At 39.7% G+C, this 288,358-nt stretch overlaps 2 protein-coding genes across 6 annotated transcripts; both read left to right on the forward strand.

The window, feature by feature from the left end:
• Window positions 1-35,654: 35,654 nt before the first annotated feature.
• On the forward strand, window positions 35,655-157,325 carry ERICH3 (glutamate rich 3). 5 transcript variants are annotated; one of them, XM_019957259.2, is made up of 15 exons: window positions 35,655-36,069; window positions 68,545-68,638; window positions 71,225-71,350; window positions 75,868-75,939; window positions 77,572-77,700; window positions 83,265-83,423; window positions 89,864-90,082; window positions 103,605-103,785; window positions 110,344-110,530; window positions 119,315-119,616; window positions 125,826-126,062; window positions 136,057-136,500; window positions 147,977-148,099; window positions 152,101-154,472; window positions 155,076-157,325. In XM_019957259.2, exons 1-14 carry the CDS (start codon window positions 36,047-36,049, stop codon window positions 154,452-154,454), a joined length of 4,650 nt encoding a protein of 1,549 aa, XP_019812818.2. In that variant the 5' UTR covers window positions 35,655-36,046; the 3' UTR covers window positions 154,455-154,472; window positions 155,076-157,325. The 5 variants fall into 5 exon arrangements, with proteins under 5 accessions (XP_019812818.2, XP_070642405.1, XP_070642406.1 ...); XM_070786304.1 differs by lacking the exon at window positions 77,572-77,700; XM_070786305.1 differs by lacking the exon at window positions 68,545-68,638.
• A 111,666-nt stretch (window positions 157,326-268,991) lies between these two features.
• LRRC53 (leucine rich repeat containing 53) lies at window positions 268,992-283,858 on the forward strand. The gene is given in 6 exon segments (XM_070781101.1): window positions 268,992-269,096; window positions 271,444-271,501; window positions 271,503-272,257; window positions 277,486-278,001; window positions 281,018-283,104; window positions 283,106-283,858. Coding segments are annotated over 6 exon segments (3,750 nt in total). The 5' UTR covers window positions 268,992-269,008; the 3' UTR covers window positions 283,352-283,858.
• Window positions 283,859-288,358: the final 4,500 nt, after the last annotated feature.

A 288,358-nucleotide genomic window follows, 5' to 3' on the forward strand; every position in this document is an offset into this window, starting at 1 on the left:
TGGGTAAATTTTATCCCTCTTCAAAAATGTAAAGAAAAGCGATGAGAAAACAAGTAAGAGCCAACAAAAAACAAATAGAAACCCAACCTATGTTTTTGGCTGCGCCAAGTCTTCTTGCCTTGCGTGGGCTTTCTCTAGTGGCAGTGCACAGGCTTCTCCTTGTGGTGGCTTCTCTTATTGTGGAGCACAGGTTCTAGATGCACAGGCTTTAGCAGTTGCAGTGCGTGGGCTCCGCAACTTGTGGTGTATGGGCTTAGTTGCTCCATGGCATGGGGAATCTTTCCAAACTAGGATCAAACCCATGCCTTCTGCGTTGGCAGGTAGATCCTTATCCACTGTACCACTAGGGAAGTCCTAAATGCATCCTTTGAATTACAAGTGTGCTCCCTCCAAAGAACCCAGGGGGGGAAAATAGTAATTAAGGAAATCTTTACTGAGCCAACCAAAAGAGCTAAGTTTATTCACTGATAGTATATATTTTCTCCATGCAAAATCAATGGAAAGTATGAGTAATAAGCATATCATTTAAATTTTTAAAACTTTATGTAATCAGATACTTGAAGAGAATGTGCAGAAGAATCACTATTTACAGTTCTGTTATTTAAAACCTGGACAATGCAAGAGAACAAACAGAAAAACTATTAATGAGTTCAGAAAGTAGTTAATTGCATAAGAAATATACAAAATTAATATCTATAAATTAATAAAAGTCAGTTGATCAGTTAGAAAATATAATGGGAAAAGACTTTATTCACAATGGCAGTACAACCATTACTAATTCAAAGACAGTGAAATATAACTAACCAAATCTAAAAGAAGCATATAGGATCTTAAAAAACAACTATAAAACTTTCCTGGGAAACATAGAAGAACACTCAAAGATTTCTAGGTCAGATTTATGTAAAGATTTTCCTTCCCCTCATACTCTACAAAGTAATTCATACTAAAATCTCAATAGGACTTTTTAGGAACTGAAATCAGATTGATTATATTCTTTGCAGCCAAAGATGTAGAAGCTCTATACAGTCAGCAAAAACAAGACCAGGAGCTGACTGTGGCTCAGATCATGAACTCCTTATTGCCAAATTCAGACTTAAATTGAAGAAAGTAGGGAAAAACCACTAGACCATACAGGTATGACCTAAATCAAATCCCTTATGATTATACAGTAGAAGTGAGAAATAGATTTAAGGGCCTAAATCTGATAGATAGAGTGCCTGATGAACTATGGAATGAGGTTCGTGACATTGTACAGGAGACAGGGATCAAGAACATCCCCGTGGAAAAGAAATGCAAAAAAGCAAAATGGCTGTCTGGGGAGGCCTTACAAATAGCTGTGAAAAGAAGAGAAGCGAAAAGCAAAGGAGCAAAGGAAAGATATAAGCATCTGAATGCAGAGTTCCAAAAAATAGCAAGAAGAGATAAGAAAGCCTTCAGCGATCAATGCAAAGAAATAGAGGAAAACAACAGAATGGGAAAGACTAGAGATCTCTTCAAGAAAATTAGAGATACCAAGGGAACATTTCGTGCAAAGATGGGCTCGATGAAGGACAGAAATGGTATGGACCTAACAGAAGCAGAAGATATTAAGAAGAGATGGCAAGAATACACAGAAGAACTGTACAAAAAAGATCTTCACGACCCAGATAATCACGATGATGTGATCACTGACCTAGAGCCAGACATTCTGGAATGTGAAGTCAAGTGGGCCTTAGAAAGCATCACTACGAACAAAGCTAAAGGAGGTGATGGAATTCCAGTTGAGCTCTTTCAAATCCTGAAAGATGATGCTGTGAAAGTGCTGCACTCAATATGTCAGCAAATTTGGAAAACTCAGCAGTGGCCACAGGACTGGAAAAGGTCAGTTTTCATTCCAATCCCAAAGAAAGGCAATGCCAAAAAATGCTCAAACTACTGCACAATTGCACTTATCTCACATGCTAGTAAAGTAATGCTCAAAATTCTCCAAGCCAGGCTTCAGCAATATGTGAACCGTGAACTTCCTGATGTTCAAGCTGGTTTTAGAAAAGGCAGAGGAACGAGAGATCAAATTGCCAACATCCGCTGGATCATAGAAAAAGCAAGAGAGTTCCAGAAAAGCATGTATTTCTGCTTTATTGACTATGCCAAAGCCTTTGACTGTGTGGATCACAATAAACTGTGGAAAATTCTGAAAGAGTTGGGAATACCAGACCACCTGATCTGCCTCTTGAGAGGCAGACCTGTATGCAGGTCAGGAAGCAACAGTTAGAACTTGACATGGATCAACAGACTGGTTCCAAATAGGAAAAGGAGTACGTCAAGGCTGTATATTGTCACCCTGCTTATTTAACTTATATGCAGAGTACATCATGAGAAACGCTGGACTGGAAGAAACACAAGCTGGAATCAAGATTGCCGGGAGAAATATCAATAACCTCAGATATGCAGATGACACCACCCTTACGGCAGAAAGTGAAGAGGAACTCAAAAGCCTCTTGATGAAAGTGAAAGAGGAGAGTGAAAAAGTTGGCTTAAAGCTCAACATTCAGAAAACAAAGATCATGGCATCTGCTCCCATCACTTCATGGGAAATAGATGGGGAAACAGTGGAAACAGTGTCAGACTTTATTGTTTTGGGCTCCAAAATCACTGCAGATGGTGACTGCAGCCATGAAATTAAAAGATGCTTACTCCTTGGAAGGAAAGTTATGACCAACCTAGATAGCATATTGAAAAGCAGAGACATTACTTTGCCAACAAAGGTTCGTCTAGTCAAGGCTATGGTTTTTCCTGTGGTCATGTGTGGATGTGAGAGTTGGACTGTGAAGAAGGCTGAGCGCCGAAGAATTGATGCTTTTGAACTGTGGTGTTGGAGAAGACTCTTGAGAGTCCCTTGGACTGCAAGGAGATCCAACCAGTCCATTCTGAAGGAGATCAGCCCTGGGATTTCTTTGGAAGGAATGATGCTAAAGCTGAAACTCCAGTACTTTGGCCACCTCATGTGAAGAGTTGACTCATTGGAAAAGACTCTGATGCTGGGAGGGATTGGGGGCAGGAGGAGAAGGGGACGACAGAGGATGAGATGGCTGGATGGCATCACTGACTCGATGGGCATGAGTCTGAGTGAGCTCCGGGAGTTGGTGATGGACAGGGAGGCCTGGCCTGCTCCATGATTCATGGCGTGCTGTGATTCATGGGGTCGCAGAGAGTCGGGCACGACTGAGCGACTGAACTGAACTGAGGAACCTGAAAAAATGTTTATGAAGTTCTTTGTGTGTGCGTTTGTGTGTGTGTGTGTGTCTATGGGAAGAAAAAAAAAAGCGGGCAACTAAGCAGAAATCTTCAGAAGGAAAGAGAAAAAGTCTCACAAGACATGAAATTAGAGTTACTAAAGTAGAGACATATTAATCCAAGAATAGCAATAGAGCAGTGGAACAGTCTAGAAATGTTTCTCACTTTCGCAGGTGATAAAAATAGCTTTTCAGAGGGGAAAAGTTACTTAGAGAACTGGGTACCCATTTGGAGAAAAACGACTACAATCTGACTTCACATATAGTATCAAAAGACTTTTAGATGGTTAGAACGTTTAAAATGTGATAAATGAAATTATATAAAACAGAAATGTGATAGACTATTTTTACAATCTTTAGAGGTGAAAATTTCTTCCTACTATTATTCAAAAGCTTAGATTATAAAACAAAGAGCAAATTAGGAGAAGTGAAAAAAGAACTTCAATAACAGATATGGATTAGTAGTGTTCAAGACATAGTATTAAGAATATTAAGTTTAAAGGATAGAGAAGATGCATATTATAATTCCACTTCTATATTGTTATCTGTGTTTACTTAAAGCATTGCAAGTGATGGGTGCGTGCTCAGTCATGTCTGACTCTCTGCAACCCTATGGACCATAGACTGCCAGGCTCCTCTGTTCATAGGATTTTCCAGGCAAGAATACTGGAATGGGTTGCCATTTCTTCCTGCAGGGGATGTTTCTGACCCAGGGATCGAACCCACATCTGACTGCAGGCAGATTCTTTACTGCTGAATCATCAGGAAGACCATTGCAAGAGATATCTGGTAGTTATTTTTTAAAATGTTTTATCTTAGTGATGGGGTTATAAATATTTTTCCCCAACATGTTTATTTTTCTGACATTTTCAAGTATTTTTTAACAAAATGTTATTTCTGACAAATCAGTAGCTAAATTCTATTTAAGAGAAGTATTTTCTAAAATAAAGATTTAAGGAGTTTAATATCAAAATAAACAACTTATTACATCTCAGAGTCATATATTTATTTTGACTCTTCTATAACTGTATGGCTGCACATTCAGAATTAGTTCCTACCTGTGTTGATAATTTATGATTTATCCTTATGACATGCTCCATAGAAAATTATAGTGTATTTGTATTAAATTTGTCCTAAGTGGATCATAATGATTTATTTATTTTATTCTTGTTTTTTGAAATAATATATTGTCCTCTGAAAATATTCCATTTTCTTTTTAAAAAGATTCTTTTGGTGATAAGAACTACCTGATCTTGAGGAAACTTTGTGTTTACATTCCCAGTAATGAACTCTCAGACTTCACTTATGGTTAATATAAAACCCAAGATGAACTTGGGTTCATCAATTTGTTTTGGATGTTTATTTTGATTGCAGCATCACATTTGAAATCCAACTGAAAGCCTCACTTCTAATCAAAGCAGTTTTAGTAGGTGTGACAAATGTGTTTTAACAAAATTGTACCCTTGCATTATTCGGTGAGCTATTATTTTCTTAGGAATTAACACTGTAATTCTATTTCACAGTTTATCCATGTAATTTGAGTTTTTACATGTCTTGCAGTTTCTTTCATCCTGGAGTAGGTTCTGAGTTTATTAGCTGGTTTCACATATTCTTGTTTATAGATCTATTACTAACTTCTAAGTGCATCTCAGATTCTGTTCCTTTTATGTCTATCAAACTACATTTCCACATAAATGAAAACTTTAAAGATGCTGGAATTCTTTGCCTTTTTATCATCAGCCTGCTGGTTAACCAAATGAAGAATACTGTTTTCCAGAGTGTTATTCCACCCAATGGTAGGCAATTTATCTGAAATTTTTTTCTAATTGAAGAAAACACTAACCCTATTCACACTTACAAATTTATGTGCAGCCTGCTTCCCTGGTGGCTCAGAGGTTAAAGCGTCTGCCTGCAATGCGGGAGACCTGGGTTCGATCCCTAGGCCGGGAAGATCCCCTGGAGAAGGAAATGGCAACCCACTCCAGTATTCTTGCCTGGAGAATGGACGGAGGAGCCTGGTGGGCTACAGTCCATGGGGTCGCAAAAAGTTGGACATGACTGAGCGACTTAACTTCTTTTTTTGTTTTGTCTTTATCTCCTGCTTCACTGGAAGTGATAACATCCCTTATTAAGAATAATTTCTGTCTTTTCTCTGAATCCCATTGCTCTGGCCTCTTCATGAACTTCGGTCTATCAGTTAGCCCCTCAATTTGTACCTTCATTATCTCTTTTAAAATACAAACACCTCAATTTCTTTCCCATCTGGTCTTCCAGAACATCATTTTCCTGGTACCCTTGGACCCTTCTCAGTTTTCTTACAAACACTGCTTCTTCCATTCACCTCTTAACTGTGAATGTGCTTCACTGTGTTTGACTCTTTCCTGTATATGTTGCCCTTGACTGGCACTCCTTTTTCTCTATGCATTCCCTTATCCTGAACCCAGGCATTGGTATCACCTTTGAGCTAATGACTCTCCAACTTTTATCTCCAACCTTCTCTAAGGCCCATATGGACTTCCCCACTGGAAAGCACTTGGATGTTTCGTGAACCTCTCCAAATCAGTATGTCAAGAACTGAATTCTTCCCAGTCACAAACCTGTTCCTCTTCTTGTATTTCCTATCTCAGTGCATGAATATAATTTTGAACCTGCTGACCCAAGTCCAGCAATCATTCTCTCTTCTTCCCTTTCCTATGTCCCCAGTCCTGCATCCAGTTGGTCACCAAGTTGAATGGATTCTATTCTCTTTGTACCTATAGAATCTGACTCACTGCCCATGCCTTGGTTGGAACCCTTGGTACTTCCTGCTTGGAATTCTATCCTGGTGTTCTCACTGGCTGCTCGACTGTTACTCTTGTCCTACTTTAAATCCATTGGCTACACACTGCCAGAATGTTCTCTGTTTAATGTCTGATTAAAATAGCTTAATGCATTTTAGGAAGAACCATGAGCTCCACAGCTTTGCACAAAGGGCCCTGCCTTTGCAGCTTCAGCCTTCACTACATGGGGTCTTAATCAACACATTGTTCCTTTAGACAATACACCATACTCATCTCTCTGCTCTGACACCCTTCTCAGAGTTTAAACTGAGTTGTTTGTCATGTAATCATAAAAAAATATTTTACGTGACTAAGACTAACGAATGTAGAGGAAAAAAAAGGCATTTGTCCTTTCCTCCTCTTTGAGAATTCCAGACCTCTATCTCCTCCTTGAGAGCCCCAGATTATATAACAACAATGTGTCCTGCTTGAGGACAGTTTCTCCTTCCAGAAAACCTTCTGGCTAATCCTGTTATCTTAAAATGTAAATTACGGGAGTGGGTCTAGTAAGATCTTTACAACCTTGAGACATTCTTTTGATTTATTGTAATAACTAACTAAAATACATATATCACTCCCTTGCTAACACCAGCGAGAGGGGCGCTCTCCATCCCCCTTCTGATGTCTGTGTCAGAAGCTTTCTCTGTCCCTTTTTTCACTTCAGTAAAACTCTGCTACACAAAAGCTCTTGAGTGATCAAGCCTGGTCCCTAATGCGGAAGCTAAATCTTCTTTGGAGGTCACGAATTCTACACCATTCACCATAAGCTATCAATCTCTTGCCCTAAACAGTGTGAGACGGCCAAACTCGCAACACCCAACACAGGTTGGATGAAATTGGAAAGTGATACTAGTCACATGTACTCACAGTCCAGGGAAGAGGGACTGAATGCCATCTGGGGTCACAAGGGGGATGTATTCAGAGGCAGAATGAACCAGAAGGAGTGTGAGAGGCAGGCTTTGTAGTAACAAGGGGGTAGAGGATGCTGTGGTTCCTGTTGGGGTGTGATTTGTTTGTTTGAAGAGTTTCACAGGCTGGCTTCCAGGGAAAACTCATTAAACTGAGGACAGGATAGTTGTAGCCAGTCTGACTTACAGAGGAACTAGCTGGGTGGGGAGGCTTTCCTGCCAGGTGAAGGCATATCTGGCAAGAGTAGAGGAATGCAATGGCTAAGCTTTTGGGACCCTGTGAGACTGAAAGAGGTCAAGGCAGCACATGAAATTTCAAGCCTTGCAATATGATAACCTCCTGGACAAAGTCTTCCCTGACCACCTCTATCTAGTCAGAGTCGGGCACCTTTTCTGTACTCCTAGAGTAAATGTGAACAGTTGCCACCCTGCCTAGACTGTTAAATTCTGTTTTGGAAGAAGATAGGTCTAAACACACACTCACACACACACACACACACACAGCCCCCACAAACATAGAAGCAAATAAGCACATCCGCTATTGCAATCTACTACTTACTTGCCTGCTTCCATAACTACAGTAGTGTAAATGTCTTGAGTGTAGGGACTCTGTCTTTCATTTCCTGAATTCTCTGTACCTCACACACGGAAGGAACTTACCAAGTATTTCTTGAATAAGTGAGTAAATATTCAGTATGGACTAATTTGTGGAATATACCTTCATTTCTGCATGAAAATATACTCAAAATGCATTTTAAAAGTAAACATTCAGAACACTTTGATTTCACCAAAGATAGGGAATTTGCAACCAGGTGGTCCAAGCACTCTACCCAATTTTCCCCCAGGGTAGGGGTATTCAGAGGCTGACTGCGGGACTGGGTTATGCAGTACAGAAGCAACAGCACTCAGGTTCCTGAAAAGTAGACTCTGTCTAGACAGAAATACTTGGGGAAGATTTTTCAGGGAGCTGGGTGCCCTGAGCCCATGACTGGACTCACTGAAATAATAGAATCTGTGTTATTACTATGGCTGTGACCTCATTTACCTCACTTCCAGCCCCCAGGGTGAGGACCAGGACAATTTAATGCTCCTTTCTAAAGTGATTAGAGGGGAGAAATCAACTTCCAGAGCAGAGGTAGTTTAAAATCCTTTTTCTTCTTTTAATGATTCCTGCTCTTCATCTTCACTTAGTCCCTTCATTCATTTGACCCCTCATTTCTCCTCAGTCCATTGGCCTTAACCTCCCATTCCATCAAGCCTAGGGTGGTCATTAGAAACCCTCAACTGCCTTGAGCCACGTTCGTACAAAAGCCACTCAAGGAAACCTAACCCTGGATCAAACCTATAATCAATCTTCAACTTCCAGCCTTATTTTCACTACTTTGCTTCATCTACATTTAAGTTTATCCAATTGCGTGTAGCATATGCTGCTCAGCCTTCCCCTCTGACTTGCCCTTCAAACTCAGACTCTTCCTGCCCTTGCTCCTGTCCATGTCATTTATTTCCCATTTATAACCTTTTCTCCAGACAAAATTGGAAACTCATCATTTAATTTTATGATGATTTGCATGTATTCCTGTGTGCATGTATTTAGAAGATGAACAAGACATTTTTCCTTCTGGAAGGTAGGTAGAATGTGGGAGCAGCTATTCATCAGATGTCACTCAAACCATTTGTGGGCGTGAATTTCTATAAATTTAAAAAACACAATTGGAAAGAAGATGGAATCACTGAAGTTTAGTATGATTAGCAGTTTTGGATCAGGAGGACTGAATGTTTTCATCTTTCCCTTTAACTTTCTTGCACTAGAACTTAAGCTTCTTGAGGTGAGGAATAAGACCTAGCAGAGTGCTAGCCAAGAGCAGGCACTCAAATGTTTGAAGAATGAAGGAGGATAAAGGTGGGTTAGGTTTTCCTACCTGTAAAATTTCTGTCTCAACTAATACACACACACACACACACACAATGTATATCATATTTAATTTGAAGTTTAAATTGTGTCGCAGAAGAAAACACAGAGGTATGTATACAGGTTTGTACATTAACTATAAATTACAAAATTGACATTTGGATCAAGTATGAAAAAGTTGACCTTATGTGCTATCAAAGCTTAGCTCTTGTTATCTTGCTTCAAAGAAAACCTTACTTTGGATGGTCAACAGAAAAAAAAATGAAATTCTTCAAAAAATAAAAGTAAAACCAATCCATCCCTCAAAACATTTATTTCCCTTTATTATTATTTTTTGGATGAAATAAGCATCTAATCCTCTTAACCTCATTTAATTTTTACCTTGAAAATGTTTAGTAGCCTGTTCTTAAACTTATATTCTAAATACAGAAAGTGCATAATGTAGGTCAGTATTAATTTTTAGAATGTCAATTCAACTTAGCAGAAAAAAAAGCAACTGATGTGCTTCAGTAATAACTTCCACTTGTTTTTAACTTGTTTTATTAAAGCTTGCAATTCTATTTAATTGGCATGTAATTTAATTGTCACGTAAGTTATTTAATTATATGCTATAAATGGAAAATGTTGTTTATAGGCAATCATATCTCTTTTGTTAGACTCTGGAATTCTAGATCTTCCTCAATCTCATTTTTATATGTAATTCTTTCATGCTGATTATTTGTATTGCATGATTGATTTATATCATATATTAAATTGATTTTGCCATTGTTTATAGTGGTGTGTGTGTGTTTTGTAATTCAGAAGGCCAAAATTTAGCATACTTTATCAATGAAAACAGAAACCCAGAAAACCTGTGTTTCTTTCTTCAGGCAAAGTAGACTATCACAATATTTCACATATGCCATTCAATCAGCCTGGCTTGCCCTACCCTCCAATCTTTGCCTAATTTCAGCATATTACTTTTGGAGTCAGTGTTCTACTCAGAAAGCTCTTCTGATCTCATAACAGATGGCTTTTTTCCAAGTCCCTTTAAGCAGAATAATAGTATCGCCTCAGACAGAACTAGGGTCTAATCTTTATCTTTCACTAATAGGGCAACCTTGGGCCTCAGGTAGCCTTAGATTTCTTGGTTGTAAATCAGGGACCACAATTACTTACCATATTGGGTTGCTGTGAAATATATTAGATAAATCTTATTGTGCCTTTTCACAATGGTTGGCACATAGAAAGCTTGTGAAAATTTTCTCTCTCTTCTAGTAGGTGCTCAATAAATATATGTTGGATGAGTGAATAAATTACAATTATCTATTCTTCCCAGTTTTATTGATGTATAATTGACTACAATTATCTTTGACTTGTCTGACCCCCACTACCATTTGTCCAGGGACAGGTGATGGTCTTTTGTCTCATGTAAGGTAGAGAATAGTACTTGCCACATAGTAACTGGTTGGTAAATTGTGAAAATCTCTAGCTCTCCCATTTGACTAAAGACTTTCACAACTACTTTAGCACACACCATTCACTTAATGATTATTTGTTAAGCACCTGCTCTCAGACAGGCATTGTTGTCTAGGCAGGTTATAGGTCAGTGGCAGTGTCTGTTTTCATAGCATATGCACTTTAGTGGAAAGAGGCAGTGATAAGCAAGTAGACAGCTAAGTACACGGAATGTTGAGTGATGATAAGAGCTATAGAGAAAAATCAAGCAGAGTGAGGGGCAGGAGAGTGTTGGGAGCCATTGCTATTTTATGTAGTGTGATTAAGGATGCCACCCACGAAGGTGATCTTTGAACAAGAGATCTAGAAGAAGTAATGGAGTCAGGCATGCAGATAAAATACCTGGACGTAGAGTATTCAAGGCAACGCGAATAACAAGTGCAAAGCCCTGAGGAAGGAGCATGTGGTGTATCTCAACAAGATCGGGAAGCTGTGACCAAGGTGGAATGAGGAAGAGGGAGAGTAATAGAAGGTGACATCCGCACAGTAACAAGGAGATTACCATGGAATCAGAGATCAGTGAAAATATTTAGATTTTTAATCTCAGTCAGAAGTGTACCAATTAGTGTTTCGATACAGAAATAAAAGCACTTTGTGAAGCAGGAAGTGGTTTATATAGAGAATAAGTGCTTGAACATCACTAGAAGGGAGAGAGGGATGGGGGTCTAGGCTGGACCTCCTGGAAAGACTCCTAGAACAAGTCTTTAAAGCACCTTCCAAGCGGCATTGCTGTCTCTGCTCCTATAAAGAAGATGGGGAGTTAGCTACAATCCAGGGCTAACAAACCACCAGCAATATGACATCTCGTTCTCACCACCCAAAGAGTGAGTGACTGGCTATGAGAGCACTGATGCAGAAAATCCTGAGGTCTCTAAGGTGCTGCTTATCAGGGCAATGGCCCAACGGCAGGAAGATGATTAACTCGTCTGCCAAATCTGATGAACCTGTCTTCCAAATGTGGCTTGGGTGTCTGTAGTTGGGGGAACTTATCATGAAATTTGTCTTTCTGGCGTTCGCATACAGGAAGGCAGGCTAGAAGGGGCCCCAATAGACTATCTACCACAGGAAGACGTCAAGGAAATACACGATCTGAATTGTTTCAACAAGACCACTCTGGCTGCTATGTGGAGAATATACAAAGAGAGGCCATCAGCATGATCCAGTGAGAGACTATGGTGGTTGGTGTAATTTTGTGTTAGATGAAATATTACAATCTAGGTCCACTCACTCATTGAACTGATGTCATTCATTCACTCAACAGTTTATGCATTTTACCACAAAACAGATTGCATGGCTCAATCCTGGGGAAATGTACTCATATGATCTTATTGAAAACTGACTAAACATTTCCGTAAAACCAAGAATGAAATGTGTATGGCTATATGAATCAAAGCTTAAAGTCATCTTGCCTATGATGGTTATGTACATCCAAAGATTTCAATAGATATAAACTGTTATCTTTCATTTCTTAATACCAAAAGAGAAATCAGTTTATCCCTTAGTTTGAGTTCACTTGTCTACATGTAAAGCATGTCAAAACTATGAGAAAGCTGGTTATGGACAATTATTCCCTCCCAGGCCTGATGGAGGGCCCAAACACCTTGCACACTTAGCAGCATTGCTTATTTATTTGACCCTCATAAAGGCTCATTGTTTTATAGGTCAGGATGTGGTAAACATTCTGATAAACAAATCCAGGTAATGTAGCCAAAGCTGTTTTGTTGTTTTTTTTTTTTATAAGAAAGTTAGAGTTTGTCTTTTTTCAATTCTTGTATCTCAGAACAATGTAAAATTCCAAACCATGGATAAATGCTACCTGATGACATTTAATTTAGCATCTGAAATACATGTTGCAGATATCAAGCAGATGATTCAAAAACAGACCTTATAATAAACATAATATTTATTTCTTGATCAAATAATTTTACAGATAAAAATAATTCAGTTTGCCTATTTAGCTACTATAGGATACATGTTCCCAGGTGATGGTTGTAACAACCTTACTCACTTTATGTTGTTTTTATTCTCCTTTGTGCTACTTTTAATATACTTCATAAATACTTTGTTTTGAAGAGAATACTGTGTGTAATGATTATTCTTCTGGAACCATGTAAAGTATTAAATGAAACAGTTTTCAAAATGCATATCTTCTCTACGTAGTACCCAAAGAAGTGTGTGTAACTATATATAACTATATATATATATATAAATCATAATCATAACTTTAATAGTCACCTGACTTTTTCTTTTTAAAGTTTCTATAAGCTGTATTTAATGAACCCAATTGAAGGAGGAATATTATATTGGGCTTCTCTGGTGGTTCAGTGGTAAAGAATCTTCCTGACAATGCAGAAGATACTAGTTTGACTCTTAGGTCAGGAAGATCCCCTGGAGGAGGACATGGTAACCCACTCCAGTATTCTTGCCTGGAGAATCTCATGGACAGAGAAGCCTGGGGGCTATAGTCCATGGGGTTGCAAACAGTCGTACACGAAATTAGCAGCTGAACAACAACACCAAGTTGTTGTTAGGTAGTATGATACAGATGGTTAAAAGTGTAATGTGTGCTTTAAAGCTGTAAAATTATGTTTTTATATAAATAAGACCTGCATTAAATAATCTCTTCTCACTGTTCAACTGTCACAGGTCAAATAGGTTTACTAAAGAAGATATTTTTATTGTTTATTTCTAGAATATTTCCTCATACTTTATAGTTTTAAAACTATTGTTTAATGGATATATATGATAAATATGTACATACACACATACATGTGTGCATGTATGCATACATATAGGTGTAGGTAGGATGTACATACAGAAATTTTGAAAAATAAATGAACTATCCATTCATGGAAGGTTAGAGATTTATATTTCAAACTTGTATTTTTCTCGGCAGCTCATTCATCCAAACACTCAACAAATATTTGTAGAATAAATAAATGTATCAATAAGTGCATGCTCTACTCTGATACTCAATGGACAAAATGTATTCTTTAGAATTACTTTGACAGCAAGGGAAACCATGGTCTCTTTCACATTATATCTGATGTCTCAATTTATAATCATAGCTGTTCATTGAAAAATTTTAAAACTTTTTTGGAAGATATTATGGTGATCCAAATTTCCCAGAGATCGTGGGTGTGGTTTTTATGGTAGTACTAAGGCACTGTTGATACAAATTGCCAGTTCTGGGCCCTTGTTTCCCAATTGCATTCATTAAATGTTTTCAGGTGAGATCAATACTTTTTGAAAATTTCCAAATTTAGTTTGTAAAACTGCATGCTTGGCTTGTGGAACAATTATGCTCTTACCTGATGAGAAATATTTTAACTCTTTCCTAATGTTAGATACAAAGAAAAAGATCTGCTTTACATTCTTTGTTTAAGGAAAAGAAATGTCCTCTTTTTTTTTCTAGCCATATAAGCAAGCATAAAGTGTCTTTAAAAATCCTTCTTTCTCAGAGTCCACATCCAGACACACTCTAATATTGGCTGATGCTCCTTCCTAAAGCACTTTCTTCTCTGCCCATCCCCATATTTCCTGCCCCAGTTCAGGCTCTCCTGTCTCTTGAGCTCTTAAACAGCTTTGAACCTTACCTGCCTAGCCTTCACCAGTCTTCCTGCTTCCCTCCACACTGCAATGAGGGTAATTTTTCTAATTAGAAAATCTGATTTTATCACTGTCATGTGTACATCTTCCAGTGGTGCCTGAAGCCTAAACCATCAACCCACACTCCTGAGTTGAGCTTTCAAAGCCCCCTGGGGTTGGGGCCTCTCCATTTCTCCAGGCTCATCTCTCTGCCCACTCTCTGTGTTCCAAGTGAACCAAAATAACTTCTGATTTCCAACCTGCAGCTCCTTTCCCTCAGTACACCCTACTCATTACTGTGCTTGAATGGCTGCAAGTTGTTGACCATGTTTTGGTGTTAAAGTACCTTGAACTCTGGAAAAATTAGTGTAGCATTAAGTACTGAGATAGCAAATTCTCAGGTTAGAAGCAAGATTTTAAAATCAGGAGGAAATTTAGTAAGAATTCAAGGCTAAAAGAAAATGTGAATAGAAAAAAAAAACCCAAAATATTATAAAAAACTTCCCCACCTTGCGTTAGATTTTTAAAAAATGCAATCAACCCTCCACTCCCTTATTTCTTTTAGAAAAGTCACCCAAGGTCACACCCAAAGTAGCGTGATTTTCAGATCAGCTCTGGCATTCTACACTGACCCCAGTTAAAAGTTGCCTTAAACTTACTCATCCTTCAGGGCTTCAACATCACCACCTCTGTGGATCCCTCCTGATCCATGAGAGTAAATTGTTTCTGTGACCCCTGTAACATCTTGCGTGTCCCCAACCCAAATACAGTACTGACATACTTGTCATCTCCCTAAAGATAGGTGTGTAGATGGACATTTCTTCCCCAGTACATGGCTAGATTACTGAATGGAAGGGTCATCTCTCTCCTATCAGTAGTTCAAGTGCATGTCACAGAGCCTGAGACCTACCAGGCAGTCGCACAATATAGGTCTGTTGAAATAAAATCTCTCTGGGAGGACCGTTGACTGAAGTCCATTTTGTTACTGATGACAAAGTGCAGTTTGTTCTTCACCAGTAGGTGTCGCACTAGCTCTATCTTTTTAGAGCACGTTTTGGCTTTTCTGTTCCGCTCTCACATATTAATTGGGTTGTTATGGGAAGGAGATGATAATTTAGGCACTGTTTACAGAATAAAACTGATTTAACCTTCAGTTTTTCTGTGAACATTTTTTCCAAACCTAGTGTTCCAACTGAAATTGCCAAAGTAAAAAAGAAGACTTCAAATTTAAAAGATGATTAGAGTGAAATAAAAATTCAAGATGGGACATCAAGTTAAGAACACAGGAAAAATGTGAAGCACAAAATCAACACCTCAGAATGGTAACGGCATGATAATAGCTGTAGCCACACAACTGTTTCTTTCCATCTCACAAGCAAAAAGCAAATTGTGTTTAGTATCTGAGCAAAAGGGCTCGAAGGAAAAACAAAGCCCAGAATAAAATGTGCTTTGTTTGTAGGGTATCATTAGCTTTGAGGAACTCAAGATCCTGCATAAAGAACCTTTAATCATGCACTTATGAATATTATACGTCTAATACTTGCACAACCTAAGAATCAGGGAAACAGAGAAACAAGCAGAAAAGAAAACAAAGGAGATGATAAATGATCCTTCGAAGTGTGAAGACATACAGTGAAAAGAATTTTTAAAATAAGATAGAAAATGGCCAGATACACATTACTAAATACTTGCAGCTTGGAACAGTAGAGGAGAGACTGAGTCTTGGAATCTGAAGATCAGGGTTATGAATTCTAAGACTAGCTGGGTGACCTCAGGCCATATAGATCTGTCCTCTCAGATTGTCTGTATTTTGAAACGTAAAATAAAGCTGATATCCAAACTGTGTTGTAATGGTCAAATAAGAAAATGCATATAAATACGCTTCATGTTCTTTAAAATGCTATAGCAACATAAAGTAGTATTGGAGGAGAAACGTGAAATTAACATTTATTCAGCATTTACCCTGTTGCAGGTAAGTGCTGGGGAGCACTTGACATAAAAATACCTTTGATTTCTTCCAGTAGGCAAGACTCACCTAGTCATTGAACTGCATTCACAATTCCCTACACTCACTCCTGGTCATCTCTGTGTTTCAGTGCAGTTAAGTCCCTACATATGAACAAGTTCCAACAAGGTTGCCTAGGTACCCAAGTAACACAATCAGCTATACATTACTGTAACAAGATTATAATAATTTTCACACAAATAATACATAAAAATAATGCCTTGAGAAGCACAACAGCTGGCATACAGGGGCTGGTATTGAGTGACCATGCAAGAAGAGTTACAGACTGGAGGAGATAGAGGAGGTAGGAGATGGTAGAGCTGAAGGATCATCAGCAAAGGAGACAGAGGGCAAGCCACAGTTTCACTCACCCCCATGTTAATGGTACAGATTCTGTTTCTGATGCTAGACTCAATTCTATTTACCCTCTTGAAAAAATGGTTCAGTGGTGTCTGAGTAGTAGCCCTTTTTTTCTCATCATAGATGACATGGTAGCACTGGATCTTCGTGCAGGGTTCTACGTTCAGGCCCTGTGCCTGAAAAACTTAACAGTGCCTCCTCAAATAAAGAAAATCCCCTTGCCATTTCCTGCATCGTGAATCTCTTCAGTTCATCAGTTACTTCTTCTTTCTCTTTGTCTATCTACATCCTTTCTCTGTGCATATTTGTATCTTTGAAAGTTCGAAAGTTGGTTTTGTTGGAGGGGACTTATTGTACACATCTCTCACATACGGAAATTATAGATATTACTACCAGTCTCTCAACATTGAGGGATTTTTATGCAGGATGAGCTTTGTCAGAATTGGTAGTCTTGTGGCAGTGGGAGTTAGACCTGGTGCTGTAAAGGAAGCCCTGGGTGTATTTGCCAATAAGTTCCTGCTCGAAGCTTCCTTTTGAAGGAAAAAGATATAAAGGAATTTGTCATCAGATCAAGATTGCAGATACCTTTTACACCTGAAGCGGTAGATAGATAAGACTTTTTTCTTCAGTTGGAAGCTCTCTTCTATTATAGGAGAAAACCAGTTTTGGAAGATGACACCTTGAGAGACAACAGGAATAACCTTGCCCCTGAATGTGCTCTCAACAAACATTTACTAAATAAAGATCAGTTTCTATATCTTTCAATGTTGGAGACCCATATTTCTTAGTTTGTTGGTTTCAATACATACATATGATTTTAAGTTGTTTAGTAGTTTGTCTTTTCCATTCCAGAATAAGTGGATTTGGACAGGCAAATTTGCTTTCTTGAAAGTACACACTTTTGTATGCATTGGTATCAAGAATATTATTATTCTAACTTACTTCATATGGGCTTGGTGAAAAAGAAGAAGCAAAAATTACAATAGTAAAAGAGAGAAAGGAAAGTTCAAGATTTAATTCAACTGAAAGCAAAACCCTTTCAGCAGAAAGCAAACCTTCTACAGCAATTTGTGTCCTCAATTCGATTCTAATATTCTCTCCTTTTATTTGTCTTCAGCTTTTACATTTGAGTTATTTTCTGCCAAAAGAAACCAAATAGTGCAGGAAATTAAACTTTTCTTCCTTAAAAAATTATAGAAGTTTGGATCAGTATTTCACAAACACTGTTAGAATATTAGCAGTCTATGCAATGGATTATAACTCCATAGATTTTCTTGTGCACTTCTGCAAAACTTCATTATATCCATGACTGTTGAACTGAAACTATTGCCAGTTCCTAAAAAGGCAGGTCAAATATTATGTCAATTGCTGATAAGTAGCTCTATTCCTTGACAAGGTTACCATTGCTGCCATTTGATGTTTTTTGCAGAGTGGAATTAATGTTATTCCAGGAGGTAACAGTAATGAACTAAATTTTACATGCACAAAGGAGATTGGACAGCAGGGCAGTCTTGCACTTTGGTTTTTATCTGTAATCAGATTCTTTATCACCACAAATCCTGTCTGTCAAGTTCCCCCAAGTAAGCTGGATTTATTAAAATGCGTTGTTACTCCTTGTTCCAATAATGAGCTCCGCTACTGGTGACTGTTCAAAGAACCACAGAAAAGCAGAGGAGAGGACCTGTTACTATATAGCAAGGAGACTACATAGGCAGTGGGAATTGAATATGACTTTTAACTCCACGCCATCGATGGTAATTTTTGGTTGCTTGCCCGATTTGCCTGGGGCAACTAAAAACATCACCTTAGTTTTATTCAGGCTAATTGTCAGCCTGTGCAGTGGTGCCAAATTTGAGAAATGATTGACAATCAGATATACAACCTCAGGTGTATGACCCTGCAGTTCATAGTCATTAGCACTCAGTCATTCAGGGCTGGCCTGCCCTAAAGACATTAGTGGAGGCCAGCCATCTGATGAGACCAGAGAGCTCTGGGGAGGCGCAGCTGCACGTTCTACCCAGATGTTCATGATTTTTGTTGCATGATTGAGCATCCTTGCGCAGGGAAGCTAGATAGCTTAGGGCCTATTGACGACCTTGTCTGACACCCATTTTTGTGCAGGGGCGGTTCAGGCTGGACGCCATCTGGCCTGACTTGGCTGGCCGTTTTATCATGTGGCTGCCTCTCCACGCTGATGGATTTCTCTGAATAGCTGAGTGTGTTGAGCTTCACTAAGAAGTGAAAAACAATGTATAAGCCCTGGAGTTACCATGTTTCTTCTCAGTCTGGAAAATTGAGGACTGCCTCTCTGAGGCTTATTATAATCTCTGTATATGAGCTCCATTACCTTTACAATCCAACCGTATCTCAAATTTTGTTCTTTCTCCATTTATCCTTCTTAAACACATTCCCCTATAGAGTGAAACAGAATTATTCTACACCTGTCACTTTTTTTTGTTGGTGGTGGTGTTTCTCATGCTTTGTTGTTTAACCAAACTTTTATCAAAACTAAAATTCATATGAATAAGCTATAAGACCTTACATTTAAAAACAGGGCTGTAGTCAGATGTGCTATGAACTAAAGCATTATACCTTAGTCAGGGAAAGACACTTAAAATTACACAGTAAATGTGACTTTTCCCCTAGTCTGAGGAAAAAACATCCAAGGAATTAAAACAGTCTTGAAGATCTCTTGGTGGTCATCCCAGTTTCTATCTTTGCTGAACTCCCTAAGATCTCTGCTTCTTCCTAAGAACATCTTTCTCAGAGTCAAACTTGGCCTGGAGAATTTTCATGTACCCTCTGGGGAAAATGTAGTCCTCAAGTACAGAGGCTGGAACTGCCTGAGGGTCCAGCAGTCTCCCCAGATTTGATCTTGAGGGGAGAGAGGAATGCCCAGAAGCTCCAGCAGGGCAGTGCAGGGCAGAATATCGAACCCTGCAGTGCAGCGTCACGTCGGGGAGTCACCCTGAGAGATCTTTCCTTAGATCTGCCCACGGATACAGCCAGTCACACTTTGCTTTATCTTCCGCCTCCCTGCAGAATTCTGCTGGCTCACGTGGAAATGTAACTGCCTGCCCAGACCTCCCGCCCACCCTTCTCTGAAGGACAAGCCTTCCTTTCCAGAGACAGTCAACTCCTCATCTGCTGTCATAAACTGAAAGTCAGTGGGCAGAATTCTAACCACAGATAATTTTTGTTTGGCTTGCATAATGTTCTAAAAATCAGAAAATTTCACCAAAAACATCTGGCATTTTAGCTTCTTTGGAAAAACAAGATGTGGCATTTCTACAAGGCATTTCTAGAAAGTAACAAACAACTGAGCTCCAGAGCCCAGTTTTAGGCAGGCCGTGTGACCACATCTGCTACAGGCCTGTTGCTCCGTAGTGTCTTACTTTCTCTTTCTCTTTGGGGTTTTTGACTCCTGGTGGAAGGAGGAAGAAAATCATCCTAGATTGGACACAGTGGAGTCAGTAGAACTCATTAACATACAAAGAAGTGTTGGGTTTCTTATTTCTATTCCCACTCCCTTTTCGAATTGTGATTCTTGGATCTTTCAGAAAAGAAAACATATAGCTGCTTCACTAAACCGTGTACTCTCTGTGGCTGTTTGCTTAGTTATAAAAGCCCTGACAGAAACTTTTTAAATTGGAATATAATTGTTTTAAAATGTTGTGTTAGTTTCTGCAGTACAGTGAACTGAATCAGCTATAGGTATACATATATCCCCTCCCTCTTAGAACTCCCTTCCAAGTCATCCTACCTCTTTAGGTCATCACAGAGTGCACAGCTGAGCTCCCTGTGCTCTGTAGCAGCTTCCCACTAGCTAGCTATTTTACATATGGCAGTTTATATATGTCATAGAAAAAGCAGGAGAATTTCAGAAAAAATATCTACTTCTGCCTTTGGTATGTTGATAACAAACTGTGGAAAATTCTTAAAGAGATGGGAATACCAGACCACCTTACCTGCCTCCTGAGAAATCTGTATGTAGGTCGAGAAGCAACAGGCAAAACTGGACATGGCACAATGGACTGGTTTAAAATGGGGAAAAGATTATGTCAAGGCTGTATATTGTCACCGTGTTTATTTAACTTATATGCAGAGTGTATCATGTGGAATGCCATGCTGGATGAAGCACAGGCTGAAATCAAGATTGCAGGGAGAAATATCAATAACTCAGCTATGTAGATGACACCACCCTTATGGCAGAAAACGAAGAGGAGCTAAGGAACCTCTTGATGAAAGTGAAAGAGGAGAGTGAAAAAGCTGGCTTAATACTCAACATTCAGAAAACTAAGATCACGGCATCTGGTCCCATGACTTTGTGGCAAATAAATGGGAAAACAATGGAAACAGTGAAAGACTTTATTTTCTTGGGCTCCAAAATCACTGCAGATGGTGACTGCAGCCATGAAATTAAAAGATGCTTGCTCCTTGGAAAAAAACTATGACCAACCTAGACAGCAGATTAAAAAGAAGAAACATTACTTTGCTGATAAAGGTCCATCTAGTCAAAGCTATGGTTTTTCCAGTAGTCATGTATGGATGTGAGAGTTGAACCATAAAAAGTTGAGTGTTGAAAAACTGATGCTTTTGAACTGTGGTACTGGAGAAGACTCTTGAGAGTCCCTTGGACTGCAAGGAGATCCAACCAGTCCATCCTAAAGGAAATCAGTCCTGAATATTCATTAGAAGGACTGATGCTGAAGCTGAAGCTGAAGCTCTCCAATACTTTGGCCACCTGATGAGAAGAACTGACTCATTGGAAAAGACCCTGATGCTGGGAAAGATTGAGGGCAGGGGGAGAAGGGGACGACAGAGGATGAGATGGTTGGATGGCATCACTGATTTGGTGGACATGAGTTTGAGCAAGCTCTGGGAGTTGGTGATGGACAGGGAGGCCTGGTGTCCATGGGGTTACAAAGAGTCGGACATGACTGAGCAACTGAACTGAACTGAACTGATATATGTCAATACTGCTCTCCCAATTCATCCCACTCTCCTCACCCCCTCTAGATACCCAAGAGAAACTTCTAAATTGCCGCATATAAGGGTTGGTGAAGGTGATGGGCTTTCCTTCTTTCAGGGCTGGAGGATCACAGGGGATTGCCATTATCATGCACTCATCAAGTGAAAATTTCCTAGGAGAAGCCTAATGATCCATTTAGGTCAATATAATTCTCTGTGAGGATCTTCTCAAGAACATTTCTGATTCTTCTCTTTCATTATTTGAAGAGATAATGACCTCTTTATCATCAAACACTGCCTACTGCTTTTTTGGACACATCCTCTATAACATGGATATAACATGTGTTCTCACCTATAGAGTCATTGCAATAGGATTTATAATTGTTGTTTGGTTCTGGAAGGTTCTTTCTTTTACTTAACCAAAAATTATCGTATAGATTCTTTCCTTAGTTATCGTCCATGAAACTTCTCAGGCTTTTCTCTCTTTTGCATGAAATCCTTTCAGATATTTACTGACACTGATACTTTACAGGTCATGTTTAATTTAGACATCACCAGTTATTTCAGTGGATTTGTCAATGAGATGCTTTCCAGAGTACTCACCATTTTGATAAATTTATACTTGTTATTGCCTTTTTAATGCAACTATTTTATTTTGGATTATTGAATGTAATACCCAGAAATAAGTGAAACGGTCTTTTTGTATCTTAATTTCAGCAGAGGTCCCCTAGATGGAGAATAAAATAATAGGTGCCAGTAAGGTTGCCAGTTGCCCAACTGCAGGGGGCACCATTCACATCATGGTCTGTGAACAGTACACTTTGGGACTGTACTTGCTGTGCACAACCTTCGTGACCCTACATGGCTGTCCCAGACACTTCTTAGAAGTGCTGATCACACTTAGAGGATGTGCATTAACCCATCACTCACTCACTACCAGGGTTTAAGAAGGAAGACAATTCATTGCCAGAAGGCAGAAGCTGGTGGTAAATATTTCATTGGAAAAAGCTATACACATGTTGATTTCTCCCTGATTCCACAACTATGTACCATGGATGAGAGGGAAATGCTTTTCCCTTACCTTGAATCAAATGAAGAGGGATTTCAGAATAAAACTCAGAGAGCTTGGTTGGGCCTTGCCTCTGAATCTGGAGAATGCAGTGACATAAGCACCTAGAGACAGGACCCTATCATGTGGGCACAGGGTCTAGATGTGACCAGATCAATGCATAATACAGAAGAACTTGTCCATCTGAAATGTAAACCAGTATTACATTGATGTTTTTAATTGCCATGTAACAAAATGACTTTGTATTGAGTTTCCAAGCAAATATCTAGGTATTTCTCATATAAACTGCAATTGGGTCATGTATCATGATATTTTACGTGGAAAAATAATTTTTTTTGAGGTCAAATCAGAATCAACTTGCTACAGAGGCAGCAGCATCAAATGTGGATTTAGATTGCCTTGGTTTGTGTCTTACCTTGTCTATCTGGTTGACCAATCCATGAATCTCCCTGAGCTTCAGTGTTCTCCTCCTCTCCTTCCCCTGGCCTAGAATTGTGAGAGTTTAACAGGCTAGTATGTGAGGGTGGTTAGCACATTTTAAGAGTTTGATAAATACCAGTTCCCTTCTGCCTTTTTGATGACACCCTTCATTGGTGGATTTGTTCATCCCCAGTCACCCATAGTCTAGTCAAGGCTGTGGTTTTTCCAGTGGTCATGTATGGATGTGAGAGTTGGACTGTGAAGAAAGCCGAGTGCTGAAGAATTGATGCTTTTGAACTGTGGTGTTGGAGAAGACTCTTGAGAGTCCCTTGGACTGCAAGGAGATCCAACCAGTCCATTCTAAAGGAGATCAGTCCTGGGTGTTCATTGGAAGGACTAATGCTGAAGCTGAAACTCCAGTACTTTGGCCACCTCATGCAAAGAGTTGACTCATTGGAAAAGACCCTGATGCAGGGACGGACTGGGGGCAGGAGGAGAAGGAGACAACAGAGGATGAGATGGCTGGATGGCATCACTGACTCGATGGACATGAGTTTGAGTGAGCTCCAGGAGTTGGTGATGGACAGGGAGGCCTGGCATGCTGTGATTCATGGGATCGCAAAGAGTCAGACACGACTGAGCAACTGAACTGAACTGAGTCACCCTGCAGGGGACAGTGTAACACAAGGGCTGAGTGCCATTGTTAAGAAAGTGTCACCACTTACAAGCCTGTGACTTGAGCAAATTACTTCAATTCCCTGCTTCTCAGCACCTTTCTCTGTTAATAGGGGGAAATACCAGTGTTTGAATATAAGATGAAGCATGACATTTAAAGTGTTTAGCACAGAACTTGGCACTCAACACATATTCAGTGATTCTTTTTCCTTAATTGTCATTACTGTACTGCTACTGCAACTATAGCTGAGTTGCTTATTTGCTTTGATGATGAGGCTGAAACTGTCCTCCTGAAACCTGAACAAAAGGTCCATTTGAAACACATTTTACTGTGCTTGCTCTGGGGATGCCAGGACCACCTCTAATTAATAAGTCTGAAAGTGAGTAGCAGGTTTCCAGCAGAGGGAGATGGGGGGAGGGATGGCTACAGAATGCCATTTGATCATCTCTGATTCACATCTGATTCACATTTCCTACCAATATCTCTTGTAAATTCCTCTGAGATGCATCCTCTCCCTAATTCTAGGTGTCATGAGCATATCCCCAAAAGTGACAGGTTACTTTTATTCTGTCCCTTTCATTTCAACCCATCAGCTCTTCCTTGTATTGAATTAACTACAGAGGAGTTGCTCCCCTTATGGATTCCTCTGAATTCCCTCCCCTGCTGATCTCTCTACTAACACTGCAGTATTTGCCATCCTCCTATGCTGGCATCTATGTCTCCTGCTGTGCAGCTTCTCAATGCCTCTCTGGACTCTAGCGGGCAACCTGGGTTATTAGGAGCTAATATGCAAAAAGATGGAGAAAAGTAAATTTAGACTTGTTTGAGTCAAAATTTGAGATTTGGGATATGAAAGTGTTTGCTAAGCCGCTTAAGTCACTAACTCTTTGTGACTTACTCTAACTGACTAACTCTTTGTGACTCTATAGTCCAGAACCCGCCAGGTTCCTCTGTTCATGGAATTCTCCAGGCAAGAATAATGACTGGAGTGGGTTGCCATGCCTTTCTCCAGGGGTCTTCCCAACCCAGGGATCAAACCCATTTCTCTTATGTCTCCTGCATTGGCAGGTGGGTTCTTTAACCCTAGCACCATCTGGGAAGCCAAAATAGAGTTTGACCACCTTTTTATAACCAAGAGCTCCTTGTATATTATTTTTTTAATCATCATAAATCTCATGTTCTGAAAAAGACTACATTTTTATTCAAGAATGATAACAAATATTGCTTCCTTTGAGAAATCTAAATGTGCCACAGTGAGATGATCCATAATTTTTGAGAAAATAGAAAATAAAATGGTGACATTTTTAATTTAGCTTAGCCATGTCACCTGCCAAAGCTATATTATTTTCTTCTAGACTTGTGGAAATCTTGAAAATAGCTTGAAAACCCACATTATTACTTTAATAAACCTTTAGCAATTGGCAACCTCAGATTAGGAATTGCTGGTTATGGCTTTAGCTAGAATCATTAAAACCAAGTTTTAATGAGAAAGATGTCATGTATGTAAAAGATGATGATTTAAAGCTTTAAATAACTTATTCTATTTTCATTTGTTTTTTAATAAGATGCTTATCATTTAAAAAATTCCTTTTCAAATTCTTTTCCCATTTAGGTTATCACAGAATATTGAGCAGAGTTCCCTATGCTATACAATTAGTCCTTGTTGGTTATCTATTTTAAACATAACAGTGTGTGCCTGTCAATACCAAACTCCCAATCTATCCCTCCCCCTCACTCTTTCCCCTGGTAACCATTAGTTCATTTTCTAAGTCTGTGAATCTGCTTCTGTTTTTTAAATATCTTCATTTGTATCATTTTTTTAGATTCCACATATAAGTAATATCATATGATAATTTGTCTTTCTCTGTCTGACTTACCCTCGTTTAGTATGATAATCTCTAGATCCATCCATGTTGCAGCAAATGGCATTATTTCACTCTTTTAATGGCTAAGTAATATTCCATTGTATATACATACCACATCTTCTTTATCTGTTCCTCTGTTGATGGACATTTGGTTGTCTCCATGTCTTGGTTATTGTAAACAGTGCTGCAGTGAACACTGGGGTACATGTATCCTTTTGAACCAAGTTTTTCTCCAGATATATGCCTAGGAGTGGCATTGCTGGATCATATGGCAGCTCTGTTTTTAGTTTTTTAAGGAGCCTCCAACTGTCCTTCATAGTGGCTGTACCAATTTACATTCCCACCAACACTGTAGGAGGGTTCCCTCTTCTCCACACCCTCTCCAGCATTTATTATTTGTAGATTCTTTTGAGGATGGCCATTCTGACTGGTATGAGGCGATATCTCATTGTAGTTTCGATTTTTATTTCTCTAAGACAACATTGAACATCTTTCCATGTGCCTCTTGGCCATCTATATGTTTTCTTTGGAGAAATGTCTATTGGGTTCTTCTGCCCATTTTCTGATGGGGCTGTTTGTTTTTATGGTATTGAGCTGCATGAGCTATTTGTAAATTTTGGAGACTAATCCTTCGTTGGTCAAGAGGCTTAATTACTAATATCTCATTTATGTAGAGGTGAGCTATTTTGAGGGGAGGAGGCATGGTGGGAAAAGTAAGAGCTCTGGCTCAGAAAGATCTGGTTCCTATTACTTACAAGCTTACTGATAGACTTTTATAAAGCTAGTATACTTCTTTGCACCTTGGTTTCATCATCTATAGAAAGATCAATAACACCTCCCCTATGAGATTGGTGTGAGGATGAGAGATGATGCATGGAAAGGGAAGACATCAACTGGCAGAATACAAGTTGTTATTAAAGAGTGGCTCTTATTATGGGGATGAACAAGCTACCATTCTTTGAAAGCTCACCATATACCAGGCCCTTGTTTTCTGATAAGAAAATTGAGGGATGGAGCCTGTCAGTAGCTTTCATAGCCACTCTACGGCTGTATTAGGTCAGCAAACTGTGATAGCCAATAACCCCCATATTTCAGTGGCTTCAAAAAGTGAAAGTTTGTTCCTTTTTTGTGTTCATGTCGAGTTTGCAGGAGACTCCGTTTCATGCTCTCTTTACTTGAACAATAGGCTAAGGAATGTCGCTGATTGCTGGGGCCAGTGGGTAAAAGGGGATTTCCCTGTGGCTCAGTGGTAAAGAATCCACCCACTATTGCAGGAGATGGGGGTTTGATCTCTGGGTTGGGAAGATTCCCTGGAGAAGGAAATGGCAACCCAGTCCAGTATTCCTGCCTGGAGAATCCCATGGACAGAGGAGCCTGGCAGTCTACCGTCCACGGGATCACAAAAGAGTCAGACACATCTGAGAGACTCAAAAACAACAACAACAACAGGGGATAAAAGACGGAGAATCCTGCAGAGCCCTCAAATGATTCTACCTCAAAGTGACACACGTCATCTTTCACTTGTATTTCCTCAGCTAGAACAAGAATTATGGCCGTGCCTAATGTCAAGGTGACAGAGATGTGCAAGCCCCATCTGAAACGGACAAGAAGCAGATGGGTGTCACCTCACATGGTGACAGCATTCCAGTTCAAACCCCAGTCTCTGATTTAAATCTGGATGAAACAGGGGAGCTAGAAACTCTTACTTTTCTTAAACCTGTTCTTTATAACATGGCCTCATTGGTATATCTGAAGAAAATTCTCACAATCTAAATGTCACATATACATAACCACTTAAGTCTAAGTGCAAAGACGTGGTACCAAGCAAAGTGAAGGGGATTTATGTATTTCACTTTTTTGTGATTGTGGATAATTGAAACTAACTACCTTCCATTTAAGACTTTGCCTCTTTCTTTGCCACTTAGTACCTTTTAAGTCGCTAAAGCTATAGTTCCCCTGCTTGCCAAAAGCATCTACATACCACAGCACACCTTAATGTTAACAGCTTCTTTTTTTCCCCTTTGGCTTACAGCGGGGAAATAGTCTTGGTTACCGTGTGAGCCTATAGAACATATCGGAGGAATGAGGCCACGAAATTTCCTGCTCCCGTGTCCAGTGATGTGGAACTCTGGCTCCTCAGAGCCCTTCTCCTGTGTCCCCACCTGGGCTGACCATTTAGCTCAGGGACAAACGCTCCCTATGGTGACAACCCTGCACAGATGCAGACAATAAGCCCTGTGGTCGCGGTGCCTCCTCCTCTACGGAATTGTGGAATCTGAAATGGTCTTTATTAAATGAGAGAAAAACTCATTTCAAAAAAAAGAAAAAAAAAACTTAGAGCAAGGGAGAACCCCCACAATTCTGACTTTGGGTCAGCTATGGGGGCTGTGTTACATAATCCATATTTCACAGAATCACCAGATTTTTTCTTTCCAAATACATCTGTAGAGCTCAGGAACTCATGGTTTTGCTGTTTTAATCTGCCCACCTATTGATTTATTTTCACTTGTTCTGCGTTTTCCTTCACCTAGCTGACAGGTGGATAATTTCAGTCTTCAACTTCCATTCCAGAATGGTATTTTCCCTTTTGTATGTTCTTTGCTGCTTGGTCCACAGGTCCATTTCTTTGATCAGGATAGGAAAGTCTCATTAATTCAGAATCTGTGGTCACTCTAACAATGACAATACTATTTTTTTTTTAACCTTCGTGCTCTTAGGAAGGCAATGGCACCCCACTCCAGTACTGTTGCCTGGAAAATCCCATGGATGGAGGAGCCTGGTAGGCTGGAGTCCATGGGGTCGCTAAGAGTCAGACACGACTGAGCGACTTCACTTTCACTTTCCACTTTCATGCATTGGAGAAGGAAATGGCAACCCACTCCAGTGTTCTTGCCCGGAGGAGCCTGCAGTCCATGGGGTTGCACAGAGTTGGATACCACTGAAGCGACTTAGCAGCAGCTCTTAGGAAGAAAGTGTTAACTGAGCAGTTCTTAGGGAAAGCATACTCAAACTCCTCTAGGGGTACTTATTTACATGTAACTAACATGTTAATTAGCAAAAAATATCTTTAGTCAGTATTTGTTTCTCAAGGACCTTATCAAGTATTACCTTAATTTTGGGATTAAGACCTTAATCTAGCTTGAATTATAATATGAATTTGTAGGTAATAAAGCTATGCACGCATGCATGCTCATGTCCAGCTCTTTGTGACCCCATGGACTGTAGCCAACCAGGCTCCTCTGTCCATGGGATTTTCCAAGCAAGAATACTGGAGTGGGTTGCCATTTCCTCCTCCAGGGGATTCTCCCAACCCAGGGATCAAACCCCCATCTCCTGTGTCTCCTGCAGGCAGGCAGGTTCTTTACCATTGTGCCACCTGGGAAGCCCCCCAGTAAAGCTATGCTTTTATTTAAAAATACATACCACAGTTCAGATGGTTTGTTTCACAAGTTTCACTATCATCCACCTCCTATATGAACAATCTTAGTCTTCTCTTTAACACCATGAATCTACTTTTAACCTGAGTTTAAGAAATGCAGTCTTTTTGTTTATGCAATCAATTTCATTGTAGAGTACTATATATACATTCCCCCCTTTCTTCTGGCTAGAGAAAAGAAAATTCAGTCAGCAGTTTTTCTGATGCTGGAATGCTTAAAGTTCAATGCAGTTTGCTCCCATGGAAGAGCCAAGTCCAGTGCCATTTAAATCAAATGAAGCTGTAAAACATTTTAGAGATCGTTTCTTTTAAGGGCTAGAGGATGTGGACCATTCTATTTACTCTCTCAGAAAACAGATGTGCGGTAATAAATGAAATTCCTGCTTGTCGGTTTCTTTTCACCAGCATATTATTGAGACATGATGCATGGGGAAAGCTAGGGGAATAGTTGGTATAATCGAGGACAAGTTTCTTGCAGTCAGTGAACTTACAGCAATTACCTTCCCCATGTGTGGCTGTATTCCTTACCTCTTTAAGGTGGGAGAGAAGAGAGCAAAGCGTTTAAAATTGGGGGTTCTAGGATCACAGAAAATGGAATCTGAATCCCAGTTGTGCCTTTCAGTAGGTGGTATTTAACTTACCTGAATCTTAGTTTCTTTATCTATAAAATAGAAAGAAAAATAACACCCACCTTACAGTTGTGAGAACTCAAGGAGTGAAGCACCTAACATAGCGTCTGGTCCACAGTAAAGTCAATGGATATTCTCTGCTGTTAGGTCAAGAGGAGCCAGACCGGGGTTCTGTGGACTCCAGATATGCTATTTTTCATGGAAAACAGTAGTGTCAGCCATCTGTAGCTGCTTAGGAAACACTGGACCAAATAAGCAAACCTATTGGAAGAAAGTCCAATGGAAGAAAGTCTTCCATTGCATCCAGACATTGTGAGATCTCTGCTCATTTCCTCTCCCCAGATTCAATGCCTATGACTTAGAAAGCAGTTTTTGGCTAATGGTGGATAATCACAGACAAGGTGAGCTTGTTAACATCTAACAAATTCACTTCTACATGGTTAGAGCCATAGCCAGGGAAATAATTATTATGACTCTTATCACCTGCTTCACATCCTCTCTTCCAAATGGAGTGTCTAGGACAACATGGATTATACCCTTTACACCACTTACTTAACAAATATTTATTAAGGGCTTCCTAAATTCATGGCAATTTGATTGGCCTGGTGTGGAGAGCAGAAACTTAGCTTGGGGTTGGAGGAGACATGCATGCAAAACACAGTATATGCCTATGTAGCATGAGCAGTGCAGAAAAAGCCTTAGAAGAGGGGGCGGCCCCAAAGCAGTGGCTTAACATGACTGAGCTCTGTTCAGTTCCCATTTTCTTGATAAAACCATCATCTCCTACCTTTTCTTCTCCTCCTCTTCCTTTTTTCTCTTCCAAATCACAACCTCCATTAATGTTTGGGCTGCAGAAATCAGGATAGGTTCTACAGACTGGCTGAGGCCACTGTCAGCTTGAGAGGCTTAAATGGGGAGGTCCTGGCTTGGGGAAGACACCCTCTTCCCGCCAAAGCCCCATCTTCCTGGCCAACTCCTACACATCTTTTTAGGCTCATCTTAAACACTGCCTCCTCTGTGAGTCCTTCCTTGATCTGCCTAGAGAAATTTTGGGATGGGGTGGGAAATGCATATATCAGAATTATAATGGTAATTAAAACACAAATATCCTTTACTCTCAGATTTCTTATGGTTATGCCTTCCCAACAGCTTCTACGTTTCTCTTCCAACGTAGCCAGTCTTCTCCCTCTCCTGGCATAGAATCCCTGGGAGATGGTGAGGAATAATCAGGGTATTAAGGCTAGTTGCAATAAGAATGTGATTAGTGAGAACTGGTGTTCATCATCACAATGAGTGAGTACCTGACAGGAAATGATGGTGATGGGGTAGGATGAGGCCATTAGTCAAAAGGCACCCCTGTATTGCACCATATCCGTACTTCTATCACTGCGCTTTGCACTTACTTTGTCATTCTTCGTCTGCGTGTCTATGTAGCTGATATACTTCAGCTTCAGGGCAGACAGTCACTCTGTTTGTCTGTGAGGCCTCAGGTACAGTAAATGCTATTGATTTCTCATGGCCACTAAATAAGTTTATTGAATGTCCATTCCAATCTGTCTGTAGATTCTTTCTAGCTCAGAAATAGGGGTAGAAGGGTTTGGAGACACCTCACCTATCCCGGTTGCTCAGAACTCTAAATTAGGACTGTCTGCTTGAGTTTGTCTCTGTATCCATTGTATATGCCTGCCAAGCCCTTCCTATATAATATCCAATACCATGCTTCACCAAATGACTCACTGGAATTAAGCTAATTAGGGAAGATTATTAGGGAAAGCTGGAAAACAATTCAGGTTTGAAATTAAATCCGTGTACATTTGTTCTTTATTTTCCAACTTCTCAATGCTGAAGTTCTGAAGGACCCAAGCTAATGTTGGAGGATACAAGGTATTAGGAAGCTCTCTTATAAACATAACCATCTACACTTGTGCCCTGATGAAATGCTTACACTACTTTCTACTGGAGTTTTATGCTCAGTCATGTGACCCTCAGTTGTGACTCCATGGACTGTGACCTGCCAGACTCCTGTCCATGGCATTTCCCAGGCAAGAATACTGAAGCAGGCTGTTGTCTTTTCCTCCCCCAGAGGACCTTCCCAACCCAGGGGTTGAACCCATGTCTCCTGCATCTCTTGCATTGGCAGGCGGGTTCTTTACCACTGAGCTACCTGGGAAGTCTCACTGAAGTCTTATCAGTTCAGTTCAGTCACTCAGTCATGTCCAACTCTTTGCGACCCTGTGGATTGCAGCACACCAGGCATCCCTGTCCATCACCAACTCCTAGAGCTTGTTCAAACTCATGTCCATCGAGTTGGTGATATCATCCAACCATCTTATCCTCTGTCATTCCCTTCTCCTCTGACCTTCTATCTTTCTCAGCATCAGGATGTTTTCCAATGAGTCAATTCTTCACATCAGGTGGCCAAAGTATTGGAGCTTCAGCTTCAGCATCAGTCCTTCCAATGAATATTCAGGACTGATTCCCTTTAGGATTGACACCCTTTGGGATGTGACTGTGCACAAAACCACACACAGTTTTTTGCATGGTTCTGTGTGTATATTTCATAAAATATGTTGATTTTTAAAAATAAAATATGTATTATTAAGTAGGAAGCTAATCACACTCATACATTTCAAGCATAACATTTGCTCCCAGGATTCAGATTTATGCACTAAAAGCAAGGGACTTGGACAGTCCTTTGCTGTCCAAGGGACTCTCAAGAGTCTTCTCCAACACCACAGTTCAAAAGCATCAATTCTTTGGTGCTCAGGTTTCTTTATGGTCCAACTCTCACATCCATACATGACTACTGGAAAAACCATCGTTTTGCCTATATGGACCTTTGTCAGCAAAGTAATGTCTCTGCTTTTTAATATGCTGTCTAGGTTGGTCATAGCTTTTCTTCCAAGAAGCAAGTGTCTTTTAATTTCATGGCTGTAGTCACCATCTTAAGTGATTCTGGAGCCCAAGAAAATAAAGTGGAGTTATATATAGTGCTGAAAGAAGGTCACGTCAGATCGTCATGCACGTCTGTTACATCTGAGGAGAAAGTCCTGATGAGTTGATCTTTACCTGTGGGAGAAAATAAACCCTTGGGAAAACTTATTGCTCATCTGTTTATGCTTTCCTTCATTTGCTTGTTGAGTATACTTTGTGAGAATCACTGTGGTAGGTACTGAGGATAAAAGATAAAAGATATGGTATCTGTTCTCAAAGTCCAGGAGGGTAAATTACCTCTTGGACTACAGTGACAATCTAAGCCAGGGGTGGACTAACTCTTTCTGTAAAGGACTAGATAGTAAATATTCTAGTCTTTGTGAGCCATAAGGTCATTGTGACAATTACTCAATTCTGCCTTTGTAACACCGAAGCAGCCATAGGTGATTTATAAACAAATGTGTGTCTCTGTTCCAACAAAACTTTACTTATGGATACTGAAATGTGAATTTCATGTAATGTTCATGTATCCTATGACATTATTTTTCTTTTGAGTTTTTCAAACAATTTACAAATGTAGCAACCATTCTACACTTGTGGAATGTAAAAAACCAGGCAGCAGCAAAGATTTGACCCTTGAGCCATGGATTTCCCACCCCTGACCTAGGAGATGGTCGCTGATGGTTTAGATCTGTGATTTCCAGGTTCAGCTAGTATTCAACCAAAGCAGAGATCCAGTCATCATTCTAGGAGTAGTTCTTGTGTTTCTTCTCTCCTGCTTCTATCAACCTCTTGTCCACAAAGCACAATTCCACAGGTCTTTGTACAAAACAGAAATCTCTTTGTATTTATGATACTACCAGGGACATATGGGGACTTGTTTCCCTGTGAGAAAATGAAAATGACTCTAGTGACTATTTGGTCTCTGAAACAGTTTAATTTACTGTTTTTTTTTTTTTTTTCTCTTTTCCTTTTTCCCATCTCCATACTAGAAATTAACATAAAAATTCCTTCTGGCTAAATTCCCAATGCATTCTCACAGTGAGCATTTTCTGAAGTGAAAATTAGTAGCTTCCTTGCAGTTTTCATCAGGGATGTGAAATTGTGCAGCTTGCAGGGGTAGTGAACTCAAACCCCATTTATGAATTATTACATGCTGCTCAGGGTACCTCACTGTCTGCTGCGTGCCAGATAGTCTTTCCTACAAACCCTGAGTATCTAAATAGTGGATTTTAATTTTCTTTCTCATTCCACCAGTGAGAGAATACCATTTTCTATTTACACAAATGAATTAATATGTAACAACTAGTACTTACATAATATTATTTTATTTACACCATCCTTAGGGGTTGGTAGCACTTAGGAAAATGATGAAGTCTCTCTATAGTCCTTCTCTCTCCCTCCCAGTTTTTATCCAGGTGAAATCTTCTTACAGTGAACTTTAAGGACATCATCCAAGGGAAACGACAATCAATAGGAGTAAGCTTATGGGGGAAGGGTGGGTTCAAGTGCCATTTATGGCTGTGCAGTGATTAGGTATATATCTATAAGGCTTCCTCGTTTAAACATAAAATGCCACTTCAAATCACATATTTCTTCTTTGACAACCTTGGCCTCTCTTTAGTTGCTCTAGCCATCTGCTCCCCAAAGCAGCTTGGAGTCCTCTGTCTCAGGACCTAAGCTATTGAGCTAGAATGCTATTTTGTCTCTACAGAGATGACTCTTGGTCTTTCAGGTCAGAAAACTCTGATAGTATAGAAAATTTGACTTCTGCAGCAATGCACAGGAGTTATGGAGAAAGGAATCTGTAATTGTTAAAAACCCAGGTTTTGGAATCAGAGTTGTATTTGAATCCTGGTTTTCCCACTTAGAAGCTATTATACACTTCAGGCAAAAAAAATAACTTCTTGGTGTCTTATGAAATGGAGGAAAAAAACCAACTTTAGAGAATAGAGGTAAGGATTAAGTGAGATAATGAACAGTTAGTAAGTGCTCAATAAAAGACCAAGGAGAGCATTTAGTAAATACTCAGTAAAAATGAGAAGGAAATAGCAGCCCACTCCAGTGTTCTTGCCTGGAGAATCCCAGGGACGGCAGAGCCTGGTGGGCTGCTGTCTATGGGGTCACACAGAGTCGGACACGACTGAAGTGACTTAGCGGCAGTAGGAGCAGCAGCAGTAAAAATGAAACCATTTTGAAGAGATTTTTCTTTTTGCCTTCATTTATACTCCAAACAATTGTTACACTGCTGTTTGCCTCTGAGACTACTGAAAAATAATAGATATACATGTAGACATACACCATGAAATAGAGAAGCTCAGGTTCAAGTAGGAAAGGCAGCCACAGATCAGTAAGTAAGTGTGAAACAGATATGTCCAGGCAGAGTGGGACCCCAGAGGCAGGAGTCATAAACTCACCTGGAGATGTCAAAGAAGACAAGATTTGAGGTAAGAGTTGAAGGATGAATAGAAGTTTGTCAAGTTGTCAGGGTAGAAGCATGTTCCCATGAGAGGGAAAGTGAAAATTTGGTCTTGCTAGAGTTTAGGGTAGCAGAGGTGGAGAAAGTGGTCATAATGAGGTTGACAAAGGATGCTAGGGATAGATGATAAAGGGGCTTGAATGTCATGTGAAGCAGACTGGACTCTGACGTTCTTGGTGGGCCTTTAGGACGCGTGGGAAAGCAGAATGCCATTAATGAGATGATGCTTTTCATGCTGGTAAGTGTGGCTGAGCTAGAACTGAGATCCATGGAGAACTCAGTCACCTTGAATGTGTCCAACCCTGACTTATACAAGGCAAACCTGAGGCTGGAGGTCAAATTACCCAGTATAGAACCTGACAAAGCAAAAACAGGACTAGGAATAGCTCATCTGAATCCTAGGCTTTCAACTTCCTCCACACCAAGGCCCCCTTGAATAAACCCAGGCTTCTCTGTCTAAGCCTTGCATTTTCCCTACTAGATTCAAATACAAGTTCCAGGAGCCAGCATGCTTCAGTGAGGAACAGCATCTTTCCCACTTTCTGAATATCAGAACCCTCAGCCCTGTCTGCCAGAAGTAGTGACCTCAGTTAGGAGCAAGGTTGGGGGTTTTCCAAGGAGGAAATCCAGGAACAGCAATCCCTGGCAGTTGGAGAAACAAAATCAAAAGCCACAGCTTGAACTAACCCTCCCTTCCCAGGGCCTAGCAGAAAGCACACCAGCATAAGCAGGGCGTGTGTGTGTGTGTATGTGTGTGTTTTCATGTCGCAGGTGCCTAGGGAACCTGTCCGCATAGTGGGTGTGTGTGTTCAGATCGCAGGTGCCTAGGGAACGAGAGCCCTAGAGCTACAGAGCAGGGGCCTGGGTATCCTCTCACATCTGGGCCCAGTAAAAGCGCTGGAAGCTGGGATTCACTTCCACCTTCCCTGGGCTCGGCTCCAGCAGCGCTTGGGCTTCTCTAAATCCTCCCCGCTTGCCTTCCTTCCCGCCTTAGCAACCGGAGGACGTGGATACCGCGGGCGGGTGAGGCCCTGGGAGGCTGCGTGCAGCCCGGGCGCCCAGGGGCGGCGGCCCAGCCCCAGTGCCCCGCGCACTGGCGACCGCAGTGCGGAACCACCCGGCAAAGGCGACTGTAGCGGCCCCGGCGTGCACAGGTCCCCCGAACCCACCCTCCGTGCCCGCCGCGGGTCCAAAAGGGATCCTGCAAAAATGAGCCATTCTCACCCTGCTGGGTAAGTGACAACTGGAGCTTTTCCACGCCGCGGCAGGTGGCGGCTGCAGCCAGCGGCCCCTCCGCCCGTTCCTCCTGCTGCTGAGGGAAGGGGCGAGCGGGGAGAGGGGGCTGGGGAGAGGAGGAAAAGAATACGGATTCTGGGTCGCAGCGAGGATGGCAGACATCCCAGGCTTCGTATCTCCCCTCTCCCCTCCCTCACTTCTTTCCATGACGTTTACCCCCTTTGAAATGTTCACTCAGGAAGGATTTAAAAATGGATGTGAAAAATGCATACATTAAGCAAGGACATTAGCTGAGACCAAGAGGATCCTGCCTGATGGAACATACGTGTTTAAATACAAAAGCAAAGGTCAAAACATGCGCATTCGTTTGGAGAATCAAGGCTTAGAGATAAATTCTCACTGTGGCGTCTTGCATTCAAACGAGTTGTGCCACGCACTGAGGGAGGTTTCCTGTGAGGGTACCCCATATTTCAGGATTTTTATCTGCCCCATCTCAAAAGGATCATAGGGGTTTTTAAAAAAAAAAAAAAGTTGTGACCAGGGGAGGTGGTGTGATGCAGAAAGGCAAGAAGGAAGAAGCAAGAAGGGTGCCTTTGTGTTTACACATGATCTCCTGTTGTGTTGGGCAGGGTGACTCCTCGGAAGACATATTTTGGCAATTATTCAGTCTGTTTTAGAAAGTTAACACAGTCATTATTGGCTGTTGAAAAGAAAAAAATAAAACCAACCCCCAATGGATCTTGGTCCTTTTATTGGAAGAGAGAATATCCAGTTTCCTTTTGAATTAAACAATGTAATGCATATTAGATGTTTTTTTTTTATTATGATACATCTAGTAAGCAGATAATATCCTAGTTGATCTTGCAACTAATTTGAAGATGCTTTCCTTTTTAATTGAATTTATTGCACATTTTCAAGAGCAGCAAATTAGCAGAGGACAACATATTTAAGATCATTTGGAGTTTGTGATGTCTGAAATACCACATTAGTCGCTGGGTTCAGGATTTATAGTCAAACTTAAAGATTTTGCTTTTTAATGAATTCTCTGAATGCAAGACATAAATGAAATTGTTTGAAAAAACTAAAGGCCTATAAGGTGCCCTGTTGGAAGTCAGTTTCAGAACTTTTTGGAAAGTGATGAAACTATGCCTAAATAAGCTTCCTATTTTATCTTAAATTGAGTTCAGTTTAGGTACTTGAGGGGATCCTCTGGTCGCTCAGATGGTAAAGAATCTGCCTGCAATGGGGGAGACCGGGGCTTGATCCCTGCGTCTGGAAGATCCCTGGATGAGGGCGTGGCAACCCATTTCAGTATTCTGAAGAATACTGAAGAATCAATGGACAGAGGAACCTGGCAGGCTGCAGTGCATGCGGTCGAAAAGAGTCAGACACGACTGAACGACTAACACTTAGGTACTTGAAGGGTTTGATGCTGAACTGTGCAGTTTTAGTTGCTGTGGGTCAGTGGGATGTAAATGGCACTATTTTTCTGCAGCTGCTTTTTGTAGTGTCCACATTCAGGAAAATGAATGTGTCAGTCATGGTTGTCTTCCTATGTTTTTCAAGTTTTTGGCTAAGTCAGAATCTGATTAGACCATTTAATCATCTATTTTCCAATGTGGAAAAACCTGTAGCTGCTGGCTAAATTGTGCATGATTAAGATTTCAGAAGCTGAAGTGAAATTTTTCTGAAGCTCGATTAGTTCCAAGCACATGAGAAAAATAGGAAAATGTGTGATCTAGTGAAAGAGTGTGCTTCATGGTATTCTGCAAGAAAGATAGAAAGATGCAATAATAATCGTGCACTAAAATTGTAGACACTGTGTCTCATTCATCTTTGTGCCCCCTTTGCTTATTCCTATATAAAGTAGTGCTCAACAGATGCTTGTGGAATGAATGATATCATCTGACAGTGCATCCAGTCTAGAGGTGGATGGATTCACAAAAGAAAACCATATAAGAGCTAAATATTTATTAAGTGCTTACCATGTGCCAGACTCTAGTCTACAGTTTTACAGGACGGACCTCATTAATCTTCCCACTCACTTCACGAGGCAGATTCTAGTAACTCTTCTTTTCACACATAAGAAAACTGAGGACTGAGAAGTTTTCAGAGATTTTACAGGTAGGAGGGGGTCAGGGCTCTAATAAAAAGCCAAGGAGTCCAGCTGCAGAGCCTGTGTGACTAACCTTTACACGATCTGCCTCTCATGGTCAAGAGCTGAGATGTGGGGGAGCCCTAAATACATGAAAATTCTCAATCAGATCAGACCAACCTCTGACAGGTGTTAGTGGTACATAGCTATCAGTATTTTGATATAGAATTAGAAAATAATATTGTGATAGTGTCTATATGTGTATATTTTTTGTTTGTACTTCAAAAATAAATGAAAACAATAAACAGAAAAACTCCAAATGCCTTAAAAGTCACCCAAGAATAAAATTATTCAAATTGCTAAAGTTTTCCCTCAAAATAAGTAGTCATTATTTTTCTTGTCTATGCTACCATTTGGAAAGAATAAAAGTTCCAGTAGCAAATAAAAGGTTTCATTAAAGCTGAGAAAGTTTTCCATCATTACTGAAGCAATTTGTATTTATTACATTTTAAGATTTAAAGTGGTAATAAAATGTAATTGTACAGCAAAACAGAAATTTGAAATTCCTAAAATTCCACCAGTCAATAAGATGCTTTCTCTTGGTGCTTGCTTTGAGTTCCACTGCTTCCTTAATTACAGCAGGAAACACTTGACGTAAAAATTGCAAAGGGCCTGGTACTGACTTTGTTCCAGTAGAGTTTGGAGTAAATAAAAATGGTCTTAAAAACTTCTGCCAAAGATGATAATAGAGACTTTGTTTCTGAGCTGCATTGTAATTTGGGGGAAGTCAACTATAACGTACTGTTTCTGGCAATGCCATCTCTAATGAAATTGTTTTAGAGTGGAAAATTTCAACTGATAGTCCCTCGAGTTTGTTCAATTTCATCCTGAGTTGCTATTTGTTTGTGTGGGTGTTTGTGGGTTGTGCTCTAGTCCTGGAGGTGGAATGGGGATTTTATACCCCTCAGTCATGCATGAGGATAAAATGATATGGCTCTTCTGACTCCTTCAAAGGATCATCACTGAATCCATGTGCAGTGGCTCCCTGTGTGAAAGATAAGCTTGGCTCTGAGTAGAGATAGTCACACTCATCTGTAAATTTGCTTTGAGGAACTGAAGAATGGGAAGCATTATAGTTTATGAGAAAATAAAAATGCAGAAGACGTATGTTTGGAAAGATTATTCCAAGGTTTTGAAACTTTTCTTTTTTGGTTTAGACTTATTAATTTATACCGTTTAATGTGAAGATATGTTTCTATAGTAACAGAAGATGCTGAACTGTGATTTAGAAAGAATGATCATATCCTTAGTACTCTCAAATCACTCAGTTCTATTTCATCAAAGGCAGAGTACAAAGTGCTACGGGTAAAATTATCAATTTTTAGATAGTTTATAGTGTATATGTATATCCAAAAGATTATAAACCAACATGTCATTTACATATGGAATATCCATTGCATTTTGTCTCTGCCTTCTTTTTATCAATCCAGCATGGTATTTCTTGTTCTGTTTTTTAAAAAATGATATATAATTAACATACAACCTTATATTCTTTACAGGTGTACAACATAATGATTTGATATTTGTCTACTTTGCAAAATGGTCACCACAGATACCAAATGATCTCACTTATATGTGGAATCTAAAACAACAACAACAGCAACATGAACTCATAGATACAGAGAATAGATTGGTGGTGGCCAGGGGTCGGGGGTGGGGGAGCAGTTGGAAAATGGGGGAAGGTGGTCAAAGGTACAATCCTCCAGTTATAAATAAACGTGGATGTGATGTACGTCATGGTGACAATAGTTAATAATACTGTATTTTAAATTTGAAAGTGGCTAAGGGAGTAGATCTTAAAAGATATCACACGTGTACATAATTTGTAACTATGTGTAGGGTTGCCTGTTAATGAAACTGATTACAGTATCTTTGCCTCACTAGCAAGTGTAGTACTTTGTAGGAGCATTCTAGTCTCTTTGTTGCTCACAACTCCTACCACCAAAATTATCTGTGGCACAGAATTTCAGACTTGAAGTAATTAAATATTTGATTTCAAATTGGGTAGTTTCTATTTACCCTCACATTAAATATTAACATGACTTCATGGAGTAAATTGTTTCTGGTTAAAGGAGGTGAATTGAACATGCTCAGTTGTCTTGGCTTCCTCTCTGATCATTTTGTTGCAGAGTTTGTTCTCTTATTTTTTATAGAAGAGATGTCATCTCTATCCCTTTGCTTAACAAACCTGTTCACATAACTAGATGGGAATGGAAAGGGATTTGTTATTTGTTTTATGCCTGCATGAGTGCGTGCTAAGTTGTTTCAGTCGTGTCCGACTCTTTGCAACCCTGTGGACTATAGCCCACCAAGCCCCTCGGTCTATGGGGATTCTCCAGCAAGAATACTGGAGTTGGTTGCCGTGCCCTCCCGCAGGGAATCTTCCCGACCCAGGGATCAAACCCCATGTCTCTTATGTCTCCTGCATTGGCAGGCAGGTTCTTTACCACTAGCACCACCTGGGAAGCCCTATTTGCTATACAACATCACTCAGTTCTTTGAAGTTTTCAGAGATATATGACAAACATCACATAGTGATCTATTACCCCTTTTTTTCAATGATCTGTCAAATTACAGCTCAATTAGGTCCTCCTTCAGTTGTCCTGGAAGCAGACATTGGAAACTACTTGCAATCATATTTGTTGCCCAGTCAAAGCCATTTATTATGTCAACACCTACATAATACTTCAAACTGTCCCTTTGTCTCACAAATGTTTTTCTAAGTTCAGTACACCCTAAGAAGACACCATATGGTGAGACGTATGCATCTCTTTTGTGAAAGTGGAAAGTTGATTACAAAACGGAAAGGCAGGAGCTGGCTCAACATGGCTTGGAGTGCATTTTTTAGACAGACCAGTATTAGGAGAGTATATGGAGGAAACTTAAGGGTCTAAAAATTGATTCCGTTCAAACATTCCTTGCCTGGGTTCCCCTAGGAAATCTCTGGGTATCCCATGGGAGTACATATCCCAGTTTACAAACTTCTGGTTTAGCACACAGGGTGCTGTCAAATGAAGGCTGCGGTGTAGCAATCCACACTTCTTTCTCTCATTCCCTATTGAAGATCGGCATCTCTAAGCTGTTAGAAGTAGAGACTTCCCCCAAATTACTTTGGTTATTAATAACTATGAAAAGATTTTTGGGGAGACAAGAAAATAAAACATTTTAAATGTTCAACTGACTCATTGTGCAATTCTAAAATCAACCTGAATAATCCTGATCTGGGATGTTTATGTATTTTCAAGACTTTTGCTTTCCACAGATATCAGTTTCAATGAAAACTTCAGAAACTAGAATTTAGTACTGAAATAATCCTTAAGCTTTAGTTGCTGATTTTGGTACAAAACAAAAGAAGTAGTATGCACATGGAATCTTTGGATCTTTCCCTCTATGACTTACTCAGTTCCCCATACAAATAGTAGAAAATCGTATATTCTTTGGAATGATTCCATAAATGTCTGTCAATTTTAAATAAACTGTCCAATTAGGTGGGCTTAGGAACCAGAGATCAAATTGCCAACATCCACTGGATCATCAAAGAAGCAAGAGAGTTCCAGAAAAACATCTATTTCTGCTTTATTGACTATGCCAAAGCCTTTGACTGTGTGGATCACTATAAACTGTGGAAAATTCTAAAAGAGATGGGAATACCAGACCACCTGACCTGCCTCTTGAGAAACCTATATGTAGGTCAGAAAGCAACAGTTAGAACTGGACATGGAACAACAGACTGGTTCCAAATAGGAAAAGGAGTATGTCAAGGCTGTATATTGTGACCCAGCTTATTTAACTTATATGCAGAGTATATCATGAGAAACTTTGGGCTGGAGGAAGCACAAGCTGGAATCAAGGTTCCTGGGAGAAATATCCATAACCTCAGATATGCAGATGACACCACCTTTATGGCAGAAAGTGAAGAGAAAATAAAAAGCCTCTTGATGAAAGTGAAAGAGGAGAGTGCAAAAGTTGGCTTAAAGCTCAACATTCAGAAAACTAAGATCATGGCATCTGGTCCCATCACTTCATGGCAAATAGATGGGGAAACAGTGTCAGACTTTATCTTTTGGGGTTCTAAAATCACTGCAGATGGTGACTGCAGCCATGAAATTAAAAGACGCTTACTCCTTGGAAGGAAAGTTATGACCAACCTAGATAGCATATTCAAAAGCAGAGATATTACTTTGCCAACAAAGGTCCGTCTAGTCAAGGCTATGGTTTTTCCAGTGGTCATGTATGGATGTGAGAGTTGGACTGTGAAGGAAGCTGAACGCTGAAGAATTGATGCTTTTGAACTGTGGTGTTGGAGAAGACTCTTGAGAGTCCCTTGGACTGCAAGGAGATCCAACCAATCCATCCTAAAGGAGATCAGTCCTGGGTGTTCATTGGAAGGACTGATGCTGAGGCTGAAACTCCAGTACTTTGGCCACCTCATGCAAAGAGTTGACTCATTGGAAAAGACCCTGATGCTGGGAGGGATTGGGGGCAGGAGGAGAAGGGGATGACAGAGGATGAGATGGCTGGATGGCATCACTGACTCAATGGACATGAGTTTGGGTAAACTCCAGGAGTTGGTGATGGACAGGGAGGCCTGGCATGCTGTGATTCATGGGGTTGCAAAGAGTCGGACATGACTGAGCATCTGAACTGAACTGAAAATTTTGAAAAAGAGAAAAAAAATTAAGTTTCTGCATTCATACTGGTTTGCAAGTGTCTTTTGTCACTTTTCTTTAAACTTGAAATCCCAAATGATACATTATGAATATGATTTATATTTTTAAAGAGGATGAGGAAAGAGGAGAATCAGTTGAGGCATTTGGAGGAAAACCTTTTACACTACAAAAAAGGACATACATTTATGCTTTCAGTTACAATAAGATAAATATGAATGTGGACTTCTGAGGTGGTGCTAGTGGTAAAGAACCTGCTTGCCAATGCAGGAAATATAAGAGATGCAGTTTTGATTCCTGGGTGGGGAAGATCTCCTGGAGGAGGGCATGGCAACCCAGTCCAGTATTCTTACAGTTTCCCTTGCTTACTTGCCCCCTGAGCTAGGGGTGAGCTTGTTCCTTATATGGGGTGAGAATAGGGGTTTATCCAGGGGTTGAGTCAGAGGGGTGGCTTAGATACTTTGCCCACCCCTTAGGTACTGTTGTGTGCAGGGGCATGTGCAGTACCCCACTGTCGCTCTGGGCTCTTCAAAGCAGCAGTTGGGTTTTTTGGTCTCTTTGTATCTTTTGTCCAGAATTTGACCCAGCTGCCGCAAACATGTAGTTATTTTTCATCCCATATAGTTTCTTTGTATTTTGTTGCTGGAGGAGAGATGTGTTCAGGGGCAAGCCCTGCAGCACTGCAACAAGGGCTATTGAACAGGACTTGGTTAGTGCCCTCAAAAGTAGGTTATTTGAGTGTTGGACACTGCATTTTGATTTTTTTCTTAGTTCCTTGTTTTGCCCTAGCTCCTATGGTTCACCCATATCAAGAATTACTGAATAGCATTGGAAAGGACTGATGCTGGGAGGATTGGGGGCAGGAGGAGAAGGGGACGACAGAGGATGAGATGGCTGGATGGCATCACTGACTCGATGGACGTGAGTCTGGGTGAACTCCGGGAGTTGGTGATGGACAGGGAGGCCTGGCGTGCTGCGATTCATGGGGTCACAAAGAGTCGGACACGATTGAGTGACTGAACTGAACTGATGGTATACAGAAAACCATTATTATACTTTATGAATTTAAATTTCAATGATAATTTTTACTACATAGTTCATTTGTATCTTGTGCTGGCTAAAAATTCAACCCAAATATGTGTGTGTGTGTGTGTGTGTGTGTGTATGTGTCAGTTGCTCAGCTGTGTCCAACTCTTTGTGATCCCACAGATGATAGCTCACCAGGCTCCTCTGTCCATGGAATTCTCCAGGCAAGAATGCCAGAGTGGGTAGCCTTCTCTTCTCCAGGGGATCTTCCCGACCCAGGGATCAAACCCAAATCTCCTACATTGCAGGCAAATTCTTCACCATCTGGGCCATCAGGGAAGCCCCAACCCAAATGTAATATGCATTATACCTTTGTTTCCAGCCCAGAAGAAGCCATTTGGTTCTTTCACTAGCCAGAGGCACCAAATCACTCTGTTTGTAGGGCTCCCAGTTAGGGAACACATCCTTCATTGACAAGACCATTGCTGTGCCTTGTTGTATCAGAAAATATATTTGAATTAAACTTATCCACCTGGGAGCTTGCCTTTCTGGATTAATGTCTTTCCAGAGAAAAGAGAAAAAGATGTGACAAGTACAGTAGCCACAGCTTGAAAAATCATGCTTTAGAGAGATTCTGGTCGATATTAGGATTAAAGGTTTTTTGAGAATTGTTGTCAAATTGTTTTTATAGTAAGCCACAAGAAATGTACTTAACAAGTGAAGAACATTTCAAGTGTAGGTGTATGGATTTGGATTTTTAAATAATTTCTCATTGTCTGGTGGGACCCCTCTCACTATTCCTCTTGTCTCCTGCCCCTTTTGTAAGGCAAACTCTTTTGTCTATGGGCAGATTACCGTGAGGTGCCATTTCTTCTTGTGCCCCATGCTCTGGGGACTGTCTTTGGAGAGTTTGATTATTCTCTTGTCATCCAACCCAGTTCCCTGCACAGATGTGGTGGGATCCAGGAGGTATCTGTTTCCTCTTTTGATGGATCATCAATGATCTTTTCTGTTTGTCAGCACAGATAATTCAAAGTCAAAGTGCAGTAGCTTGCATTTCTTTGAACCCAGGAAGCATGTTCTTTGTTACCTTTGTCTAAGTCCATGTTACCTACTTAAATCGATCATCTTTCTGGTTATAGCTGTGTCTGGGGCTAAATTTTGTCTTTCCCCTCCCTACAAATTTTTGTGTTGAAGCCTAACACCCAATGCTTCAGCTATAACTCTATTTGTAAATGAAAGTGAAAGTGAAGTCGCTCAGTGGTGCCCGACTCTTTGCGACCCCATGGACAGTAGCCTGTACCAAGCTCCTCTGTCCATGGGATTTTCCAGGCAAGAGTACTGGAGTGGGTTGCCATTTCCTTCTCCAGGGAATCTTCCTGACCCAGGGATCAAACTCAGGTCTCCTGCATTGTACACAGACGCTTTACCCTCTGAGCCACCAGGGAAGTCTTTAAAGAGTTAATTAAGCTGAAATGAGGCCAATGGTGTGGGCCTCAATCGAGTATGACTGTGGTTCCTATAAGAAGAGGAGATTAGAACACAGACATGTACATACAGAGAGAAGACCATGAGAAGGTATTGGGAGAAGATGGCCATCTGTAGGCTCAAGAGAAAGGCTGGGGCTTATCCTTCCCTCGTGGCCCGCAGAAAAAATCAACCCTGTTGACAACTTGATGTTGGACTTCCAGCCTCTAGAACTGTGAGACAGTACATTTCTGTTTAAACCATCCAGTCTGCAGCACTTTGTTATGGAAACCCTAGTACTCTTGCCTGGAAAATCCCATGAACCGAGGAGCCTGGTGGGCTGCAGTCCATGGGGGTCGCTAAGAGTCGGACATGACTGAGCGACTTCACTTTCACTTTCATGCATTGGAGAAGGAAATGGCAACCCACTCCAGTATTCTTGCCTAGAAAATCCCAGAGACGGGGGAGCCTGGTGGACTGCTGTCTGTGGGGTCTCACAGAATCGGACACGACTAAAGCAATTTAGCAGCAGTAGCAGCAGCAGCGGCACAATGATACTACCTGTTTGCAATTCCTGATGCTTTTTTTTTTTCCCAACTTGGTCCTTCTAAAGCTGAAGATGGTTTTTATGACGTGTAGGATCACTGAAAATAAGTGATTTAACAATATGAGGGTCATAGGGAGTGGAGATTGCAAGCCAGAAATTCAAAAAGGGAGATAAAATTGAAAGCAAACAGAAAATATGATTAAAGGACTAAGTGAAGAGAAATAATTAAGGCGATAAGTCAATGATCTCTACTGGTAAGTGTTGAGCTTCTCTTTTGTTAAGTCTGATTAGTAATCAAATTAGTCCCCACCTCTCAGTGTCTGATACTACTTGGGATAGAAAATTGAACATTTGAAGCTGGTGATCCATTTTTCTATGAAGGTTATTATTTTCTTATAATAGTAATAAACATTTATAAATTAATGAAAATTCTTAGGGCAAAATATTGAAACAAGAGAAGACACAGCAGGGAACTAAACAGACAATATAAATTGCACATAGTAGTTACGAAACAGCATTAAAAGCTAAGGATTTTAAATTGAATTGAATCATAATGTTTTATAGTAGCAGTTAATTTGGCATTCTCTATATACCATGGATGATAATATTTCATATTTGTGAATATTATGTGGCTCTCATTTTAAGAAGTTTTCTCTCTTCATAGCTTGCTCCAAGATATTTACAATAATATTGTTTCTGTTGCTTAGATTCAAGTAAAACTAATCTGCTGTAAATTCGAATAATAGACTTAGAAAGGATCTCAAATCTCTTGGTACTAGTGACACAATAGATTTTTTATTTTCCCTCTAATACTTATCTATATTTTGAAATTTTTCAATGTGGAAAAATTCAAAGAGGGAAATGAAAATTGCTTGAAATCCTCCCATCCATAAATAATCATTTTGGTCATTTTCTTCTTCATTTTTCTGCAGAATATTCCTATTTTTAAGTGATACTATCAAAGCTCTCTTTTTTAAAAAAGCTGTTTCTAAGACTCTGCTGTTTTAAAGTACCATAAGGGCACTGCCCTCATAGTGTTCCAGTTGTCTTCCTACTTCTAACTAAACTGCAAACTCTGTGAGGGTAGAGACCACACCTCTCTATGTCTTGTGTTGGTCCAGTATCTGTAGAATTTAGCTCAGGAATTGCTGACATATGTCAACTGTTTTAATGACCATTTATGGTAAATTCCAAGAGTACATTTGCTCATCAATTCAATTAATATTTGCTGAGTGCTTACTATGGTTATCATATTCAGCACACACTTAGTTCCAGAAAGTCATTTGAGTTCTAGAAAAGACCAGAATAGTACGTTTTATTTTTAAAAAAAGATTTAAAAGTCACTGACCTTCCTTAAATTTTGCCATCCTTGGGCAGCAGGGTGATTAGTAGGTATCAGACAGGGATATTTTCATTGGCAAGTAACAGAAAGCCAAATTGGCTTCCCTGGTAGCTCAGATGGTAAAGAACCTGCCTGCAAAGCAGGAGACCCGGGTTGGATCCCTGGGTCAGGAAGATCCCCTGGAGAAGGGAATGGCTACCCACTCCAGTATTCTTGCCTGGAGAATTCCATGGACAGAGGGGCCTGGTGGGCTACAGTCCATGGGGTCACAAAGAGTTGGACACAACTGAGCAACTAACACTTCCACTTAAACTGTAACAACACTTACTGTTTGTTTCATAAGTAGCTGGGAGGTAGGTGATTCTATTTTATCATATCAAGGTCCTTATTTAAAATTTTTTTTGGTCTTTTCCTTATGATACCAAGATGACCATCCTAGATCCATGTACAATAGCTTTATAAAACCATTCCAAACTGAAAGGAAAAATACAGATGAAAAAAATGACTTTTTCAGTTCTGATGAGGTGGATGAACCTAGAGCCTATTATACAGAGTGAAGTAAGTCAGAAAGAGAAAACAAATATCATATACTAATGCGTATATATGAAATCTAGAAAGATGATACTGATGAATCTATTTGCAGGGCAGCAATGGAGATACAGACATAGAGAACAGATTATGGACACAGTAGGGGAAGGAAAGGATGGGACGAATTGAGAGAGTAGCATGGAAACATATATATTACCATATATAAAATAGATAGCCAGTGGGAATTTGCTGTATGATGCAAGGAGCTCAAACTGGTGCTCTGTGAAAACTTAGAGGGGTGGAATGGGGTAGGAGGTGGGATGGAGTTTCAAGAGGGAGGGGCTGACTGTGGCTGACTCTTGTTGATGTGTGACAGAAACTGCACAATATTGTAAAGTAATTATCCTCCAATTAGAAATAAATAAATTTTTAAAAATACAAAGGAAAGTAAAGAAAAAGATGGCTTTCTTTTAATCTGGGAGGAAAACATTTCCAGAAGTTTTCATTAGACTCTCCTTTATATCTTGTTGCCCAAGATTATCATTGATGCCACGTAGGCATCAATGAACAAGCCTACTTACTACAGTGGGAAAGAATAGGTTTGACTTTCCTAACATCTGTGGGCAATAGGCAAGAGAGAATGGTTTGGGAAAGATTTCTAGGAGCCAGTCAACAGTGTCCAGTGCAGAGCCTCCGTAATGAGCTGTCTGGCTCGGGATATGGGTAGTCTGAGTTGAGATTTGCCACATAGCTGCTGTATGACCCTACGTAAATTCTCTGTCATGTCTCTGACTTGTTTTTTTTCATCCTTGTGGAACATATGTCTGCTTTGTAGGTTTTGTGAGGATTGAATGAAATACTTTAAAGCATTTAGCACAGGGCCTAGCACATAGAAAGTGTTAATATGCTAACTGAGTGCCTGAGAGCTTAGATGCAACGTTTGTGAGTAAGCCCAGCTTTCTTTAGGAGAACTAGCATACCCAAGTTCCGAGCCAGATGTAGACTTGGATTAATTGGACGAGGTATGCTGGAGAGATTAAATTTGGGGGAAGAGTTTTGAAAGAGGGGAGAAAAGATACCTGGACACATTTTAAAAAAGTAAAAAGTATTCTCTAAAATCAGTATTATAAGTACAATCATCATTGCCAGGGTAAGAGTAGCCAGTTGTGACTTTGAATAAGTGAAAGAAGACAACATTGTTTGTTTATTTAGTTGACAAACCCTTAGGAGCAGGCAAGGATGCTGTAAAACCAAGCAAAATCTGGTTTACCTGAGATACTTCAAATTTGTTTTTGTCTCTTTCAAGACTCTTTTGCTCAAGTTTTAGAACCTTGGATATGATACCAAGTGTGTGCACTAGGATTTCCTTTTTTAACTGAAAGATCTTTGCCTTCAATTCTAAGTAAGAAATTAATTTCTGATTTATCTCTGTTCATCTCCAAAATCTTTTAAAAAGTGAGTTTGAGTGTTTTTTCTCCTTGAAATTAGACTCTCTGTCTCTAACTGCCAGCAAATGACTTTTTCACCACAGTTCATAGGAATTTACATAAGGTTATCATTGCTAAATTCTTTCTTATAAAAACTCTCTTTCCCCCTCAATCAGACTTGAGACTGAGAGCTTTGACCCTGGTGGGTATCTTTGAGAGTTGGAAGTAGGTTTAAGGAGTGAGTGAGGCTAATCTCAGGCTACAGTCTGTAGAGAGGGGTTTGAGGTTCCAGTTCTTAGTGAGGATATTGACTCAGAAGGGAAGAAGTCTGATTTCAGGGCCAAATAAAAGAGCAAGGAGGTGGTCCAGTTTCATTCTTTTACAAGTGGTTGACCAGATTTCCCAGCACCACTTGTTAAAGAGATTGTCTTTAATCCATTGTATATTCTTGCCTCCTTTGTCGAAGATAAGGTGTCCATATGTGCGTGGATTTATCTCTGGGCTTTCTATTTTATTCCATTGATCAATATTTCTGTCTTTGTGCCAGTACCATACTGTCTTGATAACTGTGGCTTTGTAGTAGAGCCTGAAGTCAGGTAGGTTGATTCCTCCAGTTCTAACACCATACACAAAAATAAACTCAAAATGGATTAAAGATCTAAATGTAAGACCAGAAACTATAAAACTCCTAGAGGAGAACATAGGCAAAACACTCTCCGACATACATCACAGCAGGATCCTCTATGACCCACCTCCCAGAATATTGGAAATAAAAGCAAAAATAAACAAATGGGACCTAATTAACCTTAAAAGCTTCTGCACATCAAAGGAAACTATTAGCAAGGTGAAAAGACAGCCTTCAGAATGGGAGAAAATAATAGCAAATGAAGCAACCGACAAACAACTAATCTCAAAAATATACAAGCAACTCCTACAGCTCAACTCCAGAAAAATAAACGACCCAATCAAAAAATGGGCCAAAGAACTAAATAGACATTTCTCCAAAAAAGACATACAGATGGCTAACAAACACATGAAAAGATGCTCAACATCACTCATTATCAGAGAAATGCAAATCAAAACCACTATGAGGTACCATTTCACACCAGTCAGAATGGCTGCGATCCAAAAGTCTACAAATAATAAATGCTGGAGAGGGTGTGGAGAAAAGGGAACCCTCTTACACTGTTGGTGGGAATGCAAACTAGTACAGCCACTATGGAGAACAGTGTGGAGATTCCTTAAAAAACTGGAAATAGAACTGCCTTATGATCCAGCAATCCCACTGCTGGGCATACACACTGAGGAAACCAGAAGGGAAAGAGACACGTGTACCCCAATGTTCATCGCAGCACTGTTTATAATAGCCAAGACATGGAAGCAACCTAGATGTCCATCAGCGGATGAATGGATAGGAAAGCTGTGGTACATATACACAATGGAGTATTACTCAGCCATTAAAAAGAATACATTTGAATCAGTTCTAATGAGGTGGATGAAACTGGAGCCTATTGTACAGAGTGAAGTAAGCCAGAAGGAAAAACATAAATACAGTATACTAACGCATATATATGGAATTTAGAAAGATGGTAACAATAACCTGGTGTACGAGACAGCTAAAGAGACACTGATGTATAGAACAGTCTTATGGACTCTGTGGGAGAGGGAGAGGGTGGGAAGATTTGGGAGAATGGCAATGAAACATATAAAATATCATGTAGGAAACGAGTTGCCAGTCCAGGTTCGATGCATGATGCTGAATGCTTGGGGCTGGTGCACTGGGACGGTCCAGAGGGATGGTATGGGGAGGGAGGAGGGAGGAGGGTTCGGGATGGGGAGCGCATGTATACCTGTGGAGGATTCATTTTGATATTTGGCAAAACTAATACAATTATGTAAAGTTTAAAAATAAAATAAAATTGGAAGAAAAAAAAAAAAAGAGCAAGGAGGAAGAACTGATCCCAAGGTCCCAGGGATCCCAAGTGACAGGGAGCAGGGCAGCTCAAGAAGGAAGCTGGGGTGTGGGACTGAAGAACATTAAGAAATTGTCCTGGGGAGTGTGGGCAGAAGGCTGGAACGTTTCAAAGGGAAAACAAGCAAAGGTTTGAAGTATCTGCAGGATTAGAAGTGTGTGAAAATTGTCCTTATTTTTTTGTGTTTTTCTAAATGAAAAGCAATGATATTCCAAGAAGAAACTCAATGTTTCATTAAAAAAAGAGTCAGAAAGGTAGAGGTTTGAATCTCAGTTGTGCCTTATGTGAACTCAAGAAAGTCAATTTCCTTTGTGTCTCACTTTCCTCTTTCAAAAAATGGGGTAAATATAAATACCTCGCTTGCAGGAATGTTGGCACATGTTATAGACACAATGAATGGCAGCTGTTGTGTATTTACTTTGATCTTTGTGCAAAGCATATGCTGCATATGTATTTTTCTCTGTTTGTTTTTTCCTCTAGTTCAATTTTTCAAGCTCTGTTGAGATATAATTGACCAATAACACTGTATAATTTTAAGGTGAACAATGATGATGATTTTATATATGTATATATTATGAAATGATTATTATAAGATTATCAAATCCTTAAAATTTCATTCTTGAAGTACATCAACCAAAAATACGTAAATGTACAGCTCAAAATAAGTAGAAATAGACTAAACTAACTAAGAGGGAAGATAAGGAATGTATTTCTAGTCCATAAATCACTTTCTTGTTCAGTTAAACTAATTTATTTTAAATGGTAACCTGTTTTTAAATTCATGGATTTTTACAATGAAAATTAGCACTGACCCACCTATTCATAACCTTGAAAATGAAACTACCCTTTTAAAGAAACCATGATCTGGACAACTGAGAATTTTTATAAAATGGAAACTCTGACCCAGAGCATTTTTACTTCTCTAGAATACTTAGTTTTCTTATCTAATTCAAGAACTAAGGACAAACTCAGAAAACTGCATCATTACATTAACATTGACAGATACTAGAAGGACTGGTGAATTTTATAAGTACTTTTTAAAAAATGATCATTTAAGATTTAGTCAACCTCTTTAACCTTTGACTGGATGTCCTTACTATTTTAAACCTCACTACTGCACATAAGAGTTACATTTTAGAGGAATGAGACAATCTTTAAAGAGGTTGATTATATTAGCCTTTCCCACCCAACATGCTTGGTAACTTTATTGGTTTTGCCCTCATTAGTGGCTGTTTTTTTTGTATTATTTATTTTATTTTTTTAAGAAGCTCTTTGCATTGATATGAAGTTATATTCCAAGGTCAAATATAAACAATGACCAGACTTCTAAGCCAAGACAACCCACTGAAGCCTATTGAAATATAATATGTAACTGACTTAACTGATGATTTAGTAATATTGCAGAACTCAACTCTCTTTGATTGCACTAATTCTATGGTAAATACTTAACAAGTTTCAACTTGAGTATTGGGGATTTGTGTTCTCTCTCTTTGGGACATTTTGTATATAATGTTTTCCTTTCTTAACATGAGTCTGAACAGCATTTCTGCCCTTTTCATCACCTGTTTACATTTATTTTCTCCCTTAACAATTGACTTGTCATTCAAGACCCAGTTTTGATTTCAGTTCTCCTGGGATACTCATCCTATGTGGGCATAGTTCACTTATTTGTGAAATGGGGTTAAAAATCTGGTACATAGGGTGCTTTGAAGATTAAATGAGATCATGTATGCCAAGTATGATAAGCTATTATGATTATAATACATCAGACTGTCCTTCCATTGCAGGCATATCTCATTTTATTGTGTTTCACTTTATCATATTTCAAGGATAGTGCATTTTTTTTGCAAATCGAAGGTTTGTGGCAACCCTTCATGGTGCAGTCTATTGGCACCATTTTTTTCCCCCCAAAAGCATTTGCTTACTACATGTCTCTGCATCACATTTTGGTAATTCTTGCAATGTCTCAAATTTTTCATTCTATATTTGTTACCATGATGAAAGTGAAAGTGGAGAGTGAAAAAGTTGGCTTAAAGCTCAACATTCAGAAAACGAAGATCATGGCATCCGGTCCCACCACTTCATGGGAAATAGATGGGGAAACAGTGGAAACAGTGTCAGACTTTATTTTTCTGGGCTCCAAAATCACTATAGATGGTGACTGCAGCCATGAAATTAAAAGACACTTACTCCTTAGAAGGAAAGTTATGACCAACCTAGATAGCATATTGAAAAGCAGAGACATTACTTTGCCAACAAAGGTTCGTCTAGTCAAGGCTCTGGTTTTTCCTGTGGTCATGTATGGATGTGAGAGTTGGACTGTGAAGAAGGCTGAGCGCCGAAGAATTGATGCTCTTGAACTGTGGTGTTGGAGAAGACTCTTGAGAGTCCCTTGGACTGCAAGGAGATCCAACCAGTCCATTCTGAAGGAGATCAGCCCTGGGATTTCTTTGGAAGGACTGATGCTGAAGCTGAAGCTCCAATACTTTGGCCACCTCATGTGAAGAACTGACTTATTAGAAAAGACCGTGATGCTGGGGAAGATTGAAGGCAGGAGAAGGGAATGGCAGAGGATGAGATGGTTGAATGGCATCACCAACTTGATGGACATGAGTTTGAGCAAGCTCTGGGAGTGGGTGATGGACAGGGAGGCCTGGAGTGCTGCAATCCATGGGGTTGCAAAGAGTCAGACACGACTGAGGGATTGAACTGTACTGTACTGTAACCCTTGCCTCTGATTGCTAGTCTAGTAAGGTTCAAACTCAGGAAAACAGACTAGAGAGGTCAGACTCTTAACTACCTACTGCACTCTGCCTCCTCAAGACACAACAGGAGGAATTTGGTGTTAAAAGGAGGGTTAGGGTAATCTGGTTGTACCGTTTCCCTGTTAAAACTCTTCACTGCTGTCACAAAACCATCCAGTCCTGGAAGCATGGGGCACACCATCTTACAGGCCCTTCCTTTGATTTTTAAACAATTTTCTTTTTACTGAGGTAATATATCCTCCCTGAACTTTCACTCGTCACCTGTCACAGTCCTGCTTTCTTAGCACCTTTTACAGGATGACTGTTCACTTACCTGACACCCTACATGCCTTTCCTTCTCCAGGTTGAGCTCTGTGGGGCAGTTGTACCTCATTGAGCACAGTTCAGTTTAGTGATTACAGCACAACAGCCCCTTGTTTGATTTCAGAATATGCCTTTTAACTAGTTGTGAGCTAATTGTCTATAAAAACTACTCTACATCTCGGTTTATTCATCTAGGAAGAGGGAGGATAATAGTACTTTGCAGAATTGTTTTGAGAGTTAAAGTATACAGTGCATGTTACACAGAGAGTTTGGGCTTCCCAGATGGCTCGGTGGTAAAGAATTTACCTGCCAATACTGGAGACACAGGAGATGTGGGTTAGATCCCTGGGTCTGGAAGATCCCCTGGAGGAAGACATAGCAACTTACTCCAGTATTCTTGCCTGGATCATCCCATGGACAGAGGAACCTGGAGGGTACAGTCCATAGGGTCACAAAGAGTGACCAAGCAACAACAACTAATATAGAGACTTTACTGTGCACTACAAAAAAGGAAATGATCAATAAATACTAGTGATAAAAATTATTGGTTTCTAGAACTTTCCTGTTGGTCACCTTTCCTCCAAACAGCCTAGTCCGCTCCCTTAGTTTGGATATTATTCTTGTATTAATGAATAGAACTGTTTTGTTATTAAAAGATATACAATTCTTAAGTCTCCAGAGAGGAGCTTGGTGGCTCAAGTTAGTTCTTATAGACAATTAGTCAACCTTAGTGTGTCTCAGCCCTGCTGACTCCCCATGACCTGTTTTTCTCTTGCCTTGTCTGTGAACACTGCAAAAACTATCTTACCAGCAGTCAGCATAGTTTGGAGACTACCTTTGTTTTTACTAGTCACTATGTGTAGAGAAGACTCTACACATGGACATCACCAGATAGTCAACACTGAAATAAGATTGATTATATTCTTTGCAGCCAAAGATGGAGAAGCTCTATACAGTCAGCAAAAACAAGACCAGGAGCTGACTGTGGCTCAGATCATGAACTCCTTATTGCCAAATTCAGACTTAAATTGAAGAAAGTGGGGAAAACCACTAGACCATTCAGGTATGACCTAAATCAAATCCCTTATGATTATACAGTGGAAGTGAGAAATAGATTCAAGGGACTAGATCTGATAGATAGAGTGCCTGATGAACTGTGGATGGAGGTTTGTGACATAGTACAGGAGACAGGGATCAAGACCATCCCCATGGAAAAGAAATGCAAAAAAGCAAAATGGCTGTCTGGGGAGGCCTTATAAATAGCTGAGAAAAGAAGAGAAGTGAAAAGCAAAGGAGAAAAGGAAAGATATAAGCATCTGAATGCAGAGTTCCAAAGAATAGCAAGAAGAGATAAGAAAGCCTTCCTCAGCGATCAATGCAAAGAAATAGAGGAAAACAACAGAATGGGAAAGACTAGAGATCTCTTCAAGAAAATTAGAGATACCAAGGGAACATTTCATGCAAAGATGGGCTGGATAAGGACAGAAATGGTATGGACATAACAGAAGCAGAAGATATTAAGAAGAGATGACAAGAATACACAGAAGAACTGTACAAAAAAGATCTTCACGACTAAGATAATCACGATGGTGTGATCACTCACCTACAGCCAGACATCCTGGAATGTGAAGTCAAGTGGGCCTTAGAAAGCATCACTATGAACAAAGCTAGTGGAGGTGATGGAATTCCAGTTGAGCTATTTCAAATCCTGGAAGATGATGCTGTGAAAGTGCTGCACTCAATATGCCAGCAAATTTGGAAAACTCAGGAGTGGCCACAGGACTGGAAAAGGTCAGTTTTCATTCCAGCTCCAAAGAAAGGCAATGCCAAAGAATGCTCAAACTACCGCACAATTGCACTCATCTCACACACTAGTAAAGTAATGCTCAAAATTCTCCAAGCCAGGCTTAAACAGCACATGAACTGTGAACTTCTAGATGTTCAAGCTGGTTTTAGAAAAGGCAGAGGAACCAGAGATCAAATTGCCAACATCCACTGGATCATGAAAAAAGCAAGAGAGTTCCAGAAAAACCTCTATTTCTGCTTTATTGACTATGCCAAAGCCTTTGACTGTGTGGATCACTATAAACTGTGGAAAACTCTGAAAGAGATGGGAACACTGGACCACCTGACCTGCCTCTTGAGAAACCTATATGCAGGTCAGGAAGCAACAGTTAGAACTGGACATGGAAAAACAGACTGGTTCCAAATAGGAAAAGGAGTACGTCAAGGCTATATAATGTCACCCTGCTTATTTAATTTATATGCAGAGTACATCATGAGAAACGCTAGGCTGGAAGAAGCACAAGCTGGAATCAAGATTTCTGGGAGAAATATCAATCACCTCAGATATGCAGATGACACCACCCTTATGGCAGAAAGTGAAGAGGAACTCAAAAGCCTCTTGATGAAAGTGAAAGAGGAGAGTGAAAAAGTTGGCTTAAAGCTCAACATTCAGAAAATTAAGATCATGGCATCTGTTCCCATCACTTCATGGTAAATAGATGGGGAAACAGTGTCCGACTTTATTTTTTGGGGGCTCCAAAATCACTGCAGATGGTGACTACAGCCATGAAATTAAGACACTTACTCCTTGGAAGGTAAGTTATGACCAACCTAGATAGCATATTCAAAAGCAGAGACATTACTTTGCCAACAAAGGTCCGTCTAGTCAAGGCTATGGTTTTTCCAGTGATCATGTATAGATGTGAGAGTTGGACTGTGAAGAAAGCTGAGTGCCGAAGAATTGATGCTTTTGAACTGTGGTGTTGAAGAAGTCTCTAGAGAGTCCCTTGGACTGCAAGGAGATCCATCTAGTCCATTCTAAAGGAGATCAGTCCTGGGTGTTCTTTGGAAGGAATGATGCTAAAGCTGAAACTCCAATACTTTGGCCACCTCGTGTGAAGAGTTGACTCATTGGAAAAGACCCTGATGCTGGGAGGGATTGGGGGCAGGAGGAGAAGGGGATGACAGAGGATGAGATGGCTGGATGGCATCACCGACTCAATGGACATGAGTTTGGGTGAACTCCGGGAGTTGGTGATGGACAGGGAGGCATGGTGTGCTGCGATTCATGGGGTCGCAAAGAGTTGGATACGACTGAGCGACTGAACTGAACTGAACCACACTATTAATATTAAGGCCATAAATAAAATAACCTGATGGATCACATCTGGATGCCTAATTAGAATAAACTAAGAGAAATTGTAAATCAATATTTGGCATAATTGCTGAAATATGGCAGATTTGGATGTAAATAAAAAAGAATGAAGAATGTAACACAAAATTGTTTATATGATATCAGTCCAATCACACTCTACAAAGGGGCAGGCAGCAGAAACTCACTGTTTAATTTTAGCTGGCAGAGTTTTCTTATAAAGGGTTGGAAAATAATTGACCCTATGTCAATTGCTCTTCTGTCCTGGTCTTTCTTCAAGTTTCCTCAAAAGGTTTTTTTTCCTTGCCTCCCTGGGAACTTCTCTTCTAATGTAACTTTGAAGCACACCACAAAGGCACTTATTTGACAAAACCCAAACAACAAGACTAACACTGTCAGCGATGTGTGCTCATCCACACTGAGCATTCTGAATTTAAAAAAGTCCAAATATGTAAAACATGCTCTTCAATCTCTTTTGTTGTAGACTGTTTTCAGTTCTTATCCTGAAGCAGAAGAAATGTTATGATTCTTCCACGTGATTTTTTTAAAGGTTATACATCGATGAATTGGACTAATATATTTGATTTCTATTAACTGATTGACCATTCATTCAACCAGTTTTGGATGGGTATTTACAGTGGACCTGGCTCCATACTACAACAGATGAAAAGTGTACAGGGAAGAATCTTGTTAATCTAAATGGAGTAATTAAACATGGATGAAAGAAATTCTGGTGGAAGGCAAGACAAAGACCGTAGGAAAGGGATAGGAACAATTTTGTGGGAACTCCTGAGACATTCTGCATTTTCTTTGTGAGGACATGGATCTAAGTGTACTAAGGAATCATGCCTAGTTTTAGAACCTCAGTTTCCTGAATATAAAATGAGGGAGTTGACCAGACCTTTGCACATATGAATTTCTGTAATCCACTGATATAATATGCTGTACTAAGTCACTTCGGTCATGTCTGACTCTTTGCAACCCTATGGACTATAGCCTGTCAGGCTCCTCTGTCCATGGGATTTTCTAGGCAAGAAATACTGGAGTGGGATGCCATACTCTCCTCCAGAGGATCTTCCTGACACAGGGTTCAAGCCGGTGTCTCTTATGTCTTCTGCATTGGCAGGTGGGTTCTTTACCACTAGCACCACCTGGGGAGGGCTCCAGGTAAATCTGTTTCCAGACCCATAAGCATAGATCATCTACTTCAGGAAGCAGTCACAGCATTTTACTTCATGGTGACAATAATTATAAAGGGAAGAAGATTGAATTCTCCAGGGCCAGACATCTTTTAAGGGGTAGAGTTATTATTTGACCTCAAGCCTTCTGGCTCCCAATCTTTTTCTTTTTTTAAATCTCATTAAATTTACTTTGGGCAGGAAGTGTTATAGATGCATTTGTTTTAAGTAATTGCAGAAAAATCATTGCACCTCTTAAGAGTTAAGATGTCAGGTCACATATTTCTTAAATTTCCGACTCTTAAATAACAAACTTGCAGTTTTAATGATAGAAAGCTTTTTCTAGTTATTAGTGCTGCTTTCAAATATTTCATTTGGGGAAGTTGTTTCCATCTAGATATTATTAACTTTCTTTGCTAAGACTCTTACTGTGATTCAAAATCTTTGATTTGGCTGGCTGGCTTGAGTGTGATGAGTTTCTTCATGCAGTGGGAGTTCAGTGGATTCTTGCAAATTTTTTTCTGATGGACAGAAAGAGAGACATTTGGATTGGTGCACTGTACTCCATTCTCCATGAACTGTAACATGAAGGCAATCAAGCCATAATATCCTGTAGTTTGTTTAACTTGCTTTCCCAGTATAAGCACTTGGTATGTGAGTTGAGGAAACATTTTATCTGGCTGAAAGCCTGCTTTGGCAGCGGAGATTTGATATAGCTCCCCACCTTGGACCCCATCAAAATCTACAAATTGCAGATTTAGTGACCTCTGAAATCCAAAGCACTTCTTGATTAGGCTTCTCATCCTTAGTAATAAAACTGTGCTCATTCACCTAAGTCTCACTTGATTCTGTTGAGCATACAATGGTGTAATCAGGTTTTCCAGATTGGTAGATGAGTTGAGTCTTTCCATTTGTGGCAATGTAAAGAGACATCTTGCATAAAATTTCCTGATTGAAATGCTGCTGAAAAATGTCAGTGTATTTGTTGGAGTCCTTATGTTTTTTTGTTGTTGTTGTTAGGGATAGGAGAAAGTTGAATAGGAATATGAGGCCATTTGGTCAAATATTAAATACAAAAGATCAATTTCTGAATTAAAAGTATATAAAACATATTTCTATATTTTTGCTCATATAATTAATCACTTTATTTATCCCATGTTATATATCTTGCTACTCTTTTTTAAATTTAGTCAGTGGTGTGCTGATAAACTGGGTTTTCAGAAAGAAAAAAAAGAGACTTGTAGTGTTTGCCAATTTTTGTGGTGTAAATACTCCTGGCAATCTTGATTCCAGCTTGCACATCATCCAGCCCAGCATTTTGCATGATGTACTCTGCATATAAATTAAATAAGCAGGGTGACAATATACAATATTGTTATACTCTTTTCCCAATTTTGAACCAGTTGTTTCATGTCTGGTTCTAACTGTTTCTTCTTGGCACACATACAGGTTTCTCAGGAGACAGGTAAGATGATCTGATATTCCCATCTCTTTAAGAATTTTCCACAGTTTATTGTGATCCACACAGTCAGAGGCTTTAGCATAGTCAATGAAGCAGATGTTTTTCTGGAACTCCCTTGCTTGCTCCATGATCCAACAAATGTTGGCAATTTGGTCTCTGGTTTCTCTGCCTCTTTGAAACCCAGCTTGTACATTTGGAATTTCTTGGTTAATGCACTGCTGAAGCCTAGCTTGAAGGATTTTGTGCATAACCTTGCTAGGTCACCATGCTGTGTGCTAGATTCCCAGAACTTACTTACCTTATAATCAGAAGTGTGTACCTTTAATCAGTCTCTTCCATTTCTCCCACCCCTGAGTCCCTGGCAGTCACCATTCTGTCGTGTTTCTATGTTTGGATTTTTTAGACTCCATATATAAGTGAGATCATACAGGGTTTCTTTTTCACGTTCTGGCTTATTTCACTTGACTATCTTCAAGGTCCGTTTGTGTCATAAATGACAGGATTTCCTCATTTTTTTATGGTTGAATAATATTCAAGTGTGTGTGCATGTATTACATTTTCTTTATCCATTTTTCTATTAATGGATACTTAAGTTGTTTCCATGTCTTGATTATTATGAATAATGCTCCAAATGAACATGGAGGTACAGATATCTTTTTGAGATAGTGATTTTATTTCCTTTATATATGTACCCACGTATGGGATGCTGGATCATATGGGAGTTCTATTTTTTAATTTTTTGAGAAGCCTCCATACTGTTTTCTACAGTGGCCGCACCAATTTAAATGCCCACCAATAGTGCACACGGATTTCCTTTGCTCCACATCCTTGGCAAAACATGTTATCTCTTGTCTTTTTGATAATAACCATTTTAACAGGTGTGAGATAATATTTCAGTGTGTTTTTGATTTGCATTTCCCTGGTGGCTAATGATGCTGAGCACCTCTTCATGTTCCTGTTGACCACTTATAAGTCTTTGGAAAAATATCTATTCAGGTGTTTTTCCCATTTTCTAATCTGATTATCTGTCTTTTTTGCTTTTTATTTTGTTTGCTTTTGCTATTGAGTTGTATGAATTCTTTATATAATTTTGATATTAACCCCTTATCAGATACATATGGTGTGAAAATATTTTCTCCTGAAGGGGCTTTTAAAGGTAATTCTCATGAGGACTCAAAGAAAAGGGAGCAGGAGAGGAAGCATCTGCCTTCCTACACAACACATCACAGTAGAGAACACTGGTAGAAATACAGATGGTAATGGCCATTCTGATGGAGTCTCAGACAGAAATGAGGAATATGTTATCGGAAACTGAAGGAAAGGTGATCCTTGTTGAAAGTAGCAAAGAACTTGACTGAATTGTGTGACTGTTCGAGTGTTTTGTGGAAGGCAGAATCATCAAGGCATGGGGAATTTAAGTCATGTGCTCCCAGCTGTGGACCCAGTAATGGTAAAACCAGATTGGATTGAAGCTGCAGTCTTCACCACTACATCCCTCTCCCTCCCTACATCCCTCTGTCTACAGAAGTAGAGATTGTGGGGACTGGCATGCTGGGAGTAGGTATTGGGGTTTAAGAGATTCCTCTATCAGTGTGGTCCAGGATACCTGACTCTCATCATGTTTTATTTGGACTGACTCACCTTAAGCAATAATCCTGTTTTGGAGCTTTTCCATTTCAGGAAGATGGAAGAGCTGTAACAGATACTGCTCACATCCCAGAGGCCTGGAAGCAGACAAATGGGACTATGTATGTGAAAGCATAATCTGCACAATGGGACAGAGATTCCACACTCCTTCCCCAGCTGAGGGCATGGTGTCTGACATGGGGACACTCAGTAACTATTTGTGAAAGAATTAGCCTATGACATGGGAAGAAATCAAGCATGTGCACGCACACACACACACACACACACACACAAACACACACACCTATGTACATGCATAGCCCCCCATTGGAGCTCCATGAGTACAGTGTCTGTGCCATCTCTGGGTCCCTGGGGCTGTACAGAATGCCCTGAAAACAGTCAGTACTCAGTAAATGGTCTGTGATGCATATTATAGTGACTTTCCTTTTAGTCTGGGTTTCTATGGGATAGACTCTCTAAGGGGCAGATGGAGGGATTGATAAGAACTGACCTTTTTAGTTCAGAGCCCTTATTATATCATCTACATGGTGGGAGGCAGGAGTCAAGGGTTAAAGGGTCAAATGTTGAAAGGCTGCAGCTGGGAAGGCCGCTCTCCCTGTGACTCAGCAGCTGCTCGTTAATACTCAGGCACCACAGGAATGGGGAGATGCAGACTGAAGCGGGGGAAACAGGAACCATCGTAGAGTTGCTTTGTTTTCTGGGGGGCAGTTTTCCCAGTGCGTTGAGTCAGAAAGTGGGTCGTTCCCCACCCAGGGTACTGGGGTTGGGTAAAGAGTCTTGTCCATCATGTAAAGAAGCCAACAAGTTGGTTTGGCCAGTTAGTTATGGGCCTTTGTGTAAACAGCATGGCGTGTGAGTGATGTGGTCACAGTAGCCAGGTGGTCACTGTGACCAACACAGCTGTTGATCTTATGGATAGGAGCAGGAGAGGATCACAGGGCCGATGTTGGTGACCAGGAAGTCCAGCTTTGATGGATGCCGACAGTAACTTACAAGAGAATGGAATATTCAAGATGCAGCACAATCCCAACCCAGGCGAGGTGACCTCATCTGGTCCAGGATTGTGCTGGGTGCAAGGAAACAATGTGTGTGTGTGTGTGTTGGGGAGGAGAAACAGTGGCAGTGAGTGGAGAGAACAAGGCAGAAAGATCAGAAGAGTTCTACTAAATCTAAGTGTGGCTGTAATTGTAAATCTTATAATTGAATACATGCAAAAGGAAGCTGCAAATCATACCAAGACCTGTGAAGAGAAACAGTGGAAAGGATGAGACAGATCATGGCTGTGACTGAGCCATGGGATTGCTACCCTCTCCCTGTGAAGGGGGCTTGATGGTCACAATGAGGGTGACATTTATATGTTGACTGTGGAAATGTTTGCATTATTTGCTGTCTCTGTTCAGTCTGTTGTACAGAATACCATAAACTGGTATTATGACAGCATAAACCACAGAAATTTATTTCTCACAATTCTGAAGGTTGGTAAATTCAAGATCAAGGCACTAGCTGATTTAGTGTCTGATGAAAACTTGCTTCCTGGTTCGTGGATGGCCATTTTGCTGTGTCCTCACGTGGTAGAAGGGACACGGGAGCTCTCTGGGGTCTCTTTTATACAGCGTTAATCTCATTCATAAGAGCTCCACCCTCATGACCTAGCCACCTCCCAAAGGCCCTCCCTCCTAATACCATCACATGGGGGAATAGGGTTTCAACCTGTGATTTTTTTTCTTTTTTTTTTTGGCAGCACCACTGGGCCTGTGGGATCCCAGATCCCTGACCAATGCTCCCTGCATGTGGAATCTCAGAGTCCTAACCACTGGACTGCCAGGGAATTCTTCAACCTATGAATTTTGGGGGGAAACATACTTTCAATCCGTAACAACCATTTTACTAAATCTGTATATAATTTAGCATAGTTTCTTGTTAGCAAACAATTCATTTATCTAAAATTTCAGTTAAAAAAAAATTAAGGCATTGTCTGAAAAAGAAATGACTGAGCCTAGGGGGACCCAGCTGGTTATTATTCATAGTCATGGAAAGAGATGCTTTACACATAGCATCCCTACCAGGGGCCCTCAGTCTTTCCTAAACAGTAGAAGGTGAGAAAACGGATGTGTGCAAAGATTTCAACTTGCCTAGATCTATTGCACCTCTCAGTAAGATTGGAGGGGCCTCACAGACACATACTCATTCAATAGGAGCCTGAGAGAGCAGAATTAGAACGAGATGGTGCCAAAGCTGGCTAAGCTTTCCTATTAAGACCTAAATATTAAAAATGTTTCAAAGTCTAAATGAAAAGAATGGGATATTTTACTGTCAATAAGGAAGTTGAGGTTCACATTATCTTAACATTTTGACCCTACTGCATTTAATCAGGGTTTTAGCACTCACAGTTATTCCAAAACTATTGATTTTTAAAAATGTGAGCCTGAAAAACAGACAAAAGACTATGTATGATATCAGTCTAATGATTTATCTTAAGAATCTGTGAACTGTGGAATCATGATTGTTAGGACTGAGAGACACCTGCTCACCTTTCTGAAATGAGTTGCTGAAAAGGTATTCTGAGATTCAGAAAGGGTAAGGGATACAACGTTGACCTTTTGGAGACAGGAAACCTTTGATGAACTATAGGACACCAAGACAGTTCATTTAAAAGATGATTTCAAAGCATTACCCAGAGCCGGTTTTGTGTGTGCATTACTGAAGCCCTCAGGTTGTCTTTTTACGTAAACCCAGTGAAATAATGGTTTCCGCAGTTGTTCATGCATCTGCAACTCTCGTGTGGCACCTTGGCTTCTGAGCTTTGTAAATGCTTTTCACTCTCTTTTGTGGACGAAATTAAACTTTCCATACTATTCAACAGCATGGAACTTTCCTGAGGTGGGCATTAAGGAGAAGAGATAGGAAAAGGTCACTAATACCATCTCCATGTAATTAAGGCAGTGCAAATAGCTAAATAAAATTGTTGCTAATGACATTTACTTCATTCTGTAATAAGTGTCCCTGCTCTGGTCTCAGAATAAGTTTAAGTTAAGGATCAGCTGTTCAGTAAACATATAGATTATTAATCTTTATGGCAGGTAATAGGGCATGCATTTTTTAGGACAGCTTTATGTTAGGGCTGTGTTTAGGCTTATGTGTTTTCTTTCACTCCCTATGTCTCTCTATGTATATACACACAGTCATATTTATGTGTATGTATATATATGTGTATGCACATTCATGCATATGTGTACATGTATAATGTATAATGTACCTGCTTTTGTAAGATAACAGTTAATGAAAGATAGGTTAAAACTTAGAAAACATAGTTTCAAACTTTGATTTATACCCTTATTTTGACTATCTACCAAGGTGTAGCATATGACCAGGGAACCAATTTGTTCTCTTTTAAGTGAAAAACCCTAAAAATCAACTGTAATTCTATGAATTTCTCTTTTTTTGGGGTTCTGGATGTGGAATTAATGAAATTGTCTAGCTATATATGTGGAAGTTAACATTTCTAAATTGCTGAACTTTAGTTAGAAACTTATACCAATAAGAATGTGTCACAAACAAAATTGTATCTTCATGTGTTGAACACATCATTATTTAGATACATAATAAATAACATCAGTCAGATCAGATCAGATCAGATCAGTCGCTCAGTCATGTCCGACTCTTTGCAACCCCATGAATCGCAGCACGCCAGGCCTCCCTGTCCATCACCAACTCCCGGAGGTCACTCAGACTCACGTCCATCGAGTCAGTGATGCCATCCAGCCATCTCATCCTCTGTCGTCCCTTTCTCCTCCTGCCCCAAATCCCTCCCAGCATCAGAATCTTTTCCAATGAGTCAACTCTTCGCATGAGCTGGCCAAAGTACTGGAGTTTCAGCTTTAGCATCATTCCTTCCAAAGAAATCCCAGGGCTGATCTCCTTCAGAATGGACTGGTTGGATCTCCTTGCAGTCCAAGGGACTCTCAAGAGTCTTCTCCAACACCGAGTTCAAAGCATCAATTCTTCAGCGCTCAGCCTTCTTCACAGTCCAACTCTCACATTCGTACATGACCACAGGAAAAACCATAGCCTTGACTAGACGAAGCTTTGTTGGCAAAGTAATGTCTCTGCTTTTGAACATGCTATCTAGGTTGGTCATAACTTTCCTTCCAAGGAGTAAGCGTCTTTTAATTTCATGGCTGCAGTCACCATCTGTAGTGATTTTGGAGCCCAGAAAAATAAAGTCTGACACTGTTTCCACTGTTTCCCCATCTATGTCCCATGAAGTGGTGGGACCGGATGCCATGATCTTTGTTTTCTGAATGTTGAGCTTTAAGCTAACTTTTTCACTCTCCACTTTCACTTTCATCCAGAGGCTTTTGAGTTCCTCTTCACTTTCTGCCATAAGGGTGGTGTCATCTGCATAATCTGAGGTGATTGATATTTCTCCCGGCAATCTTGATTCCAGCTTGTGTTTCTTCCAGTCCAGCGTTTCTCATGATGTACTCTGCATATAGGTTAAATAAACAGGGTGACAATATACAGCCTTGACGAACTCCTTTTCCTATTTGTAACCAGTCTGTTATTCCATGTCCAGTTCTAACTGTTGCTTCCTGACCTGCATACAAATTTCTCAAGAGGCAGATCAAGTGGTCTGGTATTCCCATCTCTTTCAGAATTTTCCACCGTTTATTGTGATCCACACAGTCAAAGGCTTTGGCATAGTCAATAAAGCAGAAATAGATGCTTTTCTGGAACTCTCTTGCTTTTTCTATGATCCAGCAGATGTTGGCAATTTGATCTCTGGTTCCTCTGCCTTTTCTAAAACCAGCTTGAACATCAGGAAATTCATGGTTCACATATTGCTGAAGCCTGGCTTGGAGAATTTTGAGCATTACTTTACTAGCGTGTGAGATGAGTGCAATTGTGTGGTAGTTTGAGCATTCTTTGGCATTGCCTTTCTTTGGGATTGGAAACTGACCTTTTCCAGTCCTGTGGCCACTGCTGAGTTTTCCAAATTTGCTGGCATATTGAGTGCAGCACTTTCACAGCATCATCTTTCAGGATTTGGAATAGCTCAACTGAAATTCCATCACCTCCACTAGCTTTGTTCATAGTGATGCTTTCTAAGGCCCACTTGACTTCACACTCCAGGATGTCTGGCTCTAGTGAGTGATCACACCGTCGTGATTATCTGGGTCGTGAAGATCTTTTTTGTACAGTTCTTCTGTGTATTCTTGCCATCTCTTCTTAACATCTTCTGCTTCTGTTAGGTCCATACCATTTCTGTCCTTTATCGAGCTCATCTTTGCATGAAATGTTCCTTTGGTATCTCTGATTTTCTTGAAGAGATCCCTAGTCTTTCCCATTCTGTTGTTTTCCTCTGTTTCTTTGCATTGATTGCTGAAGAAGGCTTTCTTATCTCTTCTTGCTAGTCTTTGGAACTCTGCATTCAGATGTTTATATCTTTCCTTTTCTCCTTTGCTTTTCACTTCTCTTCTTTTCACAGCTATTTGTAAGGCCTCCCCAGACAGCCATTTTGCTTTTTTGCATTTCTTTTCTATGGGAATGGTCTTGATCCCTGTCTCCTGTACAATGTCACGAACCTCATTCCATAGTTCATCAGGCACTCTATCTAATCAATAACATCAGTAAGGATACGAAAATATTGTGCCATCCTGGTCTTCAAATCTAGCAGAGGTATTGAATGAGGTTATTGAAAGCATATGGACCTGGGTAATCAGAGGCTCCTCACCCCCCACTCCCCATCCATGGAATGTATGCCCCAGACTTGAGAGAGCAATGTGTTGTTGAGACCACTTGGACCCTGTACATGACTGAACCCAGTTAAGGCCTCTATATAAGGTCTTAAGATTCTGGTGGGCAGGTGTGGAGAGATACTCATCTTGCAACCACCCAAGACAAGTCTCTTAAGGAAGGTCTTAGTTGCCTGGTGGCGTGTGGATCCATGTGGACCAAGGATCAGGCCCACTGGCAGGCAGACTCCCCACCACCGGACCACTGTGGAAGTTCTAAGAAGACTTTCTTGACAAGAGGAGTTGCTGATCTCCTTCTCTGTGTCCCCATTTTTTTTTGTATTTTTCTGTTATTGGATTTTTCACAACCAATTTAATAGTTCACATCTGATTTCCATACTTGTCTGTGGGATAAAATGGCATCAAACTGTCTCCCAGTTCTTATCATCACACCTAGAAAACAATAGGTGCTTGTTGTTGTTCAGTCACTCAGTCGTGTCTGACTTTTTGTGACCCCATGGACTACAGCACACCAGGTTTCCCGGTGCATCACCATCTCCCAGAGCTTGCTCAAACTCATGTCCATTGAGTTGGTGATGCCATCCAACCATCTCATCCTCTGTTGTCCCCTTCTCCTCCTGCCTTCAATCTTTCCCAGCATCAGGGTCTTCTCTAATGAGTTGGCTCTTTGCATCAGGTGGCCAAAGTATTGGAGCTTCAGTTTCAGCATCAGGCCTTCCAATGAATGTTCAGGACTGATTTCCTTTAGGATGGACTGGTTTGATCTCCTTGCTATCCTAGGGACTCAAGAGTCTTCTCCAACTGGAGTGGGCTGCCATGTCCTCCTCCAGGGGATCTTCCCAACCCAAGAATTGAACCCAGGTCTTCCAAATTGCTGGCTGATTCCTTACCACCTGAGCAACGAGGGATGCCCCAATAGGTGATTAACACCTGTTTATTAAACACGTACATGAATGACTGGTTGGCTGGATGAATGAAAGATAATGCACACTTTGGGGATGAGAGTCAAGAATTCCTTGGTTATCAAGTAACACTTCATAAAACCTTAATGGTTTCATTTTTCTGTTCCAGATTACTTGCTGCATATAATAGTCTCACGGATAAACACCTGGCTGGATATTTTAACAATACAAGGATAAGGCGGCATCTCTTAAGATCAGGGCTGGTAAGATTTGGTTTTGTTTCTACCTGCCCCCTTGTTTCATTAAGTCCAATATTTCCCTATCTTTCCTAGTTTCCTCTTTGAGCTTAACAATGACATCTTTTCCCTTCCCTCACTTTAGAATAATTACTTCCTTTCCAAAGCTCTGATTTATCTATTTGAGTCTATCTTTCAAAAGATAAGAAGAGAGGTCGGGAGGGCTGCTAAGGCAACTTATAAATTATTAAGGAAAATCCCTGTAAGTTTCTAACAACATATTTCATTTGTTTATTCACTCATTTATTCAGCACATATTTATTGAATATATTGTATAAACCAGGAACTATTAGGGAGTTAGGATAGAGAAGTCTTTACTGTCTTCAGGAAAAAATATTGTTTTTAATAATCACAGGATATGATGTGGAAGATATGAACAGTTCAAAATTTTCCTCTAAATTTTTAAAAACTCTTTCATTTCATGTGACAGTTTATTGATACATTAGTGTCTTTCATTAGCTCCAAAACTATCATTTCCAGAAAATTTCCACTTCTCTAAATGTCTATAATGTGAAAACCTTTAAAAAATACTATAGTTTTCCATTCAAAGTAAGGAGTGTGGTTATAAAAAGTGTGACTAACGATTTTAGCTATTTACTCTCTTAAAACACAGTGAGTTTCCTTAACTCTCGTTGCCATGGTGTTGAAAGGATATGCATCGCATTTCTAATTGTTGTTTATGTGCTTGGCAGTCTGTCTGGGTAGATCTCAGAGAGTTTGCTTTTTGTCTCCTGGGGCTTTGTTATCAGATAGACCTGGCTGAAACCTGGCTCTGCCATTTAGAAGACAAAATCTTCAGCAAAACACTTAAGTTTCTCAGCTCCAAAGTGTTCAGTTGAAGAAAGATAATGAAGATAATGATACCCAGCACTCAGAGTTGTGACAATCAGAGATGTAGAAAAAATGGTTGTTGTAATTACTGTGGTTGCTATTAACACTGCTTCTTTGGATAACAGTCTGTGAGCTTCCTATGAAATGGGAAGGACTTTGTATTTCTTATCAACATCATTAACAAGCACTTATTGAATACCAATTATAAACATGGCAACTCAAACAGCAAAGACACAGCCCTTTCTCTAGAGCAGTTGTACAAATACAGTCCCTAAATCGGGAGTGTTCAGCATCATCTGGGAACTTGTTAGAGCACCACTCCAGATCTGCTTCCCTGATGGCTCAGATAGTAAAGAATCCACCTGCTAATGCAGGATATGCAGGTTTGATCAGGGAAGACCCCCTGGAGAAGGAAATGGCAACCCACTTCAGTATTCTTGCCTGGGAAATCCCATGGACAGAGGATGCTGGTGGGCCACAGTCCATGGGGTTACAAAGGGTCAGACACAACTTAGCAACAAAACAACAACACTCCAGATCTATTAAGTCAGAAACTGGAGGAGGGCCCATCAGTCTTTAGCTTGTCTTCCAGGTGATTTTCATCTCAAGTTTAAGCACTTCTGCCCTATGGGAGCTTCCAGTCCAACTGGGGAGAAATAACAATGTTAATTGCTGAGGGAGGGGCGGTACAGGAAGTTCTCAACAATTTTTCCTGATTGGATAAACAGGACATGGTATCCCATGGACAACACATTTCAAGGTCTGTAACTGATTTATTCACAATTCCAAGCACACTTTCTATAACTACACCCCTTTCTTCCATTAGAAAATGCATTCATGAAAAAGATGATCAATAACCAATCACTTGTAGCACAATTCTAGTTGATCTCAATACTTCAATGTGTTGCAATAACAGTGCTAAAAACCTAGTTATCAGTTAAGAAATATGTGGTCTTGAATTAGATGTGAAGAGAAGAGCAGTATTTAAATAGAGGAAAAGGAAGAAGATGAACATTCTAGGAAGTATAACATCCTCAGTTTAGGGAAGATATTAAAAATAGAACAAATACGCCCATAGGACATAGGAAGGAATAAAATAAAAATCAGAAACTATCACTCCTGGGACTTGCAGTGATGTCTCTTGAAACCTGCCTGGAATACTTTGTATCTGTAGTACTGTATAATCTGAAAATATCTGAATCACAGCAAATTAAATTACATTCTGGGCTGGAAAGTAGAAGAAGAAAAGCAGTGTGAAAACAAAGTAATGAAACCAATTATTTTAAAAACAAATTGATGAGATCCTCTGTAGCTTACATGTTTTGCCCTTCAAAGTATTTCCTGTGAGATCATCAGCCTTGTGATCACTGCTCCTATTCATTGTTTCAAGGTAGCACTCCACCCCTTCTTCCTCAATGTGTTCAAAAAAAGAAATGAAAAGAACACCTGGGTTCTATCAAGGGAAAATTGTTACGCTAATGAAAACCTTGTTTTAAACATCAAGTGCACCACCTGTATGTGTTTTCCCAATGATGAGTTTATGAGACTGCCTTTTGCTTTTTTTCCCCTTATGAAACATTCATTAAAAGTGAAAGTTTATCAACCATAGTACTATACTCTGTAGGCTTTAAAGATGCTGCCTATTTCTCTTTCTGATTGACTGACTGTCCATCTATTTCTATGCTTTGTGTTTCTATGTATGTTTTATTTATTCATTGACAGATCACAAGAAATGGAAGAATACTTTCTGAAAAGGAATACAAACTAAACATCATGAAGAAGGATCACCAAAAATATATCCGGGAGTGCTTAGCCCAGGCTATTTTCCATAAGGTTCTTGATATGGAGGTACAAGTATTAACTATTTCCTTCACAACTGATACTTTCCAGTAAGAAAATTCATACTTTCTTTACCCAGAATCAGGGGAAATTTTTCCTGTATTTCGTTAAAAACGAATGAAACAAGGTGAAAATGAAACAAGAAATACTGTATACCTCTCTAGGTAGTGAAAGGAGGCAAGACACCAAAGTAAGCATTTCTTCATTTCAGTTAGGGAAAAATATGGACATCGTTGTATAATTTGTGATATTTAATTTAACAAATGTAGATTTTTAGTCCATAATGGTTACTTTAAAACATACCAGTCCTCACCATCTGTACCTCAATTTCCATTTACTAAAAAAAAGTGACATCTGTTTAAATATCAGTAATTCTAACTGCCATGAATTATTTCAGATTTGTTATTCTTTGAAGGCTCCCAAGCTCAGCCGTATGCTAAATTTCAGGGAACAGGCATTGGAACATCTGCCGTCCCTCCCACTTTAGGCTACATTGGTCAGCATAGATTCACAACCCCAAGCATCAGCAACTTTTTTTTTCCACTCTGACATGGCACTTTTAGAAGGATATCTAGCTAACTTTATAAATCATTTTAGCCTTGCTCCATGGAACTTGTAGTTTCAAGCATCAACATCGTTTTAATGTCTGTGAAAAAGCATGTTACTTCTCTGCTTGACCAAGTAGCAGTAAATCAGAAAACTTGGCTCATGAAACCATCTACCTGTGGGTGCACCATACAATTACGAGCAACTGTAGAATCAAGAGTAAACCAATATTAAGTGTGAAGTGAAGTGAAGTGAAGTTGCTCAGTCGTGTCTGACTCTTAGCGGCCCCATGGATGAAGTAGCCTGCCAGGCTGCTTCATCCATGGGATTTCCTAGGCAAGAGTACTGGAGTGGGTGTAGTGTTACTGAAAATATTTATTAGTATGCTGCTACTAAAGTGAGCAAGTGTTATGCTCACTTCAGATGTATATGATTTGTTCTTTTAGGAATTCATTTTGTGATTTATGGGCTTCTCTGGTGGCTCAGGCAGTAAAGAATCTGCCTGCAATGTAGGAGACCAGGGTTCAAACCCTGGGTCAGGAAGATCCCCTGGTGAAAGGAATGGATACCCACTCTAGGCAAGAATAGCCTAGAGAATTACATGGACAGAGGAGCCTGGCAGGCTACAGTCCGTGGGGTTGCAGAGTCAGACATGACTGAGCGACTAAGTCATGACTGAGTCACTTTGTGACTTATATCATGTGCATGAATTATATAGAATCATTGTTTATGGCTCTCAAATTCACTTCCTTGTAAAACTATTAGTTGGAATTCTACAACTAATGTTGAAAAAACAGTACAGTGTAAAATTAACCTATACATAATTTCAAACTTAATCAATAGGGACCAAATTCTATATTAGTCTTGATCCTTGAACTTTGGTTTTCTAGAGTTTCATATAATGCACACATCATAACTATTAAATGTGCAATTATTAAAGTCTTTGTGTATTCTTGAAGTTTGAAATAAATAGTTCAGATAAATGTTAATGTGTAATATATAATTTTATATTATACACAATATATTAATATAATTTAAAATAAAATATTCAGTATTTCTAAATTATCACCTTTGTCTCACATTTAGTTTATGCCAATACTGTTTACTAATGTTGTTTTAATATTCATATATTCATTCATGCAAGAAAAGTTAACTGCAAGCTTACCATGTACCAGTATGGGGTTACATGATGTAGCTGCGAGATAAAATTTTTTTTAAAATGCTGTAGGAAGGGATCACATGCTAAACGAGAGGAACAAAGAGACTGAGCCCTAAAAGCAAGTCATTCCTTGCCTCTGTGAGAGTAGGAAGAAGCTGAACAGAGGTCCTGCCATTTGAACTGAGCCTGGAGGACTGAATGCAACTTGACATGAAAAGATCTAAGCAAAGCATTCCTGACATGAAAAGATCTAAGCAAAGCAGATGTGAAGTTGCAGAGGTGTGAGGGGACATTGTGGGTGGAAAAGAAAGCTCACTGAGGCCAGACTGCACTGTGAGTTGGCTGAAAGAGTGGCAGCAAGTGACACTCTCTAGTAAGTTTGGGGCCCTGTTTCTTGAGGCCTTCAATTCTCAGCTAGGTTAGGTGTGTAGGTGATGAGGCGATGAAACATTTTTCAGCAGGGGAGTGAAATTAATGAGCAGAGCTGCTTTAGAAAGATGATGTTGCTAAAAATGTGGAAGATGGATTAATGAGCTGGAAAAGATTGGAGGTGGGAGGTCAATTAGGAAGCTGTTGCCAGAGGGTGTGGGCTCACAGCAGTAGTGGAAGTACCGGGGAGAAGCAGCTGTCCATGGGGATCTGGAAGAGGGAGAGAGAACAGAGAGCCCGACTCTGCCTGGACCAGGAGAGGGAGGGAGGCACCTGAGCCACTCTGAGGTTTCTAGCATGGTGGTGTGTGCCTTGCAGGAAATTGGGAACAATGACATGGACTAGATAAGAACCTCCAACTGGTGGGAAAACCTGATAGAGTGCTGACCCGGAAGCCAGCAGGGTCTTACAAGCTGCAGAATGGTTCTGTAAGAAGACTACTGGGGAGAAAAGTGGTTTCAGAGATGGTAGAAAAGAATGGGGCTTCCCGGGTGGCTCAGTGAGTGAAGAATCCTCTTGCAATGCAGGAGACACTGGTGTGATCCCTGGGTCTGGAAGATCTGGAGGAGGGCATGGCAACCCACTCCAGTGTTCTTGCCTGGAGAACCCCATGGACAGAGGAGCCTGGCGGGCTACAGGCCACAGGGTTGCAAAGAGTTAGACAGGACTGAAGCGACTGAGCACTCTCACACACACAGAGAGGAGTGAGGATGGGAGAGGGGGACTGCAGTGAGGTGAGAATAAACAGAAGGTGGAAGTGGTTGATAGTAAATCTAATGAAGTTTGGTGATAAGTGGGTGAGATAACAGAAAGAGAAGAAAGGCTTTGAGAAGAGGATTGATGATACTTAGAGAGGGAATGATTGAGTCTGCAGGGTCTTAAAGGCAGCCGGAGGGGATCAAGAGCAGTTAAAAAACATTTTTTAAAAGCGACAGAATATCAAACACTCTCAAAGGTGTCTGAATGATTTCAAATTGAATTATAAGCAGATTATTTTTACATGAAATTTATTTTTAAGTTATATAACTAATATACTACCAAAACTTTGGAAAACATAAGAAAGCATTAAAAAAGGAAAAGAACTGTGCATAATTTCTCCTCTCAGAGATAACTGCTGTTAACAGTCACATTTCCTTTTTGTCTTTTGTCTATTCATATATAGACACTAATAAACCCATATCATGGTGTGAGAGAAACATGGTTTCTCCAAAAAAAAAAAAAGACAAGCCAGGAAGTTAATGTCAGAAAGAAAGTGAAAGTCGCTCAGTCGTGCCAACTCTTTGCAACCCCATGGACTATACGGTCCATGGAATTCTCCAGGCCTGAATACTGGAGTGGGTAGCCTTTCCCTTCTCCAGGGGATTGCACCCAGGTCTCCAGCATTGCAGGTGAATTCTTTACCAGCTGAGTTACCAGGGAAGCCCAGGACTAGGATTCAAATTACATTTCCACCACTGACTAGATGTGTGACCTGGGGTAAGTTCATGGTCCTCTGCCTCAGTTCCTTCATTTGTGAAACTAGCTGCTGCTTCTACTAAGTCGCTTCAGTCGTGTCCGACTCTGTGCGACCCCATAGACAGTAGCCCAACCAGGCTCCCCTGTCCCTGGGATTCTCCAGGCAAGAACACTGGAGTGGATTGCCATTTCCTTCTCCAATGCATGAAAGTGAAGAGTGAAAGTGAAGTCGTTCAGTCGTGTCCGACTCTTAGCAATCCTGTGGACTGTAGCCTACCAGGCTCCTCTGTCCATGGGATTTTCCAGGCAAGAGTACTGGAGTGGGGTGCCATTGAGACTGCTTGGCAATTGGGATTGTTCAAGAAGAGATGATATTCACGAAGCACTCTCCCAGCACTGGGACAGGCACACGATGTGAGCTCGATCAACAAAATTGCATTTCCATGCAGTTCAGCTTTGTACTTTTATCAGCATTACACTCATTTTCCATTTTTAAAGCCAAATCTTTTGGAACCTTATTTTAAAAATTACATTCTGTCCCGTTTATATGGATGTGCCCCAAACTTAAACCATTCTCTTTAAGGTTTATAATGCTTCTGAATTTTTGCTTTGAAGGAAAAGAAACTTTCAGACAGCATCTTTGTGCATAAAACATTTTTTTAAATTATTATTTAGATTTCCCCCTAGGTTTAGAAGTGAAATTTATGGGTTATCAGTAGGAGCACTTTTAACTGCCTAATGTATGTTAGGAATTGGCTTTCCAAAGAGTTGTACCAATTTATATTCCCATGTGCACACTTATGCACATGATTCTTCTCCATCTCAGTGACAAGAGGGGTAATTGAGAATACCGTTAGCTAGTGGGGTTATTTTCCTCTCAAAAATTCTTTACTATAATTGATATGATGCTTTCCTTCACTCTTTCCTCTTTATTTAGCGTTACCATCAGCTTGAAATAAAAAAGAAACTGGAGACCTTAGCTAGGAAGGAGCGAATTCAGAGATTTAAGGTAAGGAGTTCCATAACTATTTTACTTCCTAATATTATTTCATAATTTTGAAGGTCAGTGGTACTATTATTGAAGCTCTTTGGAGTCACTTTATTTTGGGGTAACTCATAACTGACATCAAATGGTTCCACCATACTTGAATCTTGGCCACTGTTATTTTGGAAGATCATAATAAAATAGGAGCTACTGTACAAGAGAAACTGTATAAGGCACAATTAATTCAAAGAAAAACTTGAAAATGTCCTCAAGTTTGAAATTTTGCTTTTGTATTTTCTTGATTGATTTGTGATAGAGGCCAAAAGATTTGTTTGTCATAAGAAGATAAAAATAGACGGTGATGTTCTCGATGTTATCGAAAACGGAGCATTTTAAGAATTATCCAATGGTGCTTTTTCATGTGAATGTGACCTTTGAAAAATATATGGTAGGGAAGATCTATATTAGCAAACAAAACATAAGATTTAGAGGTTTTGTGAAGTCATTTAAAAATTCCTGTTTTCTACTTTTGCATTTGATATTTCTTGTTTGCAGTCAACTTAGGAAATGTATAAATTTAAATTAAGAGATGAGAGATTCAATTAGGCATGTTTGAAAGGTTTCAGTTTAGATTGGCTCAATTGACTCAATTTGTTGAGTCATTCAAGCCCACATGTTGTTCTTCATTTTCAGTGTAGTGCTACATTTTCAGTGTAGTGCTACAAATGTGGGACTTAAGACACATTTCACAAACTGATGAATATTCGTGAAGCTTCTGTGGAATAACTTGCAGTAGGAAACAGTCATTTTCCCTCTTGCCTGATAGACTCAAATCTGTCTATTTTATCTTGGTCAAAACATACTATTGTTATAAAAGTGTTGTTAAATAACAGACAATAGGTCAGTTTCTCCGGATCAGAAAAGTTGGTGTGGAAAGATTTGTAGTTAAGTCAATTTTGCCAATAGTGTTCTCTGTCAAGGAATGATAGAGTCTACAATTTACCTGCTGAAGTGTTGATGGAGAAAATAGTAACTGGAAATGGTTTCTGAAACAGTGTTGTATTCACTCTTGTCTGTATGGCCAGACACACTAACCAGGTACATGGGCATGTTGCAACATTGGCAGAAATTCCTGATAGGCACTTTATTTCCTCCTTGTACGGTTTTGATTCATCACAATTTTCACCTGTAGCTGCACTTGGCAAAAGACTTATATTTTAGGCCCCCCTTATGTCATATATAACCTTTTGCTTATAGCATTATTTAATTTTTTTTAAGACAGAAATGTGATACTCTGTGGTAGTGTCTACTCTGATCAGAGTAGTGAGGAACATTGTGCTTCTTTAGTGATCTGCTTCAAGCAAATTAAACATTATGCTAAAACTAAGGATACATTGCATCTGTGGCTTTTACCATGAGCACAGCTATTCCTTTAGGTAAAGCATACTCAGTTTCTTGCCTTTCACTACCATACCTAACTCTCTAATACAGCGGTGAAAACATCTCCTCGTTATTATGATGGTCCTTGGATGGAGTACTTTTGAAAAGCACGAGAAAGAACTTCTCTACTCATATAACATTTCTTCTCTGGCAGGTATTAATTTAACCTAGATGAGTAGTTATGCATTGATTTGTTAAATCACTTTCTTATTCTAGGGAGAGCACACAAGATGGACTATAGAAAATAACACACCCCTCCTGTCTCCCCGCCCCCCCGTTGGCCCCAAGACTAACCGTGGCCATAGTGTTCTGGTCGATGAAGGGCATTCCAGTCCAGTAAGACCGGTGAGTCACAGTAATCATGCTGACTTGCACCATGCCAATAATTAATTCATGATTTCTTATAACTCTCAGGAAGAATGCTCTTGGGGTACATGGTTGTATCATCCTTATAGTCTTATATCCATTCAAGTCTGTGCCTACTGAATGTCCCACCTTCATCCAATGTCACCACTCTCAAATCCATTTTGTTACTACTAGATTAGTTTTCTTGAAGTGCAGATTATTTGTTACTTACATGCCCAAGTACCTTCACTGGCTCTGTGTCGCCTATAGAGAAATCCAGACTCTTGCAATTGACATTTAAGACCCTAAACCACATGACATCAATTTAGCTATCTTAATATTTTTCCTCATCATTACCCTTTAGCACCCTATGTGCGAGTGTGCCAAGTCAGTTCAGTTGTGTCTGACTCTTTGCAACCATATGGACTGTAGTGCAGCACAATTGAGCTGTTGGTTGTTCCATACATGTTCTATATTTTCTGACTTCTGGATCTTGTTCTTGCTATTCTCTCTACTCTTACCTTATCTGTAAAGGTTTTTTATGCACACAAATTCAATGTACTATAGAACACGAACCAGATACTTACATCTGAGCTTCTTTTATCAGAAGTATATGTCATAATCTAAAAGAAAAATAATTAAATGCACAAAAATTCTATTAAAGAAATCACACACCCCTACATTTCATTCTAGTTCAATTCATTTACAACCTAGGGGTGGTATTTGCTTGAAGGAATAGGTCGCTTGAAACAATATAAATACAGGAAGAGATTTGCAAAATATTTGCTGGCAGTTGATGGTTTCAGCTTTCAACAAATAGCTTTGATGACATCTTTATTCTTGCTTTTTGTGGCCTAATATATTTCCTTGTTAGCATGAACATTTTTTGGATTGCATAGTATTTATAGAGGTATTGCAGTGCTTTCACAGATTATTGAAGTAGATTCATCACATATAGTGTTAAGCTTTGACATTTTTCAAAGGTAAATATGTTTTGACATTTACCGATGAACAGCTCAAGTTATAAAAAGCAACTGTCTTTTCTTTGTTGTTACCGAATTTCCAGGCTTCATTTAAATGTATATGTACATAAATATTCTTTCATTGGGTGGCAGATTCACTAGAATCCCAAAAGCTTATCCTGGGTGAAACAAAAGAAATAATCAAGTTCCGTTTTCTATCTTCCCACCTGTTTTAGGGAGAAAAAAACCCTTGAAAGGCTTTCTTTTCAATTTTCCAGCTGAACAGCCTCAATAAGTAGTTTATGATACATCCAGGAGATCTTAATGTGGCAGGAGTGAGAAAGTAATTTAAAAATTACAGGAAACACTGCACCAGCACTTTAGCAGGCTATCTGGTAAGCCAGGATCCCTCACTTGATCACCCCCTGCGGTGCTTCTGCCCTGGAAGGGATACCTATTGTGATCTTGGAATTGTACTTTGCATTTTACAGAAATTCAAGTCCTTCTTTTTTGTTTTCCTGACTTGCTTACATATCCTCTAAACTTGACTCCTGATCTCTCTAGGTGCTATTGGGATGAAGATAATCCTTCGGGGATACTGCCATCCCTTTTTCTCTTTGAACTTTCTTTTTTTTTTTTTTAAATTTTATTTTATTTTTAAACTTTACATAATTGTATTAGTTTTGACAAATATCAAAATGAATCCACCACAGGTATACATGTGTTCCCCATCCTGAACCCTCCTCCCTCCTCCCTCCCCATACCATCCCTCTGGGTCGTCCCAGTGCACCAGCCCCAAGCATCCAGTATCGTGGATCGAACCTGGACTGGCAACTCGTTTCTTACATGATATTTTACATGTTACAATGTCATTCTCCCAAATCTTCCCACCCTCTCCCTCTCCCACAGAGTCCATAAGACTGTTCTATACATCAGTGTCTCTTTTGCTGTCTCGTACACAGGGTTGAACTTTCTTGAATGAATAAGGAAAGCATACTGTGAATAGTCACTGCACTTGATCACTAATTGCACCTGGACTTTCAAAATAGCATGTAGCTTTTAGCTGCACCGTGCCATTAAAACTGTGGAGAGTCATTCAGGTAATTTTGTACATGCTTGGAAAATTCACCCCAGAGATCTTCTTAGAAGAATTAGAAATGCTCAGCTATGCTGAGTAATCACCAGGTAGTGAATTTCAATTCACATTCTGGTACAGTTTTGAAAATGTTAAGCTACAGTGCCATATTTATTCCCAGAAAATACATTATGAACAGTTTAAAGTGTAGCAAATTTAAGGTGGCTTCTGATGTGAACTATAACAGTTTGTAGCTCACAGCTGTTAGTTGAATGGTACAGATTTGTTTTTTAGAGATACGTGTAATCAGTTAAACATTTGACTGCCACATTCATCTAACTGAATGCAAATGTGGGGAAGTAACATTTAGAGCACAGCAGCAAATAGATCATGTGTTAGTTTATAGTAACCTGCTTTCCAACTCCTACATTCAGTGTTTCTGTGTTCAGTTTGATTTTTAGACAGGAGTGAGTCTTAAGGCATATTTCTTTCACAGAGATCAAAAGAATTCTTTTGGATAATCTGATTCCCTTTTTCAGAAAACATCTAGTTTGATTTCTCTTTGTGGGTTTTAAGACCTTGCACCTTTTGGCTCATAGAGGCTTATATCCTATTTCTTTAAACTAAATGTTGTTCTAGTCAATCCACTTGGTTTCCTGTCTAGGTTTGTGTGCAGAGACCAAAATAATGACTTTAATGTGAGGATTGCTCCCCACCTTAAGTTTCAAGTCTTGTGCTATCTCTACTTTCTCAGTCATAAAAAGCTCAGACTCCTTTTGTGTCACTGATCTGCCATATTTAGTGTGTTGTCTTCATCCACTCAAGCCACGACGGCATATTTTTGTTGTTCAGTTGCTCAGTCATGTCCAACCCTTTGTGACCCCATGGACTGCAGCATGCCAGGCATCCCTGTATATTACCATGTGGGTATTTCAGCCCGAAAGAAGAGGATAGGGGAAAGTGAAGACATTTTTTTTTCTTTCTAAGAACATGATCTGGAAGTTTCATATATCACTTCTGCTCATATCTTATTGGACAAAACTGAGGCATACGTCTATATAGAATTGGAAGAGATGCTGGGAAATATAGTTCTTATTTGTTATAGCCATGTTCCCTAATGGGCTTCCTTGGTAGCTCAACTGGTAAATAATCTGCCTGCAATTCAGGAGACCCTAGTTTGATTCCTAGGTTGGGAAGAACTCCTGGAGAAGGATTAGGCTACCCACTCCAGTATTTTGGGGCTTCTTTGGTGGCTCAGTCAGTAAAGAATTTGCCTGCAATGTGGGAGACCTGGGATTGATCCCTGGGCTGGGAAGATCCCTTGGAGGAGGGCATGGCAATCCACTCTAGTGTTCTTAACCTGGAGAATTCCCATGGATAGCAGTCCATGGGGTGGCAAAGAGTTGGACACGACTGAGTGACTAAGCACAGCACACATGTTCCCTAATAAATGTTACATTACATAAAGAAAGGAAAGCAGATCTTGGGATATATTACTTTTGCTGTCCTTCCCATGTTTGGTTCACAACTGATTCTTCTTACTTGGATGTCCAAATTCACCATCCCTTTTTTTTATTTAACATTATCCTTTATTGCTCATTCATTTGGATAAAATGTAACTACTTCTGTGAAACTTTCACTTTTAATACTTGTCTCATTGGCTTATTCCAAATAACTTTTAGTTTTATGTTCGTTAGTTTGCAGGTATTTTGTTATTATTCTCTCTTTGGTAGTATTTGTGTGGTTCATTTGACACTAATTGTCTTGTGTTGCCATTAGATTACTGTTTCATCTCCTCACAGTGACTACAGTTGGAATTCAGTAAGTGCTGACTTAACAAAAGCAGAGCTTTAGCAAAGTATAACATGCTTGTCAAGATGGTACTAAGATCAAGTTTTGGTGGTGGGAGCAGCCCTATCACCATTTTTTATGTATTTATACAACACTTTTCCAGAGTTGAATATTTGTGGTCACTACTAGAGTCAATGTAATAAATCTTTTTTATGAATCATTTACAAACTATCTTTCTCACACCCTCTTACCCAAATTTGCATGTATTATTCTTAACAGGTTTACCAGTATTTTATTGTAATAGAACAACTAGGCCAAACATTTTGTTTTTTCCATTTTTGAAACATTGCTGATCTTTACGCTAAGGTTACAATGTTCTGTCAGTGCTCCCACAGGCACATCTAATGCTCTGAACTGGTACTTTTGGTGTTCTCTGCAGTACATTCTTGATTAGAAAATGCATCAGTCAGGGTCTCAGCAGGAAACAGATGGCTCACACAAATAGGGTAATTAGGACGAGTTTAATAAAGAAACTATTTAGAAAGATGTGGGCAGGGTTAAGGACAACCAACTGGGGATGTAAAGCGTGCTGGGGTGAACACAGTGGGAACCACATCATGTAGGGCTAAGGGGAAAGGGAGGTATTGGACACCAGAACCAGCAGGCGGTTTCTGGAAGAAGACTTCCTGAAGAGCTGTGGACTTTGGTGGAGGGACCCAGTTGGCCCATCGTGACCTTGGCAGGAGGGTCCAGCAGCATTAGGACCCCAGTCTCCTTCCCTCCTGTCTTTGATTTCCTGCCAGTGTCTTTCACTGGCCAAATCCGACTGGAAACCTGAGGTTAGTTGATATGGTCCATTAAGAAATGACTCCCAGCAGCCAGAGCAGAAAGGAGAAGGCAGAGAAGAGGAGCAAATGGAAACCGTCTAGCTTGGAAAACATCTCTAAACATCTACATTTTGATAGTATTTTCCAAAGTTGCCAGTCACTAGTTCTCATTTTTGTTTTCCTAATAGTTCAAGGAAGAGATAGAATAAATAAATGGTAACGCATTAGAGGTAAGCATTCGCCTTCCCTCGTTTTGAATCATATTGTCTGCTTTTACTTCAGCACTAGTCTTAAGGCTTAAAACCTGGAATGAGTTCATTCTGATTATATGCCCTAGGTCTTTAAAATCGGAACACTATTCAACTTAACATTTAATTGAACAAAGGGCTTCCCAGGTGACTCAAATGGTAAAGAATCTGCCTGCAGTGTGGGACACCTGGGTTTGATCCCTGCGTTGGGAAGATCCCTGGAGAAGGGCATGGCAACACACTCCAGTATTCTTGCCTGGAGAATTCCATTGGCAGAGGAGCCCGGTGGGCTACAGTCCATGGGGTCATAAAGGATTGGACATGACTGAGCGACTAAAACTTTCATTCTATGTACAGCATCAACTAGGCATTGTCAGTGAGTTTACAGTATGAATAAAATACAGGAACCTAACAGAGAACATCTTTATCTAAAATACTCTACAATTGTGGCATTTAGGTATGTAGAAGACTTCCACACCATATGTTTTAACAAATACATTGGGTCATAAGGGTATGTATAATGGAAGGACATAATTAAAGTTTAATCTGTTCAGTAAAAAGGCACCATTAATTACTCTAGGCAATTTGTTGAGTTATTAATTGGTTCTGGAAACATGTCAAGATACTAATTTAAATGGAATTTTTTCCCCTAATTGTCTAGACAGCCCCTCGACCATACACTGCTCCTGGAAATATGCAGCCTCCATTTCGATTACAACCTCTTCCCAGTAATTCTGCAGTACGAACTGTTCCAAAGATAACTTTGGGATCCAGATCAAAAACCTCATTGCTGGAAACTGAAACTTCATTTCCCATTGGGGTAAATGCTTTTTCTTCTCAGTTTTTAAGATGCTAGATTCAATTAATCTGATCAATGAAATTTATATTGTGTACTTATTAAACACTTGCTCTGTACTTCTGTTTAATTATATTTTACTTTAATTGGAAGACCTATAATTTCTGTGTTATTGGGAAAAATAGTAAGGAATAGACTTGTAATAATATAAGATGATCTCTCATGAACTTGAAAGGTTGTATAAAAACAAAGAGGATCTTTTTATGGCTAGATATGACTTCTAACAGAATAGACACAGTGTTGACTGCTTCCAAATTTTAAAATGCATGAAACCTAGAAAATGAAAATTTCCAAGAATAGGTTGGCATTTGCATGCTGACTTACTTTACCATCAGTGTATGAAATTGCTTCAAGTTTGACTCTGGAGAAGGTTGGATATAGAAGGAAAAGAATGTCTGTCTTAAAAAAATCCTGAATTAATCACACTTGGAAGCTTGACTATGCTTCTTTTTCAAGGTTATGTCTCAGGTAATTTTCACTTATTTTAAACAGAGCACAGGAAGGATGCAGGGAAGTCATAAAACATGAGTTACTCTAACAGGGAAGGACAATTGGGACATTTAGTAATTAGAAAAGGTATTGTTTGTATTTCTAAGACCAAGAAGAAACATTTGCCAGCTTAAGAAAGAAACTGTGTTATGAGTACAATTGTAATTATGCTCAAATGGGTGAATTTAGTTCCATTTATTATTAGGAAACATAAGACATATGAAATTAAGATGTTTTTACTTAAAGCTGACAGATGACCTTGTCACTAAGAAATTAATTGAAATAAATTATCTTTCACATTAAAAGTATAAATATAACCCCCAAATGATAAATATTTTAATCCAACTAATATGTTTTTTAGCTGGTGAAGCACTTTTCACAAACCTTACTTTAGTTAATTTAATAGTACATTCTTGGAAAGAAGGATAAATTAAAAAGTGGTGGCATTTTGTCTAGGGAATACTACTTAGAGCTGGGCAGAAGTTACTGGGTCATAAGCCAATTCGGTTGACACTTTCTAGGATCTGATCTCCACTTTAAATGTCCAGAGATTTCCCATTTCAAGCTAGTGTCCAGGAATCGTCAGGTCCTGAGATATTGTCTCAAGCTAACTAAACTAAGACATGACAAGCCCATTTTTATCACTATTGTAAATCAAAATAGGGAGTCAAATCATAATTAGGGGCCATTAATTCACCAGATATCAAACAAATCAAAGCTTGTGGAAACAGTACATTTTCCCCTTGTAGGCAGACCTAGATGGGAAGCCAGATAACAATGAGAAGGTTGCCTAGAGAGTACGGAACCAGAATGAGGGGATATGGTAGAATGGAATGTTAATGGCATCAGGCTGTCTTAGCCTGATGCATCTGTCTCATCTTAGGAATGGGCTTGCCAAAGGTACCAGAAAGCTCAAAGGTCTTTGGCTAAAGCCCTCTGAATCCTCCAGGGATAACTTTGCCTTTAGGACTGGAAATATTCAAAGTCCAATGGGTGGGATTTCCTCTCCCTTAGATAGTACTCAGATGGGCACTCTCCATGTTTGCCAAGGTGATTATATTCTTTTCTAAATTCCTATTATCTATTAACTCTACTTGATCGGACCCACTTTCTGTTAGATATGTGACCATTATCAATCAGTAATATTCAATTTCTTCTGACTAGTAAATGATTTTTCTTTTAGGTGATTTTCCAAATCTGCTCTGAGGCACTGGGTAGATTTATTAATTAAATCTTTACAGGACCTTTTATTTAACCATTTCCAAGTTTGGGAATGTGAGTGAGTAAGGGATTGACATTTAATGGTAGCTTATGATTCATGTTGAGGTTTGACAGTAAACAATAAAATTCTGTAAAGCAGTTATCCTTCAGTTAAAAAATAAATTAATTAAAAAATGGTAGCTCATACGTGCTGACAAGGTTGAGATCAATTCCATGTTAATTTCAACCAGCTAAACTTAACATTTTTCATACAGTGGAATTTAATTGGGCATTTACTATTGACTGGGTCCTGCTCTAGGCATTAGTAATATATCAATTATCAAAGCAGACAATGTTCTCTGACTTTTTGGAGTTTCTACTGTGATGTACACAGTCAAAATATACCACCAAGAAAGACATGTAATTCTTTCAATGGCACTGATGATGAAAATTACTTAATATAAAATCAGACAAGAAATTCCTAAAGAATAATAGTTTGCATGACTGCTGAGTATGTAGTAAGCACCAACTAAATAGTAAAAGATATGTATGGGGGAATTGTTTGAAGGTGTGACATACTTAAGTAAGTTGAATTTTCCAAGTATTAGGAGCGAGGATCTTTGATTTAGGCAAAAGCAATTTGGTCAAAACAGATTGGTTGAGATGCTGTTGAGTAAATTAATGACATGACTGAAAATGATTATACTTGGAATGAGAGTTTCTTATACACTATTGATAAGAACAGAAATTGGTACAACTATTTGTGAAGGCAGTATGGGAATATTTATCAACATTTTAAATGAACATGCTCAAGCATTTTAGCATATTGGAATTTATCCTAGGAACATACATGCATGTGAAGAGAAATAGATTCAGGAACTTTAGAATTATAATATTTCCAATAGTGAACATTTGGAAGACACCTAAGAATTTATTGTTTAAAAATGTTGTAGCATATTAAATAATATTTAAAAATAAGGCAAATTATTTATACTGCCATAGGGAGATGTCCAAGATTCTTTGGGCTAGGAAAAAAAGAAAGGTATGGAGTAGAAGTTTAATTTTTAAAAAATTTACTAAACTTCATTACCAAATAAGGCATGCCAATGATGGATAACTACTTAGAAATTAAAAGTAGAACCTCCCAAGACCAAAAAGTTCTGAATTCATTGATTTTATTGTTTTATTATCTTATTTTCACTTCTTTAATTTATATTTGTTATTACAATGTCAGTGCACACCAGCAGAGAAAAATTGGAAAATGTAAGAAAAAAATGAGAGCGTAAATAATACCTGCAACATCAAGCAATCTAATAATTCTAAGCCCCTTGGTGAATATCTATCTAAATACCTTCTGTTCATAAAAATGTTGATTTCAATCAAAATATGAAGTACCCATGCCTTTATTTAATCTGCTTTTGTTTAATAGCAATGAGAATGTTTGGGGAATGACTTCTCTTTCTTAAAAATAACTTTTTACAATTTAAGCACCTCAAAATAAAAGATAAATTGGCTGAAAATAAATTTAAAACAATACTAAATAAATTGGTATAAGACAGATTTAAATGATTAAAGATAATCTAAAGTTTGAAAACTACCTCAGATATACAAAAATTATCAATATGTGAAAATTCAGAGGCTCAAATACACGTGAAACTAAAATTTTTGATTATACATTAGGTACTTTTTAGTCATTAAGATACTAAATGTTGACTAAATTTATATGCTCCACTCCCACAAATAATCCAAATCCTTAAAGGCAACCCTGTGTTCAGAGTCTTCCAGTCATCCCTGATTTTATCAAAATCCACATATAAATAATTTAAATGAAATGTATGACCATGCTGCATGGAGCTTTTTATGTCAGGACTCCAAAAGAATAGATTAATAATATTCTTTTTAAAGCTTGATGAGAATCTTTTATAATAAAGCAAATTTTATTTAATTATCCTTTTACTGATGGACTTGGTAGTTCAACTAAATTTTTTTTCTCTTTTTGTCAAGGACAAACATTTTATTTTATATTGCAGTGTGTACATGTCAATCCCAAGCTGATCAATTAAATTTTTTAGACATATTTGTGTGTGTACCTGTGTGTGTATATCCTATTACACACTTATATAAATGTACTTGTGCAGTTAACTGGGTAAAATTTGTTCTTACAAGTTAAATTTCTAGGTAAAAATAACTTGAATAGAGACTTTGGGTCAGAGTCAAGGTTTTAGATTCCTTGAAACCATATTATCAAGGAATGTTGTAACACCTGGATGGGTGAAATCAATGTAAAAGAAAAAGTGCAAATATCCCATCATTGAGTGGACTACCCAATCCTGTCTTGAAGTACAACACTTCAAACCTATTGATTCTAAATTGTTTCACTGTACTGGGTCCTCGTAGATTTAATGAATCTCTGAGGTAAAATCCTCAAAGAACTATAAAAATGCCATGATTATATGTTCGGTTTAAAATATATACTTAAATAAGTTTAGAAATCCATGAAAATTTGATTTGCTATGGATACTGCAAAATGCCATTTTTCAACAGGTTGAGGTGTCTTACGTTTGCCTATTAATATCAGTTGCGTTTGCATATAATGTCAATGCCTGTAATTTTGAGTTTGTAATTTTGAATTATGTTAGGTTACCACTTCTACTTCATGCATTCTTATGTTATGAAATGTGATTCAGTTCAGTTCAGTCGTTCAGTCATGTCTGACTCTTTGCGACCCCATGAACCGGAGCACACCAGGCCTCCCTGTCTATTACCAGCTCCTGGAGTTTACCCAAACCCATATCCATTGAGTCAGCGATGCCATCCAACCATACCATCCTCTATCGTCCCCTTCTCCTTCTGCCCTCAATCTTTCCCAACATCAGGGTCTTTTCAAATGAGTCAGCTCTTCACATCAGGTGGCCAAAATATTGGAGTTTCAGTTTCAACATCAGTCCTTCCAAAGAACACCCAGGACTGATCTCCTTTAGGATGGACTGGTTGGGTCTCCTTGCAGTCCAACGGACTCCCAAGAGTCTTCTCCAACACTACAGTTAAAAAGTATCATTCTTCTGCACTCAGCTTTCTTTATAGACCAACTCTCACATCTATACATGACTACAGGGAAAATCATAGCCTTGACTAGATGGACCTTTGTGGGCCAAGTAATGTCTCTGCTTTTTAATATGCTGTCTAGGTTGGTCATAACTTTCCTTCCAGGGAGTAAGTATCTTTTAATTTCATGGCTGCAATCACTATCTGCAGTGATTTTGGAGCCCAGAAAAATAAAGTCAGCCACTGTTTCCTCATCTATTTGTCATGAAGTGATGGGAACAGATGCCATGATATTAGTTTTCTGAATGTTGAGCTTTAAGCCAACTTTTTCACTCTCCTCTTTCACTTTCATCAAGAGGCTTCTTAGTTCCTCTTCACTTTCTGCCATAAGAGTGGTGTCACCTGCATATCTGAGGTGATTGATATTTCTCCTGGAAATCTTGATTCCAGCTTGTGCTTCATCCAGCCCAGCGTTTCTAATGATGTACTCTGCATATAAGTTAAATAAGCAGGGTGACATTATACAGCCTTGACGTACTCCTTTTCCTCTTTGGAACCAGATGTTGTTCCATGTCCAATTCTAACTGTTGCTTCCTGACCTGCATACAGGTTTCTCAAGAGGCAGGTCAGGTGGTCTCTGTTTCCCATCTCTTTCAGAATTTTCCACAGTTTATTGTGATCCACACACTATGCTTTGGCATAGTCAATAAAGCAGAAATAGATGTTTTTCTGGAACTCTCTTGCTTTTTCGATGATCCAGTAGATGTTGGCAATTTGATCTCTGGTTCCTCTGCCTTTTGTAAAACCAACTTGAACATCTGGAAGTTCACAGTTCACGTATTGTTGAAGCCTGGCTTGGAGAATTTTGAGCATTACTTTACTAGCGTGTGAGATGAGTGCAATTTTGCGGTAGTATGAGTATTCTTTGGGATTGCCTTTCTTTGGGATTGGAATGAAAACTGACCTTTTCCAGTCCTGTGGCCACTGCTGAGTTTTCCGAATTTGCTGACATACTGAGTGTAGCACTTTCTCAACATCACCTTTTGGGATTTAGAAAAGCTCAACTGGAATTCCATCACCTCCATTAGCTTTGTTCATAGTGATACTTCCTAAGGCCCACTTGACTTCACATTTCAGGATGTCTGGCTCTAGTGAGTGATCACACCATCGTGATTATCTGGGTTGTGAAGATCTTTTTTGTATAGTTTCTGTGTATACTTGCCACCTCTTCTTAATATCTTCTGCTTCTGTCAGGTCCATACCATTTCTGTCCTTTATTGAGCCCATCTTTGGTATCTCTAATTTTCTTGAAGATATCTCTACAGGGCTATTAAGTGGGGCTCCCCTGGTGGCTCAGAGAGTAAAGAGTCAGCCTGCAGTGCAGAATACCCATGTTTGATTCCTGGGTTAGGAAGATCCTCTGGAGAAAGAAACAGCAACCTATTCCAGTATTCTTGCCTGGAAAATCCTATGGATGGAAGAGCCTGGCAGCGGTTCATTGGGTTGCAAAGAGTCGGACATGAGTGAGCGACTTCACTTTCACTTTGTTTGCCTGTTAATATCAGTTGTGTTTGCCTGCAATGTCAATCATAGTCTTGTCTGTAATTTTGAGTTATGTTGGGTTACCAAATCTGTTTCAATCATTCTTATGTCATGAAATCTAATTATAGGGCAAGAAGGCAATGATGAAGTTCAGGAACTCCATGGACAATTCACAGGGAATGAATCGATACCAATTTCCGAGCATTAACCGTTACATTATGCCTATTCCTCCTCCACTTCCTCCCACCAGTGGAAAAATCACAAGAGAAAATAGACCTGAAACATGGAGAAGGAGAAGATTTCGTCCAACCACTGCTCCAAATGGCTTAGAACCTGTCTTTACTAAGGTGATTATGGAATCAACTTTTCTTTCATTAATTTAGTACCGATTACATTGCACTTTTAGATTTCTAGATGTGCAGTAACAGAATCTAGGGAAATTGATACCAAATGACTTGCATAAAAAATATAATAATTTTGTAAATATAGTAATTGTAAACTTGAATGAATCCTAAACCAGATATTTGAGTAATACAGTTGAATAATTTAGCATAATTGACAAAAAAAATTAAGTAAATCTTATACTCAAATTTAGTTTGTACTATACCCATTTCCAAATCATTTATGTCCTTCAGTTTGCCATTAAGTCATGTCAGGAAGTATTTAACATTTAATTTGTGAATATTCAGTAACATATTGAAAACCGCAATGTGCCGTATAAAATAGTAAAACTCACTTTTAATAATTTTTGGCAAATTACTGTATAATATTTCTAAATATTTTCCTTTCCATGTCCTTAAAATATATTGTTTTGTTGTAATCATTCTTCAAAATACTGATAAAGAATGTAGCTCTAAGGGCATTTACACTTTTACAGATACAGGCTAGTATGAAGGTCAAAAATCTCTTACTTTATAGTGTAAATACACAACCAATAAGCTGTTATATGCAATTTTTGTGGTTACTAGCCACTGGCTGGGTCAACATTTCACTGTTGGAGAATCAGGGAGTGAAGTTCCAACACTGCACATTGATAGCATGCTGGCTCCTCCAAACCAGCCTAGTTCAAGTGCTTTATTTACCCCCATCCACATCTCTCTCCTAGCAGCTATCCTCACCAATAACCTTCTCTAAAAATTGTGACTATCTTCCTCTTGCTTCCCTGGTGGCTCAGATGGTAAAGCGTCTGCCTGCAGTGCGGGAGACCTGGGTTTGATCCCTGGGTTGGGAAGATCCCCTGGAGAAGGAAATGGCAACCCACTCCAGTACTCTTGCCTGGAAAATCCCATGGACTGAAGAGCCTGGTGGGCTACAGTCCATGGGGTTGCAAAGAGTTGGACACGACTGAGAGACTTCACTTTCACTTTCCTCTTGCTTGCTTAGGTTTCCTTCTTTCAATCTACCTTTCACCAATTCTCTATCTTTGTAACGGTCTCTGACAGAGCATTGTATCCTTCATCCTGGAGGTTCCCTCCCCTTCCTCCCCCAGCCCTGTTCCTTGAGCGTATTTTTCCCATTACATGGCACTTTGCACTGTCTGTCATTCTTCTCTCCTATTTGGATGTTTATTCTTTCCTCTAATATCCATCTGTCTCTCTATATACCCACGCCTTATATAGAGTAACTAAATCCTTTACTCATATTCTGTAGCCTGGGACTTCTGTTATCTCCTTTCCTACTACAGAGTTCTCTGCAGTCTAGTTTACTATAGCTTCCTTCTAACAAGCAACCCCAGATGACTCAGATTACAGCAGCAACTTCTTTTTATCATATTGTCAGTTGGTGTTCAGTGGCAATTCTGAGACCCAGACTGGATGAATCATCCCTGCCTGGGGTGTGTTTGCCTCGTGGACAAACAGAGTCATGGAATGCTTTGTAGATTCCATTCAGGAGTGATACTTGTCACTTACACTTGAATTCCATAACCAAAGCCTGACATAGAGTGTAGGTATCATCCTCTTATAAAGAGGTGGCAGTGAATATTTGGAGCCATGATATTAGAATCTACTAATCCACAAATTTACTATGTATTCTTTGAATGCTGGCATTTGTCTCCACCAGGCCAACAAACATGCTGTCTTAAAGGCTGTGGCCTCCATTTGCAAGAACTGTAATTTCTTCATCGTCCTTATTACTACTACTACTACTATGTCGCTTCAGTCGTGTCCGACTCTGTGCGACCCCATGGATTGCAGCCTACCAGGCTTCTCTGTCCATGGGATTCTCCAGGCAAGAACACTGGAGTGGGTTGCTATTTCCTTCTCCAGTGCATGAAAGTGAAAAATGAAAGTCAAGTTGCTCAGTTGTGTCTGACTCTTAGCAACCCCATGGACTGCAGCTTACCAGGCTCCTCCATCCATGGGATTTTCCGGGCAACAGTACTGGAGTGGGGTGCCATTGCCTTCTCCTTCATTGTCCTTATTTGGTGGCAGATTTTATTTTCTAATGTTAAAAATATATTACTAGGATAAACTCTACCCAGTCCTACTTTTCTAAAAAATGTTTAAATATCATATAAACCATAAGAATATGTAAAATCTTTATGTTCAGGTTAAACAACAATTAAAAATCTATGTATATACCATTACTTCTCAACAAGTAGCAGACTTTTGTCATATGATAAGCCCCCTATTTCCTGCCTTGTTACATCCCTGACTCCTTCTCAGAGCAAGCAGTATACTGACAAATGTGTTAATTGAGTCCCTGCTTTTCTTTGGAGTTCTATTATTTATATGCATAAAACTTCATAAAAAAGCTCAAACTTAGCATCGTAATGAAAGGCTAATATTTCCAGGAGAAAATAAGCTGAATAGAGCTGTGGGTCACCATTTAGGTTTGGTTCCTTACAGTTTTAAGAGCTCCTGGCAGGGAAGTAAGAGAGGTCAGGTCATGAGTGTTTCTAAAAAAATCAGTTCAGTTCAGTCGCTCAGTCGTGTCCAAGTCTTTGCAACCCCATGGAGTTCAGCATGCCAGGTTTCCCTGTCCTTCACCAACTCCCAGAGTTTGCTTAAACTCATGTCCAAGGTGCCATCCAACCATCTCATCCTTTGTCATCCCCTTCTTCTCCTGCCTTCAATCTTTCCCAGCATCAGGGTCTTTTCCAATGAGTCAGTTCTTTGCATCAGGTGGCCAAAGTATTAGAGCTTCAGCATCAGTCCTTCCAATGAATATTCAGGACTAATTTCCTTTAGGATTGACTGGTTTGATCTCCTTGCAGTTCAAGGGACTCTCAAGGGTCTTCTCCAACACTGCAGTTCAAAAGCATCAATTCTTTGGCACTCAGCTTTCTTTACAGTCCAACTCTCACATCCATACATGACTACTGGAAAAGCCATAGCATTGACTATTATAGACCTTTGTCAACAAAGTAATGTCTCTGCTTTTTTAATATGCTGTCTAGGTTTGTCATAGCTTTTCTTCCAGGGAGCAAGTGTCTTTTAATTTTCTTAGAAAAATGGGGCTCACCAGAATCAGGGCATCTAGTGAAGTCCTCATGTGAGGTAGATGCTGGATGTCCAGCCAGAATATACTCAGGCAAATGGGCTTCTGTAGCTGTGCACAGAGGAGAGAGCAGCAACTTCTCCACCCTGTGGTCATGACCAGTGAAGCATAGATAAGCATCTGAGCCAGCTTCCCCTGGGCATTCTACTTCAGGTTAGGAACACAGCGGCTGTCAGCAGGCATCCTGGCTCTGACAGACCTTGGTGTGTCTAGCTCTTGAGTTTACAAGGCTTCAGTCTGACTTGGTCTTTTTTTTTTTTTTTTTTAACTTCTATTCTCTCTTTTTGGAAATCTTATTTTGAGAATGTTGGTACCACTAGACCGATGCTCTAATATTCTTAGCTTTTCTCTCATATTTTCTACTTCTTTACCTCTCTGTTCTACTTGCTGGGAGATTTCTTCAATTTTATCTTCCACACATTCTATTGACATTTTTCTTTTTTAAAGTTTTATTGAAGTATAGTTGATTTAGAATATTCTGTTAAATTTCTACTGTACAGCAGAGTGACTCAGTTATATATCCTTTATCATATCCTTTTCCATTATGATTTTTCACAGGATATTGCATCTTGTTCCCTGTGCTATATATTGGACTTCCCAGATTGCTCAGTGGTGAAAAAAAAAAAAAAAAAAACCCACCTGCCAATGCAGGAGACGCAGGAGATGTGGGTTCAATGGGTCAGAAAGATCCTCTGGAGAAGGAAATAGCAGCCCATTCCAGTATTCTTACCTGGGTAATTCCATGGACAGAGGAGCTTGGCAGCCTATAGTCCATAGGGTTGCAAAGAGTTGCACAGGACTGAGCACACATGCATGCTAGACATTAGGGCCTTGTTATCAGTCCTGTGTATGATAGTCTGCATCTGCTAATCCCAGGCTCTCAACCTTTCCTTCCCCAACCCCCTTCCCCTCCGCAACCACAAGCCCATTCTCTATATCTGTGGGTTATTGACATTTTTCTTTTCCTGCCATATTTTAAATCCTAGAACTCCTTTTGTTCACTGAATGCTACTCTTAAAAAGCATCTTGTTCTGTATGATTTTGATCCATTGGTACTTGTGGAGATTTGCTTTGTGGGCTAAGATAGGCTAAGTTTTTATAAAGAATGTGCTTTTCTAATTGTTGGGAGCAGAATTCTTCCAATAGGTAAGAAATGTCCAATTGTGTTACTCATAATTTTACATCCTTATTATTCTTTTTATCCATGTGGTCTCTTAGTTCTTGAGTTCTAGTGAGAATTAATTCTCTGTAGTTGTGGATTTGTCTGTTTCTTTCTGTAGTTAATTGAGTTCTGTCTTGTAAATATTGAGAATACTTGCCCTCAATACTCATACTTATATGCCCTCAGATTTAGGATACTTTAACTTACTGGTGAAAATATTCTTTATTATTAAAAAAAGATCCTCTTTATTATTACTTTTGGCCTCAAAATCTATTTGTCTAATAGTACTTCTCCTTATTTTCTTTAGATTATATATTGTTGTTCAGTTGCTAAGTTGTGTCTGACTCTTTGAGACCCCATGAACTGCAATACACAAGGCTTCCCTGTTCTTCACTATCTCCCGGAGTCTGCTCAAACTCATGTCCATTGTGTCAATGATGCCATCCAACCATCTCATCCTCTGTTGCCCGCTTCTCCTCCTGCACTCAATCTTTCCCAGAATCAGGATCTTTTCCAATGAGTTGGCTCCTTGTATCAGGTGGCCAAAGTATTGGAGCTTCAGCTTTAGCATCAGTCTTACCAATGAATATTCAGGACTTATTTCCTTTAGGATTGACTGGTTTGATCTCCTTGTAGTCCAAAGGACTCTCAAGAGTCTTCTCAAGCACCACAGTTCAAAAGCATCAGTTCTTTGGCCCTCAGCCTTCTTTATGGTCCAACTCTCAGATCTGTACATGACTACTGGAAAAACCATAGCTTTGACTAGGCATATCTTTGTCGGCAAAGTCATATCTCTGCTCTTTAATATGCTGTCTGGATTTGTCGTAGCTTTGCTTCCAAGGAGCAAGCATCTTTTAATTTCATGGCTGCAGTCACTGTCTGCAGTGATTTTGGAGTCCAAGAAAATAAAATCTGTCACTGTTTCAACTTTTTTCCTATCTATGAAAACCACAATCACAGAAAGATTATTTATATATATATGAATATATATATTTATATTCCTTTTACTTCACTCTTCAATGTCTTTAAAGCTTTAGACTTTAAATATATTTATGTAGCATATGTGTGCTTTCTGTTTATTTCAACTGAGAATCTGTCCATTTAATTAGTGAGTTTAATTACTGATTTATTTTATTTTGCAGTATGTTTAGAATTATTTCTACCATCTTAGTTTATATTTTCTACTTACCATGATTTTCCTTTGATAGTAGTATCTTATGTTATTACTGCCGCCTCCGTGAAGCTTCTCTCTCTTGCCTCGTGGCACTCTACTTTCATGGTTCTTTGCTCTCTCCTTTTACCTACTGTCGTGCTCCTCTACATCTCTTTCATCTTCACCCCTAAACCTGGACATCACCATAGGCTTAGACCTTGACACTTGTCTTTCTATTCAAAATTCAAGATGTGATCATCTTCTCACATGGCTTCAGTAGTTTTCTAGATGTCTCTGGGATTTGTCACTAGCTCCTAGGTCCTGGGTTTAAGAATGAAATTGGCACAGTGGGGTAAATCATGTATTTTCATTTAAATATTTGGATTTATTTTATATTTGATCTAGAAAAGACTCATTTAAGGAAAGGTGGCTCTCATGATTAATTTACACATTAAATTCATACTTTCATGACTACCATCCCAAAGAAAATGCTCTTAAAAGAAAGAGGTAAAAGAAAGAGCCAAAGAAATATGGCTTGTTGGTGGCCCATCACCTGTTCCTCTGTGCATATGTAGAACAGGATCCCTGGCTTCTTTGGTCTCTGTCTCTAGGCCATGATCCAGGAAGCCAAATGACATAGTGTAAATTTCACAGCCCAGCACATTGCTTCTGTACCCTGTTGCTTTATAATGTGAATATATAATACCTAGAGAGCTTATAATGCTTCTATGGAATCTCTGCGACTAGTTAGATTTTACTCTGAGTTTTACCTCACTGATCTGCAGATTTTTGTGTTTCCACTCAGGACTGCCTATCACTTTATTCTACACAGCTGCCTACTGAAAACGTGGATGTCCTATATAGTGTTTATAGATGTGAATAGTGTTTATAGATGTGAAAATAAAGGCTTTCAAATAAGAAATTGCATGCATTCTAAGTTGCCTCAGTTGTGTCCTACTCTTTGCAACCCCATGGACTGTAGTCTGCCAACCTCCTCTATCCATGGGATTCTCAAGGCAATAATAGTGGAGTGGGTTGCCATTTCCTACTCCAGGGGATATTCCTACCCCAAAGATCGAACCCATATCTTCTACATTGCAGGCTGGTTCTTTACCACTCGAGCCACCAGGGAAGTCCAAATAAGAACCTACTTAAACAGTATGTTTATCAATTAAAACAATGAAACATAGTTTGCTTTAATTTCTTATATGTTTTATGAAAGAGAGGGCAAAGAGTTTCTCCAGGCTTGAACTAGTCTGGGGCTTTCTCCTATTTGCCTGAGTTCCCCTGTCCACCTTCCAGACTTCAGATAAGCCCTATGCAATTACAGATGCCTGAAAGGTAGATAGGAAGTTAGCAAACAAAATCAGGAAGCAGAGAGTTAAAGGCAGGAATGGGAGAGGAGTGTAAGCACAGTCCATCTCAGTAGCAGTAGATTCTATATAATGGTGTTAAAATTAAACTTTGTAGACTGGCTCCCAGCTTTTTTCTTGCCTGCTTAAAACCTTTCACTAGCTTCTGCTTTCCTAATGAAAGTGAGGTGTAGTCTGCCTGCTTTAAAATGTCACATTATTATTCACCTATGTTGCGACCTATAGATCAGGATTCTTGCCTTTAAGTTTGTCACTTACAGTTCTCAAGAGAAAGGGAAATCCCTGTTTATTTTAGACAGGCATCCATCTAGAATATTGTTTGACCACATATCTGGCACTGTGGCTCAGCAAAGTTGATAGATGAAATTAACCATCACACCAGGCCTTGTAGGGTCACCCAGGGAAGCACCAGGACTGTCAGGAGTGAGGGTGGGAGGAAAAGGTGGGAAAGAGCATCTGTTGTGGTTTCTAAGGATCAGGCAACGGGGGGTAAGAAGGTTTAGGACAGGATGGTATGAATGATTTTGGCAGGCTTCGGTGTTGGGCTGTCCTCAGTTGTCTGGTGCCTGGTAAAGGTAGCAGAATATGGGCCCAGTTTGTTAGAGACTGGGGGAGGGTGGATATAGGCTCTCAGTTGGTTGGTTTATATGTGATAAATGTTCTCCTAGGCAAGTCATTTATTATGTCTATTGGTTTAGTCACAAAGTTGTGTCCAATTCTTGTGACCCCATGGACAATAGCCTGCCATGCTCCTCTTTCCGTGGGATTTCCTAGGCAAGAATACTGGAGTGGGTCGCCATTTCCTTCTCTAGGGGATCTTCCTGACTCAGGTATTGAACCAGAGTCACTTGCATCTCCTGCATTGGGCAGGCAGATTCTTTACCAACTGAGCCACCAGGGAAGCCCATGTCTAGGAACTGGTTAGTCTTGGGTGAGCTATATCCCAGAGTCAGCAAGGACCCAGATGTCAAAACATCAGAATAAAGGGGCATGCTTAGTGTACTAGCATTTAAGGGCTTCTGATTTTGGCCCTTTTCCAGCTTTCTCTCTGCTCGTAGCCAAGCCAAGCTGAACTATTTTCTATACCCTCAACTGGTTGGTCTACTACTTCCCCATCTCAGGTATATACTTTTTAAAAATTAGTTTATGCCAGATATTCTATGAATTGACTGAGAATGCATAACAGATAAGAAGAATGTGTTTCCCTACCTATCTTTCCCTGATCTTCTCAAAGACTTTATGATCTATACTGTATTTCTGTACACAGTAATAGGATTCCATCTCTTCTTCCCTTCAAGAGGACTTTTTTACTTTTCCTATGTTCTTTAATATTTTCTGCTTAGCATAAATATTCATGTACCCTTATTCTTAATTCTACTCCCAGGTTATAAAGCTTGTTGAGAGCAGATGTTTGATTTTATTTACATTTAGTCACATGTTTATTAGCAGTGTGTTCATAAATGGGTATTGCTTTATTATCCATGCAAAGAGTAAGTTTTAGTTATACTTTTTAGCTTAGGTAAATATTGTAGATGATAATTATGCCTTTCAGGTATAGATCCCTTTTCTCCAGTAACAAATAAAGCCTAACAAATATTAGCTTTGTGGGGAAATCACGCATTTCTTTTGTTTGACTTAATTTAAGTAATATTTTTAAAATTTAAAATAGTTTAAAAATTTCTCCTAGCCAGTGCATTACCTTGGTATTTTTACTCTTAGTTTTTCTCATCAGTAGACTAAGATTTGAGAATGAAAAAGGAAAAACATCGCATGATTTTAATATATTGTAATTCAACATATTTCATGGCAGGCTTGATTTATTTTAGGCAACATTTTCTTTTAAACAATGCTTTTGCTTAAAATTAGCACTGTAGTTTGGTAACTACATAACTAAAAAGAACTTAAAAACAGTATAAAAAAAGTCAATTCAACAATCAAAATATCTTTGCAGCTGGCATTGTGGAACAACACCCTAGAAGAAAGGAAGAACCAGAAATGCTTCTAGGAGTCAGGGCAGACCACTACTAAGAGGGTCCGATTTGGGGGCCTTCTTACCAAAATCAAAATCCAGCTGGATAATTTCTGGTCTTAACAGACTTAATGAATTCATTCTGTTGAGGGAGATGAGGAAGTAAAGGATACAGTGTCAGTTTAGTGTCCTCAAAATCTGGAGCTCAGATTCCTCCAGAAGTCCAGAAAGACCAAGGCATTTGGGGTTAGGTCAGGAATTTGCATGAGATATAGGTCATACAGTAATAAGAAAAACAGGCAGGGATAAAGTGCAAGGAAGATGCATAGTAAAAGCAAAGGAAGGAGAAGGAGAGAACAAGTTAAAGCCAGTGAGAAAGAGAAGGGAAAGAGCAGAACTAAATGAGGAGATTGAAGACAGGTTTCCATCACAACCAGCGGCTTCCTGAAACATTAGAGTATGAACATTGCAACACTCTTCTAGCTCAAATCAGAATTTCCTCTCCTAAAGACTTGAATAGGGCTTCCCTGGTGGCTCAGTGGTAAAGAATTTGCCTGTCAGTGCAGGAGACATGGGTTCAATCCCTGGGTCGGGAAGATCCCCTGGAGAAAGAAATGGCAATCCACTCCAATATTCTTGCCTGGGACATCCCCTGGACAGAGGAGCCAAGCGGGCTGCAGTCCGTGGGGTCGCAGAGTTGGGCTTGACTTAGTGACTGCGCAAGACCTGAATCAAGAGTCAACATGAAGACTGTCTGCCGCTCTTTATGGCCAGGCTTTTTATCAATATCCAGGCTTAATCAACAAAGGTGGTGTCTTGTTTAACAGGACACCATGAATCACTTTTAATGCTTTAGTACCTATTGAATTCCTGTAAATGTAGAAAGCTTCTGATTTTGGGTGGGGTCAGCCTGCTTTTGTCTCAGCAAAGGTCAGAATGTGGAATCTCTAATTGTTGTATGGCTGTCTCCAGTCAGATCAATGTTTATTAGGCTTTTACTAGGTGTCAGTGGGCTTCCCTAGTAGTTCAGCTGGTAAAGAATCTGCCTGCAATGCAGGAGACCCCAGCTTGGCTCCCGGGTAGGGAAGATCCCCTGGAGAAGGGATAGGCTACTCACTCCAGCATTCCTGGGCTTCCCTGGTGGCTCAGATGGTAAAGAATCCACCTGCAATGTGGGAGACCTGGGTTGGATACCTAGGTTGGGCAGATGCCCTGGGGGAGGGCATGGCGACCCCTCCAGTATATTTGCCTGGAGAATCCCCATGGATAGAGGAGCCTGGTGGGCTACAGTCCATGGGGTTGCAAAGAGTCGGACATGACTGAGCAACTAAGCACAGCACAGCACAGCTGTCAGCACTGACAAGACATAGGGGGTGGGGCATAAAGATCGGTAAGATACTGTCCTTATCTACTGAGAGAGAGGAATACAAGGAAACAGGTCAATGCCATGTGACTCATACAGTTATATAGGCCTTGAGATTAAAAGCATGTTGGTCATGTGTGGACCATTACAATTAGTTCAGTTGCTGTACCTTTAGATGTAATACAAGAAATTGCAATAGTTGAAAGATAGTAGGAGTTAGAGACTATAAGACTTTTTTTTACTGTCTGAGGAATACTGAACCTTATCCCATGGATATTGGGGATCATTGGAAGACTTTAAGCAGGAGAGTCACATGATCTATTTAGTGACAGTAGATCACTCTGATGGAGAAGGCAATGGCATCCCACTCCAGTACTCTTGCCTGGAAAATCCCATGGGCGGAGGAGCCTGGTAGGCTGCAGTCCATGGGGTCGCGAAGAGTCGGACACAACTGACTGACTTCACTTTCATTTTTCACTCTCATGCATTGGAGAAGGAAATGGCAACCCACTCCAGTGTTTTTGCCTGGAGAATCCCAGGGATGGGGGAGCCTGGTGGGCTGCCGTCTGTGGGGTCGCACAGAGTCGGACATGACTGAAGCAACTTAGCAGCAGTAACAGCAGCAGCAGATCACTCTGATATCCAGGAGGAGGGAGAATTTGAAGGACAATAGGATAAAAGTGTGGGGGTCAATTAGTAAGGTAATCATACATCCAGATTTCCTGGAACAGCTCAAATTTATGCTCTTTTTTTTCTAGCATTCTAACTGCAAGTTAATTACAGTGGTCCAGGTACGATATGATGTTCAGAGTTCATCAGGGCTTGTCTTATAGATAGAGAGGAGGGGCTGCCCAACACATCAACAAAAACAGGAACTTTGACACTTATTCAGTCTTTAAAATCTACCTGTTATGTATACCTGGGCAGTGATAAAGAGATGCCAGTGAAAATTTAATATATCCACTGAATGCTAAGTATTACAAATATATAGTAGCTGACTGGTTCACTACTCAATAGGCTTGCTTTTTGTCAGTTCGGATTATACTTGCTTGAGAAATCTGAAAAGAAATGAGAAGCAAAGTCATAAGCAACTGGTCAAGGAAGTAGGAGAGATAATCCTTAGATGTACAGAAGCTTGAGACTTGCTCCTGTTCTTGAAATGCAACTGAATTTTCATGGAGGCTTCTGATACTTGCTTGAGGACCACAGAAAGGGCCATGAAACCTTGTTAAAGTTTCATCAGTCTGAGTTCATTATAACCTGGGAAGATTGTAAGTTTAGAGGCAGTTTAGTCAACTGCAAGAAACAATCGTTCATTTCTTAGTGGATGTATTTAATCATGAGTTGTCACTTAGGCCTCCTATTAGAACACAGAAGGTGTTACTTGGTGGCAATGATTGGGGAATCTTTTAAAAAGGAAATGAAGCAACCAGACCCAAGAGAAAAGAGATGTTGCTATCAGAAATATACTTTAGCAGAAAAAATATGAATATGAGTAAATGAAAAGGGTGAAGAGCTTTCCTTGATTTTATTTTTAAACATTCTTCCATCCAGGTTTTCCTTTTGCACTGATGAGGCGGGCCCTTCCTCCACTCTAATCCCACTATTACCTCGTATTTATGTAGTGCTTATCTCCTAGAAGCTCTCAGGACTACCTGTGAATCCATGCCACTTCAGAAAGTATTGCTTAACGAAGTGGGATGTTCTTATTTAATCCTCCACATCATTAAATGCTCTAGTGGGAGCTTGGAGCTGGATTTGCCTTAGGCTGGTGATTGTGGGTTGGGCTGCACACGTGCGTGTCACAGCTCCATAGTCACTCAGGCAAGAGGAAACATGGGATGACTTTGCAACTAGGAGCTGGGCCTGCCATCATACCTATGCTTTCAACTGTGATGCAGAGTGGAGTTTCTAGTCTGCAGAGAATTATCCAGTTTGCTGATTTGCTGTCATGGCTCCTGAAGTCCCTGAAATAGTTCCCTGGATTATCTCTCTATTTGGGAGCTCTGTCCACAAGCAAGACAGTGCACTCAAATTTTAAATCTCAGACTGTCATTTGCAGAATTTCATCAAATTTACCTCCTCTGGTTTTTGTTTCAAAGAAATAAAAGTGAATGAAAAAAAAGAAAGAATACTCCAAGGTAAAAGGAAATGGATTTAGAGATAGAAGTATTATAGAAGTTCCTTCAGAATTTTTTTTTTTTTTTTTGAGCTTTGTCATTCTCAATAAAATGCATGTTTCCAAGGCATCTGTAAGTCAATGAAATCAAACTCAGATCATTGCCTTGGATTCACTGAAAGCTGGTCTCTTCACATTTTTCATTTAGCTAAAAATTGACTTTTAGAAAAGTGAAGTAGATTAAAAGTAATGCCTTGTATCTGTATAGTTCTAGCAGCCTACAATATTCTTACTGGGACCTCTTGAAGTCTTTCAAGGAGCCATTCTATTTCACTGCCTCTTCTTCCTCTTCCTTTTCTTACTTCCCTTTCCCTGTCTTCCTCTTAGAGGTTAGGCAAACAGTGTGCTTATTCACTACTACGAAAAAATACTTCAGAATATAAACCAGGAGGTAAGGCTTTGGATATTTAATCTCACATTTGAGTTTATTGTTTATTTTATACATAATTTCAATTGGTCAGTGCCATAGAATATCAGATAGGCTTATGAGGTGATATTTTTTGGTTGGATGTATTGTTTGCTATTTAAGGCTAATATTGATAGTGTTGGTTTTTCATTGAACTGAATGGCTCCTATTAAACTGGATAATCCCAAATATCTGACATATATTATTCCTGATCCTCAGGGTGACTGCAGGAATAATCAAATGTATGTCTCTCCCTCTCACATAGAATAAACACAGGGAAGGATGTCTTGTCAATGCACAAACATAAAAAGATAACACTCAATTATAAAAACAATTGCTAAATCACAGTGAACGTCAATTTGGATTAGAAGAAAATTATGTCACCAATATTATTTAATTAATTTGATTTAAATTTTTATTTGGGAACCAGCTAAAAGAACCGAGTAGTTTTCCTCTTCACATCATTGATGTTTTTGTTGCATGAAAAAAAGACACATACGTGAGCTAAAAGGTGACAAACTTTGTCCAGATGCCCAGAATTTACATTAAAAATACAAAGCCAAAGTGTATGTATGTTATAATTGTTAAGAGTATTTATTTTGTAATGGGGTTGACTTTTTGTGCACTGTATATGTTGACATGTTATAAAGGTTTTTTTTGCTAGGTACCTAAAAATAGCCTTTTGTATTCTTTGTATTACAATGTCTTCACATTCTGATTAGAAGGAGATTAGTTAATAAGTCCCCCTTTTTGTTTATTCTAGGATTCAAGAAGGATTCATAAAACACCACTACATAGTAATGCAGCTATTACAATGATCTATTTGGGGAAAAGTGTGCACCTAGCTTATGATCACTCAGATTTCCGGGATGAAATAAAAGTTTATCAACAGCACTGTGGTGGAGAAAACCTGTGTGTCTACACAGGCAAGCTACTTGAAAAAGGTACACATAAAATGTGAATTTTTTTAATTGCTTGCAGTTGATGCTATAGATAAGCTATTGTTGATATAATATCAAAATGACTTCAATCACTGTATGAAATTATGCATATCCAGGGACTTATAAACCAGCTGCCTAAAAGTAAATCCAGATTTACTGCTCCATGATTGAAACTGAAGCAGCAATTACTCTTGCAGATTGTGGAAGAAAGAATTTGGAGTGATTTAACCCAGTAACAGATTAATCTTGAGATATAGATATATGATCATTAAAATGTTGCATGAATAACTGTCCCCCAAATTACAAGTTAACTATTTGGCTTGCCATAGTGAGTTATATCATACATTATCCTAAGAGAAAAATATTAGATTGGCAATTTGTTCTTTAGAAGTATGCTGAGATAAATCACAAATCCAGTAACATTCAGGATGGACCACACCTAAATAATGCAGTACAAAATTTGGCTAAATGCTTTTATTACATTTTCATTTCCCTTTGATTATAAATCCATGTTTGTTAGCATAAGATAATTTTTATATCCAATATCAGTTCAGTTCAGTTCAGTCACTCGGTCGTGTCCGACTCTTTGCCACCCCATGAATTGCAGCACGCCAGGCCTCCCTGTCCATCAACAACTCTCGGAGGTCCCTCAAATTCATGTCCATCACGTCGGTGATGCCATCCAGCCATCTCATCCTCTATCATCCCCTTCTCCTTCTCCCCCCAATCCCTCCCAGCATCAGAGTCTTTTCCAATGAGTCAACTCTTTGCATGAGGTGGCCAAAGTACTGGAGTTTCAGCTTTAGCGTCATTCCTTCCAAAGAAATCCCAGGGCTGATCTCCTTCAGAATGGACTGGTTGGATCTCCTTGCAGTCCAAGGGACTCTCAAGAGTCTTCTCCAACACCACAGTTTGAAAGCATCAATTCTTTGGCGCTCAGCTTTCTTCACAGTCCAACTCTCACATCCATACATGACCACTGGAAAAACCATAGTCTTGACTAGATGGACCTTTGTTGGCAAAGTAATGTCTCTGCTTTTGAATATGCTCTCTAGGTTGGTCATAACTTTCCTTCCAAGGAGTAAGCGTCTTTTAATTTCATGGCTGCATAGGATTTCACATATTATACCAAAGTGTTTTTTGGTCAATATTTAGTTCTGTAGAACTGCAATTAAAAGGAAGTGTTTTTATAGGACTGTATTTGTTATTTCCTTGCTTAAGAAACTCTTTAGAAAGTGATAGAGTTTTTACTGATTAAAAGAAATATTTATATTTGGGTAATCTAGATATAGACTTAGAGATTGAAAGGAGGAGTTGGAAGTAAGCATGGTGTTTTTATTTTTGACTTTCTGATTTCCCTCATCAATCAAAAACAGTGACTATTAACTTAAAAAAGTTCTAGAACTTAAAAAAAACTATACATATTTAGGGATAAAATATTGAAAACTTTCCAACATAAGAAAGGATAAACATTTGAATGTTGGTTTTAACTTAGAGGAAAATATTATATATTATAATTAATTATATACATATCAAATTATATAATGAACTATATAGTTTTATAATGAAAAAAATTTTTCTTTATAAAAGTGTAAAAAATTTCTTTTAAAAAATAATGCTAGAAATTATTTTTCCCATTTTGTGTACTTGCCAGAAATAGAATTTACTTTGTTTTATTTTGTCATAGCATTTGAGTATTTGTTCCTTTTATTGTGTAGATGAGAAAAAGGAGAGGCCTCAGAGGTACCGACCTCCCCGAGGTCACACTCCCAGCTCTGACCGGGGTTGAGAGCTGATTCCAGCCCTCCCCGTCGCTACGTGCAGGGCCCTTGTTTAGTATTAAATACTATCTGGCCCCAGTTAGCTATTCTCAGTAGCAAAGGGTTTCAAATATTTTTATAATATGAGGGCTATGAAACCCCTAATGATAAATGATCGCACTTATTTTTTGAAAGTGTTATTTTCAACTATTAATTTAGAATTTCTAAAATTAGCTATAGCCTCAAATTGGAATTAACATAATGAAAATTTTCCTGGGTCTTGGATCATGCTTTATTCAACAGAATTCATATCGAATGGCTTTTTGACTGTTGGAAAATGTACATACAATTGAAAAAAGAACAAGACGGCTGAAGGATTTTCTGGGAGATGATATACACTGTGTGATAAGATTGCAAAAGGCTACTGGAGAGTGTTACTCAGCTGACTGTTATTTTGCGTGCATATTGATCCTAGGACTGACTTTATGTTATGTCATTGGACAATCTTAAATAATAGGATGGAATGGGGACTTAAATAATTGAATCCTGTCCACACAATAATTTTATCTCAGCTTGCCCTTGATTGCTAGGAAAGTTCAAACCTGAAAAAGTTGGGTGGCTTCAAGTTGACTTGTAGTTCAGCAATCTTAGCAATTTAACTGGACTGAAAAGAATCTGCCCATCTGCCCTTTTACAAATCAAAGCTGTGTGTGATTCAGTGAAATGTGAATAGGTTTTTAGATTTGTGCTTTAAGAAAAAGGGCCTTTAGCATTATGCTTGGAGCAGTAAACTCATTAAAAATGTGGCATTTGTTAATTTGTCTTGCTTTTGGATGAGCATAACAATACAATTAATTATTTAGGAACATAGCAAGTGCATCTTTCATTATCATAGTGATTCATGATGTCTTGCAGTTTGATTTTAGACATCAGGCCATAGATTGATTGTGTATTATGTACACCTGTGAAGTCACAGAATATTTTTGCTACTTGTAAAGAGTACAGTTCTTCACAGCAGTTTTATTTACCATTCATCCTTTCAAATAAGGCAGAAGTTGGCCTCCTGGGTTCATGTAGATATCAAGAACAAAGTACCTTTTTTCTGGCTCTCTTATAATCCCTTTCTGCCCCATTTTCTTGTATTTCCATAACCTGATCCTGTTGTAACTATTTGTGCATCGCTCACTACATCTTCACAAGCACAGGAGCTGCTTCTCTGGTCCTCCTGCCTCCTCCTCCCATCCCCACCACACACTGTTATCTGATCTTTTCCTGTGCTCTTTTCTTTGTAACAGGACAAAGAATTTTAAAATCAAAACTGTATTTTAAATTCAAATCTTACCCATCTTTTAAGATTCAGATTAAGGTTGTGAAGTTTTCTCAGCTGACTTCTATTGTGTTTTATCCCTCTCTCTTGATTGGTCATGGTTCTTTGTACCTAAAACTGAAGTATCTTATTGTACCTTGACTTATGTTAACTGTTTTTTTTTTTTTTTCTTGCTATTATATATTGATTTTTTTTTTAATTTAAAAATAGGTGTAGCTTGCATTCCATAAAGTTCATCCACTGTTAAGTGGACAATTCACTGATATTTAGGAATTTTATAGGGCTGTGCAGTCATTATCTCTGTTTTCCTTTGTGCGCACGCTTTGACAATGAATCCTCACTCTCATAGGCAGCCCCAGGGTAGCACTGATCTGCTTTTAGTTTCTACAGGTCTGCTTTATCTGGACCTTTTGAAAATGAAATCATACAATAGGTAGGATTTTGTATCTTGCTTCTTTCAGTTAGCATATGGAGTTTTAAAACTTATTATATATAATTTTTAAAAATTTAATTAATTTATTTTTTGTTGTTGTTTAGTTACTAAGTTGTGTCTGACTCTTTGCAACCCCATAGACTGTAGCCCACCAGGCTCCTCTGTCCATGGGATTTCCCAGCAAGAATACTGGAGTGGGTTGCCATTTCCTTCTCCAGGGGATCTTCCTGACCCAGGGATCAAACCTGTGTCTCTTTGATTGGCTGGTGGATTCTTTACCATTGAGACACCTGGGAAGCTGGAGGATAATTGCTTTACAATATTGTGTTGGTTTCTGCCATACATCAACATGAATCAGCCATAGGTATAGTATTTTTGAGAGTCATCCATTGTAGCATTTATCAATAGTTGCTCTCTTCTCATAGCACTGAATATATTCTATTTTGTGGATCTACCACATTTTATTCATTTACCCAATTGGTGGACATTTGTATTGTTTCCCTGGTGGGCTTCCCTGGTGGCTCAGAAAGTAAAGAGTCTGCCTGCAATGCAGGAGACCTGGGTTCGATTCCTGGGTTGGGAAGATCTTCTGGAGAAGGAAATGGCAACACATTCCAGTATTCTTGCCTGGAAAATACCATGGGTTGGCTACAGTCCATGGGGTCAGAAAGAGATATGACTGAGTGAGTTCACTTCACTTGCACTTTTCCCAGTTTGGGACTATTATAAATCATGCTGCAATGATTTACAAAGACAAGATTTCTGTGTAAACATCAGTTACCATTTCTCTTGAGCTACATCCTAGGAGTGGGTTTGTTGGCTTTCACTTCCTGAGAATGGGTCACACCCTCTCCAGTTTCTTTTTAAGTTTTTTTTTTTGCTGTTGTTGAAAACTTGACATTTTAGATCATGTATTACAGCAGCTGTGGATTCTGAATTCCACTTTCCCTCTGAAAAGTTATTCTTGGTTTTGTTGTTGTTTAGTAGCTTATCTAGAACAAATCTGAAGTTCATGCCCTCTTTCATTGGTATATAGCTATTAATGTCTCTGCTCTGATTATTTTTAATTTTGTTTATATTTTTTAGGCTAATCTCTTAGGCTTGTCTCTGTATTTTCATAGTTTAGTGATCATCCAATGATTTGTCAGAGTAAACACTTTGAGCCAATATACCCTCTGTCTTCTGCCAGTGAATCTCTCTGTATGTTTATTAGTTTCCTGGGGCTGACATAGAAAATGCTCCTAAATTTGGTGGCTTAAAACAATAGAAATTTATCATCTTGTGGTTCTGGAGGCCAGAAGTCTAAAATTAAGGTCTTAGCAGGGTCATGCTCCCTCTAAAAGCTTAAGGGGAGAATCTTTCCTTGCCTCTTCCAACATCTGGTGATCCTTAGCAAAATCCTTTGTGTTTTATGGCATGCATCTCCATCACTTCAACCTGTGCTTCTGTCCTCACGTGTCATTCTTCTCTGCGTATCTGTGTGTGTGTATCCTCTTCTCTTCTTATAAGGACATCAGTCATTGGATTTAGGACAAAACAAATTCTGGATAATCTCATCTTGAGCCTTCCCTGATTATATCTACAAAGACCCTATCTCAGAATAAGGTCACATTCTGAAGTTCTGAGTATTCATGAATTTTTGGAGGGCAATATTCAACCCACTATAGTGGGTTCAGGAGTACATTCAAAGTTCAGACAGTTTTCAGGTATGTTTCAACTTTTATTTTCCACCAGGCTCTCATATTTCCTTTGTACACAGGTGCAAGCTCCCAGTAGGACAGGGATGTGTAAATAGGTTGGGCCTACTTCAATCCATGCTGCTTCCAGTTAGCTGGGGATGTGTGGAAAGCTTATTGAATGTGTCTGTGACTGCCTTATTGCCTGTATCTCCCTGTTAAATTTCTGGCTAGTCTGCTGACCTGTTGCTTCCTCTAATTAGAACTACAATCTCATGGTTAGAAGAACCTCTGACCTTCCCTGTTAATTTGCTTCTGAGATTGTAGATTATTACTCATAATGCCACTGACCAAAGTTTTTTAGTTTTTTTTTTTCCAAATCAAGTCATCCTCCACTGACCGTGAAACTGCAGTTTACTTATGGCATGTTCTTCCCTGCTAGAGGACTTCCAGGTAGTTCTAATGGTAAAGAATCTACCTGCCAATGGAGGAGACACAAGAAATGTGGGTTTGATCCCTGGGTTGGGAAAATCCCCTGGAGGAGGAAATGGCATCCCACTCTGGTATTCTTACCTGGAGAATTGGGTTTTGGAATGTCTAGGGTGAGACTTCTTCAAAGAGCACTATAGAGACATGGAATGATTAAAACCTGTTAATTACAAGCAGTGGTTCTTAATTTATTGGTGAGACTTTTGGGTGAGTAGGGGATCAAGAAAGGATCTCAAATCTAGGCAGAACTGAGAATGGACTAAGGATAGAATGATTCTGCCTCATCCATATATGTATCAGGATGTTTTGAGTCACCACTAAAAAATAAATGTATTTAAAAACACTACTGAATTAAAAGATAGTCATATAGAAGCATCACTGAGCTCATAGTCACCTTTCATTACGTGCTTTATTGGTAGATAGCATAGCAACATAGAGGTGTGGAGTCCAGAGAGATGTTTGGATTCAAACACTGACTCTCCTACTGTATGATCTTGGCTAAATTACTGAATCCATCTAAACTTAAATTTCTGCATTATAGAAACTGATGATGGTAGTATCTACACTTCATATGGTTGTCTAGAAATAATACATCCAAAGTAATCAAGCGTAATGTCTGGCCATATTAAGTGTTCATATAATTTTAGGTTTTATTATTTTATTACAAGTCAAAGAGTTTTATAATACCTTGGAGTATTTGTTATACTATATATATGTAAAAGAATGTGTTTTTGTGATTAAAAATTGTCCTCAAGTAAAAAAAAAAAAGGAGATCTAGAAAATAATATTGTATTTATCTACCAGAAAAAGGTGATTTAGAACACGTTAGTTCAAGGTCAGTTGCTTTCACTAATGTATTTCCTTTTTAAATTCCAGAGACCTTTCAGTTTATTTCCAAAAGGCACCAAGGTTTCCCGTTCAGCCTCACCTTTTTCCTGAACGGGATACAGGTAAACAGGTTAAGCTCCTGCTGTGAATATAAGCATCGAAAAGGTTCCAGACTTGGAGGCAAACGAGGCTACTTCGGGTTTGTGTGTGTCGAGAGATCATCGCCTTGTTACAAGTATGGAAACAAATGTCCTTTGGGAGAGGGCAGGTTTTGCTACATGCTCCTTTGTATGCTTTTACTGATGTATTTCTCAGCACAATTTGTTAAGAATCATATTAATGTAGATGAGCCTAAAATATCTAGGGTTAAGGTTGTTTATCACAATCCTGTGTGTTGTATTTAAAATTATAAGATGAAAAGTAGATTTTCAGTTGTATTATATAGTGGGGATAAAAGCTGGTGGTGTTTCAAATTCTATTTCTTTTCTACCCCTCCCTTTCCTCATGATGCTTAAGTTCTGTTTCTAAAGGGAAAGAGGGAGGCTTTTTTCCCACCTCATTCCTTGTAGTAATTGATTTTGGGTTGAGCTCCAGAGCATGTGTCAAGCATCCAGCTTATACAATTGGATATTATAGGTTATGTGTATTAGAGTTATGCCTGCATTATTGTGTAGCCCAATGATCATTTTCATGCCACTAATTTCAATCTCAGGTGTAAAAAAATACATGTAAACAGGTCAGTTCTGACTACTATTTATCAGTTTTCATATTGGACATTCTATTTGATATCAGTACATTTTCTTGTAGGCTTTGTTTAACTTTCTCCTGAAAGTACTCATGGAAAATTAATTGATTCTGTGCCAAGATAGAACATGGGAGTAAGCCAATCAAAGAATCTGACCCATGGAGCGTCTTCTGATTGGGGAAGTGCAAGTAATATACCAATAAATCAATGCCAATATACCAATAGTACACCAACCAATTAATGTATGTTATTCAGTCATCCAGTCATGTCTGACTCTCTGTAACACCATGGACTGCAGCGTGCCAGGACTCTCTGTCCCTCACCATCTCCTGGAGTTTGCCCAAGTCCATGTCCATTGCATTGGTGATGCCATCCAGTCATCTCATCCTCTGATGCCCACTTCTCCTTCTGCCCTCAATCTTTCCCTGAATCAGGACTTTTCCAATGAGTCAGCTGTTTGTATCAGGTGACCAAAATAGTGGAACTTCACCTTCAGCATCCGTCCTTTCAAGGACTGATTTCAAGAATATTCAAGGTTCATTTCCTTTAAGATCAACTGGTTTGATCTCCTTGCTGTCCAAGGAGCTCTCAGGTGTCTTCTCCAGCACCACAGTTCTTCGAAGGCAGCAATTCTTTGGTGCTCTGTCTTCTTTTAATATATATGAGATGGTAATAAACATAAACACAAGATAAGGTAAGGGAGATAAAAGGAATGGCAAGGGGTAAAAGGGTCAGAAGGCAGTATTCTATTATGTAGGATGGATAACAAAGGCCTCTCTGATGTCTTTCAAGCAGAAACCAGAAAAAATGTTCCCCTTTTTAAATAGGTTTTCAGGTAGAGGAAAAGCATAGAGAAAGTGTGTGAGACAGGATTATGCTTGGTGTATGTAAGCTTGTGTGGTCAGAGCACAAATGAGGAATGGGACAGTGATAGAAGATGAGGTCAGAGAGACAGTGGGGTCAAGTCACGCAGAGTCCTATGGTCACTGCAAAGACTTTGACTTTTATTCTGAGGGGGATGGGAAGCCTCTAAGGTAGGTTTTGAGCAATGGCCTGTCATGATCTGACAGTAGCTCTTATGGAAAAAATAAACTAGGGAGGGTGGGGAAATGGTGGAAACTACTTTAATCTAGAGGCAAGACAATGGTGGAAAGAGTTATAAGAAATTAGGTTCTAGATGAATTTTGAAGGTAGGGTTTATAGGATTTGTTGATGGATTGGATGCAGGGCATGAGATAAAGAGCTAAGTCAGAGTGATTGAAAAGTTTTTAGCCTAAACAACTCGAAAGATGCCCAGTTAACACAGGAAAGACTAGAAGATGTAGGTTTGGGAGTGGAAGGAAGGCATTTTGGTTTTAGATACATTGAGTTGGAGTCAAGTAGAAATGTTGAATAAGTAGTTGGATCAGTTAATCTGTTGTCTGGTGAGATGTCCAGGCTGGAGATATAAATTTGAGAATGGTTTACATATGGATGGCATTTAAAGTCATAAGATGGGATAAATCTGCTTAAGAATGGAAGGCAGAAAGAGAATATGTCTGAGTAATGAGCTCTTGTCACTTTCATTCAAAGGGAAGGAAGATAAAGAGGAACCAGGAAAAAAGCCTAGGGAAGGAAGGCCAATGATTAGACAGAGAACCTAGAGAAAGCAATGTCCTGGAAATGAACAAAATGTTTAAAGAATTAGGCATGATCAACTGGGTCCAAGGTGTGGCTAGGTGAAGCAAAGTGAAGACTCTGGATTGAGCATGGTTTGGTAATGTGTTGGTTACTGGTGATCTTGACACAAGTTGCTATAAGGGAGTGGTAGGAATGCACGTTTGATTGGAGTGGGTTTAATACACAATTGGAGAAGAGCTGAGGCCAGAGATTATAGACAGCTCTTATTAAAGAGTTTTGCTCTGAAGGATGGAAATTGGGTGGCAGCCAGGAGGGAGGATGCAGGGGCCCAAGAGGGACTTATTATTTTTTAAGATTGGAGATATTATAATATGGTTAAAAGCTGATAGATAAGATTAATACCTGAGGAAGAAAAGCATTGATCAGGCATGATATAGAGGGAGATATTTAGTGCTTGAGTAGATGAGAAGAGATGGGACCTGGGGCTCAAATGGAGGTATTAGCCTTAGATGAAGTAACAAGAAGAAAGATGGCTATAGGGCAGAAAGAGATGTAAACTGGTGGATGTTTTTGGACCACCTGGAAGTTCTCTGCTGATTGTCTCTATTTTCTGGTCAAACAAGAATTTGTCAGCTGAGGTTAAGGCTAAGGGAGGAAGAATCTGGAAATTATAGGTGAGAGAAGAGGTACAAGTGGCACAGTGAATGGTCTAGGGCAAGTGGTAGGAATGCTGAGGTGTACTTAGGCCATGCCTGCAGTTGCTTTTCTGTTCCAAGTCAAGTACGCATTCTCCATATTTGTGGGCAAGTCATTTAACACATTTCTGTTTAACTCGCAGGAAAGCTAATGAATTCTCATACAATCACGCATGTGTGAACACGTAGCACTCACTGGGAATTGCTGTATAAATCCAAGCTATAAAATGTTTGGTCCTAAACACTTTCTATGGAGGTTTAATAATCAGTACCCAAATCTGATTGATGGCATCTACTCTTCTATTCAATTCTTAGGAGTATCTGTACAATTCTTTATATGATTTCACTTGGTTTCCTCTAGCTTCTTTCTTTGAAATGTTCAAGCTGGAAAAGATTGAAGGCAAAAGGAGAAGGGCATGCAGAGGAAAAAATGGTTAGAAAACATCAGACTCAATGGAGTCTGATGAAAACATGATTCAGTGGAGTCAATGAAAACATGACTCAATGGACATGAATCTGAGCAAACTCTGGGAGATACTGAAGAATAGAGGAGCCTGGCATGCTGCAGTCCATCAGGTCTCAAAGAGTCAGAAACAATTTAGAGACTGAACAACATCAACAAATAAAATGGTTTTGATATTTAAGAGTAAAGTGTATTCAGTCAGTTCAGTCACTCAGTTGTGTCCGACTCTGTGATCCCGTGGACTGCAGCATGTTAGGCTTCCCTGTTCATCACCAACTCCCAGAGCCTAGTCAAATTCATGTCCATCGTGTCAGTGATGCCATTCAACCATCTCATCCTCTCTTGTCCCCTTCTCCTCCCACTTTCAATCTTTCCCAGCATCAGGGTCTTTTCAAATGAGTCAGTTCTTCGTATCAGGTGGCCAAAGTATTGGAGTTTCAGCTTCAGCATCAGTCCTTCCAATGATTATTCAGGGCTGATTCCTTTAGGATGGACTGGTTGGATCTACTAGCTGTCCAAGGGACTCTCAAGAGTCTTCTCCAACACCACAGTTCAAAAGGATCAATTCTTTGGTGCTCAGCTTTCTTTAACTCTCACATCCATACATGACTACTGGAAAAACCACGGCTTTGACTAGATGACCTTTGTTGGTGAAGAAATGTCTCTGCTTTTTAATATGTCTAGATTGGTGATAGCTTTTCTTCCAAAGAGCAAGCGTCTTTTAATTTCATGGCTGCAGTCACCATCTGCAGATTTTGGAGACCAAAAAATAAAGTCTTTCACTGTTTCCATGTTGATGCATCTATTTGCCATGAAGTGATGGGACCAGATTCCATGATCTTAGTTTTCTGAATGTTGAGTTTTAAGCCAACTTTTTTACTCTCCTGTTTCACTTTCATCAAGAGGCCCTTTAATTCTTCTTCGCTTTCTGCCATAGGGGTGTTGTCATCTGCATATCCGAGGCTATTGATATTTCTTCCTGCAATCTGATTCCAGCTTGCACTTCATCCAGCCCAGCATTTCTTATGATGTACTTTGCATATAATTTAAATAAGCAGGGTGACAGTATACAACCTTAATGTACTCCTTTCCCGATTTGGAAAAATATGTTGTTCCATGTCCAGTTCCAACTGTTGCTCCTTGACCTGCATACAGATTTCTCAGGAGGTAGGTCAGGTGGTCTAGTATTCCCATCTCTTGAAGAATTTTTCACAGTTTGTTGTGATCTACACAGCCAAAGGCTTTGGCATAGTCAGTAAAGCAGACATAGATGTTTTTCTGGAACTCTCTTGCTTTTTCCATGATGTTGGCAATTTGATCTCTGGTTCCTCTACCTTTTCTAAACCCAGCTTGAACATCTGGAACATTCACGGTTCACACACTGTTGAAGCCTGTCTTGGAGAATTTTGAGCATTACTTTGCTAGCGTGTGAGATGAGTGCAATTGTGCAGTAGTTTGAGCATTCTTTGGCATTGTCTTTGGGAGTGGAATGAAAACAGACCTTTTCCAGCCCTGTGGCCACTGCTGAGTTTTCCAAATTTGCTGGCATACTGAGTGCAGCACTTTCACAGCATCATCTTTCAGGATTTGGAATAGCTCAACTGAAATTCCATCACCTCCACTAACTTTGTTCATAGTGATGCTTCCTAAGGTCCACTTGACTTCAGACTCCAGGATGTGTGGCTCTAGGTGAGTGATCACACCATCATGGTTATCTGGGTTGAAGATCTTTTTTGCATATTTCTTGTGTGTTCTTGCTACCTCTTCTTTATATCTTCTGCTTCTGTTAGGTCCATAACATTTCTGTCCTTTATTGTGCCCATATTTACATGAATGTTCCCTTGATATCTCTAATTTTCTTGAAGAGATCTCTAGGCTTTCCCATTCTATTGCTTTCCTCTATTCCTTTGCATTGATTCCTGAGGAAGGCTTTCTTATCTCTCCTTGGTATTCTTTGGAACTCTGCATTCAAATGGGTATATCTTTCCTTCTCTCCTTTGCCTTTTGCATCTTCTTTTCTCAGCTATTTGTAAGGCCTTGTCAGACAATCATTTTGCCTTTTTGCATTTCTTTTTCTTGGGGATGGTTTTGATCACTGCCTCTTGTACAATGTCACAAACCTCCATCCATAGTTCATCAGGCACTCTGTCTCTCAGATCTAATCCCTTGAATCTATTTCTCACTTCCACTGTATAATTGTAAGGGATTTGATTTAGGTCATACCTGAATGGTCTAGTGGTTTTCCCTACTTTCTTCAATTGAAGTCTGAATTTGGCAATAAGGAGTTCATGATCTGAGCCACAGTTAGCTCCCAGTCTTGTTTTTGCTGACTGTATAGAGCTTCTCCATCTTTGGCTGCAAAGAATATAATCATTCTGATTTCAGTATTGACCATCTGGTGATGTCCATGTGTATAGTCTTCTCTTGTGTTGTTGGAAGAGGGTGTTTGCTATGACCAGTGCTTTCTTTTGGCAAAACTCTGTTAGCCTTTGACCTGCTTTGTTTTGTACTCCAAGGCTGAATTTGCCTGTTACTCCAGAGAACTCTTGACCCTCAACTAAAATGCACAGTTGTCATAGGACATTGGTTTCCAGCGTTTTGTTAGCTTCATAATAATTTCTCCAAATGAAATCTGTGAATGTCCCAAGTAGAACATGTGGTGTCATTTGATGTGTCCATGCTGCAGCTCAGGTGAAAGTCAATTCAATGCAGATTGGTTTAAATGGGGCAGGGTTGGACCAGTGAGGGCTACAGCCTTGCTTGTTTGGTTCTACTCTACTTGAGATGACTTTGTTTATTCCAGAAGCACCAACACTGCAGAACTCCAGTAAAAGTTAAAACTATCCCTCAGGAGATTGATATCACTTATAATATTCTGTAACTTTTGTTACACCCATAATAATACCTTTCTTTAGTTATTTTGAGAGATGTGCTTTCCTTCTCCCAGTTTGTTAAAAATGAAGTTCATTTTAATTCATTTAAAACATACTGGTTCCTTGAACTTTTATTATGAGAAGAAGGGCAACTAAAACAATAGGGAGTTCTATTTTTAAAAAGTGATTTGGAATTACCTGTTTTGAGGTCCTTAGAAAACAAGAAAAGTTCAGCAGTGTTCATTACCAAAGTATGGAGGTTCCACACTGGTACCCATCCCTCAATCATGGGACCTCTTTGAAGAGGCATGGTAGTTATTTTCAGTTGCTAAAGTGAAACACAGGAAGAAAAATTGCCTAACCAAGTAGAATGCATACTGCTTTGAGCTTCAGTAATCAGAATCAACACCTCAAATTATACTCAGAAGTCAAATAGGTAGTCAGTGACGAGGAGAGCACAGATGTTACCCACTTTGTTTGTCTAATTCCCTTAAGCAGATGGGCCATAAAACGTCTGCACAGGCAGTAGGGAGGCATCAAAGCCTCTACACAGTCACAACATAAACTAAAAGTAACAGCATATCAGAGGCTCCAAATCAATGGATTTGGTGTTGCCATTGATAAGGGAAGAACAGCTTGAACAGAAGGCAATGCTAGTAATCATAGTCTTTGAAGATTCATGACACCTTTATTCCAAGGAAAGCAATGTGCTAAGTATATCATCATTATAGTTGAGAAATACTTTATCATGCTAATATGGGTGAGGTAAGTGTGTTCTCATTATCCCATTTTTCACGGCCCCTGATAGTTACTTTGAGTGCCTATCCATTTAGCCTTATTTTATGGGGAGATAGTGAAAGGATAAGTGATTAACTAAGCCCTCATATTTGCTACTGCTAGCCTAGGGATGGCTGAAATTTAGCACGATCTTCATTTGAAGAGATTGCCATTAGTTTTGATTCACACTGAGACGGTTTTCAGATTTTTACATATTGTTTTGATTCTTCCTGGACTGACAAGTCTTGACTACATTCTAATCCCACTCTAATTGGCTCTGTTCACCATGAGTTGTGTGACATGGAGAGAAATAACTGGGCAAAGTTCTAGAGGAGGAGTAGGGAGACCAGTAACTACCAGGAACCTGTTTGGGGTTACAGATTGTCTCTAGGCCTTGGTAAAAACTTCTCACTTTGTGTTAGTCTCTGGTGAGAGTGTGAGTACTTGCCCTGGTGGTAAGCCCGGCCGTGTGACATTTGTCTGTGTAAGCAGTCATCTGGGAAGACTGTGAGGTGATGGAGTCTAATAGTCGTGAGCTGAAATCCAGTTTCATCACTGACCTGCTGGGTGAAACTGGGCAAGTCATGGAACCCTTAAAGCCTCAGTTTCCTCGTTTGTAAAGTGATGATGATAATTCTTAATTGGTCTGTAGGGGAATGTATCCTATAACCTCATGTATACAAAGTACCTAGCAAAGAGACTGGCACAGAAGGAGCGCTTGATACTTTTATTGTTATCATAGTCACCATATTTATTAATGTGTATTATCATAATTACAATTCTTATTTTGATATTATCTTGAGAAACAGGAAAAAACTATAGAAGAATTTATTGATCTTAACTTTTTTATAACTGATTTTTAAAAATATTTTTTAATGTCTTAATACATTCATATCATCTGCTGGCTCACCAGATTTGAATTTGAATGACCATATGACCTCTAGAGATCACTGCCATTTTCAAAGCACAAAAACTTATTGCAAACAAAAATCAACAAAAGATTGTGGTACAGGTTTCAAAGTTGTTATGTGTTATTTGCTCAGTTGTGTCTCTTTGCAACCCCATGGACTGTAGCCTACCAGGCTCCTCTGTCCATGGAATTCTCTAGGCAAGAATACTGGAGTGGTTTACCATTCCCTTCTCCAGAGCATCTTCCTGACCCAGGGATTGGAACTCAGGTCTCCTGCTTTGCAGGCAGATTCTTTATTGTCTGAGCCATCAGGGAAGCCCACAGGCTTCAAAAGACCATTCTAAAAGTAATGATGACAGTTCTATTACAATAAGCGTTCAGGCTCCTGAAGTATTTGTTTAAAAGGTGCGAAAATATTTGACTGTGTTTCTTAAAAAAAAAAAGTCAGTTATTTAGATTCAACTTTTTATATAAGTCTTTTTTTGATTGTGATGTTGGAATAATACATTATCAAAGACTGAATGACGTCTTCTGATAACTATTATCTCAGCTTCCTTTTACTGATAAACCTGAATGTCCATTTATCACATAATTCTAATTTAAAGACTTGAATTTCTATCTCTCTACCTGACTCTATTATAGAGCCAAAAATATACTTTAAGGCACAAAGCTTAGTTTGAGACTATAATTCATAGTTATTAAGTTGCTTCCTTTTCTCTTTTATTATTGTAGGTAAAACTAAGAATTTTTTTGTGTTTACTTGCAAGATTGTTATATTAATAAGTAAAAAGTAGTTAATTTGTAATTAACTATGTATACTATGATAAATATGTTTCTTGTAACATTTCTTACTGGGGTAAGAGAAGTAGTTTAAAGATCTTTGCGGTTCTGCTGTGCATAAAGATTAATCACTCTTTATGTTAATGTTTTTCCTAGGTGCATTATTGCAATGGGCCTTGACAAAAAAACAACTTCTCCAAAACCCAGGAAAGAAAAGAACGCTGAGAAAAAAGAGGGACAGAAGAAGGGTGAGGGGAAACTGAGAAAGGATAGAGAGTACCTGATACCAAGAAGGAGAGAGATGGAGGGGAGCAAAGCCTCAGCTTCAGCTATTGTTTCAGCTCAAGAACTACACTCAGGGCTCAGTGAAGTGAGAACTGCTGTGGAAGAAATGGAATGTAAAGAAAAACCAGGGCAAGATGTCTGGGAAGATGACCAAGAAAACATATTTAAATACGGTAATGCATGACACGATTTTCTTTTGTTGTTGCTGTTCTTTTGTTGAAGTCTTTAGAATGTAATTATGAAAATTTGCAAAAATATCCATTAAATGTTGTTACTCAGTTTTGATCCTCAGGCAACTCTGTTGCAAGGAGGACTCTCCCTGATCACCTTCCTCCACTGTTTTGTGAGGAGTTCTATGTGAGTTGGGCTCCTCTTATTGAGTTGGGCTCCCTTTGTTGAGTTGGGCTCTGCTGGTAAAGAATCCACCTGCAATGTGGGAGACCTGTGTTCTATCCCTGGGTTGGGAAGATCCCCTGGAGAAGGGAAAGGTTACCCACTCCAGTATTCTGGCCTAAAGAATTCCATGGACTGTACAGTCCATGGGGTCGCAAAGAGTTGGACACGACTCAGCGACTTTTCACTTTCACTCTGTGTAAGTTGTCTTAGAGGAGGGCTGCCTCACTCCAGGAGGTTGGAGGTGCTTTTAGGGGAGTCAGGGAAGAGTTTGTATCTGTGTGGCAGAGGCTCTGTTCACTTCTGCAGGGAGAGACCAGAATTTTACCTATTTTTTTCAGTATCTGATGTATTTGAACTGTGGTGTTGGAGAAAACTCTTGAGAGTCCCTTGGACTGGAGATCCAACCAGTCCATCCTAAAGGAAATCAGTCCTGAATATTCACTAGAAGGACTGATGCTAAAGCTGAAACTCTAATACTTTGGCCACCTGATGAGAAGAACTGACTTATTTGAAAAGACCCTGATGCTGGGAGAGATTGAAGGCAGGAGGAGAAAGGGACGACAGAGGATGAGATGGTTGGATGACATCACAGGCTCAATGGACATGTGTTTGAGTAAATTCTGGGAGCTGGCAATGGACAGGGAGGTCTGGTGTGCTGCAGTCCATGGGGTCACAAAGAGTTGGACATGACTGAGAAACTAAACTGAACTGAACTGATGTATTTGCTCTGATGAAATTGATACTTTGGCATCAGGAAGGCACAGCCTGTATGATTATACAATGAAAGAATATTCCATAACTGAAAACATTTGAAAATATAGGCCTGGGGTCCTGGAGCCTGTCTGCATTTCTTGTTTTTTTATTTTTTTCTTCTCTTGCCTTCCCTCTCCTCCCCTCCCCTTCCCTCCTCTCCTCCTTCCTCTGCATCTTCTTCCTTCTAATCCTCCTCTTCTGCCTCCTTCTCCTCCCTTCTTTCCCCTTTAAACATACACACACACACACACATATGTATGTGTGTATATATATATATATCTCTTTACCTTATATGTATATACACACATCCTCATCTTTTGATGTTGTTGCTGTTGTTCAGTCACTAAGTCGTGTCCAACTCTTTGCAACCTCATTAACTGCAGCATGCTAAGCTTTCCTGCCCTCACTATCTCCCAGAATTTGCTCAAACTTGTGCCCATTGAGTCAGTGATGCCATCCAACCATCTCATTTTCTGTCACTCTTGTCTCCTCTTGTCCTCCATCGTTCCCAGTATCAGGGTCTTTTCCATCAGGTGGCCAAAGTATTGGCGCTTCAACTTCAGCATCAGTCCTTCCAATAAATATTCATGGTTGATTTACTTTAGGCTTGACTGGTTGGATCTCCTTGCTGTCCAAGGGACTCTCAAGAGTCTTCTCCAGTGCCACAGTTCAAAAGCAATTCTAAGACATTTCAGACTTCCTTATGGTCTAACTCTCATATCTGTACATGACTATGAGAAAAACCAAAGCTTTGACTATATGGACCTTTGACTATATGGACTACATTACCTTTGCTACAAAGTAATGTCTCTGCTTTTTAATACACTCTCTAGGTTTGTCATAGCTTTCCTTTGATGTAGTAGATATTATTACTCTCTCCATTTTAAGAAAATAAGGCTCAGACATACAGAGAGAAAGTAGCAGAGCTAGGATTCATACTGTAGGAAAGGAAAAATGGCTTTCCCTCTACCCATCTCAGGTTCATTAGCTGTGTCCATGTAAATAAAACCAATAGGAGATCAAAAAGGGCAAACAGAAGCGTGTTAGCAGGTGCGTTGTGCATATGGACGGGAGCACCCAAAGCTGAGTAACTCAAAGTGGTGGTTAGAACTTGGGCTTATATGGCATCTAATAGAAGAATCATACATTTTTTCAAGAAGCGACAAGGCAAAGGAAAAGAACTTTGAGCTTTCAGGGACAGCAAATTGTGGGAAAGCAAATATTATGTGGAAACTAACATTTAACATTATATAAGGGCTAGTTTCAGTGAAATTTATGTTGATTTCTTTGGTGCCATCTTTGGGCTGTTAAGGATCAGAGTTGCCTCCTATGATTAACTTCTGTCCTTCCTGGGAGAGAGGAAAGGGGAGACACCTTCAAAAATTTATGTCCTGGGATTCCCTGGTGGTCCAGTTGTTAAGAAGCCACTTTCCAATGTAGGGTACATGGTTTGATCCCTGGTCCAGGAAGATCCCACATGCTATCAGGGGCAGCTAAGCCTGTGCATCCCAACTACTGAAGCCATGTACTCTAGAGCCCTTGCTCTACAATAAGAGATGCTACCGCAATGAGAAGTCTGGGCACCACAAGTAGAGAGTAGCCCCCGCTCTCGGCAGCCAGGGAAAGCCCTCTCACAGCCAGGAAGACCCAGCACAGTTAAAAAAATTAATTAATTAAGAGAAAAATTTATGCCTTGCTTTTAGGGAAATAGGATGAGGGCTGAGAGCTCTTCTATTTACAACTTCTCAGTTGCCTTCAGCTCAAAATAATCCTTATGCCCAAGTGGCATAGTGTGTGGTGGCATACTCTGCTACCTTTAATACCCAGTAAGTCAACTCCAGTGAATATTCAGGGTTGATTTCCTTTAGGATTGACTGGCTTGATCTCCTTGCAGTCCAAGGGACTCTCAAGAGTCTTCTCCAGCACCACAGTTCAAAAGCATCAATTCTTTAGAGCTCAGCCTTCTTTATGGTCCAACTCTCACATCAGTACATGACTACTGGAAAAACGATAGCTTTGACTATATGGACCTTTGTTGGCAAGGTGATGTCTCTGCTTTTTTAATACACTGTCTAGGTTTGTCATAGCTTTTCTTCCAAGGAGCAAGTGTCTTTTAATTTCATAGTGCAGTCACTGTCTGCACTGATTTTGGAGTTCAAGAAAATAAAGTCTGTCACTGTTTCCACTTTTCCCCCATCTATTTCAGGACATATAGGTATGTTTATTTGGGCCATGTTCAATTTCTGTACTTTTTTTCTTAAACCAAAATGGTGCTATGAGTAGCATACTTTATGCCTGTAATACAGCTTTTCTCAAGGTCTTTCTAATGGATTTTAAATGCCCATTTCCATTTAAAAGAAAGGAGAAAAAGCTGATAAAGTCTTCAGCTCTCTGTAAAACAGTCACTGATGGTCAGGGCAGCAAGAAGCCTGTGTGGAGGTCAGCCAGGCAGAGTTGCGGCTGGATTGATGTTGACCTTGCACTGACTTGCTTCCTCATTAGTGGGGATGGTAAACAACAACCTAATTACATTCTCAGGGAGAATAAAGATGAAATGGAGAAACAGAAGAAATTATGAAAAGGGATCCAGAAAGCATGCCACTAGTTCATTCATACTGAAAACATGAGTAGATAGATGAAGGAGTTGTTTTGAGCTCTGATGCTAATGCAGAGCTCCTGGTTAATAGAAGACTAGTATTTAACTGTGATGATAGAACAAAGCTGGGGCAGCTTTGAATTTCCTATTTGAGAGAAAGCACTGAAGCTCCTGCCAAAAAGGATGCGGGGATTTTTCCTCTGCTTCAATAATATGACTGCAATTGTGTCCTAATTGTGGACACTGTACTTCTCTCATTTTAATCAGGTGCCACCGTTAGAGTGTATTGCTGTCAATATAGCACATATTGTGTGTGATTTCTCCTGTGCTACTACCAATTCCCTCCACTCCCCAGTCAATCACAATTACTACTGATCTCTAATATTTATTTGGGTTTCCCTGAGGGCTCAGTGGTAAAGAATCCACCTGACAGTGCAGGGGACCAGGGTTTGATCCCTGGGTGGGCAAGATCCCCTGGAGAAGGAGATGACAACTCACTCCAACATTTTTGCCTGGGAAATCCCATGGACAGAGGAGCCTGGCAGGCTCCAGTCCATGGGGTCACAAAAGAATCAGACACCACTTAGCAACTAAAACAACAAAACAATATTTGTTAGGTACCTACTTTCCTTGGCACTATACTGAGCACATTTTAAGCATTGTTGCTTTTAATATTCCCCAGTTTTGTGAGGCAGGTACCACTTATACCATAAATGAAGAAACTGAAACTTAAAGATGTTCAGCAAATTGAGATCACACAGCTGTGTTTGGTACCTGGACACATGACAGTGTGACTCCAAAACCCTCATATTTCACCACTCTGTAATAGTTCATGAAACTGAAGCAATTTATTCATGTACTGTCTGTCTCTGCTTATCCTATGACCAGCAGCAAATACCTGTTTCTGATGTGTTTCTGTGTGTGTGTGTGTTCTGTGGCTAACTTCAGCTACTCCCTAGGAAGACTTCCACAATCTCCAAATGACTTTTCTCTCTTAAATTTGACTCTATTCCACTTGTTTGACATTATTTCACATTATTAATCAAGAGTCCTATATAAAAATCTACAGCAATCAAGCCCAATGGTGTTAGAACTAGACTTACTGAGGGTCATGTATAAAAACTATTCAAACATGAGTACAGTATTTCTCGTGTATCTATGTCTTATTTCCTCTACAAAAATTGGATATCCGTTGATAGGCAGGGGCTGTATTACTGTAATGTCTTTAATCTTGCGATTTTATCCTCTTCCACCTGGGAAGTTCTCAATAAAGAGAACCTTACTGGACCAAGTGAGGAGTTATCCTCTTACTTGGCCTGAAATATTTGAATCAAGGTATTTGTTTTCATTAGTACTTTCTGTTTGTATTATGCAATAGAAACCAAATTTTTCATCTTCTTGCTTATTTTATAATTTTGTCCTACGATAATTTGCATTTCTCTTTTTACATATTAACTCTCTTTCATGAAAATATTCTCATGAGTTCTCTTTGTTTGCTTTTTTGTTACAGTTTTTGATTTCACTTTTCTTCTAACATGACCCTCGTACCTTCTCTGCATTGAAAGAGCTTTCTACTTATGCACAGGGCATGCATTTCTGAATTAAGTTTCTCTCATTGTGGCAAAGTGGACTACTCTCAAGTAATTACCCAAGAGGCCCCCACCACTGGAGAAGAAACCAGACTATCTAATAACTAAAACACAGAAAAAGGGAAACCTTTATTTTCCCTGTAATCTTTATTTTAAAGATAATTGTTTATTTGCTTAATTGGTTCTGCATGAAATCCTTTTGCTGTCTATCCTTGGCATGTTGTCACTTCAAGATTTTTAGTTTTTGGTGGAAGAAAAAGGGGAATAATTAAATATGAAAGGTGAAAAATTATAACCACAAGGGACAGATGGCGTTTATCTGATGTGACAGATTCCTTTTCCTGCTGCAGATGTGTTACACTTCTGTAGGGAATGAAGCAAATTCATGATTGTGACAAGCATATTCTATTTTATAAGAATTTTTATCCTTGGAATGTAATTATTTTATTGATTGTAGGAATGAATAATGCATATGATTTCAGTTCTAGCCCAGGTATAGAATCCTTCATAATGCATTTTTGATGTCCATTTGGTACTCTCAAAGAATTTACTATTCACAGTGTTACTTCTCAGGGCCTTTGGGCTTGATTAATTGAATTTTTCTACTTCACTATTCATTAACTTGATATCCAAATATTTTGAACATTCTTCCTATAAAATATGACCTCACTGGGTCTCCAAATTAACTTTCATTATTATAATCCTGTTCTCTTCATTTTTAATTTATTTCTAATTTATTGTTTTCTATCGAGTCCTTCTCTTGTCCATTTTGGTTATTGTAGATGACGATGTCCATTTGTAAATGAGCTTTTATTAGGTTTCAGGCTCGTCATTTGGAGCTTCGTTTCTTTAGTGCTCTTGTATATGTAACTGATTGCTATCTTTGATCATTTGCTATTAGTTTTCCATGTTCACTAATTGTGTGAAAAAGAAGTGCAGAAAGGCCCAGAGAGCAGAGGATAATGGAGTCAAAGTCCTCATTAAGTGAAATGGGCTCAGTATTAGGGATTCTATTTTCATTCTCATAGTGGAGATTTTCTTTTCTCAGAATATGAAGAAGATTTTGAAGCAGACGAAGAGAAACAAGATGGGAAAGCTAATGAAGAAGGACAGGCTGATGATCAAATGAATGAAATGTCGAAGTCACCCTCGGAGGATGAAAAAGATCATTTAGACCCTGAAAGGGAAAGTGAAACCTCTTTGTGGAAGGCACCAGATGCTGATGACAATGTGAAAGATGAGGGTGATGGATGCTCGGAGAGTGAATTGGAAGATGATAAACAAGGCAAGTTGTTTAGCTTATCATGCGGCATAGGCTGTTTAGCAAGTGTCGCTACTTTCCCTTATATTTAATGAGATAAGCCTCCTTTAAGACTGTTTAGAACGTGGTACCCTTACCAGAAGGTGCTGGTCACCCCATCTTCCGTAGATACCCATTATGGAATCCTTTCTCTTTAATTTGCTGGGATTTTCCAGCAAGGCGTCAGGTAAAACTTGTAGTGACACATCTCCTGTTTACTTAGAAAGTTACCTCATTAAAAATTTTTTTTTCAGTGTTCTCTTATGTGCACACACATATAGACCATCTCTTTTGGCTTTGGAAAATGAAAAGTGGTTCCTATTCAATTAAAGGAAAGTTGAAAATTTCTCCCTTATTTATGCTCATTTTTTTTTAATTTACTTTGAACACAAGATGCTGGTATATCAGTTTACGGAAAGATTGATAAAATTTCCCCTGTACAATATTCAAGCCTAAAATGATTCTGAATTTCATAGGGAAAATACATAGTATTTCAGGTAGATAAAAAAACCCTCATTATATGTGGCATATCTTGAATTTTTAAGATTTTTAAAAACATGGCAAGTTACTAAGATAATATCCAAAGAAGGAATCCATTTCTGGCTTTGTCCCTTGAAAATGTTTGGCCAAGGCTATGTAGGTCTTAGTAAATAAATGATATATCTTCCCTGGTACATTCTGGGCATTTTATCAGTGATAATAATAGCCTCTTATATTTAAGTGTGTGTATGTCTATGCAGTTTGCTTTAAACTAGAGAAATGAGGTCACATTATGATGAGTTTTTGAATTGCTGTCCATTTTCTCCATTTTTCACCTCTCAAATTTTTTCCTGTATAAAAATATCAAAAGTTTGAATTCAAGGGATATATTTGAATTATACAAAATAAGAGTAAATTAAGTAATGAAGTAATCACAAGAACAAATAGTTTGTCACTTTGTCCTCTTCAAGAAAGAATTTAAGAAAACCTATCCTAAAATTTCATGCAGACATACACAGGGCAATAAAATAAAGAACAGAAATTATTTAGAGTAAGAGAGAAGATAATTTTGCTAGGAGCTGCATAGGGGATCATGACTACCCTTGAGTTAAAATAATCCTGAACTTCCTGATAGTCAAAGCAAAGAGTGAAGCGATGTGAAAAGCACAATGTGACAACACATTGTAAAAAACACAATGTGAAAAACTAGAATGACTTTAACTTTCAATACATTTGAAAAGATTTGCTGCCATTTCAATTACAGTTGAAAGAGCTACTGTATATTAATAGTCAGGCACTGAAAATTTTTAGTAAAGTCTTAAATTAAGCCTTTTAAATTTCTCAGTACTTAACATTTTATATTTCTAGGCATGCCTAATATATGTTTCTTTTCTCATCTTGAATGTAAATGTTGAATTTAATTCATATTCCTATATGATATAGAAAAAGTTAAAAGAATTGTATGGAAAAGTGATGTCACCTGAATCCTATTTTAAAGAAACTATACTTGAACCGGGAAAACAGTTTGAAAATGTGTTTGTGTATAAATATAATCTAGTCAAAACAAAGAGGAACTCAATTTTTTATCTCTTCAATGATGGTAGGGAATTGTCATCTATTGATTTTGTCAAGAGTCAGTACATTATTTCAATATATGGTCATCTGAGGATTATTTTTGTGCTGTGTTATCAACTTCCTTCCTGGGATCAAATGAATTTCTTCCAAGATCGAATAATTTTTTAATGTTCAAGCAGACAAAGATATATGCAGTACTTGAATTTTACTTGGAGGGAAAGCTTTAATCATTTAGACCTGTGATTATTGAATAGCTGACAATGATGGTAAGCTTTAACACTGAATACTGCTTGCAGTTAAATAACTGGAATCCCATGTTTAGGAAAGAATCCTATAGGTATTGTTTATAAGACTCGATTTTGTGCCGAGCTCATATTAACTATTTCACATGAATTATCTGATTTACCTCAAACAACTTTTAAAAAAGCAGGTACTTTTTGCCTCCATTTTACAAGTAAAGAAACTTGGAAATAATGAGATTAAGTAACTCACACAGCTGGAAAGTGGTGGAGCCAAGACGCAAAATTCAGAGCCTGGATTTTGGAGAAAAACAATGTAACGTTTCTCCAAATCAGTCAACATCTACTTGTCTAAAATTAATGCAAATGCCTCTAATAAAAGGATTTTGTTTCCTTAAGAACGTATATTTTAAAGAGGCATTTATCTTGAGCTCTTCATCTTATTCTATTTTTTAGCTTCTGTTTTGTGATTTTGTTTTGCTTTTAAACAGAAGAAAATAAAATGGAAAAATTTTAATTTTACCTAAATTTACCTTTCTCTTCCATTGATCCACTCCCCGGCCTGTTGCTCATTTCCAGTTCATTGCCCTCCTCTTCCATGAGACTCTCCTACTTCCACAGCCTTCACTGAGCTCTTTATTTTATGAAACTTTATCATGCCATAATTCATTTTCCACTTACAGTTCCATGTGTGTTAAATTTTGCCTTTAAAATTAATCACCCAAATTAATAACACACAGATTAATTATACTACAAAAGCTAAGACAGTGTTGTTTTTGTTATTTCTCACAGAGGCAATTTCCTAAAGGATATTTTGTGAATATTAAGAATTACTTGATTAACACCAAGAGTCCCAAAATACTTTTGTCAGTGCCATGCTATCTAGTTACATTTACACTATGTGATTATTATTAGAATTTTATTCAAAACATTGTGTAGAGTTAGCTGCATAAGGTAGGTATAGAATACATAATATTTTAAATAGTTATGTAATGAAAACTATCAGAACATGTAGAATCTAGTCCACAATGTTGGGACATTTAAAAGCCCCAAGTTAAACTGGTTAACTATTTTTCTTTCAGTAATGACATTTTTTAACAATCCTTTTTAAGAGCTCCTTTGCATTCCTGAGATTTACATTTAATCTTTGCCATTATTCTGAAGTAAAAATCTCATTGCTTATTACCATTTCTTTCTTCCACCTACAGGCTCTTTTATTTTCCATCCCATTATTTTGATAACCTGACCCTGTGTTATTCAAAAATATTCTTTTTAGCATGCAGAGTATCAGAATTAGAGATTTCATCCGGCAAACAAGAAATGTGTATTAAAAATGATAATGACATAATAGATTCCTTGGTACGCTCTATTGAAAAGCCAGACAGCATTTCATCTTCAAAAGTCTAAGAGGCATATTGTGACCACTGCATCCTAGACACTGGTACATCCTTTTTATTGACATGATTAAGAATCTTGCTGTTAGTGTTTGGATGCGTTTCATTTGAACCTGCCTGCACCTGTTCCCAGAGGGCAAACAATTGCCCAGGCTGTCACTCCCGTGACAAGTCGGCCCCATTTAAACTGCCAGCAAACAATTGTATCGGCCTGCCTTGATAAATACCCTGTGCTGAGCGGCTCACAAGTGATGGAGTGCCAGGGACTGAGCACCCACTAAGAGAAGACCCTACTTTGAGAATGATGTGTGAGACTTCCCTTCATTTAAAAAGAATGACAGCTTCCTTTTCTCTGCGTTTGTGTTGACAACCCTGGGAGCTAATTCACGACTTGAAAATACATTGTCATAGATAAATGTTATAAGGTTGAGGGGGAAAGTGTCATGTTGCTGAGAACAGACTTTTGTGGACAGTTTGGCTGATAGTACCTATGAGTAAGAGGTAAAGACTAAGTAGCTCCTTATGAGAAAGAGAACGGGGGGAAGCGGAGGGAGAGAGAGAGGCGGCATCTGTTCCCATAACACAAAGAAAGGAACAAGAATTAAAGCAATTTTTTTCTAGTAAAAAAGATAATATTTCACTTGCGCTATTTTTCACTCTATTGAAGCAGTCGGCGTTAAATACTTTAAAAATCTCAGTGTCACAAAAATATTCTCTTTACCTGACATACTTCAGATATCTCACTCTTCCTTTCTGGGTCTGACTATGGGCTTGAAGAGATGGATATGAGGGAATGATGCTCCTTCTATGTTGAAATTGCATATGCTCTGAAACCACACTCTATGGACTTCAGTAATCCTTAGACAACAGAGGGTTAGGGGAAGATTGTAGGCAGCTTTTGGTCAGAAATCTGCATTTTTTTGCATGGTTAGTCACATTTTAATTTTTCTTAACTGTAAGAATTGCTCATTTTATCTTCACTTTTGGATCACTGAAGTAGGATGGCTTTCAGATGGATACTTAAATGCAGCATCATCTTTTAGTTCCCATAAATTACTTATCTATGAGGTGCTTCTCTATAGTTTTGAATCTGCCTTGTACATGGCAGTGATATTATTGAGACACTCAATAAAATCTTGTGAAATGCATGGCTGGTGGACTACATTAATGGATAAATTGAAAAAGACTTAAGCAGCACAGTGTGATACATGATTTGATTATATTCTCAGTATTTTAAGTATTCATATTAATGTTTAGAAAACCCAATTAAAGTTAAATATGGAGGAACTTTTAAGCTTGCTTCTTCTCCTCCTGCTACATCTGAATTTATTTTAGATATTTACCCTTACAAAGTAATGTATATATTTATCTTACTGATGCACTGATAATGAGCTCATTTCATTATCAAGAGAGGACATATGTTCTCCCTTACACCAAATACAAACATGTCATTGAAAATGTGAAAGTGTTAGTTGCTCACTTGTGTCCAACTCTTTGCAACCCCATGGACTGTAGCCCACCAAGCTCCTCTGTCCATGGACTTCTTTAGGTGAGAATACTTGTGTGGGTATCCATTCCCTTCTCCAGGGAATCTTCCACACCCAGGGATTGAACTCGGGGGGAAACATCTCATTACAAAAGCAGTATTTTACAAAAGCTGTTCCTTTATAGCTAATGGACAGTGGATATTATTTAACTTCTGTAGTTTTTACCTTCTAAATCAAGAAAAAGAAGATAAGTATTCCTTGGGATTAAATGAATTGCTTGTAAAGTGCTTACCTCATTGCTTGGTGTAGAGTAGGTGCATAATCATGATCAAGTTTTGTCTTATTTTACTCATTAAATGGTGACTGTGACTACTATTCATAATATAATGTACAGGGTGAAATCACAAGAAAGATTTATTAGAATGTTACTTATCATGCCTTAGGAAGCATCACTACGAACAAAGCTAGTGGAGGTGATGGAATTCCAGTTGAGCTATTTCAAATAATAATAATGTGAAAGTGCTACACTCAATATATCAGCAAATTTGGAAAACTCAGCAGTGGCCACAGGACTGGAAAAGGTCAGTTTTCATTCCAATCCCAAAGAAAAGCAATGCCACAGAATGCTCAAAGTGTACCACACAATTGCACTCATCTCACACGCTAGTAAAGTAATGCTCAAAATTCTCCAAGCCAGGCTTCAGCAATACATGAACTGTGAACTTCCAGATGTTCAAGCTGGTTTTAGAGAAGGCAGAGGAACCAGAGATCAAATTGTCAACATCCACTGGATCATCAAAAAAGCAAGAAAAACATCTATTTTTGCTTTATTGACTATGCCAAAACCTTTGACTGTGTGGATCACAATAAACTGGAAAATTCTGAAAGAGGTGGGAAACCTCGACCACCTGACCTGCCTCTTGAGAAACCTGTATGCAGCTCAGGAAGCAACAGTTAGAACTGGACATGGAACAACAGACTGGTTCCAAATGGGAAAAGGAGTACGTCAAGGCTGTATATTGTCACCCTGCTCATTTAACTTATATGCAGAGTACATCATGAGAAATGCGGGGCTGGAAGAAGCACAAGCTGGAGTCAAGATTGCCAGGAGAAATATCAATCACCTCAGATATACAGATGACACCACCCTTTTGGCAGAAAGTGAAGAGGAACTAAAAAGCCTCTTGATGAAAGTAAAAGAGGAGAGTGAAAAAGCCCAACATTCAGAAAACTAAGATCATGGCATCCGGTCCCATCACTTCATGGCAAATAGATGGGGAAACAGTGGCTGACTTTATTTTTTGGGCTCCAAAATCACTGCAGATGGTGATTGCAGCCATGAAATTAAAAGACACTTACTCCTTGGAAGGAAAGTTATGACCAACCTAGACAGCATATTAAAAGGCAGAGACATTACTTTGCCAACAAAGGTTGGTCTAGTCAAGGCTTTTGTTTTTCCAGTGGTCATGTATGGATGTGAGAGTTGGACTATAAAGAAGGCTGAGCACTTAAAAATTGATGCTTTTGAACTGCGGTGTTGGAGAAGACCCTTGAGAGTCCCTTAGACTGTAAGGAGATCCAACCAATCCATCCTAAAGGAGATCAGTCCTGGGTGTTCATTGGAAGGACTGATGTTGAAGCTGAAACTCCAATACTTTGGCCACCTGATGTGAAGAGCTGACTCATTTGAAAACACCCTGATGCTGGAAAAGATTGAGGGCAGGAGGAGAAGGGGATGAGAGAGGATGAGATGACTGGATGGCATCACCGACTCAGTGCACGTGGGTTTGGGTAAACTCTCGGAGTTGGTAATGGACAGGGAGGCCTGGTGTGTTCCGGTTCATGGGCTTGCAAAGAGTCGGACCTGACTGAGCAACTGAACTGACTATCATGTATAATATTAGGGAAGAAGACTGAAAATCATAAAGAAATTATTATTTGATTTGGTGAGATTAATTTTATCATGTAATTTCTGTAATTATTTATTGAGAACAATAGGTAGAATTTACAGCCAAGAAAACAGAGGCTTAGAGAAGTAGCATAACCAAAGTCGTAGGTAATGAGTAGCTTAGTCATGATTGGAGCACCTAGGGTTGTTTTACAGAAAAACATAGTGTTTTCTCTCAATCTTATGTGCGAAATAGTGATGTAAAAGAAGAAATTATTATCACTGTGTAGTTTTGATTGCATGAAGAGAAAAGATAGTGAAGGGATTTGGGGTTGATTGAATGTGGAGAGAGACAAGTTAGGGATCCTTCTTAGGAGGTAGAGCTGTGGCACCAAACATGATGGTTTTGGCAGAGGACTTAGGGAATGCGTGCAAGTCAGGTCGCTACCATGGAGACCAAGGGTAAATTCTTAGCATCAGTACCTAAAGGAGCGTTGAAGAGACTAATGGAATTTTGGTAGGAGGCAGTGCATGCTCAGTTGCTCAGTTGTGTCTGACTCTTTGAGATCCCATGGACTGTGTAGCCCACCAGGCTCCTCTGTCCATGGAATTTTCCAGGTAAGAATCCTGGAGTGGGTTGCCATTTCCTACTCCAGGTAGGAGACAGTGAAGTCTCCTAACATGCCTCCAAGACAAATTTTTTCCCTCCTGATGAAAAAAATTACAATTTACATGTCTGCTCTCAAACTTCCTTTATATAAAAATTTTTACATAAAAACTTTATTTCTAAGAGAATAAATAAAATTAGTGTTGAAAATCCCATTCCGTGGCCCTAAAGCACCTTGAGCTTTTTTGTAGGCAAAGCCTCGCCCCAGCATCTGTATGAAGATGAAAATAAGAAATGAGAGTGAAACAAGATTATGCAAGGAGGTTGGAGAGAAATTTGAAAACTGAAATGAGTTTATAAGGGAGGTCAGATAGCCTCGCCATTCATTCTGCTGATCTTTCTTCTCTTAAGGACTGACTCAAAAATGAACCATAGCTCGTTTCAGCCTTTGAAATAAAATAATTAATAGAAGCTGCTAAAGAAAGAGGAGCCTTCATTTTTTAAATTATATGAACAACACTCAGAGCTAAAGGAAATGGCAACCCACTCCAGTGTTCATGCCTGGAGAATCCCAGGGATGGGGGACCCTGGTGGGCTGCCGTCTGTGGGGTCGCACAGAGTCGGACACGACTGAAATGACTTAGCAGCAGCAGCAGCAGAGCCAAAAATGAGCATCTTCATGTCAACATTCAGACGATAGATATGGATATTTTTGGATGTATAACAAGTATCAATATAACATTGTGTCCTAGCTAATTGTGCAGTTAATGAAAACCACTGATCAAACCACTAGCAAACAGGAGTTGTTTTTCTTTTCTTAAAAAAAACAAATGTAAGACACACTGAAGAGAGGGGAGATCATAGTCCCTGAAGTTTCTCAACTAGTACAAATAAGATAGAGAACGTCTGTCCTTGATCGGTACATTCCCTACCGAGAAACAGCACATCTAGATCTTATACAACAGAGATAAAAAATGAGCCGCTGAAGTATGTGACTCCTTTGAGAAATAGTGGTCATCTGGTGCCTGTCAAGGTAGTTGAGTGATAAGAACAAATGGAATTGTACTTAAGGGGTTCTGTTGCTTAAAGGCTTTTTGGAGTTTGTTTTTTACTGCTGGGTAGCATCTCTGAAATCTTTGTGGAGACTCTGATATGTCTCAATGACTACACTTAAAATGCTAAACCTTGTCATGGAGAGCCGTTGGGGCTGGAGGAAAGAGGATAAGAGTAAAGACAGGTATTTCTTCCCTTAAACTCTGCCTCAGCTGCTATAGCCATCTGGGTAGCTGCCAAGCAGAAAAGAAAGAAACAGACAAAAAGAGTCCAGAGCACACAGAGAAGAGAAAACAAGAAAGCTAAGCAGCTTGTAAGTGTGGGCTCTTTCATTTGGAAAATAAAAAAAAGTATTTTGTAAAAAACAATTATAACGTGGATCTATTTGGTTAAAAAAATCAAAGGCAAGTTTGTATTTTTCTGGCCCATGGCAGTGTATGCCGTGACATTGAGGCAGCACATCTTCCTTATAGAGTCAGTGTGTGTGTGACTGTCTTGGAGATACTTTGAAGTGTTTGCAGGTAGCAAATGCTAAACCATTTTTGGCTGTGGTAAGTTTCTAGACTGGGTATCTGTAGCATCACATCAGCATACTTCATAAATCTCCTAGAATCTCTTTTATTGATTCTGTGTGCCCATTTCCAGCTCTGCATCCTCTGTCTTCTTCAGAGGACAGCCCTGTGCTACCGGATTGGCTTCACCCTGAGGCACAAAGAGCTTGAAAGTGCCAAGGAGTTTATGTCCCCCCAGGGTGGCCTGTAGCCATGTCTAACTGGAGCAGAGTGTGTGAGCCCAGAGTCCTCCAGGGAGGAAAAATTTTAATATAATTTAGACTTCAGAGTTTCCCCTGAGTTTGGGCTGAGGCTGAGATGTTGCTTGAAATAGCTCCCTTGATTGACTTCTTCCCTTCCCTTCCCTGCTTCCCCCACGCTGGAAGAACTTCTCCTGGAGCATATTCTCATTTCATCACTTGCCTGTGCATCCTCATCAGCATCTGCTTCTGGGGAACCCGAAAAAAGACATTTCCTTCTACACACACGCATGCGCGTGCACACACACACATGAGCATTATTTCAAAATATTTATTAAGTATCTAGGTATTATGCAAATACAAAGATAACTGATGCTGGGAAAGATTGAGGGCAGGAGGAGAAGGGGGTGACAGAGGATGAAATGGTTGGATGGCATCACTGACTCAGTGGACATGAATCTGAGCAAACTCCAGGAAATGGTGAAGGATAGGAAAGCATGGAATGCTGCACTCCATGGGGTCACAAAGAGTCAGATACATCTGCGTGACTGAACAACAACAATGATGGATATTTTTACTATACTCAGCTACCAGACTATACTAGTATGGTGGGTGTTGCAATAGATAAAAATATAAACTTTATGTACAGAGAATACTGTGGCTACCCAAGATGATAATGAAATAAATGCTTCTGCTGAACAAGTAAAAGATTATTCCATTTCTTCTATAACAAAACAGATAGTTTTTTTCCAATGATATGGCTCTCAAAAAATAAACACTATTTGTTTTCAAATGTGACTTTCTACTAAAAATTTTTACAGACTCACAGATTACATAGATTTTTCTTTATCATGATAAGTATGTGGAATATATGGGAAAAGGGAATCAAATCTACTAAACTATATTTAAAATGTCAATATGATTAATTATGAACGTAATTCCCACAATAATTATTAAATTTCCCCTTATGAAAATACAGTGATATCATCACTTTTATTTTTCATAGATGGAAAAACTGCTTCATCAACCTCATCCAGAAGTCACCCATATTCTAGTTCTAGTGAAGATGAATCTGCAGTGGGGGACCAGGAGACCAACGCTGAAAACAGTCCAGATGAAAGTGTCAGAAGTCCATCTTCTCAAGAGTTGAGTGAAAATGATAAGCCAGGAAAAACCCACCTTCCAACTGAGGATTCTCCAGAAATTGAAGAACAAGAAATAATAAAAACAGATGTGGAGACCAAGCCTCTGCTGATAGAGGAAAATTTGGAGAATGTTCTTGAACAAGAAGCAGAGAAAGGAACTGGAATGATTGCAGAGAGCTTATTTGAGAAGTCCAGGGAACATGTTTCCAAGGAAGAAAAGGAAAAGAGGAAGAGTAAGCTTTGGGAAGAAAGCACTGCTAAGGTGAAGGACAAAAAGGCAGGTCCCCATAGGGTGGATAAAGGTGGTAAGTACGGCCTTTGAGTTGACCTGCCATTGTCCCTGTGCATGGAACCTGATCTTGATCACTGCATTCTGCCAAAGCTTGGGAAATACTGTTGTGATAATGCCGGAAGGATTCAATTTTTTCCTATTTCTCTCTATGTCACATAACCATACATGTATTTTCAGCTTGCTGTTTTCCTTCTACTGCATTTAAAAAATTACTTGATAATTCTTATATAACTTGTCTCCTATTTTCTGTAATTCCTTCCTATGGCAGTTCTATCTCAAAAATCAAATAAAATACATGTCTGAAGGCAAGGGTATGCGTGGCTTCTTAGAGGTTATTTAATATTAGCAATGCTATTTGTTCTTTTCTAAATATGCAGTCATCTGTATATATAGCTAACACTGATAGATGATTTCTATGTAATAGTGCTAAGTACTTAGACAGAGAAACTTGCCTAATCCTCACAATGCTCCAAATCCCCACGAGTTAGGTTCTCTTGTCATTGTCTCTTTTTTTAACAGATGACAAAATTGTGGTTTGGAGAGGTTAAGTAAGATGTCAAGGATCACACAGATAATAAGAAACATTCCTAGAATGTGAATTTAGGGAGAGTGGCTCCAGTTTCTGAACATTTCCTATTGCATCTGTGCAGTAGGAATTTAAAGTTAAATGAAAATTTAAAGATTTCGTAGAAATCTCCGAACTTCATTTTGAGTTGTCTGAAGCTGAGTAACTTTCTGATCCAGGGGTTTCCTGGGTGTATAAGAAGTTCAATGTGACATTGAAAGTCTTAAGACGTGTCCCAGGATAATCAGGCCCTGATACCACAGGCAGTGGAAGGTCTGATACTTTTTTCAACTCTAGGAGGACAGTTAAAGGACTAAGTTGTGTCCTGTGGATAGTTGGCTCTCACATAGCACCCCATGCCTTATATCTCTCCCATCTCTCCATCTATCTTCTCTACCAACATGGTGGGCATTCTTTTTGACTCCGACGTAAAATTTGTTGTCACATTTTAATATTGCTAAAATCCGTCCATGTTTTAAATCTTATGAATACTTTTAATGTCTATAATATTTTTTTAGAAACTTAAAAGCTGTTATTAAACCACTGGGGCCCATATCCAGGAACTGATGTCAAATAGTTATCTTTCCATTCAACCATCATCATTAACCTTCTGCCATGCACCATGATCAACAAGAAATGTGTAAGAGACGGTTTAATTTCAAAAGACCCTGATTCTGGGACAGAACTGAAGGCAGGAGAGAATAGGAACGACAGAGGATGAGATGGTTGGATGGCATCATTGACTCAATGGACATGTGTTTGAGTAAACTCTGGGACTTGGTGACGGACAAGGAGGCCTGGCGTGCTGCAGTCCATGGGGTTGCAAAGAGCCGGACATGACTGAGTGACTGAACTGAACTGAACTGGAGTGGGTTTCATCCACAAAATGTTAAGAGGAAGGCTTGGCATATACATAACTGGACAAGGTCAGTAGTCATGTATAAAAACCAGAGAAAGTACAAATGAAAGTTTCAAAGGAAGAGAAGGCCCATTTGATAAAGAACACTTAGAAAGTTTTCATGAAGGACATATATGAGGACTTTAAAGGTTAGATAGGATTTTGAAGGTGGGATGGAGGAGGATAAAAGCATGCTGAATATGGGGAAGTAGCAAGGGATATTAGCTTAGAATAAGTTAAAAACTCTGATGAACAGTTTGACAAACTTCAGCCCACAGGCTGAATCTGGTCTACCACTTTTCTTTTTGTATTGCCTGTGAGATAATATTTTTTTTGTTTTTAAATGATTGGAAAAAAATCAAAGGAATATATGATAACTCATGAAAATTATATTAAATTCATATTACAGTTCCAGAAAATAAAGTTTCATTGAAAAGAGTCATGCTTATTTATTTACATATTCTCAGTTGCAGCTTTTGCTCTGCAAGAACAGAGTTAAGTAGCTGCAACAGAGACTTTATGACCCACGAAGCCCTCAGGATTCACTGTCTGGCCCTTCACAGAAAAAGTTTGCCAACCTCTGCCCTAGAATTATAACATTAAGACCCCCTACATTTTCAAAATGATTTTAACATATGTGAGTTAGGACTCCTATTAAAATACATTTGAAGCTCTTTAATAAAATAATTCAAAAGTTTGATCTTGGATTTCATTGTTCAATTCTGGTACATGGAATATAATCTAGAATATTTGTACAATTTAGCAAACTGCTGACCCAAAAGGTAGAATGTTAAAGTTCAGTAGCAACATTGACATTATTATTTCATTTATTTCCACATCAGAAAACTAGATTGTTTACTTGGATTTATGAAAGTAGACAGCTTTCTGTAAAATAATCTGCACATAATATGGGCTCTAATTAGGTGATACATGGACTAATAGAAGCATTCAACTAGAATCATGTCACTTGGAAAAAAGTGGGTTTTCCCTCTGGATTTGTGAAATGAAAAGTGTACAGGTTTATTGTTTTTCTCAACTATTATGGGAAATCTGTGTTCTTGACTTGATCAGATCTATAATTTTAAAACATTTTGTTATCTTTTCATTCAAATGGGTTCAACATTAGATGGCAAGGTTTATGACTTTCTTATGATCTAATGTATGAAGAACTATGGCTGGAGGTTAGTGACATATTACAGGAGGCAGTGATCAAGACCACGCCCAAGAAAAAGAAATGCAAAAAAGGCAAAAAGTTTGTCTGACGAGGTCTTACAAATAGCTGAGAAAAGAAGAGACGCTAAAGGTAAAGGAGAAAAGGAAAGATATACCCATTTGAATGCAGAGTTCCAAAGAATAGCAAGGAGAGATAAGAAAGCCTTCCTCAGGAATCAGTGCAAAGAAATAGAGGAAAACAATAGAATGGGAAAGACTAGAGATCTCTTCAAGAAAATTAAAGATACCAAGGGAACATTTCATGCAAATATGGGCACAATAGAAATTATATGAACCTAACAGAAGCAGAAGATATAAAGAAGAGGTGGCAAGAACAGAAGAACTATTCCAAAAAGATCTTCATGACCCAGATAACCACAATGGTGTGATCACTCACCTAGAGCCAGACATCCTGGAGTCTGAAGTCAAGTGGACCTTAGGAAGCATCACTAAAACAAAGCTAGTGGAGGTGATGGAATTCCAGTTGAGATATTTCAAATCCTAAAAGATAATGCTGTGAAAGTGCTACAAAATTTGCTGGCTACTCAATATGCCAGCAAATTTGGAAAACTCAGCAGTGGCCACAGGACTGGAAAAGGTCAGTTTTCATTCCAATCCCAAACAAAGGCAATGTCAAAGAATGTTCAAACTACCACACAATTGCAATCATCTCACATGCTAGTAAAGTAATGCTCAAAATTCTCCAAGCCAGGCTTCGACAGTATGTGAATTGTGAATGTTCCAGATGTTCAAGCTGGTTTTAGAAAAGGCAGAAGAACCAGAGATCAATTTGCCAATATCCATGGATCATAGAAAAAGCAAGAGAGTTACAGAAAAACATCTGCTTTATTGACTACGCCAAAGCCTTTGACTATGTGGATCACAACAAACTGTGGAAAATTCTTCAAGAGATGGGAATACCAGACCACCTGACCTGCCTCCTGAGAAATCTGTTTGCAGGTCAAGAAGAGACAGTTAGAACTGGACATGGAACAACAGACTGGTTCTAAATCGGGAAAGGAGTATGTCAAGTCTGTATATTGTCACCCTGCTTATTTAACTTCTATGCAGAGTACATCATGTGAAAGCTGGGCTGGATGAAGCACAGGGTGAAATCAAGATTACTGGGAGAAATATCAATAACCTCAGATATGCAGATGACACCACCCATATGGCAGAAAGTGAAGAGCTAAAGAGCCTCTTGATGAAAGTGAAAGAGGAGAGTAAAAAGTTGGCTTAAAACTCAACATTCAGAAAATGAAGATCATGGCATCCGGTCCCATCACTTCATGACAGATGGGGAAACAATGGAAACAGTGAGAGACTTTATTTTGGGGGGCTCCAAAATCAGTGCAGATGGTGACTGCAGCCATAAAATTAAAAGACACTTGCTCCTTGGAAGGTAAGCTATGATAAATCTAGACAGCATATTAAAAAGCAGAGATATTGCTTGCCAAAAAAGATCCATCTAGTCAAAGCTATGGTTTTTCCAGTGGTCATGTATGGATGTGAGAGTTGGACTATAAAGAAAGCTGAGCACCGAAGAATTGATGCTTTTGAACTGTGGTGTTGGAGAAGACTCTTGAGAGTCCCTTGAACTGCAAAGAGATCCAACCAGTCTATCCTAAAGGAAATCAGTCCTGAGTATTTATTGGGAAGATCCTGATGCTGAAGCTGAAACACCAATACTTTGGCCACCTGATGCAAAGAACTGAGTCATTGGAAAAGACCCCCATGCTGGGAAAGATTGAAGGCTGGAGGAGAAGGGTAAGACAGAGGATTAGATGGTTGTATGGCATCACCGAGTCAATGGACATGAGTTTGAGCAAGCTCCAGGAGTTAGTGATGGACAGGGAGCCTGGCATGTTCCAGTCCATGGGGTCGCAAAGAGTCGGATACGACCGAGTGACTGAACTGAACTGTATGTATGTACCAGACCTCTTTTGGTGTTTATTTTTCATTAATAGTTTACAAAATAACGTTTAGGAGATTGTGAAAAATGGTCTTCAAAATATCTGTGGATTTATCACACACAAAAATCACTTTCAACATTTGGTCAGGCTTTTTATTTCTAAAGTTAGAGTTTACAAATCTATGTTGTCATAAATTCTATAAAATGTTGTATTTTGCTTTTTATTCCTAACTTTATACCATAAACATTTTTATGTTATTATGTAATCTTCATGAATATGTTTAATGTCTGTGTATTATTCTATCCTGTGTTTTTTTCATAGTTTTACCATTTCCATAAGTTTTTCCCTATTTTCACTACTGTTAATCATACCCTAATATCTTATTGCCTAAGATAATTTAAAATTAACAATTATTTTCTTAGGCTAGTTTCCAAGAAGTTTAATTTCTGGATCAAAGGTAATAGACATTTTAAAGTTTTTGAAAAAAAAATTTTTCTTATAAAAGATTGGTTGAAAAGTTTTCATAACACAGAATAGATGAGAATAAGATGAAAGCTAGGGTTTTCCTTGCCTGGCCTTTTTTCTATTTCCTGAGCAAAAACTGTGGATAAGTATTTTTTTGTGTGCATGATTTCAGAAAAGTTTCTCTCTATATAAACATATCTAAATGCATCATATTATATATTATATATACAGATGTCATTTTTATATGCAGATAGAAACACATTTGTTTTACAAGTTGTTGTTTTTCACTTAACACTATATCTTGAATATCTTTTCATATCTGCATATATAACTGTACTTTTATTCTTATTTACTGTACATTTTATGCCATTGTATTGCCTTAGTATCTTATAACTTTGCAACTTTTCTTAAATATTGCTTTCTGTGTAAGAATTGGTAGATTTGTTTTATGGCCTATTTTCCACAAAGGAATAAAATTTCTGGGTTAGAGAGACCTAAAGGCAGAGAGATTAAAGGACAGTGGAAAATGAGACATTTATAAGCAAAATAGCACAAGGACCTTGTAAAATACTCAGGATAATGTAAAAGAATTATGGCATCAGAACCCCTAAGGATTAGTAGATTAATGACAGTTGAGTACTGATGTTTTTAAAATAAACTCCAGGAAATGATGCAATAAATTTGTAAATATTTAAAATAATAGGTAATGACAGCTATTCTCAAAGTCTTTATATGAGTAAACATTCCTAAGAAAATTTCAGATAAAATAAACCAGGTCTTGAATGCATCATGTGTTATATTGATACCAAGCAGAGAGGTTATGGTGGTTCCTTCTCCTTAATTAAATCTTCAGTTAGGTGGCTGAGGGAGAAAGGGATGGAACCAAAGTTATGTGCTTGAAATGAAGGTCATTTAGGTGACTCTGCTGCAAAACATAGCTTATATAAATTAAACCAGAAGCTAGTGAAGACTGAAATGTGTATATTTTAATATTTTACTTAGCTCCCTGATTAGAACCTTAGGTTGAAATGAAATGGGGGCTGAGATAATGTGTAAAAGATTCTATCTCATTTTGCATAGCACTGAATTAATCATTTTCCACTAGACTTCAAATAAAAATTGTGATTATGTTAAGAACGTCTCTGTGCCAAAAAGTCACACACAATTAATGATGTTTTGTTGTGTCTAACTTAATATAACTTAATCTGAATTGTTTTCACTTATAGCAATGGATAAATTTGTAAAGTACTGCATTTAATGCCTTCATACCTTTCATGTTGATAACATAAAGTGATAGCTTCCTTCTAAGTATTTTATAATATGTCACACTTAATTAGTCCAGTCCACCAAAAAATCAGGTGAATTTATAGAAAAGATAAGTCATATGCAGTGAAGTGGGTAAAGTAAAAGATTATAGTTGCTAGCTACAATGAGATGGTGTCCTTGGGAGTTAATTCAGTATTATAGAGCATAGTGTTATTTAAATGTGTTTAGTTTTCTCTGTTATTTTTAGTTTAAACTGTCTTAATGCATTTTGACACATTGTATTCTCATGGTGGAATAATTTATGTGCCTTAATTTGTGAAGTTAATATAATTTATACATTATGAATATAAATAAAATATTAATAAAGTTTTATATAATGTAAAATGTATATAGAAGTAGGCATTTTATACTTTCATATTTGAATCAGAAGAAGTCATAGTGCTTGGCCAAGTAATATAAACATAAATAGTAGGATTTAAATAAAATGCAATTTTTATCATCATGGACGTGAGTCTGAGTGAACTCCGGGAGTTGGTGATGGACAGGGAGGCCTGGCGTGCTGTGATTCATGGGGTCGCAAAGAGTCGGACACGACTGAGCGACTGATCTGATCTGATCTGAGGCAGGATAGAATGGTCTTGATGAAAGAACAAGAAAATCATGCATTAAGAGTTGCAGTTCTAAATACAATTTCTTTTTTGTTGTTTTTTGTTTGTTTGTTTTTATATTTTATTTTTATTCTGAGTGAATTGTGAAAGCATATAGCTATTTGTTTTCATAGATTCCTTCTGAAATATTTGTTAGGTATCTGTTTATGCCACACTGTTCTCAGTGTGACCGTAACAAAGTGCTTGCCTATATTGAAGTTTATATTCTGGGAAGAGATATGCCCAACAAGTGAAAAACAAACATGTAATGGAGCATATGGGCTAAGTGCTAGCAGAAAAGAAAATCAAGGTAAGGAGATAGAGTGATGGTTTGAGGAAGGGGTAGTATTTTTTAGGGCTGGCCTCTCTCAGTGAGGGGACATTTGAGCAGAGAGGGAAATGAGGTGCAGGGGTCAGTCACTCTGTCATTTGAAGAAGAAGCACAAGAAGCAGAGAGCCCAGCAAATGCAGAGTCTAAATTGGGAGCATAGTTTTTGAGTGAAGAATTTGGAAGGAGGTCATTGTGACAGGAGCAGAATGGACAAGCTGAGAGTGGGAGACGATGAGGCCAGAGGGAAAAAAACTTTTATGCCATTAGGAGGATTTTATTCTGTGATAGGAAGTCACTGGAAAAATCAGAGCATACAAATGACATGAGTGGAAAGTTTTGAAAAGATTATTCTCACCACTGTGTAGAGGATAGACCTTAGCTTTCTGAATCTGTTATCTTTGAACAGGTGTGGTCTTGAGTTGTAATTAATCCTGGGTTTTTGTAAGCCATGTTTCAATGCCAAAGGTAACATATGAACATCTTCACTGTGTAGGTAGATGATGTTAGTTATGAATTTTGTCACGGGGAGTTGCCGGGAAGATAATTGATTGGTGACACAAAAAATGATCAAAGAACAGTCATAGTTTTCAAAGTGACTGGGAACTTGGAATAAACCTGGATATATATTTACTCTGTTTTTATGGCCTTCTTAGGCTCTTAAAATTCAGATAAACAATTCTTGGCAAAACTTTCTTCTGATACAGAACTGCTGGTTTGTTTAGCTTCAAAAGAAGCAGAGGAAAGGGAATGAATTTAGAAAGCTTGCCTACTAATGTTGAAAACCATATCCTTGCCACCACTTTTCAATGACTAAATTATCAAATTTAGAAGGAATTGGTGGAAACTGAGAAGCTGTCAGCAATAGTACAGGGACATAAGACCCCTTATCATTAGAGGTGAAATTATTAATTGACCTCCTTTTTTGAAGAACATAGAGAAACATATATCAAAAGCATCTAAAAGTTATCATGCTCTTTGACCCAATCATTCCAATTCCAGGAATTTATACTGAGGCAATAGTCAGAAATAATAAATTATGATCTGTATTTGAATTAGCTTTATAATCACAAAAAATGGAAACAATTCAACATTTAACACCAGGCAATTGGTCAACCACATTTTAGTAAAACTTTATTAGAATATTCTGTGCAGTTATTGAAGAATAGTTCTTATTAAATGATACATGGAAACGGTCACAATATTTTGCTAAATGAATAAAATGGGATACAAAATGTTATCTATAGATGTAGTAAAGTGAAAAAAAATACTTAGAAACCTGCCAAAATGTTGACTACTAGTTGTTTCTGAATGGTGAAACTAGGATATTGTTGTATTTAGTTGTATTGTCTCTGTATTTTTTTATCGTTATTATTTCAAGCTTCAAGTAGTGAATATGTACTCTTTTCATACTTGGGGAAAATAACATATATTATTTTTAAAATGTTTGTTTTCATAGTAGAAAGCTAATACTGTAATATAATAATATTTTGGTATTTTAAAAATATCTCAAAATATCTTATAACATTTGAGTGGAAAAGATGTTTTCCTATGAAATTCTCTGTATGAGCCTCTTCCATTTTGCTGCAGATGCTATGGGAACTGACAGTTCTCTTTGCTTTTAATGGTCATCTTTATAGCAAGGTGAAGGAGCAGAGCCTTGAGGGATGAAGGGCTAAATAGATAGAGGAAACAGGGCGATGTGTCACACTGCTGACATGGGAGTCTCAGCATGCATGGTCCTCCCTTACAGTAGGTGGGAAATGGTCAAGGTTAGACGCTGGCTGAGGTCTTGCTTTTTAAGTTTCAGTTTCAGAAGAACATCTGAGAAAAAAGTGACCAAGTGAGGCCTTTTCTGATCTTACACCTAATAAATCCTTGATGCTCAGGCCAGTGTCCCATTTTTGCTAAACCTGAATCAGGCAGCACCTAACTGTACAGGCTCTCATCAACTTCCAAAGCCTAACCCTCCTGGGGGAAGCTAGCTGACGTGGGCAAGTGGTGATTACAGTCCTGAGAGAGAAGGACTACAAGCTTCAGGAAATTCTGAGTGAGTCTGTAATTTATAGATTATGCTAGTACTGTTTGGCTTCTTAGAATAGTCTTTTGGTTCAATAGCTGCTAATTGTTTATTTTAGTTATTATTGTAAATCATATAAAATATTTTATTAAGGTAATATTGACACACGACATTATATTAACTTCAGATACACAACATAACGATTCTGTAACTATAGTAAACCATATTTCTTTATAGCTTGTGGACTACTTGGGGAAAAGCCTAGATGTCCTGTTGGCTCTGATGAAACAGAGCTTCAGTAATTGATACCAAATCAGATTCCCCCCCACCCTCCTGTCCTGCCAACCTGTTGCTTAGTGGATCAAGCAGATTTATACACAAAGACCTAAAACACTGTTTATCTAGACTCTCTAGTTAAACAGTGCCAGCATTAGTGTAGTGGGAAAGATGATATCTAACTTATATATACTATGTTATAAAGTTACTAAAATAAAGATTGACTTGGTTTAAAAAAAACAATGATAACCTAATTGTCATGAGTTGATGTCATCTCTAAACTATATTGTTATAAAAAAAAAAAAAACAACCTTTTTGTATTTGGTGGATTGGATGAGTGAGGAAAACTGATGCTCAAAGACTTCTTACAGAAGTCTTCCATATTTTTTCTCTTAATGTAGTTAAGTCATTCCATTTTTTCCCTGAAAGCCATGTGAATCAGATATCTCACTATTTGTTTCCAAACACAGAGGGATGAGTAAGTAACTAACTGCCTCTTAGCAACTCACCTTATATTGAGCAAGGGATCACATTCTAGTTCTGCTTTTTTTGAAGTACAATCTTTGGATCAACTGCATCAGCCTCTCTGAGAGGACAGAAAGCAAGGAAGTAAGAGAAAAGGGAGGCAAGGAAAGAAAGGGAGAGAAAGATAGAGAGGGAGGATATTTTGGAGAAACTATGTTTTTATATAAAAGGGATAATCTAGGTCTAGTATTCTTTTGTGAGCTTTTGTTAACCAGGAAGTGGTGTAATGATAGCTGTCAGAGATTTGGAGACACAGGTCATCAGATGATAAGCAAGGGATGTAGACAGGGTTGTGCCAGAAACTAAAGACAAACTTAACGGATATTACAGGTTGCCTAGAATTATATGAAAATGGGAGATAATACTTGCAATAAACATACTCATCATTTCATCTATTATTATGTATTAGGTGCTTGTGCTTAGTCACTCAGTCATGTCCGACTCTTTGCAACCCCACAGACTGTAACCCGCCAGGCTCTTCTGTCCATGGGGATTCTCCAGGCAAGAATACTGGAGTGGGTTGCCATGCTCTTCTCCAGGGGATCTTCCCAACCCAGGGATCAAACCCAGGTCTCCCTCATTGTAGGCAGATTCTTTACCAACTAAGCCTCCAAGGAAGCCCCATTAGGTGCTTAGGCACTTGTTAATAAGTTAAATATAAACATGTTCTACAGGTATTATTTCATTTAATGCTCCCAATATAATCACTAAGATATCTCTTTTTGACAGATGAGTATACTGAAGTTGAGGCTGAGCCTTAGGCCAAAGAACTTACTCAAGGTGACACAGTTAGTGTGGAACTTGAACTCTTTAGGTCTTTGCATTCCTAAAGCTCAGTGCTAGTAATCAGTGCAGGTAAACAGAAATGTCTACAGCAGCTTTTACTGTCAAATTTATAGGAATTATGCAATATCTTTTCTGCTCTGTCCACATGGAGTGTTGGAGTCACATCACTGAAATATCTACTAACGGACGAAATGCTTATAGTATAGTCAGTCCTGGTAGTTTTAGAGATCTAAAAGAATAGTGATGATTGGGATTATAAAAGCCATAACACGTTTCTAAAAAGGAAAAGGCAACTAAATTCCTTTACAGTCATTTCATTGCATGTGCCTTTGGCAAATCTGTCACTGCTTCTGGCTGTTGCCTTTTTTTTTTTTTTTAATGTAAGTATCTCTTTGCATGGATTTCTTCATGATTTCCTATTTGTTTTCATTTTGAAATCATAGCTTGAGCATTGTTTAATCCTGACATTTTAAAAACAGGATCTTAATGTGAATGCTTTTAATTAACCCCACTTGCTGCTGTTTCATTTACAATGTTTCCTTGACCTGTTTTTAATACCTTTTGGTATTTTATGTGGTCTCCAATCAGTTGAACAGGTAGTAGCTGAAGCTGTGGACTCTAGCCTCCACTGCCACTATGACTCCAAGGCTGGTGTTAGCAGCACAGAAGGAGAGGAACTCTCAAGGAAGCTGGAGACTGACACAGGTGCAGGTAAGGGTGCATCATTACCTAGGAAAGATCTTCAGAAAGCCTCTGCAAAAGGCAGTGCCATTTCCATCTTTCATCTTCTTATCCTTCTTTCCATCTTTATTTTCTTTTTGACCAGTGAATGTGATGGCAGGAGGTGGTTGAGCGGCATTAAGGGGAGCTTTGGAGCTGACATCAGATATGAAAGTTATCATTCTTTTTTTGAAAACATTGGTGCCTAGAGTTTGTTTTTTTAAAAAGGATTTCAGATAATAAAAAAGGACTGCAAATAACAGAAAATATTGGTAGGGATTTTCAGACCAATATTATTTCTTAGCATGTCTCCCAGTTAGGTGGATGTGCCTAACTGACCCATTGGAGACTTGAAGAGCCCAGACACATTTCATGGTGATTTATTTGAACTCCTTATTTTTTAAAATTAGGCAAGAATTCATTGCCATCAGCAAATGACCTGGCTTTTGATGATGAGTATTCCAGCTGCAGGAGTGCCTATTAGAGTGACTCAACAGACCATGACACATATATATCTAGTCACACAGCCTGTGTCCTTGAAATCAGGTTTCCCTGTATTTAGTAAATAATTTTTTTAAAATAGCCCGATTTAAATACATGTATGTGTGTGTGGAAGTAGGGGGAGGGAGAGGGGGCTTCATTGTGTTCATCATGTGGTCACATTACCCCCCACATCCAATTTTTAATGATGGGCATCAAGCCCTCTAAGGTATTTGAGATTTTACTCTATTTTCAAGCAGACAAATTAGCCAGTTTCACAGATGCATTAGAAGATACAAGATTCCTGGCTCAGAGAAAAAGGACTTTGTTACTCAAGGCAAATAGTAGCAGCCAGATGATTTGCACTTAGGCTGGCTCCCTGAGCTCAAGTTCCCCCAGGGAACGTGGAGAGGGCCAGGTGACACCTGAACTTGAGTGGACTGAGTTGCAGAAGGACTCTGGGCTTCAAGAACCCAAGTCTTTCATAGTGGACATTCAACCAGAGGAGTTCTAACATACCTCCTCAACAATGCAGGCAGAGTAGTTGTTGTCTATTAAATCTGATTCAAGCAAGAAAATATCACATATTGTATGCAGTGAGAGGGGAATGTGGAAGGAAGATTTGTTAGGGCTCTCTGTGTGCCAGGCACTGTGCCAAGCATTTTATGGTTTGTTCTTACAAAGATTCTGTGACTTAAGGATTGCTATTATCGCTTTATGGATAAGAGAATGAAGGCTTAGAGATATGTTTCCCAAGTTCACACAATTATGTGGCAGAGCTGGTATTCTCACCCAGATCTGTCTGACTCCCAAGTACACCAGTCACTAAATCAAATTGCCCCTGTTTTTGAATATTGCTTGGTTTCTTATATTCATTATTTTTTTTTCCAAAAGCCCATGAGGTTACTAGCAAAAACACATCATGTTTTTGTATTGATATTTCTTAGAAGGGCTTCAATTACGCTTTCTCCCTTGCTTCAGGAATGTCATGTCTGACTGCCCTATGAGTGTGTGTGTGTGTGTGTGTGTGTGTGTGTGTGTGTAATAACTCAGCTAGATGCCACTAGCACTTTTTCTCTGAGAATTTAGGCACAATATATTATTACATAGTGGCTAGGCAATTTTATTACCCTGCTGTATTCCTGAATGTGCTTTAATTAATCCATAAATTTAGAGGTCAACTTAGCAAAACAGAGGACTTTCCTTAAATGTTTTTTATAACTGACTATTGAAGTATACTTTCATGCAGGAATTTGAATAGTAATAGATATACTATTAAAGAGACTTGGTATGTTGTTTCTCATGGCTTTCATTTAATTTTGTTTTAAATCTAGTAATCTGTAAGGAAATAAAACAAACCATATTCTTTCAGGTGAACTGGCTCCATGGAAGCCCATTTGGCTCTACATTTAATATAATAAATAGCTGCTGTGGTATGCTGAGGACCTCCTATAAAAGTTAACAGCACCCTACTTATAGACCTGAGGTTTCTGTTGTGCTGTGTGCTTAGTTGCGTCTGACTCTTTGCGACCCCAAGGACTGCAGCCCCCCGGGCTCCTCTGTCCATGGGGATTCTCCACGCAAGAATACTGGAGTGGGTTGCCATGCCCTCCTCCAGGGGATCTTCCCAACCCAGGGAGATTGAACCCAGGTCTCCTGCATTGCAAGTGGGCTTCTTTACTGACTGAGCCACCAGGGAAGCCCCAAAAAACTGGAGTGGGTTTAGCTTATCCCTTCTCCCGGGGAAGTTTCTGTTACTCCTTTGAATGAATATATCAAAAGTTACCTTCCAAATACATTTTTAAAGGGAAATTTATATCAGCTGTTATTGTCTAACTTCATAATAGCTTGTTTTAATAGCTGGTAAGGGGCCAAGAGGAGGAACAAAGGACAGCCATGTGTGGTGTTAGGAGAGGAACTGCAGTTATAGGACAGTCCCAGATGGAGTAACAGAGTAAGGATGAAGTGAGTAAGATCAGGGCTTTCAGTTTCTGGGAGATTGTTGGTGATGGGGTAGGGGTGAGATGGTTAGCCAAAAGGGCAAGCAAGAGAAAACCATGAGGAAGACACACTTGCCTACATTATACATTTATACCATTTGGAAGTCGGCATCCTGGCATTATAACTTATTTTGTAGAATCTATTCCAGTGTCCTCTACAAACAAAGAAGATTAGATTGATAGAAAGCATTGAGAGGACCATTTGAGAAGCTCTAATCTCCCTAAGTATTATTCTGCAGTTGAAAATTTTAAATGATTTGGCCTTTGGTCTGGAATGCTTTTATTTATTTTGCGTGGATCACTGTAACAGAAATGCACATATTTGCTAAAGGATAAGAAATCTATCTGGAGCCTTTTAAGAAACACACTGAACTTATATTTATTGAAGTATGATAGCTAACACACCCAGATTTGCAGGAAAGTATGGATGAGAAACTTATGAAATGCTTCAAGTAGGTTATTTATGTTGAAAATTGTCCCAGACTACAAAGTCCTGTCTTGCTCTGTGATCCTCTTTTGCCAAAGGCAAATCAAATTCTGAAGGTAGAGGGGAGGTATTTTGACCTACAACACAAATTTGTATCTATAGTAAAAAGTCTTACCTTGAGCTACGAAGTTATTTGATGACTAAATTTAGATATAGTAGCTTTAATGGGCAGAGAAGGCAATGGTACCCCACTCAAGTACTCTTGCCTGGAAAATCTCATGGATGGTGGAGCCTGGATGGCTGCAGTCCATGGGGTCGCTGAGGGTCGGATACGACTGAGGGACTTCACTTTGACTTTTCACTTTCATGCATTGGAGAAGGAAATGGCAACCCACTCCAGTGTTCTTGCCTGGAGAATCCCAGGGATGGGGGAGTCTGGTGGGCTGCCGTCTATGGGGTCGCACAGAGTCGGACACGACTGTAGTGACTTAGCAGCAGCAGCAGCTTTAATGGGAGCAATGTATGGGATAATGATCAGTTCATATTGTATTATGATTCTGTTGCTAAATGCTCACATGAGTACAAGAAACCTAGGCTGAGAACAAGCATATTATGGTCCTGTAGGGAACAATGATTGCTAAAATGAAATCCTCACTATTTTCCTTGTTGCATAATTTTTTCTGCAAGTCCTAATATTTCATTTGAAAGTGGGATATATGTATGTGTGTATGGGGTGTGTGTGTGTGTATAAGAAAGAGAGGGAGGGAGAGAGATTTTATTATTCTAAGGCATGGATTTTTTTGTTTGTTTGTTTTCAACAGTTCTGATGTTCAATTTCCTTTAATATCAATGTGTGTCCATTAAATTTGATAGCTCTTTTTTTTTTCTTTTTTCATCACGAAAAGCCATTATTAAATCATGGTACATGTTACAGCTGATGGAATCCTAGAGTTGAGGAAATGAAATATAATATCAGTAGCACCTTGATATTATACATAAATATCTCTTATGTATAGAAAATTATATGTAATGTCTCCTCCTGCACTTTGATTAAAGTAACCTTGATTTCTAACCTTATTTTATAGCACTGGATAGGAATCTAGTGGTGGAGGAAAGGACTGTACTCAGCTCAAACAAGAAATCCAAGCAAGTTGCATCAGAAGAGCATACCCTGGAGACAAAAGAAGCAGTGGAGGAAGGTGAAAGTCCTCAACACAGGAATGCTGACACAGAAGGAAAAGGGGATACAGCACAGCAGGGAAAAGCCGGGGTTAATGAGGTTCCCTCGGGGCAGGGGAAGCCAAAAGTAGAACAGCTGGCATTAGTAGGACAGTTTACGGAGCAAAGAGAGCTCTCTCAGGGCATAGCAGTTGAGGCAGAGGCAGAAGCAGAAGGGGATAGAAGGCAGGATAAAGAAGGGTTAGGTGCCAGAGAAGGAGAAGCAGCAAAAGACTCTGGAGGTCTGAATGAAGGTGAGGCTGCTGAGGCACGGGCCCTGATGCAAACAGTGCTGGAGACGGAGCAGGCAGCTTCTGAAGGTGGGCAGGCTTCAGAGAGGGCAGTGCTGGCAAGCCAGGCAGCAGCTCTGAACTCAGGGTGTGCTCAGGAGACAGCGGCTCTAAGAGAGGCAGTGAGGCCAGAGAAGGGAAAGTCTGAGAGCGCGGCTGTGAGTGCAGTTGGGTCTGCAAAGCTGGGCATGGAGGACAGTGAAGAGGAAGCATGTACAGACCTAGAGGACAGGGGACCCATGGAAGACGCTACATCTGACAGAGAGGAGGGTTTAGAAGAGGCAATGCTGGGGCGAGACGAGCCGACCAAAGAGAGAGAGGCAGTCACAGGAATGGAGACACCTTTGAGCTCCTCCACTTCTGAGAAGGTTGAGGCTACTCAGATGGGGAGTTCAGTGGACAGCCTGGAAGGACTTCGTAAGGACCAGGTGGAAAAGGAGGGGATGGTGATGGAGTCAGAGTCTAATACAGATGATGATAGGAAAGAAATGTTACCTGAGGAATTAGACTCAGAAACGAGAGACAAGAGGAAAGCTGAGAGTTCAAAAACACCTCTGGGGGAAACTGAATCTGAGAGAGAAGAGGTGACAAGGGCAAAGGTGCTTCAGGATGAAGACACTTTAGAAGAGGAACAAAATCATAAAGGGAAAGCAGGGGAACCTGTGCAGGAAGAAAGACCAGAGGAAGAGACACAAGCCTCCCCAAATGAAACGGAGTGTGATGCCGAGGGTGAAGCAGCCGTGGTGGCATCTGAGGTGACTGAAGACGCAGGGCAACAAGGAGAGGACTCACTGAGAGACCAGGAGGTAGACATGTTTGAAGCGGCCCCTGGATTTGAAAATTCCCTAGAAAACACAACGGTTTGGGGGAAAGGGGAAGGAAGGAAAGGGAGAGATGCCGGAACCACAGAGCACAGAGGCTCAACAGAGCTGCTCTTTAGTGAGAATGTGTCCCACGAAGAGCAGGAAGAGGAGTCTACCCCTGCAGGAGAGAGGGTGTCAGGAGCCCCTGAAACCAAGTCCACAGGGAGAGCGCAGACTCCCAGGGGTGCAGGTGAGGCCCAGGGGTCTGCAGCCAAAGATCAACACATGGTCACCAACCAGGAGGGGAGGAATAAAGACGGGCCTTTACAGGGGCCAGAGGGAGTAGCCATCACAGCCTTGATCCAAGATGTTCCTGAGGGAGATTCCATGATGGCAGGAAAACTCAGTGAAGTGATGGATGAGATTGCAGAGGAGGAGGTGGATAAAGAGTGCACGCTGGGGACAGGAGTGCCGAAGAACGGGGCCCCTAAGGGGGACGGGAGCGCGCATGGCGTGGTTATGACTGTGGAAGATCCCCATCAAGGAGGAGGAGCATCAGAAGAAGTTGCAGAGAGGGAGGACGATTCTGCTGAGGGGAAAATAGAAGCAAATAAAGTCTCCTCCTTTTCAGATGTTGCTGGGGAGGAAGCTTGGCACACAGTGGATGAGATGCCAGGAGAAACAGCAGCTGCAGAGAAGGTGGCTGTAGAGGGGATAGTGCTGAGCGGGGAGGATGTACCAGTGGCAGAGGAGATGACTGCGATTTCGGCATTGGAGGCTGAGGTTGAGGCTCCAGAGGAACCTTTTAACCTGGAAGGGAAGGTTCCAAAGCCAGGGCCAGCTGGGGAGGCAGAGAAGGCTGAAACAACCCTAGGGGCTGAGTCTGAGTTGGTGGGGGAGGAGGCAGGGAAGGGGAGTCCTGATGGGGAGCAGGAGTCAGGGGAAGCTGAAGAATTTAGACTAGAATTATCCCAAGAGAGCGGGTCAGAGGCCAGGAGAGAGAGTCCACAGGATGCAGAAACACTTTTTGAAAAGCTCAACTGCAGGGAAATCCAAGAGAAGCAAGAGCTTTCTGTGCAAAGAGGAAGTGAGGACCTGGATGTTTCCTTGAGTCCGGGGAAAGCCTAAGAGACTTCATGGCTGATGGTGAGTTTAAGCTCAACCTGTTTGTAGGATTACACAGATATCCCACCTGGGGTCTCTTCTCCTGTGGGCTGTCTCATCCCTTTATCAGTGCCTGCACACACAGGCTTCAGTTCCAGGGGCTGCTGAGCCCATCAGGATAGGGGCTGGGTGAGATGGACAGGCAAACCAGAGGCATACAGGGACGCATTTCTACCCCCTGTACAACTCTAAATCCCAGCCTCTGCCTTTGCAAATACAGCTCTCAAGCAGTGAGATCCTCCTCCTCTCCCTTACAGGGCTGGGAAGATGGATACAGAGGAGAGCGTGTGCCATGGGGACAAAAGGAAAAAGGCTTACTTTGCCTTTATATGGGCTCTCTGTCTTCATTTCTGAAGTTCTGTGAAGTTTAATAAATATATATAGCATAAATTAGTAAAATATATTAAAATATTTGAAGCCTGTTAAAAAAATATATCTGTAAAATACTGATGATGTAACTAAAGACCAAAATTATTTCTAGCATTTCCTTGTGTTTCTACTATTTGCATGATGTGTACTTAATGCCTGGTTTCTACTATTCTGAGTGATTATATTCATAGTTCTACCCTTTTTATTGTCTTTCAGGATATTTTCAAGACGTCTTCCAGAAGACTTGGAGTGGAGGAGAAGGATTCACCTGAATATCTCACCAGGACTTTTTTTTTTTAATCCCTGTGCTTGTCTGAGCGATTCCCAATCTGCCAGCTGGTCTGTAGCACCTCATGCACCTTGAGAAGAGGTGCTCAGCTCCTTCCTAGAGTGCTGGTTTCTGATGGAGGACTGGAAGGCTCTTACCTAATTCTACACAGTTAACATGTCTATATTCAAATCAAACTTATCATTTTCAAAAGCTTGACTCTTACCAAAGATTACCCGAAAGGCCCAGTCCTGATATCTGGGGTTTCTTTAAATTCCTATTTATTTAAAATCACATATTAGTCCCAGCTTCATACATGAGCATTTGATTTAAAATCTTTGGCTTTGTCTGTGAAAATGAGCTCTAAATGTTCTTCCAGGTACCTTCAGTGCTAAAGATTGTTCCAGACCTGTAAGTCCTTCCAGAAAAGGGTTCCATGGCATGTTTATTTACTTATAAATAGTCTATTATGCCATAGTAGAATAGTATATTTCTATTTATGCCAGATCAGTAATTTAATGTCTAAATCTTATTTCAAAATGCCCTTTCTTTTTGCATGTTTCTATAGTCTTGCTTTCTGAGGTGAACAGGTAAATGCTTGCAGCATTTTATCCTTGAGGGACTTATTTATAGGGCCACTCAAATTAAATTAATGTAGTAAATAATTTAGCCGAGTAAAATGAGTAACAATCATTATAGCAGGTAAACATTGCACATCAGCCTGTATGCCAACATGCTAGACTCTAGACTGGTTGGTATCATTCAGTGGAAAAGAAACTTGGATTAAATTAGCATGCTGCTCACCTTCCCAGGTTCTGTTATTTCAAACCTGTGAAACTAACCCTGCAGTGCACTGCAAATCAACGGTCATGACTGCTTTCTAAATTACCCCTGCCCCCCGTATCACTAGAAATAGTTGTGTAGCTGTGTCTCTTGGGGATTTCAATTTCCCTGTGACATCTCTGTTCATACACCGGTGTCCCGAAGGGTGCATATGTTTGGCTATCTTTTCATTACGTAAGGAGGTGAAAGAAGATGTCCTAAAGCAGTGATTCTCCAGTTACACTACACATTAGACTTTCATGGGGCACTTTCATGAATGAATCAATCCTTGATCCTACCCCAAGGATTCAGATCTAATTAGTTTTAGATAGGTGTAGGCATTAGTTTTTTGTTTTGTTGTTTTAATTTTTCAGTTGATTTTACTATGTAGAAAAAGTTGAGAATTGCTTCCCTAATCATTATACAGTCCACACTGGTTGCCCTATGTCCCTAAAAATCAGGCATATTATCTTTATTTTTTTTTATCTTTAGAGGTGTGTTTCATTTTAATAAAGGAGTCATTCAGTGATCAAAGGTATTAATATAATGGACCAGTGGTTTGCAAAATGCGGCCTTGATCAGGATATCAGCATTACCCAGAACTGTTCCAAATACAAATTCCTGCCTTCGTCTCATACCTATTAAATTGGAAACTCTGTGGGTGGGGCAGAGCAATTGGTGTTTTAACAAGCCCTCTGGGTAATTCTGATGTACACTATAGTCTGAAAACTGCTGTCACGGACTATTGATTGTATTGAAGATTAGTCTCAGTTGGAAAATGGATTGCAGAGGTATTGTGAACTTTGTCTCTTTCTGTCTCTTCTACCCTCTGTGTCTCTTCTCTCTTTTCACTTGAGGAAATGATGGTCACTATAAAAGTGATGACCTCAACTTTAAACTCATTTTTATTATGACTGTAATGATATATATGTGAAATCCTTCAGCCCACCCCCTTTTAAGGATGAACATCACTCATGGCACATCATAGATCTCCACTGTCTTACATTATAAAATAGGTTTCCTCTCCATTATATCCAATTTCATTTATTGCTAAGCTGCGTTTGTGTGGAGTTCTACAGTATTTTTTCTCTGATCTCAACCTCATTGCTACAGAGCACTTTGAATACATAGCACCTTATGGGAGAGATTATGAACTTGTTAATTCCATTGAAGAATTCATTTTGTACAATGTGCTAAATGGAAATTGCATTGGATTATTTTATATTTAACACATTCCATCAAAACACTTTCTGTAAAATTATCCTACAATCTGCATGTGGGTTTAACTGTGAAATTCAGTGTTGTGATAGTTCAATGAAGTGAATTCTTTCTCTGAAAATACTATGTTGATAAAATTATTTATGTGTTCAACTGAACTGATTTTTTCCCTAGTTTCATTATTAAAAGCATAAATAAACAGTTTCATTATTAAAAGCATAAATAAACCATATGTATATATATGACATAAATGATCCTTTATAAGTAAGACTAGACTTCTAAAATCTTCTTTGTCATTTCCTTAAAATTTAAACTCCACAAAGTAGAGCAGAGAGAATTATTTTCATTGGTCTGTATTTTTGAGTATATGTATTTACATTCACTCTACATTCACATATGTCTTTCACATATATGTAATAATGTCAGAGAGGAAAATTGTTATCACTATTTCATAGATAAGCAAAAAGAAGTTCAATTAAGTGGCTTGTCTAAAATCATAATCAGTCTCAAGTCTTCTCAGTCCAAACTCTGACTTTTTAAAAAATCACATACACTTCCTTCTAGGAAGAAGAATATTGCTGCTGCTGCTGCTAAGTCGCTTCAGTCATGTCTGACTCTGTGTGACCCCAAAGACAGCAGCCCACAAGGTTCCCCCATCCCTGGGATTCTCCAGGCAAGAACACTGGAGTGGGTTGCCATTTCCTTCTCCAATGCATAGAAGTGAAAAGTGAAAGTGAAGTCGTTCAGTCGTGTCCGACTCCTAGCGACCCCATGGACTGCAGCCTACCAGGCTCCTCCGTCCATGGGATTTTCCAGGCAAGAGTACTGGAGTGGGGTGCCATTGCCTTCTCCGAAGAGGAATATTAAATAGATACTAATGGCAGAAAGTGAAGAGGAACTAAAAAGCCTCTTGATGAAAGTGAAAGTGGAGAGTGAAAAAGTTGGCTTAAAGCTCAACATTCAGAAAACGAAGATCATGGCATCTGGTCCCATCACTTCATGGGAAATAGATGGGAAAACAGTGGAAACAGTGTCAGACTTTATTTTTTTGGGCTCCAAAATCACTGCAGATGGTGACTGCAGCCATGGAATTTAAAGATTCTTACTCCTTGGAAGGAAAGTTATGTCCAACCTAGATAGCATATTCAAAAGCAGAGACATTACTTTGCCAACAAAGGTCTGTCTAGTCAAGGCTATGGTTTTTCCTGTGGTCATGTATGGATGTGAGAGTTGGACTGTGAAGAAGGCTGAGCGCCAAAGAATTGATGCTTTTGAACTGTGGTATTGGAGAAGACTCTTGAGAGTCCCTTGGACTGCAAGGAGATCCAACCAGTCCATTCTGAAGGAGATCAGCCCTGGGATTTCTTTGGAAGGAATGATGCTAAAGCTGAAACTCCAGTACTTTGGCCACCTCATGTGAAGAGTTGACTCATTGGAAAAGACTGTGATTCTGGGAGGGATTGGGGGCAGGAGGAGAAGGGGATGACAGAGGATGAGATGGCTGGATGGCATCACTTACTCAATGGACGTGAGTCTGAGTGAATTCCAGGAGTTGGTGATGGACAGGGAGGCCTGGCGTGCTGTGATTCATGGGTTCGCAAAGAGGCAGACACGACTGAGCGACTGACCTGAACTGAAGGTATTATATGTGAATTTTTACATATTTTTGTTTACTTTGTAGATATAAAAATCAAACCTCATTAATATATAATGTATCAATAAGAAAAGGGTTATTTACTGTTCCAGTCAGTATCAACCAAAGAATATGATAGATTATTTAAATAATTCAAAAGAAAAATAGACAACCAAAGTAAAGATAGGAAGAATTAGGTTTTGAATTTCTTTCTTAACAATTTTATTTTTAAAAATATTTATTTATTTGGCTGCACCAGGTTTTACTTCCAGCATTTAGGATCCCAAGTTTTGGCATTTGAACTCCTAGTTGTGTTATGTGGGATTTAGTTCTCTGACCAGAGATGGAACCTGGGCCTCCTGCATTGGGAGTTTGAAGTCTTAGTCACTGGACAACAAAAGAAGGGCCTGAATTACTTGAGTGAAGCTTTTTCTATGACTTTGTAAACTCTTATGTTTTAAATTTAAATTATAGTTGAGTTCTTTAAAACTTCTAAGATCAATAATTTAGATTGCAATGGAAAATCATTATTTGAGAAAAGAAGACTTTAAAAAAGATTCATCTAGCATGTGAAATATTCCAACAGCTTCAAGGACTGTGGCCCTTGAGAGGACACTTCTGACCTTAATAACATTTTCTTTACTCTCTTAAACCACCTGATTGTGTCATTTGAAAGATGTTCCCATTTACGTGGCCAGAAACAAGAGGTACAAAAGAACAGGGAATAAATACAACTGGAATTCTTTAGAAGCTGCTCTCAAACTCACCCTTTCCCCCCTTTTATTATGTTTTATCCTTCCCTCTAATATCATGCCTTGCGACGGGAAAGCTATGCTTTTCAAAATAACAGAAAACATAAGCTCTACAATAAAATGCTAGATGTTTGAGAATGCATACTCCCTTTGAAATTCCAATCAGAAGTCTCAGACTATTTAATAATCTGTTCAACGGTGTCATATTTTGGAGTGATGCAAGCCCCCATTTTTATTAGAGAAAATGAGGTACATAGAAATACCTGGAACAGATAAGCTGATACCAAAGAATATAGAAGAACTAACTCTCTGCCTCATTTCTCAAACATTTCCTGGTCTTATTAACATCTGCTTATAATCAAAAGGTATAGGAAGGACAAAATTATAGGAGAAATCTCACATTGTTCAGGAGCTTTGTACTAATGTGACACAGAGACCCTCAAGCTAGTGTGGTGTTCCTCTGAGGGGAGATGAAGGTTTTCAAAGGATGCATGAAGGCTACTTTGCGGATGTCAACCTCCATATACACTTTTGTCATAAAATGTACCTGCCTGAGATCTAGCCTGAGTCAAGGTCTTCCCTTTTGCCAATGTCCCACTCTCATTCATAATAGAGGCCAGCTGTTCATCCATTTACCAGTTTTACTGTGTTGCCTCTGGGATGACACAAAATGACAAAGAAATGATTTGAAATATGGTGCAGGTATTGAGAAAGGGAATGACCTTAATGGGTGGTTAATAAATCCTTCTGCAATTCAAGTGGTTTTCAGTTGTTTTCAAGAAAACTAAATGAGAACCTAATTGACTTGTCAGCTGATAAGCCTCTTAAATCATCTTCGGTATTTTATCAGTCCTTCATTTTTGGTAAATCACTCAGGAGTTCAAAGTAGAGCATTGCTGCACAATACAAGCAAACTACCTCCATTCCCATTTGTTTATATATGTGACATGCACAGCTACTGTACTTGTGTTAGTGTTAGTCACTCAGTCGTGTCCAACTCTTTGCAATCCCATGAACTATAGCCTGCCAGGCTCCTCTGTCCATGGAATTCTCCAGGCAAGAATACTGGAATTGGTAGCAATCCCTTCCCAACCCAGGGATCAAACCTGGCTCTCTCACATTGCAGGCAGATTCTTTGCCATCTGAACCACCAGGGAAGCCCCAGTGTATATCTTAAAAAAAAAACCAAAAAAAACAAAACAGAATATGTAACAGAAATGATGAACACTATCATTGTAGCAGAAAATAATATTTGTTCACAGATACACAAACTAATTAAACGTAGAAATCACTACCTTAAACACACATTTCTGCATTTACTTTTCATGTATAAAGTTTATCAAAATTTATGTGTGTTATTTTGATCAGATGTACATTACTAATTATTGCAATGGTCAGTTCAGTTCAGTCACTCAATTGTGTCCGACTCTCTGTGACCCCATGGACTGCAGCACACCAGGTCTCACTGTCCATTACCAACTCCCAGAGTTTCCCAAACTCATGTCCATTGAGTCCAATGAGCGATGCCAACCAACCATCTCATCCTCTGTCATCTCCTTCTCCTCCCGCCTTCAATCTTTCCCAGCATCAGAGTCTTTTCCAATGAGTCATCTCTTTGCATCAGGTGGCCAAAGTATTAGAGTTTCAGCTTCAACATCAGTCCTTCCGATGAACACCCAGGACTGATCTCCTTTAGGATGGACTGGTTGGATCTCCTTGCAGTCCAAGGGACTCTCAAGAGTCTTCTCCAACACCACAGTTCAAAAGCATCAATTCTTTGGCACTCAGCTTTCTTTATAGTCCAATTCTCACATCCATACATGACCACTGGAAAAACCATAGCCTTGACTAGATGAACCTTTGTAGTTAGGGTAATGTCTCTGCTTTTTAATATGGTGTCTAGGTTGGTCATAACTGTCCTTCCAGGAGTAAGTGTCTTTTAATTTCATGGCTGAAATCACCATATGCAGTGATTTTGGAGCCCCCAAAAATAAAGTCTGACACTGTTTCCACTGTTTACCCATTTATTTGCCATAAAGTGATGGGACCAGATGCCATGATCTTAGTTTTCTGAAAGTTGAGCTTTAAGCCAATGTTTTCACTCTCCTCTTTCACTTTCATCAAGAGGCTCTTTAGTTCTTCTTCACTTTCTGCCATAGGGTGGTGTCATCTGCATATCTGAGGTCATTGATATTTCTCCCGGCAATCTTGATTCCAGCTTGTGCTTCCTCCAGCCCCACGTTTCTCATAATGTACTCTGCATATAAGTTAAATAAGTAGGGTGACAATATACAGCCTTGACATACTCCTTTTCCTATTTGGAACCAGTCTGTTGTTCCATGTCCAGTTCTAACTGTTGCTTCCTGACTTGCATACAGGTTTCTCAAGAGGCAGGTGAGGTGGTCTAGGTTTCCTATCTCTTTCAGAATTTTCCACAGTTTATTGTGATTCACACAGTCAAAGGTTTTGGCATAGTCAATAAAGCAGAGATAGATGTTTTTCTGGAACTTGCTTGCTTTTTCTATGATCAAATGGATGTTGGCAATTTGATGTCTGGTTCCTCTGCTTTTTCTAAATCCAGCTTGAACATCTGGAAGTTCATGGTTCATGTATTGCTGAAGCCTGGCTTGGAGAATTTTGAGCATTACTTTACTAGTGTGTGAGATGAGTACAATCCTGTGGTAGTTTGAGCATTCTTTGGCATTACCTTTCTTTTGGATTGGAATGAAAACATACTTTTTCCAGTCCTGTGGCCATTGCTGGGTTTTCCAAATTTGCTGGCATATTGAGTGTAGCACTCTCACAATAGCATCTTTTAGGATTTGAAATAGCTCAACTGGAATTCCATCGTCTCCACTAGCTTTGTTCATAGTGATGCTTCCTAAGGCCCACTTGACTTCACATTCCAGGATGTCAGGCTGTAGGTGAATGATCACACCATCATGATTATCTGGGTTATGAAAATCTTTTTTGTACAGTTCTTCTGTGTATTCTTGCCACCTCTTCTTAATATCTTCTGCTTCTGTTAGGTCATACCATTTCTGTCCTTAATTGTGCCCATCTTTGCATGAAATGTTCCTTTGGTATCTTTAATTTTCTTGAAGAGATCTCTAGTCATTCCCATTCTGTTGTTATCCTCTATTTCTTTGCATTGATCGCTGAAGAGGGCTTTCTTATCTCTTCTTGCTATTCTTTGGAACTCTGCATTCAAATGTGTATATCCTTCCTTTTTTCCTTTGCTTTTCACTTCTCTTCTTTTCACAGCTATTTGTTAAGGCCTCCTCAGACAGCCATTTTGCTTTTTTGCATTTCTTTTTCTTGAGGGTGGTCTTGATCCCTGTCTCCTGTGCAATGTCACGAACCTCCATCCATAGTTCATCAGGCACTCTGTCTATCAGATCTAGTTCCTTAAATCTATTTCTCACTTCCACTGTTTAATCATAAGGGATATGATTTTGGTCATACTTGAATGGTCTAGTGGTTTTCCCTACTTTCTTCAACTGAAGTCTGAATTTGGCAATAAGGAGTTCATGATCTGAGCTACAGTCAGTTCCTGGTCTTGTTTTTGCTGACTGTATAGAGTTCTCCATCTATGGCTGCAAAGAATATAAACAATCTGGTTTCAGTGTTGATCATCTGGTGATGTCCATGTGTAGAGTCTTCTCTTGTGTTGTTGGAAGAAGGTGTTTGCTATGACCAGTGTTCTCTTGGCACAGAATAACGCCTTTGCCCTGCTTCATTCTTTATTCCAAGACCAAATTTGCCTGTTACTCTGGGTGTTTCTTGACTTCCTACTTTTGCATTCCAGTTCCTTATAATGAAAAGGACATCTTTTTTGGGTGTTAGTTCTAGAAGGTCTTGTAGGTCTTCATAGAACTGTTTAACTTCAGCCTCTTCAACATTACTCGTTGGGGCATAGACTTGGATTACTGTGATATTGAATGGTTTGCCTTGGAAATGAACAGAGATCATTCTGTCGTTTTTGAGACTGCATCCAAGTACTGAATTCAGACTCTTTTGTTGACTATGATGGCTACTCCATTTCTTCTAAGGGATTCTTGCCCACAGCAGTAAATATAATAGTCATCTGAGTTAAATTCACCCATTCCAGTCCATTTTAGTTTGCTGATTCCTAAAATGTCAATGTTCACTCTTGCCCTCTCCTGTTTGACCACTTCCAATCTGCCTTGATTTATGGACCTAACATTCCAGGTTCCTATGCAATATTGCTCTTTACAGCATTGGACTTTACTTCCATCACCAGTCACATCCACAAGTGGGTGTTGTTTTTGCTTTGGCTCTGTCTCTTCATTCTTTCTGGAGTTATTTCTCCACTGATCTCCAGAAGCATATTGGGCACCTACTGACCTGGGGAGTTCATCTTTCAGTGTCCTATCATTTTGCCTTTTCATACTGTTCATGGTGTTCTCAAACTAAGAATACTGAAGTAGTTTGCCATTCCCTTCTCCAGTGGACCACAATTTGTCAGAACTCTCCACCATGACCTGTCCATCTTGGGTGGCCCTAGACAGCATGGCTCATAGTTTCACTGAGTTACACAATGCTGTGGTTCATGTGATTAGAATGGTCAGTTTTCTGTGATTGTGGTTTTCAGTCTGTCTGCCCTCTAATGGAGAAGGATAAGAGGCTTATAGAAGCTTCCTGATGGGAGAGACTGACTGAGGGGAAAACTGGGTCTTGTTTTGATGGGCAGGGACATGCTCAGTAAATCTTTAATCCAATTTTCTGTTGATGGGTGGAGCTGTGTTCCCTCCCTGCTGTTTACCTGGGGCCAAACTATTATGGAGGTAATGAAGATAATGGTAACTGCCTTCAAAAGATCCCATGCATGTACTGCTACACTCAGTGCCCCCAACTCTGCAGCAGGCCACCACCAACACATGCCTCTATTTGAGATTTCTGGACATTCACAGGCAAGCCTGGGTCAGTCTCTTGTGGGGTCACTGCTCCTTTCTCCTGTGTCCTGGTGCACAAGGTTCTGTTTGTACCCTCCAAGAGTCTATTTCCCAGTCCTGTGTAAGTTCTGGCAGCTCTATGGTGGAATTAATGGCGACCTCCAAGAGGGCTTATGCCATACCCAAGTCTGCTGCACCCAGAGCCCCTGTCCCTGTGGCAGTCCACTGCTGACCCATACCTCCACAGGAGATGCTCAAACACAGTTCTGTCTCAGTGTCTGTGGGGTCCCTGGGTCCTGGTGTACACAAGGTTTGTTTGAACCCTCTTAGCATCTCTGGCAGGAATGGGGTTTGATCCTAACACGAAATCGCCCTTCCTACTGTCTTGCTGGGGTTTCTCCTTTGCCCTTGGATGTGGGGTATCTCCTTACATCTGCTCCACCGCCTACCATCTTACTGGGTTTCTCTGACCTTGAATGTGGGGTATCTCTTCACAGGTGGTCCAGCAAAGCACAGCCACTGCTCCTGACCTTGGACGTGGGGTATCTCCTCTTGGCTGCTTGCTGCTCCAGCACCACAATTGCAGTGGTAGCTCAGTTCAAAAGAAATTCCCCATATAGAACATTGCTGCTGCTGCTAAGTTGCTCCAGTTGTGTCCGACTCTGCGCGACCCCATAGACGGCAGCCCACCAGGCTCCCCCATCCCTGGGATTCTCCAGGCAAGAACACTGGAGTGGGTTGCCATTTCCTTCTCCAATGCATGAAAGTGAAAAGTGAAAGTGAAGTCGCTCAGTTGTGTCCGACTCTTAGCGACCCCGTGGACTGCAGCCCACCAGGCTCCTCCATCCATGGGATTTTCCAGGCAAGAATACTGGAGTGGGGTGCCATTGCCTTCTCCAATATAGAACATTATGGTCATAGAAATATTTAAATAAATTTTTATATAATAATTTAGTTGCAGAGGAATATGACAGGATGATCAATAAAAGACTTTCAAACATAAAAAATATACAACAGTAGGCTAAAATTCTGTGGGCAAAGTGGAATGGAAATGTAAGCATATTAAGGAAAAAATTCTGTGAGATTTCCTAATGCTAAAGAAAAGCTTACTCACGTACTTTTAAAAATGGTCAAGTTCCCCAGGAAATGCTAAAAAATAGAGGTTTTTGTGCAGAAGGCTTTGCCGGGGTCCAGCCCCGGCTGATCCAGGGTATTCGAAGGGGAGACGGCTTCGGCGACTATTTAAATATTCATCAAACATAAAGAGTAATAGAATGAGGATAGCTCAGTAGGAAAATTCAGTGGAGAAAAGAGGCTGAGTAGCTTGGTTTACACGGGAGACCAATAAAACTTCAAGACAAGAAGTTTGCACCACTTACATAGGCCGCAGGCGTCCGTCCGTTCTCTCGAAGGAGAGGAGACACTGAGGCCTCCCTGGTCGGATCTTAGAAGCCCAGGCATAATTAGTAAGCATGGCGGGTTCCGTGCTCCAGATGGAGACTCAGCCAGAGTGAGAGAGAGAGACATGGGGAGACCAGTCTTTTGAGGAACTGATCCCAATTCTTTATTTTCCAGAGTCTGTTTTTATACACTGAGATGTTATACAAAAGTCACGTGGGGACAGCAGTCCTGACTTTTATTAAAGTCAGGTGCTTCACACAAATGTATACAGAGGTCTTAGGGGTGTTACATCATCTTCTGGCCAGGGGCGCCTGCTGACAATTTACGACCCTTTCCTTGTGACAGTGGTCAGTCAACCAGAACACTTTTTTCTCCAAGGGTGATTATTCTTAAAACAGACGCCACCCAAATAAAGTTACATTCCTATAGGGTGAGGGTGTAGTGGGTTTAAGGAAAGAATTTACTTAGCCTAAGGTCTAACATGATTAATATCAAAGGTTAATACTTATTTCTTCTATATATTCATTAATGTGTGTAAGGGCAGGGGATGTGGAGTCTTAGCAACAAACATTGGCTCAACAAATGAAAAACCCTTCACCAATACATTTTCTAATCAGCCCACTATACTTATACTAATAATTTTCTAACTTCTCTAAAGAACCTGTTTTTAGAAGGTTTAAAGCATCTCATGCCTCTCACAGTTGGGAGGCTGTGAGCAATCACATGTGGCCGGACAAGCCTGTCAGGCAGGCTAGAGAACCTTCAGAGGAGTTTGTAGGTTGAAACACTCCTGTCACGCCCAGGAATTATTATTAACTGGAGCTCTAAGTTAACTCCTTCTCCGAAAGAGGTGGTGGGAGACAGCCCCCCGTAAAGTCAGAGGTGTAGGGGAGAGCACAAAGTGGTAAAGTAGGCAGGCTCTGGTTATGGGGGTAGATGCTCAAGAATTTCCAGGGGGACTCCTGAGGCTCGATCCCACCTTTGCGTATGTCAAGCCTCCTTCCTCATGACCTTTGTCATGGGTGGAGTGCCTCACGCCGGCCCCCAACAAGGCTTATTGGGTTGTACTTTGGGATGGGCTTAAGCTTTGGGAGGAGGGTATAGGAGAGGGAAGCAGGAATGGGTTGAAAGCAAAGGGGGGTTGTGGTACAGTTGCTCTAGGGGCTATATCCATCCCATGGGTGCTCTGGAGCTCCGATGGAAGGGTGAAGGCAACAGGGCCACGTCTCAGTCCCCACAATGAACCAGTCACTGGATGTGGCTGCCTTCCCAGGAGGGACCACAACCTTTGAATAGGTATCTGCCTTTCATCAAAACCACTTCTGGTGGAAGACTCAGATGTGTGCCAGCAGCAGACCCGCTCCAGGCAGAATAAATGTGTCAGCTGTAAAGTGTATACCAGGGTGGCACGCCATAGCATCCATTACATGGATAAAGGTGCTATCAGATTGGGATGGCATTTCAATTTTTAAAATACATTTAGAAAAGAGATGTAACCATTTCATCTTAAAACAGTCCATTTTATAACATGCTAGAAATTACGTCTGTATCTATTATTCAGATTTATGAAAATGCCTTGTTGTCAGTGTAAAAAATGTGTAAGAGAGGACTGACAGTTTTTCAAAGCTCCCTTAGTGGTTAGTGAGCAAAAATATTTAAAGAGCACTGGTGTAAAGGACAAGGTGTGGCAGCCATAACAAGTGATTGCAAAAATCTCTATTAATGTGTAAAATGTGTTTTGGTTACATGCTACAACAGGGATGATGTCTGATAGAAAAATAAATGAGTGGGTCATGCAGCCTGGGGATGTCTCAAGGAAGGAGTCAGAGTCCTAGGACAATGCCTACCTGTTCCTAAGGAAGAAAGTGTGCCTCTTGAGTGTGTCCGAGTACACAATCATGAAAACAAGTGTGCTCCCATAGCAATTCAGTGCTAAAGAGCAGTTTCAGCACAATTTTTCCAAACAGATAGTATCTATTTCAGGTTCTGCAGATTCTAAGTATTTCAAAACTACTCAACAAATGAGTGTGGGTACTCAACAAATGGGTGTGGCTATGTTTTACTAAAGCTTTATTTACAAAGAAAGGTGGCCTGCCAAATTTTGCCTGAGGACTGTGTCTTGAAAAGCAGTCAATATCTATAACTATGTAGACTAATCCTCACGGAAACTCCCTAAACCCTCACTGCCCCATATACCACAGATATTTTAGTTTTCAAAAATATGGCTTAGGCAAAACACTCTCGAACATAAATCACAGCAGGATCCTCTATGACCCACCTCCCAGAATATTGGAAATAAAAGCAAAAATAAACAAATGGGACCTAATTAAAATTAAAAGCTTCCGCACAACCAAGGAAACTATGAGCAAGGTGAAAAGACAGCCTTCAGAATGGGAGAAAATAATAGCAAATGAAGCAACTGACAAATAATTAATCTCAAAAATATATAAGCAACTCCTGCAGCTCAATTCCTGAAAAATAAACAACCCAATCAAAAAATGGGCCAAAGAACTAAACAGACATTTCCCCAAAGAAGACATACAGATGGCTAACAAACACAAGAAAAGAGGCTCAACATCACTCATTATCAGAGAAATGTAAATCAAAACCACAATGAGGTACCATTTCACACCAGTCAGAATGGCTGCGATCCAAAAGTCTACAAGCAATAAATGCTGGAGAGGTTGTGGAGAAAAGGGAACCCTCTTACACTTTTGGTGGCAATGCAACCTAGCACAGCCACTATGGAAAACAGTGTGGAGATTCCTTAAAAAACTGGAAATAGAACCGCTTTCTATGATCTAGCAATCCCACTGCTGGGCATACACACTGAGGAAACCAGAATTTAAAGAGTCATGTGTACCCCAATGTTCATTGCAGCACTGTTTATAATAATCAGGACATGGTAGCAACCTAGATGTCTGTCAGCAGACGAATGGATAAGAAAGCTGTGGTACATATACACAATGGAGTATTATTCAGCCATTAAAAAAAATACATTTGAATCAGTTCAAATGAGGTGGATGAAACTGGAGCCGATTATACAGAGTGAAGTAAGCCAGAAAGAAAAACACCAATACAGTATAATAACGCACATATATGGAATTTAGAAAGATGGTAACGATAACCCTGTATGCGAGACAGCAAAAGAGACACAGGTGTATAGAACAGTCTTTTGGACTCTGTGGGAGAGGGCAAGGGTGGGATGATTTAGGAGAATGGCATTGAAGCATGTATATTAGCATATGTGAAATGGATTGCCAGTCCAGGTTCAATGCATGATAGAGGATGCTCAGGGCTGGTGCACTGGGATGACCCAGAGGGATGGTTTGGGGAGGAATGTGGGAGGGGGGTCCAAGATGGGGAACACGTGTACACTTGTGGCACATTCATGTCGATGTATGGCAAAACCATACAATATTGTAAAGTAATTAGCCTCCAATTAAAATAAATAAATTTATATTAAAAAATAAAAAAATAAGGCAAATATTGCAAAACAAAAACAAAAAAATATGGCTTAATAGAAAAAGTTAGGAAACAACTAGCACAAATGACCTAATTTCCCTTTAACTCCTCTGTGGAGTAAGATGATTTATTACAATCGTCCTCTCTTTTTAAGACTATTATTAAAAAGCTTCATTTTAGCCAGGTTTTCAAGCCCTTCTTCCATACCATTGCCATCTTCTCTGGTACATCTGTTAGAATGCAAATATGAGATGTTGTGAGGAAAGGGAAAGGAACTGTAGACTTGTGATAATTACATTTCCTGTAACATAGGCTGACTTGTTCTGCAATAGAATGTCAGCTCCATGAGTGAACAGGCGTGGTCTGCTAGGGTCCATGTTCAAATCCCTGTGCCAGAAGCAATGTCTGGATATGGTGCATATTCAAGAAATATCAGTAAAAGGATGACTAACGGACTAAAATGCAGAGGTAATGTTACGTGTTATCCTGAAATTTTTAAGTCGAAATTTAATTGACGTTGCTAGGATGCAGGGAGAAGGAAATGGCAACCCACTCCAGTGTTCTTGCCTGGAGAATCCCATGGACGGAGAAGCCTGGTAGGCTGCAGTCCATGGTGTCGCACAGAGTCGGACACGACTGAAGCGACTTAGCAGCAGCAGCAGGATGCAGGAGTATCTGAATTTGTGGAGTGAAGAAAAAAATGGTCATTATCTTCATAAAATATTAGAGGTAATAGGGGCCCAAAAGAGCAAAGGTTCCTCCAGCACCTCTGTAGATACCAGACTCAGAAAACAGAGACCCAGTGGGTCTGAGGATTAGGCTACACCCTGATGGTGGTGGTGGTTTAGTTGCTAACTCGTGTCCGACTCTTGCGACCCCATGGACTGTAGCCCACCAGGCTCCTCTGTCCATGAGATTTTCCAGGCAAGAGTACTGGAGTGGATTGCCATTTCCTTTTCTAGGGGGTCTTCCCAACCCAGGAATTGAACCCAGGTCTCCTGCATTGCAGGCAGATTCTTTACCGACTGAGCTATGAGGGAAGTCCATAGACTACACCCTGGTGAGGGTCAAAACAGGATTACAACTCCCATCTTAATAGTCTAGAGCTTATTTCACTTCACAATGCTGTCCCTCGTTAGTCAGATTTTCTTGTTAGAGATGCAGAATCCCAATTTCTAATCAAATTCACTCTCTAAAACTTGATTTTTTTTTTTTTTTTTGGTTTTGGTTTTTAGAGCAGCTAATTTTGCTCTTGCTTTGCAAACCCTGAAATACAAGTTTTCAAATGCAGCTTATTTGAAACATTTTGGCTGTCTGAATTACAGATGTCCCAAGGTCTGTCATTGCCTGTTTACAATCCCCACTGAGAATACAAAGGTCTATGGTTAGAGACGGCAGAAATACCACGTACTAGTTAATTTATGCACACACATGCATGCTCGCAAACACACACACACACACCTCTCATTGATTAAAGAAGAGAAAATCTTTGAAAATGAATGGAAACTCTCCCCATTGAACTAAGCATATTATTAGTGACTCCCTACTAAGCACAGAACTCTGCAGTAGAATTCAATAAATTATAAACCTATCTATGCATATATAAGTCAGCTTAACAAACTCAAGTCTGAATCACTGATTCTCAAATTTGGCTGCACATTAGAATTCCTCCGAGGAGAATTTTTAAATCTCTGAGGGTGAGACTCGGGGATGAGGACATAAAAAAGTCTCCTGAGGTGATTACTATTTAGACTCAAGGCTTGGTCCCACAGATCTCAATTTTGAGGAACTATTGACTTTAAAAGGTAAACTGTAAATGTGATTTCAGAAGCATAAATTAAATCAGTATAACACAGCTTAACACATTATACGTTTACTACTTTACTCATTTTCTTCTTTTACTCTTCAATTTTTTTACTCATTAAGCCTCACAATGCTATGAGGAAGGTACTATTAGCCCCATTTTATAGATGAAATGGAGACACAAAAAGAGGAACTAACATATTCAAGTCATAAAGCTGGGAAGTGTCACAAATGGGGTTTAACCCAGGAAAAAGATGGCCCCATCTGGAGCAGAAGTTCTCAAAGTTTATCTTTGAATTACAATCACCTGGAGGGCCTTTTAGTTAGAATTTCCTGGGTTCCACTCCTAGAGTTTTCAGTTCATTAGAGCTGCAAGGCACCTGAAAATCTGTATTTCTAACAAATCCCCACATGATGCTGAGTTTGCCAAACTGGGGACCAGTTTTTGTGCCCAGAGTTCAGATCGTGTTTTAAAAAACCCACCAGGTGACACTGATGCACAATGAAGTATGAGAACCACCCTTCTCAAAGGTTCTCCACCTGGGCTGCATATTAGAACCCACTGGAGGGTTTTGAAAGCTCCTGATATTGAGGCTGCCCCTAGACCATTAGATTCTCTGGGGAGTAGGAATGGGTGCCAGTCTCTTAAAAGAGACTTCCCATGCAGCTGGGGTTGAGAACCATTGCTTTTGAGTCTACTCTCTGAGCCAGAACTCTGTATCGTAACCTCCACACCGCAGACAGAGGGCTTCTGACACACAGTACTACTATAATTGTGAGCATAATGCTGGAATCATTCTCTGTCACCCGAGAGGCTGTATTTGAGTCATACCCTATTAGTCTACAAGTCCTTCCCTTCACCGCTGAGGCCTCTTCTAGAGGGGATTGCTTCTCAGTAGCAATTAGCTTCTGTTGTTTTCAAATGTTAATCTCTATTTGCAAATTGCAAAATCTGTGAAGCTGAGCCTCCGGAGATTTGTGGCTGATTTTAATCTTATGGACAGAGGAGCCTGGTGGACTGCAGTCCATGGGGTCGCAAAGAGTCAGGCACAACTGAGCAACTAACACTTACTTACTTACTTAGCCTCTGGACAGTCATGGAGAGCTGAGTGCCAGTTCTCGGTAGGAGAACCAGTGCTCCTGGCAATACCTAGCCATGTGTCTCCTAAGGCTCAGTGTGAAAGGGTCGAGAACCCTGAGCCACCCCAGTAAAGGGATAACCTCTCAACTGAGTGCCTCTAACCAGTATGGTAAAGAACTCCACATCTGTCCAGTCCAGACCTGGAAAACAGGTATCTCTGTTGATTCTTAGGGATCGGGGCAGGGCTACATCATAGATTATATTCACCCTGACTCTCAACAGTTATGTCCAGGGAAAATCAGAGTATAATGAACAAGAATGGTGTGAGGAGCACCAACAAAGAGAAAACAAAATTAGATAAGGATAATCTGAGGGCTTCCCTGGTGGCTCAGACAGAAAAGAATCGGCCTGCAATGCAATGCAGGAGACTTGGGTTCGATCCCTGGGTGAGGAAGATCCTCAAGAAAGGGTAATGGCAACCCACTCCAGTGTTCCTGCCTGGAGAATTCTATAGACAGAGGAGCCTGCTGGGCTGCAGTCCATAGGATAACAAAGAATTGGACGTGAATGAGCGACTAACACTTTCAATTTCAATCTGAGGCAAAGAGATGGAAAGGGACAAAGGTAGTCTCCATTCTAACTTTTTGGTATATAATAGTGGTTTCCACTTATGGGTTATTACCCCATTTACCTTGCATTGTTCCCATTAAGTAAAATCTAGTGGTAGACATAAGATAGGGCAGGTAGAGCTGGCTGTCTGTAGTCATGGGTGCTACATTTGTGGATTCACTCAAAGACAGATCAAAAATTTACATTTTTTTTAATTCTAGAAAGTTTCAAAAAGCAAAACATATATTTGTCATGCACTGGCGACTATTTACACTGCATTTACATTTTATTTACAATTATTTACATAGCATTTACATTGTGTTAGGTAGTATAAGCAATCTAGAGATGATTTGGGCTTCTCTGGTGGCTCAGATGGTAAAGAATACGCCTGCACTGTGGGAGACCTTGGTTGGGATGATCCGTGGGACAGGAAGATCCCCCTGGAGGAGAGCATGGCAACCTACTCCAATATTCTTGCCTAGAGAATCCCCACAGACATAGGAGACTGGCAGGCTACAACCCATGGAGTCGCAAAGAGCTGGACATGACTAGCATATGGGAGAATGTACATAGATTATATGTAAACACTATAACATTTTATATAAGGGACTTGAGCATCCTTGGATTTTGGTGTCCAAAGGAGGGTCCTGGAAACCCAGATACTAAGGTATGACTGTATTTTATAAATTGATAACACTTATTTATAACATTATATAAGTTTTATAAACAAAAAGAGCAGAGTGTTGCTCATCATCCAATACACAAAGGGTTAAGTCACAACCCATTGCAGTCACCCACTGACAGAACACCCTAAGGGGAATTCATAGTTAAGATGCATATCTAAGGAAGAACTTCAGTGACCCCAGATTCTTTCAGCTTCTCATACATTAAAAAAGCACTAAAGTAATTAAATTGAGATGAACTGTTCTCTGTAATTAACAGTAACCTCTTACCAAAATGTATGCTTGATTATGGGCTTCCCCAGTGGTTCATCAGTTAAGAATCCACCTGCACTGCAGGAGACTGAGGTTCGATCCCTGGGTGGGGAAGACCCCCTGGAGGAGGGCATGGCAACCCACTCTAGTATTCTTGCCTGGAGAATCCCATGGACAGAAGAACCTGGCAGGCTACAGTCCATCGGGTGTCCACTGATGCGACTGAGCACACACACACACACACACATGCTTGATTATACATATTTCCCAGCTCCAAAATTCATATATATACTGACTTCAGCCGTATCTCTTCAGAGTGGTCCTCTCAGAGCTACTGAAAGACTGTTTCCTGGGCTATAGTCCTCAGTAAGTACCCTGGATAAGACTTAACTCATAATTTTTACACTGTGCGTTTTTCTTTAAGGTGATAATGTTATATTTTTACTTTTTGTATATACCCTATAATACACTCACCTCTAAAACTTATCCATCCAAAAGGATAAAGTTGAGTCCCTTTATTCATTCCCTTCCCCCTCCCACCCCTTCCCCTCTGATAATCACTACTCTGTTATCTATGTTTGTTTTTGTTTGGTTTGTTCATTTTTTGTGTGTTTATTAGTTTTTATGCAGCCACTGTTGAAAACAGTATAGAATCTTCAAAAAATTAAGAATAGAACTACCATATGACCCAGCTATTCCACTTCTAGGTCCTTATCCAAAGAACATGAAAACACCAATTGAAAATGATATCTGCACTCTTATGTTCATCACTGTATTTACAACAGCCAAGATGTGGAAACAACCTAAGTATCCATCAACATGAATAGATAAATAAGATGTGATGTATATATATATATGTGTGTGTGTATACACACACACACACATATATATATATACACACACACAGTGAAATACTATCCAGCCTTAAAAGATGAAATCTTGCCATTTGCAGCAACATGGATGGATGGATGGACCTCGAGGAATGACTGCAGTTTAATTTTTATTTTACAGATGAGCACAAGAGTTTTGAGATTTTTCTACCTTTTGTTCCTTATTTTTTCTACCTTTTGTTTCTTAAGGTTATATTCTGTGTAATTTCTTCAGAGCTATCTGCCAGTTCTTTTCTGTTTATCTAATCTCCTTTTTAATGCATTCACTGTACTTGTCCATTCAACAATTTTATTTTTCATTTCTTAATGTTGTATTTAGTCTTTAATCCAAGTCTACCTGTGCATTTTTTTCCACAAAAACTTGTCATCTGTTTGTTTTATATTCCATGTAAAGTCCATCAGTAAGCCTTTTTCATCTCTCTCTCTCCTTTTTTTCCTACATCTTTTTTTTTTTTTTTTGCCGAGCCACGTGGCGTGCAGGATCTTAGTTTCCTGTACATTCCTACTGAGTCATGCAGTTGACACGCAGTACATTCCTACTGACTCTTTGCCACCCCGTGGACTGTAGCCCACCGGCGTCCTCTGTCCATGGAATTTTTCTGGGTTGCCATTTCCTCCTCCAAAGAATCTTTCCCACCCAGGGACTGAACCTGAGGCTCCTGCATCTTGTGTGTTGAAGGCAGTTTCTTTACCTCTGTGCCACCTGGGAAGCCTCTTTGTTCCCTGACTAGAGATCAAATCTGTGTCCCTTACAGTGGAAGCACAGAGTCTTCACCACTAGACTACCAGGGAAGTCCAATCATCTCTATAGTAAAGCATATTGAGAAACATTGAGCTATAACAATAGATACTGATTTTGAAATATTCAAAATGAATTGTTTAAGCTAACGCTAGCTAAAAAGTGATATGAAGTTGTGAAAACTAACTATTTGGTATAAGTCACTGGTATGCACAAAAACTATTCTGATGTTTTTCTGTAATAGGCATAAAATAAGAAGGAAACACAATTGACTACAGGGCAGGGAAAAAAAGAAGTATAAAAACAACTTATACAGAAACTAAATTTCGAAACATGCCAAAAAACCTAAGGTATATATATTTATGTCACCTCTATCAACATTTAAAGAGGAGAAAGCATCTATGAAACTCCATGATAAAACCCTGGGATAATACTACAGTGGTAATAATCATCAATAGTATTAAGATAGCAAACTCTCTTTTAACAGCAAAGCAAATTTAAACATACATGAAAAGATAGATGCACAATGATATTGTCATTTATTATTCAGCATATCTCCCAACCCACCAGACGTTTCCTACCAACATTACACTTATTTCTTCATTTTACCACGAGGCATGTGATTGTACTATCTACTTCAACACCCTCTCCTTTAACTACAAAACTGCAAATCTGTCTATTTATTTTTGATGGTCTTATGCTGCTTGCTAATTTTTTCACTCTTTGTGTTATTTTATTTTCAGGATTTTTTTAAGTACCAACCAGTCCATTCTGAAGGAGATCAACCCTGGAATTTCTTTGGAAGGAATGATGCTAAAGCTCAAACTCCAGTACTTTGGCCACCTCATGCAAAGAGTTTGACTCATTGGAAAATACTCTGATGATGGGAAGGATTGGGGGCAAGAGGAGAAGGGGACGACAGAGGGTGAGATGGCTGGATGGCATCACTGACTCGATGGACATAAGTCTCGGTGAACTCCGGGAGTTGGTGATGGACAGGGAGGGCTGGCATGCTGCGATTCATGGGATCGCAAAGAGTCGGACAGGACTGAGCGACTGATCTGATCTGATACACATAGTTACTTTGTATTCTGAAAGGGATTCTTCTAACATCTGATATCTTTAGTGTCTGCAACTATTAGTTAATTATTTCTGTTAATTTTTCTTCTTGGTGGTTTATTTCTCATTTATTTGTCAGTACTGAGTTAATTTTAGTTTGAGAATAATTCTTTCAGGGTCCAATTTAATGTGCCAATTTTTAATAAATTTCCCCCTCATTGGTACAAGGCTTAATCACCAATCTTAGTACTAATATCCCACTGCTCTCAGGGCATCCTTATTCTCCCATTTTGCTTACATGATCACTGAAGTTTTTTGCTCACCTTTTTCTAAAGTGTTTCCTTATTCCCTGCAAGTTCAGCATTACAGTAAAAATTTTAATTTTATTCAGGTTTCAGTTGTACTGTAGTGAGAAAGTCCTTTAAAGAAGCAAGTCCCTATATTATAAGAGGCAGACTTTTGATATAATCTTCAAATAATTATCTCATCTAATTGTGAAGTAAGAGAATATATTTTTTCAAATATGCATAGTTAAAAATTCCCAAGAATAAGATTTGGGTTGACTATGAAGATACTAGCAATTGAGACTAAATTTTTCTACAACTATAGCTTCTTAAATGATAGCTTAACACAATTGTCTTAAAATGGTTGTGAAGAGATTTTTAAATCGCAATGCTGTTGTTATTGGCATTTAACATTGTAATGCTCTTTTTAGTGGCATTTAAAATTGTAATGCTCTTGTTAGTGGTATTTTTCCCCCTATTTCAACTTCAAGGAAGAGTTCACAGATGGGTCAAGGAAACAACTAAGTTGTATAAAACTTCCTAGTACAGAAGCAAAGAAGTATTCTACCTTTTGAGTACCTCAGTTTAAAATTTTTTTTTCACTCTCTTGCAATTCGTCTACTGGCTGGTAAAAGGAGACAAGCTCTGGCCTCTTTCTACTCAGAGTTAAGTAACAGGCCCCTTTAAAAAGGGGGGTAGACCTTGCAGCCTATTCAGCCAACTGTGCTGGTTTGTCCAGTCCAAGTTCAAGTTCTGTGGCAGAAACTTGGTGGCAGAAAAATGGCTCAGCCTGGATGACTTTGGGGTCAAATACATCCCCTGGTCAAACGGCAGGTCCTGCACTCAGGAAAGCCTTGGCACTGTCCCCTTCTTACTCATACCCATCAATAAATCTTACTTTCCTGTCAAGAAATAAAATAAAATTTAATTAAAATATTTTAAGAACAAAAAGGGGAATAGACCAATGTCTATTTCCAGGTTTGATATTGCACTGTGGTTAGCAAGGTATTTCACTGGGGGAGACTGGGTGAAGAATATATAGGACTTCCCTGTACACTGTTGTGTAAATTCAAAGGAACTGATCACTATCTAAAATAAGTTAAAAAAAAAATAGCAGAGTGGAAACTAGGGTAAGGCCTAGAGACCACAGGGTGTGAAGGAGGATGTTGCTTCTGTCTCTGACCAGGCCTTAAAAGAGTGGGAGGGCTTTCTGGATGGCTCAGTGGTAAAGAATCCTCTTGCCAATGCTGGAGACACAGGTTTCATCTCTGGTCCAGGAAGGTCCCACATGCCACGGAACAACTAAGCCCATGTGTCACAACTATCGAGCCTGTGCTTTAGAGCCCAGGGGCCTCACCTACTGCGTCCATGTGTGGCAACTGCTGAAGCCTGTGCCCCTAGAGCCTGTGCCCCACAAGAGAAGCCACCACAGTGAGAAGCCCACACACACCACAACTAGAGAGTAGCCCCACTCTTCACAACTAGAGAAAAGCCCGTGCAGCAACGAAGACCCAGCACACTCAAAAATACACAATTAAATAAAAATTTTTTAAAAAGCCTGGGGAAAAGGGGCTCTGTGTGGCACCCTCAAGGCTTATCCTAGTTCTCCATAGGCAGTGTGCAACAAAGCCCTAAGAAATGATTCAAAACAAACAAACAAACACTCATTTGCCTGCTTTATACTCTATCATAAAACCCTTGAGTGGCCCAGCAGGGTGACAGGTAGCTGCATGAGGGGACAGAAAGCAGGCATCTTCCCTTTGGAGACACAACTAACAGCTCCCTTTATGCAAAGTGGGTTTTTTGATAGTTATTAACGCCAGGTTTACAAATAAACACCATAAATTAGCACCACAGGCAAAATGAACCCTATAAAATGGAGTCTGTAAAAATGAAAGAAAACATGACTTTTAAGGCAGATCATTTAAAATTATAAGGAGATAGAGGATCTGTTTTTTAACGAAGTTAAGAACTCTGAGAACATTTGTAAACACTCCTGTTTGCTGTGCATATGGCTTTGATTAATTGCAGCATATGCTGGTACTATGGATAATCATTTTTGATACAGTAGTAAGACATCTGACAGAAAAACTGCAAATAAGGAAGTATTTCTCTGTGATTCTTGAACTCTATTAATATTTTAAATCAATTAACAGCTTAATGGATAGTGCAGGAAAAAGGAACAAACTAATTTAGCTTTAGCAAGCAACTTGAACAGTTTTCACAACTCACTATTTTACATTTTGCAGAATTTCCATTTGTATTAATAACTTATTACTTATATTAACATACATTTTCCCTTAAGCCTAATGTTTCTTCAGTGGAGACCAATTAACTAGGACAGTCTTTTCTTAGCTAGCCAATTATTTTAATTGCTGGAATTAAAAAAAAAAAGTGCTTACTTTGCACAGATTTGATAAGTTGAATTTGCCCCCAAAATGCATTGCCTTTGTAACACGTAGATGGAAGATTTTTGGTGAAAATGTGAATGTCAAAAAATCTGGATATTTGGGGTTCTGCAGAGTGGAGTGGTAGACTAAGAAGCCTATGTCTTTATTACATTGCTATTCGTCCCGGTCTTTGCCTTTAATCTGGTGCCATTCTCAACCAGCCCTATTTTGTTCATTTTTCATTCAACTTCCATGTTGTCTATGTGAAGAGCCATGGCTTGAAGGATGGGCAAGCAATCACTGTACTAAAGCGGGAACTATAATATGGTAGATGGGACTCTGCAATAACAAAAATCTGAGCTTTGCTTTCTTATTCTTTTGGGACTGGTATTGAAAAAATACGTGAAGTCCATTTTTAATAAGCATTGAAGAGTTAAAAGGAAAAACAATGACAGAGCATTTCATTCATTAGATCTCCAAGCAAGGGGTTCGAGGTGCTTAAACTGAAAGAACAAGAAGCACCATAGAGACAGAGTTTGTTTTGGAGGTTAGTACCCTCCTGGCAATGCCAGGAGGCTGGTCGTTTTCATGTAAAAGACAGAAGTTCCAGAAGGTCATGTAAAAAGTCATTTCCAGCTTGCAGAGACACAGAACACACAACTAGGGAGGAAAAAGAATAGCAGTAATGAAGAGAAGGCTAAATAGTAACATACTAATAAAGTAGAAAAATTAGTAAGCAGATTGGTAGAATGAGAGAAATAATAACAACCAAAGAGGGAAAGGGGAAAAAAATCAGCTTACAGGAGTTTAGAGGGAAGTTAGCAAGTCCCTAGCAACACAGTAATAGTTTTGCTGATGACGGGGTTACTTACAAAGGGCATAATCAAACATAGTAGTGCTAAGTACCACATCCCACACATTAAAAAAGAAACTGTGACAGAGTGAAAACAGTGTTAAATTAATTAAACAAGGAAGCCACTAGACTTAGGTGGTTCTAATGCCTTAGCAACCTACTTAAGCAATCCAAAACCTAAACCTGTAAATGCCTCAAGGTTAAGAAATCAAAATCTAAGGACAACCTATCACAAACAACTGGCTAGGCTTTCCTAACCAAGGCAATCACTTGAGCTGAAGCCAATCAAACAATTGTTTTTCTTTGTTCCTGTTTCTTTTCCATAAGTCTTACCTCTGGTTCCTGCAGATAGAGTACTTCTGCTGCTGCTGCTGCTGCTGCTGCTAAGTTGCTTCAATCGTGTCCGACTCTGTGCGACCCCATAGACGGCAGCCCATCAGGCTTCCCCATCCCTGGGATTCTCCAGGCAAGAAAACTGAAGTGGGTTGCTATTTCCTTCTCCAATGCATGAAAGTGAAAAGTGAAAGTGAAGTCGCTCAGTTGTGTCCGACTCTTAGTGACCCCATGGACTGCAGCCCATGAGGCTTCTCCATCCATGGATTTTCCAGGCAAGAGTACTGGAGTGGGGTGCCATTGCCTTCTCCGAGAGTACTCCTAACTACTCCCAATTGGTCACTGCCCACTGTGAATGAATTTTGCTCAAAGAAATGTTAAATTCTTTTTTAAAGTATTGTTGGCCATTTCTCTGTTTTTATTTTTATTTTATTTATTTTTAAATGTTTTTAGCCACACCTGGCAGCAAGTGAGATCTTAGTTCCCCAAACAGGGATTGTACCCACAGCCCATGCATTGAAGGCGGAGTCTTAACCCCTGGTCAGCTGGGGAAGTCTCTCTTAAAATTTTTTTAAATGCCTTGGTTTATTTTTTAACAGAGATAATATAATAGGAGAGTCAAAGTAGCTGAAAGAAACAGGCTAAAATAATGACCTCACTCCAGCAGACTACTGAATCCCCTTACTCCTTTGTTAATTTCATTCTCACTCCCATTTAATTATCCAATTGCTCACTCCATCATTCCACAAACCACTCCTTACTAAGAGTAACTAGCAGTCAAAATTCATTTATTTGCATGCTGTCTATCCTACCTTGGTCACTCTAGAAAGCTATTGTTGTTGTTCAGTCACTAAGTTGTGTTCAACTCTTTGTGACCCCATGGATTGCAGCACACCAGGCTTCCCTGTCTTTCACCGTCTCCTGGAGTTTGCTTAAATTCATGTCCATTGAGTTGGTGATGCCATCTGATCATCTCATCCTTTGTCACCTTTTTTTCCTTTCTGCCCTCAATCTATCCCAGCGTCAGGGTCTTTTCCAATGAGTCGGCTCTTTGCATCAGGTGGCCAATGTATTGTGGTTTCAGCATCAGTCCTTCCAACGAAGATTCAGGGTTGATTCCCTTTAGGGTTGACTGGTTTGATCTCCTTACAGTCCAAGGGACTCTCAAGAGTCTTCTCCAACATCACTATTCAAAAGCATCAATTCTTTGACACTCAGCCTTCTTTATGGTCCAACTCTCACATCCATACATGACTACTGGAAAAACCATAGCTTTGACTAGATGGACCTTTGTGGTTAAGGTAATGTCTCTGCTTTTTAATATGCTGTCTAGGTTGGTCAGAAGTTTTCTTCCAAGGAGCAAGTTCTCTTAATTTCATGGCTGGAGTCACCATCTGTAATGATTTTAGAGTCCAAGAAAAAAAAGTCTGCCACTCTTTCCATTGTTTCCCCATTTATTTGCTGTGAAGTGGTGGGACCAGATATCATCATCTTAATTTTCTTAATTTCAAATTTTAAGCCAGCTCTTTCACTTTCCTCTTTCACTTTCATCAAGAGGCTCTTTAGTTCCTCTTCGCTTTCTGTCATAAGGGTGGTGTCATCTGCATATCTGAGGTTATTGATACTTCTTCCTGAAATCTTGATTCCAGCTTGTGCTTCATCTAGTCCAGCATTTCACATGATGTACTCTACATATAAGTTAAATAAGTAAGGTGACAATATACAGCCTTGATGTACTCCTTTCCCAATTTGGAACCAGTCTGTTGTTCCATGTCCACTTCTAACTGTTGCTTCTTGAACTGCCTACAGATTTCTCAGGAGGCAGGTAAGGTGGTCTGATATTCCCATCTTTTTCAGAATTTTCCACAGTTTGTTGTGATCCATGCAGTTAAGGCTTTGGTGTAGTCAGTAAAGCAGAAGTAGATGTTTTTCTGGAACTGTCTTGCTTTTTCAATGATCCAATGGATGTTGGCAATTTGATTTCTGGTTCCCCTGCTTTTTCTAAATTCAGCTTGAACATCTGCAAGTTCTTGGTTCACGTACTGTTGAAGCGTCACTTGGAGAATTTTGAGCATTGTTTTTTTAGCATGTGAGATGAGTGCAATTGTGTGGTAGGTTGAACATTCTTTGGCATTGCCTTTCTTTGGGATTGGAATGAAAACTGACCTTCTCCAGTCCTGTGGCCACAGTACCAGTAATCTTCCAGCTTGTGATTCATCCAGCCCTGCATTTCGCATGAGGTACTCTGCATATAAGTTAAATAAGCAGAAAGCAGAGCCCAAGCCTAAACCTCAGGTAGTACTGTTTCTTTAGGAAATGCAATTCCATGGAAGCAAGAGTGAGGAAGGGAAGCTGGGAGGAAGAGCCAATTCTACAGTGCAGTTGAGCTGACACTGTCTGCAATCAAGGGCACCTGATGGTTAGTCTCATTGAATTGTCCTCTGAGACGCTAAGACTGGCGGTGCCTCAGGACGTTTGTGATGTGGTGGAGAAAGGAGAACTTATTCCTTGGTACTGATCCCTATTAATCAGAAGTTTACTCCATACGTCCCCAAGTGTTGACTGCCAAGGTGACCTGCAAAGACTTCAAGAACTTGGACCATCTCTCCTTTGGATAACAGGAGTGTGCCATGGCAGTGATCTGAGGGGTACAAGGCAAGGTGTGGTCAAGTTGTGCCCACAGAAAGTTGGCCATGGTGATGGATGACACAGTAGCCTATGGCATAGGTGGGACCAAAATTTGAGGTAACACAAAAGAGGAGCCTAATACATGTTCCTTGGAGACATTAGTAATTAATTGTTTACATTTAACTTAACTGCACTTTATAATTTTATTCATGTTGTGCTTTTTATATTATTTTCATATTCATTTTGTTATATAGCCTTGATTATAGGATGCTAATTTAGGATTTACTTCTCTCACAGACACTTAAATTCTCTCAAACCATAATCCTTTAATTAGCATCCAGGAAGTAAATGATTTCCCCTTGGTGCTTGGTTGATTTCTCTCTCAGTCATGTTATATTAAGCATGGTCAGTTGCTATGGAACACTTATTATGTGCCTGGCACTGTGATGTGTGACTTTCCTGCATTATTTTACTTAATCCTCTCTTTGAGGTAATAATCATCGTCTCCACGTTATAGATGGGGAATCTGAAGATCAAAGGGACAGAGTAACCTGCCTATGGAAGGTCACACACACAGTGAGGGACTGAACTAGACTTTCACCTATGCTTGACTCAAAAGCTCAAGCCCTTTACCACAATGCCAATGCTTCTCAAAGCATCATCCTGGCACCAGCAGCATCAAGTTTCCAGGGAACTTCTTAGAAATGCATGTTTCGGGGTCCCACTCCAAGACTTCTGATTCTAAAGCTCTGGGTTGGGGCTCAGGAATCTGCATTTGAATGAACTCTCCACCGATTCTGACAAACACCACAGTTTGAGAATGCTCTGTGCTATTCAGGTTCCTGTAATTTCATACCTGGTACAGGGTAAACATACATCATCCAGTGTCCCATTTATGTTTATTCTGCTCATCTCAAATTATCCTCAGTTCTGACACTGATTCTTTTCCCTTTGACTAATTTGAGTTTAAGGAAGGCAAAAAAAAAAAAAAAAATTTCCTCTGAAAGAAGAACCTGACACTCTGCTTCACTGTGGATTAATTTCTGAAGTGTTGTTAAGCAGACCATGGATTATTATGAGTAAAAACTGAAGGGCAAACCAAAATTCAAATTATTTTATTGCATTTTGTGGTCTTGCTGGAATCACCCTTTCCTGATTAGTTGAGATAAAAGAAGAGATGGAAGTTTGTGAAATTAGTGAGCTTCAAAACCTTCTTTAAAGATGGCGAAGATACCTTTTCCTGCATATGAGTCCATTGCTTAAAAGATAGATATTTGAGATGGTATTCTTTTTATCTCACTAATTAAACATAAAGTTAGACTGAGTGTGCTTTGGAGACCTGTCCTCGTCAGTGGGGCCTGGCACCCGTGGCAGCGTTTTAATTCAAGAGGCCTAATTTAGTTAGCACCCTGCCACTGGGTCGGCTGCTTGCTGCCTTGGATCTCGGGCCTGAGGAGAAATGTACAACCCCTGCTTTTTTATATCTAGTTAGCCTTCTAAAAGGTAGGATGTCCAAGGAGGGAGAGGAACTTTGCTTCTCCATCATGTTTTGCATATGGTGCTAATTGAGCTGACAGTCTTGGACCACTGTCGGTTACAGCAGCAGCTGAGCCTTCAACTGATCCCCTGTGAAGGGATTGCAAATGTCAAATGGCTCATCTTTGCCCTTGTGGCTCTTGAAATATGGAAGGGAATTGATCAGGGGGAGCTCTGTGGTCTGCATGCTTGAGTAACTACAAGCAACACAAAACTAGGAAGGAATAAAGTATTCAAATCTTACTGGTAATGGTCATACCATCTCGCCTCACTTTCCCTATCCAGTGTGCTAATGAGGAGAGGAAAATGTGAAACACCTTGGCTTCCCTAATTGCTGTGCTTTGCCCTCATAACTTTTTTGTTCCTGCTTATCGTGGTGAGAGTCTTGCTTCTGTCAATCATTTCTGGTTCTTTCTGCCTAGAAAATAACAATGTATGTTTTTTGAACCTTGAGATTATTCCAGCCCTCTTTTTTCCATAATTAAAACAGAGAAAACGATGATTTTTTTTTTTTCTTTTTTTGGCTTGACTTTGCAATCATAAGCTATAGTAATCAAGAAAGGTTTGCTTTTTTATTTTTCTGGGTCCATGCAACTTCTCCTGGGTAATTCCCAAATTTTCCTCAGGCCTGCAGAACTGCAGATTTGTTTGTTTTTACCACAATTTTGGATTGTGAATGTTGTTATTTTTATTCCTTTTTCTCCATCACAGTGGAGGCAGTACTATGTAGTGAAAAACTCATGGATACTAGTGCAAGACAAGCTGAGTTTTGAAACCTGATTCTGTTCTATAGAAGCTTGGATTTATTATTTACCCACTTCAAAAATAAGGAAGAGCATTCTCCCTTTCCAGAGATATTCCAAGAACTATTACTAATTGTCATAATACCCTTAAAATCATCTAAAACAGTTCTTGTCACACAGTAGATAATAAATATATATTCTTCCTACTTTTAAAAAGATTTCTGTTGATTGATTTATGGAGGTACTGGGTCTTGGTTTCCTCACACAGCCTTTCTCTAGTTGTGGCGAATGGGGCCACTCTGTAGTTGTGGCACGCGGGCTTCTCGCTGTGGTGACTTCTCTTGCTGCGGAGCACAGGCTCTAGAGTGCTCGGGCTTCAGTAGTGGTGGCGCACGGCTTAGTCACTCCGAGGCATGTGGAATCTTCCTAGGGATTGCACCTGTGTCCCCTGCATCAGCAGGAGGACTCTTAACCACTGCACTATTGGGTTCAGAAAAATAGATTTATAATTATCAGCCCCCTTGTTTGGGAAATTCTTTCTGGTTCTTATATTTCATTTAAAGAATTTCATTTCTCTTCAGGTTTTACTTCAAGTATAAATAAGACATCACTGTCTAAGGCTGATGGATCTTGACTCCAACTGCCTCAGAAGCCTAAGCTTGGCAGTTTGCTGTTTGCAAAGGTGGGTTTTTTAGGAATGTCGATGGTTATTGACAAGAGAGAAAAATCTCTACCCTTCTAATGCTCTTCTACTGTAGAACAGCTCTTTGGCTGCATGATGAAATATAACAATAAACAACATTTACAATATTGACTATGGTGTGGCAGGAACTCTACAATGCAGTTTATATTTATATTCTATATTCAATGCAATCCTTCTAGCAACTTTACACCATAATTTGTATTATCACCATCAAACAGATAACAAATGAGCTAGGGTAGGTAAAGTGACTTGCCCAAGGTCACACAACTTTTGTAAAAAATCGGAGTGACTCCAAATTTAATGCTTATTGTTGGAGGGAAAGAAGGAGGAAGGGAGGATGGAAAGAAGGGAGGAAAGAAAAAATTAAGGCAAGAAAGGCAGAGAGCATAAAGAGAAAGAAATCGGATATTTCATTTCAGATGGATTATCTGTCACTAGCCCTTTTCCTTACTACTGGCACCCATTTTTCCCTCTTTCTCAGGGAAATGTCAGCTTTGGAAATAATTTAACCCAAATAATCACTGTGTTGGGATAACTCTTTCCTGGTGCTGCTGTAATTTGGCTTACAATTATGGCTAATTGAACATCTTCTAAGTGAGCTCAGTGCTGCATGCACATGGAAAAAATGTTTTAATGTGCTAAGCATGCAAAAACATGATCATAGAAGTCCATTTTTACCAGCATAGAAAGAAAGCAATTAGTAAGACATTTTTTCCAGCAAGGAGGAAAAAAAAAAAAAAAACCCATGATCTCGAGACAACTCTGAGATAATCCCTGGGCCCCGTTAAAGGCACAGTAATAAAAAGGTTTTGTGAGTTATAGGTTGGCATCTGTGAAAAGGTCCCCCTTCCCAGAAATCAAGATACATTAGTCTCATTATTTGCAGATACTTGATAAGACAAGAGCCAGAGGGAAGCAGCAACATGAGATGTAATCTGGAGAGAGGAGGTGGTTAGAGGAAACAAAGAAAGGGAGCTTGACAAATTTGTTCTAGAAAATCCTTCTCTGAAAGAGGGGTATTTCAGAAGGGAACAGTCATTCCTCTGGATCTGGCCTCCATTCCGTGGGAACCTGGGAGGATGCCCGTTTTACCTAGCACAGGTCTGATCAGACCCACATCTGTCATTACCCCTACTGCGAATCTTTTAGTTAAAATTGGTATGTACGTATATATTCAAAACTTTTTACCTTTCAAAGGTACTCCTTTCAACTCAATTCATAAAAGCCCCAAAGTTTCCCAGGCTGGTGCTGGCTCATTTCCTAAAGCAGCTAGAGCCGAGGACGAGAGGGAGAGCTGTGGAGACAGGTGCTTTTTAACCAGCCCTCTTCCTTTCCTTCCTTTTTTTTCTGTCTTTGCCAGAAAGTATTTTGCCTGTATGGCCACTTCAGGCTCCTTGGGTCCTGCTTATTATTAAGCCCCTTGGCGACTTGGTTGGTGGGATAGAGTATGTGAGACTCCAGAATAATTTGGTGGGAAAATGAAAAGGCTGGGGGCTAAAAAAGGATAAATCTAATTGGAAGTACCATGGTTTTTACTTCCTCCTCTGGATTCTCGTTGGGCTGTCACCAAGCTCTTCAGTACATGTAGGGGCTTTCAGCTTTGTGACCACAGGTCATAAGAAAATGTTCAGAAGGATTTAGAGGTGGGGTTGCTGTTCTGATAGAAATTGCCCGCAAGCAACATAATTTCTAGTTCTTAGGGGGTCAGGAAAGATGGAACAGCTTGCCACAGACAGAAGGAGCAATCAGTGCTTATTCAGCTCTGTTTGTCTATGATTGCACATTACTAAGGAGGAGGAGAAAGCAGTTTTGCCTAAATGCAGCCAGCCAGAGTCAGAATCTATCTTCTCATTTCTCTTCAGGCTCCTAATCTCAAGATTGAGGGCACTGGCTCTTAACCTGGGGCAATTTTGTCCCCCCAAAACACATTTAGAAAAGTCTGGAGACATTTTTTTATTGTTGTGACGTAAGGAGCTCTTACTGGCATCAGGGGGGAGAAGCCAGAAAGCTATTAAAAATCTCCCAGTGCATAGGATAGCCCCCACAGAGAGTCAGTTCCTCCAATAATTCTGAGATCCAGTAACCCTGATTGAGAGAGTGCCCAATCTTCCTTTACTAATGTTATTTCTCTTACCAAGGTGCAAAGCAGTAATTATAACACTGAATTTTCATTGTTTCCGGCTTGATTTTGCCAGGTCTATCTCTGAATGGCAAAACTATTTTGTTTGGTGGGAGTATTCCTGTCCCCCTGGTTGGGAGACTGAAGGGCAGATTTCTTATTTTCTGAAGGCAGCAGGCATCTTAGCTATCCTCCCAGTGCACCAGGCCAGACTCTAGCATGAATGACAGCTTTGCATTTGTGGGTTGCTTTCATAATGGTACCGATGGCATTTATGACACCTTGGTGATGACAGCAGCAGGTCACTCAGGCAGAGCACAGAGCACTTGGTACCATGTAGACAGTAGGCCAAATAATTGTGCTATATATTTGCGAGCTTCTTAATCTGAAGATCATTACTTCTTTTTACCAGTATGTCTGAAAGAAAGGTGTACCTCGTGTAAGTCTTGTTGGAATGAAATACACTCTGAATCAATTTTGTATGCCACTAAAAATCTTTAATCACAGAACTGGGCACTAGAAGTAACATAATGAGATAAGAAAATGAACAATTCTAAGAAATCAATTGTATGACTTTCAAACACAAGTCTACTTAATTCAGTCTAGGAAGACATAATAATCGTTACGTCCCCACCATGGACTGAGGCCCCATCTCCAAGCAACAACGTGAATTTATTGTTTTAATTTACAAAATTAAAAAAAAATTCTTCAAATACATTTTGTTTTGGTTCTTGCATTTCATTCCTCAGCCCCAAATCCAAAGCCCAACTTGCGGTAGGGAATTAAATAGGACCAGTATGAGCAAGCCAATTTAAGGAGACCTTAGGGGGTAAAATATTATAATTGGAAGCACGACTGCCATGGCTGGAATTGTTACTGTCAGTTTGGAGGAAAACTCTCCTTAGGTAAATGTGGAGTGCTGTCAGCTGCTATCCTCAAAGCTGCCGCTATTCCGGCAAGAATGAAAATGCATCGGGCTCATGGGATCAGACACGTAGCCTGCATCAGGAAAGAAGTTCAGATGTTACTTATTAGCCTTTCAGCCCATCTCCCCATTTTTCTTTTCTTTTTTTTGTTTTAAATGTTTTGGCCGTGCCATGCAGCATGTGGGATCCTAGTTCCCTGACCAGGGATCGAACCCAGGCCCCCTGCATCAGGGGCTCAGAGTCTTGACCACTGAACTGCCAGCGAAGTCCCCTCCCCATTTTTCTTAACAGCTTCACCCAGTGTAACACATAGCTGCCAAGCAGCTTCTCCTGGCTCATGTAAAGAGTCTGCCTGCCCATTGCTGGCAAGCAATTATAAAACAAAAGCAAAATTTACAAGGATAACAGAGAACTGAGACCAGAGGAACATCAATGATGGGAGTCTGATGTGAACCCAAGCTGGCCAGGTGACAGTTTGGAGTAAAGAAGGGTACAATTCAGGAAGGTGGTATATTATGATGGCTAAAAGGATGAGCTTCATGTCAGGCAAATCTGGGTTTGAGCTCTGGCTCCACTATTACCAGTTCTGTGATTTTTGTTAACCTTTCTGAACCTCAGTTTCTTCATTGTAAAGGGGAGAAGTAAAGTACTTAGCCAAAAAGTTGGTAACACACATAAGACAATTAGCAGTGTCTGACACACAGTGAGTGAGAAGCAGATGATGACTGCTGGAAAGGGGAGATATAGACGGCAGTAGAGAAAAGCAGAGTATTCTGTATATCAGATTGGCTCTGATTGTTTTTTCTTTTCTTTCTGAGACTCCAATTTTTAAGTGTGCATTAATGCTTAGGTATGAATTCTAGTGGCATTTGATGCTCAGTGAAGCACTAGTCCTGGGTGTGTCCAGAAAACTGAGCTAGTGCCTCAGGATCTGGCCGCGGTCCTAGAGAACGCAGGACGTGCCCAGGGAAGCAGTGTTACCTTTCCACTCTGAGCAGGGAAGCCATTCGTTGTTTCTGCGAAAATGGGCACATTTGTCAGTAGCTAATGCTGCTTTTGCACCCTTTTGATAGCTGAGTTTTCAAAACCAACTCAGCCATCCACATTTTCATTAAGACATCTGGTGATACACAGTTCAATGGGCATATTTATTTTCATGAGAAAGGTCTCCATCAGCATCTCTTAGGCAGCACATAAACTCTCAGGAAAGGCAGAGCCACCACTGCTGATGCTGCTTGAAGGGCTCCTTTTGCTTAGTGGGGCTGGCCCTGGCCAGCTGCAGTTAGGGGAAGCGGGAGTCACATTACTGAATCCTAACTCTGGGTGGGTGAAAAATCTGTATCTTGGAGCAAAAATATTTCCGTTTATTCAGCCTGAAGCTGCAACTCCATCCCAGGCATAGATAGATGCTTTAATAAGCTCGTAATTCTCTCATTACTGTATAATCAACTGTCTAACGTACCACATGCAATTTTACTGGTCTACAACGCTTCATGCCTCTCTCTCCATAGGGCTCCAGTGGAAATCTGATTGTGAGCGTCCTTCGTGCTAGTGTGGGCAGGCTTGCCTTCGGGTATGGGTAGCAAAATCAGCAGGACATAGATGCTGACATTTATTATTGATACCATAATCACCAGAGTTGAAGGGACAGTCTTTGTGCAATCAGTTGACTTAAGAGGGACCAAATGAAATTTGACCATGGCTGTAAGAAAAGACTGAATCATGTTTGCGTGTTTTGTTTCTTAAGGGTGAAAGGTCTCAAGTACAGCTATGTACTTAATTTTATCTGCATTCTCTAGCCCCGTTCTTTGGGGAAGAAACAGTTCATAAAGTTGCTGTTATGTACCACAAGTGGTTTATGAAGTGGAAATGGAGGGCAATTAAAGGGTTCTGTCTTGTACAATGTGATGTTCCTAGTGGGAGACAACGAAAACATCTTTTTCATCAACTGGGACTCTCACTCCATTTAAACACCCTAATGTTTTCTTCTACCCCTGGTACATATACACATAAGAAAAACCTACTTTTGTATGATTACATCTTTTTTTGTCTGACTTTTCCATCTTGAGGAATTCTGTTCAATGTATTATCCCTTTAAGAAACAGATCAAGAAGTGCTTCATTTTGAAACTCCAAGAAAGGATAGACTCCTGGTCAAAGCACACACTTCAAAGGGTGCCCTATATTTTGTGGTTGTGCAGTCACATCTGTAAAGGTTTGAAAAAACGATATGATATCTATAAAAAAATGTGATGATGTGACACTTAGCACATATTTTCCTCCGTTACTGGAGTGGCCAATTATGTCGTAAAGTCGACGATGAAAAGCACTTGGCTGCATTCTAGACATGTACTGGGAGTCAGAAGCACAAAGGTTTCTTTCTTTAATGTTCCCAAGTAGTTTGTCGTATCTATCCAGAACATTTTTCCCTTTCATTTCTTAAAGGCTTTCTAATGCCTTAGGTACTGATACTGTACAGACAAAGTGCATTGGTGAGGATCCCAAAGCTGCAGGGTCTGCTGGCATCAATAACACAGAGCCAGGACCATAACATGATTTATTCTTCCACAAACCCAGTTCTTGTAATAAATCTGATCTATTTAACTGACATACATTTTTTTTTTCAGTTCTACATATTGTCAAAGGAAGTTCCCATGAATAAATGAGCCCATTGTGCTAAAATTCCAATAAAATATAGAGCCTTTCAGGCTTAGAGGTTGGAGAAAGGACATCACAGGCCTGGCACTTTAATACGGGAGCTGATGATAACGGTTATTGCCCATCCTCTGGCTTCCAGGGGCAAGCACAGAACTGTGCTAACTATTTCAAAGAGCTCTATTAATTCTTTCTAAAGTAGTCCTGTGCAAAATGGATCCCATCAGTGAAACAGACCCTCAGCTCCTCTCCAGCTTTTTGAGAGAATAGCTGGGTTCACATTTTACCCACGGGTACTTGGTAAAGAGAAAACATTTCCCTAGGATATGGTGCAATTGTGGAAACTCATCTCTTGTTTTCTCCTCTTCCCTGTATGTCTGTGATGTGGGGCTTCGAGGAAGTGAACTCAATAAGGTGGCAGCAAGATGTTTGGAATGTCATGAGATGTAGATTATTTTCATAAAAGTTGTACTTTTTCCACATGTACACACACTCCCATATACTTGTACATACACTTAAAAACTTATGCACACATTATTAAACGCAAAGATAACTAGACTTATGACCTACAAGAGCAAATTTTCCACTTTTATAATGTTTTTCAAAGCACCCTTCATTTCTACTTATTACAAAATAGAATCTTCTCTCCCTCATTATCAAACAGATATCACCTTCCCAAGGGTAGTTATCTTAGTCAATCTGGTCAATCTGTATACTTACCATATTTGTCAATGGTTGAGAACTGAAGACTTTTCTTCATGTCATCCAAAGACAGGCCTTGAGTGGAACATTGTCCAGCACTAGAAAATTCCATGAGACACTGTGAAAATTGCAGTGGCGTTTGCTAATAACATTTTTATAAAACAGAATTTATTCTCTCAGCATAGATATCAGAGAACTGGCAATGTGATACAATGGTACTTTTATCTTATACTGACTTGTTGGGGAAGAATTCAGAATTATTTGCAGCAAGTTGATCTAAGTGTGTCAGATCCAGGTAGGCTCCAATTCCTAGCTGTATAACCTTAGACATAGTACCCTTTCTGAGCCTTAGTGTATTGATCTGTAAAATCGGGGAAAATACATAAATAATATGCAATTTGTCTTGATGATTAAATATAGCAAAAAGAGTTGAATATAAAATCTGGGTTAATATCCTTGCAAGTCTTGCTTAAAAGGAACTAATGACCAGAATGTTATCATCTTAGTCATAATCAACAGAAATGAAACACATCCCAAAAGGTAATGTTATTTTTATATTGATATTATTATAACACGAATTATAAGAGATAGTGATAATGGTATTTATTGAATGATTCTTATGTATTATTTGCATATATCATTATATTTAATCTTTATCATTATTATTTCTCTCATTTTCTAGATCAGAAGGGCTTTCCAGGTGGTGCTAATGGTAAAGAATATGCCTGCCAATGCAGGAGATGTAAGAGACTTGGATTCCATTCCTGGGTGGGGAAGATGCCCTGGAAGAGAAAATGGCACCCCACTCCAGTATTCCTTCCAGGAGAACCCCATGGACAGAGGAGCTTGGCGGGCTACAGTCCATGGGGTTTCAAAGAGTTGGACATGACTGAGTGTCTCTGAATACATAGATTAGAAACAGAGGCTGGGGCAACTAAGAAACTTGTTACATATATTTGGTAAATGGCTCACCTAGGATTCAAACCCAAGTCTTCCATATTCTAAGGCCTATATCCTTGCCCAGTATTCAACTGGGAATTTTCTCATGATTCCTCGGCTTAATCCTTCTCTTTGCCAAACTTCTACTCTACCATGCAGGTTAATGGGATCGCTTCTTTTCTACTTTTTCAGACTCAAAACCTGGTTATCAGAGCTTTCAACCTAATATAAATCACATCTGTCAGTTGTATATCTGTAATTCCTCTTGTATCCATTTCTCTCATCCATACTTCAGCATCCTTAAAGAGGCAACCCAAGTTATGCCCAGAGCTGTCCCACTATGTCCACTGTAGAACTTGTAACTCCCCCTGTCTCCAAGCCAGTTCTCCCCAGCTCATTACTGGTACTACACCATTCAGTTACTTAACCCAAAATTCTGGGGTCATTCTTGGCACCTTTCTTTTTCTTTTATCTTCCACCTAATTCAAATCTTTTTAACTTTGCATCCAAAATGTAACCCCAATCCATCCATCTCTCCTCCTTCAAGGTTTAGGCCATATATCTTTCTTGTCCGGACTGCTGCAATTTGCCTCCTAATTGATTTTCCTGCTTTTATTTCTGTCCCCTTATAATTCATTCTCCATATATTACCCAGAGTGGTCTTTTCAAAATATAAAAGCATAAGCCATTTACTGACTCATTTGAAAAGACCCTGATGGTGGGAAAGATTGAAGGAGGGAGGAGAAGGGGAAGACAGAGGATGAGATGTTTGGATGGCAACACTGACTCAAAGGACATGAGTTTGAGTAAGCTCTGGGAGTTGGTGATGGACAGGAAGGCCTGGTGTGCTGTAGTCCATGGGGTCACAAAGGGTCAGACATGACTGAGCAACTGAAGTCATTTACCTACCTAAGACATACTTAAGGGCTTCCCTGGAAGCTCAGTGGTAAAGAATCCACCTGCTAATGCCAGAGACACGGGTTTGATCCCTGATCTGGGAAAGTCCCACATGCCACAGAGCAACTAAGCCTGTGTGCCATAACTACTGAGCCTATGCTCTAGAGCCTGGGAGCAGCAATTACTGTACCCATATGCTGCAACTACTGAAGCCTGCATGCCCTAGAGCCCATGCTCCACAACAAGAGAAACCACTGCAATGAAAAGCCCACGGACCGCAACTAGAAAGTAGCCCCTGCTCACCACAACTAGAGAAGTTTGTGCAGTGACAAATACCCAGCACAGCCAAAAATAAATAAATGAATAAATAAATAAATAAATAAATAAAACATACTTAAAACCTTCCAATGACTCCCCAGTTCATTTAGAATAAAACACAAATACTTTGCCCTCAAATACAATGCTCTCTCAAACCTTGTTTCACACCCCTCTCACCATCTTTGCTAAGCACTTTTTTGGTCATTCTTTCCGTCCTTTGAACCTTCCAAGCTTTCTCTCAATTCACAGCTTTTGCATTTGTGAAGTCTGCTTGGAATGCTTTTCTTTTTCTCTTCTTTTTTTTTTTTTTAATTTTTATTGGACTGTAGCTGCTTTACAATGCTGTGTTAGTTTCTGCTATGCATATATATATGCATACACATATCCCCTCTTTTGGGGATTTCCTTCCCAGTTAGGTCAACACAGGACTGAGTAGAGTTCCTGGTGCTATACAGTAGGTTCTCATTAGTTATCTATTTTATACATAGTAGTATATACATATATGTCCGTTCCAATCTCCCAATTCATCCCACCTCCTCCTTTCCCCTCTTGGTATCCATACATTTGTTCTCTATATTGGTATTTCTATTTTTGCTTTGCAAATAAGTCCTTCTGTACAGTTTCTCTAGATTCCACAGACATGTATTAATATAAATTTGTTCTTTTCTTTCTGACTTACTTCACTCTGTATAGTCTCTAGGTCCATCTATGTCTCTGCGAGTGGCACAACTTTCATTCCTTTTTATGGTTTAGTAATATTCCATTGTATACGCACACCACATCTTCTTAATCTGTTCCTCTGTTGATGAACACTTAGGTTGTTTCTGTGTCCCGGCTATTGTAAATAGTGCTACAGTGAATGGGGTGCATGTACCTTTTTGAATAATGGTTTTCTCTAGGTATATGCCCAGGAATGGGATTGCTGGGTCATATGGTAGTTCTATTTTCAGCTTTTTAAGGAAATGCTATACAATACTCCATAGTGGCTGTGCCATTCTACATTCCCACCAGCAGTATAAAAACAAAGTAAAGTAAAGTGAAGTTGCTCAGTTCTGTCCGAGTCTTTGCGACCCCATGGACTGTAGCCCACCAGGCTCCTCCATCCATGGAATTTTCTAGGCAAGAGTACTGCAGTGGGTTGCCATTTCCTTCTCCAGGGAATCTTCCCGACCCAGGGATTGAACCAGGGTCTCCACATTCCGGGTAGACGCTTTACCGTCTGAGCCACCAACAGTATAGGAGGGCTCTCTTTTCTCCACATCCTCTCCAGCATTTTTGTTCAAAGATTTTTTTGCCTATGGGTACTCTGATCGTGTGAGGATTTACCTCATTGTAGTTTTGATTTGCACTTCTCTAATAACTAGAATAATTTGTGATACTGAGCATCTTTTTATGTGTATCTATGTCATCTCTATGTCTTCTTTGGAGAAATGTCTTTCAGCCATTTTTTGATTGGGCTGTTCATTTGTTTTATATTGAGCTGCCTGAGTTGTTTGTGTATTTAGGAGATTAATCTCTTGTCAGTTGCTTTGTTTGCAAATATTTTCACCCATTCTGAGTGTTGTCTTTTTGTCTTGTTTATGATTTTCTTTGCTATGCAAAAGCTTTAGATTCCATTTGTTTATTTTTGTTTTTATTTTCATTACTCTAAGAGGTGGGTCAAAAAAGATCTTGCTGCAATTTATGTGAGTGTTCTGTCCATGTTTTCCTCTAAGAGTTTTATAGTGCCTGTCCTTACATTTAGGTCTTTAATCCATTTTGAGTTTATTTTCATGTATGGTGTTAGGGAGTGTTCTAATTTCATTCTTTACATGTAGCTGTTCAATTTTTCCAGAACCACTTACTGAAGAGACTATCTTTTCTCCACTGTATATTCTTGCCTCCTTTAAGAATGACAATAAGCCTTCTGGTGCAAGACTCCTGAATTTGAGTCTTCACTCCACTGTTTATTAGTTCTACGACCTTTTTGGCAAATTGTTTAACTGGCATGTGCCTCAGTTTGTGCAACTATAAAATGGGAATGACAACAAGACTTCACTTTGATGTTTAATTTTAGAGAATAAAAGAAATATTTATAAGTTTTAAAGTATTTTGAACAGTTCTAACATTTAGTAAGCACTCAAAAATGTTACCTACTTTTATTATTTATCAAGTTCCAACTCAAAGCATTTCCTCAAAGTCCTCTTGGATACTCCCAGTTGGAATTCCATATCCCTCTAGTACTTTTTACTCCAGACACAGGGCTTATCAGAGTCTGCCTTGGTGTAGAATGATCTGTAGTTCCATACTGCTGCTGCTGCGAAGTCACTTCAGTCGTGTCCGACTCTGTGCAACCCCATAGACGGCAGCCCACCAGGTTCCCCCATCCCTGGGATTCTCCAGGCAAGAACACTGGAGTGGGTTGCCATTTCCTTCTCCAATGCAGGAAAGTGAAAAGTGAAAGTGAAGTCGCTCAGTCGTGTCTGACTCTTCGCGACCCCATGGACTGCAGCCTACCAGGCTCCTCCGTCCATGGGAGTTTCCAGGCAACAGTACTGGATATTTCCATACTAATACCCCACTAAACAGAATGCCTGTGCAGGTCTGAGATCCTAATACCTGTGGGTCTTCTGCAGGACCTAGCTGGTACTTTGTAAATAGTTAAAATAATAAAAGTGTGTTAAATTATTACAAAATATTCATTTGGAGAAGTTTAGACTTTTCTAAACACTTACATGAATTCATATAGATTAATTCACTTAGCTGCCTTAAAAATGATTACATATTTGGTTACTTTCTTAAGCTATAAAGTGAAGATACTGTTTCTTAGAGAAAAACAATGATTAAAAAAAGAAAGTATTAAACTAAAGTGGGACTTAGAGTGATCTCAATCAACATTAAATGGCAAATCACACTCAGTTTTGGACAACATAATCTCATTCAAGATATTTTTCAAAATCAAAATTACCTTACTAATTCCTGTAACCTCCTTAGCACTCAAGCTCCTTTTAAGAAATGAGCCATAAGCAGTAGTCTTGGCAACAAGAAGATAATAGGGAATAAATATTTTATCATCAAAAAGGCTATCTGGTTTCCTATGAATAAAAGCCCATCTCCAAGTTGTCTTATTTATTTAGTTGCTGAATGCAATCCGTGCCAGGGGACTTAACCTTCCTGCCCAAGAGATACCACATAAGCTGTCTCTGGCTGCTATTCTAGGATGACAGACAGATGGAAGCTAAGCACAGTCAAGGCAAACAAAGCAGAAGAAACCAGACCTTGATCAGTGGAACTAACTGTCCTCAACCCATGGGTATCCAGACTTCAGTGGGAGTTTCATAGAAGCCCAGAGTTTCAGAGGCACACCAGGACCTCTGTTTGCTAAAGTCATGGCCAGTGTAAATAGGCATTTCCAGGATGCAGCTGCCCCATGAATTCAGTGAAAGTAAATCTGAACCAATGGCAGGTAAGTAAAACACTCAATTTTGTAGCACTTCATGTTACTGGTCACCTAGGAGGCTTTCTTTATGCTAAAAGGATAATATGTATCATATATAAGCATATATATGAATGATATATAATGTTATAATGATAATTTTATATATACCTCTTTTGGGAATGGAATGAAACTTTGTATTTTAAAGAGAATAAGATAGTCTTTAGGTTAGTTTTTGCATACTACAACATTATATTGATATATCTTAGTGCTAAAACAGTTTCAGTCATTTTAGGCTAAATAGTTCATATTAGCTCTGTGATGGATATACAAAGATAAGCATAATCATCAGTCACTTTCTCTTATAAAGATATCCTGTGTGTGTGTCTGTTCAGTCAGTCAGTCATGTGTGACTCTTTGTGGTCCCCACGGACTGTAGCCCACCAGGCTCCCACTGTCCATGGAATTTCCCAGGAGAGAATACTGGAGTGGGTTGTCATTTCCTTCTCCAGGGGATCTTCCCGACCCAGGGATCGAACCCGCGTCTCTTGCGTCTACTGCACTGGCAGGCGGGTTCTTTACCAGCTGAGCCACTATACCCAAAAGGTACACTAGGGAATGAATAATTTATCCAACGCAACATAGCCTGCTTGCAAATAGTCACTCATGTACCCTGAACCAAAATTCAGAAGTTATTTTTTGCTTCTCAGTCCACATGTTATGTTATAGACTACCTAGTTGATTGGCTGCTAACGAGGCCAGTTCACACCCAAATCCAAATAACACAATTTGTATTTTTGTGTGTGCACACCATTCAGACTGTGGCTTGTCAGCGCAACATAGCCTGCTTGCAAATAGTCACTCATGTACCCTGAGCAAAGACAACAAGGACATTCAAAACTAAAATATGAGGCTATGTTGGCTGAAATGAATGCAGAGATAATGACTCTCATGACAAGCACATTAAGCAAAAATATTATCCAGGGAGAAGTAAATCAATATGTACATAAGATACAGAGGAACCTTGAAGAGTGGGAAAAGCAGTAGCAGATAGAACACACCCAAATATAGATTGAACTCTCCAAAGCAGGAGTTAGGCAGAGTTCACAAACTAAGCTGGTGGGTTAATGCGTACGATGGGCAAAACTCCCCAAAAGAATATGAAAACAGGTTTTCTGTACACTTAAAGACAGTTCTGATCACTAGAAGCTAGCATGGCGTCAGTAAGAAAAAAAATATGCCAGATTGGCTTTATTTCTTTTCAGTAAGGATAAACTTAAAGGGGCAATCCATAGGTTAGAACATAGAGCTAGACTCATATCATGGGCAGAACTTTGCCTGATTGCTTTATGAGTAATGAGGGGAGGTCTGTGCCACTTGACAATGGTTAGATTGGATTGTCACTGGTTGAATATCCAGAATCGACAAAGACCTCAGGTAGGTGACATCTCCTACAGTTTAGACATTGGGAAAAGTTAAAACAAAGTACTGCATTTCCTAACATTATAACTGTCCATAAATAGATTGAGTTGTTCTAGAAGCGGGTACCATCCCATCTCCAGGCATATTCCAGCTGTGGTTGGAACATCTTGTTCCAGCTAGGTGCTACAGAGGGATCCCGGTATCCATCTGGAAGTCACATGACCTCTATTTTTTACATTCTATGATTCTTTAGAAGGTATCTGGAAATGATGTAGTCTCTGAAACTAGCTTTGATGTATTGGAAAGGCAGAGTGAAATTACACAGTTCCCACTTAGGCAGAAGATTTTTATCTTCCTTATCTGCACTGACTGACATTTGGCCAGGGCTGAATGCCTGATTCCCATACACACACCACCGCATACCTAGCTCTACATTACCACTTCTGCTCAAGCTGGTGTTTGTAGCTTTTTGTCTATATACATTTCATTTGATATAGTAACTGAACCATGCTATTTGCCTGAAGGAACCATCGTCTTGAGTGCTTTTTTTCTTCAAAGGAAGAACCACGCTGCCATCTAAGATGAAGCAAAGGAAAGTGTAGAGAAGTCACTTTCACATAACCCATCATTAAGGGTTTGAATGACAGGCTGTGTAAGGTTGGCACTGAAAAATTCTGAGCTGCTTCACAAGGGTTTTTATATAAGGCACATTTATAGAATACTCATATCGAACACCTGAGGGGTGGGGAAAAACTCTAAAACACTGTCACCTCTTAATCCAGAAAGATATGTTGTTAAGGTCCATGAGGAAGGAAGAAAAAGATTGTCTGAAGAAATCCCGGGGAATCTGGGTCCCATCTCTCCTGAGTGGTGGGAGCAGGCAATGCCTCAGTGGGTGCAAATGGCCCCATTTAGATCCTCAAAAGCAGCCAGTATTGTGGCTTCCCAGATGGCACAAGTGGTAAAGACTCAACCTGCCAATGCAGGAGATGTAAGATGCGGGTTGGATCCCTGAGTCAGGAAGATTCCCTGGGTCAAGATTCCCTGGAGGAAGAAATAGCAACCCACTTCAGTATTCTTGCCTGGAGAATCCCATAGACAGAGAAACCTGGAGGGCTACAGTCAACAAAGAGTTGGACAGGACTAAGCAGGCACCCGCACACACACACACACACACACACACACACACGCACGCACCACATTGTGGCTTCCAAATCACAGCCTGCCAAATGCGTCTGGTATTGAAGCAGCAAATCATGGCTTTGGCTGTGGGATTCATGAATTCTCGGAATACCTGTTAGTGCCATAATTGCTTTTGAAGAAATTACATTCCAAAGAAGACTTCAGATGGGCATACAATCCATTTTTATCATATTCTTCCAAATATGGCTTATGCCGAGCTGGGGATTTTGCCTTAGTGAATTACAGCACACGTATACTGTCTACATGACTTGCAAGCAAGAGTAAAATTAAAACAACCAGATAAAAAGAAAGCAACCTAGAACATTAAGTTCTGTCACAGTGACATAAAAATAATTTCTTATATTTGCAGAGGGCTTTATAGCTTGCACATACTTTTCGATTGATTAAAGAATTTAAAACCTCCATGGAGTTTAGCTTAAAACCTCCATGGTTGTCCAAGAAGGCATCAATCCCATGCAGGTGGAAAGCCAGGCTCAAAAGTTTGAATCACCTGCATAAACTCACAAAACTAGCAAGAAGCAGAACCAAAACTTGATCAACAGGTCTTTATACTTCCAGTGCATGCTTTGTCTTCTAAAATACACGTCATTTAACAGCAGTATGGGCTTCTGAGGTAGTTTAGTGGTAAAGACTCTCCCTGCCAATGCAAGAGCCACAGATGAAGACATGTGTTTCATCCTTTAGGTGGGAAGATCTCCTGGAGGAGGGCCTGGCAACCCACTCCAGTACCCTTGTCTGGAGAATCCCATGGACAGAGGAGCTGGCAGGTTATAGTCCATGGGGTGACAAAGAATCAGACATGACTGAACACACGCACACGCACGTAACAGCTGCTGCTGCTGCTAAGTTGCTTCAGTCGTGTCCGATTCTGTGCGACCCCATAGACAGCAGCCCACCAGACAGCACATGTCAAACTGTTGATGTGTTACCACATGGGGAGCTCACTGAATGAGTCATGACTTAACAGAGTTTTGGACCCTTTGCATGCAAAAGTGATCAAGAAAATTCTTATGGAGAATATGCCTCCTTATCATAGAGAGACCAGAATCAGCTTCTCATGTTTTGCTTTGTTAGACCTTTTAAACAAGTATACTTTCCACTGTCTGACAATGGCTTTCCCGTTCCTGAGCAGTGATGTCAAAACATGAGACACACACACCAAACTTTATAAATAAGATGTTTATGATTCTCCCCGACTCTCTGAGCTTGTGTAAGGTTTCCTAAGCTGCACACATGGATTCATCTTCCTAAACACTGTCCTAAATTGAATAGAAAACAATTAGGCTACCAGTGTGATTAAACACTTTAGGCAAAATTTTCTTCTTTCAAGTGGTTCCAGTTAGTTTTATGCAGCTAAAAAGGCCCTCCAGGGCGGCCTGTAACCTGGAAGATTTAGCCATTTGGATTTTGCATAAAATAGCACCATCTAAGGCCTCACAGCTTTGCAAATATGCTTGGTGGTTTGTGGATCCTTTTGCCGTCTGTTTGAACCCTGTTACCTATCTAAGGATATTAGCCCAAGGATCGGCGCCATATGCACCCTCATCCCCTTCCTTCAGAGGAATATATCCAGGTTAGGAGTCATTTATTTCACTCAAAAGGAAACAAAGACAGGCAATATTTAACCAGAATTTCAGAGCTTTGACACTAATCTAAAGGACTAATACAAAGAAAAAGTGAAGAAACAGCCTGCTGAGATCCCTAATAAAGGTGTTTACACAAAGAAAATAAATGCCTTGCCATAGAAAAGGCTACTAGAGTCATCTGGCTATTCCTTTTGGCATTTAGCTGAAAACAAATACATCTATTTAAAACAGATCTGTCAGAAGGGATAAATGCCGCTGTACACTTTGCAATTTCTCTCTATGCCACACACCTTTTCTTTGGCCTAAAGAGAAAGACGACACTTCTATTAGATACAGAATCACCTTTGGCCTAACTTTGAAATAGTCCAGTCAGATTACCATGAATAAACCTTTGTTAATTTATCAGCTAGATTCAACATATTTATTTATTCATGATTTCCCTCTGGCTGTTTTGAAAACATTGTTTTGTCTTTGTCAATATTCCCTACTTGATAATGTCCTAAATTAAAACAAATTTATTGCACCCATTACAGTAAATGGGCAATGGCCAAAGTATTTAATGGGGTCAGAGGTCAGTGCAAAGTATCTTTTTCAGGAAAATCAAGCCCATCAGCTTTCTGTCAACGGCAAATGTCCCCGGGCTATAAAAAGACTGAAAGACTTGGCAATGGGTCATGGCTGTGTTTGAGCCATTAGGCAAATAGCCAAGGTCTCAGCTCCCTTAATTTTAAAGGAAAAAGCAATTAGGTAAAGAATTATGAATAAAGAAAAATGCAGTGAGAACTGAAAGTGTGCATTAATTCCTTGATGGTTTATAAATTATTAATGTGCTCAACAGTAACCTGACAACACTACCACCTCTCAATTTACCTCTGCTTTAAACAGGTATAAATGAATCAGCTGTACAGTCTAGCAGGAGGTGGACTTTGCCTGCTAAACTGAGGAAGATCCTTTAAATATAGCAGAACCTTTCTTATTCTTCACTGTTTGTATCCAAAACAGGGAAATCTTGTTAAATACAGAACTGTAAGATCTTGGTAGCATGAGAGTTATTAAGCCCACTCCTCATCTCTCCATTTAACCACCTCCCATTTTACTGAGAAGTACACTGAAGCCATGTAAAGTGAATTAATGTACCCAAGTTCATATGCTAAGGTTAGAGTGAAGTCAAGAATATAAGCTGGAGTGGTAAACCTCTAGTCTTCTTTGATGATTTTTATTCTTAAGTGGAGAGGGGAAACTAAAATTTTCAGTACATCTGTTGAGTGCCAGGAACACAATCAGATGCCTTACAATCCCTATAACCTTTGCTCCACCCAAAAATTCATTTTACATGCAAGGAAACCAAGGCTTAGAAAGTCTAAGTCTTGTCCAGGGTCACACAGTTGTAATTCAAACCTCAAGGAAATCAACCCTGAATATTCATTGGAAGGACCTATGCTGATGCTCCAGTACTGTGGCCACCTAATGCCAAGAGCCGATTCATTGGAAAATACCCTGATGCTGGGAAAGACTGAGGGCATGAGAAGAAGCAGGTTACAGAGGATGAGATGGTTGGATGGTATGAAGCATCAATGTGAACAAAGCTAGTGGAGGTGATGGAATTCCAATTAAGCTATTTCAAATCCTAAAAGATGATGCTGTGAAAGAACTGCACTCAATATGCCAGGAAATTTGGAAAACTCAGCAGTGGCCACAGGACTGGAAAAGGTCAGTTTTCATTCCAATCCCTAAGAAAGACAATGCCAAAGAATGCACAAACTACCACACAATTGCACTCATCTCACATACTACTAAAGTAATGTTCAAAATTCTCCAAGCCAGGCTTCAACAATATGTAAACCACAAACCTCCAGATGTTCAAGCTGGTTTTAGAAAAGGCAGAGGAACCAGGGATCAAATTGTCAACACTCGCTGGATCATCGAAAAACCAAGAGTCCCAGAAAAACATCTATTTCTGCTTTATTGACTATGCCAACGCTTTTGACTGTGTGGATCACAATAAACTGTGGAAAATTCTGAAAGAGATGGGAATACCCGACCACCTGACCTGCCTCCTGGGAAACCTGTATGCAGGTCTGGGAGCAACAATTAGAACTGGACATGGAACAATAGACTGGTTCCAAATAGGAAAAGGAGTACATCAAGGCTGTATATTGTCACCATGCTTATTTAACTTATATGCAGAGTACATCATAAGAAATGCTAGGCTGGAAGAAGCACAAGCTGGAATCAAGATTGCTGGGAGAAACATCAATAACCTCAGATAAGCAGACGACACCACCCTTATGGCAGAAAGTGAAGAAGAACTAAAGAGCCTCTTGATGAAAGTGAAAGAGGGGAGTGAAAAAGTTGGCTTAAGCTCAACATTCAGAAAACTAAGATAATGGAATCTGGCCCCATCACTTCATGGCAAATAGATGGACAAACAGTAGAAACAGTGACTGACTTTATTTTTTGGGCTCCAAAATCACTGCAGATGGTGACTGCAGCCATGAAATTAAAAGACACTTACTCCTTGGGAGAAAAGTTATGACCTACCTGGATAGCATATTAAAAAGCAGAGACATTACTTTGCCAACAAAGGTCCTTCTAGTCAAGGCTATGGTTTTTCCAGTGGTCATGTATGGATGTGAGTGAAAAGTAAGTGAAGTCGCTCAGTCGTGTCTGACTCTTTGAGACTCCCTGGACTGTAGCCTACCAGGCTCCTCCATCCATGGGATTCTCCAGGCAAGAAAACTGGAGTGGGTTGCCCTTTCCTTCTCCAGGGGATCTCCCTGACCCAGGGATCGAACCCCGGTCTCCCACATTGCAGGCAGATGCTTTAACCTCTGAGCCACCAAGGAAGCCATGGATGTGAGAGTTGGATTATAAGGAAAGCTGAGCACCGAAGAATTGCTGCTTTTGAACTATGATGTTGGGGAAGACTCTTGAGAGTCCATTGGACTGCAAGGAAATCCAACCAGTCAATCCTAAAAGGAAATTAGTCCTGAATACTCATAGGAAGGACTGATGTTGAAGCTGAAACCCAAATACTTTGGCCACCTGATGAGAAGAGCTGACTCATTTGAAAAGACCCTGATGCTGGGAAAGGTTGAAGGCCAGAGGAGAAGGGGACGACAGAGGATGAGATGGTTGGATGGCATCACTGACTCAATGGATATGAGTTTGAGTAAACTCCGGGAGTTGGACACGACTGACTGACTGAACTGAACTGAACAGAGGATGAGATGAATGGATGGTATCATAGACTCAATGGATATGAGTTTGAGCAGACTTTGGGAGATAGTGAAGGACAGGGAAGCCTGGTGTACTGCAGTTCATGGGGTTAAAATTAGTTGGACATGACTTAGCAGGCGCTCAGTCGTTTCCGACTCTTTGTGACCCATGGACTGCAGCACTCCAGGACTGGGTGTCCATCACCAACTTCCGGAGCTTACTCAAACTTATGTTCATTGAGTCCGTGATGTCATCCAACCATCTCATCCTCTCTTGTCCCCTTCTCCTCCCGCCTGCAATCTTTCCCAGTAACAAGGTCTTTTCAAATGAGTCAATTCTTCACATCAGGTGGCCAAAGCATTGGAGTTTCAGCTTCAGCATCAGTCCTTCCAATGAATATTCAGGACTGATTTCCTTTAGGATTGAATGGTTTGACCTCCTTGCAGTCCAAGGGACTCTCAAGAGTCTTCTCCAACACCACAGTTCAAAAGCATCAATTCTTGGGTGCTCAGCCTTCTTTATAGTCTAATTCTCACATCCATACATGACTACTAGAAAAACCATAGATTTGACTAGAAGGACCTTTGTTGGTAAAGTAATGTTGGCAATGCTTTGTTGGCAAAGCTTTTTAATATGCTGTCTAGGTTGGTCATAGCTTTTCTTCCAAGGAGCAAACGTCTTTTAATTTCATGGCTGCAGTCACCATCTGCAGTGATTTTGGAGCACCCCCCCCCCCCAAAAAAAAAATAAAGTCTGCACTGTTTCCATTGTTTCTGCATCTATTTGCCATGAAGTGATGGGACCGGATGCCATGATCTTTGTTTTCTGAATGTTGAGCTTTAAGCCAACTTTTTCACTCTCCTCTTTCACTTTCATCAAGAAGCTCTTTAGTTCTTCTTCATCTTCTGCCATAAGGATGGTGTCATCGGCATATCTGATGTGATTGACATTTCTCCTGGCAATCTTGATTCCAGCTTGTGCTTCTTCCAGCCCAGCGTTTCTCATGATGTACTCTGCATATAAGTTAAATAAGCATGGTGACAATATACAGCCTTGATGTATTCCTTTTCCTATTTGGAACCAGTCTGTTCCATGTCCACTCTAACTGTTGCTTCTTGACTTGCATACAGATTTATCAGGAGGCAGATCAGGTGGTCTGGTGTTCCCATCTCCTGAAGAATTTTCCACAGTTTGTTGTGATCTACACATTCAAAGGCTTTGGCATAGTCAGTAAAGCAGAAGTAGATGTTTTTCTGCAACTGTCTTGCTTTTCGATGATCCAGCGAATGTTGGAAATTTGATCTCTGGTTCCTCTGCCTTTTCTAAATCTAGCTTGAACACCTGGAAGTTCACAGTTCATGTATTGCTGAAGCCTGGCTTGGAGAATTTTGAGCATTACTTTGCTAGCATATGTTGCTGCTGCTGCTGCTGCTGCTGTTATGTCGCTTCAGTCATGTCAGACTCTGTGAGACCTCATAGACAGCAGCCCACCAGGCTCCCCCATCCCTGGGATTCTCCAGGCAAGAACACTGGAGTGGGTTGCCATTTCCTTCTCCAATGCATGAAAGTGAAAAGTGAAAATGAAATCACTCAGTCGTGTTCGACTCCTAGTGACCCCATGGACTGCAGCCCACCAGGCATATGAGATGAGTACAATTTTGCGGTAGTTAGAGCATCTTTGCATAGCCTTTCTTTGGGATTGTAATGAAAACAGATTTTTTTTCCAGTCCTGTGGCCATTGCTGAGTTTTCCAAATTTGCTGGCATATTGAGTGCAGCACTTTAACACCATTGTCTTTTAGGATTTGAAGTAGCTCAACTGTAATTCCATCACCTCCACTAGTTTTGTTGGTAGTGATGCTTCCTAAGGCCCACTTGACTTCGCATTGCAGAATGTCTGGCTCTGGGTGAGTGATCACACCATCTTGGCTATCTGGGTCATAAAGATCTTTTTGTATAGTTCTTCTGTGAAGAACTATATAAAGAACTATATTAAGAAGAGTTCCACCTCTTCTTAATATCTTCTTCTTCTGTTAGGTCCATAACATTTCTGTCCTTTAATGAGCCCATCTTTGCATGAAATGTTCCCTTGGTATCTCTAATTTTCTTGAAGAGATCTCTAGTCTTTCTGATTCTATTGTTTTCCTCTGTTTCTTTGCATTGATTACTGAGGAAGGCTTTCTTATCTCTCCTTGTTATTCTTTGGAACTCTGCATTCAAATGGGTATATCTTTCTTTTTCTCCTTTGCCTTTCTCTTTTCTTTTCTCAGCTATTTGTAAGGACTCGTCATACAAACATTTTGCCTTTGCACATTTCTTGGGAATGGTTTTGAACACTGCCACTTGTACAATGTTCATATGTACCTCCATCCATAGTTCTTCAGGCACTCTATCAGATCGAATTCCTTGAATCTATTTGTCACTTCCACTGTTTAATCATAAGGGATTTGATTTAGGTCATACTTGAATGGTCTAGTGGTTTTCCCTACTTTCTTCAATTTCAGTCTGAATTTGGCAATAAGGAGTTCATGATCTGAGCCACAGTTAGCTCCCAGTCGTTGTTTTTGCTGACTGTATAGAGCTTCTCCATCTTTGGCTGCAAAGAATATAATCATTCTGATGTCAGTACTGATCATCTGGTGATGTACATATGTAGTCTTCTTTTGTGTTGTTGGAAGAGGTTGTTTGATATGACCAGTGTGTTCTCTTAGAAAAACTCAGTTAGCCTTTGACTTGCTTCCTTTTGTACTCCATGGCTGAATTTGCGTGTTACTCCAGGTATCTCTTGACTTCCCCTAAAATGAAAAGGATATCTTTTTTGGGTGTTAGTTCTAGAAGGTCTTGTAGGTCTTTTAGAACTGTTCAACTTCAGCTTCTTCAGCATTACTGGTTGGGGCACAGACTTGGATTACTGTGATTGTGAACGGTTTGCCTTGGAAACAAACAGAGATCATTCTGTCATTTTTGAGATTGCATCCAAGTACTGCAGTTTGGACTCTTGTTGACTATGATGGCACTCTATTTCTTCAGGGATTCTTGCCAACAGTAGTAGATATAATAGTCATCTGACTTAAATTCACCCATTCCAGTCCATTTGAGTTCGCTGATTCCTAAAATGTTAACTTTCACTCTTGCCATCTCCTGTTTGACCACTTCTAATTTGTCTTGATTCATGAATGTAACATTCCAGGTTCCTATGCAATATTGCTCTTTACAGCATCGGACCTTGCTTCCATCACCAGTCACAAGTGGGTGTTGTTTTTGCTTTGGCTCTGTCTCTTCATTCTTTCTGGGGTTATTTCTCCACTGATCTCCAGTAGCATACTGGGCACCTACCGACCTGGGGAGTTCATCTTTCAGTGTCCTACCTTTTTGCCTTTTCATACTGTTCATGGAGTTCTCAAGGCAGGAATACTGAAGTGGTTTGCTATTCCCTTCTCCAGTGGACCACATTTTGTCAGAACTCTCCAGCATGACCCGTCTGTCTTAGGTGGCCCTACATGGCATGGCTCACAGTTTCATTGAGTTAGACAAGGCTGTGGTCCATGTGATTAGATTGGTTAGTTTTCTGTGATTGTGGTCTTCATTCTGTCTGCCCTCTGATGCAGAAGAATAAAAGGCTTATGGAAGCTTCCTGATGGGAGAGACTGACTGAGGGGGTAAGGATTTACTGGCTCAGTAAATCCTAAATCCAATTTTCTGTTGAAGGGCGGGGCTGTGTTCCCTCCCTTTTGTTTGACCTGAGGCCAAAGTATGGTGGAGGTAATGAAGATAATGGTGACCTCCTTCAAAAGGTCCCATGGAATCCCTGCTGCACTCAGTGCCCCCAGCCTGCAGCAGGCCACTGCTGACCCACGCTTCCGCCAGAGACTCCTGGACACTCACGGGCGAGTCTGAGTCAATCTCTTGTGGGGTCACTTCTCCTTTCTCCTGGGTCCTGGTGGGCACAAGCTTTTGTAAGTGCCCTCCGAGCATCTGTTTCCCCAGTCTTGTGTAAGTTCTGGTGGTTCTATGGTGGGGTTAATGGCAACCTCCTCCAAGAGGGCTTATGCCATACCCAGGTCTACTGCCCCCTGAGCCCCTGCCCCTGCAGCAGTCCATCGCTGACCCATACATCCACAGGAGACACTCAAACACAGTTTTGGCTCAGTTTCTGTGGGGTCTCTGGGTTCTGATGCACACAAGGTTTGTTCGAGCCCTCCAAGCGACTAAACAACAAATCTGCTTTCTCCACTTAACCTTTTTGGCTCTAGGAATGCTTCCCAAATTTATACCATAATTTTGCCTCTATCCCTCTGCCCATGGTTGTTCATCAAGCAGATGCCAGGCACTATGAGTAGGATGGATTCACATATGAGCATGTTGGGCATGGACACTACCCTCTGTGGTAGAAATGTGAGCTTGGACAGGTAAATGTTAATTCTGGGACCATGATACATATTCTAGAGGGTACCCTCTCTACACAGAGGAGAAAAACATGACATGACAGACAAGCAAAGGTTTCCAAGGGGAGGGGACTTCTGGGGAAAGGACTGAATAGGGGTATGTGTGAAGACCCAGGAAATTAAATGGCTAAAGTGAATGTATATTTTTTTAACTTTTCATTTTGAAGCAATCTCAAAATAAAAAAGGATGCAACTACAGTACATTTTTTCCTGAACAATTTAAGAGTAAACTGCCAATCCGATACCCATGATCTCCCCAATATATTAGTGTACTCCTAAAATAAAGGCATTCTCTTACATAGCCACAATAGAAGCATTTCATTCCACCATCTACCCTCAGACTCCATTTGTCTGTTATCTCTATAGTGCTCTTTACAGGAAAATGGTCCAATTCAGAATAACAGTGTTATACTTCTTTAATCTCCTTCGATCTTGAAGAGTTCTCAGTCTCTACTTGAATTTCCTGACATTCTCTGAAGATGATGAGCCAGTTATTTTGCAGTGTCCTTTGTGCACGTGTGCGTGTACAGTCACTTCAGTCGTGTCTGACTCTTGGCGACTCTGTTGACTGCGGCACACCAGGCTCCTCTGCCAAGGGATTCTTTAGGCAAGAATACCAGAGTGGGTTACTATGCCCTCTTCCAGAGGATCTTCCTGACCCAGGGATGGAACCTGTGTCCCTTATGTCTCCTGCATTGGAAAGTGGGTTCTTTACCACTAGCACCACCTGGGAAGGCTGAGTGTCCTTTAATTTGGCTATATTTGAGATTTACTAACAATTAATTTAAAATTATGCATCTTTGGTGGGAGGTGTCACAGATATGATCCTGTATTCTATTCACTGTATCTCACTGCATTTGATTTATCCTATTATTGTGTTCAAATAATAATTTAGATTATTTGATCAAGGTGGTGTCTGACAGGACTCTCCAATATAAAACTCCTTTTTTTCTCTTTGTAATGAGTAGATATTTTGTGGGGGAGATGTTCTATATCTCAACCAAATTTCATTATCTTTATTTATTTATATCTGTATGGATTTAAAGTTACTATTTCATTCATTGGATTATGATATTATGATCATTGTTTATTTTGATGCTTAAATTTTCTCACAGTTGATAGGCAGGAGCCCCTAAGCTGTCCCTTTGCCATATACCCATCTTTCTTTGAGTACCACTTTACTTCCTGGCATAAGATGTGATAGGCATATTTTGTACACTCCTTGTCCCAGACTTGAAATCTGCCATTTCTCCAAATCATTCTATTTCCTTAGGAGGAAAGTGAAGAATAGTATTTAAAAATCAAGATTCAGGTGCTTGTTATGATCCTAGGCCCTGTCACTGAGCAGGCAAAGCTAGAAAAACATTTATGTACACTTGTATATACACATTTGGACTCTCCTCCCTCAACTCTAACTCTCAAATAATAAATTCATACCTATATCTCCAATTCAAATCAACAGGGTCTCTCCTAGCTTTCCCCTTTTGCACCCCTTTTGCATATCTATAATGCCCTTTTCTGACAGTGAGAGATTCCCATCACCCTTAATATCTTTACCTATTTGATTAATGCCCCTGAATGTATAAAATCTCTGGCTGCTGTGGCATGCCAACCCCTCAATGCACACAGACACCCTCCTTTACCCCATGTGGACTCCAGCATTCCATGCCCACTGTTGTCCCCACAAGGACGCTCTCCTTACCATCCTGTGTTCTGACACCCTGCTCTGGGATTTCCCCACCTGGGTGCCCCAACTGCATGTCCCCTACACTCTGCTTGGATTCTAATCAGTGGCACTATTACTGCCTGCCTACACTTACACCCTCACCCCTCTCATGCCCCAACTTATTCACACCAGATATCTTCCTGTGCAGACACCCTTTTCAATCTGTGTGGGAGCACAGTGGCCACAACCTCCCTGTGTCAATGTCTTTCTCACTGTGCATGGGCTCAGACATTCCACACAGCTCCACTGCTTCACCGCCCCTTCTCACGACTGCTCCCTCTCAGACGTGGACTCTGATATCCCGTGCTAGATTTCTCTACTATGTGGACACCTTCCTCCTCATACCTGGGCTCTAGCATCTTGGCAGGGCAGCCCCAACCCCTATGGAAACCCCTCATTCTTCCACTCTGGCTTCTACCCTTGTGCCAGGCAGCTGCTGCTCACCACTTTCACCATCTACGTGGACATTCTCTGCAACCTACTTGGGTTCAGACGTCCTGCTCCACCTCCATGGGGAAGTTGACTTTGCTCAGGCTTTTGGTATTAAACATTCAAGAAAGGAAGGGAAGGGAAAATAGAGAAGAAGAGTAACGTGGATGAACTTTTAAAAATATTAATCAGATCATGTCATGAAAGTGAAGTGAAAGTGAAGTCGCTCAGTCGTGTCTGACTCTTTGCGACCCCATGGACTATAGCCTATCAGGCTCCTCCGTCCATGGGATTCTCCAGGCAAGAGTGCTGGAGTGGATTGCCATTTCCTTCTCCAGATCATGTCATGTTCTTGCTTAAAAGCCCTCAGTGACCACCCAAGTGCCATGTCCTTGCTGATAAAGCCTTCATGGCCTGACCTCTGCCAACCTAGGACTTCATTCTGTACTACTCTCTCCCTGCACCCTATCTTCTGTCCACCACAGAGAGCTTCTATTCCTCTCCTTTGTTTCTGTCTTGTAAACTGCACTTGCTTTTTATCTCTGCTTAATGCTGTTTCCCAGGGTCTTCCTTGTATTTGCTATTCTAAGTGTTGCATTTAACATAGCTTTTCCAGTCATTCTTTACCCTATCAACCTGTTTCATTTGCATAGCACTTATCACCATCTCAGTTTTATTGAATGTTTATTCATTGTTGGTCACCTGGATAGGTAGATATAGTACTTGTATCTACAAAATGCCTTGACCTACCTGGGAAGTACCTTCAGATGTTTTTATACATGCTCACAGTCTCCTGTGTCTCTCTATCCTTAAGTACGGGTGAGAGCTAATGTTCCTTCCGACACATTCAAATAACCCTCAGTCAATGAGGAACAAAAGTTGTTGGATTAATACTCTAGCTATCTTGCTGCTCACGGGGAAAATTCTGAGGCTATTCATTATAATTGCATACAGCAGTGACTTATGTATAAACATGCCCCTTATTTATTTTCCTTCCTTCCCTTTGTTTCACTGTACTTCTTGAGATTATGTTCAAGAAAAGCAGTTTACACTCATATCCTTGTTTCATGGTCTGTTTTGGGGAAAAGGCAAACTAAGATGGCCTGCCTCACCCAACTGGAATGTAAATTCCATCGGGCAAGGACTTGTATGTTCTTAGGTATTTCTCTGTCTGGATCTGTAGTGCCTTAAAATCACTGTCATGTACTAGACAAATAAATAAGTATAAAATGAATAATTGAACGAATGAATGAATGATGGTGCTTTCGCAATTTCATTCATTTTCAACTTTGTTTGCTCACTCCTGATTCATGGGCCAACCTCCTTCCTTTTTTTTAGCCACTGTTCAAGGGTAAGCTGTATTCCCCTGACAGTTCATGTATGAGAGCAGTAGCCTTTGCAGAAGGTTTCCAAGCTTCTATTTCCTGCTCAGCCCATCCCACCCTCGACCTCATTGCCAGAAAAATCTGAGAATGATTCTCTGTCTGGTAGTCCTCATCCTTTTGGTGGCACTCAGTACCCTCCAATAGACAGGGAAGTGAGATGGAGGACAACAGAGGGCCTCTGTTCAAAATCCACCTTTCTGTGTAATGGAGCTGACGGCCATATGGAAAAGAATAACAAACCACGGTGGCCTGAGTGTTGCCCCAGCCATCTGCTCTGATCATTGGCACAGAAATCTGTCTCACTGCATATTCACCTGATTCTCAATCAGGGCACTGGGATTCTTCATGGGGAAGGACCCTCCTTGTGAGTCTTCTATCCACAAGAGCCTTACACAGCACCAAGCGAGGTGAAGTAAATGTAGGTACCTTTCTGAAGGTAGCCTTTACATTTTTCCATGAGGAGATGAGTTTCCAATGTATGCAGTTTCAGAGTTATGTGACTTGGAAAAATTGGATTTTTTATGTTTGTAGAGCAGGGGTCAGAAAACTTTTCTTGTAAAGGGCCAGATACTAAATATTTTAGGCTTTGTAGGCCACGTGGTCTCTGTTGTAACTATTCAACTACTGCTGCTATTTGAGCACAAAAGCAGACATAGACAATATGTAAACAAATCAAGTACGACTGTGTTCCATTCAAAGTTTACAAAAGTAGACAGGAAGTTGGATTTGGCTTGTGGGTCATTTTATTTCCTAACCTTTGTTTTAGAGCAATGGAGAAGCCCTGTTTGTGTTGTTCCCCTAAGCTACCTTCTACCTTTGGGCCAATCAACACAACCTCAGTAAAAGTAGAAAATCCACTCATCTTTCATTTTAATAGTTTATATTAGAAGTGGAATGTTCAAGACTAAAACATATGAGCTAATGAGAAAAAAAATACAGGGTTTACATTTATTCAGTGCTTACTGTACATGTATAAATTGTATTCTCACTTAACCCTCATGGCAACCCGGGAAGAAGGGGATATTCTTATTTTCATCCTATAGATGAGACATTTGAGACTTGGAGAACCCAACTAGCCCAAGATCACATAACTTGTAAGTGTTAGAACTTGAATTTGAACTCAGGTCCACCTGAACCCAGGCTTTTAACCATTACTGGATGGGTTTGTAAATAAAAATCACAAAACCTATTTTATTGATAGAAGATGAAAGGAGCAACTACACAAGCGCCTACAGAGCAGTACATATTCTTTTCCCCTTCTGGACTGAGGAAAGTTCAAAGGCCAGCTTTGTTGATTTTACATCTCTAGGCTTCATCCTACGAACTCAGATCCCTGCAAGAAATTCCATGTCCCTTTGTTCTTTATGACAGGCCAGTCTGAATGGAAAGATTTTAAAACTCCCTAAACTCTTTGAACATGCACAACATTGATCTTCACAAACCATTTGAAATACCCTAAGGAGGTTACAAAATTACAAGCAATTTTTTTTTCTGTTTTGTTTTGTTTTAAGTGAATGTACACCAAACCTCTGGGACCTTTTGCCTCATCACACAACACCAAAGCTTTCCTTTCCTCCTCTGTGTATCCTGTGCTGTCAGACCCTGAATAACAAAATAGTGTTAGGCTGCTAGGGTGCCTTGTTCTCATTGAAAAGCTCTTCTCTTGCCAGTAATGTGGGGGCTCTTCCCCTACTCTGGTGTGATGTGCTGTGATGCTTCTTTGAATCCTAGGGCCGCCCGGGGTTTGACATTTCCTGCTGGGCCAACCACTGCTCCTGCCTTCTGTGTTGGCAGAAACGCAACTATGGATTCTGTAAGAAAGGCTCGGTGGCCATCTGCACAGCCAGATCTGCATGGCCATTTTTATATTGTTATTTATTAAGCCTTGATGTGTGACACAGCAGACTGCACACCCCTTCAGTACAGGAGCCATGCTTTGTTATTTATCTCTGAAGTCCTGGCATTTGGGACCTGGCACAGAGTATGCTCTCAACATGTATTTAAAAAGTGAATTTGGTAGAACTGAACTCCTGCGGCTCCATCTCTCAGTCCCAGTGATCTGTGCAGGTGGGCTGAGTGGTCAGCAGCCTCAGGTCTGAGTCAGAGTCAGGTTTCCAGTCCCAGTGCCTCCTCTTCCTAGCTCTCGTCCTTCAGCAAGTAGCTTCATCTTCCTATGCCTCACTTTTCTTCTGTGCAATGGAGCATAATGATATAGTAACTATCATAGTCATAGGGTCATTGTGTGGATTATATGGTGCTATATGTGAAAGGAGGTAGAAGAATCCCTGATACATACCATCTTCATTCTCATGACCACTTCAGTCTCTAGCATTCTTGCCTTCTCCTCTTCCATTGGATAATGCAACACAGCTTTCAAGCCTGGGCTTCCCTCGCCAACACTTGGTTAGCTGCCCTCTTTGTCACATACTTTATCACATTTTTATCATTGCTTTGTAAACTTGTCTGCCTCCCCCGGTACATAGCTCACAGTCTGTGCTAAATAAAATGTTTATTAAATAATTGTATAAGTGGAAAGCAGATATAAAAGAGTAAATTAATTGCGGCCACCATCGAAAACAGTATAGAGTTTCCTTAAAAGCAAAAAAATAAAGTTACCATACGATCCAGCAATCCCACTCCTGGGCATATATTTGGAAAAGATGGAAACTCTCATTCAAAAGATACATGTACTCCAGTGTTCATATCAGCACTATTCATAATAGCCAAGACATGGGAGTACCTAAGTGTCCATCAGCAGATGAATGGATATAGATTATGTGGCCTATATATCACAGACATACAATGGAATATTATACAACCATAAAAAGAATAAAATATTGCCATTTGCAGCAACATGGATGGACCCAGAGATTATCATACTGAATAAAAAAATTAGATAGAAAAGCAAATATGATGTAACACTTACATGTGGAATCTAAAGAAAAATGACACAAATCAAGTTTTTTACAAAACAGAAAAGGACTCATAGACATAGAAAAGAAACTAGGGTTACTAAAAGGAAAGAGAGGAAGGAAGGATAAATTAGGGGTATGGGTTAACAGATATATACCACTATATATAAAACAAACAACGAGGACTTACTGTACACCACAGGGAACTATTTTCAAAACCTTGTAGTCAACTATAATGGAAAAGAATCTGAAAAAAATAATATATATATATATTTATCTGAATAACTTACTTGTATACCTGAAACTAACACAATATTGTAAACCAACCATTTTTAAATTAAAAAAATCAAATTAATTGACCACCATTCTTCTTGGGACAATAAAGCACATCACATAGGGTGATCCTTTTAAGAAGCAGCCTAATCACAACACTTCTCTGCTCAGTCCCTGCACTGGCATTGGCCTGTTAACATCAGTAAATCCCAAGTCCTCCTAATGGCCTACATCCCCGTGAGGACCTGGCCCCCGTTATGTCTCCACTTTGTCTGCTACTACTTTTCCCTATGAACAATTTGCTCCTTTTGGTTTCCTGGCTGTTTCCTGAATTCACAGACATGATCCTGCCTCAAGGCATTTGTACTTGCTGATCCTACAATCTGGAATGCTCTTCCGTGGGGGCCTGTGGTTTCCTTGTCCACTCTGTTCACAGCTTTGTTGTTCAGTTGTTAAGTTATGTTCGGCTCTTTGTGAACACAGGGGCTGCAGAATGCCAGGCTTCCCTGTCCTTCACTATCTCCCGAAGTTTGCTCAAACTCCTGCTCACTGAGTCGGTGATGTCATCGACCATCTCATACTCTGTCACCCGCATCTCCTCCTGTGCTCAATCCTTCCCTGCATCAGAGTCTTTTCCAGTGATCTGGCTTTTCACATCAGGTGGCGAAAGAATTGGAGCTTCAGCAGCTTTGTTCCAAGGTTACCTCCTAGGTGAGGCCTTCCTTGACCATCCTATTTAAATTAAAAACCACATCTCTTTCTCACTGTCTATCCCTGCTTTAATATACCATATAATTTACAAAAAAAAAAAATGTGTCATTCTTCTCCCCCACTAGAATAAAAGCCCCATAAGGGAGGGGGTTATTTTATTTGCTATAGTATCCACAGAGCCTAGAAGTCTAAGCCATGGAAAACATTTACTAAATGAATGATTAAATTGAAGAATGCTCATAGTCCTCAGAACTGAGACAAATGGGAAATCTTTTATGAAACTCTTCTTGCAAAAAAAAAAAATAAAAAAAATTACGTGACCTTTTGTTAATGCATTTTCCTATACAATATTTGTATAGCGAAGGGTTGTATGGGGGCCCTGTAGGGAGTTACCAGTTGGCTCTACCCAGATCTGGCCGCAGCCAGTGCGATTAGGCAGCAGCCCTGGATCCATATAGTGCCAGGGGCAGAGGGCTGGCACCTCACTATTAGAAGGGCCAAATCCGCCCCCTCCAGGCAGGCCCACAGAGGCAGCCCCTCTGCAGGTTTCCATGGCCATCTGAATGGGGCAGAGGCCAGGCTGTTAAAACACCCAACAGGCTCTTCTGATGCTTCCAAACAGTATTAATGCCAAGTACCACATGGTGACTGTGTGTTTTAAAGACTTTTCACATAGAAGAATTCACTGAAGCCTTTGTGGACCCTGCAGTAAAAATCACTTGACTGTGTTTGTGGCTGGCCGCAGCCGAGCTGTTACCAAATGCCAACGTTTTACAAAAACACTTCTCTGTTGAAAGCATCCTCGCCTCTGGGACTGTGGCTTGGGAGAACTGCCTTGTTCTCTTAGACACATGACTGAGAGAATAGAGCAAAACACAAATATCATACAATTCTGTGATACGTGTCTTTAGCTATTAAGTTTCACAGAAGTATCAATGAGGATAATATCTATAAAAGCACTTTTTAAAAATCTTGTTGTTGTGTTCAGTCGCTCAGTTGTGTCCGATTCTTTGTGATCCCATGGACTGCAGCACACCAGGCTTCTCCATCCTTCACCATCTCCCAGAGCAAACTCATGTCCATTGAGTCGGTGATGTCATCCAACCATCTCATCCTCTGTTGTCCCCTTCTCCTTCTGCCTTCAATCTTTTCCAGCATCAGGGTCTTTTCTAATGAGTTGGCTCTTTGCATCAGGCCTTGTTAGAACATCTACTTCGCATATATATTTAATTTCTCACTTCATATTTCCAGCAACCATGGGGGTGGGTGGTCCTACTGTTACTATTATTGTGATTTGAAGAAACTGAAGGGCAGAAAGGTCAGGTTGTTTGCAGAGGTGAGTGACCTTGTCAGTAACAGGGAGGGGAAGGATGGGCACATACGCTGTCGCCCCTTGTTTTTCTGCCCTATGATGTTGCTGTATTGGAGAGAGCTTTGTGATCTGCTGGGGTGAGAACACATGGGGTTCTTCCTCTCATTAACCATTTGGATTTTTCAGTTTCCAGTGGACAACTGGGTTTGGTGCTAGAAATTCGGGCTTCTGGTCATGAACCTACTGAACTTTAGATCATGCAGCGCTGGGTTTTATGTGCTCACAGTCTAATCTCGAATTTCCTCTGCAGGCAACATTTCCACTAAAGTCAGGGGCTAAGGTAAAAAGACGATTTTTGAACCTGAAACAAACACCAATTTTAATCCAGATTTGAATCACACAATCAGTACTCCAGTCAGAAAATGTATAATGTTATTCTGAGATTACTTCCTTAGATATTTCTTTCTCTCTCTTTATCTTTCTCCACTTGCACACTTTAGGGACTTAGAAAAACAACCACTTACATTTTTGGAATATGTGGAAAAAAGAGAGTCCCTTTTTTTCATGCTACTTTTAAAATGTATAATATCCTTGAGAATAAGTCTTCTATACTGTGTTGTGATAATCAGTTGGGCCACTCCCACTACAAATATCCCCCAAGAACTCCTATGGGAGTGTATCCCTTGGTCCCCCTTTTAATATGAGATGCCACGCTGAAAGGAGAGTGCCTCTGGGGAATGGGTAACCTGAGCTGCTCAGGTTCCCATAGGAATATCCCCTTTATTTATATGCATTTGCAGCAGTTGCCTCCATTGGAGTCCGGCCCCTAGCAAATGCAAGCAGCAGCTCCAAGTGCAGAATGGCCCTTAATGTCTCTCTTTGAAACCCTTGAGTCCACAGCCTTCTGTTTGTGTCTGGCCCTGATTTATGGGCTGCAAGGAGATCTAACCAGTCCATCCTAAAGGAAATCAGTCCTGAATATTCATTGGAAGGACTGATGTTGAAGCTGAAACTCCAATACTTTGGCCTCCTGATGTAAAGAACTGACTCATTTGAAAAGACCCTCTTGCTGGGAAAGATTGAAGGTGGGAGGAGAAGGGGACGACAGAGGATGAGACGGTTGGATGGCATCACCGACTCAATGGACATGAGTTTGAGTAAACTCTGGGAGTTGGTGATGGACAGGGAGGCCTGGTCTGATGTGGTCCATGGGGTTGCAAAGAGTCGGACATGACTGAGTGACTGAACTGAACTGAACTGATTCATCATGGGCCTAAACGCTTTACTTTTTCCAATAGAGTCTGAACCAGGCTGTTAAAAAAGAAAAATCCCTTGCCGGTGCATCTCAGCATGAGAGCTGGAAAGGGGAGAAGTGTAGGAACTGAGGCAGACAGTAATTCCTTCCCAACATCTATCTTTGGAAGGATATTGAAATATCTTCCTTACCTGAACTTTTTGCTCTACTTGGATCCCAGCTACCTGAGATTCAACAACAATTGAATGTAGACCCCAAATCATTTGGGCTTTGGATCAGTTATGATGAACAATTTTAGAAATGTCATTATAAATACACTGCCTGTGTGCTCAGTTGTTCAGTTGTGTCTGACTCTCTGAGACCCTGTGGACTGCAGCCCCCGAGGCGCCTCTGTCCATGGGATCAGGCAAGAATACTGGAGTGGGTTGTATTTCCTCCTACAGAGGATATTCTTGACTGGATTGAACCTGAGTCTCCTGCGTCTTCTGCATTGGCAGGCGGGTTTCTTACCACTGAGCCACCTGGGAAGCCTGCCTGAATAAACTGGCACAGGTTTTAAAGAAATTGTTACTTATTCTCTGGGATCAAAACACTTAACATTAAAGTAAAAAATAACTAGAAACATTCATCCTCCATTTATTCATTCAGGTATTCACTTCTTGGACTCTGTGCCCCTCTTGGACTCTGTTCCCTTCATGAAAAGTCACGAAGCTTTTCATCTACGAAAATCCTGAAATGGCCCATTCACCAACTCTGGAGGACAGGGATTGATTTGGTCTTGAACACTGTACCCCCTGTGCCTGGAACAGAATGGGTCCCTACCAGCTATTTGCTAAACAAAGGAAAGAAGAAAGGAAAAAAATGAAAACATTTCCTCATTTTATAGATAAGGCAGCAAATAGAAATGTTAATTTTAATTAGCTTGGACAACATCACACAGAGGAAAAGCCATTGCCAGAACATGAACCCAGCCAGTGTGACTCAAAGAGTCTGTTTTTAACCACTACTATACACAACCTCCATGCACATCATTTCACCCGGCAAACCCCCAGGGAGATAGACAGAGGACTGTTTCCAAAGATGCTCTGGATTTGAAGCTGAGGGCTGGGCTATTGCCCAAAGGAGAAATACCTGTAAGAACACTGTCCCATCAGCACAGCCAGAGCACAGAGAAAGTGGATCTGCAATGCCACGGGCAGGAGCCCCACACTGCCGAGTGACTGCTGGGGACTCTCCAAGTTTCTCTTTATCTCTTGTCTCATATCACCACTATTCACACCTGAACAAATTACAGCCCCCAAGGAGACACTCCAAGATGAACGAGCTACACATGGAACTTCCAGGTCTGGTTTAGTGAGGGGCTCCCATGCCTTCCGTTAACCTGACTTCAAGTCCCCCCAGCACAGCTGCTTACATATACTTCACTTCAGAGGGCCTTCTTCTTTTGTCACCCTGAGGTGGCATGCATGTGTGTGTTCAGTTGTGCGGTCATGTCCAACTCTGAAACCCTGTGGACTGTAGCCCACCAGGCTCCTCTGTTCACAGGATTTTCCAGGCAAGAATATTGGAGTGGGTTACCATTTCCTTCTCCAGGGGATCTTCCCAGCGCAGGGATTGAACCCAAGTCTCCTGTGTCTCCTGTATTGGCAGGCAGATTCTCTACCACTGAGCAACTTGGAAAGCCCCTTCCTGAAGTGGACCACACCTAACTATCTCTTATTAATCTCAGAGCTCCCTTCCTCCTTCCCGCTCTTTTGCTATCACTATATCAAAAATGGAGATGGATCAATAAACTTGTCTCTTTTTTAAAGTTGTGAGACAGCAATTTTAATGAGGAAGGAAGAAGTTGAAGGTAGAGAAGATAAGGAGGGCCTGCGGGAGAACGAATCAGAGGCAGAGGAGGTGAGGGGACACTGGTGCAGGGAGCAAGCCTGGGAGAGTGGGAGGTGCCATCTATAGAAAAAGCAGCACTGTCTATCTGAAGGTAAAGAAGAGTATTCATGAAGTTTCTGAGAGGTTTGCAGGGACTAAGGAAGAAAGTTGGTGGCAATCATGGGAGATGGACTCAGATTTTTAAGAAAAGAAGGTGAATTCTGTGAATGTATTTAAATGTCATGAATTTACACTTTCACATTAAAGATCCTGGTTCAGTCAACTTTTTGAAAAAATGAATCGCCATTCTTAATCAAAACGTAGACAACAAGCATTTCACACTAGATAGTGAACATGATAAATGTTGACCTTTGGCTCACTTTAGAAAAATTCCATGTGTAAAATCCAATTTTCTTTTAAAGATATACTCTGTGAGATTGTTTTGTAAAATTATTTATTTTATAAAGAGATTCTCAGAAGTTTTCTTTCCTATTATTCTACCTCCTCAATTATTTTAGTTTAGAAAAATCAATTTAAAGACTTCTAAAAATTGTACTTTTAAGGTAAGGTAATTTGTTTTAAATTGAAGACTAAATACTCCCTCAAGGATGAATATTTATAAATGGGATTTTTAAAATTCATTCTTTATTCCTGGAAAAGCAATTACATAAAAGCAAAATGTGAGTGCCTAAAACCAATACAATAACTTTGAACTTATAAACAGACATTATTTTGAACACCACTCATGATGGATTATGAGGACTCTGTCACTGACCGTTTGTTCCCAAGATGGGTTGCAGGTAAACACAGAAATCATAAACTCAGTCATGATTAGTAGAATCCATTAAGATCCTTGCACAAGGTGTGAGCTATACTACCAACTATAAAGGAAGAGCTGACGGCGGGTGGGAGAATCCGAGGTCCTCTGGAATAGGAACAGCAGCTTAGAGGAGAGTAAGAGCCTACAGTTGCACTTTGGATCAACCGGCCCCATAGGTAAAGGGAAGGAAAATGTTTTGGAAATCTCATAAATAAAAAGAGTAAATAGACAGAAAATCGTAGGAAGCTATGTGGAAATAGGAGATGAAATACACCAGCATGGAGATCTCCCTCTGTCTTCTCAATTTCTAGTAATGGTGCAACAATTCATCTGGTCATTCAGACCAAAAAGTAGAGGGTCACCTCAGATGACTCCTTTATTCCTGTCTCTCTGTTTCTATTTGTCTTAGCTGGGAACCTCCTGGTCTGCCATCTGTCCTCTGTGTGCTTAGTCACTCAGTCGTGTCTGACTCTGTGACCCCAGGGACTGTAGCCTGTGAGGCTCCTCTGTCCACTGGGATTTCCCAGGCAAGAATACTGGAGTGGTTTGCCATTCCCTTCTCTAGGGGATCTACCTGGATCAGAACCTAGGTCTCCTGCATTGCAGGCAGATTCTTTACCACTGAGCCACCTGGGAAGCCCATACATAGCTGCCAGATTAATCTTTTAAAAGCAGAACTCTGGCCAGGTCATGACTTGTCCAAACACTTTGAATGGCTTCCCACTATGTGCTATAAAAAGTCAAAGATGCTTATAAGCATTGGTTAAAGCAGTGGTTCTTCAAAGTGTGGAATCTGGATCATCATCCTCAGCATCCCCAGGAAATGGTTAGAAATGCAAAATTTTGACACCACATCATACCTATCCAGGCATAAACTCTGGGAGACAGCCCAGCAATCTGTGCTTTAAGAAGCCTTTCAGGTGATTCTGATGAATACTAAAATTTGAGAACTATGGGCTTAGTGATTGAGACCATGAACTCTGGCTTCAAATGGTCTAATCTCAAATCCTTTTTCTGCTTAGTAGCTGTATTCCATACACAAGTCACTCTCTGAGCCTCCATTTCCTCATTTAAAACATGGAGTTTATTCTGAAGGCTGTCTTTTCACCTTGCTTATAGTTTCCTTTGTTGTGCAGAACCTTTTAAGTTTAATTAGGTACCATTTGTTTATTTTTGCTTTTATTTCCAATATTCTGGGAGGTGGGTCATAGAGGATCATGCTGTGATGTATGTTGGAGAGTGTTTTGCCTGTGTTCTCCTCTAGGAGTTTTTATAGTTTCTGGTCTTATGTTTAGATCTTTAATCCATTTTGAGTTAATTTTTGTGTATGGTGTTAGAAAGTGGTCTAGTTTCATTCTTTTACAAGTGGTTGACCAGTTTTCCCAGCACCACTTGTTAAAGAGATTGTCTTTAATCCATTGTATATTCTTGCCTCCTTTGTAAAGGGGAGGGTGAGATGATTTGGGAGAATGGCACTGAAATATGTATAATATCATATATGAAATGAGTTGCCAGTCCAGGCTCGATGCACGATACTGGATGCTTGGGGCTGGTGCACTGGGACGACCCAGAGGGATGGTATGGGGAGGGAAGAGTGAGGAGGGTTCAGGATGGGGAACACGTGTATGCCTGTGGCAGATTCATTTCGATATATGGCAGAACCAATACAATATTGTAAAGTTTAAAAATAAAATAAAATTAAAAAAAATAAAAATAAAACATGGAGTCTAATCAAGGTGTTAGTTATAAGCAACAGATCACATATAATGCTCAACCCAGAGTCCATACATATGGAGCCCTCCATAAATGTCACCATTGCTAACTATTTTTATTAAAGGCTACTCCCTACATTGATCCTAAACTACTTTCTGCAGGCTGGCTCACTGACCCACTCATCACTTCCTGGCAGGTCTTGTATCACTAACCCAGTGCTTTGCTCATATATGGGCTTAACTTATATGAGTATCAGTGAGGAAATGCCAGAAAATTCTTGATACTAATTGAGTGCCTTAGGGAAGGAGCTTAGTTTGAAATTGAATGGAGTGAAAATTCTAATGAACATTAAGGAAGAATTGATTTACTATCTGATCAGAACAAATATAAGCCAGTTGCTTTTATTCCCATCTGTAAAATGGGATTAATATTATTCAGTTCAGTTCAGTTCAGTTGCTCAGTCGTGTCCGACTCTTTGCAACCCCATGAATCGCAGCACGCCAGGCCTCCCTGTCCATCACCAACTCCCGGAGTTCACCCAGACTCACATCCATCAAGTCAGTGATGCCATCCAGCCATCTCATCCTCTGTCGCCCCCTTCTCCTGCCCCCAATTCCTCCCAGCATCAGAGTCTTTTCCAATGAGTCAACTCTTCGCATGAGGGGGCCAAAGTACTGGACTTTCAGCTTTAGCATCATTCCTTCCAAAGAAATCCCAGGGCTGATCTCCTTCAGAATGGACTGGCTGGATCTCCTTGCAGTCCAAGGGACTCTCAAGAGTCTTCTCCAACACCACAGTTCAAAAGCATCAATTCTTCGGCGCTCAGCCTTCTTCACAGTCCAACTCTCACATCCATACATGACCACTGGAAAAACCACAGCCTTGACTAGACGGACCTTAGTTGGCAAAAAAAATGTTAACCTCCTTTAAAAGAATTACCTCTATAGATTCACATGAAAAGTGCCCACAGGTGTTGAGAATGAGTCCTGTGACACATTATAATGAATCCCATGTGCTGAAATGGGGACATGCTATGAATAATCTAAATCAGCAGAGCCAGGGACGATGGTGTTTCTGTTTTGATTTGAATTGTTATCGGTGTTTCCTTTAATTCTGTTTATGAGAACATGCACTACAAATATTTCTTTTGGGCTTCTGTCACATTTGGAGAGAGGATGCTAAAGAAAATATTGCCTGTTGTGTGGTTAACAATTACTGCTATCATTTGTGTGAATTGTCAGTAAGGACATATCATCTAAGGATATTCTAACACTGGAAAATTCCAGGAATAAGCTGCCTTGCTGCTGCTGCTGCTAAGTTGCTTCAGTCGTGTCTGGCTCTGTGCGACCCCATAGACGGCAACCTACCAGGCTCCTCCATCCATGGGATTTTCCAGGCAAGAACACTGGAGTGGGGTGCCATCGCCTTCTCCGATAAGCTGCCTTAACCTGTCATAATAACAACTGGGGAAAGAGTATAGATATGGAGAGCACATATCCATTATTAAACTACTGGAGAAATAAAATGCTTGAATTAGTAACACCATCTTTTATTAAAAAAAAAAAAAGTACCATTCTATTTGTAACCTATAATACTCCCCAAGTCTTATCTTTCTTCTTTAAAACCCATCAAGTTTAACTAAAGTCTGTTTCTGACAATAGTATAGCTAATTTCTTCTGCCACTAGGCAATCCCTTCCCCCATCTAGGCTGCAGCAGAACTGTGGAAATGATCTTCCTATAAAACACGGCTGACCATGCCACCTACTGCTGAGGCCCCAAGGCTCAGGTCCCCAGCCCAGACCAGGTCTACTTCTCCACCCAGCAGCTTCCAGCCTCATAGAGGCTCCACCCCCAACAAACTTTCTTATGGTTTCCCTCACACAGATCCCCACAGTGGAAGGATTTGCTGTCTTGATTATAGGCACTTACTGCATTGCAGTTTATGGATTTGATAATGCCTTTCTGACCAAACTGTTATCATCTTAAGTCAGGAACCAGCATGTATCAACTTATCTGGAAGTTAGGAACCCTCTCCCATTCCATTAAATTCGCTCAACCAAAACCGTGAATGAATGAGTGTGTATGTATGTGTGTGTGCTTAGTCCTCTGTCGTGTCTGATTCTTTGCAAAGCACGCCAGGCTCCTCTGTCCATTGGGATTCTCCAGGCAAGAATACTGGAGTGGGTTGCCATGCCCTCCTCCAGGGGATCTTCCTGTCCCAGCTCTCCCACATTGCAGGCAGATTCTTTGCTGTCTGAGCCACCAGGAAAGCCTGAATGAATGAGTGGACAGCAGCATTCACTGACTAGTCTTAAACTCACTAATTTGTTTCTCAATAATGGGAAAGTTTAAAACAAACAGAAATGGGCAGATTTTTAAAAAATCTTGAAATAGCGAAGGTATCATCAGTCAAAAAAAAAAAAAAAAAAGTATAGATACAGATGATTTGCACTTGAAGTCCACAATCTAGTTCTGGCTCAGAGATGCCCAGAGGATGACTTCATCAGGAAGTAGGTGGATAATCTCTCCTTCATCTTCATGAGGCTCCTCAGGACATCGATACTTGTATACTCCATTCACATTTTCCACAGAAGGCAAATTCCTCCTTCTCAACTGAATCTGATAATCAGCATTGCAAGGGAACGAGGGAGGTAAACTGGCTGCATGGAGCATTAGGCTGGCATAGGTAGGGGAACAGTCCTTTTAACAACCAAAGATCTCCAGACTAAAGCAAAAGCCAGTTGAGAGAGGCTACATTTCTGAAGATGTAAACCTCAGAACTTACCTTAGATTCTGTCTTATTTACTGTTTGACTTAGCTTGGATGTCCTTGTCAGAGCCAGCTTTTAATGATTTCCATCAGTGTTCAGTCTCTAGTCCTCACCTGTTGTCTCTGCCCGCCTCAAACCTTGATCCCCTTAGTTTGGCTACATCGGATGTCAGTCACCTGCCCGACCTCGGTTGCGTTTGACCTCAATTACCTGCAATCTTTTCTTGACTCCTGCCCTAATTAGGCCTTCACTTTTAGGATGGGTTGCCAACAGCAACCATCAGAGAGACACCAGTAAAACTTCAGCTAAAACACATCCACTCCCAGTGTCCTTGAGACATGTGTGCATGCGTGCTCAGTCACTCAGACTTTGCCACCTCATGGACTGTAGCCCCCCAGGTTCCTCTGTCCATGGGATTTCCCAGGCAAGACTACTGGAGTGGGTTGCCACTTCCTACTCCAGGGTATCTTTCCCACCCAGGGATCAAACCCACATCTCCTGCATTGGCAGGTGGATTCTTTACCACTGAGCCATCTGGGAAGCCTTGGGACATGCATGGACATTATAAAATGTTATAATTTAACCACAGTTTCAATTAGTCATATATTTTTGTTTTCTGAGAAGTCACCAAAATGATGTATTTCAAATCTCATCCTGGGTTAGGGGTGGGTTTTCTGTACAACCACAAGTGATGAAGGGGAAATGAGTGACTATTACTTCTCAGGCAGTGCATCAGCCTAATATCAAATCTTAGGCTGGCAAATCTCTGTTATCCCTTGTGTTAGGGTCCTAGGGCCCTGTAACAAAATTCTACAAACTAACAGCTTAAAACAACAGAAATTAGTTTTCTCACAGTTCTGGAGGCTGTAAGTCCAAAATCAAGGTGTTGGCAGCATTGGTTGCTCCTGAAAACTCTCATGCCCGTGTCCAGCCTCTGGTGACTGCTGGCACTTCTCAGAGTTCCAGCTTGTAGATGCCACCATCTCTGTCTTGATGTCCCCACACGGCATTCCCCTGTGTGTGTCTCTCCCCTTCTTATACCAACACAACTCATTTTGTATTAAGGGCCCACCCCACTCCAGTATGACCCCATCCTAAATTATTACATCTGCAACAATCCTATTTCTAAATAAGATCACATTCTGAGGTACTGAGGGTTAAGATTTCAACATATCTTTTTTGGGGACACAACTCAACCTGGGACACCCCTCTCACATTTAAAACCATGGCCTCAACCTTGTTTTCATCATGAGTTTCAAAGGGAATTTCTTACGCTATCCCTGGAAAGAACACACATGAGCTTTGGGATGTCAGAACAGCTGAGGTCAACCCCAGCTTCCCTACTCACTGTCTCAGGGCATATATCCTGTTTGGATCAGCTTTGTCATTCACCGTGAACATACATATATAAGTCAGCTAGGAATGTTACAGTAGTCCATAGTAAGTTCTCAATAAATTCCGTTGAGAATTTCCTTCTTTAATGATAGATTATTAAATAGCAGAGAGAGGAAAAAAAGCACTTTCTACTAAAAATGAATAATGAACATTTCAGTACAGGTATACACACAATCACACCAATTGTCAAAAGTGTGATAAGCCCTTTCATTTTGTCAACCAGTGAACCTTAAAAAAAAAAAGAGTTGTGAATAAATGCTTTAAAACACTCACTCCTGACATTTTGGCAAGAATGCATGTATTAGACCATATCTCATACTTGATTGTGAAAATACAACAGGGACCTAAATGGTCTGGTTTTATGTGCTCTATAAAATCTGCTTTGCAGTACTCTGTTCTCTGATTCAGAAAGGAAACTTCTATTTTGGTGTGCCTGGGTAAATCTGGCCATGTAAACTTTGAAAAGCCTTTGAATTAAAAAAAGACGTGGTTATGGTTTACTGCTTGAATATCTTTTTCAAGGGAAAAGAGGCAGGCGCTGTGTCACCAAGATAACTTTATTTAAACTTAATTAGTTGCTGGAAGATTATTTACTCCCTTTAGTCTATAAAAAAACAAAGGTCTGTCAGCACCAGATGCATCTGAGTTTTGCAGATGTGGTGTGGTTTCTGAAATCTTTAAAGATTCATCTTAAATATGCTTTCAGGTCTCCCTTTTGTGAGACTTTGACAGGATAATAGAATTAGATTTGCTGAATTTCACTAAACTGTAAAGTAACGTGTCATCAGCTTCACTTACTTCCTAAAAAATATTTCTCTCTGGTAATGCTCATCAATCTAGCTTTTCAACCTCTACACACGAAACTCTGAAACAAAAAGGATGACTCCATCAGTTTTGCAAGTGACAAGATGTTAAACATTTAACATCCCCACATTGTAGCACCAGCTGCCTCTGGATAATGTAGACTTGCTTAGGTTTGGTTTAGGAAAAAAAGCGGGAAGAAAAGAAGAAGGAGGGACAGAAAAGGAATTACTCTTGCAGTGAGAATGCAAAATTCTCTGCAGATGTGGAGGGCGTGGAAGAGGCACGTGCCTACTGAACAAAGCTCTTCTCCCAAGGGAATGTTGTCAGAGAGTCTCTGTCAGGTTCACAGGTCCTCAGTGCCCCTGCGTCTCCAGCTTTCCATGGACTCACTCTGACAAGAGTACTCAATGCATTGGATTAAAATTTTCTGTTCACTGACAGAAGGGATGGGGCATTAGTCAAGTAGGTTCCCAAATCCCATTATAAGTGCTCAATAAATGTTGGCTGAGTACATGGAAAAGCATATAGGGCCCTGCCAAGGGTCATGCCAACTCTCTTTCTAGATCCAGTTCCTCATTTCAGGCACCTCTGCTGTGATCTCAGGCCAGTCAAACCATACTGATACAGCAACCTGTGTGGTGAGTTGGTCTAACAACAAAATCCTTTGGCAAAGCCAGTGTTAACCGTCCCAAACTAGCATCAACTTTAGAGTCAAGAGTCTTTCCTGCTTCTGGTGTCTTGTCATGAGTAATGATCATAAGATGGCAAAGTCATCTATGGTGCTCCACGGTGAGCCATCTTCCTGGATGAGAGGCAGGAAAGGCTGACTCTGGGCTCTTGCAGTCTGCCCAGTCATAAGGCTTGTGAAGGGAAAAGTTTTCCATGTGGAGTGAGGCCTGCTGCAGCGGAATGCCCATTTTGAAGGACATAGTATGAAGCTCCCAACAGGGAACACAGAACAGTAAAAATAGCACTCTCAGTGGTAGGTGTTGGTTCTTTCATTCAATGAACTTTTGATGAGGAACTACCATGTGCCAGGTGCTATTCTAGGCACTGAAAGGATGAAGGCAGATGGAAGTAGTGTGGGAGTAGAGAGGCATATAAAGAGGACTAAGGCATATGGCTGAGACGCTGGGCAGCTAACTCAGTAGGTCTCAGTTTCATCATCCACTTTTCAATGTGGAGATGAGAAAACTACAAGCTACGGAACCTTTGGGTAAGTTAATTTCTCTCTCTTTTTTTTAAAATCATGATACCTGGATCCTTGCATCGTCATTTCCCGTTCCTCACCATTTAAGGAGACAGCCAGGCTTCCTTGGTGGCTCAGACGGTAAAATGTCTGCCTACAATGCAGGAGACCTGGGTTCGATCCCTGGGTCGGGAAGATCTGCTGGAGAAGGAAATGGCAATCCACTCCAGTACTATTGCCTGGAAAATCCCATGGACAGAGGAGCCTGGTAGGCTACAGTCCACAGGGTCACAAAGAGTTGGACACGACTGAGCAACTTCACTTACTTACTTACTCACAAACAGATGATCACGTGTGTGGTGTCATCAATACAGGACTAGCTGAGTGCCAAGAGCCACTCCTGCAGTGCTGACTGGTTTGTATAGTCCCAGGGGCCACTCTTGGGTTCATGGTGGCACTTTACTGTGTCTATGTCACTCATATAGCATCTGTATCAGCACATTTTCTCTACCCACCTGAGTCTTTCCAATGACCTATTCTACACACAGCTACTGAAATCATGTTCATTCAGAGTCACTTGGAATTTAAAGACATGCTCCAGTGTAATCTCAATGAAGACTGCTGGTTGCTGTATCCAGTCCCTCCCAAAGCCGTATATGCTCACTGTCTGGATGAAGAGTCTGAGGTCTTAGTGACTGAAAGTAAAGCTACACAAAGGAAAGCTGTTCTCTTCCTTCCAATATTCCTTGGATAATGAACTTCTCTGTCTCAATGTTCATATTTCTATTTCTGCTCAATTTAACTCTCCATGTATCTCTTCTGCTCTAGTCACACCCAACTCTGAGCTATTTTCCAAATGCAACACACAGCTACTTTTGTCCCTACCTCTTCCTTTCCCTAGTACACATTTTCTTCCCTCCTCTGCTTGACTGATTCCCCCAAACTCAAGTTCAATAGCGTTAGCTTCAGGAAACCTCCTCTGACCCTTCCCAGACTCCCAGGGCATCCTACACCTGGTTCAGTACTTATCTTCCTATTTGTTTCTCTGACCTCATCATTAGACTGAATTCTCTCAGGACTAGTAAGATATGTTACCTGTCTTTTCTTCTGCAATGTCCATTACAGAATCTGGCACATAGCAGATGCTTAATAAATGTTAGATGAATGCATCTCCAATGGAATACCTAGACAAAGAGTAATAGAGTCAAGCCCCATAAATGAAGAGGCTCGAGAAATAAGGGAACTTGACACATGCACTGGGTTCTTTTAGTCTATGTGTAAAATATTGTTGATCCTTTAAATAAAGAAAAAAGGGAAAGACAATGAGGGGGGAAAGAACAAATGATAATGTATTCAATTTGCCAAGCATCTGTATACAAATCTAGCTGTCAAAATACTGGAGGTTCTCCAGATAGGACCAGATGTAGTTCTGTGTACCTAATAGGAGCCCAACACATATTTGTGAATAACAATAATTCCATGAATTTTCCAATTCTAGCCATATTCAATTAAACCTGGTACACTATTCAAGCATCTTTATCTGTTTCTCTAAGATAAAGAGGCATTTAAACAAATGTAACACATAGATCTTTATACTTCAGGACAAATTATACTTTAAGGTGCTGGCCTAATTTAGTGGTCAGCAACTGAAAAACAATACAAGAAACCTGATAATATTTCAATTATTTCTCCTTTCTCCTTGCAGTCAGCTATAAGAAATGGATGAGAATTTATCGCCCTTTGTGCTAAAGATCTCGGGAAGTAAAAAATCTGGAGGACAATAATGTAGCTTAACTTTTATAAGTGGTCTCTAAACTCTAACTGCCCACGATTTAAAAAAGAAGGTAAATAGTCAAATAAACAAACAGCAGAAGCATTGTTTAAAAAAACGAAATTCAGACCACTCAGTATCAGAGAGTAGTTCACATGTATCTTTCACAGTCAAGCACTCTATTCCTTAATGTTCATCAAAAACAACCAACTTTTTGACACAGTGTTTTGTCATCAATTTTTGTTTTACTTATTTTATAATTCCATAATTGTATTTCTCTATGTTTATTTGGTGAAATATTATTGAAGAAAAAAAAGTATAAGTCTCATCTTGCCCTGAACAATAAGATTTTTTTTTAATATAGAAAGAAAAATGCTCATTTGCGTAGAAACAGTACATTTAGATGTGTTGTTTTTAAAGCATTTTAAATCTTCTCCATTTTCATGTAGTACTCTAGTGTTTAGCAGGCACATTTACAATTAACTACAGTTTTCTTTTCAGGGATTTCAAAGAAAGAAAAATTGAAATCCTTATTTCTGTCATTTCACGTAAATAGCTGTTGGCTAGAAAACATTCAGAAAACTTGACTTTAATCCAAATGGCAACTTGACTAGGAAATGGTCAACCCTGTTGAATTTGACAAACAAGTAGTGTAGAAGGAGAAGAAAAGCTATGAGAAATTTATGGGTAAAGCTGCTATTTAATGAGAAAAAGAACTGTTCTACTATCTCAAAGAGAATACGTGATAAAAGGGAGAAGAGGGTGCTTGAATTAGAATTCTGAATTCCTGGCAAACACAGGCTTTCTCTTCTCAGCCACAGAAAGGTTTATCCATCTCTGGGTAGAACTATGAAAGTGAACAATTATCTCTAGTTTAAAACAACACAAACTTCGCATGGATGATATAAAATGTTTTGTAGTATCTTCTCCTATCCTTGCAAAAACCAGGCAAGGTAACTCTTTTGGTAAACCCAAGCCCAGGTTTAGGAGGCAGAACTGAGATTTGACACAGGTATCTCTGGCTCTAAAATGCTTGCCCTTTTCTAGCCTAGAACACAGCTTCCACTTCCATTGTCAGCAAATCATCCTCTTCCTCCTGAGCGTCTCGTCCACCTGACACCTGTGCTGGGCCAGATTCTCACCATGAACTAACTCTCAATATTCCGAAGGCTTTTCATTTCCTGCTAAAAGGGTATAGAACAGAAAAACATGCTGGTACAAGCTAGCTCCCCAAATGAAGGCATGATACCTGGAGCTGTTGCAGTCATTTTGTGACCAAGGAGCCACAAATATGAAAAAGACAGGTCAATGTGCTGAAGATGATGAAGGAGAAAACAAGTAACCTGGGTCTTTGAAGGCCCGTCAAGCAGCAGTATCGTTTCCCATAACAATCTCCTTTCAGACTTCTTGTTATGTGTGAAAAATGAACCCCTGTTTTATTAAATGACTATCACTGAGTTTTCTGTTATCTTCAGTTGAGAGCGTTCCTGTTTGATACATCAGTGTGAGCAGAAAGCTAACTAACTAGGTATTAGGTAACCAGTGATGCATTGAGGAGACAAGGAAGAATATCACCTCTTGTCCTTCCTACTTCCTATACGTTATCCAGACGCCATTTTGAGGAGAGACAAATCTGGTGCGTTCTGAGACTTTTCTCTTTCCCCGTGTGGAAGCTTAGGAAAGGGCCATCTTCCTAGGGCCAAGATAGTGGTCAGCTCCAGACAGTTTCCCTTTCAAACAAAACCTTTCTCAGGTCAGAGGGGATACTTTCTCTTTCAAACAAAGCCTTTTCTCAGGTCAGAGAGAGGAAGTTTCATCCTTAAGTAGTCCCCTAGATATTCCCTGTTTCATTTTTCTTTTAAATATTCAGAGAGGAAAAGCATAGGATCCTTCTATAGAGTTGATCATTTTGAGGGATAACATGAGCTCAAGGGACTATACACTTGGATACTTCTCTGTCTATAATATTTTCCTATCAGCCCTGTTTCTTTTTCTTTCATTGAAATATAATTGACATACAATATTATGCTACTTCCAGGTATACTACATATGATTTGGCATTTTGCATACATTACAAAATGATCACCTTGGTAAGTCTAGTAACCATCTGTCCCCATCCAAAGTTATTATAATATTATTGACCACATTCTTCAGGATGTATATTATATCCCTGTGACTTATTTATTATATAGCTAGAAACTTGTACCTCTTAATCTTATTCAATAACTTTGCCCACCTCCCAGCCCCTCCCTTCTAAAACCATACCTCTGTCCTCTGTATCTGTATTTTCATTTTGTTTTGTGTTTTTTTCCTCAATTCCATATAAAAGGGACATAATGCAGCATTTGTCTTACTCTGTCAGACTTAATGTCACTTAGCACAATACCCTCCAGGATCCATTCTTGGTATTGTAAATGGCAAGATTACATTTTGTTTTTGGATGACTGAGTAACATGCCATTGTGTGTATATACCTTGTCTTCTTTATCTATTCATCAGTGGACATTTAGGTTGGTTCCACATATTGGCTGTTGTATATAATGCTGCAATTAACACAGAGGTGCATATACCTTTTTGAATTAGTGCCTTTGTTTTCTTCAGGTAAATACTCAGAAGTGAAAATGCCAAACTGTGTGGTAGTTCTACTCTTAATTTTCTGAAGAACCTCTGTATTATTTTCCATAGTTGTTGTTTAGTTGCTACGTCATGTCCAACTCTTTTGTGACCCCCTGGACTGTAGCCCTCCAGGCTCCTCTGTCCATGGGATTTTGCAGGCAAGAATACTGGAGTCGGTTGCCATTTCCTCCTCCAGGGTATCTTCCTGACTCAGGGATCAAACCCACATCTCCTGCATTTTCAGTCAGATTCTTTACCACTGAGCCACCTGGGAAACCCATAGTGGCCACATAAATCTACATTCCCACCAACGGTGTAGCAGGGCTCCCTTCTCTCCATGCCCCCTCCAGCATTTACTGTTTGTGGATTTTTGGATAATAGCCATTCTGACAGGTACCAGGTGATATCTCGTTATAGTTTTGATTTGCAATTCTCTAAGAATTAGCTGTGTCCCAGAGATCATTGTATTTCCATTTAAATTTGTCTCCATGTATTTTTTATTTGCTTTTTGATTTCTTCAGTGCTGCATTGGTTATTTAGTAGCATACTGTTTAACCTCCATGTGGTATTTTTTTGTTTGTTTTCTCTTGTAGTTGATTTCTAGCATCGTATGTTATAGTCAGAAATGATGCCTGATATGATTTCAATCTTAAGTCTACAGAGACTTATTTTGTCCAGCATGAGATCTCTCCTGGAGAGTGTTCCATGTGTACTTGAAAAAGAATGTGTATTCTGATGCTTTTAGATGGAATTTGATTTATATATAGTAAATCCATCTGGTCTAATATGCTCTTTAAGCCACTATTACCTTATTCATTTTCTGTCTACAAGTTAGGTGATGCTGAAGCTGCTGGTCTGTAGCCCACACCTTAGCAAGGTCCAGTTCACATGCTTAGAATAGATGAGAATCCTGAAACTCAGGGCAGGAAGGGACTTGCCCATGCCACACAGCTGATTAGTATGAGGGCAGCCCTCTGTCTCACACTGCAGCAGCTCAGCAAGTAGTGAAAAGATCATAAGACTTGGAGTCAGGCTGATCTAGGCTCAGTCTTGGCCCTGCTGTTTACTTGTTGCAAAGCCCTGGTAAGATCATTTATGTTTTCTGTGCTCCAGTTTTCTCATTTGTAGAATACTGATAAATAACTCCTAACTTGTAGAAGAGTTGTGATGTGACTGGCATACAAAAAAATGTACAGTGTCTGGAACATAGTGATCAAAGCACACAATGTGTCTTCTTTTGCTTTTTTGACCAGGTTACCACTGCTATCAGTGCACATGGCTTTATCTCCATCGTCTCTCTCTTGGGGCCTAGGCTGTATTAGCATCGAGTGACATATAGGGGGCCGTTAACACAGGTTGGCTAATAGATTCCTGATTAAGGCTAAAAACAGAGGATTTAATTTTGTTTTGTTTTGTTTTGTTTTGCTGTCTCTTCCCTTGTGGCTCAGCTAGGAAAGAATTTACCTGCAATGTAGGAGACCTGGGTTCGATTCCTGGGTTGGGAAGATGCCCTGGAGAAGGAAAAGGCTACCCACTCCAGTACTCTGGTCTGGAGAATTCCATGGACTGTATAGTCCTTGGGGTCTCAAAGAGTCAGACATGATTGAGCAACTTTCACTTTCATTTCACTTTGTGAAAGGATTAAGAGGGTAAATATATTCTACTTGTGCATTTTTGGTACTTCTTTGCATCTAAGGTCTTTAAAAGACGGTAAAGTGTCTGTCTACAATGCAGGAGACCTGGGTTCAATCCTTGGGGTTGGGAAGATCCCCTGGAGAAGGAAATGGCAATCCACTTCAGTACTATTGCCTGGAAAATCCCATGGACAGAGGAGCCTGGTAGGCTACAGTCCATGGGGTCACAGAGTCGGACACGACTGAGTGATTTCACTAAGCTCATCAGAAAAAGCTTCACAAATATTAATGGTAAATATTTTTCATTCCACTTTGGTTAACATAGGAACTTTTTCTTTTCCTGGGTTACGATTTTTTCAGGTTAACTGCTTAACTAAATATTAAGAAAATCTCAATCTCATGGTTTTCAAGGAGATAATAAGAAACAATGACTTGTGAGATGTTTTCTCTAGTGAGAAATTTTCTGTTTCAAATACTGGCAAGCAGAAGGAAGGATATTTTTGCATTATATGAGGGTTAGATTCAGTCCACCTGGAAGAAGGTAAAGGTGAAAAGAAAAAAAAAATCTGAGGAATTAAACCTGTTAAATTGTGCAGTGTCAATCAAAGAGCTGCTTCAGAAGTCTATTTAGAAATCACTGCTCTTGTATCTGAATCATTACTGAGATACCAGCATCACGCACTTCTTATTACTGCAAACATAGCAACAGTTGCCATGCGAGCAAGAGATTCAGAGCACAAACACTGGAGTCAGGAGGGAGCAGGGCGGGGCTGGAGCTGGAGTCAGGGCAGCTGAACAGTGCACAGAGCTGCCTGTGCAGATTTAATTAGGCTGGTTTTTCTCTTTGGCCCTTGTGCTGTGTCCTGTCAGACATTTCAGTAGAGCAGCAGCAGTCTCAGAAGCAGCTTTTTGGGGCCAGGTCTTACTACAGGTCGTGCACAAACATCACAGGATCTGTGTGCTTTGGTGAAGGCAAGGATGAGTCTGGGCCCTCCTTTTGTTTATGAATGGAGGAAGGACCAGCATTCCTCTTCATTTCCAGGAATGAAAAACTCATAAAACTCTTATCATTAGGAATCAGGCCGTTCACTGTCCCAATATGTCATTTCATCTAATTGAAAACTGAGAAATCTGTCACCATTTATTTAGCAGTTTGCCTCAGGCGAATCTTTACAGGTTCCCTTCCTGTGGCTGGGAATTAGTTAATTAGTATTACAAAATGCTTGAAGAGGGACACGCACTCTGGATCGCCCTTTGGGTTACGGGGGAACCCATTTTAGGTTGCTAACTAGCACTGCTGAAGGAGAGAAAAGAAAATGAGATTACAGCATCAGAGTTGCTGTGGTGCGAGCTACATCTTTCTCTCTTCAGTGCATATGTTGTAACCTACATATGTCACTCCCTCACTCTTTTCGTGCAAATCTTTTATGCTTGACAATAATTCAGGTCCTTAAAGCTTATTAAAAAAAAAAAAAAAAGCTTATATGCCAATTTGACATACCTAGGGCTCTTCTCATATCTTCACTTTTATTAATTTCCTGTTTTTCATCACTTCCTCTTTGGAATAGAATATTTTGTCTGATGTTCTTTTTTTTACATTTTTTATGGAGAAAGGCTGTTTCAAACTATGGGTGGTTTAAAGTCAAGGCACTGAAGGGAAGGACTGACATTTTTCACGTGCTCCTAACTTTAAAGCTGAATGCCTCTGGTGAAATCTCTAAGCCTCTTCAGCACAGCAAGTCAGAAGGCGGGAGGCCTCACCCGTGCTTTGTCAACTGAATGCTAGGTGGCGCTAAAGAGCAAGGCAACTAGAACAGAGCTACGAACACAACCTCTGTAGGTGCACAGAAGCTGAAAGAAGTTCTTACATTGAGATCTGGCACGTTTCAGAACAGACTGTTTCCATTTTTGATCGATGGTAGGATATCAGCAGCAAGAGATTCAGAGGACACCAGCAATCAATTTAAAGTCTTCCATCTTTCATTTTGTGTGTGTATGTTTTCATCTGGGAATTGTTTTATTTCACTAGTGTTTTCTGGGTGTGGCCCTTAGGGCTGTGGTGAGGAGATTTTCTGTAAATATAAACAACTGGATGTGCTTATTGTTTGACATTTATGGAAACAGTTTTAACTTCCTGAAAGACCTCTCCGCTTTCTTTAATTTTCCCCCCTTATTAGGTGACATTCAGGGACATAATGAGAAGGTATAACAAGTGTGTTCACACCCTCACATCAACGTGCATAGCTATATATTTCCTCTCTCAACCCCATACCCCATGACATTAAGAAATTTTCTGCTTTTGTTAATTAGGAAAAAATGTATGGGCAGTTTTGAGCTTAAAAAGAAAGAGATAAAAGGCAACTGACAGGCATCATGGCACGTGCTTAGATTCCAGCTGCTCTCCTTTGCCTTTTATATTTTGCCAGCACAGACCCTTAATGAGCTTGATATCTGACCTTCAGCAAGTGAGTGTCACGAAAATTATACATCCCAGAGGTGAGAACCATCCCGAGGAAAAAACTTGTCTCGTACCTAGATTAGGCAAGCAACTTCTTACTCTAGTCATTATACAGACAATGTGAGAAAGGCCCATAGAATTAAGTCAAGTGAGTTAGGCAACTCTTTATACGAGCTCAGAAGATGCTGGTGAACTGAGATGGTTTGATATACACTGAGTTCTTTTGTACACACAATGTTTAATAAGTAAAAGACAGTTCAGAAAGTCAAAGATGCTATCTTTTTATTATTTCCTTAAATTTATAAATCTTGAAACTGATGTGTAGAATCAGCTAAAAGATTCTGGGCCTTCATTGTATTTATGAGTGAAAGGGCAGTATTTCTTTTCATTTCTAGGATTGAAAAACTCATGGAAACCCTCACCTCTGAATAGGTTTTTTATTGCACAAAAATGTCAGCTAAAGGATTTTTTTTTAATAGTGAATTCAATTGACTACTGTAATAGAGAATACATATAATGAGAGAAAATATCTGGTTTTTACAAGGCACTTAATTCAATAAACAAACCATATTGAAGTAGAGTTATCTTCAAAACTGGTCCCCAAATATTTAGAAGGAAGGAGTTTATCTTTTCGTATGTTCTGATTAGTTTTTGCTGCTACTAAAAATGTGGCCAGGGAGTCGGGCTGGCTTCCAGAGACATGACTAAAGAAGATAGAGGGCAGGGTTAGGCCATGACCTGCTGGTGAATGAGGCAGCAGGTGTGGAGTTTGTTTGGTTCAGGTTAGGTATGTATCAGTGCAGGCAGCTGATTATAAAGGATTGTTATGAGCAGACATAAGCTGAGATAAAGTGGCTATTATCAGAGGTAGTCAGAGTGAGAAGGGAAATTTTTCCTTCAATCAAAGGCTTGGCCATGGACTGAGAGTGTGCTGTGTGCCATTGAAGCTGGCAGAGCATCTGAGGGAGGTAGTTCAGTACTCTGGATAGCTCCCTGCTGATCATCCTCAAAGTGCAAACCAGAGGTTAGAAGTTTCTGCTTCTTAAAGATAGTTCAAACATGTTGGCCAAGCAGAGCTCAGAGACAGCATGATGTAATGGAAACACTACATTACACTACAGACAGACCCAGGTTCAACTATTAATTACCATTTTCTCACTATACAGTTTCATTCAAATTACCTAAATCATTGGAGTCTCAGTTTGTTTTATCTGGAAAATGGAAACCAGGAGGCCAACTTTATTAAGATAATTCTAAAGATGAAGTGGAATAATATTGTGAGATCTGTCATGATCATTCATTAATTCCACAAGTAGGTATTTAGCACCTATCAGACCTTGTTCTAAGTACTGGAGATACAGCATCAAAAAGGAGAGAAGTTCATGCTCTCATGATGTTTACATGACAAAATAAAGAGCAAAAATTATCAGAAACAATAAGCTACATACTTATATCTAAAAACTTCATATATAGAAACAGAAGATATTCAGATATATGATAGAATATAAAATAAGTGTGTGTGAAAAAATAGAAGTGTGTGGAAGAAACGGATTTTCAAAAGAGTCTAGTCAAATTGAAAAAAGCATACAATTTCTAGGATTGAAGTAGATATTAGAAATGAATTGAATCAGAATTGCAATGAAGAGAGCAGCATGCTAGATCCAGCTACCAAGGGTACTAGATAGATTTGAAGAAGTTACCAGAAAGCAGCACAGAGAAAATAAAGGGTGGAAAAAATATTTTAAAAAAGAGTGAGGAATGTGGAAAACAGAGTGAGAAGATCTAAAATACATCTAATTAGAATTCCATAAAGAGAGAATAAAGGAGATGGGGTAAAGACATATAAGAGGTGGTGAATAAGAGTTATTCAGAATTTATACAATATATCAATCTTCATATTCTAGACACCTAATAAGTTCAAAGCAAGATAAATTTAAAAAAAAATCCATACCTATATACAACATAGTTAAACTATACAATACCAAAGACAAAATTCTAACAGCAATTAGAAAGTCCAGATTAAAAATTAAAAACATGATGATTAAGTTCACAGATGATATTTTAGCAGCTGCAACAACAAAGGTGTGGAAACGCATCCTAAAGGTGCAGGGGAAAATTAATTAAACACCTTAAACCCTATATCTGCTAAAATATCTTTCAGGAGACAGGGAAAACAAAGGTGTTTTCAACAGAGTCACGCTAAAAGAATTTTAAAAGATGTGTTTGAGAAAAAGGAAAATTATCTAGGAAGATGGTGTAAGATGTAAGCATAATGAACAGTGAAAGAGTATATATAGGCAAATCTAAATAAATCATAGCTATGTAAAAACCAAAATAATACTTAGACGGCAGAATCAGAAAAACCATGATGAAAATAAAACAGTGGACAGAAATATGTAATTCAGGAGGGAATGAATGAGACTAAAATTCTCTAAGATCTCTCTTTTTTTTTTGAGAGTAGGAAAAATAAATTAACATAAAATTTATTAAGTTTAATATGCTCAAGTTTCTAGGATACCCCCTAAGGAATAGAAAACCAGTGTGTCTATTCAAATAATCCAAAAGAAAACAAGAAAAGGATAGATTGAGGAAAAAACCTAGAGAGAATAAAGTAATATGGTAGCAATGAATTCAAATTATTTCAGCAAAAACAATGAATTAATATGGCAAAAGGTATAAGAACCTCACAGTGAAGATTATAAAACCTAACTAAAAGATATTAAGGAATATCTAAATAAATGCAAAAACATCACGTTCAGTGCAACGGAGACTCAATATCATAAAGATGTACATCTTCCCAAATTGATCTATAGATTTAAAATACTTATAATCAAAAGCTTATGATTTTGAGAAAATGCAAGCTGATTATAAAATTTATATGGAAGAGAAAAAGTCAAGAATAATCAAGAATAGTCAGGATGGGATGTACCTTATCAGATATCAAGTATTTAATAATGCTATTGTAATTAAAATTGTATATAACTGACACAGGGATAAACAAATGTTCCCATGGAAAAGAACAGACAAACTGAAAACAGACCTATCTAAATATAGACCCTTGTTATGTGAAAGAACTATAATTACAGGTCATTAGGAAAGAGATGGTTATTCTTTTTAGAAAAGAGGAAAAGAAAATTCATGGTCATCATTTCACATTTGTTTATCCTGTTTTGTTTTTACCTGAACTATATTTCCATCATCTCTCTCTTCAGTGAAACCTTTCCCAACTACCTCAACTCAAAGAAATCTCCCCTTTTTAAACACAATGGGAATAAAAGTGTTAATTCTTTCTCTCTTCACTCATTTACAGCACCCAGTTCTTCTTTGGTTTATTAAAAAGAAATAGGCAGACATTTATTGCCCTAATATTGAGGGGATGGGATGGAAAGAACCTTGAATTAACTGGTGGTTTGTAACTTTTGGACAAAAAAAAGTTTGAATTTGATAAGAAGGTAAGGGTCAAAAACTCTGAGTGTCGCAGTTGTACTCAAATTTGAGAAACACAAAGCATGGTGTTCATAACCCAATTAATGAGTCCTCTAATTTATTATAGTTAAAAATATTTAACATTCATCACATACAGTTCAACTATAAATGAGATACTGTAGGCACCAGAAAAAAAAAATCCTGCCTTTAAGTAATTATGAGCTAACGGGAAATTAAAAATAATCATAATACATTCTTTCAAACTGTGGTGCTGGGGAAGACTCTTGAGAGTCCCTTGGACAGCAAGGAGATGAAACCAGTCAATCTTAAAGGAAACCAACCCTGAATATTCACTGGAAGGATTGATGCTGAAGCTCCAGTACTTTGGCCACCTGATGTGAGGAGCTGGGAGAAGGGGAGAAGAGGAGAAGGGGACAACAGAGGATGAGATGGTTGGATGGCATCACCAACTCAATGGACATGAGTTTGAGCAAACTCTGGGAGACAGTGAAGGTCAGGGAAGCTGGCATGCAGAAGTCCATGGGGTCGTAAAGAGTCAGACAGGACTGAGCAACTGCACAATAACAATCATTGTACAAGACAATATAGAAATGCATTGTCTAGTCAAGGCTATGGTTTTTCCTGTGGTCATGTATGGATGTGAGAGTTGGACTGTGAAGAAGGCTGAGCACCGAAAAATTGATGCTTTTGAACTGTGGTGTTGGAGAAGACTCTTGAGAGTCCCTTGGACTGCAAGGAGATCCAACCAGTCCATTCTGAAGGAGATCAACCCTGGGATTTCTTTGGAAGGAATGATGCTAAAGCTGAAACTCCAGTATTTTGGCCACCTCATGTGAAGAGTTGACTCATTGGAAAAGACTGATGCTGGGAGGGATTGGGGGCAGGAGGAGAAGGGGACAACAGAGGATGAGATGGCTGGATGGCATCACTGACTTGATGGATGTAAGTCTGAGTGAACTCTGGGAGTTGGTGATGGACAGGGAGGCCTGGCGTGCTGCGATTCATGGGGTCGCAAAGAGTCGGACATGACTGAGCGACTGAACTGAACTGAGTGGCACAAACTGCCATGGCCATTTATAAGGCATGAGTGGGAAGGAGTTAGGTTCAGTAAAGCCTCTCACATGACATAGTGATCAAGCTGACTGAGATACTACTGATGGCTGATTCATATTCTTATAGACTTGGTGGAGGGGGAGCTGTCAAGGTTAAAGACTAGGATATGGGAATCAGTTGACAGTTAAACATAAGGTGTGCGTGGGAAACAGAACTTCTAGCTGTCTGTAATGTGTGTCACCAGGATATTGTCATTTTGTGCAGGACAATTCTTTATTTTGGGGGGCTTTCTAAAGCACTGTAGGAAATTCAACACTTGCCCTGCCCACTAAACATCAGTAGTACCTCCCTAGTCACTGGGAAATATAAAAAATACCAAAACACAAAAAAATATTTCCTATAGTTCCCAAAACTCTAGACTATTTTTTGAGAAGTGATGGGATCATTGTCTAGAACTACTGGAACATCTGATGTTCAGGAAGAGGTAGAACTGGAAATGTGTCTAACTGGTCATTTTGGACTCTGGATTCAGGATGACATGACTTCACGTAATTTTAGAGGCCATGTGGAATTGGTGGTGGTTTTAAAGTAGGGTAGTGATAAAGCTGGAGGTCTACAGAAGGAGGATTGTGCTGGCAGTAGAAGGTTGAGTAGATTAGGGCATGGAGAAGCTGGAATGGGAGTGAGAGAAATTAGAGACATGCATGACAAAGGAAGCCCAAGTTTGGACAAAGGGACTGGGGACTAATGTTTCGTGTGTGTGTGTGTGTAGGTGTGTGTGTGTGTGTGTGTGTGTAAGAGAGAGAGAGAGAGAGGGAGAGAGAGAGAGAGAGAGAGAGAGAGAGAGGCAGAGTTTAGAAAGAGAAAGAGCTGGGGCCATGGGTTGAAACGATTGTGGTGAGCTGGCAGGAGAGAGAAATTGGGGATGAAGAAGGGATTGAAAGAAAATGAACATTTAAGGAGCTTGAGGGAAATTTTCAGTACAAAAAAGCATGTAGGAGCAGTGGTAGACTAAAAAGGGGCATATTTGCCCTTCAATAGTGAGGAGGAGACACCAACCATGGCTGTTACTGGATAAACATCTTGCTCCACAGCGGTGAGTGGACATGAGCCCTTCACTGCTTCTTTTTTTCATTCCTCCTAGGTTTCGTGGTGCTATCATCTTATACAATTGCTGCATTCTAGAAAAACTATGTGTAAATTAAAAATTTATACCTTATATTCAACTTTTGTAAATTGAATTGCATTCTAAGTGCACTAGGCAAGCTGTCTATTTAAAGGAATCCTCTGATGGACCCTTTTGTAATGTGAAAAATTAATTCCAAATGAATCTGTTTCACAGTTCCAATCTCTGTATCTCTGCTTTTCTTCTCCTGGACATCTAACTAGGTCATAGCATTCTATTCTCAGAGCCCAGCCCCACACAAACACTAATTGGTTTTCACATCTGAAAGGTTGTGTATCACTTTGTCATTTCTAAATTTACATGATGCAATCCATGTACAAGATGGGAGATTTCATACCCTGTGGGAGGAGCAAGTGCCACATGCTTAGTTTTCCAAATATATCTAGAGACACAAAATATTTTTAAAAAGGCAGAACTTCGGGAGTGCCTTCCTTAAACTCAGATTTCATCAGTTTGGGGTTTCTTTGGGAATTAATGAATGCCTATTACCCGTGGAGAAAATATCTGACATAGTTTCCCACCTCGATACTTATTTTATAATGGAAGATAATAATTAAAAACAAATGTGGAAACAAACAAAACCAAAACCCCCACCTAATCAAGAATTACAAAACTACAGACTGTAAACTTTATAACCCCAAAATTGAAAAATAAATAAATAAATGCACCATTTTAAATATATTGTTGAGGGCTCTGGAACCCAAAATTGGGAATGTACATTAGTCAGCATACAGGTCAAACCTTATTGCTATTTAAGAAAAAAATCATGCTGGGCTAAAAATCATACCTTGTGTGATTGTAATTAATTAGTTAGGCTGTCTCTTAGATCAGAGGTTGCTAGAACCTTGCAAGGACTTTTGGGAGAGACCACACAGGCATTCAGGCTTTACTGGTGGTGGCTCAGCGTTGAAGAATCCTCACCTGTAATGCAAGAGCTGCAGGAAACGCAGGTTCGATCCCTGGGTGGGAAAGATCCCCTGGAGGAGGGCGTGGCAACCCACTCAAGTGTTCTTGCCTGGAGAACCTCCCAGGGACAGAGGAGCCTGGCGGGCTACAGTCCATAGGATCACAAAGAGTCGGACACAACTGAAGCAACTATGCACGCACACAGGCACTCAGCCTTCAGAATAGTCTCCTTTGGTAGCAGCTGCTGTTTCACCTTGGCTCTCAGGTTCCTCTTTGTTTATCCTATCAGTTGCATCAGAGTGACTGGAAGGTTAGATTGTAGCATTCTCTTCCAGAGTGTTTCTCATGTTTGGATGTATATTGGACTCAACTGGGAAACTTTAAAAGCTTCCCATGTCTGGGTGACATCGCCATGGATTTTGGTTTAACTGGTCCTGGGCGCTGGCACTTGTCAAAGTTACCCCAGGTGATTCTAATGTGCAGCCAAAGAGCCACAGAATTCCAGGCTGTTAAATTCATGGCTCTGCTGGATCCTTGGGCTCTTGGACTTTAAGAACCTACTGATCTCTGGTCTCATGTGCTCTGTCTTTCATATACACATGCTGAAAAGACAGGCTTGGGAAGAGTAGTTGAATTCTTTCCCTGACCAACTTCCAGGAGGCACTGGAAGAAGTTCAACAAATACAAGTATTGGCAAAATACATCAAACTTCTGAAAAGTGACACCTCCTGTGCCAGAGAAATTCAGAAAGCATAGGAGCATCCTGGGTGAGAATTCCAATTCTGCTTCCTTAAACTTAGTAAAATTACTTACTCTTTCTCAGCCTCAGTTTCCTTATCTATAAAATTGGAATACTTCCTTTCTAAGGTTTACTTAAATGACTGTTCAAAGTGTCTAAATAGTGCTTAACATGCCGCAGAAGTGCATAGTTATAGCTGTTTAAACAGAAAGAATACAGAAAATAATTAAAGCTTATCCACTGACTATACTCCAAAATAATAATAATTAAAAATTATTGAGCCAGTTTATTCAATTATTTATCCATGGAACAAATATTTATTACATACTGACTTCATTCCAATCATACTGCTAGCTACTAGGGACACAGATACGAATTTAACAGACATGATTCCTATCTTGGCACATCTTACAACTCAGCTAAGTACTTTATTTCTGGAGGTGATTTCAAGCAGTCCAAAGACTGAGCTTTCTAGAGGAGTGGTATGACTACAAACTGACCTTCACCACACCCTCACAGCAAATATTCAGAGTGTACTAGGCCGTTAAGAAATTTGTGCCAAACAGACAGACAAGCACTTTATCAGGGTTCCATAACTGTCTTGAAGGGCCAGGGAGGTATAAAAACCCTTATGAGAATATCAAAGGGATCATCTTAGAACACCTGACGATTTGTGCCCACTCTGTTTACCTTCTGGTACCTTCTGGGTTCTCCTAGGCCAGAGAAGCTATGTTCCCTCCACCCCCAGCTCACCCAGTTGGGAGTGCTGCTGTGCCTCCCTTCCACACAGCCATCTATGTGTTGTAAGTTGTGACTTACCTACATTATGGGAACTTGCATCTTTTGTTTGGGTCTGTTAGTGTTTTTCAACCAATCGCTTTCTCTTTTGACAATACTGCCTCTCCCAATCACAATCCTAACAGCTAGTACTATTATCTGTGTATTACACATAAGGGGCTTCCCAGGTTGCTCTGTGGTAAAGAATCTGTCTGTTAAGCAAGAGATGGGGTTTGATCCTTGGGTTGGGAAGATCCTTTGGAGAAGGAAGTGCAACTCACTCCAGTATTCTTGCCTGGAGAATCCCATAGACAGAGAAGCTTGTGGGCTACAGTCCAAGGGGTCACAAAGAGTCAGACAGGACTTCATGACTAAACTGCCACTCACTATTAGGTGTAAGACTTAGGTAACTTGCCCAAGGTCACTTATCTGAGCTCTTAAGAGGCAAAGCCAAGACTGAACCTCCGATCTGTCTGACCCAAGAGCTCATTGTTTTAACCTCTGCCTCACTGGACAAATCTCAGGTGAGTATGCTTTAGAAATACCAAAATATGGCTCTTCAGAGAATTAATTTTAAAACCATAAGTAAAGAAAAAGGAGAGCAGGTGGAACTAGAAGATGATGCTGGGACTCAACCTAATCTAATATTGGCCTGTGAGCTCCTTATGAAATGATGTGAGACTGGAATCCAATAAAGAATTGTCTCCAGTTTGCCTTGTTATCAATCAGACCTCCTGATACTTAATTTCATGACATTCCATAGATTAAAGTCTAAATGATTAAGGTTCCCACCTCTTCAGAGCTGTAGCTGCAACCCTTTTGTCAAACCAGGAATGTAATAACTATGGCTAAAAAGGCAATAGTAACAATTTGTAGAGGGTACAAGACCCTTGCTAAAACTAGATAATCTTTCCCCACCTTCAGGATAAAAATTTTGACAGAATGTGTGGATGTGCATATGTGTGTGTAAGTGCACGTGTGTAATGGCTTATGTGCAAGTACTCGGGTGTGTGTAGACAGACAGAGATTTTAAGCTAGCCTTTTCTGATTCTCCATAGGTTGCAGTATACACTTTGAAAGGTATCTATCCAGCTCGCTGTAACTTTTATTGGTCCCTATCCCAATCAGGTCATTGTCAACCATGTTTACTGAATGAAATATGACCCCCATCTCCATTCCAACCACATTTGTTTAGACTAGAGGTGGTCATATGATCCAAAGGGACCAATCATATTTTCTCTCATGGCTAACTGTACTTATCATTCTGCTTTTTGTGTTTACGCCCTTTGCCATATGACTTGTAGGACCTCCCACTAGAGGGTGAATATATTTTCTCTCCCTATCAATGTCAGACTCAGCCCTGTGACTTGCCCAGGGAATGCCAGAGGATACAGGAGACTGTCTAGTGGGAACTGGGGCATGTAAATGGCAGTTTGTTGTGGAAGAAGGCTGAACTCATCTTTCCTCTTTTTCTGACTTGCCCTTTTGCTTAAACTTATTTGTGGCTTTTTTCTTTCATTGAGGTGAAGTTCACATAACATAAAATTAACCAGTTTAAAGTGAACAAGTCAGGGGCATTTAGTACATTCACAATATTTTGCAACCACCACCTCTATCTAATTCCAAAATATTTTGATCGTCCCCAAATAGAACCCTGTATCCAAGAAGCAGTGTTTCCTGATTTCCCCCTTCTCTACCCAGATCCTGGCAACCACCAGTCTTTTCATTTTTATGGATTTACCTATTGCTCTTGACTGAATTGTGTCTCCCTCCCTCCAATTTCTTATGTTGGAGCCCTAACGCATCATGTGACTGTATTTGAAATAGGGCCTTTACAGAGGTGAATAGGGTGAGATGAAGTCAAAAGAATGAAGCCTTGATCTGACAGAATTGGTGCCTTATAAAAAGATAAAAAGACTCCAGAGCTCTCTCTGCCATGTGAGGGTGAGGTGAGAAGGCGACCATCTGTAAACTAGGAAAATGGCCCACTGCAAGTCCCATTGGAACCCAACCATGCTGGTACCTTGTCTTAGATTTCTAGCCTCCATGGTAAGAAAATAAATTTCTGCTGTTTAAAACATTCAATCTATGGTATTTTGCAATAACCTCTTAAATACACTTTACTCTGAATATTCATATAAATACAGTCATACAATATAGGATCTTTGTCCCTTTCCTTTATTTAGCATGTTTTCAGCGTTCCTCCATGCTGCAGTATGCATCACTACATCATTCTTGTTAAGACTGAGTAATGTTCTAGTGTATGGATACCACTTTTTTAAATCTATTCTTCTGTTGAAGGATATTTGTGTTAGTTTTCTTTTTTTTCTCCCCACCTTTTGGCTATTGCGAATAGTGCTGCTATAAACATTTGAGTACAGGTATTTGAGTATTTGTTTTCAATTCTTTTGGGAATATATCTAAGGGTGGAATTGCTGGCTCATATGGTAATTCTCAGAACACTGAAATTTTGGTGCTCAGATTTTTCAGAGCTATTTCCTGATTCCCACACAGAAATTCTCCCTTGAATTCCATAAGAAACTCTTAGAATACTTTCAACAAATTCCTTTTGCTGCTGTAGCTAGACAATTCTTGCTTCGGCAATGAATTAAAGCTTAGAGAACCTAAACTAATAGACAACAAAATTTCTACATTTTGGTCAAAATATTAGAAGAAAACAGGCTCAAAACTCCCCTTTTGAAGCCTGTCACAGGGGTGGTAAATCCCCTGAAGATATTAATCAAGTCAGGTGACTATGTTGGGAAGGCCCTGGAATCTGACTTCACTGTGTAACTGTTGCTTAGATTGCTGTTGCTATGTTGCTAAGTCGCTCAGTCCTGTCCAACTCAGCGCGACCCCATAGATGGCAGCCCACTAGGTTCCTCTGTCCCTGGGATTCTCCAGGCAAGAACACTGGAGTGGGTTGCCACTTCCTTCTCCAGTGCATGAGAGTGAAAAGTGAAAGTGAAGTCGCTCAGTCATGTCCGACTCTTAGCAACCCCATGGACTGCAGCTTACCAGGCTCCTCCATCCATGGGATTTTCCAGGCAAGAGTACTGGAGTGGGGTGCCATTGCCTTCTCTGTTGCTTAGATTACCACGTACCTTTGCGACCAGGCAGCATAGGACCTTGCATTTAGAGCATATTCCAGTTCAAAACGACTTCGTAGAGCTGCCACATGGCTCCGGCCAGGCCCTCCGCGGTTCACCAGACAATCAGAAGAAGAGGAAGGTGAGAGAGACCCGCTGTTGTTACTTGAAGCAGGAGACATCAGCTGAATGAAGGAGGGGCCATTTCAATCATTTAATAAATCCAACAGGCTTAAAAGCATAGTATTATAAAATGTAGATTTATTTTAGCTTTCTATTCTAGGATTTCTCATATTTTAATTTCTATTCAGCTCAGCTTGCTTCAGGCCTTTCCTTTCAGCTTCTGATGGCAACACTTGGCTAGCTTAATTTACTTTTTTTGACCCAGTTATATGCTGAGAACTGACCCATAAAACTTATGCTTTTCTTTCTCAAAACACAGTAGGCTCAAGTCAGATTCATAAAACAGATAGAAGATCATTATTCAATGGTTAAAAGATTCTCTACATTTTCACTATAGTGATAAGATTCATGGGAGAGTTCCTTAAAATTGGAACTTATGATTATTCCCTTCTTACATGAAATGATTCCCTTTACATGCACTGAATTTACACACTTTTCCAAGGATACATCCATTTCATAAAATGAAGGATGCTTTAATTTCCAGCAAGGATGAGGACGAAATAGAGTTAATGTAGAGAGTTTTGAAAAATAATTACACATAGCTAAGTGGACCATGAACTTTCAGATATTCAAGGTGGTTTTAGAAATGCAGAGGAACCAGAGATCAAATTGCCAACATCTGCTGGATTATCAAAAAAGCAAGAGAGTTTCAGAAAAATATCTATTTTTGCTTTATTGACTATGCCAAAGCCTTTGGCTGTGTGGATCACAACAAACTGTGGAAAATTCTGAAAGAGATGGGAATACCAGACCACCAGACCTGCCTCTTGAGAAACCTATATGCAGGTCAGGAAGCAACAGTTAGAACTGGACATGGAACAGACTGGTTCCAAATAGGAAAAGGAGTACATCAAGGCTGTATATTGTCACCCTGCTTATTTAACTTATATGCAGAGTATATCATGAGAAACGTTAGGCTGGAAGAAGCACAAGCTGCAATCAAGATTGCCGGGAGAAATATTAATAACCTCAGATATGCAGAGGACACCACTCTTATTGGCAGAAAGTGAAAAGGAACCAAAAAACCTCTTGAAAGTGAAAGAGGAGAGTGAAAAAGTTGGCCTAAAGTTCAACATTCAGAAAAGTAAGATCATGGCATTGGTCCCATCACTTCATGGGAAATAGATGGGGAAACAGTGGAAACAGTGTCAGACTTTATTTTGGGGGGCTCCAAAATCACTGCAGATGGTGATTGCAGCCATGAAATTAGAAGACGCTTACTCCTTGGAAGGAAAGTTATGAATGACCTAGATAGCACATTAAAAAGCAGAGATATTACTTTGCAAACAAAGGTCTGTCTAGTCAAGGCTATGGTTTTTCCAGTAGTCATGTATGGATGTGAGAGTTGGACTGTGAAGAAAGCTGAGCACCGAAGAATTGATGCTTTTGAACTGTGGTGTTGGAGAAGACTCTTGAGAGTCCCTTGAACTGCAAAGAGATCCAACCAGTCCATTTTAAAGGAGATCAGTCCTGGATGATCATTGGAAGCACTGATGCTGAGGCTGAAACTCCAATACTTTGGCCACCTCATGAGAAGAGTTGACTCACTGGGAAAGACTTGGATCCTGGGAGGGATTGGGGGCAGGAGGAGAAGGGGACGACAGAGGATGAGATGGCTGGATGGCATCACTGACTTGATGCACATGAGTTGGTGTGAACTCCGGGAGTTGGTGATGGACAGGGAGGCCTGGCGTGCTGCGATTCATGGAGTCGCAAAGAGTCAGACACTACTGAGAGACTGAACTGAACTGAAGTACAGTTAGAAAATAGAAGAGTGTGAGGGAAGAAAATGAGAAAGAGAAAACAAAAAATAAGATAATAGTTTTCTTGAATTTTTTAATAAACTTGCTGTTTACACACTCTGTGGTTGTGGTTTAGTTGCTAAGTCATGTCTAATTCTTGCAACCCCCTGGACTGTAGCCCACCAGGCTCCTCGATCCATGAGATTTTCCAGGCAAGAATACTGGAGTGGGTTGCCATTTCCTTCTCTAGGGGATCTTCCTGATCTAGGGATTGAACCCTGGTCTCCTGCACTGCAGGCAGATTCTTTACTATCAGAGAAGCACTATCAGAGAAGAACATTAATTCTTTGATATAATAATTTCATGAGACAGTAGATTTTTATTTAAAAAATAATATATGTAAATTTTAGGCTCTTCAAGTAGACAAGACATTTCTCAGTAAAGAATCATGCAATGTTGAAATGAACCTTCAGACTTTCCAATGATTTAGTCTCATCCTTGTCATCCTTACGCAGTCTGATGGGGTATCTACTACATCCAGATCCATTCATTTATCTTAGGATGGCTCTGACCATTGGAAAGTTTCTTCCTCATAATTAACCACATCTACTACTGGACTTCATTTCCATCTGTTGGCCCACAGAGAACTAGGCCAATCCCTTTCCTATATGATATAGTTCTTCAGATGTTTATAAACAGCTGTTGACTCATCCTAATTTTGCCTTGTCCAGGATAAGCATCTTTGATTCCTCTAATTGGTTGTCGATCCATTCACCATTCTGATTTCTATTCCTTAAAATTTGTGTTCCAGTTTTAATAATCCCTTTATAAGAATATGTGCTCAGTCACTCAGCTATGTCCAACTCTTTGTGACACCATGAACTGTAGCATGCCAGGCTCCTCTGTCCATGGCATTATCCCAGCAAGAATACTGGAGTGGGTTGCCATTTCCTCCTCCATTGTAAGGATATATGTTGGGTACTATTTTGTTTGGCCATCTCAGAAGAGAGAGGAATGATCACATTCTTTATTCTGATGTAAGACAGATATTTCATATTCTAACTCCCCCAAGGTTTATTATCCACTAATCATGGTGCTCCAAAACCATTATCTCCATTGTTTGATGCTTCTACTGTTGTTTCCTTGACTCTAGTGCATGATGATATATTTATTCCTGTTAAACTTATTCTTGTTAGATATGTCCTACTACTTTATCTTCCAAAATACTCTAGAATCCTGCTTTCAAATATTTGTTCTGTCTCAACTTTATTATATCTGCAACTGTGATGAGCAGAGAGACTTCTTGACCAAGATCTGAACCACTGACCAAAAGTTGAAGAGTAGAGAGAACGGAGCCTTATGGAACTCCACAAGTTAAATCCCTTAAAGATGATCCTAGTCCATTATTTAGTGCAACCCACTCCAGCAACTTCTCTTTGCATATAGCCTGTAGTTACTCATCTTCTCTACTAGGGGAGACTGTGCTAAGAGGCTTGGTCAGTTTAGTACATCCTACCATTATCTCTGTTTCTGGAAATCACTCTCTAATCTAACTGGATATATCCCATGCTTGGCACAACCTTGCTCTTTCAAACACAAAGGTTCAAAGTGAGAGGATACTTGAAACTGAAGCCTTAAAAGTGCTTCTCAACATCCCAGGCCTCTGGTAGATGCTCTTGTTTGTAGGGGCTACTGTAGCCCTACCAAATATGCCTTTACTTCTCTCTAGTTTGTATGTTTCAGGACTGAAGAGAAGGGAAAGGAAGCTTTATGTCTAAGACCAAAGTTTCATTCCATAGGAAAAACTTTCTCTTTATAAATCCCGGTAAAGAGTCATGAAATAGAGACACTCCCTGCAGGCTGTAGTTGCAGACCTGGGGCACTTCTACAAAAGATTGCATTCAGATCACTCTTGGCTAAAATTTTTAAAAAAGAAAACTTTTGTTGGATGGTTTCACTCTGGGATTTAGTTGTGCAATCTCAGATTGATGCTGTCTTTCTCCATTTTTGCCCCTACACTTCATACACTCATTTATACATGAGCCTGTATGTGTAATGTCCATCTTCCTCTCTTGTAGCACTTACCTGCATTGGGGAATATATTATTATTTTTGAATTAGTGCTGATGTTCCAGTTCCCTTGACTATTTTCAAATGCTATCTCCTGAACAGGTGTATAGAAGATTAAGGCAATTATAGAGAAAATTAAAGCAAACAGCTCCTTAATATTAAGGAAAGAAAATTCCATTAGCCTCATTACCAACACATATCTCTTTATGCAACATATGTGTGGTACACAAGCAATGCCTCCCGATTAACTTAACATGCTAATTTTAGAAACAATTTTTTTCTGTTCTTACTGAACATAAATGGACAATGGCTTAATGTTTTAGCTTACATTTCATTGTATGTAAGAATTTTTGTATAGAAAAAATTGATTTAAATCATCTTCTAACATTTTTGTTATATTTTAAAATTTTTACTTATCAATTTTTTAAATTATGCATTTGCTTGCCTGATCATTTCTTGGAAGAGCCCAAATTCACTCTGAATTTGCCTTTGTCCCTATAGATGCAGTTATTAGAACTTAAGTGACAGGGTAAAAATATGAATGGAGTTATGGCCACTCACACTTATATTCTTTCCATAAGTACCAGCAACATCCATCCCCCAAGAATTCTGTGTATCCAAGCCTTTTTAATGGACATATTTCAGAAGGTAAATTTCTTACCTCAATGTTGCAGAGACACTCTTCTAACTTGGTAACAACTTCAGAAAATTCCGGTCTTCCCTGTAAATAAAGAAAAGACTTTTTTCCCCCAAAGAATAAAAGAGAGGCAGCTCTCTTTGGATTTTAAAATTTAGTATTTGCATGTATAAAGAATGAGATTAACCATCAAGTATATTTTTATTTAAAATACACTTGTATTGAAGTGTTAATTGAATGTTCATTTGCTGTTCAGGGAGGAATGTTGAGTCTCCCTCTGATAAGAGTTTTAAGTCAGCATTTGCAACTACATTCAGATAATGGAATAGTGGAAAAGCTTTAATTAGCTTTGCATGCTTTTAAATGGCAGGTTTTCCTCTTCAAAATGAAAGAATAAAAGTGAATACTAAAAACTATTAACTATCTCTGTGCCTTATAATACACTGTACAATGTGTCTGTAAGAAAAGTACTGCTACAGCTAATTTTATAATTAGGTTCACTTTTGAAAATAGCATCTCAGATTCAAAACTATGATCAATAGCAACCCCACGACTATGCCCTACTTTAGAGGTTAAGATAAGCTTTTTATCTTCAAAAAGTGTCATTAAAGGTATTGTCTACTATGAATCTTCCTGCCAGATGAGTTTGGTTAAATAAACAGTTCTTGTATTCTGATTATATTGTAAGCTTTGTTCTAGTTGCTAGGGATATATAAGTGAGTATAGATCTGGGGGAAAAATTCTTGGGATTTTAGAAAATGTCGGTCTCTTTGGAAGAAATTATATGCCTCCTTTTGTCAGGTCCTAAGGACTACATAACCTATCATTTCTCCCTTTATGAAACTTTCACTGCCAGGAGGTGGATAGCCCAATTTAACATTCAGGTGCTGTAACCAACTAATTTAGATTCTTAGTAGAGCAATTTCTCCCTTAATATCTAGCCCTCTCCTGAGGACACTGCCTCCCCGGAGCTCTCCAAGAGGAAGCTGTTTTCTCTTACATGTTCCTGTACCTCCAGGAGTGTGCGGGTGATGGTGGGGTAAGCAGGGGTCTGTGTCTTTCCCACTGACTTTGCAAATTCCGAATGGTTTCTCCTTGAAAAGGTACCAGTTTATCAAGCTTTTCCACAGAGCCACTCTCCTTTGGTCAAAGATTTTGCATCTGGCTCACTGTTATGTTCTCTAGCATGACTCTCAGGGTTTTTATTATCCAAGCAGATAATCACAAAGGTGACCCCTGACTTCCGGGTTCCTTTGTCTCCTCTTCTTCGATGATCTTATCCTCTACCTTCCCTTGGTTAATTAGCTTGCTGGACTCATTCCTAGCGATGCTTGCAACTTCTCCGAACTATTCCACCTCACACTTTCCACCAGATCACTCTCAGGGCTCTGCCTCCTTCCTATCTAGCTCACTTTTTCCAGAAGCCTGACTCCAACAAACTTTGACCACATAAATCATCTCACCACTTAAGAAAACCCTGCTTTTTATTGTGATGATTTTCAAATATACCCTAAAGCAGAAGAAAACAGTGCAATAAACCAATATCCATGTGTGTATATAAATATATAGTGTGTGTGTGTGTGTTTATTACTCAGCCTTAAAACCCTTATTCTTGCCAATATTGCTCTATCTTCTATCTATCATCTAATCTGTCTCCCCTACTTTCTGTTCCTGTTACCATCTTTTCACTGTCACAGGGTCACCACATTTCCTCCCTGATTTAGCTTGGATTTCATTGACAATCACTCCCTTCCACACAGCCTCAACTCCCTTGCCCTACTGTGTAATTGTACACAATTGGAAAAATCCTAGTGTTGATTAAATCATCCTGATAGGTCTTATTTCAAAATTATGACCCTCTAATCGGAAGTGACCCTTAGTACTGCTCAGAGAGCCTAGCTCATTCTGTTTAACACTCTATGTGGCTATTTTGCACCTTCTCTTTCCTCAAACCTTCAGCGATCAATGCAAAGAAATAGAGGAAAACAACAGAATGGGAAAGACTAGAGATCTCTTCAAGAAAATCAGAGATACCAAGGGAACATTTCATGAAAAGATGGGCTCGATAAAGGACAGAAATGGCATGGACCTAACAGAAGCAGAAGATATTAAGAAGAGATGGCAAGAATAAACAGAAGAACTGTACAAAAAAGATCTTCACGACCCAGATAATCACGATGGTGTAATCACTGACCTAGAGCCAGACATCCTGGAATGTGAAGTCAAGTGGGCCTTAGAAAGCATTACTACGAACAAAGCTAGTGGAGGTGATGGAATTCCAGTTGAGCTATTTCAAATCCTGAAAGATGATGCTGTGAAAGTGCTGCACTCAATATGCCAGCAAATTTGGAAAACTCAGCAGTGGCCACAGGACTGGAAAAGGTCAGTTTCCAATCCCAAAGAAAGGCAATGCCAAAGACTGCTCAAACTACCGCACAATTGCACTCATCTCACATGCTAGTAAAGTAATGCTTAAAATTCTCCAAGCCAGGCTTCAGCAATATGTGAACTGTGAACTTCCAGATGTTCAAGCTGGTTTTAGAAAAGGCAGAGGAACCAGATATCAAATTGCCAACACTCGCTGGATCATGGAAAAAGCAAGAGGATTCCAGAAAAACATCTACTTCTGCTTTATTGACTATGCCAAAGCCTTTGACTGTGTAGATCACAATAAACTGTGGAAAATTCTGAAAGAGATGGGAATACCAGACCACCTGACCTGCCTCTTGAGAAATTTGTATGCAGATCAGGAAGCAACAGTTAGAACTGGACATGGAACAACAGACTGGTTCCAAATAGGAAAAGGAGTTCGTCAAGGCTGTATATTGTCACCCTGCTCATTTAACTTATATGCTGAGTACATCATGAGAAATGCTGGGCTGGAAGAAGCACAAGCTGGAATCAAGGTTGCCGGGAGAAATATCAATGACCTCAGATATGCAGATGACACCACCCTTATGGCAGAAAGTAAAGAGGAACCAAAAAGCCTCTTGATGAAAGTGAAAGTGGAGAGTGAAAAAGTTGGCTTAAAGCTCAACATTCAGAAAATGAAGATCATGGCATCCGGTCCCATCACTTCATGGCCAATAGATGGGGAAACAGTGGAAACAGTGTCAGACTTTATTTTTCTGGGCTCCAAAATCACTGCAGATGGTGACTGCAGCCATGAAATTAAAAGATGCTTACTCCTTGGAAGGAAAGTTATGACCAACCTAGATAGCATATTCAAAAGCAGAGACATTACTTTGCCAACAAAGGTCCGTCTAGTCAAGGCTATGGTTTTTCCTGTGGTCATGTATGGATGTGAGAGTTGGACTGTGAAGAAGGCTGAGCACCGAAGAATTGATGCTTTTGAACTGTGGTGTTGGAGAAGACTCTTGAGAGTCCCTTGGACTGCAAGGAGATCCAACCAGTCCATTTTGAAAGAGATCAGCCCTGGGATTTCTTTGGAAGGAATGATGCTGAAGCTGAAACTCCAGTACTTTGGCCACCTCATGCGAAAAGTTGACTCATTGGAAAAGACTTTGATGCTGGGAGGGATTGGGGGCAGGAGGAGAAGGGGACAACAGAGGATGAGATGGCTGGATGGCATCACTGACTCGATGGATATGAGTCTGGGTGAACTCGAGTTGGTGATGGACAGGGAGGCCTGGTGTGCTGCGATTCATGGGGTTGCAAAGAGTCAGACACAACTGAGCGACTGAACTGAACTGAACTGACTGATAGCTCCTACTACTATTTCAACCACCTACCTATGTCTAAATTTACATAATCTGCCTTCACTTCCTTTTCTATAGATGAACTTTGCCTGATTCTATCTAAGGGCAGTTCCTTCACTGTGTGCTAGACCTTATCCCTGCTAATCTACTCAAGGACATTGCTCTAAGGATAATTCTTCCTTCTGTTTTTTGCATCACTTCACAGGTGGCTCAGTGGTCAAAAGAATCTGCCTGCCAATGCAGGAGACACAAGAGATGAAAGTTTGATCCCTGTGTTGGGAAGATCCCCTGGAGTAGGAAATGGCAAACCCCTCCAGTATTCTTGCCTGAAAAATCCCATTGTCAGAGGAGCCTGGCAGGTTACAGTCCATGGGGTTGCAAAGAGTTGGAAACAACTGAGCACACATAAAGTTGTCTAACAAATCATCAAAAATGCCATGGTTTAAAATAATGCCAACTTATTAGCTCACAGTTTCTGTGGGTCAGAGTTTAGTATAGGTTAACTGGGTCCTTTGCTCTGGGCCTCAACAGATTAAAATTATGGCATCAGTGCACTCTGTGAATATCATCTGAGTCTTTTCCCAGCTTGCTGGTACAGGAAGAACTCATTTCCTTGTGGATGTATGACTCAGGTCCTTATTTTCTTGCCAACTGTTGTTCAGCGGTGACTGTCAGCTTCCAGATGATGCCCACAGCTCCCTGCCACACAGCCCCTCTAAGCAGTTCACAACATATCCATTTGCTTTCTTTCTGGCCAGCAAGGACGTGTGTCTCTAAACTTCGCCCCCTGTAACCAACTGAAGAAAAATTCTTTGCTTTTAAAGGGGTCATTTGAGTAGGTCACACCTACCCAGGATAATCTTTGTTTTGCCATATTAGAAAACATAATTATGTGCTTAATTGTTCATCATATGCATAGATTCTGCTCACACTCAAATGAAGGGAGTTATTCCTGGCATGTATACCAGGGGGTAGAAATCTTGAGGGGGCAACCTAAAATCCTCTTTATTAAATGTTAGCACTAAAAATGGGGGGGAAATCCTGGAAGAAAAGGGTCTGGGAGAGGGAGCCCCATTATTTGGATTTGCATACATGCATGCTAAGTCTCTTCAGTCGTGTCCAACTCTTTGTGACCCCATGGGCTGTAGCATGCCAGGCTCCATTTGTCCATGGGATTCTCCAGGCAAGAATACTGGAGTGTGTTGCTATCACCTCCTCCAGGGGATCTTTCCTACCTAGGATTGAAACCCTGCCTATTATGTCTCCTGCACTGGCAGGTGTGTTCTTTACCACTATGGCTACCTGGGAAGCCCATTTGTATATAGACTCTGCCTAATTCTCTGGCTGACCTCTGAAACACATATGCATAGGGCAGACTCTAAGCAGTCCAGGGAGGCTAAAAGAAGGGAACTTGGATCTTCTGCTCAGTGCAGAACATTGTTCTTACTATTTTTTCAGTCTAGAATTATCTAACTCTTATTCTCTGCCTTATTCTTTGCCCTCTTCAAGTCCAACTTACAAGATACATCTTTTTTGAAAGTATCCAAGGACTTCACAAAATAATTTTTCGCTTTCACTTCAGTCAATTCAGTTGCTCAGTCATGTCTGACTATTTGTGACCCCCATGGACTGCAGCACTCCAGATTTCCCTGTCCCTAAACAATACCTGGAGCTTACTCAAATTCATGTCCTTAGAGTTGGTGATGCCATCCAACCATCTCATCCTCTGTTGTCCCATTCTCCTCCTGCCTTCAATCTTTCCCAGCATCATGGTCTTTTCCAACGAGTCAGTTCTTCACATCAGGTAGCCAAATTATTGGAGATTTTGCTTCAGCATCAGTCTTTCCAATGAACATTCAAGACTGATTTCCTTTAGGATGGACTGGTTGGATCTCCTTGCAGTCCAAGGGACTCTCAAGAGTCTTCTCCAACACCACAATTCAAAAGCTTCAATTCTTCTGGGCTCAGCTTTCTTTACAGTCCAACTGTCACATCCATACATGACTACTGGAAAAACCATAGCTTTGACTAGATGCACCTTTGTTGGCAAAGTAATATCTCTGCTTTTTAACTTGCTGTCTAGGTTGGTCATAGCTTTTCTTCCAAGGAACAAGCATCTTTTAATTTCATGGCTGCAGTCACCATTTGCAGTGATTTTTGAGGCCCCCAAGATAAAGTCTTTCACTGTTTCCACTGTTTCCCCGTCTATTTGCCATGAGGTGATGGGACCGGATGCCATGATCTTAGTTTTCTAAATGTTGAGCTTTAAGCCAACTTTTTCACTCTCCTCTTTCACTTTCATCAAGAGGCTCTTTAGGTCTTTGCTTTCTGCCATAATGGTGGTGTCACCTGCATATCTGAGGTTATTGATATTTCTCCTGGAAATCTTGATTCCAGCTTGTGCTTCATCCAGCCCAGCATTTCTCACAATGTACTTTGCATATAAGTTAAATAAGTGGGGTGACAATATACATCCTTGACATACTCCTTTCCCTATTTGGAACCAGTCTGTTGTTTCATGTCCAATTCTAACTGTTGCTTCTTGACCAATACAGATTTCCCAGGAGGCAACTCAGGTGGTCTGGTGTTCCCATCTCTTGAAGAATTTTCCACAGTTTGTTGTGATGCACACAGTCAAAGGCCTGAGGTAGTCAATAAAGCAGAAATAAATGTTTTTTTGGAACTGTCTTACTTTTTCAATGATCCAGTGGATGTTGGCAATTTGATCTCTGGTTCCTCTGCCTTTTCTAAATCCAGCTTGAACATCTAGAAATTCATGGTTCACGCTTTGTTGGAGCCTGGCTTGGAGAATTTTGAGCATTATTTTGCTCGTGTGTGGTAGTTTGAGCATTCTTTGGCATTGCTTTTCTTTGGGATTGGAGTGAAAAACTGACCTTTACCAGTCCTGTGGCCAGTGCTGAGCTTTCCAAATTTGCTGGCATACTGAATGTAGCACTTTCACAGCGTCATCTTTTAGGATTTGAAATAGCTCAACTGGAATTTCATCACCTTCACTTGCTTTGTTCGTAGTGATGCTTCCTAAGGCCCACTTGACTTCACATTCCAGGATGTCTGGCTCTAAGAGTGAGTGATCACACCACTGTGGTTATCTGGGTCATGAAGATCTTTTTTGTATGGTTTTTCTGTGTATTCTTGCCACCTCTTCTTAATATCTTCTGCTTCTGTTAGGTCCTAACAGAGAACATTCACGCCCTTGTTTGCATGAATTGTTCCCTTGGTATATCTAATTTTCTTGAAAATATCTCTGTCTTTCCTGTTCTATTGTTTTCTTCTATTTCTTTGCACTGATCACTGAAGAAGGTGTTTTTCTCTCTCCTTCTTTGGAACTCTGCATTCAAATGCGTATATCTTTCACTTAGATTTTTTCACTTTCACTTAGATTTTTAAAAGTCTTTCTTGTGTTAAAACTGGATATTTACATGTATATATCACTAGCTGAAACATGATTTGAGGGTAAGCAAAGGTCTGTTTACTCCTGTATACCTAGCATGTTCCATTGCACAGAACAGCTTAATTGACCTTAAATTTGTTACATTAAATTGCATCATGATAATAAAAAGAATTATACAGAATCTGACTACCTCTTATCCTTACCATCATCTTTTGCTAGTATTATTATAATTTCGTTCTAGCTGCTTTTGCTGCTTCTAATCTCTGCCTATTAAAAAAAGTGTGTTCTCAACATGGTAGCCAATCCAAAGCTACCATCATACTCAATAGTGAAATATTGAAAGATTTTCCTTTTAAGGTTAGGAATAAGACAAGGATGCCCACTCTCATCAATATAGTATTGGAAGTTCTAGTCATATACATTAGTCAAGAAAAAGAAGTAAAAGGCATCCTACTTGGAAAGGAGAAAGTAAGTACAACTCACTATATGTGGATGACTTGATGTAGAAAACCCTAAAGACTCCACCAAAAAACTCTTAGAACTAACAAACAAATGCAGTAAAGTTGCAGGATATAAAAATCAATATACAAAATCTTGTTTTGCTTTTATGCTATTAACAAGCTATCAGAAAGAGAAATAAAGAAAATTATCTCCTTTGTAATTACATCAAAAAGAATGAAAATACCTAGGAGTGTACTTAACCAAGGAAGTGAAAGACCTGTACACTGAAAACTATACGATACTGAAGAAAGAAATGGAAGACAGAAATAAATGGAAAGATGTTCTATGCTCATGGAGAAGAAGAATTAATAATGTTGAAATATCCATACTACTTAAGGCAATGTAAAACTATACTAGAAATGAAGTAATGCCACTCAAAAAGCCTCCAGTTACTCTCATTTTATATCAATTAAAAAAAACAAAGTCCTTGCTTTCCTCTCTAGGCCATGCACAACCTGTCCCTGCTACTTCCTGACCTCCGCATCCTCTTGTACACGAGATCACTCTGACCTTCTGAGAAAAGAGCATACCATGCCTTCAGGGATTTTGTCTTTTTCATTCTTTCCACCTGGACAGACCAGAGCTATTACCTTTTCCAGGTCTTTGTTCAAATGTTACTTTTTTTTCTTGTCTACCATTATCGTCCTTTATTCCATACAACTTAAACCATTAGATGAATTAATACATATTAATACATATTGCATACTTTTGGTCTGTTGTTTACATCCCTTCCTAGCAATACTGGAGTGGGTTGCCATTTCCTTCTCCAGGGCATCTTCCTGACCCAGGGATCAAACCTGCATCCCTTGCATCTCCTACATTGGTAGACAGGTTCTTTACCACTAGAGCTACCTGGGACTGTCCAATAAGGGTAGGGATCTATCATTGATTATTCTATCCCTATTGCCTTGAGGAGTGGCTGGTGAACAGAAGGTGTTCAATAAATACTTGAAAGTATGATAGAATCACTAGTTTTAAATTTTATTTACATTTTATTTTGAAACTGTCTTTTTGTATGGTAGAGGATTTTTATTATAATTTCCTTTACTTTCTTTATTTTAACCAGTCAGGAAATGCATTATAAATGAATAGCCTTTTCTTGAACATTAAATCCAAATGACATTACTCTTTCATTGGAGGACTAAAAAAGTATCAAAATAATTGTAAAATATGGTATAACTTCATGGCAAATAGATAGGGAAACAATGGAAACAGTGACAGACTTTATTTTCTTTTGCTCCAAAAATCACTGCAGATGTTGACTGTAGCCATGAAATTAAAAGATGCTTGCTTCTTGGAAGAAAAACTATGACAAACCTAGACAGCATATTGAAAAGCAGAGACATTACTTTTCTGACAAAGGTCTGTATAGTCAAAGCTATGATTTTTCCAGAAGTCTTGTATGGATGTGAGAGTAGGACCATAACGAAGGCTGAGCACTGAGGGATGGTATGGGGAGGGAGGTGGGAGGGGGGTTCAGGATGGGGAACACGTATACGTCCGTGGCAAATTCGTGTTGATGTGTGGCAGAACCAATACAATATTGTAAAGTAATTAGCCTCCAATTAAAATAAATAAATTTAAATTAAAAAAAAAAAGAATTGATGCTTTCAAACTGTGGTGTTGGAGAAGACTTTTGAGAGTCGTTTGGATGGCAAGGAGATCAAAGCAGTTAATCTTAAAGGAAATCAACCCTGAATATTTGTTTGAAGGACTGATGCTGAAGCTCCAATACTTTGGCCACTTGATGTGAAGAGCTAACTCATTGGAAAAGACCCTGATGCTGGGAAAGATTGAAGGTAGGAGGAGAAGGGGACAACAGAGGACAAGATTGTTGGATGGCATCACCAACTCAATGGACATTAGTTTGAGCAAGCTCTGAGAGATGGCGAAAGATAGGGAAGCCAGCATGCTGCAGACCATGGGATCCTGAGTCGGACATGACTGAGCAACTGAACAACAAATGATACTTACTAGACACTTAACATTTTATCAAACTCATAAAACTCTGTAATGTTGGCATTTATTATTTCTATTTTAAACATGAAAAGGAGAAAAATTAGAAAAATAATTTATCTAAGATAGCATAGTCAATAAATAGGAGAACTGAATTTGAAGGTAGGTGGAGCTTGTGATCTTAATGTTCCTTCATTCTCCCTCTCTATGTGTGGCATCTATAGCTATAAAGAATAATTTATTTGTAATTATGTAAGATTCAATGCCTAAGATTAGCTTCTACGTACTAGAAAGAACAATGGATTTAGAATGAAAAGACTTGATGTTAAATACGTAATGGCTCTGTGACCTTGGATGGTTTATTAACCATTCTGAGCTTCAGTTTTCTTGGCCACAAATTGAGTTGCCAAATTAAAAGAATTAAATCAGGTAATGTATTTACAAAATCTCAACAAACTATCAAGTAACTTAATTTTTTAATAATCTATACTAATAGGTGTGCCTTAGATGTGATTTCTCTGAACTTATGGTCAAATGCTTTAAGAGTTCTGTTTGTTTGTTTATTGTGGGAATTAGCAAACACCCTCTTCCAACAACACAAAAGAAGACTACATATGGATATCACAAGTTGGCCAACACCAAAATCAGATTGATTATATTCTTTACAGCCGAAGATGGACTCTATATAGTCAGCAAAAATAAGACTGGGAGCTGAGGGTGGCTCAGATCATGAAATCCTTATTGCCAAATTCAGACTTAAATTGAAGAAAGTAGGGAAAACCACTAGACCATTCAGGTAAAACCTAAATCAAATCCATTATGATTAAACAGTGGAAATGAGAAATAGATTTAAGGGACTAGATCTGATAGATACAGTACCTGATGAACTATGGACAGAGGTTCGTGACAATGTACAGGACACAGGGATCAAGAAAAAGAAATGCAAAAAAGAAAAATGGCTGTCTGAGGAGGTGTTACAAATAGCTAAGAAAAGAAGAGAAGTGAAAAGCAAAGGAGAAAAGGAAAAATATACCCATTTGAATGCAGAGTTCCAAAGAATAGCAAAGAGAGATAAGAAAGCCTTCCTCAGTGATCAATGTAAAGAAATAGAGGAAAACAATAGAATGGGAAAGACTAGAGATCTCTCCAAGAAAATTAGAGATAGCAAGGGAACATTTCATGCAAAGATGGGCTCAATAAAGGACAGAAATGGTAGGAACCCAAAAGAAGAAGATAATATTAAGAAGAGGTGGCAAGAATACACAGAAGAACTGTACAAAAGAGATATTCATGACCCAGATAATCATGATGGTGTGATCACTCACCTAGAGCCAGACGTCCTGGAATGTGAAGTCAAGTGGGCCTTAGGAAGCATCACTATGAACAAAGCTAGTGGAGGTGACAGAATTCCAGTTGAGCTATTTCAAACCCTAAAAGATGATGCTGTGAAAGTGCTACACTCAATATGCCAGCAAGTTTGGAAAACTCAGCAGTGGCCACAGGACTGTAAAGGTCAGTTTTTCACTCCAATCCCAAAGAAAGGCAATGCCAAAGAATGCTGAAACCACCACACAATTGCGCTCATCTCACACACTAGTAAAGTAATGCTCAACATTTTCCAAGCCAGGCTTCAACAATACGTGAACCGTGAACTTCCAGATGTTCAAGCTGGTTTTAGAAAAGGCAGAGGAACCAGAGATCAAATTGCCAACATCCGCTGGATCATCGAAAAAGCAAGAGAAATTCCAGAAACACATCTACTTCTGCTTTATTGACTATGCCAAAGCCTTTGACTGTGTGGATCACAACAAACTGTGGAAACTCCTTCAAATGATGGGAATACCAGACAACCTTACCTGCTTCTTGAGAGATCTGTATGCAGGTCAGGAAGCAACAGTTAGAGCTGGACATGTAACAATAGACTGGTTCCAAATAGGAAAAGGAGTACATCAAGGCTGTATATTGTCACCCTGCTCATTTAACTTACATGCAGAGTACATCACGAGAAATGCTGGGCTGGATGAAGTACAAGCTGGAATCAAGATTTCCAGGAGAAATATCACTAACCTCAGATATGCAGATGACACCAAGCTTATAGCAGAAAATGAAGAACAACTAAAGAGACTTTTGATGAAAGTGAAAGAGGAGAGTGAAAAAGTTGGCTTAAAGATCAACATTCAGAAAACTAAGATCATGGCATCCAGTCCCATCACTTCATGGCAAATAGATGGGTAAACGATGGAAACAGCAGCTGTTTTGGGGGCTCCAAAATCACTGCAGATGGTGATTGCAGCCATGAAATTAAAAGACGCTTACTCCTTGGTCTTGGTCTAGAGCATGACCACCTCTAGACACCTAACTGGCACTGCTGTAACACACCCTTCCTTTAGCATTGACAGTATTGACCTTTCCTGTGAGTTAAATGATTAATCACTTATTCAGAGTGATGGGTTTTTGTTTGTTTGAGTGATTGGTATCCCATCTCAGAATAGGCAAATGGCACTCTCCCCTGGTGGCTCAGAGGTTAAAGCATCTGCCTGCAGTGCGGGAGACCTGGGTTTGATCTCCAGATCGGGAAGATTCCCCCGGAGAAGGAAATGGCAACCCACTCCAGTACTCTTGCCTGGAGAATCCCATGGACGGAGGAGCCTAGTGGGCTACAGTCCATGGGGTCGCAAAGAGTCGGACACGACTGAGTGACTTCACATTCACATACTCCTTGGGAGGAAAGTTATGACCAACCTAGATAGCATATTGAAAAGCAGAGACATTATTTTACCAACAAAGTTCCGTCTAGTCAAGGCTATGGTTTTTCCAGTGGTCATGTATGGATGTGAGAGTTGGACTACAAAGAAAACTGAGCCCCGAAGAATTGATGCTTCTGAACTGTGGTGTTGGAGAAGACCCTTGAGAGTCTCTTTGACTGCAAGGAGATCCAACCAGTCCATCCTAAAGGAGATCAGTCCTGGGTGTTCATTGGAGGACTGATGTTGAAACTGAAACTCCAATACTTTGGCCACCTGATGCGAACAGCTGACTCAGTGGAAAAAACCCTGATGCTGGGAAAGATTGAGGGCAGGAGGATAAGGGGACGACAGAGGATGAGATGGTTGGATGGCATCATTGACTCGATGGACACGAGTTTGGGTGGACTCCGGGAGTTGGTGAATGATAGGGAGGCTTGGCATGCTGCGGTTCATCCAGTTGCAAGGAGTTGGACACAACTGAGCAACTGAAGTGAACTGAACTTATGCTGGGAATGATTGAAGGCAGGAGGAGAAGGGTAAGACAGAGGATCAGACGGTTGGATGGCATCACCGACTCAGTGGACATGAGTTTGAGTAAGTTCCGCGAGTTGGTGATGGACAGGGATGCCTGGCATGCTGTGGTCCATGGGGTTGCAAAGAGTTGGACACGACTGAGCAACTGAACTGAACTGAATATGTATTTATTGAAGCACAGTTGATTTACAATATTATATTAGTTTTAGGTGTACAAAATAGTGATAGAAATGCAGATGTAGAGAACAGACAGGTGGCCACAGTGGGGGAAAGGAAGGGTGGGATGAGAGTAGCATTGATAGATACACACTAACATGTAAAAGAGATAGCTAGTGGGAACTTGCTGTATAGCACAGGGAGGTCAGCTGAGTGCTCTGTGATGACCCAGGTGGGTGGGATGCGAATGGGAGGGAGTGCCAAGATGGAAGGGATATATGTATACATACAGATGATTCACTTTATGTACAGAATTGTAAAGCAACTACTTGTGCTCAGTCACTTCAGTCATGTCCAACTCTTTGTGACCCCATGGTCTATAGCCCACCAGGTTCCTCTGTTCATGGGGATCCTCAGGCAAGAATACTGGAGTGAGCTGCCATTTCCTTCTCCAGGGGATCTTCCCAACCCAGGGATCGAACCCATGTTTCTTATGTTTCTTGAATTGGAAGGCAGGTTCTTTAGCACTAGATCCACCTGGGAAGCCCAAGATTGTACTCCATTTAAAGTTATTACACAGTGCATACACATGATGGAATATTACTCCACTTGAATCAGTTCTAATGAGGTGGATGAAACTGGAGCCTATTATACAGAGTGAGGTAAGTCAGAAAGAAAAACACCAAATCAATATATTAATGCATATATATGGAATTTAGACAGATGGTAATGACGACCCTATATGCAAGACAACAGAAGCAGCAGAGATATAAAGAAAAGACTTTTGGACTCTGTGGGAGAAGGCAAGGGTAGGATGATTTGAGAGAATAGCATTGAAACATGTATATTACCAGATGTGAAATAGGTGACCAGTCCAAGTTTGATGCATGAAACAGGGCACTCAAAGCCGATGCACTGGAACAAGCAGAGGGATGGGATGGGGAGGGAGGTGGGAGGGGCATTCGGGATGGGGGACACATGTACACCTGTGGCTGATTCATGTCAATGTATGGCAAAAACCACCACAATATTGTAAAGTAATTAGCCTTCAATTAAAATAAATACATTTACAAATAAAGTTATTACAAATCATAGCTATATTTCTTTGCACTGTCCAATATATCCTTGTTCCTTATAATGGTTCAGTTTAAATTCTATTCAGATTAAGGATTCTTGCCATTTATCTGGCACCATATGAGAACTCACGTTGCTCATTAGAAAGGAGAAATCACCAAAATGCCTCCTGAACTGAATGTACTGAAATCCTTGGATAATAAATGCTGACATTATGACATGCATTGGCCTCTACTTTCCTTTCAGGTGGATGGCTCATAGTCTTTGCCATCATGCTGCAGCTGGTGGTAGCCTGCCCTGCGTCGTGTGCGGTGTGCACCAAAGATGCAACTCTCTGTCACCAACTAACCTATATAGTAGGTAATAAAACCGATCACTCTAAAAATCAGTGTTCAGTGTACTTGGAAAATTCATTACTATGCTCTTCTTTGTCCTGCCTCATCTCTGGGCTCAGCCTGAAAGAGGTAAACATTTTTAAAGAGCAAGCCTTCTTTAGTAACTATATATTGATAATATTATTTTACTTTCCTATTAGTTCCTGGTGGTCTCAACCAAAACTATGTTAAGACCTTTAGAGGTAATTGAGATATCTTGCTATCACAAAAGAATACCATCATTTCAGTCAGTTGCACACTTATTTAATAAATGAAAAAAATAGATCACTTTAATTATATTTTGTCCATACTTTGTGCAGATTTGAAACCTACCACAGGGTGAAAGGAATATCAATGAATCAGAAACCTGAACTGCAATTGTTCAGTATTAGTAAGATTAAGTGATGTACCAGGAAAACAGATTATTATCAAAGTGCATCTAATTTTGCAAGTGTAGTCTTTTTTTATTGGTGGTAAATGAGCTGTAGAAATGCTAACAAGATACACTGCCTGTATTCATTACATATTGCTTGCTTAAGTCAACAATTTAATAAGATACCTTATTAACAAATTTGAGGAGAATGTGATTTACATCCTTATATCCAAGAAGAGATAAACAAGCTATAAACTCTGCCAATCGAAAAACTTCAGAAAAAAATCTAAGATGGAGTAGAAGAAAATGAGTTCTTTCATTTCTAAAATCCTATGACTCCATGAGAATTAAGAGGAAAATAGCATTGTCCTTCCTGACAGGGAAGAGACAGTTTCAAGGCTAGTTGGTCGTACACTGTTTCCAGTCTGTGTAGAAAACACTTTAAAAACACTAAATTCCCATCCACTCAAATAAACTTCACTACATTTTTTTTTTTTTGATCAGAGATAGCTGATGTCTGTAAGAAACAAATATTGCTCATCTACATACTGCACCTTTATATCTTCCTTCTCATTTACAGAATGCCACATTTGTGAAGTTAGATTTCATAAACACAGAGAAGTAAATGGATGACTTGTGAATGGAGCCTGTCTGGTCCTAGACAAGAAGTAACTGACAGAAACAATAGCTTGCTCCCTCAGAGTCAGAAATCTCTAGGGGACTGAGGATTCTTAAAAAAACAAAAACCAAAAAAAACCCTCTCTCAATCCATATCAAAAACAATAATGAAAGAAACAAAATGCCAGCCTGGCCAGAATTAACAGAATTCAAATAATCAGTAATAAATTCTAAAAAACAGCACCCCCACCCTGCCAAACAAAACCCCATGACATAGACTTGCTACTGCTACAGAAATGAGAGCAATTCTTCCAAAAGAAGGCGCTGTGGAAATCTTTTGTCTTTTACATTCTTTTTTCCTCTCTTTGTTTCAATGCTATAGTCTGAATTTCATAAGGGAATTCTGATTTGCTTCCCCCATGGCTGATTGTTCAAATATCACCTGTAGACCTCCCTGGGACAATGGACTCTTCCATCCTTATGACACTGTCATTGGCAGTCAAAACAATTTTAGCATGATAAAGATGTGTTACAATAACTCTTGATTATAATACATCTTTATTGAGTTAAAATGCTTTGATTTCTAATGACAGAGCAGTGATAGCTCTGGGGTGATTATGGTGAAGGGATTTAACAGTTGGAAGCCCTGAGTACCACCTGTCATCACATGATGGACTTCATTGGAGGGAACAGATATTAGACAGGAGGCCAGGATGGCCCAGACTATAATGAGAACCCCACTGACAGATCCTCGGCTTGTCTGGAGAGAATATAGATCCTTACCAAGTTGCCGACTTTTAGCCTGAAGCTAAAAAGCAGAAACCAGCACTCCTTCTCACTTCCCCCACCCCAACCCACACCTTTATGTTTGAGAAAAAATATGACTGGCTTTACAGTATAAATATACATTGCTTGCAGAAAACTGGTTAGGAACTCAGACACAGGCTCAGCTCCTGACTGAATCTGCCTTGGGCCAGCAGGGCTAGAGTAGGTTGGTACACAGCTTCACAGACAGAAAGCCTGAGAAGCCACTTTCAAAAAAAAAAAAAAAATTCATGATGATAATCTCAAACAATGAATTAAATTTGACATCTAAAGGAACAGATGGGTTTAGGTTTCTCAAATAAACATGTCATGGTAACAAAAAATATAAAAATCCATCATTCTGATAAAGAGCTGCCTTCCCCTTAAAATGAGAAATCAGAGGATCATTTTCATTTTGTTTATTGTTCTTACCCAGGTGATAAGATTGCTCAGAGGGTATTGATTATCTCTGCTCTCCGCGGTGCTCCCCTCCCACGTGTGTGTACTTGCTTCTAGTCTGTGCTTTTCTTCCCCACAGCAGCCCCTGTGACCACGAGGGTTTTAATCATCACTGATGGATATCTCTCCTCTATAGAGTACAAATCTGTCCCTCTTGTTTAATCTCGCCCTGCTCTCTTTGAGCAGAAATGGCATCGAGGATGTTCGGGAAAATGCCTTGCACAGCCTTTCAAAGTTGCAGTCGTTGTTGCTGGGGCACAACTGAATATCCAGCTCTTCACTCACCGATCACACCTTCAGCAAGCTTCGCAGACTGCAGGTGCTGGTGCTCAGCCACAACGTCCTCCACACCCTGCAAGGGTCTTGGTTCCGAAACACCAGGGGCCTGAGCCGGCTCCAGCTGGATGGGAATCAGATCACTAATCTGACGGACAGTTCTTTTGGAGGCACACATCTCCAGAGTCTCAGGCATCTGGATTTATCTAACAATTTTATTTCCTTTATTGGGAAAGATGCCTTCAGGCCCCTGCCTCAACTACAGGAAGTAGACCTTTTTCGAAATAAGTTGGCCCACATGCCTGATGTTTTTACTCCCCTGAAGCAGTTAATCCATCTGAGTTTAGATAAGAACCAGTGGAACTGCACTTGTGCTCTCTACTCGCTTGCCCAATTCTTAAGAAACTACATAAAGTCTTCTGCTCGCACGCTCAGGAGCGCCAAGGACCTAAGTTGTCAGCCGTCCACCATGGCTGCAGCCACTACCAACAGTGTACTAAGGCTGTCTGAGACCAACTGTGATTCTAAGGCTGCCAACCTCACTCTGGTTCTAAAGGACAGAAGTCCCCTCTTCCCAGGGCAGGATGTGGCCCTGCTGACTGTCCTTGGCTTTGCAGGTATGACAGGGAGAAGTGTACCCAGCTCTTCTCCATATTCTTGAAATTCACTAAATGATGTCTTTCTCTGGCAACTGGGGAGCCTTTTCAGAGCTTGTAGAAGACAGACATTGTCATTAGTGTGGGAAGATGCTAGCTGATTTGGCATAGGTTGCAAACATTTCCTGTTGCAAAGAAACTGTCTAACACAGAGGAAAGGGCCTTGAGCCAGAATTCAAGAGCTCTGTGTCGATGTGTGGGTGTGTGCTAAGTCGCTTCAGTCCTGTCTGACTCTTTGCGACCCTGTGGATCATTGCCCACCAGGCTCCTCTGTCCATGCATTCTCCTGGTAAGAATACTGGAGTGGGTTGCCATTTCCTCCTCCAGGGGATCATCCCAATCCAGAGATCAAACTGGCATCTCTTACTTCTCCACATTGGCAGGCAGGTTCTTTACCACTAGCGCCACCTGAGAAGTCCCAAGAACTCTGGTCCTGGTATAACTAGCACTGCGATCTTCAGTACTTTGCTGTTCAGACTTTAGTTTAATTGTGTGTAATGAAGGAATACCCTATATTTCAGTCATCCATTACTGATACGTACTGATACATTCATTAAGATATTAGGGGTTTCAAAAAGCCATGAGACCTAGTCTCTTTCTTCAAGGCACTCATATCTGTGTGCCTGTCTGTGGTAGTAAGAATCAGTGGGCTTTACCAAGGACACGGGGAGGCTATAATGACAATCCAGTGTGTCCTGCTTTATAGCGCTTGTATAAGTGATGATTGGGCTTCCCTCCTGGCTCAGTGGTAAAGAATCCACCTGCTAATGCAGGAGATGTAAGTTTGATCCCTGGGTTGTGAAGAGCCCCTGGAGAAGGAAATAATAACCCACTATAGTATTTTTGCCTGGGAAATCCCATGGACAGAGGAGCCTGGTGGGCTACAGTCCAAGGGGTCACAAAAGAGTCAGACATGTCTAGGGACTAAACAAAAATAAATAAGTGATGATTAAGGGCATGAACTCCACAGTTAGGTTACCCAGGTTGGAAATTTGGTTCTGCTCTTACTTGCTGTGTGACTTGGGCAAATTATTTAGCTGCTCTGTGCCTTGGTTTCCATCCATTTGGGGATTTTGAATTTTTTAAAGATTTCTGTTTATCTAACTTGTTCATATACTTGGCCCATTACCACACCCACTCCCAACTAAGGAAAGGATACCATCCAACCCTTTAATTTTTCTATAGTTGTTTTAAATTTTTTAAACTATTCATCATTACATCTCATTATATATCATTATGATATAGTGTAATGTTTCATTGTGATTAGTCAAAGACCAAACATGCGTGAGATTTGTTGAGTTATCTAGATGTTTGTATGCTTTCAGTGCATGGTAAGATCCTTTGTATTTGTGGGTACCATGGTGATGAAAAGTGTGTGAGTGTGTTTGGGGGATTTTTAGCTCTTGACACTTATACTTTTAATCAGGATAGATGGAAACCAGTATCAGGTCTAGACACTGAAATGACCACCAGCAGTAATCAAATTCACTTGAAAGTGAGTTCAAGTCCTTTCAGAAAGATAAATTGTTTTAGAAAATGTGTAACCATCTCAGTAATTTTATGTGCTAAGAAACAATTTACTACAAAAGGCAAAAACACTAGGGCAACAGAGTTTTTCCTTAAATGTGTTTCTTATCATAGAATCCTACTTCAAGAGGAAAATTAATAGACATTCCAATAAAAATACCAAGAGATACCCATATAAGCAATATGTTGTCAGGTTCAAATAGATTTGAGCAATGCTGGATTAAAGTGAAATAGGCTTCTTTACCACAGCATTTCTTGTATCTTTCATTTTTCTAATAAACATTATGAGTCTCTAAGAGGAAGATATACTGTGGAGCATTTCTCAGACTTATTTGACCATTAACCTTTTTTTCCCCCACAGAGGAAATTTTCATTGAACTTGTATTTTGTAGGAGGTTGCTTTGGAAATATTACAATAGATACAATTTTTAGTATCTCCTAGGTATTTTTGATATATATTTTTAGAAAAGATTTTGCCAAGTTAACAACTCTGCATTAGTGTAGAGATACATAAAAATTCTGGAAGATTCCAAAGGTTTTATCAAAATGATAGGAAGCTAAACTTTATAAATATTATTATATGCCTGTTAAGTTATAGCATGTGAAATTACCAGAAAAATGTACCCTTCATTGATTAACTATTACAGATGCTGTTTTTAAGAGAGATTCATCTTTAAGACAACTCTTGACTTTTGATATTAATTTACTCCTTTTAAGGTGCTACTTTTCCTAAAGCAAAAGTGTGATCAATAATCTATATCTCTAGATTGTGGGAAGAAGACTTAGAACTAAAATTTGGCCTCTGATTTTATTTTCTTCTTTGACTATAGATAAATCATCACAATTCCAAAGAATATATAAAATCATATCCCGTGAATTTAAACCAATAAGTGGCTAATTGGCACCTAACCCTTCCTATTCTGTGAACTAGAGGATAAACAAGAAAGCTTTCATGAAGCTGTAACATTGCCAATACTTCGATGAGATTTTTATCATTAATATTGCATTTTTCTAACTCAGAAGGATTGTTAGAATACTTTTTAAAAAATTAAAAAATAGCAACAATGCCCATGGCAATGAAAATTCAGCCATCTTCTTGACAGCAGGTTCAAACTGCCTACAAGCTTCATTCGCTGCTTTTGCTCTCTGTACTAATAGTGAGTGACCATACCTGAGTGGTAACATGATACAGACATAGCTCTAGCATCAATAGTGGGAGAGTGAGTGGTTCCTCACTGTTTGGACACAATTACAGAGAAACTTTATCCCATAATCAAATTATATGTACTTTCGTTTCAATGGCTGAATCATCTGTTTAATAAAATTGAGGCCTTTTCTTCCTTTATTATGGTTTAGTAACTGCATCAGTCATACAAAGTATTCTCTTAGTAATCTGTTTTGGACTTTTCTCCCTAATAGCTGAGGCTTCTAGGATCTAATAGAACAATACAAAGCCTACTTTGGTAGCACCAACAATTATAACCGCAATAATACATAACAATGACCACTCACTGAATCTCACTATGTCAAAGAACTGTGTTAAACATGTCACATATATTGTCTCACTTTATCTCTGAGTGGTATTAATTATTCCTGTTTGATAGAAAAGAAACAATAAGGCTTAGAGAGGTTAGAAAATGTGCCCAAGAAAAGCATCAGGACAGAGCTTTGAATCCTAAGCTTTCTTACTTAGAAAGTAAGAGATATAGAGATGTGTCTAAAATTTTATTATTTTCATACTTTTGACATCTAAAAATCAAAACTTTTATTTGGAATAGCCCAGACTATAAGATCTTGCAATTAAAATGTTCTGACCTAACTTCGGCTACTACTTAAAAAAAAAAAAAATATTGTGTTTTTATTAGAGATTTCATTATCTCAATATGTTATAACATTCTCCAAGAGTGTATTGATGTTAAATAAATTAAAATGGGGTGCAAAACATTAAGATATGGTAAGCTACACAAAGGTTAGCAGATTTTTGTTTTTGATTTTTTTTTTTTTTTTACCAGAAAGTGCTATTCTATTTGGTTAATCTTCATCTTTAACAGAAAAAATGAAACAACTATGCTTGATACCTTCTCTTTTCTTGAAAGTTTAAAGAAATATCATCACATTTTCACTAAAGTTATCTGCCATAGACAGAACCAGGCAAAGTGCTATCAAGGAGTCTAGAAAGCTGATAACATCTCATTCATTGCCATTATCTCCAGAGTCAGGGAACTGAGTTTACAGGGCAACTGACTTGCTCAAGGTCACACAGCAAGTTATAGATAAAGCTGGATGTAGAACACAGAGCTCCAAACTCAGTCTATACTGACAACATGTTCTCCTGATTACTGTTCTGGAGATTTGTGAGATTAGATCACTCTGCTTTTCATTATTAGAATTCATAAAACAGAATTCTTTCTGTTTACTTAAGAGTATTCAATAAATATTTCTGGAGTGCCTCCTCTCTGCCAGTGTTGTGGTCACTGGAGATACAATGTCAAACTGAAAAAGTCCATTTCCTCAGAGTGCTTAATTCTAACAGGGGAGGACAGACAGTGAACAAGCAAATGAATAAGTGAACAGAAAACTTTTACATTGTTATAAGTGCTAAGAAAAAGAAATTATTGTGTCAGAGGAAGAGCTGGGTGTAACTGAGACTTTGGTTTGAGCATCTAGGTGGCTGAGGGTGCCATTTGTCAAGATGAAAAACTGTGAGGCAGAAAGAGGTTAGACTCTGCACTCGAGTCTGAGAAATACTGCCCTTTACTAATATATTTAGATGATAAGCTAGCCTACAGAGAACATGAAATGACAGTACCAGGAATTCTGAGATTAGATGTCAATCATTTTATTGTGGGAGTTCATAGAAGGGGGTGATCTTTGCAAGATAAAAAAAAATAGCAAAACGATCAAGAAACCATGAGGTATTGGTTTAGATTTTAAAGGATAAATAAAATTCAAATAAGCAGAGATAGGAGAAAGTATTATAACCATGAGTAAGAGAATACACAAAGGCTTAGAAGGACATTTTAAGACTAATGAATTGAAGAGTTTGAAGCATAGTGCTTGAATGTGAAAAATAATTTAAAAAATAAGGCTAGGAAGGAAGGTTATGGCCAAATTAGAGTCTTGAATGCCAAAGAGTTTGACCTTTATACTAATAGGAGCCAATGATGTATTCTGAGGTAGGGGATAAATCTTTAGGGATGATTAAAATATGGCAATAGCTTGTAGAATCTTTTTTTCTTTGGGGGAGGAGGTTATTGCATATGAGAATTTCAGGGTATATGCTAAACATTGTCTATTTTTATTAACTATGGGATTAATAAATGGAAGTTTCAGTTCCCTTAGGCAGAAAAGAATGTTCATGTAGGAATTATTTTAATCTGAATGAATTTCAGTCCGTGAAAAAACTTTTTCTGTCAAACACATTCCAGATGGTATTGTTTCTTATAATTTTTAATAGATACAAAGAAAGATCCAAATTGGAAAACAGAACAATGTTGATTAAATAGCCTCTATCTGAACGAATATTTTCCACATGGTGATAGATCACCCACCCATTTCAATGCCCTCTAAGCCATTAACCTTGGTACTTAAGGATTTCACATTTGACGATTTATGTTTCTTTCTATGATGTTATCTTTTAATAGTCTCTCCATTGGTCACAGGAGCTGTTGGTCTCACTTGCCTAGGTTTAGTTGTATTTAACTGGAAACTTCAACAAGGCAAAGCAAATGAACACACATCAGAAAACCTTCCTTGCAGAACCTTCAATGAATCCCTGTGTGATCATGAGGCAAGAAATTACCACGCTCAGGGATACTGGAACTGCCACTTAACTCAGGAAAACGAGATAAAGGTCATGTCCATTGTGGGGGCCGGAAAGGAAATGCCACTTTCACAGGAAAGCAGCCATCAAGCAGTACAGGCCTCTGGCTCCACAGCCCTTGACGGATCATTTAGAAACCTGAAAGGGAAGGGCCATGGGGCAGACAGCACTTTCTTCTGCTTTGGTGGCAGATTGCTGCAGTCAGGATGTTCAGAGCCTTCTGGGAATATGGCAGCTTTTAATGAAGCTGGCTTACTTACAAGATATTGTCCACAGAGAGTTGAAGGGTGGAGGAATCATGAGCCTGGGGAAGGCCAACCTCAAACTTTGCCACAGCATGTAACAAGAATGACAGGTGAGTTGTCTTGCTTGAAAAGTCCCACTTGGTTTAAATCGCTTTTGATTTCCTCGAAAGAGTAATGCCATAGAAGTCACCATGGAACTAGGTTATTCTTCTCCTAAAGATACTGGATGTGCATTTTTGGGTGTATGTATGCACATGTGTGTTTACAGTAAGGTGTACATGGATGCTTCCAACCCTCAGGAGCTGAGAGTACATCTTGTACCCCTTGGAAAGTGAATTTCATGACCCAACACCTAAATTTTTTTTTTTTTTTTTTAAAGAAGACTTTTCAATAGCAATAGCACTGTTAAGTGGAGAAGGAAATGGCAACCCATTCCAGTATTCTTGCCTGGAGAATCCCAGGGACAGAGGAGCCTAGAGGGCTGCCATCTGTGGGGTCGCACAGAGTCGGACACGACTGAAGTGACTTAGCAGCAGCAGCAGCAGCACTGTTAAGATTTATGGGAAGCCGAGTACTGGCTTCTGTTCCAACATCCGTCGAGCTCTAATGCCAGTTCTGCAGTAAGCAACCTTCCCAGAGCATGACATGTTAGAAGAATGGGCCTTCTAATGCTAGTGATTCATTTCAGGAATGATGTCAAGACACACACTATGCTTGCTGAGCTGTCAGGGATGATAACTTCCCAGTTCAGGGAAAGTCAGGACTTAATTCATCGTCCCATGTTGGAAGCCAAGTGAATCTGGCCGTGACACTACCCACTGTACATGGGCGATGTCAATATTTAGGTGGAAGCAATGAATTAAATGTCTTCCTTTTTCTCCCTGAATAGTAAGGCAATGCTCTCAGGCTTAGTGGTGAAAACTTTGACAGCCGCTCTGTAAAGAGGTTCCTGTCATTTATTTGAATTGGTTTACAACAAGCAGAGCTTTCTCTCAGAACATGAATGACAGAGGTGCTGCACCAAGAAATTCTTACCATGGGGATCTGGCCCTAAGGATTTAGGGACAATTGGAGATAAATAAAATTGTATATTGTTTCACATGTGATATAAAGTAGGGTGTGAATTTATGCCACTGCATCCCTCAGACTTCAGCTCTTACCAGTTTTGGGGTCATCATGATTTGATTGAAAAGAGAAATGGCCAAGAAAGGAAACATCTGCTGTAGAAACTCGATCCGATTAGTTTTATTTTATAAAGGAATAAGCACTTAACCTTTCCATAAAATCATACCTTAGGCAGATGTTTCCTTTTAGCTTTGTCGAGAGCCTTCGCATCTCTGTGGGAAACTCCTATACTGAAGGGAATGTTGTCTCTTAACCATTTAAAACCCAGTCTTTTGTTTCACACAGAGAAAACGGATTTGTCAAATCAACACAATCACTTTAAGAAAGACTTGAAATTCTACATGCCAGGCATTGTACTGTATCCAGAAAAAGAGAAAAACAGTCAAGACCACACCTACTCTGAAAAAGAAGTCTGTAAGAGGCAATGTCACTCTGATTAGGCCTTCTAAGTCAGAAACACAGAATTACGGTGTTTCAGGGGTAGAGGAGACTTTGGAGATGATCTGGTCCAAAAGCTTTTAATATTTATCTTTGAGCCATGGAGCTGTCTTAGAATATGATAAAGGCTAGAAATTCTCTCCCCAGAATAATTTTATAACTGCAAAAGTTCCCTTCTAGTCTAATCTCCTGATATACAGTGAGTTAATGACTTCTCCAAGGTCATTCTGAATGTTGAAGGCAGATCTTAGATTAGAATTGGATGCAAGCTGGGGCTATTTCACCTGTTTCTTTCTATCGCTCCAAGAAATACTTCTTTGGATAAAACAATTTCACAGACCCAGAGAAAGAACACTGATAAGATGTAATTTTAAACTTAATATGCATTGTGGAAGAGGATAGGGTTTAGTATCAGATAGATCTGGGTCAAACTCTGCCCATATCATTTAGCTGACACATGACTGGGGGAGAATATTCAACTTCTCTAAACTTGTTTCTTTCTCTGTAACTGTGATAGGATGATAGAACTTATCCAATGGATCAGGTCTCTTAAATGAAATAATGAATGTACGCTATTTTGTACAATGCTGACCTCTTAGTATATACTCAATGGTGAACTATTACTATTATTTTTGTCATTAACATTATTTAACATGGTTCATTAATATTATATTAATGCAAACCATTTAAAAGTCTTCAACACAGACCAGGCCACAGTCCAAAACACATTCATTTAACAAATATTTAGTGAATACACTATTAAGTGAAGTAAAATAGATATGGACTCCACATGAATGGAGCCAGTAATATCACAAGTATATCTGTTGCTGCTGAGGTTACGGAGAAGGCAATGGCACCCCACTCCAGTACTCTTGCCTGGCAAATCCCATGGACGGAGGAGCCTGGTAGGCTGCAGTCCATGGGGTCGCTAAGAGTCAGACATGACTGAGCGACTTCACTTTCACTTTTCACTTTCATGCATTGGAGAAGGAAATGGCAACCTGCTCCAGTGTTCTTGCCTGGAGAATCCCAGGGACCCGGGAGCCTGATGGGCTGCCGTCTATGGGGTCGCACAGAGTTGGACACGACTGAAATGACTTAGCAGCAGCAGCAGCAGCAGCTGAGGTTATCATCTGCTTGAAACCTGTTACTCAATATTGTATTACATTCTTCTTAATGATTTAGTTCCAAGTGGTAAATGAGTTAAGAAAAAGTTACTATAGCTATTTGGAAAGAATTTAAACATTATTCATATTTAAAGCTAACCTAACTGACAACTAATCTAAAGATTTACAACTATGAATATTTTTATTTCTAATTCCACAACTTTTACATCAGCATCAATCACAACTGATTAAAATGTGTCCATAAAGAGTGTCATTGCAAACACACCAAACTGCCAAATGTCCCTTAAGTATTTGGCTAAAATATTAAGGAAATATTCAAGAATTGCCATAATCGGAGGAGTCCTTTTTGTACCTTTCATAAGGTTTCTAAGCATCTGTTTGGTTGGGGTAATAAAACTATGCTCAGTGCTAAATTCCTGCATTTATTGTTCAGCAGATATCAGCAGTGACACATTTAGTAGAAGATATGCAACATCGGCTTCAGCCTTGGCAAGAGGAAGTCTTGAAAAGCATTTAACAAATGAATCATGGCAGCCTCCAATGGAAAAAGGAGACAATGGCTTACAACCTCACAGGCAGAGACATTTTATTACAGGCTCATCATCCAAGCCTTGTGAGCCTGAGGAACACTCTGTACAAAGGATCTTGCAAAAACACAGGTCAAAATATGATGATCCTTGTAGACTGTTAACACAGAGCAGTCCTGGGTATTTTCAGCCAAATAATTCTCTTATCTGTAAATATGTGCCCTGTGATCAATTTCAAGATTACATGAAAGAAAAGAAGCCAAATTGTCGAAAACATTCAAAGCCCAAGAAGGAGCAAATCCAAATTAACAGAGCAATAGAAAAATTCCTCCTGAGTGAGAACAACATGGAGTTATCAGGGTTATCAACAAAAATCAAGAAAACATATTCCCCTAAGAAGGTTAGCTTCCATCATCCTGATTTAATAGAAAAAAATAGTTTGGTGATGTCATCCAAAACATCAAGCCATTGGAAAGAGCAGAAAAATGAAAGTAACCTGACCAACTTGGATCTCAAAAAATGTAGCAACCCTTGTGAAAGAAACAAAGGAGGAAAGGGGCTTACTGATCCACAGATTCTGAAAAAGAAGAGAACCAATCCAGCTGACTTCAAAGGGAAAAGTAAAGCACAAAATTTAAGAATAAAATTAAATTTAAGCCCTTTTAGAAAAGTCAGAGTCCATCCAGAAAAATCCTTGCCAGATCTCCCAAAGAAACTCAAACGAGCATCATTACCTCCTGATAAATTCTCCACAGCTTCTGAGAAAGAAGCCAGAGTAAACCTTGAGCCCTCTGCAGATTTTCGCCAACAGTCAGAAGGTAACAACTATGTTAAATTCACTGCAAAGAGGCTGCCTCTCAAACATGCCCCCAAGCAGACCCCATATTACAGAAAAAACATGAAAAAGCCTTCTCTGCTCAGTGCTAACGACTTGTCTGTGGCCAACCAGAGCTCTATGGAAGGCACCTGTCACCCTACTGGTCATATTCCCAATGGAGACCCATCAACACTGACTCAGCCCACACCCACTGTTGCTGAACATGGGCATTCACACTCCTCCTTCTCAACTGAGCATGTGCGAGGTACAGCTTGCATCGTAATGGGCATCCCAAGTTATTTACCAGCAACTTTGGAAAACATAGGAAGGGATGTTTTATCATCCCACCATTCTAGGGGGGCTACTGACCAAGGGGCAACAGAGCCCACTGAACACATGGAGCAGGACAAATTGAAGACCAGTGAGCTAAGCCAGTTTTCTATGTCCCTAGGGAATCAAATCAGCAGGACTGACACCTATGAGGAACATACTTTAAATCAAAAACAAACCTTAAAACATACAGAGCAACTCTCAAGTCACGAACAACTTGGAAATGAGAAAACATTTATGACAAAACCCAAAATATCACATCCAATTGTGGAAAGCTGTGTTATGGATGAGGGAAATGATGTAGAAACAAAACTTCCTAAAACAGAAACTTTTGATTGCTCTCCTGTTCCCCAGACACAATCCAAGGGCAACTTAACATTTATGAAGACAAATTTTATTCCATACCAAAATAGAATAATGCTTCCCAAGGATATCAGTACCTCTCTGAGTACTCAAGCCATCTGGCCTCTAACCAATAGTAGTGAAAAAGGAATTGACAGCATAAATGCATTGCCCAGAGATGACGGAGCTGAAGCACTGGAGATAAAAATAGTAGGGAAAGATGAGAAAAAAAGGCTCGATGAAAGCACGGCAGATTCTAGTATGTTAATTAGGACCACACAGATGACCTTAAATGGCACCAGAGACGAAAAGCAACAAACTTGGGAAAATGGAAAAAGTGAAAACCATGTATTCTTTGATTCAGATTCTGTTGAGGCAACTAAAGATTTAAGAATGATGAGTCCCCATGAAACCCAAAATAGACTACCTTGTAGTGAAATAGATCTTAAAATTAACAGTAATATGCATTATTTGAAAGAAGTTCAAAATATTCAACCAGATACAGATGATAACAGGTACACATAAAAAAGGTGCAATGACAGGGGAGACATTACCAGAGTCAAAAGACATTAGTTTTGAGGCAGAAAATGAGGTGCCTCTAATTCCTCGAAGAATAAATGAAGCTGAAAACTCTGCTCCTAAACCTACACTGTATCCACCAGCTGCTGAATATGTTAATTCATCACCTTTAGAGGCAGAACAAAGTGAACACAATAACTCAAATAGTAATCCTTTTCTACTTCAGCTGTCTTAAAAAAGACACACAAACACCCCCCAGCCTTTGCATGCATTTCAAATGCATTATTTTGAAGGGAGAATCCTCAGTGACTCTTTGTTATCAATAAAATAAAAGTACATAGTTGAATATAACACAAAAATCAAGCCATAAGATATGTTTGACACAATTAATTGAGTTTGCATCTCTAAGGAATGGGGAAATGGGAAAGAAGAATTGGGCCTCATCCTGGAAAAGAAAGCAAACATTAAAAAAAAAAAAAAAAAGCCTTAAGCAAATGAAAGATTAAATAGGAAAAAGTGCTTGAGCAGATTTATACTTGATGATTATTTTATGGAAATTACTATACACATCTCAATTAGTGGTATTACAATATTGCTTTCTACACAGATGATTATAATATTCATATTTGTGCCTGATCTGTTTTCCTAATTATGGTATGAAAATAAAAATTGAGCTTTGTTAACTGTAGTCTAGCTGATATGCATATTGGCATGTTTCAACCATTTGCAACTGTTCTGTTAACAATTATGCTAGGTCCTAAGTAGAAGTCTTTAAAACCTGTTATTTCTCAAAGGGAAAAACATTACAGATTTCCAGAGGTAGTAGGCCATTTCTATAAAATCTGTTAAATCCTATAAATCCACTAGGTGGAGATCTCGACTTCAATCATTTTAGAACAAATGGGGCTTCAAAATCAACACAATAGCTTCAGAACAAAAGGCATCTTAACAGGCTTTATTGCCAGTTGTTATTAACTTAAGATTTTGAAAACTAAATAACCCATTAGCGTGTAAGCTTTAAGGCCTGAGCTCTTGAATTTAGCATGCCACTACTGTTTGGTGTGAGTATTCCTCCTTGTGCACAGAGATTAAATGTCTTCATAAATATTAGATTTCAAGCAACGGTAGAATAAGCATTTCTTATTCAAAGCCACACTTATTTCAAAGTTAGAGGTATACTCAATTTTATTAATGATATCCTAGTAAAATGTTGAAACCGTATCTTCATGGTATAGAATAATATATTTCACATTTCCTAGTGGGAAAAAAAGGTTGCAAAGACAACTTTCTTTTCCCTATCTCCATATATAAGTCTCTGTATCCTTGTAATCTACATGTGGCAATATTATAAAGCTTAAAAGCTTTTAGAACAATGTAAATATTGCTTAGAAGGCAACCTGTCTCCTGTTTTCTTTCCTATTCAGAATTGCTAGCAAATGACAAACTTTTTATTTTTGAAAAGTCCCTAAACTTATTCTCTTTCTTTCCCATCTTACCTGGGTTTCAAAATTTTCTTGCCTTTAATTCCTACTCATCTCCCCTCTCTGCTTGAGCTCAACTCCTACGCCATCTGTCTGCCTCGCCTGATCCCACTTCATTTTGTCAAGTACCTTGAAGGTGAGAAGTTTGCACCTACGCAAACCCCTTGCACAATAAATTTACTGTATTCTAATTCCTGAGCTTCTCTGGTGGCTGCGTGGTAAAGAATTTGCCTGCTAATGCAGGAGACATGGGTTCAATCCCTGGGTCAGGAAAATCCCCTGGAGAAGGAAATGGCAACCCACTCTGGTATTCTTGCTTGGGAAATTCCATGGACAGAGGAGCCTGGTAGGCTACAGTCCGTGGGATAGCAAGAGGGTTGGACACAGCTTAGAGACTAAACAATTCTAATTGCCAGCTCTCTCAGTTTTGTAGAGCTGATTACACTTTTTCTCTGTAGCTATCTTTCTTTTTCCTTTTCCCACTTTTAAAAACACTTTCATCTTACTGCAGACCCCTTAACTTTGTTCTCTTGTCACTGCCAATAATGCCCCTGGTACATAAGGGCCTAAAGTACTCTGGTCACTAGCTTTCACTCAGAGGGCAGGGATGATGGTTTTCCTGGACTCTTTCTCCTCATTCATTTCTAAATCCAGTCTTTGACCTCCTTCTGTTTCCTTTGAAGAAGTTCTCGGGTTTAGCCCTGCTCCTGAATCCCCATGGTAACCATTGTAGTCTTTGTGTTATAATCAACTGGATTACTACTGCAATGGCAGCCCAGTCAGAGGCTCTGACTTCAATGTCTTTTGCTTCTGTTTCAGCCCACTAGTCCTCTGCCTTTATTAGGAACAAATCACCTGCGGTACATGTTAAAATGCAAAGTCGCAGGCTCCATCCCAGAGATTTTGATTCAGTCGATTTAGAATAGGGTCCCAGAATCTTCATTTTGACAAACATTTCAGGGTAATCTGGAGCATGTAATATATAGCCTATACTAAGAAACAATGCTTAGCTATTCCAGTGCACCCTATGAGATAATTCAATGAGTGCCTCACCGTAGGAACTACGTACAGTTCTCTAAGTGAGCAAATCTTTCATACTAAACTCCAGTGAACTTTCCAGAGAATTACTTTTTGTCATATCTTTCACTACTTTAGAGAAAAAAATATAACTGTCTAAAATTTCATGTCCAAATTCTCTATTCTGGTTTCCAAAGCTTTCCAAAATCTGATCCCATCTAATAATCAGAACACTTCCCCCCTTCTCACTGTTATCCAACCAGCATCTCTATCTCTGATAGGCTAATGTTTTCAGTGTCCTCTTCTTTTTTTTTTTTTTTTTTTATGGTATGAATTTCACAGATTTTTTTGTTGTTGTTATCTAATTTTTTCAGTGTCCTCTTCTTTTGTTAAATGTTTATTTGGCTGTTTGAGCATCAGCTGTGGCATGCGAGATCTTCGTGTGTCAGGCAGGATCTTTCTTTGCAGTGCATGGACTTTCTAGTTGCGGCATGCAGGTTCCAGAGCACATGGGCTTTAGTAGTTGTCACACGTGGTCTTCAGTTCCTTCACAGCATGTGGGACCCTAGTTCCCTGCTCAGGGATCAAATCTACGATCCCTGAATTTCAAGGCAGATTCTCAACCACTGGACCACCAGGAAGCCCCATGCACTCTACTGTCTTTATGGGCCTTGGCTAAGAAGACATGCACAGGAGACCACAATGTGCTTCAAATTTAAGGAATGAAGCAAAGTCAGACATAAAAGAAAGAACGTGAAGTGAAGCTGATAACCTAGCAAACACTGACCAGGCAGTGTGATGTTGGTGTCTTAGATCTAAAGATGAATTTGTTTCAAATAAGGGTCTGGGACAGTCCCTCAGTAGCTATTAATACAACATTCCAGTGACTAATAAGTCTCTCGTGTGTCTTTTCTCACAAAGAATTTGCCTTCGCTCTCTTTGTTCCCTATTTGCTGGAACTCCTTTAGCATCCATTCTCATCTCATCTATTCCTGGTTTCCTTCATTTTTGCTTGTAACTATAAAACCATAAATGTGTATATGATATTAATCTCCATATGACTGCTTAGGCCTTTAAATGCTATGAAGAGCACATCTCCACTGAATCTCCTCACCCATCCCTGAGGCTGTATTCGGTAGAGATTCAATTAATAGTTGTTTAAGGAAAGAGTGAAAACTAGCCCATTGTTCCCTTTCTTCTTACCACTTAGCTTACTGACCAGCTGAAGACCTTGCTGGGCAATGCAGTGATGACTTAGGCATGTCACATACAGAGCCAGCTCAAATTTAGACTGCTGAGATGGATACCACAGCCAAGCCAGGACCCACCTGACTGAGTGACTGAGAAGCCCAGACTTTGCCAGCCAGTCCGAGACTTGGCCTTTCCTACTATACTTTCTCTCCATCCTCCTCTAGAAGAACCACATCCCCGGAGCCAGAGTTTGTACAGCCCCCTGCTTAGCAGTTAAGAGTCTTCTACTAAGCACTCAATTTTTGGCCTCTTAGTATTTTTATTTTTAATCTTTAATAGTATTTTCCTTTGGTCCTATTCTGGTTTCTCTTTCTCATTCTCCAAACTGTTACTTGGGCATCTATCCTATGCCCCCAAAGAACGAGAAGCCTGCATACTGCAACTAGAGAAAAACCAGTGTATCAAGGAAGACCCAGTGTACCAAGGAAGGCCCAGCACAGCCAGAAAATTTAAAAAATAAAAAATAAAAAAAATAAAAAAACAAGCACTGGTCATGGAGTCTTTGCTTGCAGGCCTGCCTCATGGTGAAAGGCCCACACAAATCCATCTTGTGCCAAACTTCTTTCTTAAAAAAATGACTAAGTATGGCTCAAGCGTAGTTAATAAAATTGCAGCTGAGATGAGACTGAGTCATCTGTCATACCCTGGTCTCTCTTTTACTAATCAGTTGTGAGAAACATTTCAGAACCAGAGAGCAGCAGCAAAGAAATATGAGATGCTCAGACTTCTTGAGGCAATTAGAGACTAAAGAGCAGAAGGCAAATCAGTCTTTCTGCCTTGACAGCCTTAAAATACACATGGAAAGTAGACTTTGGAGCTACACTATTGGTGACAGATTTTGACCATAACACATTTGCTAAGAGGAAATAAAAATTACTCACTTCAGGACACGCATTCCACCCTCGCATAAGCAGGGATGCTATGGGCTTTGGGATGGAATAGCCGATGGGAGGTCTGATGTGGTGGTAAGCCATGTCTGCTGCCGCAGCCGCTGCAAACCAAATGGTCATGTCAGTTTTGAAATTCACATATTTATTTCAAGAAACATATGAACAGACAACAAAGAAATCATTAAAAATCAATCTGTGCAACATCAGCAGAGATTCAAAGAGGGCTCTATGATATTTTTTTAAATGCCTAAGCAACACAGTGGATAAATTGCTACTGTAAGTTTGTAATTGTTCATTTTTTCGGTTGTTCATTCAACAAATGGTGAGCAGAGGGGGTTTATACAGGAACAAAGAAACAAAGGAGCATATAAGCAGCAAGTAGTATTGGGTATGTACATGATGTTTTAGGAAGTAAAGACTGAAAGGCAGATCGGACCAGGCTATACGATGCCATAAATCCCAGGCTAAAGCACTTATATTACACATAGTAAGATGAGGTACCACTGAACTTTGCACCCCTGAAATCACTTGTATCATTTGGGCAAAAAAGATTATTTTTTAAAACTTAAATCTTGTTACTGGTTACAAGAACGTTGGCATTTT

This window comes from Bos indicus, chromosome 3 (assembly GCF_029378745.1).
Source record: "Bos indicus isolate NIAB-ARS_2022 breed Sahiwal x Tharparkar chromosome 3, NIAB-ARS_B.indTharparkar_mat_pri_1.0, whole genome shotgun sequence".
NCBI classification, from domain to species: Eukaryota; Metazoa; Chordata; class Mammalia; order Artiodactyla; family Bovidae; genus Bos; species Bos indicus.

Coding starts and splice junctions, on each gene's coding strand:
- ERICH3 (XM_019957259.2), top strand. CDS start 36,047: ATGAGCCATTCTCACCCTGCTGG. Junction 36,070..68,544: donor AGCCATTCTCACCCTGCTGG/GTAAGTGACAAC, acceptor TTTCTGTTCCAG/ATTACTTGCTGCATATAATA. Junction 119,617..125,825: donor AGAAAACATATTTAAATACG/GTAATGCATGAC, acceptor TTCTTTTCTCAG/AATATGAAGAAGATTTTGAA.